Genomic DNA, 288358 nt, shown 5'->3' with positions numbered 1-288358 from the left:
GATTGGGGGGATGCATATTTCGGGCTGGTTATCCAGGGAATCACACAACAGAAAACAGAAGTTAGGTCTTGAGGGAAATATCAATTTCTATACAGGTGTAATGGTGATTTTAGGTGAATATGATGGCATGCAGTAATCAGGATGGTTGATATGAAAGAGGGAAGGAAGTACTGTACAATGACATTTTTCTTCAAAATTGTCCTAGCCTCTTTTAAAATGGACCTTTTGTTAAAATTTACAATTGTAATTTAATCAAGTCTAGCTATAATGCTGCACAAACATAGTGACTTTACAAGCCCGTTGCTTTAAAATGCCACTCTGGATTTGTAGTTCCAATTGCCTCTCCAGTAAAAAGAAATTTATTTTTTTTGCAATATTTTTAATATTTTCCACAAATTAAACTTTATTTTTAAAATTTTGTTGTAGTTTTGAATAGGGTGGGGAATAATTCTGTCTGACACCATTGGGAAGATTTCCCTTAGCTTTTTATTCTTGTAGGATCAGGAAAAGATGTTCTGATATTTTCTCACGCTACTATCCTGTCTCCAGCAGAAGATTTTCCATTATATTCTGTCCCTTAGAGCAGTGGTTCTCAAGTACACCCAACAATCCATGTTTTCCTTTACTTTGCACAGCTGCTTTAAATCAATAACATGGTATTGATAAGAGCCATTTTATCTAAGGGAAGTTTCCAAAATATATCCTGTTGGGGGTACTCAAGGACTGAGGTTGAGAACCACTGCCTTAGAGAGCCTGACCCTGGGGCTTTTCCTTTTCAATGGACGAAGTTAAATTACACGCAGGCTCTTTAACATCTGTGGACTCACCTAGACAAGGGTTCTCTTAAGCAAAGTGTTTGTATGCACTGGGGTTGATTAACTACAACTGCCTACTCTTTATCAAAGGAGAAAAACCTCTGAAACGCGTTACCACCACCCCCCTCCCAGCACCTTCCAATTCTCATAGACACGACAAGGCAGACTGTTCCCATGCAGAGTGCCAACTATTGGCGGGCATTTGACAGCTGTCAGGATCTGATCTCTCCAGAGCTGGCAAAAGAGATGGGAGGACTGGCTTAAATCCACTGACAGCTTTAGAGTCTATCCATCCATCACCCTGCCGACAGCTCAATGGAGTTCTTATCTTCTACCTGTGCTGACTGCCAAGAACTTGATATGCAAGTGTACCATTTGTTTTTATGAAATAAATTACTACATCATTCTAACGAGAATCCTACAGTGCCATCTCTTTGTTTTTTCGATAAATCAATAGGTTCATTAAACCAAAAGATGTGTACCCATTTGCAGTTATTCATAACAGTTTTGTAGTTCTGAAAATACTGGGTCGGGTAATGCCAAACTGGAGGAAGGCAGCAGCTTCAAGTATTTTACATGAGAATGAACCATCCCTTAATGTAGAGAACAGCTCACTGATGCAATAATGTCACTGCTTATATCTGGAGTAAGGAATATCTGGCCTCCAAAATTTGGCAGTGGAGGGATGCAAGAAAATGGAACTGCCCCAAATCTATTTATTTTTCCCCCCCATGTATTTGTGCAGCATTATGACTGTAAAATCTGAGCCTGTGGCCCTCATCATGGAGAGAAGGTATCAAAAGGTCAGCTTAATTTGTCATCTCTGAAACGCTTTCTCCTATGAGAGATCACTTGTCTCTTCACCAGGCACAGCAGACCTAGAAAAACATCAGAATGGTGTCTTACTGTCCATCAATCTGTTCCTGGCGCAACGCAATGCTTCCTTGTTCCTCCAGCAGGTTTTCACGAGAAGCAGACTGTGCGGGATCCAGCTTCTTCACATACGCAGCAGGTACAAAGCCCTGACGGTCATTCACTTCCACTTTCCACCAGTCCTAAAGGCACCATGCAGTAAATTAACAATCATGCACTTGCACAATACATGTTAACAGTTTGCAGAATGATGTCGAACATTGGTGCAATAAGTGAGGAACAAGCGGTTATACGGGGAATCAGCATCATTGTTACTGAGGATACACATATTTGAAAAACGTCAGATAGTCTGCTTTTATATATCTGTTGATACAGCTGAGACACACCAGCACTGTCCATATTTTATTGTGCAGTAAAAGTGTGGTGTGCATGTGAGTGAACAATTTATTATTTCCAGACGTTTAGATCTCCGTATATATGGGCAAGGCTTCGATGCCATTCTCTAGAATGGGTATTTTTCATTGGTTACCTTATTAGTGCTATTAAGTAGGGTTAGGATGTCTCCTTTCTTCATGGTCACTTCCCTTGGGCTCTTCTCCTGATAATCATATAAGGCCAGAACTAGTTCCTTTCCGGTCTCATCATCTGTTGGTGCAACTTGTTGCTAAAAAGAAGGAGGTGGTCGATTAGGTGCAATAATACCTGCTAGTCTGTCAAAATATACATTCCCAGCAGTTTGACACACAGCTGGATGGGTGCACCTGGAATCACAAATATGTACAGGTTTCATAGTTTGCATACTCCATTGCACACAAGTTAGGAATACCAAAATCATACCAGATACAGACTTGTTATTGTGTGTTGCCTAAATGCTGGTAGATTGGTGTATGGTGGTGTGAATTATGCATCTCCACTAGGTATGAATTTAATCTGGTGTCTTTACTTACCCGGCAAGCTTGGGCCTGTTCCTTTAGAGATTGGATGCTACTTCCATATGCCCGAAGATCAGACATAAGAGCTTCATGTTTCTTCAGAAGAGCCTGAAAGCAGAAAAACAATCTAAATAACAGAGCTGACTAACGGGCACATGTTTGGTATCAGAGCTTGGGGGATGGTCCTACCTCTGCTGAGTCCTCATCTTTGCCATAGTCTGTGCTTCCAACAATTGGCTCCTTTTCTCTCATCCAGGACTCAGCTTCGTTGGCATCAGCAAAGTACTGCTGAGCTTGGAGAGAATCTTCTAGATCCTGTCTTCGTTGTGATGCCTTGTTCCTCAGAGATGTCCACTTATCATTCAGCTCCCTCAGCTTCACTTTCACATCATCAGAAGCAAAATGTCCTAAGGATGACAGACCCAATTAGTGTTTCGTAAAGTAGAAGACGTTTAATGGCAGGGTACATTGTAGGCGATACACAGCATGGTTCGTTGGAAGGACAGCTTTAGTCTAGAGTCCGCTATCAGAATCAAGCACTGGAGGACATGTCGATTAGAGCAAGAGACTGAATATGTATGCTTCAATGGCAGGGATATGCAATTTGCGGACCTCCAGCTGTTGCAGAACTACAAGACCCATGAGGCACAACAAGACTCTGACAGCCGCAAGCATATCACCCAGAGGCATGATGGGACTTGTAGTTTTGCAACAGCTGGAGGTCCGCTAATTGCACATCCCTGTTCTATGGGCTCAAAGACCATCTAGGACACATATAGCAGCTTAGGCTGGAATAAAGCAGATTCTCACTGGATTTAAAGGAATCTAGAACAGGAGTGTGAACCACAGTCCCGTTTCTAGTCATGACAGAAACCCCACGTTTTTGTTATCTAATATTATGAAAATTAGCTTCTGTTTTAACATGTAGTTAACTCCATTCCATTATCTTGGCTTTATTGGCAATAGTACCCTGTACACAGGAATCTTCTAAACTCTTATCCCCATTTGTGTAATTACGTTACTGATTTTTCCAAAGGTTTGCAGAGATTAAAATGGAAGATACTTCCAGCAGTGTCACCAATGTCTACAGATGATATACCTGCTGCATGCCCACAGGGATAATTGGATAGCTATGCTAATAACACAGGGATTGATTTTGTGGTTACATGCAAGCCTTCTAATTGTTATTGTACAGATAATATCTACAGAACACAAGTAGGATGTTAAAATATTTCATATTTTTAAATCAGAGCTGGATAGATTCAGTCGCCTTTCAAGAAAATGGAAGTTTCTGTTTTAAAGTATAGATGGCACTCTGTATTCCTACAGAAGTACATAAATGGCCGAAGTAAGAGTGATATTTGGACATTATGAGGCCCGAAGCACACTTTAATGATTACGCCTTTAATGATGATGATAAATAGAGCCCTGGACTAAGTCTGGGAAAATGCTGGACTCCACAGAGAGAAAACAAAAGCTTTATACAAACAACTTACTGGAACTATTATCTGAGAACAAAAATGCTCTGCTGTGTACCTTCAGTGATCATGTTGTTTCCCTTTTGTGTGACAGCTTTGATGCGTGGCTCATGTCCAGCTATTTCAGCTTGCAGAGCCTGATGCTTCTTCAGTAGGTTCTGAACACCAATCAGATCCTTGCCTGGAAACCAGATCATTACAAATGTTAGACTTTTTTTCCCAAAAGCCAATCTAGGTCTGCAAAAGGTGGCATTTAGAGTGACAAGAATGATTACCCCTGTTTGTGGAGGCAGCAATAGGTTCCTTCTCTCTGATCCAGGTCTCCTCATCTTCAACATCCCTGAATAGCTGCTGCAGACGCAGAGAGTCAGACAGTTTCTGTTTGCGAGCAACCATGGGTTCTTTTAAAGCCTCGTAGCGTCCAACCAAAGCCTCCTGCTTATTCTTGATGTTATCTGCATCGAAATGTCCAGCCTCCTGAAACTGACGTGCCTGGATGGTGATCCCATCTATACGGTCCTATATAAATATTACCAAGACATAAGAAACATATTCCTTAGCAAAAGAACCTGATGGTGAGAATAAGGTCACGTTAGCTTCACAGAGGGGAGTAAAAAAAAATGCCAACAAAAAGGCTAAATGTCCAACTGAAATAAAAAAACGGAAAAAATAAATAAATCGTAATAAATATAAAGTCTTTTTGAAGACAAAAATCCCAAGCTGTATGACCTAGGTCATTAAGAAAAAAAAAGGGGGGGGGGGGTGTCTTTGTGCAGGGGATATAGACTAATGTTGAGTGTCCATCCTCTTAGAGACTGGATGGAATAATATCCCAATGGCCTGCTGTGTCCCCCATGAACATTCATAGAAACAAAATTTGAGTACCTGGTGAGCTGCCACATCAGCTTCCAGCAGAGCATGCTTTTTCTGAAGGTTCTGCACATTGGTCAAGTCTTTGCCATAGTCATCTGAAGCCAAATGTCCTTCCACCTCATATAACCACAGTTCGATGTCCTCCACATTCCTGTTAAATTGTTGTTGCTGGTTGGCTTCACGTAACTTGATGCCTGGGTAATAAAGCCACAAACATCAGCAATCTAAAGAAGTGCTCTTCTCCCGGGTTGAGATATTCAAATCAACCTAAAACACCTCACCTTTCAGTTCCGTGGCTTCCAGCAGCCTCTTCCACAAGGTGAGGACTTCATTCATACGAGTTGCCACTTCATCGGATGCATAATGGTCGACGTCAATCAATTTCTGTCCAGAATTCTCCAGAGCATCAATGCGGCTCTGGTTGGCAGAGAGTTCAGCCTCAAAAGCCTGGTGTTTCTGCACCTTACCCTGGAGATTGGAGGGATCCTGCAGGAGATAACAAGAGAACGCCACTCTCATTTTAGATTGTAGGATTCTACATATACACATCCCAGATATAGACTAGATAGTGCACTAGCGGAGTTGTTGGCAGCCAATTGTTCTGCAACAATGGCAGCTTTATATATTTCCATCCACAGATGGGGTGAGCACCAAGCATCCGCGCAACCCTAAAATGCCAGCTGATCCAGGAGGAAGGCAGAAAATCCTAATGAATATTGTCGGAACTGCTCTAACAGGAAAAAACAAAAATTCTTTAGATTCTCAAAGGCAATTGTAAATATATGCCAACATTCCAAAAAAAAAAAAAAAAAAAAAAAAAAGATTTCTTATAAATATTAGCAACCAACAGAACCAGTTCCAATGGAATACTATTGCAATTTTTTTTGCAGCTCTAACTCAACCACAAGGGAGATAACTAGGTCTTAGCATTGCTCATTATTTAATTCCTTTATGCTTGCATAAACTTCCATTAGTCTGTTTTACCATAGAGATGCATGCAAGCTGTGGGCATATATGCATTATTGCACTGGGAGCAAGATGCATCTGCAAAGACACAAGACGTGATTTTTTTTTTTTTTTTTGGTCTAGCAAGGCTTAAACGTCTCCCTGTAGCTTCCTATCACATCAAATTCTGTTTGTATAAAGAGTTTCTTGCTCGCAACTTTTGATAGTAATAAAACTGGGGGATCAACAAAAACGTACTTTCAAATTGCAACCATATTTTCTAAGATACCTTATAATTGTAGGGTGGCAGAGCAATCCCACATTTGTTGCAAAACACAAATATAAATCCAAATTTGAATGGCTAGACTAGAAAATGTATGTCAAAGTGGATGTAAGCCCTAAGTCCCGTGTCTTTCTGCTGCTCAGTTTTTCTGTTATGAGTATAACTTCTGACAAGTTCTCCTAGACGGGAGATAAAAGCAGCTGGACATTTGTGTCGTGGTGGGTGCTATAAAAAGATTAGCAGAGAGATGGTCTATTAACGGCACAGCTCTGCAAGTATCTTCGTTCATCTGCCTATGTGTAGGGGTGGGAGGGATGGGTGCTTTTCCTCCAATCAGCTGTCACACAGTGTATGCCAAAACTCCCCTCCCCCTGCCAGAACAGGAAGAACAAATTCTAACACTATGTGCACTTTCTAAAGAATATAGCAAGCTGAAGACAGCAGATATACATGTAAAACTTATGTAGGGGGATTTGTTTCATCCCTGTGTGTCATCTGAGGCTGTTCACTTCACTGGGTATATGTGAGTTTACATCCACTTTAAAAGGAGGAGAGCTATACAGCATACACATTTCATTTTAGAACATCAGTTCTAAATGACTATTGTAGAAACAATAGTCATTTTTGACAATCCAATAACGGTTTGCTTGAAAAACTCCCTTTCACATTGTGAAAGCGGTCCGTCTGCTCATCCTCTTTCAACAACTTCCTGGACTCCCTGCATGCTTTGCAGCTTCCTCTCAGCTCATTCTTTTGGTTTACTTTCAGATTTTAAAGGACTACATATCCCATGGTACCTTGCTGCATTTAAGCTAGAATTCCTGTACTGACTCCCCCTCCTGAAACATCTTCTCTCAGCACCTCTGTAGTTCAGATAACAGGCTCTGAGATGTGTGATACAGCAGTGCATATTCACAGAGCACAGTGTGTCACAGAACTGAAAGAGACAAATGTGTGGGGATCGACACAATACATTTTCTTGTAAAATTCACCCAATATGTAAATTCTCAGTCATTTCCTAGAAAAAAAAAACAAACCAAAAAAAAAAAAAAGTGATCCTGCAATTTCCCCTTTCAATCTGACCATCCCTGAGCTTGCTACTTGGAGATACAGGTCACAGTGTTGTCACACACCATGCCTATACTCCCAAAATCAGCTTTGATTCCACCAGTCGTCCCCCCCCCCCCCCCCCCCCTGCTTAGTTGATTGACAGAAGCTCCAAGCCAGAGCCTTGCTGATAAAACTACAACTAATCATAGTAAGCTTTAGGCAGCAGAGTTGGAGAAAACAAGTGGTTGGGAATCTGTAATATCACTCGGATGCCTCCCACAATGGTGAACACACATGGAATAAAAGAGGATGGAAGGAAAGAAAGAAAGGGCGAGTTCAGATTGTGGTGATCAATGGGGAATACTCGGAATGATCAGAGGTGGGTAGTGGGGTCCCCCGGGGTTCTGTGCTGGGACCAATCCTGTTTATTTTGTTCATAAAGGACCTGGAGGATCGGGTAAACAGTTCAATCTCTGTATTTGCAGATGATACTAAGCTAAGAAGGGCAATAACTTCTCCGCAGGATGTGGAAACCTTGCAAAAAGATCTGAACAAATTAATGGGGTGGGCAACTACATGGCAAATGAGGTTCAAAGTAGAAAAATGGAAAATAATGCATTTGGGTGGCAAAAATATGAATGCAATCTATACACTGGGGGGGGGCCTCTGGGAGAATCTAGGATGGAAAAGGACCTGGTTTAACCTTAAACTACGTAGAGGGTTCTTTTTTTTTTTTATCTTCTATTTCTTTATTCAACATTTTTTAAACTCAACAATGTTAAAAATACATACAAATAATAATCAGTCATGTCTCCTAGATCACATTTCCCACACCTATTCAGACCACCCTTAGGAGAAGAAAAAGGGGTCAATCTAGTCAAAAGACAATAAAACATACTAACCAAGGGGAGGTCTGACGGCCTAGAGGGAAGACTGTCTGATATGTTATTACAACTCAATGTTTTTGCCAGGTGTCTAGGTTTTTACATATCATTTTCTCTTGCGTCCCACCAGGGTTTCCAGATCGAATCATATTTCCATAATGCACTTTGCCTTATGTACACCGCTTTTTCTTTAAGAATAACGGTATTCATAGTGTTGAACCATTTCTCACTGGACGGGGGGATCGCCGATTGCCATCTCCGGCAATCAGATTCCTTGCTTGGAATAAACATCTTGTGGCCGCTATCTGCCTGTTTCCTAGTCCCCCCCCCCCCCCCCCCCCCCACCAGACCCAGCAAGCAACGTTTTGCATCCAACTCAGTGGAGGTACCAAATACCCGGTCAATATGTTCTATCACCCCCGTCCAGTAACGGAACAGTTTCGGACATCTCCAAAACATATGGAGCATGTCTGCCTCTAGATCCCCACATCTAGGGCAGTTTGAGTCAGAGCGGCGACCAAACCGAAAACGTTTTAGAGGGGTATAGTAAGATATATGAAGCAGAAACAGATGTGACATCCTCTGAGAGGGAGACAAAGAAACCAATGGAGCCAATTCCAGAATTCTGCTTCACTGGGTTACAGTAATATTCCCCACTTCTTTTTCCCACTTTTCCCTATGCGAAGGGGGCTCCATCTCACTCAATTTCTTCTTATTAATATATAGATATAGTTTTGAAATTAAGCCTTTCCCTGTCTCTGTGTTGATTAAATTTTGGAGTACTGGAATTGCGCTCCACTCTATAGTCCTTTCTCTAAATTGTTCCTTCAAAGCATCCACTCTATAGTCCTTTCTCTAAATTGTTCCTTCAAAGCATGCCTGATTTGTAGATAACTAAAAAAGATTTATTTGAAAGGGCATACTGATCTCTCAAATCCTGAAAGGACTTCAGAGAACCATCTGTATATAGTTGAGAAAGAAATTTTATTCCACAACTCTTCCATTCCTTCACTGTCCCAATCTTCTGCAGTTCTCCCATTTTGCCATTTTCCCACAATGGTGTATATTCAGTAAGGCCATCATATTTCAAGATTCTTTTCACTGTATCCCATACTTTCATCATAAGATTTAGGGTAGGTATTCTTGAGAAGAAAGATCCAGCCTCCAGGGCCTCAATTATCGAGTCATGTGGAGTGTTTTGTAAAAGCCTCTTTCTTCTTAGTTCTTGATCTACTAAGTTACAATCTCCAATATGCTGGAGTTGTGACGCTAAGAAGTAGCTAAGTGGGTGTGGGAGGGCTACTCCTCCCTCCTGTTGCTGGAGTTGAAGGGTACGTAACCGAATTCTTGTGGTACTGCCCTTCCAGATCAGTTCCCTAAACAACCTGTCAATCTTTTGAAACCATTTTTTATACGGCCATATTGGAGAGTTATGTAACACATAAAGAATTTGCGGCATTCAGGTCATTTTAACTAAATTGCATCGCCCCGCCACCAAAATTGGCAGACTTTTCCAGACTTTTATTTTTTACCGTAAGAGCGGCAAGGTTGTGGAATTCCCTTCCACAGGCGGTGGTCTCAGCGGGGGGGGGGGCATCAATAGTTTCAAGAAACTATTAGATAAGCGCCTGAAAGACCGCAACATACAGGGATATACAATGTAATACTGACATACAATCACACACATAGGTTGGACTTAAGTCTTTTTTCAACCTCGCCAACTATGTATCACGAACTAATGAACACTTTTTTCCCCCTTTAAAATAAATGTTGCTATAGCCACATAAAATGTTTCTGCAGTAGTATAGTGTAGACTTAGCTAAGGGTCTTCATTCGTTAACAAAAAAATTTTCTATCAATCTTCCATCTACAACCTGAAAATTATACTGGTCAGGAAGGGCAACTGTTGAAGTGCACAGTAAATGTCACTGTACTCACCTTATAAGCCTCATCAGTTGCAGTCTTCATCTTCTCATTAATCCAGCTTTTCAGCTCATCAGAGTCCCTGAAGAACTGCTGGAGATGGAAGGAGTCAGCCAGCTGGGTGCGACGGTAAAGAGCTCGCTCATGGAGTGTGTTACGACGACTTAGGAGCTAAAGGGTAAAAGGAAACAAAAAAAAACCACCGTAGCATTAAAAAGGAATCTCTCACTATTCAGTCCTGTCACTATAGATCTGTAAACTGACACTATAAGAGCTATACCTTCCTAAAAGGAATCAGATAGAACCAGACTTACCGCATCTCTGCGTGTAGCAACATCATCCATTGCATAGTGTTTATTCTGAATGAGCTTGGTGGCAAATTCATCGAGGGCCTATAAAAACAGAAAAACAGATCACATTGAAATGTAGGCATTTCCAAATGCAGAGCCAAACATAAGAATGTAAGCTCTAACAAGCTTCTAATGAATTATCTACCATTTACAGGATAAAGACCTATCTGTGATGTTATTTCAGTGTGATTTTATAGATTTCGATGTTCATTGCCTGGCTGTCATTGTGAGACTCTTGTACTTTCAGAGTCACTGACTAGGAAACGGGTATCAAGAGTTCTGGCTAAGACAGAATCACTTTCTGCATGCCTGTGCCATGCCCTATGAAAGTATTGAAATAGCTAAACAAACAGCAATTTCAGAAGGAGGTCATCATTGGCAGTCTCGATTTCTCTAATGACAGATTTGCTTTAATGGCGAATGTAAGCCAGAATAAAAATTGACAGAAAAAAAACTTGTATTCCTTTTTTTTTTAATATTGTTTTTGGAAGGATGGATGTTGAACTGCAATGTGGACGAGGACTAGCTTGTTGCAAGAACTTAATCATGTCATACCGTGATTTTCTCTTCTTGGGCGCTGAGGGATTTTTCAAAATCTTCATGTTTCTTCAGAAGTGCTTCCACACTATCCAGAGAATCGCCCAGGTCTTCATTGAGTAAGAAAGCCTGATTAAAAAAAAAAAACGTCATTTTAGAACAACTGACTTGCAGATAATGATTCAGTAAAGAGAAGTGAAAGTGAGCTTACCTCCTGCTTGCTCATCCAGTTGTCCACTTGTTCGGTATCTCTGTAGAAAAGCTGCAGGTCCATACATTGCTCATACTGCTGTCTGCGCAGCTCCCACAGCTCCAGGAGGGAGGTCCTCTCTTCTGCCAAGATGGTGAGCTACAAGGCATATAATTATTATATTCTGTTAAGTAACACGGTTGATGACTTGTGTTAAAGAGATCTAGAGATCCCAAAAAGGCCTCTTTACTTTAAGCATGTTTTGGAACCTTACATGAAGTTAGGGTAAGGTTATATTCTATTTCATGTGGCACCATTGAGCAATGTAGGGTTTGTTTTTTTTGAGAACCTTGTATCCCTGGAAGCAAGTCTACTTCCAACTGCTGAGCCAAGTCTCACTTTACTGATACCACACCCCCCCAATCTAAAAGTGACCCTTCTAGTGCTTGGTGAGGCGATTCTCCCGCCCCCCCCCCCCCCCCCCCCCCCCCCCCATTTCCTTTCTCCCCTTCTCTTTTACCCCATAACCCCCAGAGCCTGCCAGCTGCCAATGCCATACCCTCACCATATACCTCCTCACCTTCATTGAATCTACAATTCATTCCCCATTTTAACAACCACAAATGAATAACCACGTATTATGGATGGTCTTTTACCCTTTTTAGAGAAGACAAGACCTAGATTTTCCTCTAAATTCCTCTAACAGCACAACACACAATCAAGCTTAGGTAATATCTAGCAAGGTTCTGTGTAATATGTGATGCAACTATACTGTATATAACTATGTAGCAAGTGATGCACCTACTATGTTATGTGACAATAGTATGTTTCAAAGTAATTGTCACTATTATTTTGTTCATTATATCCTTACTTGGTATAAAAAAAAAATTAAATAGGAATTATTATTATACACGACTTATATAGTGCCAACACTTTGCACAGCACTTTACAACATGAGGACAGACAGTGCAGTTAAAATTCAATTTGATACAGGAGGAATCTGAGTGCCCTGATCGTAACACGCTTCCAATGAAAAAAATGCATCCTTGTGTCCAAAAGAACCAATCAAATTGCAGCAGCTGTAATTTTTTCCAGGTAGAACATTAACAGGTTGCCCCGCTCTGTCTTTTTTTGACCCTATCTAACCCTACTGTTCCTCTTCTGACCCTGCTATGTCCACTATGTACAGTGCAGATAGGAATACCACACACACACACACATTCACTGGTTTATATGAGCCATGAACCGTCTCTGATCAAGAAAGCAAGAAGAATTGCTCTTGGCTGCATACCTTCTCCCTGACTTCATCGGAGGCATAGTGTCCAGCATTGAGCAAGTCCTGTCCTGCAGTGTCCGTGGATTTGAAACTGTCTTCATGGGCATCGATTTCCCCCTGTGGGTAGAAGGGAAAAAAAGAAAAAAATTATATATATCAAAACAAAGCTGTATTTATATTGTATTACTTCTGGATCAACTCATAAGGGCAATACAAAAGTTTATATACATTATTACGTAGAGTCAGTAAAGTTGAGAAACTTACTTATAAAAAGAACTCTTAGAAATGGCCACTGCAATGCCAACTCAGGCCTTTTTTTTTAATGTTACCTAAAGCAACCTTTCTCCAGTCCTCAAGGCGTCCCAACAGGTCATGTTTTCAGGGTTTCCTTCAGATGAAACGGCTGTGTTAATTACTAAGGCAGTGAAACTGATCAAATCACCTGTGCAAAATAATGGTAAGCCTGAAAACATGACCTGTTGGGGCACCTTGAGGACTGGAGTTGAGAAACCCTGGCCTAGATTAAGGGAGGGTTATAATCCTGCCAGTTATTTTGTCTCTCATTGAGGAGATTTCTCATCACTTCCTGTCCCATAGCCAAAAACAGGAAGTGAGAGGAAATTCCTCCAGAGTGAGGAAAATCCCTGCTAATTCTATTCCTGTTTTGGTGACCACTCAAAATTTGGAATTGAAGCGTTACCTTCAGTAATATTTTAAAGATGAATGAAATGGGTAAAATATGGCATCACCTCCTCTTCTCCACCTGTTGAGAACTCATCAGATGCATTTTGCCCTTTTTGGTGCTTAATCATAGAGGCCTCTACAAGTAAACCCCGAAATGGGCGAAACAAGTTTGAGGAGTTCTCTACAGGTGAACAGGAGCTAAAGCCTTCTTATACCTATCTGATTCACATTTATGCAACAGGGAATTTGTGTCTGTGTGCAGACGGCCACCATTTTGTTGAAGTCTACTGGAGCCCCAGAAGCCAAGTTGGTTTGTCCTGCACCATTCTATTCACATGCTGATCCGACTAGCACATTTGAGTGGTAACATTTTCATTATTTTGGACTAAATTTTTGGGATGAAGTTTTATCTGCTTTCATTTTGCCTTCCCTGATTCCTCCTTTCCCCTTCATCAAGGTCGATGACATTTTTAAAGGTTTTAATAACATACCTTATTTTAAAGCACAGTGACAGCATCATTGGTTCTCTGTGAAACGCAGGCAGATCATGGCTACTGGGAGGGGCCGGCAGGGTGCTGTATGTAGTGTCTTGAAAACATCACAGCACTCTGCCTCAGTAGTGGGTACAAAGTCTCAAGGGCCCTCAGCACTGCTCCAATCAGTGGGCTGGCTCATGGGAAGGGTTTTGCAAATATCAAAATGCTTTCAAGGGTAGGAGTCAGTCTGGAAGAGTGGGTGTTCCTAGACAGGCTGTGTTTGCATGCAGACTGCCCTAGGTAATGCACACATGTGATGCTGAGTCTCCATGATAGAATGGATATTTAAAGAATGAAATGGCAGTCCACTGACTTTTAGGCTGGGAAGGAACAGGCTAGATGATGCTAAATGTCCCTCAACTAGGATATGAGGCTGTTTTCAGGTCACTTGCTGCAGCTTCGAATGTACACAGTGAGAAGCTCACAGTGTGCAGTGAAATGAGAGTAAGTAGTTTTTAGGAGAGGAGCCTGTACAGTTGTGCAGGATTAAAGAGGTAAGGCTAGAGGTCAGCTTTAAATATTATTTCTGACTATACGTAACTGCTGTAACTGCATGGTGGTGACACCATGTTGCCCCAGCTTTAAAAAGGCAAATTCAGCTGACCTTCATCCCAAGCAGCTGAAAATCGCAAACTTGACAGTTTATGAGCACATTGCAGAAGCAGGTACTCTACCTTATGTTCCTGGTGTCTATCGAGAAGAGCCTCAGCTCCAGCCACGTCATTGGCCAGCTCATCAGCGTTGATGAGAGCCTTCATTTCAGTAACCCAGCTGGTCAGGTCTCTAAAGTCTGCAAGGAATCTCTGTAGCCTGGAAAAGAAGCACAAAACCTAAGCTATCAAGTCACATATATTATTCCTAAAAACAATACAAAATTAAAAATAATGAATACACAAATGGAACCCAGAACAATTTTCTTAAAGGAGCAGGGCTAGAATTTTATTTAGCCTCAATTATCTGTTTAACTGTTCTGTTTAAAAATATATAAAGGTTTATTGATTTCTCTAAAGAATGCGGGTAAAGCCTAACTCTAGTCGAAGCCTTTTTGTTTTGTAAGGAAGGGTATACATTTCTGTCAGGCAGAAAATTCAGAAGGTTCCCCCCCAGCTAATTTCTTTGTAATACTTTTTGAGCCAGGTATATTCAAATGGCAATGAGGTCATTAACAAGAAAGAAGGAAAAGGTGCATTTTATTTTATCACTGACTTGTAGGCATCGTAGAGGCGGGTGTGGCGCTCTGCTGCCAAGCTGCGAATCTGCTCCCAGTTGGTGATCAGCTCCGTCCCTTTCACCTGGATCTGTGGCGCATTCTGAGGGTGCGACTCCTGCAGGCGCTCTGACTCCGCACGCAGGGCTTTTACCTATACAAAAGGAGGTCAACTGATCAGTTACTAAATTCCCACTCCACATCCTAACACAAGAAGCCCTGTGTACACCATGTGGAACAAACCTTACCTTCTCCTCAAGAGCTGCCAGGTCTCGCTCTAGACCTTCATGCTTACGCAGGAGAGCTTGCACGCTGGCCAAGTCTCTTCCAAAGTCATCTGATGCCATCAGCTGCTCCTTCTCCCTGATCCAGCCAATGGTCTCATCCACATCTCTATAGCCAAGAATTAAGAGGACACGGTTAAAACACACTGCAAAAACATTGGAGGACTGTTACAACCTCACCGGCAACATGCGTTACTCTGCAAGCTCATGGGTCATTAGAGGAGTTGCAGGACCACACATCTGCTGGATTCAGTGAACCTGCTATGTACACAATACTGGTTACTTGGGTCTACATTCCACGAAAGGTGGCATTTTAAATATCCATACATGTTCAAGATTTATTGTACATTTGACTGTCTGTTGGTGGTAGTGGGATGTTCCCTAGGGATTACTCAGCACTGTCCTATCCTTCACACTGTAATGTGAGAAGAACCGCTCACAGCGCCAGTGTTACTGTAACTAATGTGTTAACCTACTACACAGCTGTGCATGGCATAATAGTATATATAATATCCCACTCTACAGTGTGTGCATACAAACTAAAATTGTAGAATAGGAAGGTCCTTTGAAGCAACAGCATCTATAAACACCTTTCACTATCAAGGTGCCTCAAATACTAAGCCAAAACTATGATCCCACCAAGGGTCCAACAAACTTGGAAACATATCCCATGGATGTTGTCTCCTCGCATACAGATTTTTTTTTTTTTTTTTTATCAACAAGTCTATTCTTCACACCATTTTGCAGCGATCCCACAGGATGCCTTCATCCTTCGTGCAATAAAGTCTCAGGTGAATGTCAGCTGTAGACATGGTCTTCTTATAAGAACTGTGCAAAAGATTAAAGTGGTGCTTAGGGGGAAAAATGCAAGCCAAGGAGCAGACAATATCAGATATGGAGTACTAAACATACAAACACTGAAGCACAAACTGCAAAAATATGTGAAAAGTTAATCTGGTTCTACAGGTAAGTTTTTACTGGAGGATCAACGCAAGAAAAAGACAGTCACTCCAAGTGCTCAGAGGTCCTCCACAGAGAGTTAAGGCTTAACAGACAACACATCCATAAACGTCCCGAATGCTTGGCGAATGCAGCCCTCAGATAGGGCAATCCAATGTAAAACTACAAAAAGAACAAACGGGGAATGCACAAACGCCTAGTGCATTATCAAAAATTTAATAGGAAAGATATGGGAATATAAATGGAAAATGGATACTCACAAAAGTACAGTATAAAAGAACATGTAAACCAGAAAATGCCATGTGATCAGGATACAAGTACTTCCCTATCCCCCCGCTATACTGGCAAGCTGAGGCATTTCGGGGGTGTAGCCCCTTCCTCAAAGCTGTGCCAGTTGTTGGAACACTTGTATCATCCTACACCACATGGCATATTCTGGTTTACGTGCTCTTTTATACTGTACTTTTGTGAGTATCCATTTTTATCATTTCCATATTTTTCCTATTAAATTTTTGGTATTGCACTAGGCGTTTGGGTCTTCCCCGTTAGTTCTTTTTATACTGGAGGATCTGACTTTATAAAAGATAGCTGGAAACAGCAATCCAAGCTTATATTAGAAGTAGAGATGGGTTTGGGTGCATTTGGATGCCCTTCAGAACCATGTGGTTAAGCCCTCCAGTCATTGGTTGTGGGGGCTTTTCATGTCCCATAGCTGCATGTATACACACACACCACTTTGCATACATGCAGCTCTAGGCTGGGAATGCCCCCGCAGCTGAGGATTGGTGCGTTACTGCTGGCAGTTTCCTGGCGAGCTCAGCTTCAGGGTCTCGGAAAAGCACTCAAAACACACCTGAGCTGGTCTATAATTAGAGGATATACTCTTCCACTATACCTGTTAAAACGCTGGACCTCTGCAGCTCCAAACAGTTTGCCTTGTCTCTGCTGAGCCAGGCCCTTCAATCGCTGCCATCTAGTATTGACTTCATCTTGTTTGTTCTTTATTATTTCAAGTTCAGGATGTTCCTCCTGTGAGCAGAAAGTACATTAATGAAGGAGAACCGGTCAGTCAGCCGAATGAAGACAGCCAAAGAAATCAAGACTTGGGAGCTAGATTGCCTACAATTCCTTACTTGGGCCAGTTTTCCAGCTAATTGATTGACTTCATTCACTCTCTCCTCGTGGGCAGCCAAGTCAGTCTGGAACTCTTCAAACTTCTTCTGCAGGACCTCCACATGCTCCAGATCTTGTCCCAGCTCCTCTGATGTCACAATGGCTTCCTATAAGAAATATTTTTACATAGAATTAAAAGACTATGCCATCCAGTCCCCACGTTTGAAGACCTGCTGCCTGACTATGTTTGAGAGTGGTTATCTTGTATATGTTTCATTGTGGAATCAAGGTACATAGGAGACTGAATTTTATTATCAATATACAAAATAAGGGATTTTCAGTCTCAAATTCTCAGAAAACAATTTTCCTTTATGAATGGGAAGATAAGGCTAGGATCACATCCAATGTACAAAAGACAGTATGAACTATACTAGCGAGGACAATCTTTGGGCACCAGAGGGTGTGCAGTAACAGGTGGTGGTATGGAGTCAGCAGACCTGCAGGTGTTTGTATGCTTAGCATGCCATATCACCACATGGCAGGTACTGCTGGATCAGGAAAAATGGGTACAACTACAAGGTTCTCCCACTGTGCAGCTAAGCAACACAGCGATTGGAAGAGAAGAAGTATAACCACAAGGCTCTTCTCACTCTATGCAAATACAATAACACCTGCTTTGGACACATGTTGCTGCATGCAGCTAATGTTATAAATGCATTTTTGTTTATGCATTATGAACAGTGATGGAGAAACATTCAGCAGAGAGATTTTCCTGCTGTAGATGACCTAAAACACACAAAAACTCATGAGAAAATGCATCTCGAAACCAATCTTTTGGAAATAAAGCCATTCATACATCAGTATTACAACAGCCATTCAACTGGAGTTGTTGCTTCAATACATTGATGGAAAAATTCAAAATTCCATTGATTGTGGCTCACTAATGTATAAGAATGACTCCAAAACCTGGTTAAAGAGGCCATATAAAGACATAAGGTTAGTTTTACCTTAACTGACCTAATGATATAGAAATGTCATTGCAAACTGACCATATGTCCAAGCCCATCAAATCCTTTCAGGAAACATGTGACATCTTCCTTAAATGGTGATATCACTTTCCAAACAGTTACCACTGGTCGTTCCTTAATCACTAGTCTTGTATATACCACAGCCAAAATTTGGAATAGTTTGTCTCATCCCAGACCTGCTTAATGCAAGCATCTGGTTTAATTATCGCGCCAAGCTGCAATAGAAGTGGGCAGGACTCCCTGGTGCAAAGGCATCACTTTCCAAACAGTTACCATTGGTTGTTTATTACTCACTAGTCCTGTATATACCACAGCCAAAACTTGTAATAGTCAGTCTCGTCCCAGAGCTGCTTGATGCACGCGTCTGGTTTAATTATCGTGCCAAGTCACAACAGAAGTGGACAAGACTCCTTGGTGAAAAGGCATCAATAGCAAAGTATTTTTGTTAAATTTTCCAATATTATTACATTTGTTATCTTTATCTGTTATTATGTAAAGTGATTGTAAAGTCAAAAGGTTCATCCAGATCCAGAGATGTTGCAGGGGTGTCTCAGTTGTCCCGGACTCCCCTCCTCATTGGCTGAGACAGCAGCGCAGCGCCATTGACTAACTGCTGTCGAACAAAGTCAGTCAGCCAGCCAATGAGGAGAGAAAGGGGGTGGGGCCGGGTCTCCATGTCTAAATGGACACAGGGAGCAGCGGTTCGGCTCAAGTGCCCCCATAGCAAGCTGCTTGCTGTGGAGGCACTCAACGGGAGGGAGGGGACAGGAGCATCGAAGAGGAGGAGGCGGCTCTGGGCTGCACAGAGCAGGCAAGTATAACATGTTTGTTATCTTTAACAAAAAAAAAAAAAAGAAAGAAGGAGAGACTCTACAATCACTTTGAGTAAATGTTGTATACAGTTTGATTTTACCTACAAGTGTTCGTGTGATCTCCTTGCACATCTCGAAAAAACCCAAAAACTTAAAACTATCAGGTTACAGTGATAAAACATACATAATGGATAACAGATCTCATTGTGTACGTAGAGTAAAACCCATAGTAAGGTGAACAGCCTACCTTGTCATTGATCCAATCCAGAACATCCTCACATTCCCGCAGGTACTGGACCAGTTTTTGAGCCTGCTGCAGTTTGATTCCTTTCTCCTGCATCCTCAACAGCAAGAGCTCCCATAGACGATGCAACTCCACTAAACGTACCTGAGACCAGAGGGCGAAAAGTCAATTTCATGGCAGACAATACACATCATACACTAACATACTGCTAAATGTTCCTGAAAATTCCTGGAGTGAGTACCCAAAGTACCCAATAGCTATATTTAACAAGATGGAATGAGAAAGGAGTTTTTTTTTTTCTTTTTTTTCTTTTTAGCCCTCAATGGTTTACCATTTTGGTAGCAATAAAAGAAATTGTTATCGATGGGCAATGCTGAAAAATACACAGATATTTGCCCTTTTACAAAACAAGCACAGTGCAAAACTTTGTTTCTATTACCTTGAAAATAAAAAATATTCACGCAAATACACACACATAGGATAAAAGTAAGAAAAAAATGGCAATACCTGGATATAGCAATTCTGTCATACTTAAAATGAGTCAGTCAGGATACAAATATTGGTGCTATTAATGCAAAAAAATGCATGCCCTGGGATGGGTAAGCTATCCTTACACCTAACTGGCTGCGTGTTGTATTTGTATAAGTGCCTCACTAGTAGTGAAGGACAGAATGACAGCTCTGGAGCTTACACCTTATACATACATGCAAATAAAAGAAGGTTGAAAAGCTGAAGCTGGGTTGGTTGTGAAATAGGATTGGTAAAATCGACCTACCCCCTGTCTCTTTCTGTTATGGCAAAACGTAACTTGGTATACCCCAATGGTACGGGTCTCTCTGTGCCCCCTCCTAGCCAGAAACCGAACCCCGATTTTCTCCAGGTCTGGCATGCTATCCTTTCTTATACGACTCCTTTGATTCTAGACTCATGGACCAGTGGTGGCCTGTGTGTTGAAGGAAATGTTTGGTACTGGTATTGGGGCAGTATGGGCCCTCATGCTGCATTCTGCGCGATTCTTTTTTGTTACTGTACTAAGTTTTTGTATTTTTGTAAACTTTCAGTAAAAATATATTGAACCGGGACTGGTGAAATTGGCTACCTGAACATGTGTAGTGGGCAAAAAAAATCACATGTTGGTTTAGGAGAAGAAGTCCTTTATCTAGCACATAAAAACAATATATAAAAATGACTTAAAGCTCAACACTGGCCACATAAAAAAAAGCCTCTCCCCTATTTAAGAATATCTTTCTAATTTTTACAAAGGGAAAGGCTAGTGCAGAACAATTATCTTCCCTCCTCAATGGACCCACAAGAGCCAGCAGTCAGACCCTCTGTTCTCCAACATGGAATATGGGCAGGCACCCCTACCAGCAGCCACATCCCATCCAGATGATGTGGCTGCTAGTCCTGCATTGATTACAGTGCAGTCTTGATGACATTACAACAAGACAGGTAATAGAAAGTCATGAAGACTTGCTTTGGTAGACCAGTCATCCTAACCAGAACCAGCATGGGAGAAGATTGTGGGACAGTGGAATAGGGCGAGTATTACTATGTGCCAGGCCACCATTGCAAAAACAAGCAATAGTTTCTTCCTACACTGGAGGGGCAGGCACTTTTGTTTAAAACAGCTAGAGCTGTTCTTCAAGCAATGTTCTGGAATGCATACATTTCAGATAGAAGGGAGAAGAAACACGCATAGCTAGAAAGAACATGCACCAGATGGAAAAATGTCATCACTGCACACCCCAACACCTCGACATACGTGGATGTGAGCCCCAACTTGAACACAGGTCACTATAGGCCTCTGTGCGGTCCGGTATGGCGTGAAGGACTGAACCACAGACATGTGTATTAACATAAATCATAACTACTGCTCGAGGAAGCTAACCAAGTGTAGGTAGTGCTGCTCTGTAGAAACAACTTCAATTTTCTTCCTCCAGTTATCACAGCACAATAAACAAAGGGTTAGATTTAACTTTTGCTGCTTTTAATATAAAAATCAATATTTTACAAATTAGATATAGATATATATATATATATATAGATATAGATCTATATATATATATATATATATATATATATATATATATATATATATATATATATATATATATATATATATATATATATATATATACACACATACACACATACATATACATACACACATATATATACATACACAAAAGTTTTCACAACACAAAGTGGCACATAATTGTGAAGTGGAAAGAAAATGATAAATGGCTTTCAACATTTTATACAAATAAATGTGAAAAGTGTGGCGTGTATTTGTATTCAGCCCCCCTGAGTCAATACTTTGTAGAACTACCTTTTGCTGCAATTACAGCTGCAAGTCTTTTTGGGGATGTCTCTACCAGCTTTCCACATCTAGAATGTGAAATTTTTGCATTCTTCTTTGGAAAATAGCTCAAACTCTGTCAGATTGGATGGAGAGCGTCTGTGAACAGCAATTTTTAAGTCTTGCCACAGATTCTCAATTGGATTTAGGTCTGGACTTTGACTGGGCCATTCTAACACATGAATATGCTTTGATCCAAACCATAGCTCGGACTGTACGTTTAGGCTCATTGTCCTGCTGGATCCCCTGATGAAGTTACGCGACCGTGACAATACGGGACTGATTGACAGGCACACCTGAAGTGACACGGGATGCTCGCTGCTCGTGGATTTTTGCTGCTTTGTGCACTGGTGCGCAGTCATGTTGGAACAGGAAGGGACCATTCCCAAACTGTTTACACAAAGTTGGGAACATGGAATTGTCCAAAATATCTAGGTATCCTGACACCTTAAGAGTTCCCTTCACTGGAACTAAGGGGCCAAGCCCAACTCCTGAAAAACAACCCCACACCATAATCCCCACCACCAAATGATTTGGACCAGTGCACAAAGCAAGGTCCTTAAAGACACAGATGAGCGAGTTTGGGGTGGAGGAACTTGACTGGCCCACACAGAGTCCTGACCTCAACCCGATAGAACACCTTTGGAATGAATTAGAGCAGAGAATGTGAGCCAGGCCTTCTTGTCCAACATAAGTGCCTGACCTCACAAATGCTCTTCTGGAAGAATGGTCAAACATTCCCATAGACACACTCCTAAACCTTGTGGACAGCCTTCCCAGAAGAGTTGAAGCTGTTATAGCTGCAAAGGGTGGTGCCAACTCAATATTGAACCCTACGGACTAAGACTGGGGTGCCAATAAAGTTCATGTGCATGTAAAGGCAGACGTCCTAATACTTTTGATATATAGTGTACTTGTCCTACCCTACCACTATGAGTAACCTAAGCCAGCAAGTGCATGATGACATCCCACCATGGTATACATTATTGTGTATGTCAAGTGTTTGGCTGTTACCAAGTTCAGTTTTAATAGCTTTTTTTTCCCCCTTTACAATTATTTTGTAACAGAGTGTAATAACAGAGTGTAGTAGCCCTTTAACAATGCAGATATCTATGCAAATATAATTGCTGAAATGACTGGATACAATGTACTGTACTGAAAACCATTTAACATTATATTATTAGCTTTCCAAAGGAACCTTCAGCACTTTACCAGCATTACCTTCTGCATGTGTTACAGATAACTCTTCCCACTGCATACAGCAGGACTACCAAGAAGAACAGTTATCTCCTGGGAGAAGAGTGATGTGGAGGGAAGTGCTGTGACCTCATACTCATATTTAACAATGACCAGGGAATTCGATATGTGGAGGGATCTACACTCCAGTCTCCTCAAAAGGTCACCATCCTGATCATCTAATAACAAGGAATGCGGATTGATGGAAAGATTTGTTAACCGTTCAATGGTGGGAGGACCTGCAGGACTCAGGGTTTAATATATGTCACATGCACCTTATGCTTCTGTATTTTATATAGCATTAAATATGGGGATATAAAATGGACTGAATTTATCAAAGCCAACTAATGCTCTCATTTTATTTGGTTGGTGAAAGCAATTGTTTCACATTGGTTTCCTTTAATAACTAGAACGTGTCTATACATAGCAACTAATCAGAGGGCCAGGATCTGGGATGGGATTTCCAGGACTTGCCTAAGGTGGCAACAACACTCGGAGCAGGGCCAGGACAAGGGGTGGGGGGTGGGGGCAGCTGCCCTGGGGATTTTGGGGGGTTGTGCAAGAATGGGCGATTTGTATTAGGATATTGGAAAGAGGGGAGAGAGGGAACTGTGCCAGTAAGGATCATTGTAGGGATTTGTGCTAGGAGGGGAAATTTGGGGGGGAATTAGTGCTAGGAGAGGGGCTTTGTGCTGGGAGAGGATTTGAGCGGGGAAGGGGGATCTGTACTGGTAGAGGGGGAAGTATTTTTGGGGGAACTTTGGCTTGCAAATGGAATTTATGCTTAGGGGATACGTGTGAAAGATTGGGGCTCAAATTTTTTTTTGGGAGGAGGGAGAGGATTTTTGTTGACACAATACGCATACATTTTTTTGGCAGGGGGGCTTGGTTTGGCATATTTGCCCTGGGCGATAGATGACCTTGTCCCAGAACTGATTGAGAGCATGCATTATAACACACTGAATTTCCAGCATACTGGAAAATATCTACGTGCCAGGGCTTTTCCTTCCCATCTCTGATATATTTTCAACACTGAAGCTTATAATGGTATGTGTTTAAAAAGAATCTGTTACAAGTGAAGTTCTAGAGCTTCCATTGCAGGCCTCCCTTTGAAAATGCTAAATGCTTGGCTGTATCTGACTATGGTATGTGGTCAGTCACAGACTCCGAACAAACATGCTGTAGCCGAGTGTCAGAGCTACCCTTCTCTATCCTTGTTCCAGATCGGTGACTGAGACTGTAGTCAAAGCATCATAATGGAACTCGCATTCTCAAAGAAAGAGTTCAGTAATGGCAGCCTCCCTTAATCTCTCATGACAGTGTCCCTTTAGGTGTATGTTAATCACAGAGAAAAAAATGAAGCGATCAGAAAAACGATACTAATTTAGATACCCTGAACTCAAATCCATAACATTGAAGGCAAACCACAGCCGACATTACATTGGAGTAGATATCTCCTCATCACTTCTTGTCCTGGTGACATGTGGTCACAGGTCAAGAAGTAAATAGGAAACTCTCTAGCAGAGACACAAAAAAAGCACTTTTAGTGACTGAGAAGAGCTAGAACCTCTGTCAGGTTTCTGCTGTCCCCGTTGGAAAATTCCAATCACATTCCATCCTGGACAAAGTGGTCACCACAAGATGGAATTCTCCCCTAACAAAAATTAAGATAGCAATAGCCCTTCCCCCTGCCAAAGAAACATTGAAACCATACGGATCTGAAGGGATTTTAATTGCCACGGTGCAGAGGACAGGAAAGGAAACTAATCTGGCATTTCAGGATGAAGATGAATGGATTGGGCGATGAAGGTAAAGTAATGCACTACTCTCCACCCAGAGAACGAGTCTTCTGCAGTTAATTTGATGGGAGGTGCAAAACAAGTGGAGGACAGATCTAAAACATTATATATGTAGTGTAATTATGAGGTTCATTTAAAGCGTTCATAAAGAATTTATAACTGGGAATTGTCCATTGCTTTATTCTCCATGTGTCCCTCTACTGCCTGGCAGTGCATGCTGGGCGTGCCACCAGGAGCTGTATATAGGTTTGCAAGAGGCTGGCAAACAACCACATATTTCCGATACTTACTCGGATGGTCTCGGAGGAAAAATGAGATTCTGAGATCATTATATTTCCAGTCTCGTCCAGTTTAACAATGGCTCCAGAGTTGGCCTGGACTTCCGCCTCGAATGCCTGGTGCTTCTGGAGTTTCCCCTGTAAGAATACACATTTTTCATCAGGTCACCAGTAAGCATATATTACTATTACCCAATTTTTTATTAAAAGAGAAGTATGGGAATTTTTTTTTGGTAATCATACTTACCTAGGTAGATGGAGCTTTGGTCTGATGCTGCATCTGTCCCTCCGCCGGGTCTAAGAATGAGAACCGAGCAATCAAACACCGATGATCGTTCGGTTCTCAGAGTCTTCTGACTGTTAGTCACCGGCTCTCTGCTCTGCCCCCCCCCCGTGCTCACTGGAGCGCTGGGCTGTGGAGGGAGCAGGAGTGGCCGGCTCGGGCTCTCAGTGGCTCGCTGAGAGGCTGAGCCAGGTGCCGGTCTGGGCCCGTGGGCGGACCCTGACCACATGGTTGCGATCTTTTCCGAGCCTGAACCAGCTCTGTGACATCAGCCGACAGCAGTCTTCCGTTTGCTAAAAACGGCCACAGGAGTGCAGAGCGAACTGCACTCCTGTGATTCACAGGAGAAGTACAGCCAAACAAGCTTTGGCTGTACTCCTCCTTTAACTGTAAGAACCGTTTAGTCTTCTGTGGTGAGGCTCTTTAGCGATGAGGTTCCTTAGTCTCAGCTTGTAGATGGGAGCACACTTAATGCATGAAATAAGTATTTCTGCACATATGCTGCATACAGGTCATGTAGCCATATCACAATACTGCCGCTTGGATTGGCTGAACGGCTGCAACTTAACCAAACCCCAGTGAAGTTCCCCTACCTGAAGGTTGGTTGGATCCTTATAGTTCTCATCAGAAGCGATCTGAAGCTTTTCCTGGATCCATTTCTCAAGCTCGTCAGCATCGCGCTGAAAGAACTGGAATCGATAGGAGTCCTCTAGTTTCTGGCGCCTGATGGTGGAGAGCTCCTTGAACCGCCTGTAACGGTCCAAAACCTGCTGTCTTCTATCCTGGATGTCATCTGCGGTCTCCAACACTTTGACTCCACCTGAATCCATTTTCTGAATTAGAAGACAACAGAAAAAAAAAAAAATCAGTATAAAAGCAAGAGAACGAATCAATAGTCAAAAACAATTAATTTAAAGGTGTACTTTACAGAAAAGACAAGTGGCAACCCAACAAGAAAGCTCTTGATGTGAAGATTTTAACTTTTAGTTTTGGGGATTGGTCGGCTCTTGCCATTTTGTACTGCCTGCTGGTTTCCACCGTATTTCCTCTCTACTTTAACCAATCAGTGACAGGCAAAACAACAGCGTCTGCAGATGGCATACTCTCCCCAAGCAGTTCTACTGACTGAACCACACTGCTACACCTCCTCTCTGCACCACCGGAGTGGCCAAAAATGAAGCAGAGCTTCTCAGTATGACAGCACACATGACCTCCTCTCGGGCCTAGGCTGCCAATCACCAGGCCTGAACGCTGTTGGTTTGGAAGACTCCAGATCATTCACTTGTCTAAACTCTAATGCAGGGGCCTCCAAACTCTTCAAACAAAGGGCCACTTTATTGTCATTCAGACTTTAGGAGGGCCGGATTGTGGCCAGCAGGGGCAGAAAATGTCACGGGCCCAGCATCAATGAGAATAAATATGGCCTTGGGGTTGGTGGTCAATAGGAGGAAGAGTATTCCCCCTATTAGTAGGAGGAATAGTATCCCATCATTGGTATCAGTGGAAGATATAGTGCCCCATTATTGGTGTCAGTGGGAGGAATAGTGCCTCATATCAGTGGGAGGAATTGTGACCCAAGGGCCGGATAAAGGCTAGCAAAGGGCCACCTCTGGCCGCAGTTTGGAGACCCCCTGCTCTAATGCAACCAATATGGGAGCTTACCCGTGATAGGAGGATGGCACACACTATATAAAACCCTGGGGATGGGCTATCTGCCGACACGTTCATTTTGCCCTGACTGGGTGCGCACAATCATTCCTCCCCAACAACACTTATTTATATACGCATTTCAAAAAAGAAAGAAAACACCACAATCTATCCATCCCTTGGCGCAAGCCCCTGGTACGTGCACCGTACAAACCCTCTATTCAAGCCCTTATGGGCATCTACAGTGGCCAATAATAAAGAAGGAATACCATGAAAAACAAATCCCTTATACAAACCTATACTGCAAAAATAAGAAAATACATGCTGTACATATCAAATACAGCAACCAAATTCCTTAGTAAACCTGACAAAGTGAGACCAGTCATTTGGCCAGTTATGAGAGGTAAACCTCAAAATTTAAGGCTGTGTTCACCTCCAAGCATTTCCTGCTTTGAATGGGCTGCCGTACCTGCGGGAAATGCACCTTTTCAAAACCGCAGCCACATGGAAACTGCATGGGCTTTGCCCCATGCGTTTGCATACACCTGAAAACGTGCTGTGCTTTCAGATACGTGGGGGTGCCATTAACAATTAACCCCGTACGTCTGCCAAAGAGCAGTGCTATTTTCTGCAGGAACGTGTGCAATCCACAGGCATTCCATCACCCGCATAAGTGTGGCCCTTGCCCAATACTAGTCTAAGCCCTGGTTCACACTGGTGCAAATCAGTGCGATTTGCACCTCCAATTTCACTGTGGCTTTCGACTTAAACAGAAGTCTATGCAAGTCGCAATGAAAATCATCAAAAAGTAGTGCAGGAACCTTTTTCAAAGTCGCGGACATTTGAACGGTTCCATTGCCGACAATGGGGGGAAACTTGTCATGCAATTTGGAACTGTCAAATCGCATGACAAATCATACCGGTGAGAACAGCGGCTAAAAGCAACCAATGATAGTTCAGTAGCTTGACAGCAATATTAAAAGATTATGTTAGCTACACAGGACATAAAGAATAGTAACAAGCCAAGTAAAGAGGGACAGTCCCTCCAAATGAGGAGAGCTGGGAGCTGAGTGTTATTTTTGCCAATTTTAGTGCCCATTACCAGGACTGACTCTGGGTACAGCTGGGTGCACCAGCAACATTGTTCATAGAGTTGAGCACAGTTCTACAGGAGTTGGTTTATAGACTGAAATAGTGTTTAGCAAAATGAGCCTCCTGTTAAAAATCATGTCACATGAATGAGTCTGTGTTAACCAACATTAAAATAAAGAACCCCTTTCTTGTCCTGGATAATAAAAATAAAAGCCGCTTCCAAGCTTCCTTACAGGACCTACGGCTAGTTAGCCCCTCGGATCGCTTTTACAAGAGAGCCAAACATTGCCAGCAGGGCTAAATGTAAAAAAAACAAAAAACAAAAAAAACACAACCCCAAAAACGTCTTTCCTGTAAGGTCCCTTTCACACTTCAGCGACTTAAAAGTCGAACGATTTTGACGCGGTTTCAGGGAATGCCTGTATAAACTTGGTCTATGGGCCTCAACTCACATGAAAGTCGGACGAAAAGTAGTACAGGGACTACTTTGAAGTCGCACAGATATGAATGGTATTCACTGGAAATCATGGAGAACGACTTGTCATGCAACTTGTGAAAGGGGCCCAAGACTGCATGTTCTGGGCAACGGGTGATGGGAATTGAACACCCCAGGCTCAAGACTACCAAGCAAGGAGAGTCTACACATGTAGAAGGTTCACTATGAATGCATATGAACCCCACATAGAAACTATGCGTTTATGAATGCACATCCATAGGATTAGTTACACTATGCAGGTTTTCTTTCACATCTATGTAAATACATTTGAGACTACAGTTCCCATCTTGCATCGGTTCACACTGTGATGCAATTCACAAGCAATTCAATGCGGCGCACTCCGCTCTCCTCCCTCATTTTGAATGGGCTCAAATCGCACTAAAGTAGTGCATGCACTACTCTTGAAAACGAACTGCAACCAGAATGCTTGATAATTTTGCAACATGCAATCCGGTGCAGGCAAACACACTGCGTTTCAGACCTGTGTTTGGGGTGTCGTTAACATTGCACCCAGGGTGGGTTCGAGTTAAATCACTAGTAAAAAGGCTGGATTTACATCAACTCGATTAAAATCATAATGTTTAACCACTTAAGCACCAGACCATTTGGCTGCCCAAAGACCAGAGCACTTTTTGCGATTCAGCACTGCGTCGCTTTAACTGATAATTGTGCGGTCGAGTGACGTGGCTCCCAAACAAAATGACGTCCCCCCCCCCCCCCCACCCATAGAGCTTTCTTTTGGTGGTACTTTTTGCTATAATAAATATCCCCCAAAAAATATATAAAAAAATATTTTTTTCCCCTCAGTTTAGGCCGATACGTATTTTTCTACATATTTTTGGTAAAAAAAAAAAAAAAAAAAAAAAAAAAAAAAAGCGCAATAAGCGTTTATTGATTGGTTTGCACAAAAGTTATAGCGTCTACAAAATAGGGGATTGTTGTATGGCATTTTTATTATTTTTTTTTTTTTTACTAGTAATGGCGGCGATCATCGATTTTTTTCATGACTGCGACATTATGGCGGACAGATCGGACACTTTTGGGACCATTCACATTTATACAGCGATCAGTGCAATTAAAAATGCATTGATTACTGTGTAAATGTGACTGGCAGTGAAGGGGTTAACCACTAGGTGGCGCTGTAGGGGTTAAGTGTGTCCTAGGGAGTGATTCTAACTGTAGGGGGGGATGGGCTATGTGTGACATGACACTGATCACCGCTCCCGATTACAGGGACCTGTGATCAGCGTCACTAGGCAGAACGGGGAGATGCTTGTTTAAATCAGCATTTCCCCGTTCTTCCTCTCCGTGAGACAATCGCGGGTATCCCCGCTGACATTGGGTCCGCAGGACCCGCGATCACACTCGGAGGTCGCGGCAGGCGCGCGCGCACGCACGCAAACCACTTCTTAAAGGGCAGCGTACAGGTACGTTAATCTGCCTGTACGTGCCCTTCTGCCGACATATCGGCGTGAGCCGGTTGGCATGCGGGTTAAAGAGCAACTATTATTGTTGTCCTACGGAAGCTCCTCCTCTGACCTGCTGTTGACTCACCCAAGTCCCATTCCTTTTAATGGGACGGCTGGTGATGTGGCAGTGACACAACAACAAGGTGAGGGACGTGGTGGCAGCAGGGGAGTGGATGTCCGCTAACAGGCGCTGCCATGATGGATCAAAATTGACAGGTGCCCTTTAAGGTGGTTGTAAACCCAGTTACACCACTTGTACCTACAGGTAAGCCTATAATAAGGCTTATATAATAAGGCTTACCTGTAGGTACTGGAAACATCTCCTAAACCTGCACGGTTTAGGAGATATTAACCATATACGCTAGCACTAATGTCATTGACGCATGTGTGAGAGTGATGTCACGCGACTCTGGCCAGTCACAGAGCCGGAGTCCGTGGCCCTGGAAGGTAGAGGAGCGAAGATGTATGCTTCCACCAGCGGGGACAGCGTGGGCTTCGTTTGCAGGTAAGATATGTGACACATACTAGCCCATTACGCTTTTACTTTGCAGGGGGAAAAAAAAAAAAAAAAAAAAAAAGGGGGGAAGTAAAACCCATCAGGATTTACTTCCTCTTTTAGGCTGGGTTCACACCTATGCGAATTGGATGCAGCTTACACCGAATCCAATTCGCATGACATTTTAAAATACATTGAATGAGGCTGGTTCACATATGTGCATGGCATTCGCACTCTGCATTGCCCAAAAAAATGTGTGCGTTTTCTGGGCATTGCGGTGCGAATTGCAAGCACATTATCTTCTATGGGAACGCATCTGATTCAGAGATGCATTCCTTGTGAACAGGATAAAATCCTGACCTGATCCTGATCAAAAACTGACGTGAAACGCTGAACAACTACTTTGTCAATTAGCTGTGAAAACGGAGCTTCAATTCGCACCGCACATTGTGAACCCAGCCTAAATTTAAGGACTTATTCTTGCTGGTAGTTAGAATCTTTAATAATAATTTGCAAACAAATTGAAGGTTTCCTATTTAGAATAATAAGTTGTCAGGTTAGTAAAACAGCGATATCAGAACCAATTCAATCATACAGTTTGTAGTGTACATAGATTTGCAAAACAATGGGATAAAGGAATATTCCTGAACTTTGTTTTATCTCATGGTTACTGTTAAATTGTGTGGATGTCATTGCAGTGCATGTTATCTCAGCTTGGATTCATTGAATGAATTTACCAAAAATGTAAATATTGCAGAATATACAGCCTCATGCTACATAACTAAGCTCAATTTCATGCTAATGAAACTAAAATTATTAATGCATCTTAAATACAAAACTGTCTTTAGATAAAATGCTTTTGGAGAAAAAAAATCTATCAAAATGAATTTGAAAAAAAAAAAAAAAAAAGAAGAAGGAGGCGGATTTAATTGATTTCTATCCACCGGCTGCAGATCACAAGAGCGGTGCATTTTGAAATTGGTGTGGAAAACGTGCACAGATTGATGGATTGCAGGTTTCCCACACAGTGTTCTAGTGTAAACCTAAGCTTATGTGCTGTATTTCAATGTAGCTGCAGCTCACAATTCCAGTTTTCCTGTGATCGACTCTGCACAACCTGAGTGGGCACACATGTGACACCCATCTCGCCCTGCTCACAGATCCCTGGCCGATCGGAGTGTGAAAGAGGCCTAACCAAGCAAGCTGCTTTGACCAGAAGAATGGATAAAACAGCTGGTTTGCAATGCATGCCATGAAAAATAACGTTAAGACAAGACAACAAATGATTAAAAAAAAAAAAAAAAAAAAGATGTTTTTTCTGCAAAGTGAACCTGTCACCTACACAAAGCAGCGAGAGAAATTTCTGTATCTGACTAATAATGCTGGCCATACACTAGCAGAAAAATCATTCGAAAAATCGGTCATTTTAACCGTTTGTTCCTTTTTTGTCTAGTTAACGGGCACAAATAGAAAATCGTTTTTTAACTCTACAGAGCTGAAGAAGCGAAGGCACAGGTTGGAAAATTCAACTGAACAAACGATAAATTGAAAAGGTTAATGTGTTTCTGGTCCGTTAAAAACAGAATGGTTTACACTTTGCATTTGTGACACAACAAACGAAAAACTGATTCATTTATGTCCATTGAATGATTTATCAATCAAAATTCGGTCATTATATGATGGCACTATCGTTTGCTCTCTCGGCCGAGTGTTTGTTACTCAAACGATTTTTTTGGCTAGTGTATGGCCAGCATAACATTTCACACAATTGCCGAATCTTCATTCAGCGGGAATGTGACAACAGAAGCCTTTCTTTTCCATTTCATACAAAGGGTCATGGGATGCATGCAGCAGAACAGACCGGGATCGATCGGCTGCAGACACTCCGACATGAAAATCTTTAAACTCATGACTATTCTCTGCATCCATTTAAAAACCAGATAAAAGTCATTCAGTTTGCCATTTAAAATCTCCAATTTAGCTCCACCATTTTCCCTTCTTCATGAGCCCCCACCCTGGGAATTCCTCCCCGCATGCACCAGATGCAACCAACCTATTTTTGCTTGTCGTCCGGCAAAGTCTTGAAGACAACTGCAGGATCAGAGCTGGAGTGGAAATTACAATAAGGAAGACAGATGGTTCCACTCACATTCCATGGCTGACCACACCTAGACTCCGCTTCTCCTCCCCCTTCTGTCAGCACCATGCATAGAGAACGCCTTCCTGATTTCATTTCCAGGCTGGATAGATTGTCAGCCAGCCAGCAACATTCCACCACACTTATCACAGAGCTGAGAACTGCGGCACTGCGCTGGCCAAGTTATGATGTAATGGATGGTCAGGTGATCACCCCGATATTCAGGGAGCCCTTTCTGCTTCTGGATATTCCTCTGGAAAGCTCACTTTTATAATAATATTATGCGGGAGCACTAAAGCCTGGTACAAACGATAATCTTATCGGACGAATGATTGTTCGATTTTTTTTTTGCATGCTAGTCACCATATAAAGAGGTTTCTAAAGTGATGAAAATTCTCCTACCACAGAATAAAAATTTGGCAGCGATGTGACACATTGTATTTTCAGATGAAAACTATTCTGATTAAAGTGGAGCTCCGTCATATATTTTTTTAAGTCAGCATCTACAAATACTGCAGCTGCAATGGACCTGAAACGGTGAACCAGGACGCACCGGACCCCTGCTGTGAGCTGCACGCAGCGATAGTGTGAACCCAGCCTTAATGAAAATCGTATAATCTGGTAGCACACAAGATCATTTTTCGTGCTTGTACCATCAGATAATTTTCCATGAATTGTCATGATTGGCTCTCGAAAACTGTGTACAAAACAATCCGATTATTGGATGATCGCTTAGAAAGTGGTATTTTTTTGTCCGATTTTCTGATGTTCACTAGGCTTGATAGAAGTAGTTGGCTCACTTCTCTACTGCTAACACGTTCATTAAGCCACAGGGATCAACATCAAGTGTTCAGGGAAGTAATGCAAATTGGTTCCAGATCTAGAATGACTGGCATCCACCATGAGAGTCAACGTGGCTGGAAAGTAGATGGCACTTATAGTAAGTACCCACTGGCATAGCTTCCAACTTTGTAAGAGGGAAACCCAAGAGCATGTCTTTGGGGTGTGGGAGGAAACCAGAGCATTTGGAGGAGATCCACACTAGCACAGGGAGAACATGCAGGTAGTTGGGACTGGAATAGGGTTGCCACCTCTTCCCTTTAAACCTGAACACATGAATTACACAGGTTCTGAGGCTAATTTAATGCAGATAAAAGGCACCGAGTGAGTTTAATTACCACCTTAATCAGCCACAGAACCTGTGTAATTATGTGTTCATTTTTAAAGGGATGAGGTGGCAACCCTTGACTGGACCCCAGATGGGTTGGGATTCAAACCAAGGACACTAGTACTGCAGGGCAGGAGAATTTAGCCAGCCATAGATGGATCAAATCTCAGCCAGCTCAGCAGGGACCAGCCAAGATTCAATCCATCTATGGGCAAGCTGAAGTTGATCCACCTATCAACTTTAGCACAACCAGCCTGTCGGTGGCCATAGCATCATTGTGTTCTGCCAGCGGGGAAGGCTCCCCACCATCACAACGCATTAGCGCAGCAGGGGGATTCCCCCATCAACACATTAATTTAGCCATTTCCTTTTCTTCAACCCATGGCGGAAGGAGAGACAATTGCATAATCTATGGGCTGTATTAACCACTAAGCCAACTGTGCCGACACTTGGGCGAACAACAAACAGCTAAAACCAATGATGTCCACCCTCCAACTATACCGCAGTACTTTACACTCGTATTTGAAGTTCCTAGTATCAATACCAGCTATGATTATGCGCCATTAACGGTGCGAAACGCGTCAATTATCATCTGGACCTGTGTCTCTGATTGATGTATGGATCAAGCTTCACTAAATAAAGGCATTATTTTGGAGTGCAGCCATCCTCCTATTTCTTGCCACTAGTATCAATACCACTTTGGGATATAGGAACCAAATGATGGGAGAATGGGACTGGTTCTCTGATTAGAAATGAAATGGGAGCCCCTGCATTGATGAGGCTGCAATTAAAGTGGAGAAATGGACTTGATGGATCAGATAACATGTAACATTGTCAGTAATTGTACCTCCATTTCATGTTCTACCTGCATAAAACCAAAGATCTCACTAGTTGGGGCTATCTTATGTATTTTCCATTTTTTACAAATAAGATTTTCTTTTCTAAGCTATTTATTTTCAGAGTAAAACTGCGGGGATAATTTATTAAAGGCAAATAGACTTGTAGTTGCTTGAGAGCTTTGTAAATTAGGTAAAGCTTAATTTTGCAAAGAATACCCAATCACATGCAAGGAAAAAAAAAAAAGCATTTTTGCATGCACATGATTGGATGATGGACGTCAACATCTGCTCATTTACTAAGCTCTGGAGCAACTACACTTTGCAAAATGCACAAACTATTTGCTTTTGGTAAATCAACCCCTGTGTTTGAAGGGGTCATTAAAGATTCAGATTTACATGGAAAAAAACGAGTGATGGCATAAAAAAGACCAAAAGGGTCCATTTTTTTGTCCAAGAATAGATCTAGGTTTGTCCCAAGCATGTTGGAATCCACTTACTGCTGACTGGCTCATTACCTCTGCTGGAAGTCTATTCCAAGCATCAACCACCCCTTTGGTAAAATATCTTCTAAGATCAACTTTGAACTTTCCTCCTGATAGTTTGAGGTCATGTCCCTGTGTTCTAAGATTTGACAGTATCGAAAATGCTGCCCTCCTGAACCTTCTTCACCCCTTTAGACTGCATTCACACATGAGCGACTTGGAAACGTGGGCAGAAAATCATGCTAGCACAGGAGTTGTGCTTGTGGCGCCATTATTTCTTAATGGCACCCCAAATGCAGATAGCAGTCACGCATTTTGTTGTGCATTTTCCTCACGCAGACCTGCCCGTCACCATTAATTGGTACTTGAGCTTCTTTGGCACGCTTGTTGTGTGGCAGGCAACCCATTCAAATCAATAGGCTGCTGTGCCTAGTACATGATATGCTCAGATGTGAATGTAGCCTTAAAGACTGAAGCCAGGTGTCAGCTGACATCATAGAGCCGGTCTAGGGTGGGAACAGATTGTGACCATATGGTCAGGATCCACCCATATGCCTGGACTGGAACCCAGCTCAGCCTCTCAACGAGCCGCTGACAGCCTGAGCCAGCTGCTCCCACAGCTCTAAGAACTAAGAGTGATCAGTGGCGTTTGATCGCTCAGTTCTCAGCCTTAGAGGGGCACAAATGCAGCACTGGTCCGATGCTCCACCCACCTAGGCAAGTATGATTCTATAAAAGAAAAAAAAAAAATTCCTATACTTCTTTTTTTAATGTATATAAAAGTTTCAGTCATATCTCCCATTTCCCTTCTTTCCTCCAGACTGTACATATTAAGATCCCCAAGTTTCTCCTGATCGGTTTTATCCCCAAGATCTTTCACCATTTTTTTTGTCCATCTTTGGACCAGTAGCGGCTGCTCCATTACGGGCGCAACCCCCTAATCCATATGCAGAACCCTGAATGCATGGATTTCAATGGGTTTTTTCTTTTTTGAAGCATGATTGGAGCCTGAGGCTCCAATTGGCTATAAAAAAGGGTGAGCCCACCCAGTTGTGTGACATTAGTGAATATTCACTAATGTCTTCCTGCTTCTCCTCTCAGCCAAATCAGGAAGCAGGTCCTGAGACCCGATTAGCCAGGGAGTCTTAGGACTCCCAGCCAATCGAGTCGCAGGACCCACTTCCTGTTCGGCAGGGAAGAGAATGGCCTGGCTCTTCCCTCAGCAAGTTGCAGCTTCCAGGAGTCCTACCCTGGATCCAGCACCACCTCAGAAGGTAAGGACATGGATGGCCGCCTTCCCTTCTGACCCCTCCGGGCGGAGGGTATTGGGTGCTAGTGCGAGTAAGGGGGCCCAAGGGCAGCTTTCAGAAGCCCACACCTCCTCTGATAATGGCCCACCATCCGATCATCACCTTCCTGTCTAACTCCCGCATGGGTGGCGGTTGTACGAGTGCAGGGGGGGGCAGGTTTGTTTACCGCGCCCGACCCCCCCCCCCAAAATATTGAGCACCAGCCGCCACTGCTTTGAACTATCTTTTTAGCGCAGCTCCTAGAGGTGTCTGCCTTTTTTTCTGCCTCTAAACACCCCTGCATCTTAACCTATGTATCCATGTCACCGAGGTGTTTAGGGGAATTTAGAGGCAGAAATAACCCCCACTGCCAGCGCGTCTAAGAGCAATAGAGTTTTGTTAGAAAAACCAATAGACGCGTGTAAAGGTGCGTTTAGCGCTTGAGTATTAAATCATTACAATGGCCATAAGAAATTACTATTTTGGCCAACATAATGAGTCGACTCCCAAGCGATTGACGCGCCTACATGTGTTACACGTGTTTACAAGCTTCAAGTGTTTTTTCTGCTAACACAACACTGCCAGAAAGAAAGACGCCTAGGAGAGATGGCCAAACGTCCAGTGTGGATGAGGCCTAAGTGGACCACTTGTATCCGTATGTCTAAAAAGTAATTAATTAAAAATAATAAATAAATGCATAATAATTGCCTTTAGCTGTGACGGAGTTTCTCCATTCCTCCTTTCTGTACTGAATATTTTACGAATTGGTACGAATGAATATTTAAGCGCTGTGAGAGTCCAAGATCCATCCTTGTATAATGTAAAATTCTAGCTGTAATCTTTTATTAATGAACCACCAGCCTTCCCATGAATACCAGGGGGAGAGAAAAGCACAATGGTATTCCTAACCTAGAACACTCTACCTGGTCTCTCAGCACTTACTAGTTATATAAACGGTTATATAACTGGACACAACCTGGGAGTATAGGGCAAAGGTATAGAACTGCTGCTTATCAACCTTGCTGGGCAACCTGATGGCACAGATAAAATGAGTGAACGGGAAGACCCCTTTGTATTCTTAATTTAATTATTATTAATTTTTAATGAATGCCTTCTTTAAAATTTTTATTGTTCATTTTTTGCAGGTGTGTATAATTACTTATTGAACTTTTAATAAATGTGTGTGATAAGGTTATTAAAAATAAAATAAAAATAATAATAAAAATAATATGAGAGAATGGTCAAAGATAATAAGAAAACATTTCAACTGTGCTAAAATCTTAGGGGAATAAAAAATGGTGGCACAGGCCTAAAGCTTACACCACGCTCCTGAGAAAAGGAAGCAGATAAAGTACTGCTCTTAATTAAAGTAGGTGCAAACCTGTTTGCCAACTGGGGGGGGAATCTGCTCCACTTTCTATGCCTTGCCTGGCACAGGGTTGCCAGGGATAACAGCCAGGCACATAGGCAGGGAGAGAAGCTTTTCCTGCCAATATGCAGGCTCTGTTCATGTAGTGCAGTGGTCTCCAAAATGTGGTCCGTAGGCCGTATGTGGCCCTTTGCTTGTTTTATCTAGCCCTTGGGGCACTATTTCATTCACTGACACCAGTGGGGCACAATTCTTCACAATGGACATCAATGATGGGGCCCATTTATACCAATGATGGGCACAATTCCTCTCAATGACACCAAATGATAGGGCATAATTCTTACCAATGACACCAACTATGGGGCCCAATGATACCAATGACACCAACTATGGGACACAATTTCTACCAATGATACCGAAGATGTGGCATTGTTTACTCCAACTGATGCTGGACATGCCACTCAAGCCAGTTTCCTGAGCCATTATAATGGCATAGAAGCTTTGTTAATTCCCTCCCAAAATGCCCTTCTATACTTAATGAGTTTTAGGTTTCCCCACTATCATGTGCAGCCTCTCTAAGGCAACCCTGTTAGGGCAGTTAATTATAATTGCAGAGCTACCTGATGCAAGCAACTTTGCACTTGCCTGTCTGGTGGCCCATTTGCTGTAACTTTACTACTGGAGCCAATATGATTAGTTCTTGATTGGACTACTTTGGCTGGTCAAATAGCAGCCCCCCTGCTGGCCATAATGGTTCCATCTGTGGATCACTAGTCACTGCAGCATACAATAATGATGTAGGGGTCCTCCAAAGGGACCAGAATGGGGGGATATGCTATTCAACACACCCTGGAGTGTGGAGTAGGATCGCTGCCTGAAGCCCTGCTACAGAACAAGGTGTCTGTAAATCAGTCAATGGATAGGAAAGTATCATTTTCTTTCATCACAGGGTTCTTTTTATTTATTAACTTCCAACAGGGTCCCTTTAAAATAAACATCTACTCCGTTATCTTGAAGATTGGTAGCAGGATACCCCAAGATGCCCGCTTTACTTTACCATCTGTCCCCCGCTGGCTCTAAAACTGAGATTCGATTGATCAAACACCGCTGATTGCTCACAGAGCTCTGAAAACTGAGCGGAGAGCTGGTGACTGTCAGTCACTACATTCTGCTCTGTCCCCCCTCGCTCACTGGAGTGCTGGGCTGTGGAGGGGGCAGGAGCGCCCGGCTCAGCCTCTCAGCGGCTCGCTGAGAGGCTGAGCCGGGTTCCGGTCCAGGCAGGCTGGGCAGATGCTGACTTAATTGTCGCAATCTTGCCAGAGCCTGGACTGGCTCTGTGATATCAGCCCGCGGTCTGCTGAAAACAGGTCACAGGAGCTTTGGCTGTACTTCTCCTTTAAGGCCTAAAGCTTTGAACTTTAGGAGTTTGGGTTAACAGCAAATATAGGGGTTTACTGAAACAGTCAGTAGGAAGTAGTAATGCTACAGCTCGTGATAAATGTATTAATGTAAAGTGGGGCTGGATGAATGGGGGTACAGAAGGATAAAAGGTCAGTATAGTCACTGAGAGGCTTAGTAGATTGGGACACAAAGGTTAGGTTCAACCTAGGCTCTAAGCCGCACTGAAGATAGTTTCTGCTCCTCTAGACCAGGTATTGAGTACCCGAATGCACATATAAAGAACAAGCAGAAGAGGGTGCCACCATCTAAACGTAAACCATTTTATTAAAATCAAATGATAAAAAAAAAAAAAAAAAGGTAAAAACTGCACTCACTGCATAAATGAAAAAGGCTTGACAAATGCATAGCCATGCCAACATAGTGAAGTAATCACTGAGTTGAGCTGATTCCAGCCGAGCCGCTGCAGCGATCCTGGAAGCCGCATCATAGGGCGCTTGCATTCCAGCCTTGACAGCGACCATCCTCCCTTCTCAAGCAACTATCAGGTGCTGTTCGGCCTTTACCAGTTGCCTCCCTGCAGACAAGGGCCGATCCAAAGAGGGTTTCCACTTGGATCTGGTGATATGCTGACCTTTTTCATTTATGCAGGGAGTGCAATTTTCCCTTGGTATCATTTCTTTTAATAAAATAGTTTACACTTAGATGGTTAGGTGGTGGTGCCCTCTTCTGCTTGTTCTTACTGGCATACACAGCCTGACATCTGGAATTATTACACAGTGAAAATAGAAATTATGCTGGTAGGTTCTGCCCCTATATCTGATTAAATGGCACATATCATATTTACCTTGGGTGGACCTTAGAACGGACAGGATAGCCATATGACAAATGAATGGTAGGGTCAGGTGTCACCAGGATCCTAAAGTGGTCAGACTTTTGGCAAACATAAAAAAAAAAAAAATGTGCACGGCCAGTTTTTTGGATAAGGTATGTCTTCTAATTTACACGTCTGCAGCAAGGGTTAACAGACAGATCTTTAACATTATCTGCAGCAGTTCTCGGAGTGAATTACGCACACACTAAATGGGGCCCCATTCTACTGGAATGTAGCTTCCGGAACATTGTCTCTCTGAGCCAAAAATGCAGGAGACGGATGGATGTGGGCCTTCACAGCATAAACACAAAGTCCTGCCTAACCAAGTTTATTTAACCTCCTCACAAAGCTTCATAGTTCACGGAAATGTCTAGGGTAGGTCTTCTGTTTAGGTAGTTTTATTGCATTTTTAAAGTACAGCGTCCACAATACTATTAAATGCTAAAACACTATATTCTCCAGAGAAGAGTTCACAATAATCAGCGTACATCAACGAAGGAGAAAAAGTACCTGTTTGCAAAATTTTATAACAAAATATAATTAAAAAAAAAAAAAATTCTGTCTTTTTAAATTTTTTTAACAAAAACTAAAAACCGCAGAGGTGATCAAATACCATCAAAAGAAAGCTCTATTTGTGGGAAAAAAATGATAAAAATTTAATTTGGGTACAGTGTTGTATGACCGCGCAATTGTCATTCAAAGTGCGACAGCGCTAAAAGCTGAAAATTGGTCTGGACAGGAGGGGGGGTTTAAGTGCCCAGTAAGCAAGTGGTTAAATGATACCATCAAGTTCATATAACCAAAATATAATAAAATGTTCTTCCTCAAAAATACGTCAAATTTCCTAAATTAATTTTTTTTTTTTTTTATGACACACATTTTTGAGGAAATACATGTCATTATATTATTGTAACTCAGGAAAAAGTTAACCAAGGAAAACTCAAGGGCACCGCATCTCATCAATTGGAAATAGAACACACGATAGATGCTCACATAGGGAGCTGGGATTTTTAAGGTGCCAATAACCCAAATATTATAAACAGCTGTTTTAGAGCCCAATCACACCGAGCCGCGCGGGGGGGCGTCAGCGGTAAAGCAGCCCCATTTTTAGCGCCGCTTTACCATTGTTTTAGCGGTGCTATTCGGCCACTAGCGGGGTGGTTTTAACCCCCCCCCCGCTAGTGGCGGAAAAGGGGTTAAATCCGCCTGCAAAACGCCGCCGGAGCGACGTTTTGCCGGTGGTATCGCAGCGCTGCCCCATTGATTTCAATGGGGAGCAGCAGTGGAGGATAGGTGAGTTCACCGCTCCAAAGAAGCTGCTGCCAGGACTTTTTGTGACGCCCTGCCAGCGCACCACTCCAGTGTGCAAGCCCTCAGGCTTGCACATTGGAGTGAAAGGTGCCGATTTTTTCAGGAGATATACAGGCACTATTTTTAGCGATGTAGCGCCTGAAAAATGCTGGCAGTGTGAAAGGGGTCTCATTGTGTTGATTTAAAAGTAAACATAAAACAGGATATACACATAAATGAAAAAAACATTTAAAAATTACTGGATCGCATCATTTTTGGAGGTTGACAGACACGATTAATAGTCGATAGTAATTGTGGGGTGATAATCCCGACATGTTTCACCAATGAATTTGGCTTCCTCTGGGGATATTTATTATCACACCTAAAAAGGTAGAGTATAATAATCTTTGTATGAGATGAACATATGCATTATTAGTGTATAGTGGTCTCTCATCAATCTTTATTTTCAATGCTTATGTAGTGTTGTAATGTAAGACTCTATAGTGAGTATCTGCATATATTCTTTTGAATGTTTATATGTTTCACTTCTGTACAGTTGGGACCTATTTTGAAATGAACATACTACTGTATACAAGGATAATTATACTCTATTTAGGTGTGATAAATATCCCCTGAGGAAGCCGAAATCATTGGTGAAACATGTCAGGATTATCACCCCACAATTACTATCAACTTCCAAAAATAATATGATTACATTTTAAATGTTCTTTTTTATTATGCGTATATCCTGTTGTGTTTATATTTTTAAATCAACACAAAAAAAAAAAAAAAGTATGAATTTTAACAGCTGTTTATAATATTGGGTTATTGGCACCTTAAAAATCCCAGCTCCCAATGTGGGCATCTATTGTGTGTCCTATTATATTATTGTAGTGTATTTGTACTTGATGGTGTGACTTATATTACATTGCACATATTTTTTTGCACACTTTGGATATTATTATGTTTTTGTATTTTCTACAGTATGATTAGGAGACAGATAAAAATAGATGAAGTATTCTATAATTCTATGGTATATAAATTGAATTTGGATGGTGACTATTTTTTTGGTCATAGCTGCTCTCATAAGTTTTTTTGTTTTCTTTGCACTAGCAATAGTGCAAGTTTTCGATTTTCATTTGTTTTTTTTTTTACAGTATGTACATTACAACAGCAGAAAGAAAAAAAAAAAACACATTCCTAAATTCACATTTACATTACAACAAATACAACAACAAAACCCAGCAAATACTGGTTTCAAATGTGACACACATACTTTAGACCTAAACCCTAATTAAATTATATTCAGCTTTCTAAAGCACTGTGAATTATGAACAATTGGCATTGATTTTTTTCCCCCATAAATTACAGTTTTCACCTTCTTATGCTTTTGGCATCTCAGTGCTGGGGATCTCCACCAGCCCCTTCTAGCTGCTTCCCATCTACATACACTCACTCCAGCTAAGACTTCACATAATTGCTCTGGAGGCCCATACCTATGAAATCTGGGTCAGCCTAGCTATTTGTAATTTCAACTCTGGGTGCTAGAGACAGGAGCCCACCTAGGAGACAGTTGTCACCCTATAACAGGAAGTGACCAAACAAGGCACTTTTTAAAATCATATTAGCATGTTAGGGCTTGTTTACCACTGCGTCATGGTGTGAAGAGCCATCTGTGATGGATTGCTTTTCGGAGGAGGTGCAGCTGAAATGCATTCAGGAGGCGATACTGCCCCCTCCGGAACGTCTTTTGCTTCTTTTTTGACAGCTGAATTCACTCACAGTTGTGGTGTGGCCCTATTCACTTGAACAGGTTGTATTTGGCGTCGGTACTGCTTGTCAAAATGTGACTGCCATCATTTTTGCCTCCCCTGCAAACCATTGTGGCTGTGGCACGTGTATACCCCTGTACAGATTACTTTGCAGCTTAAAGGCAGGGAGGCCTTTAAAAATGCAGATCAACCGTATATTTTTACCGCCATCCAACCCCAAGTGTAAAGTAAGATTTCAGTGAGTGGGGTTAGATCTACTTTACCACCAGTGAGCTCATACCAGTCAAACTTGCAGTTCAACACATTTCAAGCAAACAAAATGCTGCCATTATGTCTGTACTTTGGTTTATAACATAAAAACGGGGAACCTAAAGAATCTGGGACATTGAATGCTACTGCTCACCCTTGTTTGCTGTACCACCAATGCTCCTCTATTTTCTTCACTCACGTTTACCCTTGGCGATGTAGAAATACAATACAGAATAAAGACATTTTCAACGTAGAAATAGAGATGTATTAAGATTATGCAGCAATGCAGTGCAGGAATGGAGTCCACTGCAGAAGGAAGGTTCAGGAACTGGAATGTCTGTCTATGAAGCTCTGGGATGGCTGCTGACCATCCTGATCTCCATGCTGGAATTAACTAGATAAAAGGTTATCTGCGATAGTCAGCAGACTAGACCATTGTTCTAGAAGTGCTGCGAGGCGGCACTAATAGACTGATCTTTCCTGCGGCAGATCAGCTGACGTCACCGTGTCAGTCCGTTGCCAAAAAACAAGGATCAACAGCCGCTCTGCATATCCCCATCTCCTGAACTACTGCAGACAGCTGCAGACTGAATCTTAACATCCTCACTGCAGGTCTGCAGACACAATTGAAACCCTTCTACATACAACAGCTACTGTACTGCTATATAGGCAAGCGCCCAGTATCTTCGGTCCTAGGGTACCCCCCTTTTGATACCGGACCTGCCATGGTCAAAAGAACCCTTATTTCCAGTCCCCCTTAAAGAGACCCTGTCACATGATTAAACTGAGCAAAGCAAATACCTGTAAAGTAGAGACCTCCCATGTTGCTGAGAACATCGCCTAGAGTTCACCGGGAAACCAACACTTCCGGGACGTCGATCGTGGTGGTCTACTGGTGAATGCCTGCTGACCTGCATGACATTACTGTGTTCAGCAGTGACATGGAGGTCAACAGGCAGGGCTTCTGTTAGAGATGACAGGGCCCTGTACAGCCTACCCCAGTGGTTCTCAACCATGTCCTCAAGTACCCCCAACAGGCCTTGTTTGCAGGGTTTCCTTTATCTTGCACAGGTGCATTAAATCAGTCGATGGCTTGGTATTTTGGACAGCCATTTTATCTAAGAGAAATTCCCAAAACATGGGTTTTGTTAGGGGTACTTGAGGACAGGATTGAGAACCACTGGCCTACCCGAAAGGTAAAAAACCCCCATGGTCGAGCTGCACTTACCAATCACCAACCACTATCCCATTCAGAAACAGAGGCAGTGGCTAGGGTGTACACATGCAAGGACCATAATGCTATGCTTTGCAGCCATATCAGAAATGATAGAGACCAAAGCATGTGTGAACGAGTCCTTACATTTAAAAAAAGTGTTTATAATTTGAATTTTTTTACTTACATTATTTAACTGCTCTGTTGGGGGAGTTTGGTGGAATATCAGGGGTCTAAAACAGACCACTGATGCCTCACATTTAACACCCCGTGTGCCACAGCAGCTGCCAGTGGGAGAGGAGGGAAACGGGTGAAAAGGGGAAAGCAGGGGGATGGAGGCACAGATGCTAGAACTGATCCCCCTGCAGTGCAGCCAGAGGGAGGGAAAGGAGAAGCCAGCAGAGCTAGTCCTCAGCAGGTAACCAGGTCCCCTTTTTGAGCCAATAGGGCCCATGCCTGGTACAAGAGGGCCTACTGTACTGCCTTTTTAGCTGCCCTTTCAACAAGAGCTAAAAAGGGAGCTGTGGGGGACCGCGGAGATCAACACTCCGAGAAGCATTGGTTTCAAGGCAAACATCCATGAGAACATTTCTCAAAGAAAAAAAAAATGGAGCAGCGTTCGGTGGCATGGGTGATAAAGTAAATATTAGCAGAGGCTCCTCCATGTTAAAGAAGTAGAGAAAGGCTATAGAACGCTGAATGTTTTCTTAAATCAGACAATTATGTGTCCTACCCTACCACTATGACTAACCTATTCCAGGAAGTGTAGGGTGGCATCCCAGCAATAGGAATGAATGATGCAAACAGAATGCATTTACAGTGGATTCACAACCTGTCCAAGCTGTTCTTTCATGCAAAGGATTTAGCGCCAAGCAGGGCCACACAGTGAAAAACTCCAGAAAAGGGCAAGTTCTATAGGTTTCATTGAGGCCAAGCACAATCCTAAACCCACACCTCAACTGTACCAAATTAGTCAGGAAACATCCATGAATTGATTGGTGTATGACCACGTAAAATGTATATAGTTCAAATAGTGCTTGTTGACTTCTATAGACTGGTTCAGAGTACAGCTACATCCACCTGGCAGCCGCCCTACCTAAAATGTGCAGCTTGTTAGCCACATATAAGTTTTGAGAATGTCACAAATATTAATTTTCACAAAGTCTGCTGCTTCAGTGCTTTTAAATCTTTATTGCCTCGTTTCCACTGAGCGGATCGGTTCGGTACGCTATTTTGGGCGTTTCCATTATGAAAGTGGCCCATACAACCGAACCGTACTGCTCCATTCAGGGTCCTGCTTCAGATGTGGGGCCATAGAAAATGGAACGGTTCGGTTAGGGCAGAGCTACGATACATTCCACTGATTGGCTGACAGAAAACCCTCTGCTGTGCTATGCTGAGGCATTTTTTCTAAACCCTGTATGGCCCCTTGTGGTCCCACTTGCAGTGGAAACGCTCACCAGAATAGACAGGGCCATTCAAACTGTACCGACCCGAACCGATCCGCTCAGTGGAAACGAGGCATTTGTCAGATGTTACTATGGTATACTGAAGTATAATTACAAGCATTTCATAAGTGTCAAAGGCTTTCATTGACAATTACATTAAGTTTTTTTGCAAAGAGTCAATATTTGCAGTGTTGACCCTTCTTTTTTCAAGACCTCTGAAGTTCGCCCTGGCATACTGTCAATCAGCTTCTGGGCCACATCCTGACTGATGGCAGCCCATTGTTGCATAATCAATGCTTGGAGTTTTTCAGAATTTGTGGGGTTTTTGTTCACCCGTCTCTTGAGGATTGACCACAAGTTCTCAATGGGGTTAAGGTCTGGGGAGTTTCCTGGCCATGGACCCAACATTTCGATGTTTTGTTCCCCAAGCTAATCAATTATCACTTTTGCCTTATGACAAGGTGCTCCATCATGCTGGAAAAGGCATTGTTCATCACCAAACTGTTCTTGGATGGTTGAGAGAAGTTGCTCTCGGAGGATGTTTTGTACCATTCTTTATTTATAGCTGTGTTCGTAGACAAAATTGTGAGTGAGGCCACTCCCTTGGCTGAGAAGCAACCCCACACATGAATGGTCTCAGGATGCTTTACATGCATGACACAGGACTGATGGTGGTGCTCCCCTTTTCTTCTCCGGAAAAAACCTTTTCCGGATGCCCCAAACAATTGGAAAGGGGATTTAAATCGGAGAAAATGACCCCAGTCCTCAGCAGTCCAATCCCTGTACCTTCTGCAGAATATCAGTCTGTCCCTGATGTTTTTCCTGGAGAGAAGTGGCTTCTTTGCTGCCCTTCTAGACACCAGGCCATCCTCCAGAAGTCTTCTCCTCACGGTGCGTGCGAATGCACTCACACCTGTCTGCTGCCATTCCTGAGCAAGCTCTGCACTGGTGCTGCCCCGATCCCATAGCTGAATCAACTGTAGGAAACGGTCCTAGCGCTTGCTGGACTTTCTTGGGCGCCTAAAGCCTTCTTCACAAATGCAGTGGAAAGGTTTTTTTTTTTTTTTAATGGGATTAAAGTGGTTGTATACCCGCTGACACTTTTTTTTTTTTTTTATATACCCCTGTAAGGAAAAGGGCATAATAAGCTAGTATGCACCGCATACTAGCTCATTATGAAATACTTACCTTAGAACGAGGCGTTGGTATCTTACCTGGTCCACGCCGAGGTAGCTGACATGTTGCCTCGGCGTGTCTTCCGGGTATCGTCACTCCCGCGCATGTCGTCACTCCCGCGCATGCGCGCTATAGATTTCTTTCCGGCAAGGTCCGGCTTCTGCCGGGCTTTCAGCTGAGAATCCCCTGTGCGCATGCGCCGCTGCAGTCAGCGGTTCATTGCAAGGGGAATATCTCCTAAACCATACAGGTTTCGATTTTTTTTTTTACCTACAGGTAAGACTTATTATAATCTTACCTGTAGGTAAAATTTTCATGGCATAGTGGGATTTTGCAATTCATCTGGTCACTCTTCATAACATTCTGGAGTATATGTAAAATTGTCACCATAAAAGCTGAGGCAGCAGACTTTGTGAAACTTAATATTGTTGTCATTCTCAAAACTTTTGGCCAAGGCTGTACTTTGAGCAGTGCTATATTTGCATAGGTATTTATGTCTTAGCAGTGTCTATCAGCACTCTCCAGCTTTAGATAAGGCTGCATTCCTACATTATGGAAGGCCTAGTACTAGAGAAGTGGAACAAGTCACTGACCCCTCCCTTCTGCAGGCAGCTGATAACACAGACCTACAGCTAGGAGCTCTCACGTGGCCTTCTATAAGTATTTACTAAAGCCATTTAGGACCAGAATTGCTGCATTATTGATGACCCTTATTCCAACAGCTGCAGAAACACGCCTAGGAAGTGCCCTAAAAAAAGGGCTTGGGTGTATAGGCATTTTATTACTGCACCATGTAACACCTAGGTTGCAAAGATTTGGAAATAATAAGAATGGACAACTTGAAGAGCTTTAAAATTAAAAATTCAGTGTATGAAGCATTGCTGCCTGTTGGACATGTGGGGGTATGACCAATAGTGGTATGGCCATAGACATTGGTGTGTCCTCATGACATTTCCCCTGATGCTTCGCTATGTTTTAGGTTGGGTTCACACATGAGCACGCAGCGGCTCACAGCAGGAGTCCGGTGCGGCTCCGTTCACAGCTTCAGGTATGAATTCAGCCCAAATTTTTGGCTGAATTCGGACCTTAAAAATGGACCAAATGATGCACAGGGCTCCTGTGCAAATCTCTCCATAGAAAGCCGGTCACAATCTCCGGCTGTGCGAATTGGATGCAGGGCAGCCCACATCCAATTAGCAATAGTGTGAACCCAGCCTTAAACTAAGGCTCTGATGTAGAGTATGCATAAGCTCCATCATCGGGATCTGGTGGAGTAATAAAATTCCCATTTTAACTATCAGTGGGATAAAATAAAATTTCATATTGTTGGTGTCAGTGGGGGTAAGAGCCCTTTCACACTGAGGCAATTTGCAAGCGCTATTGCGCTAAAAATAGCGTCTGCAAACCGACCAAAAGTACGGCTGCTTTGTCTCCAGTGTGAAAGCCCTGAGGGCTTTCACACTGGAGCGGTGCGCTAGCAAGACGGTAAAAAAAGTCCTGCTAGCCCACCCCACTAGCGACCGAATACCGACGGTAAAGCGCCGCTAACAATAGCGGCGCTTTACCGCCGATGCCACCCCAGTGTGAAAGGGGCCTAAAGGAAGCCCCGCTGTTTGTATCGGTGGGAGTAACAAGCCCTTCACTGGTGTCCGTCCACCTGACCGTGTGCAAGACTGGAACATACAGAATCTAGTCCAACATCCAAAAGTCCAGGATCCCGAGACTGTCCTGCAGGAATCAGGATACTTGGCAACTATGTACCACTTGTATACATCCAAGCTTGGTGCTACTGAGGGAAGGACAAAAAATAAATCCTCTAAAGCTGGGTTCACTCTATGTGTGGCCACAGGGCACTGTTTCAGGTCCAAATTAGGTCAGAATTTTTGCCTGAATTTGGCCGTGAAAATGGAGCCAAAGACGCACAGAACCCTTCTGCTGTGCACTCCGCGGCTGCCCCGGAGATGTGTGAACCATTGAGAGCCGGTCACACTCTCCTGTCATGCGAATTGGATGCGGAGAAATCCACATCCAATTCGCATGGTGCCTTAAAGCGGAGTTCCACACAAAAATGGAACTTCCGCTTTTCAGAACCCTCCCCCCCTCCGGTGTCACATTTGGCACCTTTCAGGGGGGAGGGGGGTGCAGATACCTGTCTAAGACAGGTATTTGCACCCACTTCCGGCATAGACTCCCATGGGAGTCTACGCCTCTTCCCGTCCCGACCGCGCTGTCTGCTGGGAACACACAGCTCCCAGGAGAGAGCGGGGACCACTAGGGACGCGCAGCGCGACTCGCGCATGCGCAGTAGGGAACCGGGAAGTGAAGCCGCAACGCTTCACTTCCTGATCCCCTCATCTAGGATGGCGGCGGCAGCTGCCGAGAACTGAGAGGGTTCTCGGCGTCCCCTGCCGACATCGCTGGACCCCGGGACAGGTAAGTGGCCATGTATTAAAAGTCAGCAGCTGCAGTATTTGTAGCTGCTGGCTTTTAATATATTTTTTTTTTGGCGGTGTGGGTGAACCCCAGCTTTAAATGTGTTATTTGCAGGTTTACCAGGTAAAAATAAAGCAAAAAAAAAAAAAAAGCTTGAAAAAATAAAAATTATAATAAACCACCACATCCAAGTGTACTAATAAGCTGCAATATATTACATTTTGGTTTTGGGTTAAGATGCCCTTTAAATGCACCAAATAAATTAGCAACCTTTTTACATGGCTTATTTCCATCTTCCAGTTGAATAAACCTCATTATACTCCTTCCTAGGAATAGAAGATACAATGTGCCTTGTAGTAGCAGTCCGTCTAGCCTGATACTTGGCTACATTACAGTGCCAGCAGTTCATTCATAGTTCAGCCATATTAATGGGCAATTCATGTGCACAGACTGGATAGATTTGCCAAGCCTACAGCTGCTGTCATCTGACATGTTTTACGGCGTATTAAACATTTGCACCATGCGAGCAATTCCTCTCTGCTATGCAGGGACACAGGGAGAAGTATCCTAAAGGCCTGATAAAAGACATTCCGCTAAGAATATTTATAGACATGCAATGCAATCGCTTAGCACTTTCTACTGGACGGCCTAGACGGAGCTCTTGAAATGTTTCACAAAAGGTGTAAGAAGCACATTAGACTTCCTGGGATCCAGATGATTATTCCAGCATGCCGCACCTTATTACAGATTAACTAACTAGTGTTTCAGATCTGAGAAACAAATTGCAGCTTAGTGGTGGAGTATGGATCTGCCAGGGTTTTATATATTCCCCATGGGCTACAACAGTGGTCATCAACTCCTGTCCTCAGGGCCCACTAACAGGCCAGGTTTTATGTATTACCTTGGGGAGATGCAGACTAGAATACTGCAATCACTGAGCAGCAAATGATATCACCTGTAATGTATTTCAGTTATCTTGCAAACCTGGCCTGTTAGTGGGTCCTGAGGACAGGGTTGATGACCACTGGGCTACAAGATCATCACACTCTGGAAGAGAAACGGTCACGTTGCTCATTCAGGGCAAAATAATAGGGTGCGTGGATGTTCTTATAGTAGTGACCTACAAGACTGTCCTAACTTTCAGCCTGTGCTGGTTTGTAGAAAATTGTCTCTAAAGAAGAATTCCAGGTATGGACATTTTATAGTTCCATTGGTCCAGCTTAGACCAACGTAAATGCACTATATTGCCAAAAGTATTAGGACTCCTGCCTTTACACGCACATGAACTTTAATGGCATCCCAGAACTAGCCCGTAGGGTTCAATATTGAGTTGGCCCACCCTTGGCAGCTACAGTGCCTTGCAAAAGTATTCACCCCCCTTGACATTTTTCGTGTTTTGTTGCCTCACAACCTGGAATTAACATGGATTGTTTGCAGATTTGCATCATTTAATTTACAGAACATGCCCACAACTTTGAAGATTTTTTTTTTTTTTTTATTGTGAAGCAAACAAATAGGACAAAATAACAGAAAAAGTCAATGTGCATAACTATTCACCCCCTAAAGTCAATACTTTGTAGAGCCACCTTTTGCGGCCATCATAGCTCGCTTTGGATAAGTCTCTATGAGCTTGCCACATCTTACCACTGGGATTTTTGCCCATTCCTCCTTGCAAAACTGCTCCAACTCCTTCAAGTTGGATGGTTGCGCTTGTGAACAGCAATCTTTAAGTCTGACCACAGATTTTCTATTGGATTGAGGTCTGGGCTTTGAATAGGCCATTCTAACACATTTACATGTTTCCCCTTAAACCAGTCAAGTGTTGCTTTAGCAGTGTGTTTGGGGTCATTGTCCTGCTGGAAGGTGAACCTCCGTCCTAGCCTCAAATCACACACAGAGTGGTACAGGTTTTGCTCAAGAATATCCCTGTATTTAGCACCATCCATCGTTCCCTCGACTCTGACCAGTTTCCCAGTCCCGACTGCTGAAAAACACCCCCACAGCATGATGCTGCCACCACCATGTTTCACTGTGGGGATGGTGTTCTTTGGGTGATGTGATGTGTTGGGTTTGCGCCAGACATAGCGTTTTCTTTGATGGCCAAAAAGTTCAATTTTAGTCTCATCAGACCAGAGCACCTTCCTCCATACATTTTGGGAGTCTCCCACATGCCTTTTCGCAAACTAAATACGTGCCATTTTGTTTTTTGCTGAAAGTAATGGCTTTCTTCTGGCCACTCTGCCATAAAGCCCAACTCTATGGAGCGTACGGCTTATTGTCATCCTATGTACAGATACTCCAGTCTCTACTGTGGAACTCTGCAGCTCCTCCAGGGTTACCTTAGGTCTCTGTGCTGCCTCTCTTATTAATTCCCTCCTTGCCCGGTCCGTGAGTTTTGGTGTGCGGCCGTCTCTTGGCAGGTTTGCTGTTGTGCCATGTTCTTTCCATTTAGTTATGATAGATTTGATGGTACTCCTAGTGATCATCAAAGATTTGGATATTTTTTATAACCTAACCCTGACTTGTACTTCTCAACAACATTGTCCCTTACTTGTTTGGAGAGTTCCTTGGTCTTCATGGCAGTGTTTGGTTAGTGGTGCCTCTTGCTTAGGTGTTGCAACCTCTGGGGCCTTTCAAAAAGGTGTGTATATGAAATGACAGATCATATGACACTTAAATTGCACACAGATTGACATCATTTTACTAAATGATGTGACTTATGAAGGTAATTTGTTGCACCAGAGCTTTTTTGGGCATCATAACAAAGGGTGTGAATACATGCACACATGCCAATTATTTTTTTATTTCTGAAAAATAGTTTTATGTATATATTGGTCTAATTTTATTTCACCAACTTAGACTATTGTGTTCTCATCCATCACATATTCAGATTAAAAAAACATCGAACTAAAGGCTGTAATGTAACAAAATAGGTAAAAAGCCAAGGGGGGGTGAATACTTTTGTAAGGAACTGTATAAGAGCTTCAACTTTTCTGGGAAGGCTGTCCACAAGGTTTAGAAGTGTGTCTATGGGAATGTTTGACCATTCTTCCAGAAGCGCATTTGTGATGTCAGGAACTGATGTGGACCAGAAGTCCTGACTCGCAGTCTCTGCTCTAATTCAGCCCAAAAGGTGTTACATCGGGTTGAGGTCAGCACTCTGTGCAGGCCAGTCAAGTTCCTCCACCCCAAACTCACTCATCCATGTCTTTATGGACCTTGCTTTATGCACTGTTGCGCAGTCATGTTGGAACAGGAAGGGGCCATCCCCAAACTGTTCCCACAAAGTTGGGAGCATGAAAATTGTCCAAACTGTCTTGGTATGCTGACACCTTAAGAGTTCCCTTCACTAGAACTAAGGGGCCAAGCCCAACCCCTGAAGAACAACCCCACACCATAATCCCCCCCCTCTACCAAATTATTTGAACCAGTGCACAAAGGAAGGTCCATAAAGACATGGATGAGCGAGTTTGGGGTGGAGGAACTTAACTGGCCTGCACAGAGTCCTGACCTCAACCCGATAGAACACCTGTGGGATGATTTAAAGCAGAGACTGTGAGCCAGGCCTTCTCAGCCAACATCAGTGCCTGACCTCACAAATGTGCTTCTGGAAGAATGGTCAAACATTCCCATAGACACACTCTTAAACCTTGTGGACAGCCTTCCCAGAAGAGTTGAAGCTGTTATAGCTGCAAAGGGTGGGCCAACACAATATTAAACTCTATGGGCTAAGACTGGGATGCCATCAAAGTTCATGTGCGTGTAAAGGCAGGTGTCCCAATACTTTTGGCAATATAGTGTATATACAGTGGAGAAAATATTTGATCCCCTGCAGATTTTGTAAGTTTGACCACAAAGAAATGAAGGGTCTAGAATTGTTAGCATAGGTGTATTTTAAATGAGACACAGAATATCAATCAAAAATACAGAAAAAAAAAAAAAAAAAACACGATACAAAAGGTTATAAATTGAGTTGCAGTTCAGTGAGTAAAACAAGCATTTGATTCCCTACCAACCAGCAATAATCCTGGCTCCCATAGACTGGCTACAGTATTTGCTCATGTGGTACACAGATTAGTCCTGTCGATTTAAGAAGGTGGCCCTACTGACAACTCGTTATGTGTATAAAAGACACCTAGCCACAGAATCTCTCTCTTCCAGTCAAACCTCACCATCTTGGGCAAGACTGTCATAGGACATCAGGGACAAGATTGTAGACCTGCACAAGGCTGGAATGGGATACAAGACCATCAGCAAGAAAGTTGGTGAGAAGGTATATATTTTAGCAGAAAGTAAAAAGTTTTTTCTTCAAAAAATTGTCACTCTTTTTTTGTTAATAGCGCAAAAAATAAAAACCGCAGAGGTGGTCAAATTCCACCAAAAAAAAAAAAAAAAAAAAATGGACATCAATTTTGTTTGGGTGTAAAGTCGCATGACCGCACAATTGTCAGTTAAAGCGACGCAGTGTCATATCAGAAAAAATGGTCTGGTCATTAAGGGGGTAAATCCTTCCGGGGCTGAAGTGGTTTAATAAAAGTCCAAAAGGCCGCAACGTGTCAGAGGGGCGTGGTTTCTATATTAGCTTCTGAGTCTCTTGAAGGAAGAGCCCTATCTGGAGAGGAAAGATGTGGAATCCACCTCTTATTTACTGGTGAGGTCCACCATACAGTAGGGGGTGAGGACACATCCTTGAGTACACCTGGGGGAAGTGTGTGGAAGGCATCACAGGACTGTTGTGTCACTATTATTTATGGTGTCATTCTGACAAGCATCGCATGCGATTTTTGCAGTGCGATTTGAGCCAATTCTGTTTGCATGGGATCAAATTGCACTACAAAGGTATCGGTACTCCAACTTGCCCATAAAAAAAAAAAAAAAAAATTGACACAACCATTATTGGTATATTGTGAATTGCACAGATTGTTTGAGCATGTTTATGTATTGAGTGCAGCACTTCACTTTAGTTGGCATTTTATGTGTTGTGACTGCAACATTTTGTAGTGGGAGCTGATCTGGTGGGATCATTAGAGTAGTATAGGGGTGGCGCGGGAATATTTCATTTTTAATTCAGCTTCCAAGTAAAGAGATCACTTAGTGGGAAAACATTATGGTTAGTAAAAACCACATGAATGATGTAATCCACAGTGACTCACCGTGGTTTGGCCACCACATTATTCACTTGGTTTTGTAAGGGGGAAACAGAGGTCAGAACTATGGAGCTCCCATTGCTGACTTGTGTATGGAAGATGCATGCTCTGCTGTTATCACTTATAGAATCCATCACCTATAATAAGCCAGTAGTCAGGACTTCGAATATGTGTATCTGTGTCCTTCCCAGAGTTTGCATCTTCAAAAACTGGCTAGCAAAAGGAGTGGGGATGCTTGGTTTTAGCATGGACCTGAATATTGGTTCCTCCACTTATCCAAACCCAACATATCCTCCCAATGGATTATGCAACCCTCGAAACTAAATGTTAATCTCACTTGAACTTCAAAGTGATACTAAAGTATTGTTTTATTTGTTAAAAGAAAACATGTTATACTGAGAGCCGATTCACACGGGGGCGACTTGTCAGGCGACCTAGCCGCCTGACAAGTCGCCTCCCGTTCTGTACAATGGAACCGTTCTAATCGGAGCGACACAAGTCGCTCCGACTTAGAAGAAAGGTTCCTGTACTACTTTGGGGGCGACTTGCATAGACTTCTATACAGAAGTCGTCTTGCAAGTCGCCGCGGCAGTCGTGTGCAGGTCGCCTCGGTGAGGCGACCTGCAAGTCGTGCCGCTTCTAATGTGAACCGGCGCTTACCTGCCCTGTGCAGCGATTTTACAGAGTAGCCCCGATCCCCCTCCTTCTTGGGCCCCTCGTCCCTCCCTCCCATTGAGAGCCCCCACAGCAAGCAGCTTACTATGGGGGCACCTGAGCCAAGTCACAGCTCCCTGTGTTCATTGAGACACAGAGCCGCGGCCCGACCCCGTCTCCTTTCTCTCCTCATTGGCTGACTGACTTTGATTGACAGCAACGGCATTTCGCTGCTGTCTTATCCAACAAGAAGGGGAGTCCCGGGCAGCCGAGACACTGCTGCAACATCACTGGATCTAGATGGTGTTCCGGTAAGTATTAGGGGGGCTGAGGAGGGCTGCTGCACACAGTTGGAGCTTGGGGGGGGGGGAGGGGGGGTATTGTGACTAGCAATATAATCACTTGGCTCTATGGGAATACATTGCTGCAAATCACAAGCCTAGCATTTGGTTCGCAGTTGCAGCACTGGCCCATTCACTGCTGCCAACTGTGACGGGGGGTACAATTATTGCTGTTCTGCAAAGCGTTGTGGGCGGGTGGGGGCGAAACAGTCAAACTGCAGCTCAAGCACCTAGGTTTTACCTCCCCCAACTGCAAGTGTAAACCAGTCCCAAGGGTTTTATTCTTTCATCTGAAGTGAATGTACATTATATGTAAAGTACTGCGTACAAAAAAAATACAGGTAAAGGCGCAAAAACTTGGAGCCATAAAATACCCAATAACAATAAAAATCTGTAATAAATGCACAGTCTATTAAAGGCCATGTGCAGAGTGATATGGAGGGGTTAAAAGTCCATAGCATTCAGGGTTGCCATCATATAGGAACAGAAAGCAGGTTCCTAGGAGCTGCAGAGAAAACAAGGAGAGAGGCGCCTCTGGGTGCAGACGTTTTATGTCAACTGTAATAGACATACACGTGTCAACTCACATTTAAGAAATGCGAGTTGACACCTGTAGGTCTATTAAAGTTTACATAAAAAGTACTGCGTACAACTCACATTTTTCAATGCACTGGCTCTGGTACACTTGGACTGCATGCATAGCACATTCAGGGTGTGCAGCCCCCTTATGGATCACTTGCATGTTGTAATGGCAACCTAACAGGGTACAGTCTGCCGGTGGGTGCACACTGTCACCAGGCCCCGCCCCAAGATACTCCTTGAAAAAGTCACGTGACGTGTGACGAAACGCATCCATTGCTACATCCAAGTGATTCTTAAGGGGGCTGCACATCCCTGAATGTGCTATGCATGCAGTCTGACTGCACCAGAGCCAGTGCACTGAAAAATGTGAGTGGTTACTTTTTATGAAAGTGTTTTTAAACAATGCATCACTGTCAGTTGTCCGATTCCTTTATGAGCTCCAGCATTAGGACTGCCATAGGACACAGTGGATATATCAATTAAGGATCCACCTACCTACCAGAGGTTTTTAAGCCCCATAAAGGGGAAGGCGCATGTTGACCTGCAGAAGGTCAAAAATGGAGGTGGGCGCATAATTTGGAAGGTGGCGGGCAACAAAGAAGTCCTGGTCTGTAATGCTTACTCCTGGTCTGTGAATAACAAATTAGTGCAAACACTAGATTCGAACAGCCCAGAAGGTGCAGAGATAGTTGTGATGTAAAGACCATGGCTGCACCCATTCTACACAGCCGGCTCAGTCTGGCACTGACAAAATGCCGATTTACTATCAGCAGAGATTCTGGTCTGCAAGTCATTCTCTGTGATGTCAGCAATGTCTACTCCCCACCCACCGTACAGATCTGGGCAAACTCCCAGATGATATGTAGATATAAAATATTAAAGAAATTTCATTTTAAGGTCCATTCACACTATTGCATTATGAGCCATTATTCTGAACGGCACTCAATGAACCTAGACAATGCAGCACAACACTTCTAGAACCATCTGTACATTATTACATACTTAAGGAAAAATAACACATCAGTTTAAAAATGAATGGGCTCCTAATATAAGTCCTATACATGACAACCCTGAAATCTAGAGAAGGTTCCAGAACACGGATCGATCCTATTATCGGCACATGACTATTTTGGAAACAATATTTTCCCAGGGTTCTGGTAATTGAGCGTCTATCTAGTCAGGTAAAACCAGTTTTGCAGCCACAGCTCAGGAATCAGATGAGAAAGAATGATAAACTCCAGGATTAGTCTACAATTTTCAACAGGTTCTCAGTTATTACATACAGCATCTCACAAAAGTAAGTACACCCCTCACATTTTTGTAAATATTTTATTATATCTTTTCATGTGACAACACTGAAGAAATGACACTTTGCTACAATGTAAAGTAGTGAGTGTACAGCTTGTATAACAGTGTAAATTTGCTGTCCCCTCAAAATAATTCAACACACAGCCATTAATGTCTAAACCGTTGGCAACAAAAGTGAGTACACCCCTAAGTGAAAATGTCCAAATTGGGCCCAAATAGCCATTTCCCTCCCCAGTGTCATGTGACTCGTTAGTGTTACAAGGTCTCAGGTGTGAATGGGGAGCAGGTGTGTTAAATTTGGTGTTATCGCTCTCACTCTCTCATACTGGTCACTGGAAGTTCAACATGGCACCTCATGGCAAAGAACTCTGAGGATCTGAAAAAACAATTGTTGCTCTACATAAAGATGGCCTAGGCTACAAGAAGATTGCCAAGACCCTGAGACTGAGCTGCAGCACGGTGGCCAAAACCATACAGCGGTTTAACAGGACAGGTTCCACTCAGAACAGGCCTCGTCATGGTCCAGCAAAGAAGTTGAGTGCATGTGCTCAGTGTCATATCCAGAGGTTGTCTTTGGGAAATAGACATCTGAGTGCTGCCAGAGTGGGCCGTGGGAGGTCAGCCTGTCAGTGCTCAGACCATACGCCGCACACTGCATCAAATTGGTCTGCATGGCTGTCGTCCCAGATAGAAGCCTCTTCTAAAGATGATGCACAAGAAAGCCCGCAAACAGTTTGCTGAAGACAAGCAGACTAAGGACATGGATTACTGGAACCATGTTCTGTGGTCTGATGAGACCAAGATAAACTTATTTGGTTCAGATGGTGTCAAACGTGTGTGGAGGCAACCAGGTGAGGAGTACAAAGACAAGTGTGTCTTGCCTACAGTCAAGCATGGTGGTGGGAGTGTCATGGTCTGGGGCTGCATGAGTGCTGCCGGCACTGGGGAGCTACAGTTCATTGAGGGAACCATGAATGCCAACGTGTACTGAGACATACTGAAGCAGAGTATGATCCCCTCCCTTCGGAGACTGGGCCGCAGGGCAGTATTTAAACATGATAATGACCCCAAACACACCTCCAAGACGACCACTGCCTTGCTAAAGGACCTGAGGATAAAGGTGATGGACTGGCCAAGCATGTCTCCAGACCTAAACTCTATTGAGCATCCTCAAGGAAGGTGGAGGAGCACAAGGTCTCCAACATCCACCAGCTCTGTGATGTCGTCATGGAGGAGTGGAAGAGGACTCCAGTGACAACCTGTGAAGCTCTGGTGAACACCATCCCCAAGAGGGTTAAGGCAGTGCTGGAAAATAATGGTGGCCACACCAAATATTGACACTTTCGGCCCAATTTGGACATTTTCACTTAGGGGTGCACTCACTTTTGTTGCCAACGGTTTAGACAATAATGGCTGTGTGTTGAGTTATTTTGAGGGGACAGCATATTTACACTGTTATACAAGCTGTACACTCACTACTTTACATTGTAGAAAAGTGTAATTTCTTCAGTGTTGTCACATGAAAAGATATAATAAAATATTTACAAAAATGTGAGGGGTGTACTAACTTTTGTGAGATACTGTGTATATATATATATATATATATTACGTAAGTCCTCCATCCTTCTCCATGCAATGTCAGAAGCTGCTTCTTAACCACTTCACTGGTTACAAAGCATCTTCACTGGAAGATTTACCCCCCCCCCCCTTCACGACCAGGCCATTTTTTGCGATACGGCACTAAGTTGCTTTGACAATTGCGCGGTCGTGTGACGCTGTACCCAAATAAAATTGATATCCTTTTTCCCAACAAATAGAGCTTTCTTTTAGCGGTATTTGATCACCTCTGCATGTTTTTTTTTTTTTTATATATAGCGCAAGAACTAAAAAAAACAGACAGACAAATTAGAAAAAAAAGCACACATTATTTTTTACTTTCTGCTATAAAACACATCCAATAAAAAAAAAAAAAAAAAAAAAAAAAAAAAAAAAAAAAAAAAAAAATCTACATTTCTTCATCAATTTAGGCCAATATGTATTCTGCTACATATTTTTAGTAAAAAAACAAAACAAAACCCAATAAGCGTATATTGATTGGTTTGCGCAAAAGTTATTGCATCTACAAACTATGGGATAGATTTTTTGACTTTTATTTTTTTTTTTATAGTAATGGAGGCGATTAGCGATTTTTTAGCAGGACTGCGACATTGCAGTGGTCATATCTGACACTAAGTGACACCATTACAGTGATCGGAGCTAAAAAAATGAACTGTCACTGTATAAATGACACTGGCAGAGAAGGGGTTAACATCAAGGGCAGTCAAAGGGTTAAGTGAACTCCTAGGGAGTGTTTTCTAACTGTGGGGGGAAAGCTGACACTGGAGGAAAACAGAGATCCATGTTTCTTAGCAGAAACACAAGATCTCCATTTGCTGCTCTGGCAGAACAGTGGTCTTCCCTGTTTACATAGGAAGACCGCAGTTCTGCCTCTCCTCGGAACGATCTGCTGGTCCAGGCGGCCATTGGAACCCACTGATTGGCTCCCGCCGCGTTCAATCACAGTAGTAACAGGTCTTCGGCGGCAGACCCGGAAGAAGCGAACATACAGGTATGTTTCACGCAAACGGACCACCCTGCCGCAGTATATGTGCAGTCTGGAAGCAGTTAATTATAGCTCTAGACTGAACATAGGATTTCTGATTACTGTACAATACATATGAGCTGTGTTAAGGTGATTGTAAATGTTTTTTTTTTTTTTTTTTTTTTTTTTAGAACAGTGTTAGTTTAAAAATAAAATATACATATTTCATTCTATAAATTTTTCCTGTTTAAGACACAAGTTATGATTTTACAAATAAAATAAAATGGTTTGTTTTTTTCTTTTCAATATTGCACTTTTTAAAAGGGAAATGTGTAACTATATGTTAAATGTGCAAAATCTTAAAATAAAAAAAGTTTAAAATATTAACAAAATAGGAAAAAAAAAAAAAATCAGCAGGGAAAAAAATAATTGAATGGAGAAGAAGACTAATTAGAGCCAATTAGAGTAAACTAAGGATTAATAAGGGGTTAAAGTGGACCTTCAGTGATTTTTTTTCATCTTTCCATCTATTAAATCTTTTGCTCTTCTTGTTTTAACTTTGGATAGTAAAACATTTTTTTCTGCCGGCAAATACCTTATACAGCCCACTTCCTGTTTCTTGTCTGGTCATTAGCCTAGGCCAGGGGTAGGCAACCTGGGGCCCTCCAGCTGCTGTGGAACTACATTTCCCATGAGGCATTGCAAGGCTGGCAGTTACAATTACTCCCAGAGGCATGATGGGACTTGTAGTTCTGCAACAGCTGGAGGGCCCAGGTTGCCTACTCCTGACCTAGGCTTTTGACATCATGTACAGCTCTCTCTAATTCTCGTGAGAGTTTACCAGGAAGGGAGGGTGGAGATGAGTCATAAGAGGGCCAATGAGAGATGCAGGTGTGTGTCTGTGTAAATTCAGGAAGTGAACAGGCAGCAGCTTCAGCTGCCCACAGTTAAAATGGCTGCAGCCAGACTCAGTGGAGGGAGATTTCTGCAGCATATTTGGCAAGTACAGAATCACAGTATATATAAAATAATATGCAAAGTGGTTGGAGGAAAGCTTCAGAATGGCAAAGATGTTTTTATTTTTTTATTACACATTATGTGAGCAGACTGCAGTTCCTCTTTAAACAGAGGAACATTTTATTAAAAAAAAAAAACAAAAACAAAAAAAAAACCCAACACACACACACCACACAAAATTATTATTATTATTATTTTTTTAATTGTCAGGTTGCTTTACCTGCCATTTGCAGGATCTAACTGAATCCCTTTGATCTGCAGAGGAATGAACAGAACGATACAAATGTAACATTATATCACCTTGTATAATCCGGGTCTGAGCAGTGTTTTTTTAGTAATGTAATTTGGGACTTTGATTAAACACAGGATGACAATTACTTTTCTCTGCATTAAAAAAAAAAAAAATAAATAAAAAATAAATATATCTCGGTCCAGGGTCCCCCCAACCCCCCCCCCCCCCCCCTTTACCTGAGCCCAATCTCCATCCAGCTCCCTCTGTTCTCTCCCTCACTAGGCAGATTGAAAGCAGCGGGAGCCATTGGTGGGTCAGCTTGGCACCATGTTACTCCCCATATACTGGATGTAACATGGTTTAAAAAGTGGAGTTGGCCTTAGGCCTCATACACACGGACATGTTAACAGCGGCTTTTTTGAGCTTTTTTTGCTGCTTAACCGCTTCAGCCCCGGAAGATTTTACCCCCTTCCTGACCGGAGCACTTTTTGAGATTCGGCACTGCGTCACTTTAACTGACAATTGCGCGGTCGTTTGATGTTGCACCCAAACAAAATTGACGTCCTTTTTTCCAAACAAATAGAGCTTTCTTTTGGTGGTATTTGATCACCTCTGCGGTTTTTATTTTTTTGCGCTATAAATAAAAAAAGAGTGACAATTTTGAAAAAAAAAAAAAAAAAAAAAAAAAAACGCATTATTTTTTACTTTTTGCTGCAAATATCCCCAAAAATATATAAAAAAAAACATTTTTTTCCCCCTCAGTTTAGGCCGATGTGTATTCTACTTCATATTTTTGGTAAAAAAAAAAACAAAAAAAAAAAAAACATACATTGATTGGTTTGGGCAAAAGTTATAGCGTTTACAAAATAGGGGATAGATTTATAGCATTGTTATTTTTTTTTTTTACTAGTAATGGCGGCGATCTGCGATTTTTATCGTGACTGCGACATTATGGCGGACACGTCGGACAATTTTGACACATTTTTGGGACCAATGGCATTAATACAGCAATCAGTGCGATTAAAAATGCATTGATTACTGTAAAAATGTCACTCGCAGTGAAGGGGTTAACACTAGGTGGTGGTGAAGGGGTTAAGTGTGTCCTAGTGTGTGTTCTAGTGTGTGTTCTAACTGAAGGGGGGGAGGGGACTGTGCAGGGAAGATAACAGATCGCTGTTCATACTCTGTATAAACAGACGATCTGTCTTTTCTCCCCTCAGAGAACCAGAAACTGTGCGTTTACACGCACAGTTCTGGGTGCTCCATGTCTCAGCGCCGATCGCGGGAGCTCAGCGGTGATTGAGACCACCGAGCACTCGCATCGGCTCGGGGGGCACAGGGCGAGGCGATGTTACATAACGTCGTTTCACCCAGCCGTGCCATTCTGCCGCAGTACAACTGCGGCTGCTGGCCGGTAAGTGGTTAAGAACGCCACTCCACATTATTCAATGGGCTTATACACACTATGGCGTTTTTGAGCTGTAACAGGCATGGTCGTTTTTTAAGCTCCAAAAAAAAAAAAAAAAACAAAAAAAACAAAAAAAAAAACCAAGGACCAGCATGTTCTGAGGCTCCAGCGCTAGAGCCGTTTTGATGCCGATGCTGGAAAAAACCTCAAAATGCACATTAGCACTATACCGACTTTTTTTTTAGCGTCAGCGTTTTTAAGCTGTAAAAATGTTTATGTGGGTAGTTGGGGAGTGGAAAATAGCAGAGGGATGTTTTTTTTTAAAAAAAACGTGCCTTAGCGCTTACAAACGACGTTAAAACGTGCACTGACGCCAAATCAGAATGCTAATAAAATTGCGTTTTTTCCCGTTTTTTACAGCCTGCTTTTTAAAACGTCTGTGTGTAAGAGGCCTTATAGGCTCGGTTCACCCATGCGATCCGATTCTGCTGCGGACCAAAAAAAAAAAAAAAGTCCTGTGCGAGTTTGGTCTGAATGTGATGCAAATTCAGCCATACTATCACATCGCACAGAGATCGCATGTGATTTGCAGTGCGGTGCAAATCACATCCGATGTCGGACATCGCTGCACTGTGAACCGGCACTTAAAGCCCCACTGAAGCCTCACTTTAAATCAGCTAAATATATTTCAGATGTTTTCATTATAGAGCAGCCAGTCACAAGAAGCCTGTCAAAGCTGCAGGACTGGACCCTTATTCTACAGCTGCGATTTCTTTGCCGAGTTTTGACACACCCCCTGCCAAGTACAAAATGTAATATATTTCTAGTGTAAGTGCTGGTTCATCCATGCGGTTTCAAAGTTGCGCGACTGACAGCTGACCTCCCGCGCCACTTCATTGCGGCTTGCTTGCAGCTTCATTAGCAAAAGCCGATGTAAGTCGTGATGAAGTTGCCAAAAATTCCATTGCTGTTAATCAGGTGCGGCTTGTCATGCGACTTTAAACTCTTAAGTCACGGCACTGTGAATCGGTACTTAGGCTCGATTCACACCTATGCTTGTTGCTTTTGAGCGTTTTTGGAGGGTTTTTTTTCATGCTCGCCACGTTTTTTGAGCAGCGTTTTTGCTGCGTTTTTGCCGCGATTTGAGTTTTTTTTTTTACAGTTTTTTTTTTTACAGTCTTAAAAAAAATAATAATAAAAAAAAAAAAAACGGCAAAAACGCATCAAAAACGGTGCAAAAACGGCGCACTTGTGTTTTTGATGCTTGTCCATTGAATTCCATTACATGCAAAACGCTGCATTTTGCATGAAAAAAAGTCCCTGACCCTTTCCAAAAATGCAGAGATACAAAAAGGCATTGATGTGAACATGTTCCATAGGAACCCAGGTTAAAAAATTCCCATGCATTTCTGCAAAATGCATCAACAAACGCGCTAGTGTGAATGGAGCCTTAGGCTCCTTGTGACTGTGTATTGAAATGAAAATCAAACAATGTTATCTTCCTTCCAAAACATCTTCTGTAAACTACAAAAGTTTCCTGGATTTTTATTTATTTTTTATTTTTGTTTTGAAATTTAGCAGTTAGCATCTCTAGCATAGATCAGTCAAAGCAAATACAGCGAGTCGAACAGGCTAACAATTAAGCCTCGTGCCCACTGGACGTTTTTACAGAAGCTGTTTTTGGCTGTAGATGTTTTTTTCTACAGTCATTAAACTCTCCATCATGTTATCCTATGTGTCCATGCACACATAGGCTGTTATCAGCAGTTTTGGGCAGTGGGGTTTTTGAGCAGTAACCCCCTCCCCCCCCCCAAAACTAGTGGATTCTGAGAGATGTTTTTCAGCTGTAAAAACGCTCTAACGCTGATAAACGTTTAAAAACGTCACCCACTAGCGTTTAACGTTTTTGATTCATTGAAAAAAAAAAAGAAAAAAAAATGCTAACGTGGAAAAACACTAAAAAACGCTATTGCAAAAACGTTGAAAAACTCACTGCAAAGCTACTGACATTTTTATAACATTATTTTAACGTCCAGTGTGCATGAGGCCTTAAAAGCCAGCAAGGAAGCATTTCAGAATGAACCCTCCTATCATTAAAGAGAGTTGAAATAAACTTCCATTTGAGTGACATGGTGGATTTACATTTGTGTATACTCTGCCTTTACCCAACTGCTGTAAAACAACAGTTGAAAAGAAAAAAAAAAAAAAAAAAAAAAAAAAAAAAGGAAGGCGGTCACACAGAGAAGCAAAAGACAAACATGGGAAAAAGTCTGATTTTTTTTTCCCCTGCAAATCCAGCCTGAGAACTTCACAGCTGGTCAGATTTTATTACAAAAGATAATCAAATAAAAAAAAAAAAAAACTCCACCAACACAAAAGCGATAAAACTTCTAGGTATCCTACACCTCATCTATTAAACAATTCATATAACTTTATATAAGAGCTAGTCATCACTGTGATACATTTCAATGAATTCTACTCTCCAGGCAGGTCCTCGGCCTTAATAACGGGTGCGGTATTTGGCAGCAATGTGTTGTGGACTGATTGCTGCAGAGAAGATCCAAATCCCGCCCTGAGTACTGCAGAAAAGTCCCGTAGCAAGGTCTCCTCCTAAGTGCTGCGTCAGAACCAGCACAGCACATTTCACTGCACCAAAACCCGACTCCGATCTTCATTATTAAATGATTTAGAGGATGCCATTTCCTATAATGCAAGTGGTGCTCAATGCAATGTAACCATTATGTTCTGGATGGAAGACAGAACTGACAAATACATCAAGCTGGTCTCACAGAACATCTGCTTTGCTAGATCTCAAACATAAATGTATTGCCAGAGGACTGTAACTGCTGCTGTATTAGTAAACCTGTTAAGCCTGAACAAATCCAACGTAGTGTTTGATGAAATAATCAGTAGAGGGTAAGCTTTGGTAAGATCATCAAAGTCATATGTTGACTTTCTTGTATGGTTCAAGTGTGGGAGCCTCCCTATTGGTTCTTTAAAGCAGAACTCCAGGAATAAGACAAAGTCTACCCTTGGAGTTGGCCTCCATTCCCCTGCCCAGGGGTTAAATGCTCGTTTAGTCTAGGGCAGTGATGGCGAACCTTGGCACCCCAGATGTTTTGGAACTACATTTCCCATGATGCTCCACTACACTGCAGAGTGCATGAGCATCATGGGAAATGTAGTTCCAAAACATCTGGGGTGCCAAGGTTCACCATCACTGGTCTAGGGGGTCTGCAGTGGTCAAGCTCAACTTTTAAAGACAAATCCATTCCAGCTTCTGTATCTCTAGATCTGGGATCCTCAAACTACGGCCCTCCAGCTGTTGCGGAACTACACATCCCATGAGGCATTGTAAAACTGACATTCACAGACATGGCTAGGCATGATGGGAATTGTAGTTCTTGAACAACTGGAGGGCCGTAGTTTGAAGACCCTTGCTCTAGATCTACTTGTCTGCAGATTCACTGGAGATAAGCTTTAGGTAAAGCGGATCTCTGGACGCAAAAACTTTTATTTACATACATTCAATAGCCACAAGGGATATTATTTGTGCACCAAATGCTTTTGCAAACCCAGCTGTTACCTTGTAGAAGTAGCAGTGATCTCATCACTGTGCGTGTGCAGAAAGCAGAGCTGTGGGAGGGGCCCAGCGGGCTCCACCCACTAAAAGTTGCCTGCAGAAAACTACAGGAGGGGGCGGAGACAAGACCAGTCAACCTGCACAAGGAGAGAGAGCAGCAGTGACTGGTCTTTAATACGGGAGCTCCTACACAGCGGGAAAGTCTCATGCTGGATTACTGCACAGATCTGGGAGAAATACACAAAGCACCAACATTCAAGGAAGACCTTTGTATTCAGACAACATTTACTTATCCCGAAGTTCAGCTTTAAGCATTTAATGATCATGCACTCAGTTTTAATTGCTCATGCTCTGACAGGTTCACATTACATAATTCCTTTCAAAAAGGTGGATATACCTGCTAGTTGCCATCAGTCAGACCCTCGCACAGGTGATTTCCCAGCAGTTTGAATTTCCACCCCTCCCACAAGACAATGGCATCCGTCTTTTGCCTTTGGGTTCCCTATTCTAAATTATGAATAATCCATTAAGGAAGGACATTATACATGTGGTTTTATTTTTTTAAATTAGGGACACCCAAGATATACACAAAGCCAGCAATAGGCTCCATCTGCCATCAATTATGTCTTCATACAAGGCCTTAAAGGGGATTCACTGTGTACTGCATTTAATACTTAACCCAGTGGTGGCTGGTGCTTAAAATTTTTTGAGGGGCGCAAACTAAAAAATACTGACCCCCCCCCATCAAGTGCAGCCTCACTGTGCCCATCAATTCCAGCCACTTGTGCCTGTCATATGCAGCCACTGGTGCCCACTGCCCCCCACCCGCGGGGCTCGTGGCTCTGGCAGCGCCCTAAGACCACCCTATTTTTAAGCCTATGAGAGCCTCTAGCTCTAATCAGGTGCTTCAAAAAGTACCACCACCGCCATAGGAATCCATGCGTCCTGAAGGGGGCCGGGCGCATGGATGGGGGGGGGCGGCGCCCGTAGTGCACGGGCCGCCACTGATGGGGCTGCAGTCCCAAAGTCATAAAAAACCCTTAGCATCCCACCTACACATAAAACACTATTTTTTTATTTTTTTTTGCAGGCCATCTCTGTACACAATTGAAGTATTGACATTTGTATAGCTAGAACATTTCCTAAACCATGCAAATAAAGAGTATAGCACATGCCAAGACCATACAATACAGTTTGCCACCCTTCAAGAGAGAAAACTACAATATAAAATATTGAAAGATCAGCCGAAAAGCAATGGAGTTAAAAAAGAAATAAATAATAGCACACACTATATAGTAAATAAAATGAAAAGCAAGGAGTGATCATCACTGCAACACACCAGATAATACCTGAATTCGGATTTTACGAAGGGTGAACATGGTGGAACACAGACAAATGACACCCTTAAAAAACAGAATAAATAATTATTGCGAATACATCTAGATAACAATATCAGACGTCACTCACCACCTCCTATACTGTACTCTAAAGGGACCTCCTCACTGGGGTTCAGGCATAGTGCCAACATCCAAATTAATTAGCATTCTCCATCAATGAAGTGCTTTTGTTCCCCCCCAGGAAATACAATGAACGTGAAAGTGTGACCTTCACCAAATCAATTTTTACAAAGTCATTTTACATTCAGCCCTCAACCATAGATCCAGTCCACACAGGTCTTAGCCAGTCACGTCTAGTTTGCACTGCAATAGGTATAGCAAGCATGTACCGACCCTTGAAATATATATTATACATAAACACATATACACACACATTATTAATAAAAAAAAAAAAAAAAAAATTTAATATTTTGTACATATCGGCAATGCATAGCCATTCCTCCATATTGTCTTTTGGTGGACCGCCAGAAGCTCCCAATTCCCTGTTTACTCAAAACATGGGGCAATATTTTCCTAATTGTGGGGTTTTTAAAAGGGATAAAACATGGAGAATTGGGAATGTATTGCAGAGATGTACTGCATTACAGTACATGGGCGTGTCATGAGTGCTGCTGGCACTGGGGAGCTACAGTTCATTGAGGGAACCATGAATGCCAACATGTACTGTGACATACTGAAGGAGAATATGATCCCCTCCCTTCGGAGACTGGGCCGCAGGGCAGTATTCCAACATAATGACCCCAAACACACCTCCAAGACAATCACAGCCTTGCTAAAGAAGCTGAGGATAAAGGTGAAGGACTGGCCAAGCATGTCTCCAGACCTAAACCCTATTGAGCATCTGTGGGGCATCCTCAAAACGGAAGGTGGAGGAGCACAAGGTCTCTAACATCCACCAGATCTGTGATGTCATCATGGAGGAGTGGAAGAGGACTCCAGTGGTAACCTGTGAAGATCTGGTGAACTCCATGTCCAAGAGGGTTAAGGCAGTGCTGGAAAATAATGGTGGCCACACAAAATATTGACACTTTGGACCCAATTTGGACATTTTCACTTAGGGGTGTACTCACTTTTGTTGTCAGTGGTTTAGACATTAATGGCTGTATGTTGAGTTATTTTGAGGGGACAGCAAATTTACACTGTTATACAAGCTGTACACTCACTACTTTACTTTGTAGTGAAGTGTCATTTCTTCAGTGTTGTCACATGAAAAGATATAATAAAATATTTACAAAAATGTGAGGGGTGTACTCACTTTTGTGAGATACTGTATAACACATGGTCTAAGAATCAACTCCCATGTCCTGCGCTGTACTCCAAAATATGGAATTTACATGTACATCAATTCCTATTTTTTTCCTAACAAAATTCTACTGGTGAGATACTGTATGTTTTTTTTTTTATCTTGCCCACACATACACTTTAAAGCCCCCTTTAAAGCTCTAAACTGGGAGGAGGGGATTTCTGAATATGCATCCTAAAGGGGGAACAATAAACTTTTAATTGTTTTAAGATATAAGCGAGTAGAAGTTGTAAGCGTGATGTAAATAACCTGAATATTTGCTCATTCGATGTGCATGCTCTGCTTGCAGCATTGTGATATTGCACTGTACTGTAGTTGCGGCTACGTCCCCAGACTTGCAAACAGAAAAAAAAAAAAAGCCTCATGCAACCCTTCCCTTAAGTTATTGTAAAAAAATATAATATATATTCAAAAGTATTGGGACACCTGCCTTTACATGGCAGGCCCACCCTTTTCAGCTATAACAGCTTCAACTCTTCTGGGAAGGCTGTCCACAAGGTTTAGGAGTGTGTCTATGGGAATGTTTGATCATTCTTCCAGAAGGCCCCTTTCACATTGGGGCGGTTTGCAGGCACTATTGCGCTAAAAATAGCATTTGCAAACCGACCTGAAACTGCCGCTGCTGTGTCTCCCGTGTGAAAGCCCCGAGGGCTTTCACACTGGAGCGGTGCGCTGCTAGGAGGGAAAAAAAAACTCCTGCAAACAGCATCTTTAGGGGCTCCTTCACCGCTCCAAACTGCTCCTGCCCATTGAAATCAATGGGGCAGCGCGGCTATACCGCCGGCATAGCGCCGCTGTGGAGGAGCTTTGCGGGCGGTTTTAACCCTTTTCGGCCACTAGCCGGAGGTTAGAACTGCCCCGCTAGCGGCCAAATACCGCCGCTAAAAATAGCGGCGTTTTGACGCCGACGCCCCCACCGTGGCCGCCCCAGTGTGAAAGGGGCCCAAGTGCATTTGTGAGGTCAGGCACTGATGTGGACAAGAAGGTCTGGCTCGCAGTCTCCACTCTAATTCATCCCAAAAAGGTGTTCTATCAGGTTGAGGTCAGGAAGGGGCCATACCCAAACTGTTCCCACAAAGTTGGGAGCATGAAATTGTCCAAAATGTCTTGGTATGCTGATGCCCTAAAGAAGAAGTACAGCCAAAGTTCGTTTAGCTGTACTTCTCCTGTGGATGACAGGAGTGCAGTCCAATCTGCACTCCTGTGACCCGTTTTCACCAGAGAGGAGGCTGAAGTTCACTCTCTGCTGGACGTCACAGACTCATCAGCAGAAAAAAAAAAAACGAAGGAGCCAAGCCCAACCCTTGAAAAACAACCCCACACCATAACCCCCCCTCCACCAAATGATTTGGACCAGTGCACAAAGCAAGGTCCATGAAGACATGGATGAGCGAGTTTGGGGTGGAGAAACTTGACTGGCCTGCACAGAATCCTGACCTCAACCTGACAGAACACCTTTGGGATGAATTAGAGCGGAGACTGCAATCCAGGCCTTCTCATCCAACATCAGTGCCTGACCTCACAAATGCTCTTCTGGAAGAATGATCAAACATTCCCATAGACACACTCCTAAACCTTGTGGACAGCCTTCCCAGAAGAGTTGAAGCTGTTATAGCTGCAAAGGGTGGGCCAACTCAATATTGAACCCTACGGACTAAGACTGGGATGCCATTAAAGTTCATATGCCTGTAAAGGCAGGTGTCCCAATACTTAAAAATATAGTGTATGTGCTCATTGAAAATCAACTTTAGTTTGCCTTTAATGGGAATGCTGGCAGTATGTCCATCTACACAATATAGAATTTTGAATTTCAATAAGGTGGCAACAAATGGATAGATGTTTCACCAAGAGTGCCAAACAATGGGAGGATTGTCCACTGATGGCTCCTGTAAAGCTTTGTTTTTGTAGAAAACGGATCAGATGGCTAGAAACTCTGCAAAATGTACCAAGCTCACTTGTGGTAAATGGATATAATAGATCCCACACCTCTACAGGTCTGGCTGGTATGGTTGGTGGTGCCCTCGTTTGTCTTCTAGCCTGCCAGGCTTTTACCAGGCAGAGCTGTCATGCCATCTACAGAGTACATAAAGCCTCTCTTGTTTTCACGTTCTTGGTAACCATCATCAATGAATGCGTTGTACAAGTTATGAACTGTACATATTAGATAACAGTAGGAGTCTCATGCTGTGTGGTAGTACAAGCCCAGCTGCCTTTACCATAGATAACAGGGTATGGCTGGAATCTATATAATGCTCTCCATTGTCACTACAGTTTAACCCCTTCATTCAGGGATGGCTATTAACCTCATCTAAGCAATACTTTCAGGTTAGAAGTAAAACTACCCAAAAGGTGGCTGGAGATGGGATGATGATCTCTACACCTCCGATGGGAGAGGTTAAACTGATTGCTACATTGCCAAACCTACTGATGCAGAGAAAAAGGGTCAGTCCAATCGAGAAGAGGAGAAAGACAGCTGCAAAGGACAGCTTCTGTTGTCAAAAAAGTGGATAGAAATGTCCATTTCACATATCAGAACTGTGCGGGTTTATTCCATTCAGAGAACTATAAGGGAGGTGGCCAGTTTTTACTGGGACCAATGTGAGCCTAGCCTGACACAGATAGCAGTGAATAGGCAGTAGACGCCATGGTGGGGTAGACTCCATGGTGGGGTAGACTCCATGGTGGGGTAGACTCCATGGTGGGGTAGACTCCATGGTGGGGTAGACTCCATGGTGGGGTAGACTCCATGGTGGGGTAGACTCCATGGTGGGGTAGACTCCATGGTGGGGGACAGGATTGGTATGCCTGCTAATAAAATGTATCAGTTGCTCGTTTTCACTCCCATCATCAATTCAGAGAAATATGGAACAATCCTCAAAATCAAACAAAATTAGGAACTCTACTTGTGATGATTGAGCCATTCACAGTTATTAAACAAGGCATATTAGGACACAGGTATGGAAGTGTGCTTCAAGAAAACCTGCACTGAGAATAGTAGGCTGCCATGGCTAAAATCTCCTTTTGAAAGTCATTAGGTCATTTAGCCATCCCAAAAGGTTATAAATATTCTGTTTCCCCCAAACCAGAGCAAGCATCCTGATCAGAAGTTTGACTTTCAACTGGCTTTAACGGCTACAGGTTTGTTCAGCTCAATGAAAATATAGAGTTCACAGAGAGCCAAATGACTAGCATTATCAGAAAGCTAGCAATGGCAAGCCCTCCCTTCTCTCTTAATGCAGGTCTCCGTTCTGCATCCTGCCCTGCCCCTTACCTAGCATTAGAAATATAAAAAGGGTGAAAACTCATTCATTGCTATGGACTGTGTGGCATCTTTTTCAGGCTCATTGAGTCTTATTCCAGCTATGTATTAAAAGACAAAAAAAAAACCCCACACACAAAACAAGTAGAGATCAAGCCTCGAACAATATATTGTAGTAGAACTAAGGCTCTCTCAGGTGGCCCTAGGTGAAGGTCATCCAATCTGAGTGCTTACAGTGAGACTGGGAAATGACTGTCTGCTGATAGGCACTATGTGAACTCCATAGACATTTCCAGCCTTAAAGATCCTAAGCCAGAGCTAAAACAACCACAATGGATATTCCTGGATGAAATAAGGCCCGTGCCAAGACCTGCTCAGTGTCCAAAATGAGTTTTGCGTCAGAATCACTCCACAGACCTACAGAACTTCTAACCACCATCTAGACCTAATCTAGCCTGTTAAATAAACTTGACAGTATGACAAAAAGGTTTGAGAACTAGGGACGTGTACAAGCGCGTATTCCTAGTTCTCCAGTACAAAGTTACAGAACGTTTTCATGGAGTGGGTCTCAACGTTAAGAAAGGTTGAACGTTGGTTAGCTTATAAACATATGGTAAAATTGCATTGCAACCGTTGCAAACAGGGTGGGGCACCGACTCACCAAGTAGTATGTGACCGTAGAGGCAAAGGGCAATACTGAAAATTCTTTAGATTATTATCCAACTGCACTTCCAGGTTGGGTGTGATCAAGGTCAGAATCCACTTTCCAACATAAAACTATGCATCCAACAAAATGTGAATACATGGTGTACATTCTCAACAAAATGTCAATAGAACATTTTATGATAAATCCTGAGAGTAAGTCTCAGATTTAAACAATCACGACAATTATTCATTAAGGCAAACTATAATGTACAAAGGGCAGCAAGCCAATCTGACCAATCATCTTAATTGTTCTGAATAAGAAAACGTCAAATATAGCTGGAAGTAGATAGCTTAACAAAGTGAAGCAACCATGGGACTTCAGATGATGGGTCTTCCATGCATGCACCACCCAGATGATGGGACCCCCAACAGCCAACATTTTATCAACAGTTCTACTAACATTGGGCAAACATCTGGTCTAAGGAGAAAAAAAGTGATTAGGAGCCAGCTTATCCCTGGGGAAACTATGGCACCCACAAACACCCAACGCGTCCCCCAAAAACCCTCAGCCTAGGAGGTCTGCTGGTATTACGGAAGGAGTAAGGACACTATTGTCCAATCTAACCATAAGCAGCTAGACTGGCAAAGCATCATTTTTATCTGTATTCACCTTATCCTTGTTCTTTGCCCTGACCTACTAAACAACCAAAGCTCCTAAACTGGCCACAGACACGCTGATACCACCATCAATGGATGCTCCTAAGCTGACCACAGACACCGATACCTCCATCCATGCTAAACAGTGTGGATGGAGGCATCTCACCTGCTGGCTATTCTGACAGCCAGTGCCTGCTTGACAATTTCCCAACCAGCTCCTTTGATCTTCAGATTGAAGTTTGTTGAGCACCAGGATTGCTCATGGATTAATTTGCAGTTGATTACCCAGGAAACAGCTGACAGTCGATCCACGTATGGACAGTTTTTGGAATGAAGACTTAGCTGTAGTCCCGTTTGATTCCATTGACAGCCACAGCAGATATTGCAGCAACCTTGTAAACCTTAGACTATAAAAAGACCAACTAACAAAACAAACTCTGGGCAGCACCAACACATATAGATCTCAGTGGAAAAGAAAAACGAAGATCTGAAAAATACAGCAACCTATTTGATCCCTTATGAAGGTCATGGTCACAAAAGATAAAATATAATTGGTTGCAATAAGTACCTCCATGAGCCTCTGATTGGCCGAATACGGCAGATAATAGGGAATTTACTAAAGCTGGGGTATGCACTAGTAAAATTTTGTTAGTTTTCGACAGTGATGAGAAAAATCGAAAGAGCAGGATTGAAAAGGGGTAAAGTGTACAAATTTTCTAACGATGTATTTGGCTTTCATTCAGTAAAGTCCATTCATTCAAAAATCAATTTTTAAAGCAAATACAATTATCGTTCTAATTCTGCAAATTTTCTTAAGAATTTTTGATCGACATTCTACTAGTGTATACCCAGCTTGAGCAGACACACCAATCAGCTTCTAGCTTTCATTTTACAAAGCTCAACTGAGCCAGGTGAAGCTAGAGGCTGATTGGTCAGCATCAATTTCTGTCTGCTCCAGTTTTTATGAATGTTCCCTTCCACCCTGGGCTAGATGTTCTTATTGCAGAACACTGTAGCTTCTGGGGGTGCCAAGAATATTTCCCACCCCCTCTCCATAAAAAAAACATATGCATTTAGCTAGGTGGTTTAATATTGATCATATTCCGCTCAGCAGTGTACAGGATGGGTGGTGGGTGCAGAGAACACGTCCTTGTCACAGAAGCCAGCCCAGCTCATATTTTCCTGAATGACATTCCTGCAGCTAACGCCCTACAAACACCCACAGCCCAGCACAACATGACATTCCAGATTCATCAGAACAATGCAACCGCCCCCCCCCCCCCCCCCCCAAACCTAAACCAGCAGGCAAAGCGTTAACCCTCCGCTGTCAGGAGCCTTGGTAACCAGATTAAAAATGCATGCTCTGCTGGTGAAGAGATATTGGATAAAAATAGGATTGTTTACGCAGAAAGCCAGAGATGGTGTATGGACAATGCAGATCCACCATCACATGCATTGTCTTCTAATCATTTCCACCCAATGGGCTATTGTTACACTAAAGAGAAAATAAATAAGACGCCCTGTATGGGTCAGGATCAACATTTATACCTAGAAACGCAAACAGGCCAATGCAATACAATGCAACACAAGGTATGAGCGACCAGACGGAACGATTTGCAGGGTTACTTTGTAGCGGATCCCTGGAACGGATCAGCTCGGGGATACTTTGTGGTGGATCCCTGGAATGGATCAGCGCGGGGATACATTGCAGCGGATCCCTGGGGCAGATTATCTCGGGGATACTTTGTAGCGGATCCCTGGAACGGATCGGCTCGGGGATACTTTGTAGCAGATCCCTGGGGCGGATCAGCTTGGGGATACTTTGTAGCGGATCCCTGGAATGGATCAGTGCGGGGATACTTTGTAGCGGATCCCTGGGGCGGATCAGCGCGGGGATATATTGTAGCTTATCCCTGGAACAGATCAGTGTGGGGATACTTTGTAGCGGATCCCTGGGGCTGATCAGAGCGGGGATACTTTGTAGCGGATCCCTGGGGCTGATCAGAGCGGGGATACTTTGTAGCGGATTCCTGGAATGAATCAGAGCGGGGATACTTTGTAGCGGATCCCTGGGGCGGATCAGAGCGGGGATACTTTGTAGCGGATCCCTGGGACGGATCAGCGCGGGGATACTTTGTAGCGGATCCCTGGGGCGGATCAGCGCGGGGATACTTTGTAGCGGATCCCTGGGACGGATCAGCGCGGGGATACTTTGTAGCGGATCCCTGGGGCGGATCAGCGCGGGGATACTTTGTAGCGGATCCCTGGGGCGGATCAGCGCGGGGATACTTTGTAGCGGATCCCTGGGGCGGATCAGCGCGGGGATACTTTGTAGCGGATCCCTGGGGCGGATCAGAGCGGGGATACTTTGTAGCGGATCCCTGGGACGGATCAGCGCGGGGATACTTTGTAGCGGATCCCTGGGGCGGATCAGCGCGGGGATACTTTGTAGCGGATCCCTGGGGCGGATCAGCGCGGGGATACTTTGTAGCGGATCCCTGGGGCAGATCAGCGCGGGGATACTTTGTAGCGGATCAGCGCAGGGATACTTTGTAGCGGATCCCTGGGGCGGATCAGCGCGGGGATACTTTGTAGTGGATCCCTGGAACGGATCAGCGCGGGGATACTTTGTAGTGGATCCCTGGAACGGATCAGCGCGGGGATACTTTGTAGCGGATCCCTGGGGCGGATCAGCGCGGGGATACTTTGTAGCGGATCCCTGGGGCGGATCAGCGCGGGGATACTTTGTAGCGGATCCCTGGGGCGGATCAGCACGGGGATACTTTGTAGCGGATCCCTGGGGCGGATCAGCGCGGGGATACTTTGTAGCGGATCCCTGGAACGGATCAGCGCAGGGATACTTTGTAGTGGATCCCTGGAACGGATCAGTGCGGGGATACTTTGTAGTGGATCCCTGGGGCGGATCAGCGCAGGGATACTTTGTAGCGATATTTTCTGGTATAATTAGCCAAGTGCAATCCTATTACACAATTACAAAGGAAGGTCTTGCAATATAAGCAGCCAGTAGAAGGCTGGCACAGGTCACCTCCCATTCATTATGACAGGCCAGTACAATGCACAGAGGAGGGGGTCCTGTCATTGCAGGGAATGCATGCAGCACAGAGAGGGAAGGGGGAGAGGGGGGTGGCGGTGCAGGCAGTAGGGTGCGGCCTCACCGGTTCTGGGGCTTGCTCGGCACTCTCCAGCTTCTTTGCTCTGGATCTCCGGATCTTCGTCTGAGAGCGTCGCGCGCTGCTCGCCCTTCTTGTACCCGGGGCCGGCTGAGCTGACGTCACCCTCCGCAGCTTCTCCGGAAAAACACGAAGAGGCAGAGGGCGCTGGACACGCCCCCCACCCAATTGCGGCTCCAGAACGAAGCGGAGCCGAGGCTTTCCGGAAATTGCCGAGGACAGGAAGGATGAAAGTGCTGTATTTTGAGGCGAATGGCTGTGTGTAGGGGTTGTATAGAGCAGGCCTCAGAGATAGAGAACTCCAAGATGACGACCCTTCCCTAACAAACTGGACCCCCCCCCCACGTTTGTATCATCTAAATACATTCCAGGTTCAGCAAAATAAAGGCGTCATTGGCCCCCCATACACTGCAATCTGGTTATACAATCTCCTAGGTTTACATCTGTGCAGATCAGCGAACGCTTTTATTAACTCACGCATTTCTGACCCCACAGGCAAAACGCATTGCTCCTTAGCAATATAATGGAATGCATCTGCTAGGTTCACGTCTGTGAGGGAGCGCATGTAAATCACACCCGTTCCTGCACCCGCAGCCAAACCGCATTACCCTTTTACAGATGCACAAGACTACCATTCATTCTTAACACACCCACGCCTTTGAAAATGCAGCTCGGGAAATCGCATGGTACTTTTTATTATCGCATTAAGGGTGGGGGAACCTTTTTCCTGCATGAAAAACACACACTTAGGGTACATTGACATTTAATAGCGAGTTCAGAGGCGGTTTGGAAGACATCTGTGCGGGTTCATATACAGAGGTCCATTGAAATCACCACCGAAGTTGCCAAAAGTAGTACAGGAACTACTTTTGGAAAGCTGTATGGTGCCACACTGATTCAGACGGGGCTGATGCCAGTGTCTTGCCGAGAAAGTTCCCCCGGCGGATAAGGATCCCCCTGTACTGCGCAGGCGCAGCGCTTGCGCAGTACGAAGGAGCTGGAGTACTGTGCAGTACAAAGGGCACAGCTGTACACGGCGCCTGCGCCCTGAGTCTAGGTTCAAGCCCCACCATCCAAGTGGACATAGAGGTAGAATAAAAAAGTGCCGAGCGAAGCGAGGCCGTGCCCGCAAGGGGCCCTGTACAGCTGATTTACAGCTATTCAGCTTCGGCCATTTCCGGCGGCTTGTGCTGCGCCTGCGCAGTACGGGGGGGGTCCTTATCCGCCGAGGGGAACTTTCTCGGCAGAACACCAGCAATAGGCTGCGTTTTGACATGTCAAATATCCTCGATGTGAATGGGTGTGAACTTAGATTAACCACCTGAGCTCCAGAAGGTTTCACTCTCTTTATGACCAGGCCGTTTTCTGCTATTCAGTACTGTGCTACTTTAACGGGTACAGCAAGTCCCCTACATACCAACCTTCAAAGATGAAAACATGTCAGCAGTTTTTTTTTTTTCTTCTTCTTCGTACAACCCAGTGAGCTGAATGAAAAGCAAAACAAACAGATCGCCGTACCAACACAAGCAATGTTGGTGCAGCGATCTCCCCAGCTGTGCTATCGTGTTCTGACAGGGGGACTTCGCCCGCCAGAACACCGATCCATGCTCGCAGTCTTTGGCTCCTTTCACATGGGCTGTCCAATCAGGTCCACCTGTCAGTTTTTTCAAGCAGACCTGATTGGACCCTCCAGTCTCCTCTATGGAGCAGTGGATGGCAGCAGACACCCACCACCATCCGATCCGACCCGCAAAAAAAAACAAACCGATAGATGGTGGCCCTATATTCCATTCATCCATCCAGCGGATCAGATGTAAACGAATTTCCCCATAGAGCAGAGCGGGACTGTGTCCAAGTCCACTCTGCACAGCGGAACGCACATGACCCGTCATCCGCCTGCTCAGCGGGGATCAGCAGGGCGATCCCCACTGAACAAGAGGAATCTGCTACACAGAGGTGCCCGTGTGAAAGGGGCCCGAATCTGTAAGCACTGATCTTTGTTGGACTGAAGGAGCTACCGGAATGGAACTTGTTCGAAAGTAGGGAACTTACTGTAATTGCTCAGTCATGCAACACTGTACCTACAAGAAATGTATTTTTCAAAGAAACAGAACTTTCTGTTGGTGGTATTTGATCAGCACTGGGTCTTTCATTTTTTTAGAGATATATATATAAAATTTATTTTTATTTATATATTTATTTTTATATTAATAGATCTATTAAAAAAAACAAAACATTTTGAAAAAATATATATATTTTATTCGTTATAAAATTCTATCCAATAAAATCAAATGCCTTTATTAATTTTGAGAAAAACATATTCTGCTACATCTGGTACAAAATAAACCAATAAGTGTAGATTAGTTACTTTGCGTGAAAGTTATATAGTCTCTGCACTATGAGAGAAAATTTATATACACACACATACACACACATATACACACACATATACACACACATATACACACACACATATATATATACACACACACACACACACACATACATATATATATACACACACATACATATATACATACACACATACATACATACATACATACATATACACATACACACACATACACATACGTGTAAAAAAAAAAAAAAAGTATTAAACACGTTACCATTTTTCTAGGTAAATAGATTTCTAAAGGTGCTACTGACATGAAATTTTCACCACATAATCGGTAACAATCCATACATACAAATAAACCAAAACAAACAAGTTCAGAAAACAAGTTACAGTAACTCACAAAAAAGTGAGTACACCCCTCACATTTTTGTAAATATTTTATTATATCTTTTCATGTGACAACACTGAAGAAATGACACTTTGCTACAATGTAAAGTAGTGAGTGTACAGCTTGTATAACAGTGTAAATTTGCTGTCCCCCCAAAATAACTCAACACACAGCCATTAATGTCTAAGTCCTCTTCCACTCTTCCATGACAACATCACAGAGCTGGTGGATGTTGGAGACCTTGTGCTCCTCCACCTTCCGTTTGAGGATACCCCACAGATGCTCAATAGGGTTTAGGTCTGGAGACATGCTTGGTCAGTCAATCACCTTTACCCTTTATTTTGAGGGGACAGCAAATTTACACGGTTATACAACATTGTAGCAAAGTGTAATTTCTTCAGTGTTGTCACGTGAAAATATATAATAAAATATTTACAAAAATGTGAGGGGTGTACTCACTTTTGTGAGATACTGGGGGGTTATTTACGAAAGGCAAATCCACTTTGCACTGAAAGTGCAGTCGCTCTAAATCTGAAGGGTAGATCTGAAATGAAGGGAAGCTAATTTCATCATCCAATCATGTGCAAGCTAAAATGCTGTTTATTTTTCTTGCATGTCCCCCTCGGATCTACAGCGACTTCACTTCCAAGTGCACTTGCAGTGCAAAGTGGAGTTGTCTTTAGTAAATAACCCCCATGGTGTGTGTAATAAAATGGAATGACACGGGTTAAAGTAAAGTATTGAACGTATGAAGAAATGGAAGTGCAAAAAAAGACAAGGAAAGCCAATACATCAGCTGAAATCCATCAGTAATTAGAAAGAAATCTTGCCCCTTGTCATTGCAAATTAATATCAGGCTTAACTGATGGTTTTAAAAAAAAAAAAAAAAAAAAAGTCTCATTACTAAGGTGTCACAAGAAACATCTCTCGATGAGCAAAAGCAAAGAGCTCTCAAGACCTTCACAACCTTATTGTTGAAAACATACTGATGGCATTGGTTAAAGAAGGATTTCTAAACTTCTGAATGTTCCAGTGAGCACGGTTGGGGCCATAATCCAGAAGTGGAAAGAACATAATTTCACCAGAAACCGGCCACAACCATGTGCCCCTTGCAAGATTTCTGACAGAGGAGTGAAAAGGATTATCAAAAGAGTTGTCCAAGAGCCAAGGACCACTTGGTCTTTCTTCTGGAATTAGCAGGTACAATTGTTTCAAAGAAAATAAGTAATGCACTCAACCGCCATGGTCTGTATGTACGCTCATCACACAAGACTCCATTGCTGAAGAAAAAGCATTTTTAAGCTTGTTTACATTTGCTGCACAACATTTAGACAAGCCTATGAAATACTGGTAGAATATAGTCTGGTCAGAAGCGACCAAAATTTTACTTTTTGGCTGCCATAAGACACCCCATGTTTGGCGGTCAAATGGCACTGCACATCACCCCAAAAACAACCCATACCAATAGTGAGATATGGAGGTGGAACTTCATGGTGTGGGGCTGTTTTTCAGCATTTGGTACAGGCAAACTTCGTATCTTTGAAGAAAGGATGAATGGAAAAATGTACCAAGACATTCTTGCTAAAAAATCTGCTGCCATCTACCAGGATGATGAAGACAAAATCAGGGTGGACATTTCAGTAAGACAATGATCCCAAACACAAAGCCAAGGAAACTCTTAATTGGTTTCAAAGAAAGAAAATAAAGCTGCGAGAATGGCCCAGCCAACCACCTGACTTGATAATAGAACATATGGGGTTATTTACGAAAGGCAAATCCACTTTGCACTACAAGTGCAAAGTGCACTTGAAATTGCACTGAAAGTGCAGTCGCTGTAAATCTGAGGGGTAGATCTGAAATGAGGGGAATCTCTGCCAATTTTTATTATCCAATCATGTGCAAGCTAAAATGCTGTTTTTTATTTTCCTTGCATGTCCCCCTCGGATCTACAGCGACTGCACTTTCAGTGCAATTTCAAGTGCACTTTGCACTTGTAGTTTGCACTTGTTGTGCAAAGTGGATTTACCCCCATAAACAATAAAAAAATCTATGGAAAGAACTAAGACCCCTTTCAGACGCTAAAGGGCTACAAATAGTGCCTGTAAAACGCCTCCCCTGTAGCCCCAGTGTGAAAGCCCGAGTGCTTTCACACTGTAGCAGTGCGTTTGCAGGATGTTAGAAAAAGTCCTGCAAGCTGCATCTTTGTAGCGGTGAATACACCGTTCCTCCACCGTCCTTGCCAATTGAAATGAATGGACAGTGGCGATTTTCGGGTGCATTTAACCCTTTCTTCGGCCACTAGCGAGGGATTAAAATCAGGCGAAAAGCGATGCTTTACTGCTAACGTGGAACGGTGCCAGTGTGAAAGGAGTCTAAAGATCAGAGTTCATAGAAGAGGCCCACTGAACCTTCAAGATTGGAAGAGAGGAGGCATCTTGAGGCTGACATTACCAACAAAGGATTTTGCAGGTAAGTATTAAATAAATTTCAGTTAGCGTGTTCAATACCCCCCCGTGTCATTCCATTTTCTAACACATAACAATAAATTATGAACTTAATTTGTTTTGGTGTCTTTGTATGTATAGATTGCTTGAGTTGTTTACGACATGTGGTGAAAATCTCATGTCAATAGCACCTTTAGAAATAGATTTACCTAGAAAAATGGTGACGTGTGCGTGTGTGTAAAATACTGATCAATCCTGGTGTGCTGAAGGCCTCTCTCAATTCTTATGGCCCTTAAACCTTAAAAAAATGGCAGGACAGTACAAATATCCCCCAAACGATCAGGACAGTACAAATATCCCCCAAATGGTCAGGACAGTACAAATATCCCCAAAATGATCAGGACAGTACAAATATCCCCCAAAATGATCAGGACAGTACAAATATCCCCCAAATGGGTGTCTGGCGGAGCCTGAGCTCATCGTGTGATGTCATGGTGCACGGGAGCTGGGAGGAGCAGATGGAGCCTTGTGTGAGCAAGGCAAGCTGGGAGCGGGACTGTCAGTGCTGTTTGAACTGGAGTGGACTGAAGAGACCACCTGGCGGGGAGAAAGACTGGCACAGTGACTCTCAGGAGAGGATGTGTTAGTGAGTTGGCATAGTCATTATGCTGCTGCATACTGCTGCCAGTGTCACTGAGTTAATTTCATGTGTGTGTGCCCAGTCTAATTTCTTGCCCTCTTGAGTCCTGTCCCTGACCTACTTACTTTATCAAAAATAAAAGAAATATATGTTTTTTTGCCTTAATATTTACCTTAAAATCCAATTGTATATTGTACTTGTTTGTAGCCCAAATACTGAAATTTGCACTTAAAACTGTAATTTTGTAACTTTTGGAAATGCCACTAAAAACATATCTGTGTCAGTAAATTTTAATCTGGTGGGTTGGCAACACTTGCACAACTGAGTCACTGACCATGCCGTGTCCCATGTGCAGCCCCCTCTCTCCTCTCTTCCAGGTCTCACAAGAGACACAGGCAGCACCGGGAGCCATAGGCCCCAGCTGCTGTCAGCTGTGTAGCATGTCTATAGATGAACACAGCCTGTCTTGGGGGAACGCTCACACGGTGCCCCCGCTGCACTTGGTTTGCGGGGTGGCACTTGGAAAAAGACGGATCGGACCGTGCTGGAGGGGGACCACCCAAGAGGGGGTAAGGAAGGGTTTTGTGCAATTTCGTTAAGTATAACCTTTTATTTTAATTAAAAAAAAATGAGCCTTTAGAATCACTTTAACAGCAAAACATCATGCAATAGTGTACCCCATGTTACCACTTGAGTACCAGTCTAATACCTTTTCATTACCAGGCCATACAACACTGTACCCAAATTACATTTATGCCTTTTCTTCTGAGACCTAGAACTTTCTTTTGATGGTATTAACCACTGTTTTAGGACGGACAAAAAAAGAAATAAGTAAATAATAATAAAAAAAAAAAAAAAAAAAAAGTTTACCTTACTTCCTCTTAAAATAAAAATGCCAGTATGGACACTCCCAAAATTTGCTTTTAGAAAATAGACACCCCAAGGGGATCTCATTTTTTTGTCGCAATTTTTAGGAAATTAAAAAACAAGCTGGTATTGAAGGGACTGAAACAAGGAGCTTGGTAGTGGTGCACTAGATACAGCGCAATACAAGTCGTACACAGAGGGACAAGGTGGAGGGTGTTCCTCCATTGGAAAAAGAAGGGGTGGACGGTCAGATACTTTTTTTTAATTATTACTATGTTACAGTTTTTTCCCATGAAAGTGGAGTTATCCTTTAAATCACTCACAGGTCTAAAATGAAGCACCTAAAAAGGTGTAAAAATTTGAATCAGATCCGGAAATGCCATTTGTCTCTTCTCATACCCTCATCAGCTGCAAAAAAGATGAGTTGAGGGCAGACGCTCTCAACTGCTAGGAAGTGTCCAAAAGTGGCCTGTAATTTAAAGCTCCCAAGAAGCTTGAGAAGACCGACAAATCACTGACTGTTTAAATGGGCAGTGTCAAGATTCAAATGTCATAAAATCTATAGTGGATATTGTGCCTGGGAACCATTTTTTGTAATAATTCCTTACCCTATTGTCTGTGGTTACCTTTTTGGCACGTTGTAGCCAAGTGAATCATCAGACATACCAAATTACTTCTACTGAGCCATCATGGAAATCTAAGAGAAAAAAAAAAAACTTCATCCAAGTTTATACACTATAGATCAGGGTTAGGCAACCTTGGCCCTCCAGCTGTGACGAAACTACAAGTCCCATGAGACCCTGACAATCACAGGCATGACTCTGAGGCAGAGGCATGATGGGATTTGTACTTTCACCACAGCTGGAGGTTGCCTACCCCTGCTATAGACCATTACAATGCACCAAAAAAGACGCAACAAGCTGTTTTTTTTGTTTTTAATCACGTTTTAAACATTTTTTTGCTACCACTTACATGTCGCCTTAAAAAGTTTTCTTTACCTTTTTAAGCCCTGTAATGTTAACAATCTGAAGTCTTTCATCTGTGGCAGGGATTGGCTGACACCCAGGTACGATAGGGCCAGAATACAGCTCCAACTACCCCCTGGGCTGCCTGCATGGGCTGGTATTGGGAGTGGCAGGAAATGATACAAGTTTTTTTCAATGGCTAGCAGGAAGAGATTGATCAAGGTAAGCAACACTGTGCATAAAGCTTAAAGGGTAAGTTCACCTTTACAGAAAAATCTGTAAACAGGTGAACTTACACTTTAAGGGCAGACCCAGCAACCACCTATCCCTGGTTCCTACACATTACAGGCAGTGCTCACACAGTGACATCAGCCCTGCCAGAGCCTTTTTGTATGAATTGCATTGGGAGCACCCATCTCAACCATTGAATCACTATACATGGAAGGCTTTTATTTTGTGTTACAAATGTAGATTTTATATAATGGTGATGAATGAAGTTTAAGAGGACTTTTTCAAATGTATGCATTTTCCTTGGAATTTTAGTCCTTGCGATACATGAAATACTTACTTGAGCCCCAGCTCAAAACAGTGATGTGCACGAGAGCCTCAGCTCTCCGGGGACTCTCCCTCCTCATTGGCTAAGACAGCAATGGGAGCTATTGGCTCCTGCTGCTGTCAATCACATTCAGTGATCCGAAGAGGAGAGGGGGGTGATGCCGAGCCACAGCTGTGTGTGTGAATGGACAGAGCTGCGGCCCCATAGCAAACTGCTTGCTGTGGGGCCACTCGGCAGGAGGGCTGAGGGAGGAGCCAGGAGAGCTGAAGTGGGACCCGAGAAGAGGGGGTTTGGGCTGCAACGTGCAAAACCACTGCAAAGAGCAGGTAAGTATAACATTTTTTTTTAACAATCAGCCTTTAATATTACTTTAAATTCCTGTCCATGGTTTCATGTTTAGTTAGTTATAGAACAGTTTGTAGTGCAATGGTGCATTCTGCAGTGTGCTCCCAAACTGTTGCATGTAGCAGTAACAATACTGAGCAATAAAAGCTGGCGTTTGATGTATCGGGTGCCCCGCATCTCCCACGGCCATGCCAAGATGACCTGTCAAGCTCATGCGGAGGATTCCCCCCCCCCCCCTTTCCTCAATGACAATTACTGCAGTAATGATACGAGCGGCGCTTGCTCAGCAATGGCTGCCCGATCTACTCCCTCATTGGCAGGAAGAGAGGAGCTAATCAACACAGGGCTCCAGCAGTGCAAGACATCTTGGGACATGAAGTCCCCATCTCACACAGCCCCATAGCCTCCTAAGGGGGCCAAACTACACGGCCCAGCATGCTCTCTGGGTGAATAGATTTTCTCTCAAGAGGCTGCCTTTGAAACCAGGAAGATCGCCATGAGACAATTCTTGGGGTCGAAGGGCAGAGAACAGGACCAAACAAACTCAAGCGGCTCCTACGGGGGGGGGGGGGGGGGGGTATCGCTACATTGACAACATATTTGCATTATACACACACACACACACACACACACACACTAAAAAGACTGAATGTAGTGGGTTGATTAAGAATTTTTTTTTTCACATTTATTTTAAAATATATAAATTTTTAACAAATTCATTAAAAACCCAAGAATAAAAAACATATTGCAGATTACCATCTTTTTTACCCGATAATCCTGCCAGCAACACACTCTGTCCTAGGGTGACAACGTTCATTCGCTCTACTGCATCTATAAGGAGTAGTGTCATCATCCTAGGACAAGTAGTTTGTTAGGGCTTTTAATGATAAATTTAATAGACCAAAAGGGAGTAAATAAGAGAAGTTCATTGGGGGGGTTTACAAAACACTTTCATTTTACAATTTGGAGTTTGAATACACAATGGCTTCCGTTCTTTCATGATCAAAAACGTTGATATCCCTTTGGCAGAGGTATTGTCTTTCGTTGTAAGATATTCTGTTAAATAAATGGAACAAACATGTAAGCAAGTAAATTAGCCATTTAGAAGTTATCCACAAAACTAGGCAATATAACTTACTTCCAAGAAGGACCTTAGTCGGACCACTGCCCCCATTTCCCCCTCCGCAGTTACCATCTGGATTCTGTAGGAAAAGAGAAAAAGTATCCTAATTCAGTCTACTGATCAACAGGATTAATGTATTCTCTGCAAAATCCTTTTCTTGGAGTCCACTCATTGGCACAGAAATCTTATGCAAGTGGATTATGCTGCTACCTACAAAGCAGATTGAACACTGGCACCAAAATCCTGGGTGTATCCCCTCCCATGACCAGAATACTTCAGTTTACCAAGAGCAATGGCCATCAACTTAGAGGGAAGGGACCTGTGACCCTGAATGGACTCAGCGAAGAGCATTTTACAGGGATTTGGATTTTTATATTCACTGGAGTCCTTTAGGGAAGTCATATACGGTCAGGTAGTACTGCTTCCAACAGGAGGGCAGGACAATAAAAAAAAAAAAGGAATCTGTAAGCAAGCCTAGGACAACTCCTTCTCTACCCAGCATGATAATAAAACACAGATAGAGGAGGGACCTGTGCCCATCAATTGACTAAAATTTGAAAATTTTACAGCAAGTACTAAATTCTAGGTTGTGTCTCATCCACTAAAGGACACAGAGTTAAATACTGTTGGCATGTCAAAAGCAGTCCAACTGAGAAGTGGGCAACCAGCAACAAGCTATTAGGCCCATATAAAACAGAACTTGAAACTGCCTGCAGCCCAAGAGCCGCCTGATGAACCAGCACCCAAAAAACAGAAACCAGATGAAGCTGGACCCCTCTGTACGATAGGTAACCTTCCAACGTGACACGTTACCTTGATGTACAAGACCTAGAAAACAGATACCAGAGCGTAATGAAACATGGAAGGGAACAATGAGGCATTGACCGAGAGAAGCTGGACAACTTGAACCCACCATGGGTTGGAACAATAGCAAATTCCCACTTGGGAGGGGGAAAAGAAAAAAAAAAAAAAAATGGCAACAACCAACATGATTAATAAGGAAAAGGAAACCCAATTCCTGGAAGAAACGAATACCAGGAACTTTGGAAAAAGTGTTTGTAGTACAAGACCAGCTGGCCTAGAAAAAAAAAAAAAAAAAAAAAAAAAAAAAAAAGGTCCCAAGTCTCTACTCACCTAACCCCATAAAGGACAATAAACAAGAACACCATAAAAAGGGGAGTGGAAATGACTCCTAAGTCTTGCAGAGAACCCAAGATTTTAACTCACAGTCCACATGACCGAAGAAGAAGGTACATTGAGAAAAAAAAAAAAAAAACCTCAATAGGGGTAGGCAGGAGAGGAAGTTTAAAACCTAACCTTAAACTGATGTGATGGGTTAAAAAGTCATGCAAAAGGCACCTCTGAGCAGGCCTGTCAAAATATTCTCTCTCAATCAGCACTGCAAGCAATAGGCTGCAGCGCTAATCGGTGTATTCTGATTGTGGTGGTGTCTCCCCGCCATCTGAATACAATAAAACAGAGGGGGGCAATTCCTGCATCCAAAATTAAATAAGTGGATGGGGGAAAGGGAAATCAGGTAGTTTCTTTTTCGTACAGGATAGCTGTAGCAGAAAGCTAGTTTGTTCTTCACCTGCAGACACGTGTCGCTTCTTTAAAGTCCTTCACCGGCAACGCAGGGGCTGGGACACACCTAAAAGCATGAAACTACTGCATCCTGTATTAAATGGTTCAGAATCTACCAGCTGGGAAGAACTGGTTTCCAGTGGATTACCCTTTAGGGGATTAGCGTGGGTAAGACCCCCCAGTAACGTTCATACCAGGAAGCAGGCTACCTCTCATTATGTAGAAGGGAATCCGATACTGAACGTAAAAACACAGCAGTGCATGATGGTGTCCTATATGGTGTCTGAGCCAGGAGACCTGCACAGTGCAGAATCCTCAAGCCTTGCTGGCCATTTAAGAATCAAGCTCTGTGGGCCTAGCTGTACTCACTCCAAAAGTATATGGAGGATACGGCTGGAATTCAAGACGACCTTTCCTTGGGCATCTTATGTTGAGACAGGTGAATATTCTGGACTCCTGCAGTTGCCTTCATCAATGGTAGGACCATACACCCAAGTATCCCTTGAAGGCCAAGTGAATCAGGCACTGCTTGGATACAGCATCTGCATCACAGCTTCTTAACCAGAGTACTCTGCACATCTATATGGAATCAGATCCACATAGGACACACATTTTAATGCTTCTAACAAGGCACAGGAATTTAAAAGTTGATCTCCAAACATCTCTGCTCCACAAGCTCTACTAGAAAGGAGGTCGGGATAGACAGTGGGGAAAGCGTTTTTAAAAAGGAATCGAACCCATTCTGTCAGTTTTGCAGGTTCTACCCGCTGTCTTTTGATGGCTGTGACTTTAAATCTCAGCTTTTTCTGACAGATTAAGGAGGGATTTTAAATACTGGTCAGTAGTTTTCTTGGGCAAGGCAAGCATGCCCTCTTCTGATGTAATGCAAGGTAGAGCGTACTCCATCAGTAAGAGTTGAAATGGTCTTTTGCATGGTCATGACAGGAGACTGTGGTGCCCCAAGAACAGCCTCTTCAGATGTGGAGAGTTTGGTTCAGAGGTTGTCACTGCAATCCATGGCCCGGTCTGTTCCAAGGCCTTGAGATTGCCTCTGTAGGGAATCCAAGAAAGCGCTTAGAGCTTCTGTAATTAGTATCTACAGAGCTTTGGGTATCCTTGGCCACAAAGATATGTGTAACTTCAGTGGAGGCATTCAATGACAGGGTAAGGAACTCTGCCTCACCCAGCAAAGTTAAAGTGGTTGTAAAGGCAGAAGTTTTTTTTCATCTTCATGCAGTCTACGCATGAAGAGAAAAAGCCTTCTGTGTGCAGCAGCCCCCCTAACACTTACCCGAGGTCCCTCGCTGTCCAGCGATTTTCACAAGTGTCTCAGCCGTCCGAGATTCTCCCTCCTAATTGGCTGAGACACAGAAGCGGCGCCATTGGCTGCTGCTGTCAAAGTTAGCTAGCCAATCAGGGGGCAGAGAGGGGACGGGTCACCATGTCTGAATGGACATAGGGAGCTGTGACTCAGCTCAGATGCCCCCCACAGCAAGCTGCATGCTGTGGAGGCACTGAAAAGGAGGGGAGGGGCCAGGAGCACCAAAGAGGGATCTGAGAAGAGGAGGATCCGAGGTGCTGTGAGCAAATCCACTGCAACAGGGCAGGTAATTAATTATAACATGTTTTTTTTTTTTTTTTTTTTTCCTATAAAAATAACAAAGAGACTTTAACCATAGGGTCACTGGATTCCAGATGTCAGTGCACTCTGGGGAAGGAGGGGGGAGGGGGAAGATTGTGAGCTGAGGGTCACCCGTGGAAGAGAGACTGTCCCACCACATGGCGGTGATGCAGCTAGACTCGAGGCTGAGCCTCAGATACCAACAAACCCTGGCAGCTGATGGTCGACTGGACCAGTGTCACTGAAGGCAGGCAGTAGGAACAAACCAAAAGGTTGGACTACCACGACAAATTTGCAAAGCAAAAGCAGCAGGACAACAATGTTTCCCATGTGCTAATTTGCGAGAAAGAGAATGCGACTAATAGAGGCAACAGGGTGATTCTCCAGCTTCACAGTAGTGTACAGTGCATCAAAGAGGAGACCGGTTCCCTTTGCTTACTAGTAATGGCTGCAGACTGAGAATCCTCCTTGTCCAGGAATGGCAGGGACACAGAGGGGTCAGCAACTGACCAACTAGCAGCAGCCAGGGGTGCAGGCAAGTCTGATACAGTCTGATGACTGTAAATGACACAAGACAGTGCTTGTGTCATTTACAGTCATATTCTGTAACCAAATGCAGAACCCAACAACGAAAGGGCACTTCCAGGCTTGCCTGGTCTGTCGCAGTGAGAACACAGGTATGCTGGCTGGGGTAAAAAAAAAAAATAGCTACTGAGGAAGGTCTGAAGAAGACAGCTTTGTATTCTGGGTTCAGATCCCACCAGAGATACTATCTGAACGGTGTACAATGTGTTCTCTTCATAACCCAAAAAATAGATTGATAGTGTAACTGGTACCTAAAGTGTAATGAGTGCTATAGGTAGATTAGACTAACCTTCTCAAGGGTATGGACCAGTGTATACAGTTCTCCCTACTCTGTACAGCAATACATAGTAGCATAGTATTTCAGTGCTATGAAAAATATGAGGAGATAGATAATTAAGACGGAATGGGATAGAAATGCAAATAAAGTCTGGTTGTGGTTAGCAGGGATGAGCTCAGGGGTGTTTGAATCCTAAATCGTACCTGCCTGAGCTGTCCCCTCAGAAAGCTGTCCCTGTGCCTCATTCATATGTGACTGAGGCATTCCCTGACCTGAAGCTGCATGTAGACGTGCTCCTTGTATAGGTGTGGCTGCAGGGTGGGGAATGCCTCGACCACTTATGACTGGCAGGGCGAAGTGACAGCTTTCTGGCAGGAGGTGGGTTTGGACTAAGATCCAAAAACACCCAAGTTCATCCCTAGTGGTCCCCTAGAGGCCAATGCTAGACAATAGATGGGGTATTGCAAGCTGGAGGATGCTGCCCAACAAGTACACCAAATTTACTCGTACATGTTTTTTTTTCTGGGATGTGGCTGTCATGCATTACAAAATGTACACTGCAAGTAAACTAAAATACACGTTTCCAAAAACCACTGACAGTCTTTCGTGGTACGAGTGAAAAAACATTTTGATGCCTCAGATGTCACCTCTGGTCACACTTCTGTGTCATGCTTACAAATCCATCAATGTCTAATGATACTTACTATTCAGTATATGACATTAAAGCAGCACGGAGAGGGGGGTGGTGGCAGGAGAACTTGTGTCAGGGACTTGCAGGCCATAACAGAGCAGTTGTGCAGAGGCATGTCCGCGGGTTCGGGTGAACGCCTATGCGCACGCGCAGATTAGCACTGGTACCAATGGCAATAAATAAGGAGGGCAGATGCACTAAGGCCTTTGCTGTCTGATCTGCAGTCTTCCCCCTGTATCCTGTTTCCAGTACCAGCCCTTGATCTGAATGTACCCGGCTTTTCTGACTCCTCAGATTCTCTCCATTCCTGACCTCAGCTTGCTTGAACTTTCTTCAGCCTTACTCTCTGGATTTCCTGTTGCCAAACCACTGCATGAACTTGACCATTCTTGACATCTCTGATGTACCCGATTCCTTTCTATCTGACCTGGCTTATCTGATTCTGCACCAGTCTCCTCCCTTTGCTACAGCCTCCACGTACCTGCATCCGCAGGACCCGGCACCAGCAATCTACCTGCGTCCGCAGCATCCCTGCATCCACAAATGCCTTCATCCGCAGCCACCAACCGCAGCTCCACTACCACTGCCGGCAGCTACTAGTGTCCCCCTGCTACGGAGAACACCACAGGTACTTCTACCCCACCACGCTCTCACGGCCGCTGTTGCAAACTCAGTGGTCCCTGAACTGGGGCTGTACGAGAGGCCTTCCTCTGCTCGTCAGGCTCTGCAAGAAAGGTATGTGACAACTTGTAAAAATGTGCAAATATGCACTGCAAACCTGGGCCGGTCCACTTGTGACAGATCCACAAGCACTGGAAGCTTCTCATACTGCCAGCATCTCCTTCGGATGATGCAACTCCCAAGTATGTGCAATAGAGTTCTGCCATACCGGAACTAGGCTCTACTCTATGGCATTTACAAAATGCAGAAAATGTACATTGCAGCAGGTAACGTTAGACAAAACAAAAGTTGTTAGTAAAAAGTTTGTTTTTTTTACCCTACAAAAGTCTCTATGAAAAACCCGTGTTTAGTAGCAATTTTTTTTTTCAGGCTACAGTTCAATTTTAAATTCAGCCTAAAGCCAAATTTACTGTAGGAGAGAAGTAGAGTTCCTTAAAATCAGTTCTCCACCTACCTAGGGAAAAGTTCTTCTTTAAGCAAAATAATTAATTTCCAAAACTGGTCTTGGTATTGTTTCATTAAGGCATTCCCGCACACCTGCAGATAGAGGGCAGAATAAGTACAAAAAAAAAATAAAAACATAAACTTTGCCCTCAACATCCAATCCTGGATCCCAGTTTTCGGTTTATAATCATCCCTAGAAAAAATTACAGCTGTAAATCATTTTATTGCCAAGTACCCATATTTAAAGTACCCTTAAAAGAACTTATGGATCTGTGTCCAGTGAAGTGGAGAAAGAGGATAGCATCAAGTCTCAATATTACATTTTAATTGCTTAAAGCCCATCCCTGGGGAACAAAAAGGCTCCCTTGCAGTGGGGCTGTTCCTGCACTGCAAGGGCCAAATTACTGTCTAGGGGGCGTCAAAAACCGGTTTTACTTACTCGATCCTCTGCTCCTCCTTCCTGGCAGTCAGCACTCTTCTCTACTCCCTTATACTCTGGCAGTGGACTGTCCCTCGGCATCCTCATGTCCAGTGCAGGACTCTGAGCTCTGCATTCGTCTTGACATCAGAGGACCTGCGACCTCCGGAGCATAAGGGAGAAGAAGCTGCAGGGACAGTGTTTACAACCCTAAGGAGTCTGCAGGAATGGAGGATGGGCAAGTAAAAGCAATTTTTGCAGACCCCTAGAGGTAAAAATGAGCATTTAACCCTTGCATCCCCACTGCAATTGAGCATTTTGACCCCCCCCGCTCCAAGTGTCCAGCATTGAAAAATAAGCAAATAAGCATTCCAATGTACAAAAGGTGGACAGTATCAACCACAGGTACCAATGACATGTATTTTTTTTCTTTGGTACGATTAACACATACAAAATCTTGTAATAAAGTTTTAGGTACTTATAACTGAACACCAGGCAGCTGTAAAAAAAAAAAAAAAAATGTGACAAGTCCCAGAAGACTGCAGGGAGTGAGAGAGAGAGGAGAACTTACACTCAGATGCTCTAGAAGTGGGAATGGGTACCTGTCAAAACTGCGCCCCCCCAAAAAAAATTAACTGCCAAACTTGGCAGGGGAGGAGTACTTATAGCGGAACTTCTGCGTTTTTGGGTGGAGCTCCGCTTTAAGCAATACTCGAGGATCTAGCTCTAAATAAGCACACCAAAAAACTAACTTCTAATATTCATCCATGTGAAGAAAAAAATTCCCTGTACATGGAAGGAGGTCCAGGTCTCCTTTAGTAGAATAGATACAATAAATAAATTATAATTTACCAGACATTCAGAGAAATTTGAAGAAGAAAAAAAAAAAAAAAAAAAGAAGAAGGGGGAAGGACTATGGACAGCCTAACAATAGCAGTCCCAGGCCCTGGTGGTTCACAATACACATGCTTGACTAAGCACTAATGTTATGTATGGTATTTTTATTGTATAATATGTTATTATTAAAAAGGTACTTATATAGCGCCATCAATTTACACAGCGCTTTACATATACATTGTACATTCACATTGTAAGCTCCTTAAGGGTAGGGACCAATCTAAGGTCCCCAACTCGCATTCATATACTAGGGCCAATTTAGACAGAAGCCAATTAACCTACCAGCATGTCTTTGGAGTGTGGGTATCTGAGGATACCTGCAAAACCTGTACTGCTGTTGGGACGGGTTTTGATTATTACTCCAAAAACAAATTTTACAGGGGAACAAGGGGTGAAATGTCTCCTTTAAACTCATTTAAACAAATAAGATGCAGATAGGTGACTGAAACTGTCACAGCAAAAGCTGAGCTATAGGTTTTTGGATGAACCTGTAGTCAGCCTAAAAAAGGAAATGAATTAGACAGCTACTCCTACTTTAGACCCCTTTCACAATGGGGCAGTTTTCAGGCGTTTTAGTACTATGGTGTCCGTTTATGAAGCAGTGAAATCTATTCACTGCTTCATTCTCCGGCATTCACAGTGAAGATCTTTCTCCTCTGCGTGCCAGTTTATGAAGCTTTGTAGATCGCTTCACCTTTTGAGGAGTGAAGAGATCTACAAACGCTTCCAACAGTGGAGAATGGCCCCTGATACTGGAATCTCATGAGACTTTATGAGATTACAGCACCAGAAATACCAAGATGTCAGTTTATTAAGCAGTGATAAATTATCACCGCTCAATACACAGACAGATGGCGTGGATTAATGTTACTAAAATAATGAGTCCCCCTACATTATATACATATGTATACACACACACACACACACACATTATATGTATGTATATATGTATACACATAAATATGACAGGGGGACATGGTTACAGTGTTGGGGGGTCTGAACGAGGCATAAGGAAGTTAAAAATCTTCCTCCTTCCCCCTCAGATCCCCTGAGATTCTCTCTTCACTCCCCGATTCACCACCTCTGAGCTGGTGAACCTGGGAGTGTGAATTCTGACACAGATCGCCAGTGAAGCGGTGAGATCACAGCTTCATAAACTGGCCGTTACTGTGTCATTCAATGAGGATTCACCATGTGTAGAGATAATCGGCGGGAGAACAAGTTCAAACATGTTCTCCCCCGATTATCACTGTTTCATAAACGATTTATGGACTGTGATCAGCGGCGATCCTCGGGATCACCGCTGATCACTGCTTCATAAACGGACACCAATATGTTGACCGTTTATGACTGCAAGTTATAACTTTTTTTTTTTTGTAACCACTAGTCGGGAAATGCACAAATACAAAAAAAATAGTTACCTCTAAGAAGTCATATAGAAGAGTAGCTGTGATATCCACTACTGGTTCAAGGTTTAACATTTGTGCCAGCCAACGCCAACCATAATTCAACCCATGAGGATGATGCTGCAAACCAACAGAGAAGAAAGTTAATTACTCATAAATCAGTCATGGTGGTTCATCTGCACAAGGGATCTTGCGCATATCCTATAGTCTTCCATATACAAAGTGAATCAATAGTGACAAATGAATGCAATAATATAGAATAAAATATTATAATACATCAGAAGTTTATCCAATAAATAATGACAAAAATAACTGAATATGCAATGAAGTCCATAAATAAATGGTCCAATTGCTCAAGATAGTGAAGATGGGGGACAAATAATAATAACTTGGTATGTTCTCAAATGAGTGAAACCCCTGACACCACACCACTGTGCTCACAGAACTCTCACCTCATGGGCATATGTCATATGCCTTGGATCATGATCCAATAGAAAACGATAAACACCCCTTCCAGGATCATCAATGTGCCTTTTTATATAAGAGGATTCCGCCCCACATACACGATGTTCCGTTCCACAAGTAAGGTAAATAAGCCTCTAATAGTGTATTACCATTAAAAAGGAGTTTATTAAAACTTAAGTGCCTGCTTACATGAATGAAGCAAAAATTGCACCAAAGAAAGACAAACATTCGGCGTTCACGCCACCTCACTTCCGGTCCGTGGTGTACTCCGGCCACGCCCTATGTCACGTGACTTCCTCAGGGGGAGGTGGCAGTTACGCTGAATGTTTGTCTTTCTTTGGCGCAATATTTGCTTCATTCATGTATGCAGGCACTTAAGTTTAGTAAACTCCTTTTTAAATGGTAATACACTATTGCAGACTTATTTACCTTACATGTGGAACGAAACATCATATATGTAGGGCGGAATCCTCTTGTACAAAAAGGCAAATGAATGATCCTGGAAGGGGAGTTTATCGTTTTCTATTGGATCATGATCCAAGGCATATGACTTATGCCCATGAGATGAGAGTTCTGTGAGCACAGTGGTGTGGTGTCAGCGATTTCACTCATATTATTTATCCCCCATCTTCACTATCTTGAGTAATTGGACCATTTATTTATGGACTTCACTGCACATATTCAATTATTTTTTTCACTATTTATTGGATGAACTTCGGATGTATTATAATATATTATTTTATTCTATATTATTGCATTTGTCACTACTGACGATTCACTTTGTATATGGAAGACTATAGGATAGGCGCAAGATCACTGTAAATTGTAATTTTGTTTATTTGTGTAGTTGTGAACACTATTAGGTTTTGCTGCAATTCCACGTTAAATTTAATTTATTTCACTCACAGGTAGTAGCGCAGAGGACCAATTTTACACATCATCTACACAAGTACTCGAGTTGGTATCTCAGCAAAAAATAAATAAAAAAAACACACACAAAACAAAAAAACAAACATTAGATGCAAACAGAAAGATTATGTATCTTATTACCAGAACCAAGTCACTTTTGATACAGACAGTACTCCCATCCCCTCATTAGCATGCAGAAAAAAAAAAAAAAAAAATCTATACTTCTAAGGTACCCGCCCTTACTGCTCTACCAGCATTTGCAGGCTCCAGCTCAGCACTTCCCTAATTATAGCCGGTTGCTCCACCAGCTTGTGCATTTAAATGTATGCACTCCCTTAGGAGATGATGCAAGTCCTTGGCAGCTGCTGCCAAGAACGGACATTAGTCCTTATAGTAGTAGCACTGATGGATGTGTGAGCTTCAATTTACTGCTCCCATAGCCCGAGCAGCTCAGTGTGCTAAAGCTGGAGGCTTTGGGGAAAGGAGGGAGGGGGGGCACCTGTATGTATAAAACATGAACTTTTTTCACCGTCAAATCATCAGGCTGGAGAAGGCAGGTGACACACTAGAATTCTTTATCTGCAACTGCGAAAGGGTTTCACCCTCCTAGATACTGCAGTTAGTCAAGGCTGTAAAAAAAAACAAAACAAAAAACAAACAAAAAAAAAAAAAAAACCCTGCACTGTACCAGTTTTACACTGGAGACCCAGCCATAACCCCTACACCAATCAACAATGCTCCCTGAACAGTGTTGTGCAGTGGAGCAAAGGGGGAGTGTCCAACCATGTGCTATGTGAGAGCAGCTCGTGGATTTCCAGCATGCTGCCAGTACAGAGAAGTTTAGAAAAGTAAAAGCACAAAAAAAAAGAAGAAGAAGGGGGAGCAGCATAGGCCTATTATGAAAGGTTAAAGCCCAACTCCAGGAAAATTGAAAAAAATCCACTTCAGGTCTAGGGAAAGGATGAAGAGGCCCTAAGAAAAAAAAAAAATACCTTGCATCCCTGCTCTGGGTGGCTCTCCTCCACCCAAAGCTCATCACACATAATACAGGGACATTTACCCTGCATTATATACTGAAGAGCCTGCAGTGATATCGGAGCTGGTCACACCTTACAGAGCAGTAGTGGGGGTGGGGTGGAGGGTGGTGGTGTGGACGCAGCGCTGGAGGGAGCCTGCCGAAGAGAGAAGTAAAGCCGGCCATAGAGAGATTCAAACCATGTGTGGGCAAGCCGATTGTACCCAAGTTGATCGATCGGTCAACTTGGGTACAACCAACATGTCAGATTGTAATTTGATTACTGCCAGCGGCTATAGCCGCTAGGAACATTCACTGAGTTCTCCTGACCAGGACGGCTCCCCCCGACAGGAGAACACAATAGCTCAGTGGGAGGGATTCCCCCATCAACACTGGATGTGTTAATGGTGGAAAAATGGGGTGGTTTTCTTTTTCAACCCATGGTTGCAGGAAAAATAAAAAAAATTGCAGCATCTATTGCCAGCTTAAAGCAAGTATTACTCCTCTATCCTCTGCCCCTAGACTAAATAAGCATTTAATCCTTACAGTTCAGGGAAGCACGACTGCAAGGGTAAATTTTCTTAAATTTCCTGGAGTTGGGCTTTTCACACATTTACAAGTACATCAAGAGAAAAAAAAAAAAAAAAAATGTATGATAGAGATTATATATATATATATATAGATAGAGTATATATATATATATATATATATATATATATATATATATATATATATATATATATATATATATATATATATATATAGATAGAGAATATATATATATATAGATATATATATATATATATATATATATATATATATATAGAGAATATATATATATATATATATATATACACACACACATATACATATATACACACACATACTATGAACACACCAGGTTACTTCATAAAAACACATACCGATTGTACTGTCCCAAAAGCATTGTGTATTTGTATGATGGCAGCATACAAACGAATCATTCCTGACATTCGTTTCAAGAAACGGTCCTGTGGCTCAACCACAGAGCCATCTATATTATAACCCAATTCCCTATGGAGACAAAAAAAGTGACAGGATATCAAATCTAAATCTACCTGCATCACTGGGACAGAAATTCCTACATCATTTGAGGCACCCAATTTAAAAAAAAAAAAAAAAAAAAAAATCCCTTTTAAAAGTCAAGAACATTCTAAAAACAAACATGAGGCGGCCTCTCATTAAATGAAGGGGTAAAAGCCGTGAACTTAAGAAAGTTTTACTGCAACATTCCTAAGAGTCACAAGGAGTCTGAATGTTTAAACTCAATAGTTTGCCCATACAGTATATTAATAGATCGGCATTCCCCTAATTCTGTAGCTACTGCATTGAAATATGTGACCTAAATTTTAACAAGGTTATGAAACAAGTAATGACCTTGACTGTAAGGGGCATGCCTCAAAAGGCTATATAAAAATAGGATTTTTTAAAAACAGCTTACCTGTAAAATCCTTTTCTTTTGAAGGACATCACGGGACACAGAGCCACAGTAATTACTGATGGGTTATATAGGGTATCACTGGTGATTGGACACTGGCACACCCTATCAGAAAGTTCAACCCCCTATATAATCCCTCCCCTTGCAGGGATACCTCAGTTTTGTAGCCAAGCAATATAGTGTATTAGAAGAGGGGCGGGACCTCTGTGTTCCGTGATGTCCTTCGAAAGAAAAGGATTTTACAGGTAAGCTGTTTTAAAAAAATCCCATTTTCTTTCTCGAACATCACGGGACACAGAGCCACAGTAATTACTGATGGGATGTCCCAGAGCAATGCTACCTGGGGGGGGGGACCACGACCAAGTAGGGTGCAATCAGACCTGAGGACCCTGTACCGCTGCCTGCAGCACACTACGCCCAAAGGCGATATCCTCATGCCTTCTCACATCCACCTGATAGAATCTGGTGAATGTATGAACTAAAGACCAGGTTGCGGCCTTGCAGATCTGAGCCATCGAGGCCTGGTGATGCACTGCCCAAGAAGCACCAATAGCCCTGTGGAATGTGCCTTGATCTGAAACGGAGGAATCTTCTGTTTCAAACCGTAAGCCTGAACAATCAATTGTCAAATCCATTTAGAAATGGTAGCTTTTGACGCTGCCTGTCCTCTATTGGGACCCTCTGGCAGCACAAACAAAATATCCGTTTTGCGAATCTGAGCAGTTGCCTCGAGATAGGCCTTGACTGCTCTTACTACATCCAATGAATGTAGTGATCTCTCTTCCGGAGAACAGGGATCTGGAAAAAAGGAAGGTAGAACAATGTCTTGGTTTAAATGAAAATCAGAAACCACCTTCGGTAAAAAACTAGGATGAGGGCGTAGTACCACTCTATCCTTGTGTATAATCAAATAAGGCTCCTTACAGGAAAGAGCTGCTAATTCTGAAACTCTTCTAGCAGAAGAGATGGCCACCAGAAAAATTAACTTCCTTGTCAACAAGACCAAAGGAATCTGACTTATTGGTTCAAAAGGCTGTTTCTGTAACACAGCCAGGACCAAGTTCCAGTCCCAGGGGTTTAGGGGCGCCTTAACCGGAGGATTAAGACGCATCACCCCCTGCATAAAGTTTCGGACCAAAGAATGCGAAGCAAGTGGCCGTTGAAATAATACTGACAAGGCCGAGACCTGGCCCTTGATGGTACTCAAGGCCAGCTTCATCTCTAATCCTAATTGTAGAAAATCAAGAATTCTACCTATGACATATTTCCTGGGATGCCAACCTCTGGATTCACACCAGGATACATAAGCTTTCCAGACTCTATGATAAATCAACCTGGAAGCTGGCTTCCTTGCATTAATCAAGGTAGATATGACAGAACCTGAAAGCCCACGACTCTTCAGAATGTGGGTCTTAATAGCCAAACCGTCAAATTTAGCGTTTGTAAGGCAGGATGGAACACTAGACCTTGAGATAACAGGTCTGGGCGTACCGGTAGGGTCCACGGGGATTCCACTGTCATCCTTACTACTTCTGCATACCAAGTCCTTCTGGGCCAAGTGGGGGCCGCCAGAAGTACCGACTTCCTTTTCTGCCTGATCCTGCGAAGGAGTCGTGGCAGTAGCATAATAGGCGGGAATGCGTAAATCAGTGAGAACTGATGCCACGGAATCACCAACGCATCCATCCCGCATGCAAGAGGATCCCTCGTCCTTGCCACAAATCTGTCTAACTTTTTGTTGAATCGGGATGCAAAGAGATCTACATCTGGGACCCCCCATTTTTGGCAAAAGACGTCGGGGTGTAGAGACCATTCCCCTGGGAGTAACTGCTGGCGACTTAGATAGTCCGCCTGCCAGTTCTCTATCCCTGGAATAAAAACTGCCGATATGCATGGCACATGCATCTCTGCCCAGACTAAGATCTGGTTCACCTCCTTTTGAGCAGCTCGGCTCCGGGTGCCTCCCTGATGACTGACATAAGCCACTGCTGTGGCATTGTCGGACTGGATCCTGACCGGGCAGCCCTGTAACCTGAGAGTCCAGGCTTTTAAGGCTAGATCTCCAGAATGTTGATGGGTAAGGTCCTCTGTCTTGGACCATATCCCCTGAACCGCAGACTGTTCCAGAACTGCTCCCCAAACTGACAGACTGGCATCTGTTACCACCGTCCAGGTAACCGGTAGAAAGGATTTCCCCTTCTGCAGGTTTTCGGGAATGAGCCACCAATTGAAGCTCTGACGCACCGCATGAGACAGGTGCATCGGAAAGTCTAATGCCTGAACCTTCTTGTTCCAGGTCGACAGAATACTGTGTTGCAGCATTCTTGAATGAAACTGAGCATAGGGAACTGCTTCGAATGAAGACACCATCTTCCCTAGCAGCCTCATACAAAGGCGGACAGAAGGACCCTTCTTGGTCCTGACTGCCAGAATCAGCTCCCTTAAAGCCGTGATCTTTGCCTGAGGTAGAAATACTTTCTCCTGGCATGTATCTATAATCAGACCTAAATACTCCAGTCTTCTTACTGGTTTTAGGAAAGATTTTTGTAGGTTGAAGATCCAACCTAGGTGTTCCAGATACTTGACCGTGGATCTCAAGTTCCCGTTCAAGGAGGCTACCGACCGGTCTATCAATAGCAGGTCGTCTAGGTATGCTATGACAGCTATACCCTGAGCCCTTAGTCTGGCCAGAGGAGGGGCCAAGACCTTTGTGAACACCCGAGGTGCAGTGGCTATCCCAAAAGGCAGAGCCACAAACTGGAAATGGCGCCCTCCTACCTCGAAGAGCAGAAACTTCTGATGAGCAGGAAAAATGGGCACATGCAGATATGCATCTCTGATGTCTATCGATGCCAGAAATTCTCCTCCCTGCAGGGTAGAGACTACTGTTCGGATTGATTCCATGCGGAAGCACTGAATCCTTAGGAATCGGTTCAGATCCCTTAAATCCAGAATGGGTCTGACATACCCATTTGGTTTTTGGACCGTAAAAAGGTTGGAATAGAAGCCCAATCCCTGGTCCTTTGCGGGAACCATCATAATGACCTCCTGCGACAAAAGTCGCTCTAACGCTAGAAGGAGCGACTGCTTCTTCTCTGGGTCTCTGGGGACACTTGATCTGAGGAACCGAGGAGAGGCAAATTCCTGAAACTCCAGCTTGTACCCTAAGGTTACCGTGGAGATTACCCATCTGTCCTGGAAGTCCTCCTGCCAGAGCTCTGAGAACTGTCGCAGTCTTCCCCCCACTCGATCGAGCGGGGGTGCCCCTTCATGAAGAGGTCTTAGTGTTTTGCCTAGTGGGCTTCTTCCCCCAGGATTTCTTTTGTTCCTGGGGTTGACTCTTGCTTCTGAACCCAGACGGAGGAGGCCGTCGAGACTGCCTGGAGGCTGAAGCCCCTGGCGCTGGGGAAAGAGTCCGTTTGAAGGAGGGACGCTTACTCTTGACAGGTAAGAGTACTTTTCCCACCAGAGATTTTCTTGATATAGTCATCCAAGTCATCTCCAAACAACCTTGCACCACGAAACGGAAACCCAGCCAGCAGCTTCTTAGATGGTGCTTTGGCTGACCAATTTTTCAACCATAGGATTATACGTATATGCACCAACCCCAGTGAAAGACGAGAGGTTTGCACGATAGAATCTCTGATGGCGTCAACCACATAACATAAGGCCGCTGGAAGGTTAGCAAACCCCTGGGCCTGTTGTTCAGGTAATACTTTGATGACCTGTTTAACATGGTCTCTTAAGTATTGACAGACTCCAATCGCTGCTACTGCAGGTTGAGCCACTGAACCTGCTAAGGAGAAAACATCCTTCAATAGGGATTCCATCTTTTTATCTACAGGATCCCTGAGCATCTGAGCATTGTCTACAGGACAAGTCAGATTATTATTTACGGAGGAAATGGCGGCATCAATGGCCGGTATTCTCCACATTTTAACAAACTTTTCTTCCATCGGATAAAGTGTTGAAAACTTTCTCGGCGGAAAAAAACGTTTGTCTGGGTGATCCCACTCAGTATAAATGAGTTTTTCAAGCAAATTATGAACAGGAAAAGCCTGTGCTGCTTGTAAGGTTTCAGTGACCCCAAAGCAGAAGAGGGTTCTTTAACTGATTCAGGTACGGGCAACTTAAATGTGGAGCGGACCAATCCAGTAAGGATCTGCACTAAGACTTTCTCCTCTTGGGAAGTCGCAGAGGGTCCCTCTCCACCTGATTCCTCCGAAGAGGAATCATCCGTCCCATCCCGATCCTCTGAAAGGGATTCCTCTCCTTTATCCCAGAGTTCCTCTTCCTGAGGGTCTTGGGGAACAGAGGAAGGCCTAGTGCGTTTTCTTCCACGGAGTGAAGCTGTAATCACAGCCAATAATCTTTCCTCTAAACCATTAGTGGTTGAGGAAAAAACCTCTTGTGTAATGTATACAGGGGCTGAAGTACCGGGGGCAGGTAGCCCGACCCCAACGGCTCTCCCTGGCTAGCCGTCCCTGGCCCCTCAGGGGGGGAGGATGCTGCAGACAGGGGGTCCTCAGAACCTGAACGACATCCCCTAGTGTCTCTGGTTCTTGGGGTGTTTGAACCTCTTCTACCCATAGTGCAAAGCAACAAGGTGGAGATATCACAAAATGAACACTGACTGCTGAGCGATGTAGTCCGGCTAAAAGCCCTGCTACCTAATGCTCAGTCTGGTGTTACCTCAGTAAATGCCTGTGTCCCACCTTACATGCGACCGTCAGCTCTGTGTCCCTCCAAAGGCTGTGTGCACCTGTACAGAGTGCTTTTAAATAGCCTGGAGCTGGCCTGAGTGGGAGTCTAAGCACCTGTGCTGACGTCTCCCCCCCCCCCTCGAATTTCGAAAAAAACGAGCGCTTCCCCTGCTGGCCGACCCTCCGGAAATAGCATGGAGGAAGGCTGGGGGAGGGGGAGAAGGGAGAGAGGCTGGTAGTGAAAGCCTGAAAACGGCAATGGCGGCAGTGCCCGAGCGGTATAACCGCTTTCTACACCCCTGTGGCCTCCCCCTAGCCTGGGGGGAACATCAAACATGAGAAATCCCCCCATCCATCCTACCTTGAGGCCCGGAGACCCTGTGAAGCATGAACACTTGAGCCGACATCAGCATGACAAGGTTTGTGCTCTTGGCAGCCCCCAGTGGTCACAACAGGCATAGCATGCATTTACCTTAAAGGAGAAAACCTACTAGAATTAGAAAATTCTGTGGAATCTCCTCTTACCTTATCCAGCCGCAGGGTTCAGTTTACACAGACCCAATCTTCACCTCTCACAGTGGGCTCCATTTGAAAAAACCGTCAGAGACTGAGGCCCCCTACGAATAGGGGGATCCTGCAGTTCTGGACCTGTAAAGCACCCGGCTAGAAATTAGGCTAGAAAACCATTTTCTAATATGCAGGGTCCAGCTCTCTAAAAGAGAAGCGTTACAGGTAAAACCTCGTTTCTTAGGACACGAGGCCCGGGCACCATCCAATTCGGCCACGAAAGGACACTTTGAATGGATCTGGTCTGCCTGGCTTGCCCCAGTATAGGATATAGGATATTCCCCTTTGGAGCTCAGCACAGGACATCTTTACACGTCCATCACCTAAGACACTGGCGTAAAAACGGAGGTATCCCTGCAAGGGGAGGGATTATATAGGGGGTTGAACTTTCTGATAGGGTGTGCCAGTGTCCAATCACCAGTGATACCCTATATAACCCATCAGTAATTACTGTGGCTCTGTGTCCCGTGATGTTCGAGAAAGAAAGTGGTCTTCTTCGGCCATGGCCAGGCTGCTGCCAGTAATTTCTGCAGAGATTCCTGCATACATTATGCCTACAAGTAAGAGGACCTGTCTGCATCCTGAGAAAGATCATGAAATGCCAAATGCAAAGCCAAGTTGCTGCTAACAAAGCAAACAGAATATTGGCATGCATTAAAAAGGGGATCAACTCCAGAGATAAAACAATAATTCTCCCACTCTACAAGACTCTGGTCCGGCCACACCTAGAGTATGCGGTCCAGTTCTGGGCACCAGTCCTCAGGAGGGATGTACTGGAAATGGAGCAAGTACAAAGAAGGGCAACTAAGCTAATAAAGGGTCTGGAGGATATTAGTTACGAGGAAAGGTTGTGAGCACTGAACTTATTCTCTCTGGAGAAGAGATGCTTGGGAGGTGATATGATTTCAATTATCAAATACCGTACTGGTAACCCCACAATAGGAATAAAACTTTTTTGCGGAAGAGAGTTTAACAAGACACATGGCCATTCATTAAAATTAGAAGAAAAGAGATTTAACCTTAAACTATGTAGAGGGTTCTTTACTGTAAGAGCGGCAAGGATGTGGAATTCCCTTCTGTAATGATATCATGTACTGAACTCGCAAAAGCTTTAGCTAGTGGCCATGTTGTTTGAGAACCTTAGGGCAGCCAAGACAGCTTGGCTAACAGTTTAACATTACAGTAAAAAAATCAGAACACACTCCCTCCTCCCTTATGTTCAGGAATTCATAGGCTTATCCTTCAAAGGAGCTGTTATCTCAACAGAGAAAGCAGAACCAGGCTAGGTCTGTAAAAACAGCTAAATGTTGGCCTGGCAGGATGCCCAGGCCTATCGTAAAACTGTCACCCTCTCAATTCAGAGAACCAGCAGATATCGGTCGTAAATACCTTAGTGCAATAAAGCTTAAATGGTGGAATAAGTATGAAGAAATTTCAGCATGTTTCATAACTTTCAAAGTAATAGCACAGCCATAATATTGACATATTTAGTTTCCTCAGATAATTTTTAACATTTCAAGTCCAGACACCCCTATGTCAGGTCATATGGGAAACCACTGGTACCCCTTATACCTCCTAGGTAAACTAGACATTGGAGACATGGCATGTTAATACCTGTTTTGAAGGAAATCTCACACTGAACAATAATATGGATAGTTGCAGTCTGTAAACACTATAGATGCAGAGATATGAATATGTATCACAAAGTGTACCTGGGATATGGTCATGAGTGTAGACACCTCCCAGCAACCAACCCCTAAACAAGATGACCAGACAATTGGTCACTGGTCGCTGTCAACACCCATTTGATCTGACAGAAAAGAGGAGCTGCCAAGACAATGGTCAGTTCTCCTTTTACCATCCAAGCAGGAACATCTGCCAAGTTTGAGAACAGATTACCCAGCTCATCGATCGAACTCTGATCAACCCTCGGACATTAAATTGCAAGTATTCTTCCTCCCCAATTCTACCTTATTTCTTGGTAGCTGTATATTGTTGTTATCTCTTTGAAACATCTTTTTTATGTAAATGTTTTATTTGCACCAACTTTGACCTTTCATAATAAACCCTTATGTTGAAAAGTGTTAACCTGGTCTCTAAAGCTCCTAATGCAATCGATAAAACGAACCTGCCCCTTGAAGAGCGCTACTGTTGTAGAGTAAGGCCTCTGAGCAGACCTGTCTGTGGTGGCAGTGTGTGTTGCGGACGCTTATTCTAAACTCCCAATTGGTATTGCTAAAATTACGAGTCTCCCCCGGCTCGGTCTTTTAAAAATGGGGGTGGTGGCAGTTAAAGGGTTAATTACGTAATTAGCCCAGTGACAATCGCTCTCAGGCTGCTGGCACCTAGATTGTGGTCCCGCAAGCTGGAAAATCTTTTCGCTGGGTGCAGCTGAGAGTGGCATTGTTACGCAAGTGACAGCGTGGTGTGAGGTTGGCCAGTCCAGACAATTTTGTGTCCCCTTCAGGTGCACGGCTGAAATTGAAGCCAGGTTCCCTTCTGCCCAAGATAAAATCTCCTGGGCAATAGATTGAAGTATCCGGCTTTGCGTGCCTCCCTGTTTGTTGAGGTACGTGACTGTTGCGATATTGTCGGAAAGAATTTGGAGATTGTGACCCCTGATTTCCGTGTGAAATGCCTGCAGGGCTCTCAGAACTGCAAGCAGCTCTCTCTGACTGGATGAAGCACTTGCTTCCCTCGAGGACCACTCTTCTTGTGCCACTGCATTGCTGAGATGAGCTCCCTATCCCCAGGAACTCGCATCCGTAGCGATTCTCTGGGATATAGGAATGGACCATGGGAGACCTCGTTAGTTGCAGGATTGTCCTCCACCACAAGCTTCTCTTTACCCTGGCAGGTAACCAGACCCTTGACTCCAGGGACCCTGCGTCTCTGTCCCAGTTCCTTAATAGAAACAGTTGCAATGGACATTGGCGTAATCTCTCCCATGGTACTGCAGGAAAGCATGAGGTCATCAGACCCACTGCTCTCGAAACCTGTCTCAGGGAGACCGACTGGTTGGCCTGTAATGCTGACATAGTTTTGATCATTTTTGTAATTTTCTCCTGCGGAAGATAAACTTTTTGGTCTACCGAGCAAAAGTCGTATCCCAGATATGTCACTTTCTGGGCCGGAATTAAGGACAACTTATCTACGTTTATCAACCAGCCTAGGGACTGTAGGAAGTCCTGCACCGTCCGGAGATTCGCGAACAACCTTTGGTACGATTCTGCCACTACAAGGAGGTCGTCCAGGTAAGGCATAATAGTTATCGCCTTTAACCTTAGCGGAGCCAGCGCCTCCTCCAACACCTTTGTAAAAATGCGTGGGGCTGAGGACAGACCGAAGGGGAGTGCTTGAAACTGAAAGTGCTGAGTCTCTGTTCCCATCCTGACTGCTAGTCTCAGGAATCTCTGGAACGATGGATGGATAGGGGTGTAAAGGTAAGCATCCCTCAAATCCAAATCGTGAATACCGTCTCCATATGGAAATGCTTATATCTGATTGAATGGTTTAAAGACTGGAGGTTCAGGATAAGCCGATACTTCCCTGATGGCTTTTTGATGACAAATATATGGGAATAAAATCCCTTGCCCTGGTCTGGCCGGGGAACAGGGATCAGGACTTTTTGATCTAATAAGTCTCCAATTTGGAGACCCAGAGCCTTTGCTTTCTCTCGATCTCGGGGAGGAAAGGTGACCAAAAACCGCTCCGGTGGTTGCCAAGAAAACTCCAACCTGTACCCATTGGTCACTAGGTCCAGGATGAAGGGACTTGAGGTGACTGCCGCCCATTGTGGGAGAAAGGACCTCAATCTTCTTCCCACTGGGGGACCCGAGTGACTGTGGTTTGGCGGGTCGTTGAGGAGGATTAAACAAGACTCCAGCTTTTCCTCTGCCTTTGTGCCCCGTCCAATGCTTTTTGGGCCTGTTGTCTTTTTCTCTAGGACCTTGCTGTCTACCCTGGCCACGAAAAAACTTTCTGGCTGTTGGGTTTTTTCTTTTTCTCTGGAAACGCCTTTTTCGTATCAGCTGTGCGTTCCAGTGCCTCCTGCAGTCCTGAGCCAAAAAGATGATCACCCGTAAGGGGAAGACCACAAAGGCGCAAATTGGAGGCTGAATTACCTGACCAGGTTTTAAGCCATAGGCTTCTTCTGGCTGAATTTACTAAGGCCGAAATCCTGGCTGTCATTCTTACCGACTCTGCAGAAGAAACAGCCAAAAATCCTACTGCATTAAAAAGGAGTGGGAAGGACTTCAAAATCTGCTCTCTAGAAGTACCAGCCGACAAATGTGTTTGAAACAGAGTCAACCATACCTCCAGATTTCTGGCTACACATGTGGAGGCCAGAGCGGGTTTGAGATTCCCAATAGCCGAATCCTAGGCTCTGTGGAGAAGGATTATCCCCTCTTTTGTCCATCGGATCCCTAAGCGTGCCTATATCATCAAACGCTAGGTCCGAACTTTTTTGAAACCTTTGAAAGAGGTGCGTCCAATTTAGGATTTTTGTTCCACGGCTGCACTGAGTCCTCATCAAAAGGAAACCTTTTTAGGTTACCAGAAAATAAAGGTTTTCTCTCTGGGTTTTCCCACTCCAGTTTGATAGTATCAATCAGGGAACTATGTACTGGAAAAACTCTAGACTTTTTCTTATGCAAACCCTTATACATAAGTTCATGTTTAGATAATTGAACCTCTTCCTCTTTTAATTCAAGAGTAGTATAGATAGCCTTTAATAAGTCATTCACATCCTCTAAAAGATAACATAAACCTTGAGCCCCTTGTGGATTCTTTATCCCTGGGCTCCCTATCTGACCCTGATTCTTCCGGAGAAGAACGGGTAGATCTGACTTCCGCTTCAGAGTTTTCACTCTCCGCCTGCTGTGGAGTGCTACTGACTGAAGCTCCAATTGAAGACGGACCCTCAGCTGGTGCCTGAAGCTTGTCAATTAGTGTTTTGAATGAGCTGAAGGTAGATGTAAGCTCATCTCTGACAGAAGGCTACCGGGTCATCTTTTAGTAGGCCTTCTATACAGGTGCGACAAACTGCTTTGCTCCATGAGGAGCTCAATTTGTTTGCGCAAACTGCACATTTCCTTTTTTGTGGCTGCGCTTGGGCCTTGTCCTGAGTCTTGATCTGCAAGACAAAATAAATGACCCTCAATGTAATTATAAGCCACCCAATCACTCCGTAACACCACGTGCAGGAGGGAGGAAATGTGTCCCCTTACACCCACTACTACAGAGGAGAGAGGGGGAGGGAACACTCACAGGGATAGCAAGCTGGTGACAAAACCCCCCAGGCTTACCTGTGAAATGCTGGTGTTGGGAACCGCATCTGCTGCCTGTGCAGGTACTGCTGAAGGATCCATCCTGCTCCTCTTGGCCATCCACAGCCTGGCTGCTTTACACCAAAAGAACACCAGCAGCCAGCGTTCCCTGTTCGCGCCGTTTATGGAGACTGGAACCGCGTTTCCAGTGCCTGATAATGATGTCACATGCCCTGGAAATAAGCCCTCTGCAGGCACTTCCTGTGGGCCAGCTTAAAGCGTAGTAGCTCCGCCCCCTTGAGCGCCGCAGCTTCCTCTTCTCCCTGCACAGATCAGCCACGCTGTCGGCAGGGAAAGGACACCGCCGCTCAGCTGAGCTTTTAGTGCATTGCACCGCGCTTGGGGCCCAACATCACACCTGTCCTGGCCTTCTCCAGGCACTGAGGACAGGGAACAGCAGCACAGCCAACTTCCCCAGTGGAGATGCTGCTTCTGGCAGAGGAAAAGATTAGTAATATGCCCCCAAAATAGCCATACAGAGGCCCAGCTCATGAGACCCAAGGGAGCAGGTTCCAGGAACATGTTACCCCCCCCCCGTCCGGAGGAAACACAAATAACTGACATGGGGCCTGGAGGACTGCCCTTTTATCTGGTGGGGGTAACGCATTTCCTGTCCTGGTAGGACCCCAAGGTCTCATGGGCTGTCCTGGAAGACGCTTGGAGAAATTCTATTGGGCCCAGTCTTAATCAGGGCTTTGATGCTGTATGACCTCAGTACGGGGGGAGTGCCCAAAAGGCCTTAGTTTAACTGCATTCTGGTAAGGCTTTAGCAAAATTCTTTATGGATTCTGCTAACAATAATATGACACTTTCTTACATTTCCTGGGCCTCTTTTATGACCACCCGTGGGTAAGATAGATATGTGCCATAGGAGATCACCGGAACTAGTCAGCTTAATTCATTGAACAGGTCACTTGCAATACAGGATTGAAAAAAAAGGAAGATCTGGCACCTCTTACACTTACTACAGTGAAGAAAAAGGCATGGTAAGTGAGTAAATCGGGAAAAGATCAGCTGCAGGGAGCCTACAGACCATACTGGTGACCAGCCTTTAGCACAGTGCTTGAGGTATTTTGGGTAAAGCCACTATAGTATTTAAATGAAGGAAATACAGTGCCTTGAAAAAGTATTCACACCCCTTGAAATTTTCCACATTTTGTCAAGTTACAATCAAAAACAAAATGTATTTTATGTGATAGACCAACACACAGGTGTCCGTTTATGAAGTAGTGAAAAAATGTCACTGCTTCATTGTCCGGCATTCTCAGAGGAGATCGTTCTCCTCTGGGTGCCAGTTTATGAAGATTTGTAGATCGCTTCTCCTTTGGAGGAGGAGTGAAGCGATCTATAAACGCTTCAAACAGCAGAGAGCGGCCCTTGATACTGGAATCTCGTGAGATTATACAAGATTACAGTACCAGAAATTCACTGAAACACTGAGATGTCAGTTTATTAAGCAGTGATAAATTATCACTGCTCAATACACGGACAGACAGCATAATTAATGCTAATAAAATAAATTCCCCCTACATAAATTAGGGGGGCTCTTTATTATAATATATATATTTTTTTAAATTTATCATTTGAAAATATTTATATTAACCACTTGACGACCGCCTCACGCCGATGTACGTCGGCAAGGTGGCACGGACAGGCAAAATCACGTACATGTACGTGATTTGCCTTCCGCGGGTGGGGGGGTCCGATCGGTCCCCGCCCCGGTGCCCGAGGCGGTCGCCATTTCTTCCCGGGCGATGAGAGGTGAGGGGGGGCCATCCATTGTTGGCCACCCCCTCCCGATTGCTCCCGGCGAATGAGAATGCTTCCTTTCCCTCTGTAATGTAAACAGAGGGAAAGGAAGTGATGTCATCCCTCCTCGAGCCGGTCTTTTTGATCCGGCGCCGAGGAGAGAAGACATCAAGTAAGTCTGCACAACACTACACTAACAGTAGAACACGCCAGGCACACTTGTCACCCCCCATCACCCCCCGATCACCCCCCTGTACCCCCTGACACCAATAGCATTTTTTTTTTTTTTTTTTTTTTGCATTGGTGTCAGTTTGTCAGTTACAAGTGTTAGGGCAGTTAGGTTAGCCCCCTTTAGGTCTAGGGTATCCCCCCTTAGGTCCAGGGTACCCCCCTAATAAAAGTTAACTCCTTGATTACCCCCCCCATCACCAGTGTCGCTAAGCGATCATTTTTCTGATCGCTGTATTAGTGACACAGGTGACGCTAGTTAGGGAGGTAAGTATATAGGTTCGCTGTCAGTGTTTTATAGCGACAGGGACCCCCATATACTACCTGCTAAAGGTTTTAACCCCCTGATTGCCCCCTAGTTAACCCTTTCACCAGCGATCACCGTATAAGTGTTACGGGTGACGCTGGTTAGCTAGTTTGTTTTTTGTAGTTTATTACAGTTTATTACAGTTTATTATAGTTTTAGGGCACCCGCCGTTTATTACCCTATAAAGGTTTAACCCCCTAATTGCCCGGCGGTGATATAAATTACATTTTTAGGGTCAGCTTAGGTCTGCGTCGCCCCAGGCAGCGGCAGGTTAGCGCCAGTACCGCTAAAACCCATGCACGCAGCATACACCTCCCTTAGTGCTATAGTATCTGAGCGGATCGATATCTGATCCGATCAGATCTATACTCCCCAGCAGTTTAGGGTTCCCTGAAACGCAGCGTTAGCGGGATCAGCCCAGATACCTGCTAGCACCTGCGTTTTGCTCCTCGGCCCAGCCCTGCCCAGCCCACCCAAGTGCAGTATCGATCGATAACTGACACTTACAAAACACTAAGCACACATAACTGCAGCGTTCGCAGAGTCAGGCCTGATCCCTGCGATCGCTAACAGTTTTTTGGTAGCGTTTTGATACAGTCGCTGACAGTCAGGAGCTTTTTTGCCTGTGAGTCTCACTAGTGTACCCCTAAATTTAGAGCCCAAAATGGCAAATCGAAGGTACACTAGTGAAGAGGCCTACACGTTTCTGAGTATGACAGATAGTGAAGAGGAAGTCACTCATCTGTCAAGTTCAGGCTCAGAATACGAACCTGTAGAGGACAGCGGCTCCATGACAGATAGCTCTGACGACAGAGTTGTGGTCCCTGCTAGAGTCAGGCGTACCAGACCCCAATCTTCTTCTGTCCTTAAAGTGCAAGAACCGCAGGGCTCTCGTATGGAGCAGAGAAGTACTAGCGCCGCTATTCCTTCTGGTGAACTGGCAAGCACCAGCGGCCTAGTACACCCTGGTCGTACATCCAGCACTGCAGTATCACGTGGTGACGTGGCGAGTCCCATAAGTGCAGTTCAAGCTGGCGAGGTGGCAAGCACTAGCAGTGTCCCGCTGCCACCAAGAAGACAAAGACAGGCCCGTCGTGCCCATAGTGCCCTTCCTGCTGCATTGGCCAATCCGAATTGGGAACCCACCACTTCTGCAGCACCCGTACTTCCCCCTTTCACTGGCCAACCCGGAATTCAGGTGGAAACAGTTGACTTTACCCCACTGGATTTTTATTCGCTGTTTTTCACCGAAGATCTCTATAGATCTATTGTGGACCAAAGCAATTTATACGCTGGTCAATACATCGCCGCTAATCCCCAGTCCTCCCTTGCCAGAGATTGGAGACCAATTACGGTCTCCGAATTTAAGACCTTTCTGGGCCTTTCCCTCCTCATGGGGTTGAATAAAAAGAGTAAGTTGCGGTCATATTGGTCCACTGACCCAATTTACCATTCACCCTTGTTCTCTGCTTCCATGGCCAGGGCACGATACGAGCAGATTTTGCGGTTCATGCACTTCAACGACAATGAACTCTGTCGTCCTCGTGGAGACCCTGCATACGATCGGCTCTACAAAATTCGGCCCCTTGTAAACCACTTCAACCAACGTTTTGCAGACTTGTTTACCCCCAATCAAGTTGTCTGCATTGATGAGTCCCTGATTAAATTTTCTGGCCGCTTGTCATTCAAACAGTACCTTCCCAGCAAGCGTGCCAGATACGGGGTCAAGATGTATAAGCTCTGTGACAGGGCCACAGGCTATACATATAGTTTTATGGTTTACGAGGGCAAAGATAGTCACGTAGAGCCGACAAACTGCCCTGACTACATAGGAAGCGCTGGCAAGATAGTGTGGGACTTGGTGTCACCCTTATTCGGAAAGGGGTACCACTTGTACGTGGACAATTATTATACGAGCGTGCCACTTTTTAGTCACTTGTTTGATCAGCAGATTGGAGCATGTGGCACCGCGCGACCTAATCGCCGGGCTTTCCCCAGCGGCTTGTAGATTCCCGTCTTAGGCTGGGGGAGAGAGCCTGCTTGAAGTATAATAATTTGTTCGCTATGAAGTGGAAGGATAAGAAGAATGTTTTCGTTCTCACCTCCCTTCATGCAGACACGACGACCCAAATTCCTACGGCGACTGGTGTTGTGGAGAAACCCCTCTGTGTCCACGAACACAACCTTAATATGGGAGGGGTGGACCTCAACGACCAGTTGTTGGCGCCGTACCTAGTTGCCCGTAAGGCCAGACGCTGGTACAAAAAAGTGTCTGTTTATTTATTTCAATTGGCTTTGCTGAACGCTCATGTGCTATACAGAGCTTCAGGACAGACTGGATCCTTCCTTAAATTCCAGGAAGAGATCGTCAGAGCCCTTCTGTTTCCAGACGGTGCTCTACCTCACCTTCCCCAACCAAATGCAGTAAGCCGGCTGCATGAGCGGCATTTTCTTTATGCCATCTCGAGTACCCCTACCCAACGAGCCCCCCAAAAAAGATGTCGTGTCTGCAGCAAGCGCGGATTTAGGCGTGACACCCGGTCTTATTGTCCCTCCTGTCCTGGCAATCCTGGTCTTTGCATGGGTGAATGCTTTGAACGCTACCATACATTAGTTGAGTATTAGCGTAGGGTTCAGCACTGCACAGACTAGGCACACTAACACAGGGTCTCCCAAGATGCCATTGCATTTTGAGAGACCCAAACCTGGAACGAGTTACAAAAGTTAAAAGTTACTAAAAAAAAGTGTAAAAAAAAAAAAAAAATAAAAAAAATAAAAACACAAAAAAAAAAAAAATATAAAATAAAAAAACCAAAAATAGTTGTTGTTTTATTGTTCTCTCTCTCTCTATTCTCTCTCTATTGTTCTGCTCTTTTTTACTCTATTCTATTCTGCAATGTTTTATTGTTATTATGTTTTACCATGTTTGCTTTTCAGATTTTTTATACTTTACCGTTTACTGTGTTTTGTTGGTAACCATTTTATTGTTTTCAGGTACGCCATTCAGTTGCAGCGCGGATTTATTTATCTTGACAGCAACAGCGTTTGCTCCCGCGATATATAAAGCCGTGACTCCAGCGCTGTCGGAGGTGATTTCACCACCATAGTTACATACTTCAGCATATATGCTGAAGCGTGGGGGCAGCAGTGGGTGGAGGAGCAATTTGCTCCTGCCTTTTGCGGGAGGATGCCCCCATGCTTCGGCATATATATATTTTAGGCACAGGTTGCGTTAAATGTTTTATTTTTTACTATGTTTTTTTTTTTGTATTTGCTTTGCAGGTATGGTAAGTCTTAGTGTTATACTGTAATGTTACTTTGTTTTATTGTTAACCATCATTTGCTTAGCAGGTACACCATTCAGTTGCAGCGCGGATTTATTTATCTTGACAGCAACAGCGTTTGCTCCCACGATATATAAAGCCGTGATTCCAGCGCTGTTGGAGGTGATTTCACCACCAGAGTTACATACTTCAGCATATATGCCGAAGCGTGGGGGCAGCAGTGGGTGGAGGAGCAATTTGCTCCTGCTTTTTGCGGGGGGATGCCCCCATGCTTCGGCATATATAAATGGTGCATGTATGCCCATCATTAGAAGTGGGTGGATAAAGGGAGGTATTCTAATGGTGGGCATACCCACCGATCAATATCTTTTTTTCGTTCAGCCCACAGGCTGCATGAAAAAAAAAAGTTTACAATATATGCCTAACAAGGACCAGCAACGTACTGGTATGTTGATGGACTTTGAGTGGTTATAGCAGAATGATGCCTGCAGGTTTAGGTATCATCTTGGTATCATTCTTTTCAGCCAGCGGTCGGCTTTCATGTAAAAGCAATCCTAGCGGCTAATTCCATTGCAAGCAGTGAGAGGGAATGCCCCCCCCCCCACCGTCTTCCATGTTTTTCTCTGGCTTTCCTGTCCCAACAGGGAACCTGAAAATGCAGCCGGTGATTCAGCCAGCTGAACATAGAGCTGATCAGAGACCAGAATGGCTCCAAACATCTCTATGGCCTAAGAAACCGGAAGCTACGAGCATTTCATGACTTAGATTTCGCCGAATGTAAACAGCGCCATTGGGAAATTGGGAAAGCATTTTATCACACCGATCTTGGTGTGGTCAGATGCTTTGAGGGCAGAGGAGAGATCTAGGGTCTAATAGAGCCCAATTTTAAAAAAAAAAAAAAAAAGAAGAGTACCTGTCACTACCTATTTACATTCCCTGAGATAACAATAAAATTAATAAAAAAAAAAAATAAAAATGAAAGGAACAGTTTAAAAATAGGATAAAAAAAAAAAAAAAAAAGCACCCCTGTCCCCCCCTGCTCTCGCGCAAAGGCGAACGCAAGCGTCGGTCTGGCGTCAAATGTAAACAGCAATTGCACCATGCATGTGAGGTATCACCGCGAAGGACAGAACGAGGGCAGTAATTTTAGCAGTAGACCTCCTCTGTAAATCTAAAGTGGTAACCTGTAAAGGCTTTTAAAAATGTATTTATTTTGTCGCCGCTGCGCGTTTGTGCGCAATTTTAAAGCATGTCATGTTTGGTATCCATGTACTCGGCCTAAGATCATCTTTTTTATTTCATCAAACATTTGGGCAATATAGTGTGTTTTAGTGCATTAAAATTTTAAAAAGTGTGTTTTTTCCCCAAAAAATGCGTTTGAAAAATCGCTGCGCAAATACTGTGTGAAAAAAAAAATATGAAACACCCACCATTTCAATCTGTAGGGCATTTGCTTTAAAAAAATATATAATGTTTGGGGGTTCAAAGTAATTTTCTTGCAAAAAAAATAATTTTTTTATGTAATCAAAAAGTGTCAGAAAGGGCTTTGTCTTCAAGTGGTTAGAAGAGTGGGTGATGTGTGACATAAGCTTCTAAATGTTGTGCATAAAATGCCAGGACAGTTCAACCCCCCCCCCAAATGACCCCATTTTGGAAAGTAGACACCCCAAGCTATTTGCTGAGAGGCATGTCGAGTCCATGGAATATTTTATATTGTGACACAAGTTGCGGGAAAGAGACAAATCTTTTTTTTTTTTTTTTGCACAAAGTTGTCACTAAATGATATATTGCTCACACAGGCCATGGGAATATGTGAAATTACACCCCAAAATACATTCTGTTGCTTCTCCTAAGTATGGGGATACCACATATGTGGGACTTTTTGGGAGCCTAGCCGCACACGGGACCCCGAAAACCAAGCACCGCCTTCAGGCTTTCTAAGGGCGTAAATTTTTGATTTCACTCTTCACTGCCTAGCATAGTTTCGGAGGCCATGGAATGCCCAGATGGCACAACCCCCCCCCCCCCCCCCCCAAATGACCCCATTTAGGAAAATAGACACCCCAAGCTATTTGCTGAGAGGTATAGTGAGTATTTTGCAGACCTCACTTTTTGTCACAAACTTTCGAAAATTGAAAAAAGAAAAAAAAAAAAAAACACATTTTTCTTGTCTTTCTTAATTTTCAAAAACAAATGAGAGCTGCAAAATACTCACCATGCCTCTCAGCAAATAGCTTGGGGTGTCTACTTTCCAAAATGGGGTCATTTGGGGGGGGGTTTGTGCCATCTTGGCATTTTATGGCCTTCAAAACTGTGATAGGTAGTGAGGAGTGGAATCAAAAATTTATGCCCTTAGAAATCCTGAAGGCGGTGATTGGTTTTCGGGGCCCCGTACGCGGCTAGGCTCCCAAAAAGTCCCACACATGTGGTATCCCCATACTCAGGAGAAGCAGCTAAATGTATTTTGGGGTGCAATTCCACATATGCCCATGGCCTGTGTGAGAAATATATCATTTAGTGACAACTTTGTGCAAAAAAAAAAAAAAAAATTGTCACTTTCCCGCAACTTGTGTCAAAATATAAAATATTCCATGGACTCAACATGCCTCTCAGCAAATAGCTTGGGGTGTCTACTTTCCAAAATGGGGTCATTTGGGGGGGGTTTTGTGCCATCTTGGCATTTTATGGCCTTCAAAACTGTGATAGGTAGTGAGGAGTGAAATCAAAAATTTATGCCCTTAGAAATCCTGAAGGCGGTGATTGGTTTTCGGGGCCCCGTACGCGGCTAAGCTCCCAAAAAGTGTGGTGGTATCCCCATACTCAGGAGAAGCAGCTGAATGTATTTTGGGGTGCAATTCCACATAGGCCCATGGCCTGTGTGAGCAATATATCATTTAGTGACAACTTTTTGTAAATATTTTTTTTTTTTTTTTGTCATTATTCAATCACTTGGGACAAAAAAAATAAATATTCAATGGGTTCAACATGCCTCTCAGCAATTTCCTTGGGGTGTCTACTTTCCAAAATGGGGTCATTTGGGGGGGTTTTGTACTGCCCTGCCATTTTAGCACCTCAAGAAATGACATAGTCAGCAAACTAAAAGCTGTGTAAATTCCAGAAAATGTACCCTAGTTTGTAGACGCTATAACTTTTGCGCAAACCAATAAATATACGCTTATTGACATTTTTTTTACCAAAGACATGTGGCCGAATAAATTTTGGCCTAAATGTATGACTAAAATTGAGTTTATTGGATTTTTTTTTATAACAAAAAGTAGAAAATATCATTTTTTTTCAAAATTTTCGGTCTTTTTCCGTTTATAGCGCAAAAAATAAAAACCGCAGAGGTGATCAAATGCCATCAAAAGAAAGCTCTATTTGTGGGAAGAAAAGGACGCAAATTTTGTTTGGGTACAGCATTGCATGACCGCGCAATTAAAAGTTAAAGCCACGCAGTGCCAAATTGGAAAAAGACCTCTGGTCCTTAGGCAGCATAATGGTCCGGGGCTCAAGTGGTTAATATATCTATCCATCCATAAAATGTAGCACCCTCTACCAGTAGGTTATATTACTAGGTTTTGTTCAGCACAGGCAAATTTAGGCAGGCTTATGCGGCATGCTAGGTCTGTCTGTTTTGATCTGTGGGCTGGGAGCGGTCAGAGTAGCAATGGGTGTGACCACCTGCACATCAGTTCTGAGGTGCCTCCCCTGTTTGAGGAGAATGTTCTAGAAAGGGAGCTGGGCCTGGAACTGGAGTGGCAGGCAGCTTGTGTGTGAGCCCTGACCAATCCCCATCGGTATTGGCAGGGGGCGGGCCTCATATATAAGCTGGGGTTACATGTCTCTGGGGAAGAGATGTCGACTGGGTGAAGTGAGGAATGGAGTGCTAGACAGCCGTAGGAAGACACCCCCGTCTGGGGGGGGAGGAGGAATGTACCGATCACAGGAGAAGGCCTAGGGAGAGCTGTGAGGGAACATTGCCTCTACACGGTCATTGGCAATGTCTCTGTCACCACACGGTCGGTGGCAGGGAATTCCTGGAGCGGAGGGGCAGAGAAGCTGTCGGTACGCATGGTCCGGACAAGTTCCTCATCAAGGACTCAGGGCTGGAAGGTCGGTGAGTGTTACCACAGTGGATGGCTGGAGGCGCCAGGGAATCTGTGAGGGAACTCTGCTTCTACACGGTCACTAGCAGAGTCTTTATCACGCACACGGTGGATGGTGAGAAGTCCTGGATCAGAGAGGAGACTGTGGGGATGTGTGTCAAATCAGTGTGGCCAGAGGGCACATGGTTTGCAAGTTGGGCTGGCTGGTAGCAGTAGTCCATTTCCTAGAAGACAGGCTTTTAACCTACTAGGCCTCCGGGGAGAGATTCTGCAGGCCTAGTAGCAGCGAGCCACCAGAGCCAGTAGAGGGGCTTATTCAGAGTGAGTTCATACTACTTAATAGAAGAGGATGTGTCATACTTCAATTAGCAACTACAAGTTTGTGCAGGAGGAATCAAGTATGTACAGGAAGAAGCAAGTTTGGGCAGGAGGCGAAGAGATCTAACGGTCAAAAGTGATGTTTCTGGCCCTCACACGGTGATGGATGAAAAACTTAGAAACAACAGTCTGCATGGAGATGCAGGGGAAGATTTATATTTAGTCTATTACGCACATTCAATCTTCAGGCTCTAACTTTATTCAAAGTGTATTGGAATCTTTAAATATGATGTCAATGATGAAGTCTATGGGCATAGCCCTATCCAAGTTGTAACCCCCAATAAAACAACAAAAACAAAGCTTGCAAAAGACTGTTCATTGTCTCTGGAAAGGATGCATGAAATCTGGCAGTGGGGTGATTTGGCTAACACCATGGCTACATACATACACATATACCATAGTTTGTAGGCTGTCACACAAACAATATAATTACACTTATTGGGATTTTTTTTCCCCTTATCAAGACATAAAGCAGAATAAATTTTGGCCAAAATCTATGAAGAAATTTGATTTTATATACGAAAAAAACCCAGTGGTGATCAAATACCACCAATAGAAAGCTCTATTTGTGTGAAAAGAATAATGTAAATTTTTTAAAATTGTGTACAGTGTTGCATAACAACGCAAATGCCAGTTAAAAGTAGTACAGTGCCGAATAGCAAATAATGGTCTGGTCATGAAGGAGGTAAAACCTTCTGAAGGTCAAGTGGTTAATTTAACTGTTAGAAGCCAATTGGCTACCACGCACAGCTGCACCAGATTTGGCACTCCAGTTTTAGTAAATCATACCCATATGTTTATCTAAGCATCCTTTAGGAGCTGTGGTCTCCAAACTGTAGCTCAGGGGCCAGATGCAGCCCTTTGCTTTGATCTGGCCCTTGGGGCACAGTTCCGCCCACTGACCCCAACAATGGGGCACAATTCCACCCACTGACCCAAACAATGGGGCATGGTTTACTCCAACTGATGCTGGAACATTTTCTACTGATGGGCAGTTCGGCACCCCGAAAAAGTCTGAAGTAAACCTTTGTTTAGAATGTTTGGAGACGTTAGAGTGTAAGCATTCTTAAGCTGGTTCTCTTATTCCTAGCAGGTAACAGCCATCTTGTGCACAGATCTCTTGTGTATTAGAATTTTGCATTAATGCTTACCTTTGGTAGTCTATAATAGGAACACCTTTTTTATATGCTGGGTAAAAAGGCACAGAATACGGGCACTTCTTATACAGGTGAGCGAGGAAGAGATCACCCACTTGGGGGTGCCTCTCCCATATACCGGAAACCACCATTGCTAAAGGAAAAGCAGATTCGTGATGGGAAGCTACCTCTTGTTCTGCTTGGGTCTGTGGACAATAAACAAAAAGCACATCTATAAAAAGGTCTGGAAACCCAAAACTACAATAGGAGTTTCTGAAAAATACTCAGGAATACAATAAAAGAGGTTGTGGGATAAGAGTTCTAATGTCTAACAGAAGACTTACCACAAACCTCTCAGCCAGCTTGTAATTCACAAAGTCCGAAGCCAGAGCATGTATAGAGAGAGAGACAGACTTTTCAAGGGTCCTAACTTCCCCTCCTGTCAGAAGGGTGTTCAGTTTTTTAAAAACCTCCTGCACATTAGCTGTGGAAGGAAAAGACAAGACAGACAATTATGGTCACGTAAAGAGCAACATTTAAAGTGAAAAAAGGACGAAAAAGAAAAGAAAAAAAAAAATCCAGTTTAAAACAAAATGAAAAGGCAAAAACATGGTGTATAGATTAAAAAAAAAAAAAAAAAAAAAAAAAAAACACATTTTTTTCCCGTTTTTATAAGTGATCACATCTCCTCTATTCTCAGCTGCATAAGGAGCTAGGGGAGGAAAAACAGCAGTACACTGATCTTCCCAGTGAATGGCTGTGCAGGGTGCATCAGCACAGCTCTGATCATTGGAGGAGAGCAGTCCAAGTTCTCACCACGCTGTGCACTCAAGCCTAGTGTGGGACTAGCAGGAATGCCAGGGATTTCACACAAAGGAAGCAATACAAAACAGGAGACTTTTTCATACAAATATAATGATACAGCAGGCACATATCAGAACTATGAACCGCTGGGTTTAAAGAGGAACTGCAGTCTGCTCATATTAATTTGTAATAAAAACATTTGCCATTCTGAAGCTTTCCTCCAACCACTTTGCATATTTATTTCATATATACTGTGATTCTGTACTTATTTATTTTATTTGATTTATTTCAGGTACTTATATAGCACCGTCAATTTACGCAGCGCTTTACATATACATTCTACATTCACATCAGTCCCTACCCTCAAGAAGCTTACAATCTAAGGTCCCTAACTCACATTCATACATACTAGGGACAATTTAGACAGGATCCAATTAACCTACCAGCATGTCTTTGTAGTGTGGGAGGAAACCGGAGTACCCGGAGGAAACCCACGCAGGCACAGGGAGAACATGCAAACTCCAAGCAGGTAGTGTTGTGGTTGGGATTCGAACCAGCAACCCTTCTTGCTGCTAGGCGAAAGTGCTACCCACTACACCACTGTGCCGCCCGATAACTTGCCAAATATGCTGCAGAAATCTCCCTCCACCAAGTCTGGCTGCAACCATTTTAACTGTGGGCAGCTGAAGCTGCTGCCTGTTCACTTGCTGGATTTACACAGAGGCACACCTCCTGCTCTGCAGCTCTCACTGGCCCTCTTATGACTCATCCCCCCTCTCTTCCTGGCAAACTCCTGAGAGTGAGAAGAGGAACTGCAGTCTGCTCATATTAATTTGTAATAAAAACATTTGCCATTCTGTGCATGATGTCATAAGCCTAGGCGCTGAAGCGCTGTGAATACTTTCTGGATGCACTGAATGTCACATCCCCATGTCCTATGGGTCCGCCATGCACAGTTGACCATTCTATATGTTTCTGTTCTACGTACTAGCGAGCAGAGTTCTTCTAGTTATAAAAACTGTACCTTCCTTTTTCCTGTGTGCGCAGAACGAAAACATATACTGCATGGGCCTGTGGGCTCTATTGTTTATGGGTTATATATAGGGCTGAAACAACTAATCGATTATTAAATTAATTGATTACTATTTTCATAAATCGATTAATTGGCCAGTAACATAACAGGGTTAAAAAAACTAAAATGAGCCCTTTATAAAATACAAAAAGAGCAAATAATCGCTACTGTAACTATGCTTTTTTCAGCAGCTGCATATTTGGAAAGGATCAAGGACTTTTTTTTTTACGCAGAACAGTGCTTTTTTGGTTCAATATACTTCAATGGAGAAGCTGCAGAAAAACATGTAATGCATGTTTGCAGCAATTTGTGGTTTTTAATCTTCCCAACAACAAATTGTCCAAAAAAAAAATGCAAAATCATGTGCGCAAAAAATCAAAAACGCACAGCAAAAAGCACTGCAGAAACAGATCAAAAACAAATTGCATAGATGTGTACTGAGCCTCATGCTGGCCACACGGATCAATTTTCAGATCAGAATATTCATACGAAAAATCTTTGTACATTCGCTGAATGAAAGAATTTTTCATTTCATGAAATTTTCACCTGTTTTTAAAATGAATGTAACTTCTGAATAAAAAACCACATATACTGTCTGAAAATTCCTTTGACCAAGAAGTTTTCTATTATTTCCAAATTTTCCCGTCACTGTGATTGAAAATGAATGTCGATTTGACCCCACTAACAATTAGAAAATTGAACGAACGTTCTTAAAATGACATTTTTTTTTTAAGGAAGATATTGTTTGTTTTATGAAAATAAAAAAAAAAAATTGATCTCCGAGTCTGATGATATTTAACAGATTCACCTTTTAATATACTGTTAGAGGATATTTACTGTATATACTATCTCTCCTCTAATAGTATATACAGTATATCTCTTCTGTCTGTTATTCTCAGAGTGGATTAGAGATTTTGCTCCCTAACCATATAGTTATTTACATTTACTACTGCATAGAGATATTTAAGAATAAATTGCCTTTTTTAACTTTACTTATTAACTAAATTATACAACACACTTTTTTTTAAAGGTTATTAACCGATTAATCAAAATAATCGGCCAACTAATCGATTATGAAAATAATAGTTAGTTGCAGCCCTAGTTATATACCATCATCTCAATAAAAACAAAGTTAAAGAAGGAAAAAAAAAATAGCACTGCATGGCATGTGTGATCCATCTTTAGCTGCTTATAAAACATACACAGCCCCTGAAAATGGATCACAAAGCCCGAGTTATATTTTACGGTTCTAAAAGAACCATCAGCGGTGTCCAGACCAATGCAGTGTATCACAGGCAATGTTGCCTGCCTATGTTTACAAGCAGCCACAGATCGATCACACAGCCCGAAGAGTAAATGACACTGCTGGTCTCCGAATTGCGGTCATTCACAATTCCATCCCCATGGTCATACAATTGGGTGGACCATCCAGACAGGTTGGCAACGGCTGTATAGATCTGAAACAGGACCAAGTGTACATACGTCCTTGGTTCCCTGGGGTAGTAAAGGTTTAAACATTTTCCTTATATTTTTTTTCCTGCGAATAACAGGTTGCTTTTGTAAGCAAATCTGGTGCACCCATGAAAGTTATGCATTTTTAGATGTGACTGTACCCCAAATACTTATTTTTGTTAGCAGTAACATTTTCACTTTAATACATTTTTGTTGTTAAGTCTGGTGCACAGGAGGAAGCGGGCGACTTTCAGTACATGTGTACCACTGCCTGTTCAAAAAAAGCTGGTCCAAACACTGGTTTCTATCAAACAGTCTTCCTGGAAAACCAGCATTCAATCAGCGCTTGCAGATCAGTGTATTCTGGTGAGGGAGTGAACCCTCAGGTAGAATACAATAGCACGGCGAAGGGATCCCCACATCACACATTGTTGTATTGAAAAGAGGATAAAAAACAAAAAAACAAACACATACACACACACACACACACACATACAATGTATATACCCAGCTTTAGTTTGCTTCCCTCCCCACACACTTAAAAAAAGGAAATACACAACACAATAAAACATTTGGACATATTCACTTTAACTCACTTAGATCTGAAGAAATCTGACCGACTGGAAGTAAGACAGCCTTTTGCAGCTCAAACCTGGTCTTCTTGTCCTGCCAAAAGGATATTAGATGTACAGAAGGTGGTATCATGTATATGCTTCTTCAAAAAAAAAAAAAAAAAAAAAAATTAAGCTGCGGTAAAATACGTGTGTATAAACACTGGTGAAAAGGGAAGGATTGCTTTAACCACTTTAGCCCCGGAAGATTTGGCTGCGCAATGAACAGGCCATTTTTTGCAATACGGCACTGCGTCACTTTAACTCACAGTTGCGCGGTCGTGCGACGTTGTTCCCAAACAAAATTGATGCTCTTTTTTCCCCACAAATAGAGCTTTCTTTTGGTGGTATTTGATCACCTCTGCGGTTTTTATTTTTTGTACTATAAAAACAAAAGAGCGTCAATTTTGGGGAAAAAAACCCCCAAAAAACACAATATCTTACTTTTTGCTATAACAAATATCCCAACTGAAAAAAAAAAAACTAAACATTTTTTCCTCAGTTTAGGCCAATAGATATTGGCCTAAACTGAGGAAAAAAAAATGTTATTTTTTTATTTTTTTCAATTGGGATATTTATTATAGCAAAAAGTAAAAAGATTTTTTTTTTTTAAATAAAATATCAATCGCAATAAGCGTATATTGATTGGTTTGCGCACGTTATAGCGTCTACAGAATAGGGGACAGATTTATGGCATTTTTATTATTATTATCATTATTATTTTTTACTAGTAATGGCGGTGATCAGCTATTTTTAAATCGGGACTGCGATATTGCAGCGGACAGATCGGACACTTGACATATTTTTGGCACCAGTGACAACTATACAGCGATCAGTGCTATAAAAATGCACCGATTACTGTAAAAATGTCACTGGCAGGGAACGGGTTAACACTAAGGGGCGATCAAGGAGTTAACTGTGTTCGCTAGGTGTGTTCTAACTGTGGGGGGGAAAGGAATGGACTAGGGAGAGATCAGTGTTCATACTTGGTATGAGCACACGATCTGTCGCCTCTCCCCTGAGAGAACCGGGATCTGTGTGTTTACACACAGATCCTGGTTCTCGCTCTGTTACGAGTGATCACGGGTGCCCGGCAGTCATCGCGCCCACCAGGCACTCGCATCGGCGGCGAACCGCGGGCTTGCCCCCTAGTGGTCAAAATGCTAAGCGACGTAAGGTAACAATGTTTCGCCCAGGGGAGCCAACCTGCCGCAGTACAATTGCAGCGGCTGGTCGGGAAGAGGTTAAAATGCAAGCCAGTATACTGCTAAAAGCACCTAAAAATAAAGATCACTAAAATGTGTGTGTGTGTGTGTGTGTGTGTGTGTGTGTGTGTGTGTGTGTGTGTGTGTGTGTGTGTGTGTGTGTGTATATATACATATATAGACACAAACACACACACACACACACACACACACACACACACACAGTATCTCACAAAAGTGAGTACACTCCTCACATTTTTGTAAATATTTTATACCTTTTCATGTGACAACACTGAAGAAATGACACTTTGCTACAATGTAAAGTAGTGAGTGTACAGCTTGTATAACAGTGTAAATTTGCTGTCCCCTCAAAATAACTCAACACAGCCATCAATGTCTAAACCGCTGGCAACAAAAGTGAGTACAAGTAAAAGTAAGTAACAAGTAAAAGTTTTGCGAGATACGATAGATATAGAACTAGGTGGACTTGTGTCTTTTTTCAACCTGACTGTAACTACGGTATGTATTTTTTCTAAAGTTTTATGATAATATTCTCTTTTCATCTGCTGGTGATCCCTCTAGTGATGCACTTTAGAATTCTACAGCGATCAAGCTAGCATGGCAAACGCCATATTTCTTGTGCAAACTGTAAATCTTAAGACAGCATTTAAATGATTAGACACAATTTATCTTTCTCCTCTAGCCATCTTAAATCAGTTTATTGTTAAAATAATAAAAACAAAAAATGGAGTACCTTAGCATCTTTGCTGGTTAACAAGGCGCTGATGGCATTGAAACACTGATCACATCTGTTGAGCAGCTCCTTGTACTGCTCCATTATATTCTTATCAGATGTACTTTGAAGTCCTAAGAAGAGAAAGTCGCACTTAAAATGATATTAAAAAAGTTTTTTTTTTTTTTTTTTTTCCAAATAAAAAAAAAAAAAAAAAAAAAACACATATACTTACCTGCTCTGTGCAGTGGTTTTGCAGAGCAGCCTTGATCATCCTTTTCTCAGGTCCCCTGCCGGCGCTCCTGGCTCCTCCCCCTTGACCAGTGGCCCCATCATTAGCAAGCCACTTGCTATAGGCAGCACTGGTGCATGCTTGCTCCTGAGCCACATGCTACGAGTCCATAAGACACACACAGCTGCGGCTCAGCCTTGCCCCTCAGCTCTCTTCTCTGGCTGCCAATGGCTCAAGGGTCTCAGCCAATAAGAAGAAGAAGAGGGACTCCCAGAACAGCCAAGGCTCCCGTACACATTCCTGGATCGAGAGGGGGCTCAGGTGAGGTTTAGGGGGGCTGAGGGGGGAGCTGCTGAAAGGTTTTTTTATCTTCATGCAGAGAACGTATGAAGGTAAAAGAATCTTCAGCCTTTACAACCAACCATTTTAAAGGCTAGGTTTAATTCACTTTTTTTTTTTTTTTAAATCAGCACAAGGGACAGTACTTTATTAGGGATGAACTTTATGTTCGAGTCGAACATGAATTTGACTCGAACATTGGCTGTTCGCCGAATAGCGAACAATTTGGGGAACACCCTTTAAAAGTCTATGGGAGAAACCAAAAGTGCTCATTTTAAAAGGTTAATATGCATGGTATTGTCATAAAAAGTTTTTGGGGACCTGGGTCCTGCCCCAGGGGACATGTATCAATGCAAAAAAAAGTTTTAAAAATGGCCGTTTTTGGGAGCAGTGATTTTAATAATGCTTAAAAGTAAAACAATAAAAGTGAAACATTCCTTTAAATTTCGTACCTGGGGGGAGTCTATAGTATGCCTGTAAAGTGGCGCATTTTTCCCGTGTTTATGGCGGGGCCACACGATGACGTCGCTGGGTGACCCCGCCCCCCCTCTGATGCACGGGGACATCCCTATGGCTTTCCCGTAGTGTCAGAGTGGGCGGAGTCACCCTAAACGTAGCCAGGTGGCCCCGCCTCTGACGCTACTGGAAAGGCAGACTGGTGGCGGCGTGCGGCTTTTTTTTAATTTCGGTCCGACGGTGCGAGAGAAGAAGATGATGAATGGACTTCGTGGGACACTTTTATTTATTTTTTAATAAAGGACTTGTCCAAAGCCATGTCTGTTTATTTTTTACCATTTTCACACATTTTTTGTGAAATGGTAGGGGTACATTTGTACCGTTACCATTTCACACAGGGGGGAGGGCCGGGATCTGGGGGTCCCCTTGTTAAAGGGGGATTCCAGATTCCGATAAGCCCCCCCGCCCGCAGACCCCCACAACCACCGGTCAAGGGTTGTGGGGATGAGGCCCTTGTCCCCATCAACATGGGGACAAGGTGCTTTGGGGGGGCCGTTACCCCAAAGCACCCTCCCCATGTTGAGGGCATGTGGCCTGGTACGGTTCAGGGGGGGGGGGGGGGGGCGCTCTCTTGTCCCCCTCCCCCTTTATCCTGCGGCCTGCCAGGTTGCGTGCTCGGATAAGGGTTTGGTATGGATTTTTGGGGGGACCCCACGCCATTTTTATTTATTTTTTTACATTTTGGTTCGGAGTTCCCCTTAATATTCATACCAGACCCAAAGGGTCTGGTAATGGACTGTGGGGGAATCCCAAGCAGTTTTTTTTTCAATTACTTTTATGTGTATTGCCAGGACCGACAATTCATTATAGCCGCGAGTACTTTTAAATGACTTTTTCCTTAAGAAATGTCATTTTGCTCTGAGAAGACTAGGATTACCTTACATCAGACTTGAAATCTCTAGGATGCCGAGACTACTGCATTATGGCTCCTTCCACTCCATGAAGAAAACTCTCTCTCCCTCACAGAAAATTGTAACCCTTTATTTCTTTTTTGCAGTGTTAACATGTCTAAATCTCATGTAATACTAGGTTGGAATGTGAGAGGCCTGGGCAATAGAGTGAAAAGGATGGCTGTAACACATAAGGCAAAGCATCTAGGCTACAAGATTTGCCTGCAAGAAACACATTTATCTATTGATCAACCCTCCCGGTTCTCTGCCCGTATATTCAACCATCAATTTCACTCTACCTATTCCTCGTATACCTGAGGAGTGAGCATATTGGTTCCGCATGGGGGTTTCCTTCTCTTGCAGACTATCGGTTATTGATAAAAATAGTCGTTCTATTTTTCTAAGATGCAATCTAGAAGGGCTTGACTGTATATTAGCTAATATACATCCCACTTCCCTTCTCTGCAGAAGTTCTCTAAATCCTTGCAGGCTTTTTAGCCCTTTATCCAAATGTCCCACCTCTAATTGTGGGTGACTTTAATAACTACTTAGATTATGGAGCTTGACAAATTTATGGCTGCCCACCTTCGACAGTTTCCTGTAAAGGGTCAGACACCATTTGTTAAACTCCTTATGGAGATGGGACTGCATGTTATCTGGCACATCAGAAACCCCCAATCTAGAGTATATTCTTGCCACTCAGCCTCACATAGGGGCCTCCCCAGAATTGACCTCGGTCTTTGTAATGAGGAAATGCTCCCATTAATCTCTACCTCTCGATACGAGCCAAGGATGGTATCCGATCACTCCCCTTTTTGGGCTCAGATAATAGTCGCTGGTCCTCCTTCCTATTGGAAAATAAACCCATTCTGGCTATTATTCCCAGACCCAGAAATGCAATCTCTAACTGACTTTATTAGCATCAACCAAAAAACAGCAGACAAGGATGTACTGGGACACCCTTAAGGCCTTTGTTAGAGGCCAGCTTATTAAGGACGATCTCATCCATAAAGATAGAAACCAATTCCTGGGAGATTTTCGTTCTACGAGAGGTTAGGAAAGCAGAGACTGTATATATTGAAAACCCTACAGCTCATACAGAAAAGATGTGGTTGGAAGCAAAAATAAACACTTCTTTCTATAACAAAAATTCTATGAGGAAGGGGAGAATCCTGGCCATAATCGCTAAATCTAATAGAGGCTCCTCTTATTTCTGCAGTCAGGAGAGGGGAGGGGGTGGTAACAGGGACCCGTTTATTACAGGTTCTAGAGCTGCACGATTCTGGCCAAAATGAATCACGATTATTTTTGCTTAGTATAACAAGATCACGATGCTCGCGACGTAAAATCTTTCACATTATACAAAAATAAAAAAAAAAAAAAAAAAAAAAAAAGGCTAACTTTACTGTTTTCTTTTTTAAAAAAATTGCATTTGAAAGCCCGCTGCGCAAATACAGTGTGACCACCATTTTATTCTCTAGGGTGTCAAAAAAAAAAAAAAAAAAAAAAAAAAAAAAAAAAAGGAAAAAAAAAAAATATATATATTTATTATGTTTGGGGGTTCCAAGTAATTTTCTAGCAAAAAAAAAAAATGATTTTAACTTGAAACCAACAAATGTCAGAAAAAGGTTTAGCGTTTAAGTGGTTAAACTTTTTTCACTTTCACTAAAGTCTATTCCATTGACAAATTGTTACAATGTTTATTACTCAAGTAAAACTGCTAAAGAATGTTGTGAGTTGTGGCAGACTGCCCAGTTTTTCTCTACCTCGATGTGGGATTTTTAAGGCAATGTAATAACAGAAGATTTATATATTAAAAAGGGGTATTTTATTATTCCAAAAAAGTGTTTAAACATACAAAAATACAAAATATTTGACATATTTAACAATTAAAAAATCTTCAGATAACATGAAAAAAGGGCAAAAAGCAGGGAGCTGTGGCTCCTATACTGTGATACATCCTGCTACTAGATACAATCCCCCCCCCACCAAGGGTCTGAGCCAGAGGTGGTAGAACTGAGTTCCATCAAGTTCCCCCTGAAAAAAAGCCCTGGTTCTAACTGAAGTGGGGAGGGGACTGTGTAGGGGAAGAGATAGATTGCTGTTCATACTCTGTATGAACAAACGATCTGTCACTTCTCCCCTCAGAGAACCGGAAACTGTTTACACACATAGATCCCGGTTCTCCGTGTGCACCGAGCGATCGCGACCGCCGGGCACTCGCATTGGCTCTGAGGGCGAGCAGGGGGTGCACGCGTTCCCCTAGTGGCCACAGGCCGAAACGACGTTACATAATGTCGTTTTGCTCAGCCGTGCCATTCTGCTGCAGTACAACTGTGGCGGCTGGTAGGCAAGTGGTTAATCTCCAGATTCGAGTAATAAAGCAGTGCTGTCCTTGACGCTGCCAAAGCTTTTGACAGTGCAGAGTGGCCGTACCTATGGGAGGTTTTGGACTGATGCACTGCTTTATTAAACGGGTTCAACTTATATTTAGCGACCACTGCAAAGCTGCACATAAATAGGGACCTGTCTGACTCTTTTTGTCTCTACAGAGGTACACAACAGGGATTCCCACTGTCATTCCTTTTATTTGCGTTCGCTTTGGAGCCATTGGCGGAAGCGGTCAGAGCCTCATTAGGTATGAAGGTATTCCTGAGAGGTCCTAATGAGGACAAAAGCTCATTATATGCAGATTATACCCTTTTGTATCTGGGGGACACTGCCTCCTCTCTTCAGAACGTAATGTCTCATTGAGAAATTTGGGACCTTCTCCGGTTTCTCCATAAACTGGAGTAAATCCTCACTCTTACCTCTGGATGAGCTGCTATCTCCATTACCAGAATGGGCCAGATCCCTCCATATAGTCTCCTCCTTTAAATATTTGGGGGTCCAGATGACCCCAGACCCGACTATGTGTATAACTCTTAACTTACTCCCGGTTATCCATAAACTACGGGATAAATGCACGGCCTGGTGTAAGGTTTCCCTTTCGGTCATCAGAGTTAACCATATCAAAATGGTCTGGGCACCTCAATTACTATACATTTCACAATTCCCTGCAGTGGATTCCTCGTAGATCTTGATACCCTCTTTAGAAAGCTCATATGGAAAGGAAAAACGGCTAGAATTAAACTATCCTCTTTAAATACAGTAAAGATCAAGGCAACCTAGCGGTGCCCAACGCCAGATTCTACTTTTTGGCCTCCCAGCTCCAGTATCTAGGGGGATGGAAATGTTTGGATCACTCTGACCCAATATACAATTTGTTATTATCGAAGACACTAAATTACTCTTTTCTTTTACGCTACTTTTCAGTTAGAAGCGGGCCTGCCCCATTATTCTACTTTACTTTTTATTAAAAAAAGCTCTGGACTTCCATTAAAAAAAAAAAAAAAAGTTTGGGAAGATACCATTATGGCGCAGCTCCTGCTATGATGAACTGCACACGATGGAGGGCTTTCAGACCTGGGAGACCTTGGGAATCTGCTACTTCTCTATAAAACAAGTCCATCCTTAAGTCCTTCTCTGATTTTCCGAGGGAGTTTGAGTTGCCAAGGTGGCAGTTCCTCAGGTACCTTCAGCTTCAACATGCCCTGCAGACCCAAGCATTGCATTCTAGGTTGGAGCTTACTGGACACCCACTAATAAGTAACATTTTGTCTGACCAGTCTAAAAAAGGGATTTTGCAAATATACTCTACACTTTCTGCAACCGTACAGGAAGCAAATAAATTGCCATGCAGATGTAGATGGGAACAAGATGTGGGCGAGTTCGAAGGAGAGGTCTGGGAGAGTTGTCTACAGTCTATACCTTCTAAATCAGTCTCTCCTTTGTACAGACTCTCACTGTTTTTTACATAGGGCATATCGTACTCCTTTGCAGCCATTGTGCTATTTGCTGGGTGTTCAGTGTGCCCCCATACCTTTAAGAAGGGGTGGGTTCCCCGTCAGTCCACCTGCCCTCACCTATCCATTAGAATGCATGTGCCACCACTGTGGGGAACCATTCAAGTTAGTGTTAGGTACCACGGATACCAGGGTGCCGTGACGTGGCTCTGTGGCTTACGCATACATTTGCAAATGCATGCAGACTAAACCCCTGTTTTTAACGCATACTGTTAGCCAGGTTTAAATTGGTTGTCTGCGAGCTGGTCGGCAAGTTAAGCTCGTTTTTTTCCCTTGGATTTATCCTTGGCCCCGTTTACATACCATACTCCAGTACAAGTCTATTGCTGGAGAAGGAGAGACTCACCCCTATACCCTAAATGTAGTAGAGAGGGAAGAGACCTCATACACCTGCTGTGGCATTGTCCAAAACTTTTTAGATATTGGAAAGCTGTAACCGATACAATTTTGGCAGTATATCAGATTACTATTCTTCTAGGTCAGGTGGTTTGCTTCCTAGGGGCAGTGGACGAGGGGCTCTTTACCCCTCCGATCAACATAGCAGTGCTTAGACTCCTATACATTGCTCGCAAGCAAATTGCTCGCTTTTGGATCCAACACTGGATTGAGCAGGTAAATACTATTCTTATTGGAAAAAAGTTAACATATCAGCATAGAAATGCCACTAAGAAATTTTTCAAAATTTGGCACCCATTGCTGGACACTCCAGGGCTAGCCCCCTCCCCAGCCGTTTCTGTTCAGACTGCTACAGGTGTAACATCCCGGAGTCTCTAAACTCCATACATCTAGATACCTAAAACATTAAGATTTATAAAATATTTCCATTTTAACCTCTAGATTGATTTACTTAGGGTGCAATGTCCTCATCTCACTGGATGGTCATCCAAGACAATATTAGAGACCTATTGGTCATTGACACTTTGTTCTGTTAAGTTTGTTTTCACCCAAGGGGCATGAATGTTGAACTCAATTTAAATAGCTTCATAAGAGACTATTGATCAAGTTCAATGGCTTTTATTATGTCATTTTATAGTTAAAGTTGGAAGACTTCCCCTTACTATGTAGCAGGAAGACACCCCTACAAAATGTATGACTTTTTACCTAATATGATTTTATAGTATTACCAACTATGATCCGTTTAGCTGTGTTAATACTGTAGAGTTACAACTGAATAAATCTTACAGACGGGTTTCAACATGTCCCTCAGCACACACTTTAAAGCCCCAGTGGGTCTAGGTCTAGTGGGTAAACATAAGGTGTGCAAATTCTACCAAACTTGGGATATAAACTTTTAAATTATATTTTCCCTTAACATTAATAAATTTATTAACTATGAAGATTGTTTTCACACATATAAAATGTATAATAGTTTTTATATTTGCAATTTTACAATTAGATAGAATATCCTAAACAAAAAGTATATCTTTCTCTGTATATATAATTTGAGCGGAATCAATTGGATGATTTAATAGACCATCATCATTGATCCTCTACCAGGGAAACCTGGGTGAAATGAGTGACATTATAGATGTCATGTATATTTATTTATTATCATGACATATGGGCCTTCCTGGATTATTTGTAGAATCCAGTAAATGAGAACAAATTTTAATCTTGTATGATAAGCATGAATTACATTTATGAATTTTACTATGTTTTAGTATTATTATATTAAGTATGAGTTTTGCATATGTATGGTGAATGCACTGGGCGTTTAGGATTGCCGGCGGTGACCGACCCTTTGATTATGTGATTGTTGGGATATCAGATGCTGCTGGCCCCATACATTATGCAATGAACCTGGAGATGTCGGCGGTGCAGACCGCTGCACACCCACCATTTGTTGACTCAGATATATCTTCAGAGGCACTCGCCACAGACTATCTCTGAGCATTAGAAGGGGTTAAGACCTAACAGACAACAGTCTATAAAGTTGCAAGTCTGTGCCATGATATTGATAAAGACGGAATGACTACACGGCTTGCTGCACTAGTCTACGGATTCAATCTCCTCCCGGGAATCACCGCAGATGAATGAATCTTCACAAGCGGTGAGAGAGTGTATCATTTCACAGTGCTATGTTTTGATGAAATGCTTTCTTTTAACCATGTTTTTGTAAGTGCATAGGGTTAAGGGGGGAGCTGTTATATAATAAAAATCTAACAGAGTTACGCTATAAGTATTGTTTTCCTTTATGTTTGAGCCCATGGAATTGCTTACGGTCACATGAGTGAGAATATTGTGAATTGGAGGCACCAATCCATTGTCCCGGTGAACTATTTGAGATACTGTGGAGGATAATCCTTTGACGTTGCTGTTTGGGGCATAATATATCCGAAGCGTGTTTTTACATAACTCTGGTAAGCGGATTTCCTAGGGAAGTGGAACCACATGGTGTGGTGAAGTTGCATTCTCCATACAGACAATTCGTCCATGAACTACTGCTCAAGCACTGGATTTGTCTCACTGGGTGTTTTGTATTATATTCTTACCTAATGGTGTACAATTGATCATTTCCAAGCGCTGCTTTGCCTTAAGGACTTTTTCTAAATTAACTTTATGGCTTATAGATTATGAAGTCTTTTCTTCATACCTGTACTGATTGTTTTGCTTCTTTCCCTATCTCAAATCCCTTAATGACACAAAATCTTTTCTGATAAAAAATTAATAAAAAATATATAATAAATTTAGTACAGCTCTAGAATACATTCACATTTCCCCATGTTTTATCCCATAAAAAAATGCTACAATCAGAAAAATAACTGATGATGTGCCAGAAATATAGTGTGCTTCTTCCTTCCTCTGACATCACACAGCTCTGAATTCCCAAGCACTGAGGTATCAGCCCTGCCTAATTCATTTCTGAGGGATTACAAAGAATATAGACATATCCTTGTCTCTGCCCCCTCCACCACTCGCTCCCAAGATTTCTAGCAAAAATCAACAGGTATTTTTTGCACCTATTGAACGGATTGGTATATTATGGTATGGTATAATGGTATATTATACCATATGGTATAATATGGTATATTTCACAGAATAAAAACAGAACAAATAATAGAAGTCCATTGTTAGGCATCTGCATGCAAGTACGTGTAATTAACCAAGCCTAGTCAATACACAAAGTGCTGTCCCCGCGAACCACATAAACCAATCTTCCATTCACACCCTTGCCAATTCATTTCTTTCTCTGGGAAGAAAAAGATCTGACATTTCTGGGTATGGGTAAGCATATGACTCTCACCCCTTCCTCAGGCATGACTGACCCAGCACTGTCACATTGGGGGGGGGATAAAGTCTTCCCTGTGCAAGCTCTACTCGATTCTGGGTGGTGAAACAGAACAGCGAGGGATCAAAAAGGTAATGTGTCATTGGGTCTGCATTTATTATTTATACTGTACATATATGAAAAGCAAAGTTTACAGTGTTCTCCCTTTTTTTCCCCTGACTGCCATAAAGGCAAGGTGTACAGAAATAATAGGCATCCCCCTTAAAGTGATACTGCAAAGGTAAAAAAAATGAAAAAATAAAATAAATAAAAATTAAAAAAAAAGTGTCCCAATTACGTGTTCTGTGCAATGGTTTTGCACAGAGCAGCCTAGATCCTTCTCTTCTTAGGTCCCCGACCAGCACTCCTGACTCCTCCCCCCTGCTGAGTGCCCCTATAGCAAGCCACTTACTATAGGGGCAGTAGTGCATGCTCACTCCCAAGCCTTGCTCTGTTGTCCTTAAGATACACAGAGCTTGGCCCCCCCTGCACACCACTGGATCGTGGGACAGGTGAGTGGCTGGTTATTGAAAGTCAGCAGCTACAGTTTTTGTAGCTGCTGACCTAATTTTCGCTTAATTGACTTGAGCTCCGCTTTAATGGCACTGTAATCTATTTTTCATTAAGTTGTTTATTTTTACCGTGTTCTTCTGCCTCCTAGTTTGGTGTGAGCTCCTAAACCCTTTTCCCCTCACACCCCCGTTTGTTTGAAATGAGCAGTGCATGTTAGTTGTAGTGATGTGCAACGCTCTATGCACACCACGTGAGGGTGGCTACATTCCTACATATAGTGGGACAACAGAAGCAAAAAAAAAAAAGGAAGAGAAACATTTAGAGATTTGGAAGAAGCGGAGAGCAAAAGAATGTGTTCTTCGAGTTTAGTACATTGAAGAAAAACGTACGTATTACTTAACTTTATCACTTTAAGACCAACACAGGTACTTTCCAAACCATAGAGGGAGCGTGATTTACGAAAGGCAAATCCACTTTGCACTACAAGTGCAGTCGCTTGTAGTGGGACATGTAGTGGGGGACATGCAAGGAAAATAAAAAACAGCATTTTTGCTTGTACATGATTGGATGATAAAATCAGCAGAGCTTCCCCTCAGATCTACAGCGATTGCACTTTCAGTGCACTTGTAGTGCAAAGTGGATTTCCCTTTAGGAAATCAACCCCAGAATGTCACTTTAGCAATATCAACGTGGGGTCTTTTTAGGCCAGGTCAGTCTCACTTTAAAGCCCAAAAAAAAAAAAAAACACACTGCACAGATGAACTGCTCATTTTTGCCTAGGGGATTGGAAAATTATGATATACTTAACTTAACCTTGAATGCTCCCAGCAGACTGGTCCTTGTGGCCCCTATCCCCCATGGTTACGTCCATTGACCTGCTCTGGATGCAAGGACTTCAGGAACAATCCACTGCTGGATTGTGGGGGAGTGCTGTTTGCAGGCAGAGTAAAGGATCAGGTGAGTATAAGCTTTCTCCAATCCCCTAGACAAAAACAAGCAGTTGACCTGTGCAGGCCTGCACATAACCGCAGCAGATTGCAGTTGCCTCTGTTTCACATTAATGCTGGGCTGTTCCGACTGGACAAAGCTCCAGCACTTAAAGAGGTAGTAAAGCCTCTGAAAAAAAAAAAAAAAAAAAATTTATACACCCTGCAAGACAAAGGCATATTGAGCTAGTATGCATAGCATACTAGCTCATTATGAATTGCTTACCTGAGATCGAAGCCCCCCGCATCGGCCCTCGTTCGCCTCCTCCGACGCCGCCATCTATCCCGGAGTGACTTCCGGGTATCCCGGCTCCGGTGCTGTGACTGGCCGGAGCCGCGATGACGTCACTCCCGCGCATGCGCGCTGGTGCCGCCACTAACGGCATGATCACCGTTAGAAACGGCACGCTCAGTGCGCCTGCGCTGTAGACATCGGTGCCGCTATTTCTGCAAATATCTCCTAAACCTTTTAGGTTTGGGAGATATTTCTTGCACCTACAGGTAAGCCTTAATATAGGCTTACCTGTAGGTTGTAATGGGTTCTAAAGGTTCGATTGTTATTTTCTTTAAAATAAACACATAATTTTTATCTGCTCTTTGTAATAGATTTGCACAGAGCAGCCCCAATCCTCTTCTTAAGTCCCCCACCAATGCTTCTGCCCACCCCGCCAAGTGCCCCCAGAGCAAGCCGCATGCTCTTGGGGCACTTGTGCATGCTCGCTCCTGAAGGCCAATGTCTATGGGACACAGAACAGGGCTCAGAGCTTAGCAGCAAGCTCTGACACTGTGCAGAATTGTTGAAGCTGTGTATTTACAATCTTTCCATGTAAAGTTTTGTAAAAAAAAAAAAAATAGATTAAAAAAAACGCAAGTTACATAAAGCCAACATTAGCACATGTGTAAACTTGTAATCCTCTAAAAGGAGGGCAGAAGCAACAGCTACTACACTTCTAGTACAAGAATGTATAAGAGGAAGACTTTTGTTCTGATCATATATCAGTCACTTCTGGAGTCTACAGAACAAATCTGGGAGAACCATCTGCCTGTATTTAAAACATTTAGGCTGTTCGACCCAATACTGTTCTACATCTACTCCACCTTATGACAGCAACAATTTTATCAGTTACAGAGATAAGGGGCATAATCTGTCACCTTCTTTCTTGTCCTGTGTCTTCTTCTGAGTTGGACCAGAGGCTTGGGCCTTTGCTTGTTGCTGCTGCTGTTCAGCGTCTTTCTGCTTTTGTTTGGCGGCTTCTTCCTCAGCTTTGTATCTCCCCTGTGCTGCCGCCACCTCCTTTTCCATGTCCCTGAACAAGAGCTTCAGCTCTTGCACAGAACGCTCACCAAAAATGACATCATCCTGAGAAGGGAATTGGCCCTGTGGTGCAAAAAAATAAAAAGATAAAAAGTGATGCAATAAAAACATAAGAGAAGTATGTGACTCACTATATGGACAAAAGTATGTGTACAGGCCTCTAAATGATAGTTTAGGCATTTCCAGTGAAGTGTGCTGTTAAAGTGGATGTAAACCGGATTCATGAAAATTGAGCTGGGCACATATCTGCAGAGGTTTTCTTATCTCTCCTCAAAGCACTATGTCCCGTAGCAGTCTCCTGCTCCGTTCTTCTGTTAGATTAGCACAAAGATGAACTATTCACAGGCAAGTTCTGCATGGGGGAGGAGGGGGGGCCCTCACGTCGTCCGGCCATCTGATTGGCCACGCTACAATGACGTTAATCTGGCGCATGCATGCGGGAGCCGCTATTCATGGCACAGTGCCCCAGTGGCTGTTCCTTTTGAGCGCATGCGCCAGTGACATCACTGGCCCGTTCACAGGTAAAGATCTCCTAAACAGTGCACATTTAGGAGATGGTTACAGTACTTATAGGTAAGCCTTAAAGGATCACCTATAGGTAAATGTCAACCATGGGAGTTTACTCCCACTTTAACCCCAATACAATCTGTGCTCCACCACAGACAAAACAGTGCTCTGCCACCATGAGAAATACACACTCACCTTGTAAGTGGACCCATAACATGTACAGGTCAACCATGCATAAGTATAGAGGTCCTCAGTAAGGTCTCGCATCCCCAGGGTTGATCTTCCACATGCATCCACCTTATTGCTAGGATCAACCCCGGGGATGTGAGACCTTACTGAGGACCTCTATACTTCTTATGCATGGTTGACCTGTATATGTTATGGGTCCACTTACAAGGTGAGCATGTATTTCTCATGGTGGCAGAGCACTGTTTTATCTGTGGTGGAGCACAGAGTATTGCGGTGGACGAAATCAGACACCTGCCAGTTTTTTGGGGACCAGTGACATTGTTACAGTGATCACTGCTAAAAATATGCACTGTCACTGTACTAATGACACGGACATTGAAGAGGGTTAACATCAGGGGTGATCCTGACCCTTTGGTTAAATGTGTGCCTAGGGAGTGCTTACTAACTGTGGGGGAGGTGCTTTTACTAATTGAAGACATGGATTGGCGTTCCTGCTTCACAGGAACACAGGATTCATGTGTTCTGTACTCACAGAATGACAGTCTGCCTTGTTTACATCGGTGCTCTGACAGAATGACAGTCTGCCCAACGATTCCCGGGTCCCGGCGGAGCGAGCTGCCGGCAGCGCATGCTTGTGTCCAAAACCCGGAAATGCAGAATCACGTATATGTACACACACACACACACACACACACACACGATCCTGCATAGAGCAGCTACCCTGTAGCAGTAAATCTGCTATGGGGCAGTTGTAAAGGGGTTAAACGGAAGACGTATTATTATACCTTGGATTTTTGGGACCTTTCTTTATTCAGTGGTGTAAACTGATATACATGGACGTTCTATTTGCATATGTATATATTTTTTATTGATTTAATATGAATTTTTTTTTTCTCATTATATTAGGGCTGGTGGTTAGGCAGATATTATATCTTTGTACTTATCACATGAATGAAATTTATGCAGTTAGTGTGATCCCTAAATAGGGAGTCTATGTGAATATATTTTTATATATTTACTTTTGGTATCTTGATGCATTTTAGAGTTTAATGATTGTATTCGAAGCAGTGCAATCACACAATATCCATTTCTCTTTATTGGTGTGGAAAAACATACAGTATGGTGGCTGCAGCAGTTTTTGTTATTTGGTTGTTGGCACTTTTTGGCAGCATTTACATACCATATGGCATACTAAAGCTGTGGAAACCTAAAATGGTTCCAACTTCCCCAGTTCTGAAAATCCTTAAATGACCACTATAAAATTTGAAAACCCACTTAGCTAGAAATCTGTAAATAGGTGAAACGCTTCAACCACCCTTACAAATATGTAAAACAACACTATGCCACAGAGCAATGTGCATTACCTCACTACTGGAGCGAACAACATTGGACAAATCTCCACATATCTGGTTCCCACGCTTGCTAAAAATGGACAAGTCTACACGCAATGTCTCTTGGAGCTTCTGGTCTATTTCAATCTTTTGGATGAGCTGTAGAGCTTCCTGCTGAAGCGCACACAACCGGCGCATCCTTTCCCGACCTTCTTCTTGACGGGTGCGCTCTAACTCTTGCTGGCGCTGTTGTTCAGCTTCACGTAACTTCAAAGATAGAAGCTGTATATGTACAATGGAAAGGTGTTAACATAGCACAGTTAATGGAATATCAGATTTCAGCTTCTGGAAATAAAAAATAAAAAAAACAAAAAAAAAAAAAAAAAAAAAACACCCTTTTTTGTGTCAAGGGTTTCCAAATGCTAAATGTTCATCACAAATAACTTGTTTTATACACTCAAAGTGAATGTAAAACCTAAATCTATTTTCCAGTAGGTTTAACATCACACCACACCGAAGTCCGTATGCTTAAGAAAATAGTTTTTGTTGCAAGCCTGGGGATCCTGCCAGCAACAGCACTTCCCGTTGCAGGCAAACAATGCTAAGCCTCATGACTGGTAGCAAGATAACAACACCTCTAACAATTGCAAGACAGTGCCTCAGTGTTGTCATCGTGAAACAAGAAGTACGCTTATTGGCAGAATCTCCAAGTAGAAAACTTTGCAACATATTCAGGTTTGTACAGCCCATGAAAAATGTATATAGTCACTTGATGCCTCATGCACACTGGATGTTAAAATAACGTTATAAAAACGCCAGTAGCTTTGCAGTGAGTTTTTCAACGTTTTTGCAATAGCGGTTTTCAGCTTTTTCCTGCATTAGCGGTTTTTATTTATTTATTTTTTTTTTTATGAATCAAAAAACGTCAAAAAATGCTGGTAAGCCACGTTTGATATTAGAGCGTTTTTACAGTTGAAAAACTCCTCCCAGAACCCACTAGTTTTGGGATTTTTTTTAAAGCCAAAAAACTGCTGATAACAGCCTATGTGTGCATGGACACATAGGATAACATGATGGAGAGTTTATTGACTGTAGAAAAAAACATCTAAAGCCAAAAACAGGTGCTGTAAAAATGTCCAGTGTGCATGAGGTCTAAAATTGATATTAAAAGTACAAAAAAAATAAATAAATAAAAACCAAACATACTTACGTGTTCTGTGCAGTGGTTTTGCACAGAGTAGTCCCACTCCTCCTCAGGTCCCCCATTGGCGCTCCTGGCCTCTCCCTCCTGTCGAGTACCACCAAGCAAGGAGCTTGCTATGGGGGCACCCAAGTGCTTCTGAGTTGATGCTTTGTGTGTCCATCCAGACGTGGAGCTGTATCTCGACCCCCCCCCTTTCTCATTGGCTGTAACTGTCAGCAGCAGGAGCCAATAAGGGGAGAGCAAAGACACTCGTGGAACACAATGGAGCGCAGGTGATTTGGGGGGGGGGGGGGGGGGGGGGCTGCCGCACAAAATGCATGAAGGTAAAAAAAACTTCAGCCTTTAGAACCACTTTAAACCGTAGTTTAAAGGAGATGTATGGTCACAGCATACGCTTTCATTTCGGAAAATCAGCATTGTAATAGCAATACAAACAATAGTTATGTTTAACAATCCAATATAAGCTTACATGAAAAATCTCCTTTCATGTTTTGAGTGCTGCCTATCTCTTTCCATAACTTCCTGGTTTCCCTGCATGCTTTGCACGTTCTCCTCTACTTTTACTTTCAGTTTCTAAGGACTACATATGCCACGATACCTTGCCTACAGTGTTTCCTATACAAAAAAATACACTGAACATATCAAAGGCTAGGTTTAAATATTCATCTAAACCCATCGCTCCTCTAAAAAGGGATCGGTGTTTGGAATACTTTTCAGAAGAGGTTAACAGATTCACATTGCCTCCTCACTGCCTGTTTTAACCCCATTTTTGCCAAGAAAAAAAAAAAAAAAATTAAATGATCAGTTACACTTACCCGTAACGTTGTTTCTGGGAAGTCTTCCAGAGGGCGGCACCCTGAGCCAAGGTCTACCTAGGCCGCCTGATAGACTAAGTAGGCCTGCCGTCCTGGAAGACGACATGAGAAAATGACCAGTTACACTTACCCATAACGGTGTTTCTGGGAAGTCTTCCAGGACGGAAGGCCTACTTAGTCCATCAGGAGGCCTAGGTAGACCTTGGCTCAGGGTGCAGTCCTGGAAGACGACTTGAGAAAAATTTTTAAATATTTCAGGGTGTATAGCCGTCAGCATTGTCAATCAGCTTCTGGAACTGCTTTCTGGATTGGCAGCACAGATTCTGCTGCTGAAACCCTCACAGTGAGATGCAGTATATGCGAGTGGCACAAAGGTGTAGTTTAATGACATGTCAAAGCAGCAATCCAGAGTGGGCAATATATTGGCCCAATAATCCAATGTATACCCACACACTGGATTGCTGCTTTAAGATTTCTGTAATTGGAGACTTCAATAAACAGAAAAGCAGACAGGTATAAATGCTTCGCTGCAGCAGGTACACTTTACACTGCCAAGTCAATCACTCTCCTTTACATCCAAGCCCTGAACAAGGAGATTCTGGTACACCCCAAAATGCATTGGCTATCAACCTCCAATGGTAATATTTTTTACAACATACAGCCTAATTGATTTGTCCTGTTCGGCCCTTTTTTCCTTCTACACTAATGCCGCGTACACACGACCGTTTTTTCCGTCAGAATAAACTCTGACGGTTTTTTCGACGAAGTTCCGCTAAAACGGACCTGCCTACACACGATCACACCATAGTCTGATCGTTTAGAACACAATGACATACAACGGGACTAGAAAAAAGGAAGTTCAATAGCCAGTAGCTGCCCTTGCGTAGTTTCTGAACAGCATACAGACGAGCGGTTTTCCCGATAGAAACTGGTTCTATCGGAAAGATTTGAAACATGTTCTATTTCTAGGTCCGTCAGAATTTTCGAAAGAGAAAGTCCGATCAAGCCCACACATAATCAGAATGTCCAATGGAATGATTCCGTCAGACCTTTGCTGCCGGAAAATCTGGTTGCATGTGCGTGGCATTAAAGGTTCTTAGTGGATGGAGGACAAGTCTGGTTAAGGACCAGCTCTACTGCAATACCATCACTGCTAAATCTACAATCCTTCACAACATCAGAAGGTGGGACATTTCACATATCTAGCACCAGCCCCTTCTGTATTGCAGCACACAAGCATGTGACAATCTTAAATATCATCTGACCTTGGCCCTGTGGCGATGTTCCTCCTTTAATTTCTCTTGTCGTTCCAAGGCCTCCTTGGAGCTAACAAAACAAAAAAAAAAAAAAAACACAAGACCAATATCATGAAGCAAACAAGTCATTACAAAGCATTACATGAACGGGATGATTGTTCTGTGTTTTCTCACTCTTTCTCCAGCTGTTCCTCCAGTTTTTGTTTTTCTTGCCGCTGCTTCAATTCTAACATCTCTTCAAAACGTTTGAACTGCTCTGCTGCCTTTTCTGCCAGTGACCTGTTGTACCGATTAACATAATCCAGACGGGCATTCAGTTCTTCCTGAAAAAAAGTAGAATAAAATAAAATCTCTAGTCACTTTTCTTTTTGGGGAAAGGGTTTCAACCACTGTCAAATTTTTCTTCTATTATTTGCTGTCTGTGTCCAGTTAGGAATATTTTTTGCTTCCTATCCCAGAAAAGTAACAAGAAGTCTCCTCAAGGTGAAGGGAAATCCCCTCTTTGTCAGCAAAACAAAAGTCCACATTGGAAGATTCACCCTCAACCCCTGTTCTGGTAACAACAAATTCTGGATTTCATTCACTTTCTGTCCTGGTAAGAATGGTCATTACAAAAACAGAAAATATATGTATTTTCCCAGCTAGGCTACAGACAGTACTAAACACCTAAAAATTCTTAGGTAGCTACTACTGGCCAAAGAATCTTCTGCATTCCGACACACTTCAGGTATCAGAATCTAGAGCTGCACGACCGTTAAAAAAAACAAAAAAAAACAAACAGGTAGCCTGACAAGTTTTTCCATAACATTGTCTGATCTGGTAGATAACTATAAACATTGTAACTTTTCCTTCTTGGATCAAAAGAATAAACTTCAGTTTTAAATGAGGGAAGTTTAACCAAACCTTTAAAGTGGCGTTCCACCCACTTTTACAACTCTTCAGCATCCCTCACTAAACTGTGCACTTTAAACAAATTGGATATTTTTTAATTTTTTTCTCAGCACCTATTGTATATCTGCTGTATTCATTTTTCACTTCATCCTCCCTGGCCGTGGCCCATCGCATCATTTCCTGTTTGCAATGCCTTCTGGGAAGGGGAGGCAACTTCCTCTGACACTGCTGTTGCTATGGAAACCTGACCTGAAACCTATTACATTGCTTGTGCTGCACTGAGCATGTGAGAGATCTGCAAGGATGAGATCCAGGAAGAAATACAGTCTGGCTTCAGATGCCCACACTTAAGATGGCCACGGCCTGCTGTAAGTTTATAAAATAACAAACTACTGCTATAAACTAACAAAACAGACCTTAGTTTACAGACTAACTTTACTAGAATACATTAAGCTTGTGTATTATAGGGGTATTTTTTATTTAAAAAGTATAATTTTGGCCGGAACTCCACTTTAACTAAACCTTTTTCTGACACTTGTTTCTTACAAAGTTAAAATCAGTATTTTTTTGCTAGAAAATTACTTAGAACCCCCAAACATGCATATGCACTTTTTTTTTTTTTTTAATTCATTGTAAAAAAAGTAACAAACAAACAAACAAACTAAATAGTAAAGTCTCATGATCTTTATTCTAAGCAAAAAAATTGTGATTCTCATTTTAGCTAAAATCATGCAGCTCTATCAAACTTCCAGGTCCCTCTCTGTGCCACCAACCCTTTAGTACTACAAGACACACCAATGTGGTAGCACCCAGCTGATGGAACCATTGCACTTGGAAGAGTACAGGCCATCTAACGCAGCCGTGCGATTGATACAGAAGGTACTAGGCAATCTATAGAGTGAAGATCGGCAGTTCAAGCAGCAGACCAGTAACTATTAGTGTTATTATACTGGGCTTTGTTTACATTTTTTTGGAAGTAATGGAAGTTTTTTTTTTAATTTAACAAAATTATCTTGGTGTGCTCTGTGTCTTTGATCTGAAGATCAAGTCAGATCTCTAATCTTGAGTCCCCACAATTCCCTTGTCCCATAGCTTCTCTGCAACCTACAGAGCATGCCTAGGTTTGAAAGCTCAAGAAGGGTGCACCCCAAATTCTGAAGGGAACCAAAAGGTAATAAGTTTGACTGAACTTGTTGCTTTGAGAAAAGCTAAAAAATGTTAATATTTGGATTGCAGAGCAGACATCTGCAGTTATACGAGCAATCAAATTATGCAAATACTGGCATCAGCTTAGAGAGCTGTACTTTGACGTGCCCCACCCACATCTCTATATAGGTCAACAAGGCCAGCCATCAAAGAGGCCCAAAGCGACATGCTGGGAGACAGTATGCAAGCTGAACTCTGTACTTGCATGCCCCACTTCTAAAAATGCTAGTTACCTGGCCGTCTGAGTCTTCAATACATTGTAAACCTGGTAAACAGTATGTTCAGAAGGAAGCCAGCTATGGCAGCCCACATACTGGTCTTAGCACAGGTCTCTACAGTACAGTTTTGTAAATTACCATAAAACTGTTTGAATGCATCTCCTGTGCTATTCATTAGAGGTTATATCTAATTTAGTACATTAGCATACTTAAAAATATTAGGGAAACACATTGGACTTGTCTTCCATGTCAATGTTAAAAAAAAAAAAAAAAAAAAAATTTTTTTTTTTTTTTTTTTAGAAGCATAAGGCCCCTGCAGACGGAGCAGCATCTGTCCAAATGGATCCGCCTGCTCAGCAGGGGGATCTCTCTGATGATCCCCGCCCGCTATGCAGAGTGGAAAAAGCCTGCTATTCTCTATGGGGCGGTCAGATGGAAACAGACCCATAGAGAACAATGTGTGGTCCGATTGGGCCTGCCTGAAAAGGGCTTTTTGGTATAAACAGCAGCCTTGTCGTGTGTGCATACACACAACATCCTAGCAACCAAGTTCTCTCTTCCAGTGTGTGTGTGTGTGTGCGTGTGCTACACCATAGGTGTGCCACGTACTACAATGAGCGTGAAAAAGGACCAGTGAATCAAGCTCCATCTACCTAGATACAGTAATTGCTTTGATCTATCAGACATGCTAAAAGTAGAACTAAAGACAAAACTTTTTTCATTCTGGCTATAAACCCTGTCTATTTTTTCCATGCGTGTCCAATTGGGAAGATTTCCATTAAAGTGGATGGAGTTCTGCTATAAAAAAAAAAAAAATAAATAAAAAAAAAAATAAATTAAAAGTCAGAAGATACAAATACTGCAGCTGCTGACTTTTAATAAATCGGACACTTACCTGTCCCAGGGTCCAGTGATGTGGGGGAACGAAGCCTTGCTCATCTCACCCTCCTCTGCGGCGCTGGCATTGTAAGTGTGGACGCCCGGCTGTGGCTTCACAGCCGGGCACCCACTGCGCATGTGCGAGCTGTGACTGGCCGGGCAATCATCTGGGACCTGTGATGTGCCCCAGATGATTGCCAAGAGGGAGGGGGTAGAGGTGATCTCCCTTTCAGTGCCATGGTGCGCCGGGAGGAAGTGGGAGCTGGGACCCTCTGAAAAGAGGGTACCCCCCCAAAAAATGACATGTCAAATGTGGCATGTCAGGGGGGTCACCTACCTTAAAGTGAAAGTTCCATTTTTGGGTGGAACTCCACTTTAATTTCCTGTCCTATAACCAAAACAGGAAGTGAGAGGAAATCCCTCCAAAGTCATCAGAACTAGTGTCCCCATTAAAAGATCTTCCATTTGTTCCTGTTCTGGGGATGGTCTTTCACTTTTACATTCAGTGATCAAAAGTAAACAGGACAAATAGATGGTGAATCTCCCAAACAGTGGTACAGGCAGCAATAAAAACTGACAGGTGTTCCAATCCCTCTGCAATCTACCAAAACAAAAAGTTTTTATCTTAATAAATACTTTTGATTCCATGAACACACGCGAGACAGATACCTTAAAAAAGGGTCCACGTCTTTACAGGATTCCAAGATGATCTGCTCTTCCTAGAAAATTGTTCAATGATAAGTTATACACATGTCCAACTTGCATGAAATAGAATAAAAGCATCAACTTGGCTCACCTGCTTTTTGTCCGTCTCTGCTGGGGAGATTAATGGGGGGACTGGAGATGCTGGTGCTGACATTGAGGAGAGACCATTCAAATCTTGCATGTACTCCTGACATTCAGAGGCGTTGATTAAGGTTTTATTTGGGATGATCTTCTCTAGGACCCAGCCAGCATATGGCGACAGCATGCAAATGGACTGACTGAGCAAATCCTAGGAAAGACGAGGAAAAGGTTTGGTGAATGTGGCGGTTAGTTGAATATTGTACATTATATTTACCTGAAAAAGTGGCACTCCAGTCAGCCTTCAAAAGATAACTGTGGATGCCCCTCTCCCAGGATAGTACTGGTTAAATGATCCCTAAGACAGGGTGCACAGCAGAGGAATACTTGAATTATTACTTTTTCCTTGCCGGGTCCTCTTCGCTGGTTGTGTTACCCCTTCCTCGCTGGCATCACTAAGTACAATGCAGAACCAGTGATCCTACATTGTAGGCAAGGCTATAGGGGGCCTGCTCACATCTGGGTATGAAGCAGATCAGAAAATACCAGCTGCTGGGAGAGTGAGAAACAAGGCAAATATTGCCTTATTTTATAACCCCCCCTAAAGTATAGTGGCTTGTAAACGTTCTTATTTTTTTGTTTAAATAATTACACATGTTATACTTACCTGCTCTGTGCACTGGTTTTGCACAGAGCAGCTCTGAACTGCCACTTCTAGGGTCCCCCGCTGGCAATCTTGGCTCCTTCACTTCTTCGAATGCCCCCATAGCAAGCCGCCTGCTATGGGGGCATTAGTGCAGACTTGATCCCGAGCCAGGTTGTGTGCATCCATAGACACACACACACACAGCACTGCTCGGACCTTCCCCCTCCTCACAGGATTTGACTGACAGCAGGAGGAGGAGCCAATGGCTCCTGCCGAGTCTGCTGTGAGAAGTAAGAGTGGAGAAGAGCTGCTTCACATGGGCACTTCAGTGGATCGAAATCGTGCTAAGGCAAGTGTCGAAGGGAAGCCAGTGGCAAGGTTTTTTTTACCTTAATGCAGAGAATGTTTTGGGGTAAAAAAAACAAAAAAAACAAACAAATTTTACCTTTAGAAAAACGTAAGCATGTGGATCACTTTCACAGGCAGCCCCCCCCCCCCCCCCCCGACAGCTTTCCATTTCCACCAGGGAGGCCAGGGCTGAAGCCAGTTGTTCTGCCAGCTGACCATAGAGATGACCAAGAAACGTCCCCAATCATCTCTATGGTCTAAGAAGCCAGAAGCAACGAGTATTTTGTCACTTCCGGTTTTGCCAGGATGTAAACAAGCTTGGGAAAGCATCGGATCCAATTGATCTTGGTTGGATCTGATGATTAGAATGGCAGAGGAGAGATCTGGGGTCTAATAGACCCAAGATATCTCTAAAGAGTACCTGTAACTGCCCATGCCAGCTCAAGGAATGTTGTTCATCCCTTGTGATAGCAGCAAAGTTGACACCCCCAAAAAATTCAAAGCGTAAAATATATATATTTTTTTTAAATAAGATGTTTTAAAGTGCCCCCAGGAAACCCACATCCAATTTGCAATAGTGTAAACCCAACCTCAGGCTCTCTGAATCCATGCAAATCTTGTATATGCTCGTAGCTGCAAACTAGCTGGCTTTGCTTACTAAGCTACTGATCTACCCGCTGGTTCCTGCATTGCTTCAGCGTGCTAGATACGTGACCAAAGTCACCTATGCTTAAGCTCAATCTATTCTTGTTGGACTTAAAGTCATTCTAATCAGAACGTCACCTGTTTGGGACTTTCAATATATACAGTGGATATAAAAAGTCTACACACTCCTGTTAAAATGTCAAGTTTCTGTGATGTAAAAAATAAAAAAAAAAAGGGAAAAAAGAAATCATTTTAGAACTTTTTCCACCTTTAATATGACATATAAACTGTACAATTCCATTGAAAAAACAAACTGAAAATATTTTAAGGGGTAAAATTAAAAAAAAAAAAAACTAAGAACTAAGCAATCACATTCAAAAACTCATGTTAACCACTTGCCGACCGCCTCACGCATATATACGTGAGCAGAGCGGCACGGGCAGGCAAAATCACGTACCTGGTACGTGATTGCCTTCCCGCGGGCGGGGGGTCCGATCGGACCCCCCCCCGGTGCCATCCGGCGGTCGGCGTTTGGCTGGGAGAGTTGAGAGACGAGGGGGAGGCCATCCGATCGTGGCCCCCCCCTCGCGATCGCTCCCAGCCAATGAGAAACATCCCCTGCCTCTGTATAGTACACAGAGGCAGAGGATGTGATGTCATCTCTCCTCGGCTGGCCAGTTTCCGTTCCAGCACCGAGGAGAGAAGACATGTAAGTGCACCAACACTCACACACAACACAGTAGAACATGCCAGGCACACTAAACACCCCCGATCCCCCCCCGATCGCCCCCCCGATCCCCCCCCAATCACCCCCCCCCCCGTCACAAACTGACACCAAGCAGGTTTTTTTGTTTTGTTTTGTTTTTTTCCTGATTACTGCATAGTGTCAGTTTGTGACAGCAGTGGTAGGACAGTTAGTATTAGCCCCCTGTAGGTCTAGGATACCCCCCTAACCCCCCCTAATAAAGTTTTAACCCCTTGATCACCCCCTGTCACCAGTGTCGCTAAGCGATCATTTTTCTGATCGCTGTATTAGTGTCGCTGGTGACGCTAGTTAGGAACGTAAATATTTAGGTTCGCTGTCAGCGTTTTATAGCGACAGGGACCCCCATATACTACCGAATAAATGTTTTAACCCCTTGATTGCCCCCTAGTTAACCCTTTCACCACTGATCACCGTTTATTTTTTTTTAGTGTCAGGGCACCCGCCGTTTATTACCGAATAAAGGTTTAGCCCCCTGATCGCCCGGCGGTGATATGCGTCGCCCCAGGCAGCGTCAGATTAGCGCCAGTACCGCGAACACCCACGCACGCACCGTACACCTCCCTTAGTGGTATAGTATCTGAACGCATCAATATCTGATCCGATCAGATCTATACTAGCGTCCCCAGCAGTTTAGGGTTCCCAAAAACGCAGTGTTAGCGGGATCAGCCCAGATACCTGCTAGCACCTGCGTTTTGCCCCTCCGCCCAGCCCACCCAAGTGCAGTATCGATCGATCACTGTCACTTACAAAACACTAAACGCATAACTGCAGCGTTCGCAGAGTCAGGCCTGATCCCTGCGATCGCTAACAGTTTTTTTGGTAGCATTTTGGTGAACTGGCAAGCACCAGCCCCAAGCAGCGTCAGATTAGCGCCAGTACCACTAACACCCACGCACGCACCGTACACCTCCCTTAGTGGTATAGTATCTGATCGGATCAATATCTGATCCGATCAGATCTATACTAGCGTCCCCAGCAGTTTAGGGTTCCCAAAAACGCAGTGTTAGTGGGATCAGCCCAGATACCTGCTAGCACCTGCGTTTTGCCCCTCCGCCCGGCCCAGCCCAGCCCACCCAAGTGCAGTATCGATCGATCACTGTCACTTTTTTTTGTAGCGTTTTGGTGAACTGGCAAGCGCCAGCGGCCTAGTACACCCCGGTCGTAGTCATACCAGCACTGCAGTAACACTTGGTGACGTGGCGAGTCCCATAAGTGCAGTTCAAGCTGGTGAGGTGGCAAGCACAAGTAGTGTCCCGCTGCCACCAAAAAGACAAACACAGGCCCGTCGTGCCCATAATGCCCTTCCTGCTGCATTCGCCAATCCTAATTGGGAACCCACCACTTCTGCAGCGCCCGTATTTCCCCCATTCACATCCCCAACCAAATGCAGTCGGCTGCATGAGAGGCATTTATATGTCCTCCCGAGTACCCCTACCCAACGAACCCCCCCAAAAAAGATGTGTCTGCAGCAAGCGCGTATATAGACGTGACACCCGCTATTATTGTCCCTCCTGTCCTGATAATCCTGGTCTTTGCATTGGTGAATGTTTTGAACGCTACCATTCACTAGTTGAGTATTAGCGTAGGGTACAGCATTGCACAGACTAGGCACACTTTCACAGGGTCTCCCAAGATGCCATCGCATTTTGAGAGACCCGAACCTGGAACCGGTTACAGTTATAAAAGTTACAGTTACAAAAAAAAAGTGTAAAAAAAAAAAAAAAAAAAAACACAAACAAAAATAAAAAAAAATAGTTGTCGTTTTATTGTTCTCTCTCTCTCTATTCTCTCTCTGGTGTTCTGCTCTTTTTTACTGTATTCTATTCTGCAATGTTTTATTGTTATTATGTTTTATCATGTTTGCTTTTCAGGTATGCAATTTTTTATACTTTACCGTTTACTGTGCTTTATTGTTAACCATTTTTTTGTCTTCAGGTACGCCATTCACGACTTTGAATGGTTATACCAGAATGATGCCTGCAGGTTTAGGTATCATCTTGGTATCATTCTTTTCAGCCAGCGGTCGGCTTTCATGTAAAAGCAATCCTAGCAGCTAATTAGCCTCTAGACTGCTTTTACAAGCAGTGGGAGGGAATGCCCCCCCCCCCCCACCGTCTTCCGTGTTTTTCTCTGGCTCTCCTGTCTCAACAGGGAACCTGAGAATGCAGCCGGTGATTCAGCCAGCTGACCATAGAGCTGATCAGAGACCAGAGTGGCTCCAAACATCTCTATGGCCTAAGAAACCGGAAGCTACGAGCATTTTAGGACTTAGATTTCGCCGGATGTAAACAGCGCCATTGGGAAATTGGGAAAGCATTTTATCACACCGATCTTGGTGTGGTCAGATGCTTTGAGGGCAGAGGAGAAATCTAGGGTCTGATAGACCCCAATTTTTTCAAAAAAGAGTACCTGTCACTACCTATTGCTATCATAGGGGATATTTACATTCCCTGAGATAACAATAAAAATGATTTAAAAAAAAATTATGAAAGGAACAGTTTAAAAATAAGATAAAAAAGCAAAAAAATAATAAAGAAAAAAAAAAAAAAAAAAAAAGCACCCCTGTCCCCCCTGCTCTCGCGCTAAGGCAAATGCAAGCGTCGGTCTGGCGTCAAATGTAAACAGCAATTGCACCATGCATGTGAGGTATCACCGCGAAGGTCAGATCGAGGGCAGTAATTTTAGCAGTAGACCTCCTCTGTAAATCTAAAGTGGTAACCTGTAAAGGCTTTTAAAGGCTTTTAAAAATGTATTAATTTTGTTGCCACTGCACGTTTGTGCGCAATTGTAAAGCATGTCATGTTTGGTATCCATGTACTCGGCCTAAGATCATCTTTTTTATTTCATCAAACATTTGGGCAATATAGTGTGTTTTAGTGCATTAAAATTTAAAAAAGTGTGTTTTTTCCACAAAAAATGCGTTTGAAAAATCGCTGCGCAATTACTGTGTGAAAAAAAAAAATGAAACACCCACCATTTTAATCCGTAGGGCATTTGCTTTAAAATAATATATAATGTTTGGGGGTTCAAAGTAATTTTCTTGCAAAAAAAAATAATTTTTTCATGTAATCAAAAAGTGTCAGAAAGGGCTTTGTCTTCAAGTGGTTAGAAGAGTGGGTGATGTGTGACGTAAGCTTCTAAATGTTGTGCATAAAATGCCAGGACAGTTCAAACCCCCCCAAATGACCCCATTTTGGAAAGTAGACACCCCAAGCTATTTGCTGAGAGGCATGTTGAGTCCATGGAATATTTTATATTGTGACACAAGTTGCGGGAAAGAGACAATTTTTTTTTTTTTTTTTGCACAAAGTTGTCACTAAATGTTATATTGCTCAAACATGCCATGGGGATTTGTGAAATTACACCCCAAAATAAATTCTGTTGCTTCTCCTGAGTACGGGGATACCACATGTGTGGGACTTTTTGGGAGCCTAGCCGCGTACGGGACCCCGAAAACCAAGAACCGCCTTCAGGCTTTCTAAGGCCGTAAATTTTTGATTTCACTCTTCACTGCCTATCACAGTTTCGGAGGCCATGGAAAGCCCAGGTGGCACAAAACCCCCCCAAATGACCCAATTTTGGAAAGTAGACACCCCAAGCTATTTGCTGAGAGGTATAGTGAGTATTTTGCAGACCTCACTTTTTGTCACAAGGTTTTGAAAATTGAAAAAAGAAAAAAAAAAAAATTTTTTTCTGGTCTTTCTTCATTTTCAAAAACAAATGAGAGCTGCAAAATACTCACCATGTCTCTCAGCAAATAGCTTGGGGTGTCTACTTTCCAAAATGGGGTCATTTGGGGGGGGGTTTGTGCCATCTTGGCATTTTATGGCCTTAAAAACTGTGATAGGTAGTGAGGAGTGAAATCAAAAATGTATGCCCTTAGAAATCCTGAAGGTGGTGCTGGGTTTTCGGGGCCCCGTACGCGGCTAGGCTCCCAAAAAGTGCCACACATGTGGTATCCCCGTACTCAGGAGAAGCAGCTGAATGTATTTTGGGGTGCAATTCCACATAGCCCATGGCCTATGTGAGCAATATATCATTTAGTGACAACTTTTTGTAAATTTTTTTTTTTTTTTTTGTCATTATTCAATCACTTGGGACAAAAAAAATAAATATTCAATGGGCTCAACATGCCTCTCAGCAATTTCCTTGGGGTGTCTACTTTCCAAAATGGGGTCATTTGGGGGGGGTTTGTACTGCCCTGCCATTTTAGCACCTCAAGAAATGACATAGGCAGTCATAAACTAAAAGCTGTGTAAATTCCAGAAAATGTACCCTAGTTTGTAGATGCTATAACTTTTGCGCAAACCAATAAATATACGCTTATTGACATTTTTTTTACCAAAGACATGTGGCCGAATACATTTTGGCCTAAATGTATGACTAAAATTTAGTTTATTGGATTTTTTTTATAACAAAAAGTAGAAAATATCATTTTTTTTTCAAAATTTTCAGTCTTTTTCCGTTTATAGCGCAAAAAATAAAAACGGCAGAGGTGATCAAATACCATCAAAAGAAAGCTCTATTTGTGGGAAGAAAAGGACGCAAATTTCGTTTGGGTAGAGCATTGCATGACCGCGCAATTAGCAGTTAAAGCGACGCAGTGCCGAATTGTAAAAAGTGCTCTGGTCAGGAAGGGGGTAAATCCTTCCGGGGCTGAAGTGGTTAAATAGGAGTCAGTACACACTGCCATCATTTAAAGTGCATCTGATTAACCCCAAATAAAGTTCAGCTGTTCTAGTAGGTCTTACCTGACATTTTCTTAGTCGCATCCTACAGCAAAACTCATGGTCCGTAGAGAGCTTCCAAAGCATCAGAGGGATCTCATTGTTAAAAGGTATCAGTCAGAAGAAGGGTACAAAAGAATTTCCAAGGCATTAGATATACCATGGAACACAGTGAAGACAGTCATCATCAAGTGGGGAAAATATGTCACAACGGTGACATTACCAAGAACTGGCCGTCTCTCCAAAATTGATGAAAAGACGAGAAGAAAACTGGTCGGGGAGGCTGCCAAGAGGCCTACAGCAACATTAAAAGAGCTGAAGACATATCTGGCAAGTACTGAAGGTGTGGTACACGTGACAACAATCTCCTGTATTCTTCATATGTCTGGGCTATGGGGTAGAGTGGCAAGACGGAAGACTTTTCTTACGAAGAAAACCATCCAAGCCAGACTAAATTTTGCAAAAACACATCTGAAATGTCCCAAAATCATGTGGGAAAAGGTGTCATGGTCTGATGAAACCAAGGTTGAACATTTTGGCCATAATTGCAAAAGATATGTTTGGCACAAAAACACTGTACTAGGGATCAACCAATTATCGGGGCGGCCGATATTCACCTTTTTGGAAGTATCAGTAAAAAACAAAAAAAACCCAAAACAACTGACTGATATTGCTTCAAGGGCTATGACAACCGATGCAGCTCAGCAGCCACTCTGCTGTTATTGCAAGCAGCAGGAGGGGACATTCCCCTTCCCACCGCTTGCCCGGCCTCTCCTGTCTCACCGGGAGGCCCGAGCATTCACATCCCGGATTACTGGCATCTTAAAAGGCACCAGTTTTAAAAAAGAAAGTATTCAAAAACGCTGATCTTGACGTTTTGAATACTTTGAAGTGCAGAGGAGGGGTTTGGGGTCTTCTAGACCCCCGATCCCTCTATAAACGAGTACCTCTCACATGCCTATTACTGTCACAAGGAATTTGGTCAAAATATCGGTATCGTAACGGCACAGAAAAAGAACACCATACCCACAGTGAAGCATGGCGGTGGCAGCATCATGCTTTGGGGCTGTTTTTCTTCAGCTGGAACAGGGGCCTTAGTCAAGGTAGAGGGAATTATGAACAGTTCCAAATACCAGTCAATATTGGCACAAAACCTTCAAACTTCTGCTAGAAAGCTGAACATGAAGAGGAACTTAATCTTTCCACATGACAATGACCCAAATCATACATCCAAATCAACAAAGGAATGGAGCCACCAGAAGATTAAAGCTTTGGAATGGCCAGCCAGAGCCCAGACCTGAATCCGATTGAAAATCTGTGGGGCGATCTGAAGAGGGCTGTGCGCAGGAGATGCCCTGGCAATCTGACAGATTTGGAGTGTTTTTGCAAAGAAGAGTGGGCAAATATTGCAAAGTCAAGATGTGCCATGCTGATAGACTCATACCCAAAAAGACTGAGTGCTGTAATAAAATCAAAAGGTGCTTCAACAGAGTATTAGCGTAAGGGTGTGCACACTTATGCAACCATATTTTTTTTTTTTTATTTTTACTTCCCTCCATCGATAAGATTTTAGTTTGTTGTTCAACTGAATTGTACAGTTTATAGGTCACATTAAAAAGGTGCAGAAGTTCTGACATGATTTATCTTTGTCTCATTTTTTACATAACAGAAACCTGACATTTTATATCCACTGTACATGCAACGATGGTACTGTGATTGGTGTATGGTGCTGTACAATTACTCTAAAACACTAATTATATATATATATATATATATATATATATATATATATATATATATATATATATATATATCCCCATGACACTACCCGCCTGGAGTTTGCATGTTCTCCCTGTGCCTGCGTGGCTTTCCTCCGTGTACTCCGGTTTCCTCCCACACTCCAAAGACATGCTGTTAGGTTAACTAGCTTCTGTCCAAAATTGGCCCCAGTATAGGAATGTGAGTTGGGGACCTTAGATTGTGGGCTCCTTGAGGGTAGGAACCAATGTGAGTGTGCGATATATGTGTGGAGCGCTGCGTAAATTGATGGCGCTATATGGGTACCTTAATAAATAATAATATAATAGATAAGCATTTAATGAGACACAATGTACAGGGATAGGGAGAATTGTAGACATGCACCCACACTCACTCAGGTTGAACTGGATGGACTGGTGTCTTTATTCAACCTTACTAACTATGTAATAGGGAGCGTCAATTTTGAAAAAAAAAAAAAAACCCACACCTTTACTTTTTGCTATATAGTCAATAAAAAAAAAAAAAAAAAAAAAAGGAAGAAGAGCATAAACAAATGTTGTTATCAGTTTAGGCCAATATGTATTCTTCTACATATTTTTGGTAAAACAAAATCCCAATAAGTGTATATTGATTGGTTTGCCTTAAAGTTATAGTATCTACAAAATAGGGGATATATTTAGGGACTTTGACATTGGGGCGGACAAATCTGACACCAAGTGACACTTTCTGGCAACCAGTGACACCAATACAGTGATCACTGCTAAAAAAAATGCAGTGTCACTGTATAAAATTACACTGGCAGAAAAGGGGTTAACACTAGGGGGTGATCAAAGGGTTAACTGTGTTCCCTGAGAGGTGTTTCTAACTAGACATGTGCACTTTCGCTTCATTCGTTTTTTGCTTTTTTGGGAATTCAAAAAATTCGAAAGAAAAATCAATAAAATTCAAAATAATAACTATTAAAATTATAGGTATTGGAATTTCCTTTCAAATTTGGCTGTTAGTGAACGTAACGAGTACGAATTTATCCAAAGTTACGAGTTATCTTAAATAATGAATGCCGCATCTAAACAAATGGAACGGAACAAATTAATAATAAATAATAAAAAAGGTTTTATTATATTATTGTTATTTATTATTATTAGATCGTTACGTTCCATTTGTTTAGATGCGGCATTCGTTATTTCAGATAATTCGTAACTTTAGATAAATTCGTACTCGTTACATTCACTAACAGCCAAATTTGAAAGGAAATTCCAATACCTATAAATTAATATTTATTAGTTAATTATTTTAGATTTTCGGGTTTTCGAAAATTCAGATTGTCATTCTTATTCTTGGATTTTCAAATTTTCGAAATTTTTAAATTTATGAAATTTTCACAAAGTTACAATTTCCGAAAATATGAGATTCGGAAATTCGAAAATTTAAAGATTCAGAAATTTCGGAATTAACAAATTTGTCAAAATTCATTAAAAAAAATGAATTCGGAACTAAACGAACTGCACGTGTCTATTTCTAATTGTCAGGGGGACGAACTGACTGGGGGGGTAGACAGAGATCGCCGTTCCTGATCACTAGGAACAGCTGATCTCTCTCTCTCAGAACGGGGATCCGCCTTGTTTTCATTGACAGATCCACGCTCTGCCTCCGCTCCCAAGCCACAGGAAACGATGTACAGGTATGTTGTTTCGCGCAATAGAGCCGCCCTGCCGCAGTATATGTGCAGTGGGCGGTCTTAAATCAGTCAATTCCGCTTTCTGGTTCACACCACAAAAAAAAGCACTCCAAATCCGTTCGATGCCTTTTTGCATGCACGTTTAATGCATTCCGGTGCATTGTTAAGCGTTTCCGATGCATTCCAGATGCTTTTTTCCTGTTTTTTTTCCACTGTACTGGGGTCCGGTGTGTTTTTATGCATTTTACCATGTTCTAGTTCAGTCCTGTGCAGGAAAAATGCTGCGTGTTCTACTTTTATTTCTTGAACTGAAACGCACTGGTGTGAACTATGCCATTGGAAACCATTTAACCTACTGTCCATGTGTTTTTGATGCAGAAAAAAAAAAAATGCATTAGACAGCATGTGGTGTGAACGGTCAACAAATCGGCCTCTACAACCTCAGCAGTGCCTAAAAATAGAGAGCAACTGAGCATGTGCAGAGCAGAGGAGAACGTTTATTACTGGATTTTACACAGTATAGACACTTATTTCGATGTTGTACATAACCATACCTGCAAAAGGGACCAGCCTGAACTGATCTAGCTGGACTTCATTTTCTGACTAATGTTCCACTTAAAAAAAAAAACTGTTACATTTCTGGAATGTCGGGATTGCTAACTGTCACATTAGCCCGTTTCATCAGCCAAACTGTCAAACCATTAAATAGTTGGAGTCATAACTGATCACATGTGGAGTACTAATGGCAGTTGCAAATCAAACCGAAGCAGCTTCTTTGGCTGTAAAGGATAGGAGGGTTTAAAGTACAACTACATGCAAATTTTTTTTTTTTTTTAGTTTTGGATAGACTGGAGAGGGATTAGAACACCTGTCAGGTTTTTATTGCTGTCTGTGCCTCCTGTAAAGATTTTTATTTTCTTTTCACAATCTTACTAACCTTGGTGGATGCAGCACCTGTCCCCCATCAGCTCGAACACTAAGAGCCCAGCGTTCCATCACCGCCGATCACTTGGTTCTCAGGGCTCCATGAACAGAGAGCTGGTGACTGTTACTGACAGCTCTCTGCTCTGCCCGCCGCTCACTGGAGTACTGGGCTGTGGAGGAGGGACGGAACAGCCGGCTCAGCCTCTCAGCAGCTTGCTGAGAGGCTGAGCCGGGTGACGGTCCCGGAATGTGGGCAGATCCTGACAACATTGTCGCGATCTTGCCCGAGCCTTGACCGGCTTTGTGATGTCAGCCGTCAGCATGCTTCAGCCCGCTGTCTGCTAAAAATGGGTCATAGGAGTGCAGAACGAACTGCACTCCTGCGATCCATAGAAGTACAGCCAAACGAGCTTTGGCTGTACTTCTCCTTTAACCACTTCCAGCCCTAGGATGTTATTTGACGTCCTTGACTTTCAGTGGTAATATCTGAATGATGCCTGCAGCTACAGGCATCATTCAGATATCCTCTTTTCCTGCCGGCGATTCTGTGCACCTTAAGAATGATCATTGCAGCAGTTCAGCCGCTAGATTGTTCTTACAGGCGACAGGAGGGGACAACCCTCACCCTCCCGTCACCCTCCGGTGCTTCTCCAGGCTCTTCCATGCCATCGGGGACCCGGAGAAAGAATCAGAAAGATCATAGAGATTTCCGGTGACCAAATGGTCACGTCATCGCTATGACCGTCGGAGGCCCATGCACGACGTTATGATGTCACGTCTGGGCCGCGCTTGTAAACAAAGCCGCAATCACGGCTGGAAAGCCTGGGATCTTTTATTTATTTGAAAATAAAAAGATTTCGCTCATAAAATCTATCATAAAAGCTCAAAAAAATCACATAGAATAGAAAATAATATGTGGGTGTGCAACACAAAGATCCTAAAATCCAACTCAAAGAAATAAAAGTTAATCGATCAGAAAAAATGCACAAAAAATATATTAATAAATCCCAATAGTGCATAAAAGAAGGGAGCTACAGTAAATGTGCACGATTGCAAAAATAGTGCAATAAGTGTGCAAAAATGCAAACAGCAAGAATAGTTCAAGTGAATAAATATAGTAATATAAAGTTCATAGGAAGTGGATATTAACCGCTGGGATAATATGGATAAAGAGAGACAGATGTTGACGATAATGATGTTCTTCTTCATATAACTACTGTCAGCCCAAACAGGCTCTCTAAACTCTCACCTTAGACCAGTAAATGACTGGCATCAATGTGCATCTTTAGATGTTAGACATTGTAGCATACAGATGTGATGATGGCTGTATTCCCCTCTGCTTCTAACGAACACCTATAAAATAGAAGGGATTTTTCCACCTCGGCTGGGCCGGCCCGGTGGGAGGAGGGGGAGGAGAGAGGAGGTCTCTAATGGTGTAGTATTTCAAATATAGTGTTTATTAAATAATGTAACGAGTGGTCTCTTACATGGAAACAAGTTAAAAAGTGCATAAAAACAGAAGGAGCGGCGTCCGAGGCGCCTCCTTACGTGACTTCCGGTAAAGTCTGCTCTCTGCCATGCGTGGCAGAGAGCAGACTTTACCGGAAGTCACATAAAGAGGCGCCTCGGACGCCGCTCCTTCTGTTTTTATGCACTTTTTAACTTGTTTCCATGTAAGAGACCACTCGTTACATTATTTAATAAACACTATATTTGAAATACTACAAAATTAAAGCGTCCCTGTCCACAGTAGCTCACGCACAGAAGCGAACGCACACAAGTCCCTCCCACATATGTATACGCCGTTCAAAACACACATGTGAGGTATCGCCGTGTGCATGAGAGCAACAATTCTAGCATTAGACCTCCTCTGTAACTCTAAACTGGTAACCTGTAAAAAAATGTTAAAGCATCGCCTATGGAGATTTTTAAGTAACGAAGTTTGGCGCCATTCCATGACTGTGCTCAAATTTTAAAAACGTGACATGTTGGGTGTCTATTTACTTGGCATAACATAATCTTTCACATTATTCAAAAAATTGGGCTAACTCTACTGTTTTGTTATTTTTTTAATTCATGAAACGTTTTTTTCCCCCCAAAAACACGTGTTTGAAAAATTATTGCGGAAATACCGTGCAACATGAAAAGTTGCAACGACTGCCATTGTATTCCCTAGGGTGTCTGCTAAAAAAACAAAAAACAAAAAAACAAAACATATATAATGTTTGGGAGTTCTGAGTAATTTTCTAGCAAAAAAAAAAAAAAAAAAAAAAAAAGAAGATGATGATGATTTTTACTTGTAGGAGAAAAGTGCCAGAATAGGCCCAGTATGGCAGTGGTTAAAGAGATTCACCGTCTCTATTTATCCTGTTTACCATTATCATGGTATAAAGAAAACCTCAAACTTTGAGTTGTCCCCAAAAAGTAACAGAGGGGAAATCTTCCAATGGGGACACTAGTTCTGGTGACCCAGGGGGCACCAAGAAATTCCCTTAATTAGAGATTTCCTCTTACTTCCTGTTGGCTATGGGACAGGAAGTGAAAGGAAATCTCCCCAATGGGACATAGATGGTGGAGAAAAAAAAAAAAACTGACAGGGGTTATAAAAACAAGGTTTTGCCTGTAGTTCCACTTTAAAGTTACTACCACCCTAAAACTAAAATCCCTGCATCTACAGACACCAATGATCCAACACTAACCTATCTAGCCCTGTAAAGAAAATATGAGTATACATACCTTTTCTGAAGGAAGCCGATCCCATCCAGGCCCACGCTCTGCTGTCAGTGGCTTTGCTGTGTAGGTGGGTGCAGAGGAGGCAGCTGACAACAGAAGCCCCATAGTAACTCTATGGGCGACGTCCCTTCCCATTCATTTCTGAGCCGGTCGGCTGTGTCCTCCGCAGAGCATCTGCGTGCTGGAGACCGGACCGGATTCAAAAAAAGGTATGTATAATAATTTCTTCTTTACAGGGCTAGATAGGTTAGTGTTCGATCGTGGATGTCTGTAGATGTAGGGATTTTAGTGTTTTAGGGTGGACTTATCCTTTAAAACTCAGCAGATCTGTCTGTACAAATTCAGCACAGTGCCTAAAAATAGAGAGCAACTGAGCATGTGCAGAGCAGGGTGAGGTTATGTATTACTGGATTTTAAACAATATAGACAGTTATTTTTTAATGTTGTACATAGCTATACCTACAAAAGGGACCAGCCTGAACTGATCTAGCAGGACCTCATTTTCTGACTCAAGTTCCACTTTAATGTGGATGTAAAGGCAGAAGTATTTCCTTAGGTTTTGGGGTGTATGGTGGGAGAGGGTTATTGTAGGCTGTGCCCCAGCTGGGAAGACATCTGGAATTTTTAGGAGTTGTCACAATATGATGCAGAAGGTGGCCCCTTATTCAGGTTGGATCTTAAGGCCTCATGCACACAGGATGTTCAAATAACGTTATGAAAACGCCAGTATCTTTGCAGTGATTTTTTTAAAACTTTTTTCAGCTTTTTTCAACGTTTTTGCAATAGCGTTTTTTTTTTTTTTTCCTTCAAAATTTGTTATTTTTTTTTTTTTCAATGGATGGAAAACGTTAAAAAACGTTGAGTGATGTTTTTGAGCGTTTATCAGCGTTAGAGCGTTTTTACAGCTGAAAAACGTCTCTCAGAACCCACTGGTCCTGGGGTTTTCTTACAGCTTAACCACTTCAATACCAGGCACTTAGACACCTTCCCGCCCAGCCCAATTTTCACCTTTCAGCGCTGTTGCAATTTGAATGACAATTGCGCGGTCATGCTACGCTGTACCCAAACAAATTTTTTATCATTTTGTTCCCACAAATAGAGCTTTCTTTTGGTGGTATTTGATCACCTCTGCGGTTTTTATTTTTTGCGCAACAAATAAAAAAAGACCGAAAATTTCGAAAAAAAACAAGTTTTTCTTTACTTATGTTAAATTTTTTTGTAAATAAGTACGCTTTCTCCTTCAATAATGGGCACTGATGAGCACTGATACGGCGGCACTGATGGGCACCGATGAGGTGGCACCAATGAGGTGGCACTAACGGGCACTGATAGGTGGCACCGATGGGCACACATAGGCGGCACTGATGGGCACTCGTAGGTGGCATTGATTGGTATATATGGGTGGCACTGATGGGTACTTATGTGTGGCACTGATGTGTGGCACTGATGGGCACAGATGGGCACTGACAGGTGGCACCGATGGGCACTGACAGGTGGCACCGATGGGCACTGACAGGTGGCACTGATAAAGCATTGCTGGGCAGATCTGGGCATATCATTGACATAATAGTGCCAATCAGTGCCCATTTGTGGGCACTGATTGGCACAGATTGGGCATATGTGGATGGCCATGGGGTACATACCTGGCCATCCACGTTGCCCCTTCCCTGGTGGTCCTAGTGGCATCCCTGGTAGTCCAGTGGGGTGATCTGAGGGGGGGCTGCGCTGATAAACAATCAGCGCAGACCCCCCCTGCCAGGAGAGCCGCCGATCGGCTCTCCTCTACTTGCGTCTGTCAGACGCGAGTGAGGAAGAGCCGATCAACTGCTCTTCCTATTGACAGCGTGATCAGCCGTGATTGGACATGGCTGATCACGTGGTAAAGAGCCTCCGCCGGAGGCTTTTTACCAAGATCAGTGTAGCGGTGTGTCAGACTGACACACCGATCGCCGCGATGCGCGCCCCCGGGGGCGCGCTGCGGCATGTTATCCTGCTGGACGTCATATGACGTCCAGTCAGGATAACAGAACCACTTCCCGGACGTCAATCCGCTATAGGGCGGGCGGGAAGTGGTTAAAAACGCCTATGCCATTTGCAGCTCAAAAACGCCTAAGTGGGCATGAAGCCATAGACTAACATAGACAGGCCTTTTTAAGCTGCAAAAATCGCTCAAAAAAGCAGCTGTAAAAACGTCCGTGTGCATGAGGCCTCATTCACAAAGGTAATTATTTACTAAACAATCATCTGCAAAGTTTTTAAATAAAATTGTGAACTTTAAACAACAATTCTGTTTCCCTAACTGCCATGTATTTAAATGGGTAATTCTGAATAAATAACTTTTTCTATATGAAAACCATCTTGGCTCACCCAAATTCCACTTGTTTTCATATATTTTGGCATCCCTCTATTAGTTAAGGTTCAATTTGGCCCGAGCCAAGTGATACAAATCATAAAAATTGTCACCCTGACAGCCATGCATTTCAACGGGAAATTCCGAATAAGAAGCCAAACTATTCTAGAGCTGCACGATTAATCATTATCGCAATTTTTTCCCCTTTGCGATCTTGACAAAGTATTTCCGGATTCTTTCTATGCAGAGAATTCTCTCTGCTCTGCTAAAGCTGTCAAAAGACAAAACAAAAATGTCAGTCTGCCAAGAATCACATTCTTTAGCAGTGGAACTTAAAGTGGAGTTCCACCCACTTTTACAACTCTTCAGCATCCCTCACTAAACTGTGCACTGTAAACAAATTGGATATTTTTTTATTTCTCAGCACCTACTGTATATCTGCTGTATTCATTTTTCACTTCCTCCTCCCTGGCCGCGGCCCATCGCATCATTTCCTGTTTGCAATGCCTTCTGGGAAGGGGCGGCAACTTCCTCTGACACTGCCGTTGCTATGGAAACCTGACCTGAAACCTATTACACTGCTTGTGCTGCACTGAGCATGTGCGAGATCTGCAAGGATGAGATCCAGGAAGAAATACAGTCTGGCTTCAGATGGCCACGGCCTGCTCTAAGTTTATAAAATAACAAACTACTGCTATAAACAAAACAGACCTTAGTTTACAGACTAACTTTACTAGAATACATTAAGCTTGTGTATTATAGGGGTATTTTTATTTAATAAGTATAATTTCGGCCGGAACACCACTTTAAGTATAAACATTGTAACGATTTGTCCTTTAGATCAAAAGGAATAGACTTGGTGTATAAATGATGGAAGTTTAACCACTTAAACACTAAACTTTTTCTGACATTTGTAGAGACCCTAGAGAATAAAATGGTGGTTGTTGGTGCAATATTGTATGTCACACTGTATTTGCGCAGCAGTAGTTCAAATGCAGTTTTTTGGGGAAAAAAAAATACACTTTAATGAATTAAAAAAAAAAAACAGTAAAGTTAACCCAATTTTTTTGTATAATGTGAAAGATTTTACGCCGCGAGAAAAGAATTGATCTTTTTATTCTAAGCAAAAAAAAAAAAAAATTGTGATTCTCATTTTGGCCAGAATCATGCAGCTCTAAGTTATTCCTATATGAAAACCATCTTGGCTCACCCAAATTCCACTTGTTTTATACTCATTGGGCATCCTACTCTATAGAAGAGTTCAATTTGTCGCAAGCCAAATTGGCTGTCATGGTGCCCCGTTTGGTGCCATATTTTATATCACTTGGCTCAGGCCAAATTGAACTTTAATAGAGGGATGCCCAATTATATGAAAATAAGTCACATCTGGTGAGCCAGATGTAAATAAATTATTTATTCAGAATTACACCATTAAATACATGGCAGTTAGGGAGACAGAATTGTTGCTAAAGTTCAGAATTTTATTATAAACTTTGCAGATGATCGTTTAGTAAATAATCACCTTTGTGAATAAAGATCCAACCTGAATAAGAAGCTGGAAATAAGAAGCCAACTTCAGCAATTGTCACGATCACAAGGGGTGAGGGGAATCATCCAATGGAGACACATGTTGCTGTGTTTTGGAGTTCCCCTCGCTACCTTTTAATTTCTTCTCATTTCCTGTTGTGTCACCAAGGCAGGAAGTGAAGGGAATAATGAACCTTCTAGGGGATTTAACCCTTCCAGCTCCCAGAAACTAAAGACACCAAGTTATAGCCTTTACTATAGACAGGAGGGGTCATTGCTAGGCAGACCTATGACGCAGGGGGCAGAGAGCTGGTCATGGCACGCTGCCATCTAATGAAGTTCGGAAGATGACAGATGAGCTTAGTTCCCGCCTCTCCTCACCTCCTCCTCTGGAGTGCATTGCTGGTTGTAGCGGAGCCTCCCCTTCGGAGAGTTCTTCAGGGCTTCCAGAGTGTCCCAGTCCCGGTAGGAGGACATGGTAGCTGAACTCTCCCCACAGACCCTCTGCAGGACCTGCTGCAGTCACACTACAGGAGAAGGACCTGGATGACATCACGGCCATGTGACCTGACTTCCTTCTATCACATGACCGGTCCTAGCGCAATCACGTGTCTCGTATTCCTGCAGCGCGGCTTCTGACGGAACCACGGCGCGAGTCGGTGCGTTGCTAGGAGACCCCTCGGCAGCCAATACCATTCAGCGCCGTTCTTTTCCGGCCAATCAGAGTGCCGCCTTACGGGATATGCGATTCAAATCTACCAATGAAAATGCTATGTGGGCGTGTCCCGGAAGAAGCAAGCTCGATGCTGGGTCTAATGGGGTATACAGAGTGAGGAGGAGGAGGGAATTATATGGGGGTTCGGGGAAAAGATGGCGCCGCCTATGGTAAGAATAAAGCAGTAGCTGACAATGGATTGATACTGACAATTACTGCATGTTTTCTCTGTTATTTTAGGGTTGATTTGTTAAAAACTGGAGAGTGCAAAATCAGGTGCAACTAGGGTTTCCACCTCATCCCTTTAAACCTGAACACATATTAATTACACAGGTTCTGTGGTTGATTAAGGTGGTAATTAAACTCACTTAGTGCCTTACCTGCATTCAATTAGCCTCAGAATCTGTGTAATTCATATGTGTTCAGGTTTAAAGGGATGAGGAGGCAACTCTGCATAGAAACAAATTCAAGGTTTTTTGTTTTTTTTTTTTGTCAAAGCTTAATTTAAGTGGAGTCACAGCCAAAAGTGGAACTTCCGCTTATCTGTCTCCTCCCACATTTGGCACCTTTTAGGGGGGGAGGGGAGGAACAGGGACCTGTTTTTGACATGTGCCCTTCCCCGCTGCCAGAGATGGCGCTGTCCCTCGGAAGTTCACCCCCCTCCTCCTCCTCTTTCTCCTCCTTCCCCCGCGGGCCAATCAGAAAGTGTAGCATACTTCACGCATGCGCAGTAAAGAACCGGCTGTGAAGCCAAAATGCTTCACTGCTGGTTTCCCTTACCAGGAATGGCGGCTGCACCCAACAGCCGATCTGAAAATCACCTGGGGTGCCGACATCGCGGGATCCCTGGACAGGTAAGTGTCCTTATATCAAAAGTCAGCAGCTGCAGTATTTGTAGCTGCTGACTTTTCATTTTTTTCATGGGGGTGGGTGAAACTTCGCTTTAACTGCTTGCCAACCAGCCGCCGTCATTTTACTGCGGCAGGTTGGCACGATTCCGCGGGCCGTCCTAGCATTACGTCGGCTCGTGGAATCGGGATAGCAGGCGCGTCCGCTGCACAGCAGGGGTGCCGATGCTCATGGCCGACGGTCGCGATGACCACCGGCCACGAGCGATCTCGGGCATGAGAGGCAGAACACGGAGGTGTGTAAACACACAGGGAGAACATGCCCTGATTACAATATATAAATAAAGTGTAAAAATACTATGCCCACCAATACCAGCATACAGTGCCCACCGATGCCAGTGATCAGAGCCCACCAGTGGCATCAATCAGTGCCCACACTGCCCACAAGTGCCACAAATCAGTACCCATTAGCCATGCCAGTCAGCGCTGGCAATTAGTGCCGCCTATCAGTGCTGCCCATCATTGCTGTCCATCAATGCCTATCAGTGCCACCCATCAGTGCCCATCTATACCGCCTATCCATGCCGCCTCTCAGTGCCCGCCATTGCCGCCTATCAGTGCCCACCAGTGTCGCCTATTAGTGCCCATCAGTGCCACCTAACAGTACCCATTAGTGCCGCCTATCAGTGCTCATCAATGCCACATATCAGCGCCCTTATAATGCAGCAGATTAGTGCCTCCACATCAGTGCCACCTCATCAGTGCCCATAAGTGCCACCTCATCAATGCCCACCAGTTCAGCCCATCAGTGCCCATCAGTGCTGCCTCATCAGCGCACATCAGTGAAGGCGAAAAATTACTTACAAAATTTACTGACAGAAAAAAAGGAAAAAAAATATTCTTTTTTAAAATTTTTGGTCTTTTTTTTTTTTTGTAAAAAATAAAAACCCCAGCAGTGATTACATACCAGCAAAAGAAAGCTCTATTTGTGTGAAGAAAATGATAAAAACTTTGTTTGGGTACAGTGTTGTATGACCGCGCAATTGTCATTCAAAGTGTGACAGTGCCGAAAGCTGAAAAATGGCCTGGGCAGGAAGGGGGTGTTCGTGCCTGGTAGGCAAGTGGTTAAAAAAAAAGTGGGGGGGGGGGGAAGCACTGGACTGCATCAAAAACGCACCAAAAACACATCAAAAACGCGCATGCAGAAAAGCACCTGGAATACATCCAGACTGCGTTTCATTGGTGTGAACTGGCCCTGAAAGAAATGTAATCCAGTGAATGAAAGGGGCAGGTCAGGGACAGTTAGGCTGGGGAGGAGAGAGCTAGATGAGGCTGGATGCCCTCCAACCAGGAAATGAAATGGGCATAAGTATGGAGGATGAAGAGGATGCTGGGAAACTCTTTTCCCTGATCTTCCCTGTGACACATGAACCCAGAAGAGGTCAACTTAACAATGAATGTGGTTTTCATTGGAGTATTTACATTCATTCCAAAATTGAATTGCGGCCGGCTGCTCCCATAGGCTATCAAAATATAGATACTCTTTGATCAACTCTACGGCCTTGGAGGACCAGAGCAACCTCATGACATCACTTCCGGTCAAGGCTGGAAGTAAATCTTTTTTTTTTTTTTTTAACTACTTGCCGACCAGCATCGGACGTGTACGCCTGCCATATTGATTGAAAGAGCCAGCGTACAGTGACGGCGATTTGCGCAGAGTTGGCACGGCTGCGCGAATCACCGTCATTGTACGTTGACTCTTTAAATCGATATGGCAGGCGTGCGCCCGCAGCCTGTCCCGGAAGTTGATGCGCGTGGCCAGCGGGCACCTGCGATCGCTCCTGACAGAGCCAGAACCGGGATCTGTGTGTGTAAACACACAGATCCCCGTTCTCTCAGGGGAGTAGAGACAGATCGTGTGTTCCTACTAAGCAGGAACAGCGATATGTCTCCTCCCCCCAGTCAGTCCCATCCCCCCACAGTTAGAACACACAGTGAGGGAACACTTAACCCCTTGATCGCCCCCTAGTGGTAACCCCTTCCCTGCCAGTGACATTTATACAGTAATCAGTGGCTATTTTTAGCTCTGACCGCTGTATAAATGTCACTGGTCCCAAAGAAGTGTCCGATGTGTCCACCGCAATGTCGTGGCCACGATAAAAATCGCAAATCGCCGCCATTACTAGTGAAAGAAAAAAAAAATATAATAAAAAAGTCATAAATATATATCCCCTATTTTGTAGACGCTATAACTTTTACACAAACCAATCTATATACGCTTATTGCGATTTTTTTTTTTTTTTTTTACCAAAAATATGTAGAAGAATATATATCGGCCTAAACTGAGGAAAAAAAATGTATTTATTTTTTTGGGATACTTATAGCAAAAAGTACAAAATTTTGTGTTTTTTTTTTTCTTTCAAAATTGGCGCTCTTTTTTTTTTGTTTATAGCGCAAAAAATAAAAACCGCAGAGGTGATCAAATACCACCAAAAGAAAACAATATGTGGGAAAAAAAAGGATATAAATTTTGTTTGGGTAAAACCTCGCAGTGTCAGTTAAAGTGACACAGTGCCGTATCGCAAAAAATGGCCCGGTCATTTAGGGGGCAAAGGGAGATTGGATTGGTTTTTTTGCTTTTAAAAAGGTAAAGAAGAAATTTGGTGTCTCTTTGACCCCAGATCTCTCCATAAAGAGGACTTGTCGTCCTTATTTCTATACCAAGGGATGTTTATAGGAATAATAGTGATCAAAAGAAATAAAATAACACAAAGGGACAGTGTAAAAATAAAAAGTAAAATAAATAAGAAAAAAAAATGTAAAGCATCCCCATCCCTCAGAAGCGAATGCACACGCAAGTTGCGCACGCATATGTAAACGGTATTTGTACCACACATGTGAGGTATCGCTGCGAGCGTTAGAGCGAGAGCAATGATTCAAGTGCCAGACCTCCCCTGTAACTCAAAACAAGTAACCTGTAAAAGAGTTTAAAATGTCGCCTATGGGGATTTTCAAGTAACGTCGTTTGTCGCTATTCCACAAGTGTGCGCATTTTTAAAGTGTGACATGTTAGGTATCTATTTACTCAGTGTAACATCATCTTTCACATTTTACCAAATAATTGGGGTATATGTTTTGTTTTTAATACATTCAAATGTATTTTTTCCCCAAAAATTTCACTTGAAACTGCTGCGCAAATACAGTGTGACATAAAAATTGCAATGATCTCCATTTTATTCCCCAGGGTCTCTGCTAAAATAAAATATGTTGTATTTTTTATTTTTTTTTTTAATTAATGAAAATGTATTTTCTCCCAAAAAATTGCACTTGAAACTGCTGCACAAATACCGTGTGACATAAAAAATTGCAATGATCTCCATTTTATTCCCCAGGGTCTCTGCTAAAATAAAATATTTTTTTTTGTTTTTTGTTTTTTTAAATTCATTAAAATGTATTTTTTTCCCCAAAAATTGCAATTGAAACTGCTGCGCACTGCGTGACATAAAAAAAAAAATGGCAATGATCTCCATTTTATTCCCCAGGGCCTCTGCTAAAATAAAATATATGTTTGGGGGTTCTAATTCATTTTCTAGCAAAAAAAAAAAAAAATATTGATTTAAACAAAAAGTGCCAGAAAAAGCCTGGCCAGCAAGTGGTTAATGCTAATGGTCATTTGAATGCTTGCAAAAAAAATGTAAAAAAATGAAAGATATGTTGAAGAAAAGTCTAATGGATGTTTTGTGTGCGGTTGTTTTTTTTAAATTGGTGCTTACTGCAATGCTGCAAGTTTCTGTTGCTGATTTGTAAGCAGTATTACTAGTTTTGTAATCTACAGTCTCTGCTATAGAATACCTAAGTACTGCCATGGTGGAGTGCAATGCATGGGGTAATCAGAACAGTAGCTGGCTTGGCTTTAGGTGTAGACAGTTGTAGGAAGCATCAGTATCCATAGGAACAGCTTGCTGGGAGTCGGGAGTCACCTGGGGCTCCTTCCAAGCTTTGTTACTATAGAAGAGTGTAAACTACGAGCAGAGCAGGCACACTCACTCCTAAAAGTCTTCTCCTGGATTTATTATTAATCTGATATAATAAGGTAGGAATCTGACTATAGTATCCATGAGCTGACCTTATACTTCTATACATCTCTATACATTTCTGTATTATGTTGTTTTATACCATAGAATGATTTTCAGCGGTTTCCTTCCACCCGTGTCTGGATTAGTAGTTTGCTTCTTGTTGTTTTTTTTTCATTTGTATTGTGTATTGGGTAATCACTAAGTTCAGCTGATGGTTTCCTGATTCTACTGTATCAGCAATTCTCAAATCATCAGTAGTGATTGTGTGAATACTCACATGATAGATAATAAAGGTGACATGGATGATAGTGATTGCTCTGGTGCAGTGTTGCTCATATTCCTCCATAGATGTGCACAGTCTAAAGCCTAATGTGGGGGTACACACTATAAGAAAATCGGGTGAACGATCGTCTGATTTTCCTTGTTTCACAGCAAATCGGAACCGATGAACAGAAATTCTCGTACGACAAAGGCTTTTTTTTTTTTTTTTTTTTTTGTTTCTGCTCAAGCGCATTCTTTCTTTTACAAAAATCGTACGAAAATGGTACACATAAAAATTTCGGAGTTTCTCCCTTTGGGAATTTTCGTACAAGAAGTCAGAATCGGCCGTTGAAAGTTGTGTACACTATACGAACATTGTACGAAAGTTCTTTGGAGGAAAATTCTCACCCGATTTTCTTATGGTGTGTACGAGCCCTTAAAGTGGACCTTTCAGTCATTTTTTCATCTTTCCATCTATTAAATCTTCTGTCCTTGTTGTTGTTTTAACTTTGGATAGTAAAACATTTTTTTTCTGCCAGTAAATACCTTATACAGCCCACTTCCTGATTCTTGTCTGGTCATTAGCCTAGGCTTATGACATCATGCACAGCTCTCTCTCTCACTTTCGTGAAAGTTTGCCAGGAAGGGAGGGGGGATGAGTCATAAGAGGGTCAATGAGAGCTGCAGAGCTGGAGGTGTGTCTGTGTAAATCCATGAAGTGGACAGGCAGCAGCTTCAGCTGCCCGCAGTTACATGGTTAGTAAGGTTGAATAAAGACACCAGTCCATCCAGTTCAACCTGAGTGAGTGTCTACAATTGTTCCTATCCCTGTACATTGTGTCTCAGTTAAAATGACTGCAGTCAGACTCAGGGGAGGGAGATATCTGCAGCATATTTGGCAAGTACAGAATCACAGTATATATAAAATAATATGCAAAGTGGTTGGAGGGAAACTTCAGAACGGCAAAAATGTTTTTATTAAAAATTATGTGAGCAGACTGCAGTTCCTCTTTAAGCTGTAAGAAAATTGGATGAATGATCTAAAGCAGGGGTAGGCAACCTGGGGCCCTTCAGCTGTTGTGGAACTACATTTCCCATGAGGCATTGCAAGGCTGGCAGTTATAATGTGACTCCCAGAGGCATGATGGGACTTGTAGTTCTGCAACAGCTGGAGGGCCCCAGGTTGCCTACTCCTGATCTAAAGCCTAGCGCTGTTAGAAAATCAGACAAATGATCTAAAGCAGTGTTTCTCAAACTTTTTTTGTCTTGCGGCGCACCAAAAAGATCTAAATATTTTAGCAGCACACCTGAAAAGATTTAACAATTTTTGTGGTCGGCAGTAAATATAATATATACTGATCACTGATATAAAATATTGGAGATCACACAAGACTGCTGCTTTTGTATCCATTATATTTTCAGGCTGATATAATATTGGGGAATGGGGATCACACAAGGCTGCTGCTTCTATTTACTGCTGATATAATCACACACTGGTCCATCCATTCCGATCTCTTCTCCCAACTTACCTTCTTGGCTCCACACCGTGTGGGACAGCGGGCTCCTCTGTTCTGTTGTGGGTGAGACTGGAGGAGGGAATGACGTCACGTTGAGGCGCGCCGTACTCAGCACCTCATTGGCTGGAAGCGCCTTGCACGGCACCTGTCCTGGCAACCAGACTGCAGCCTAATCGTATTCACGATCCGGATTGGTGGGGTCTGGTGGCGGCGAACATCAACCATTCCAAATAAATAGCTAGAGGAGAGAGAGAGATTGTGTCCAGGTGAAATCATTTAAATGCTGTCTTAAGATTTACAGTTTGCACAAGAAATATGGCGTTTGCCATGCTAGCTTGATCACTGTAGAATTCTAAAGTGCATCACTAGAGGGATCACCAGCAGGAGAAAGGAGAATATTAATATAAAACTTTAGAAAAAATACATGCAGTAGTTACATAGTCAGGTTGAAAAAAGACACAAGTCGATCTAGTTCTATATCTATCGTATCTCGCAAAACTTTTACTTGTTACTTACTTTACTTGTGCTCACTTTTGTTGCCAGTGGTTTAGACATTAATGTTGTGTGTTGAGTTATTTTGAGGGGACAGCAAATTTACACTGTTAGGCCCCTTTCACACGGACGGACCGTCTATCCGTTTTTCTTCCATCAGTCGACGGACGACAATGCATTCCTATGGGCAAACGGATGACCATCCATTAACCTCCGCTTCCGTTTTTATCCGTTTTTTTTTAACGTACGAGGCTACGTCCAGATCCATCAAAACGGATATTAACTGACAATGTCCGTCAACGTCCGATCAGTTAAGATCCGTTTTGAAGAAATAATTCAAAGTTCATACTTTGACAAATGAAAAAACAAAGTGAAAAAAACTTTATATTTTAAAAGGGTTATTCAGAATAATAAAACTAAAACGGTTTTGAACATGTGCTTTTGTGTCTTTTTTTATGCTATCAAAACACAAAGAAATAACAAAATTAATTAATTAATACATTTAAATTTTTCACTGCTATATATATATATATATATATATATATATATATATATATATATATATATATATATATATATATATATATATGTGTATATATATATATTGGTACTGCCATGGATCTTCTCCTGATGGAAATAGAAAGTAGTCGGCAAATTGTTCATGCATGGCAATGTAGGATGGGAGGAGCGATGCTTTCTGGGTAATTTCCTTAAAGGCACAGAAACAGCTGTAAACTGATGAAAACGGATACAAAAACGTATGAAAAAACGGATGTAAACGTGTACATTAATGGATGAAAACGGATATTAACGGAACGGAAGACGGATGAAGCAATGGATAAGAACTGATGCGTTTTTAACGTGGCTAAACTGATGGTGACCGTGTGAAAGGGGCCTAATACAAGCTGTGCACTCACTACTTTATATTGTAGCAAAGTATTATTTCTTCAGTGTTGTCACATGAAAAGATAATAAAATATTTACAAAAATGTGAGGGGTGTACTTTTACTTTTGTGAGATACTCTCTCTGTGTTGTGTGTATATATGTGTGTGCGCATACACACACACTTTAGTGATCTTTATTTTAGGTGGTTTTAGCTGTATACTAGCTTGCACTTTAATCCCTTCCTTACCATCCGCCGCAGTTGTACTTCGGCAGGTTGGCTCCCCTGGGCGAAACCATGTTACCTTACGTCGCTTCGCCTTTTGACCACTAGGCGGTGTGCTCGGCACCGATGCAAGTTCCCGCACCCGCGATCGCTCGTGACAGAGTGAGAACCAGGATCTGTGTGTGTAAACACACAAATCCCGGTTCTCTCAGGGGAGAGGAGACAGATTGTGTGTTCATACCATGTATGAACACCGATCTCTCTCTCTCTCCTCCTAGACAGTCCCATCCCCCCTACAGTTAGAACATAGTTAACCACTTGATTGCCCCCTAGTGTTAACTATATACGGTAATCAGTGCATATTATAGCATTTTGCCATAAAAATGGTCACAAAAATGTGTCAAAAGTGTCCATATTGTCCGCCGCAATATCGCAGTCCCGATAAAAATTGCAGATCACCACCATTACTAGTAAAAAAAAAAAAATAATAACAAAAATGCCATAAATCTATCCCCTATTTTGTAGACGCTATAACTTTTGTGCAAGCCAATCAATATACGCTTATTGCGATATATTTTTTTTTTTTACCAAAAATATGTAGAAGAATACATATCGGCCTAAACTGAGGAAAAAATTTGTTTAAAAAAAAAAAAAAAATGTGGGATATTTATTATAGCAAAAAAAGTAAAAGATATTGTGTTCTTTTCAAAATCGTCGCTCTTCTTTTGTTTATAGCGCAAAAAATAAAAACCGCAGAGGTGATCAAATGCCACCAAAAGAAAGCTCTATTTGTGTGGAAAAAAGGACTTCAATTTTGTTTGGGTACAACGTTGTATGACCGCGCAATTGTCAGGTAAAATGACGCAGTGCCGTATCGCAAAAAATGGCCTGGTCATTGAGCAGCCAAATCTTCTGGGGCTGTTAGTGTTAGGCATGAATTCTACTTTAAAACTGACCTTTGGTAAGGTGGGTTGAGTGCCATTAGGAATGAATGGCACCGAAGAACACCAACATGAAAACGTGTTTTTGTTTGTGAACCCAGCTTTAAATTGGTTCTAATTTTACCATAATGCATTCCCTGTACAGGATTTATATAGCGCCAACGGTTTGCGCGACGCTTTACAACATGAGGGCAGACAGTACACTTACAATACAAATCAATACAGGAGGGATCAGAGGGCCCTGCTCATTAGAGCTTACAATCTAGAAGGGAGGGTCAAGTGGAAACAAAAGGTAATAACTGTGGGGGGTGAGCTGATGGAGAAAATGAAAATATAGTTGTTAGGTGTAGTTAGGGTAGTCTTCTCTGAAGAGGAGGGTTTTCAGGGATCGTCTAAAAGCCAATAGAGTAGGAGATAAGAGGACAGATTGGGGTAAGGAGTTCCATAGGATTGGAGAGGCTTTGGAAAAGTCCTGGAGGTGAGCATGGGAAGAGGAAATGAGACATAGCTTTATTTCTGCTGAAAGGTCCACTTCAGAGGTACAACCCTGCATTGTCCCTTGGGTCTGGGAGGTAGGCCTTCACTCCAGGTCATTCTGGTTAGCTTCCTTGCTTTGGTCATGGCAGCAGAGCAGAGAATGAAAGGTTAGTACCGTATTTGCTCCTGGAGAAGAGGGAGCCTGTCATTGAAAATATCACAGGTTCTCCTCAGTTACTCTGTGTTATATGTACAGCATTGTGGACAGACCACTTAGATATGACAGGAACAGATCTACTCCAGATCCTCTTGTTCACATATGTTGTTTTTGCACTTATAGAAGAGTATAAAAAGACTGTCTACGAGGTGTGTCTAAAAAGTTTGGTGAAGGGTGCGATATCTCAATAACAACATAGGCAAGGTGTGCATGTATGCACATGGCTATCCAGAGATACGTCAAGAAGTGCCACCTAGCGTGGTGTACACGTGACCATCAGGGTAAACCCAAACGTAGTCCATGTGAGAGGTAGGGTCACTACTACTAGTGCAATGGAGCAACAAGTGAACATCAAGTTCTGCTACAAATTGGGGAAACCGGCGATGGAGACGCGTGAAATGTTGTTGCAAGAGTACAGGACAGAAGCTGTTAGCAGAAAATGTTTTTACGACTGGTTCAAACGCTTTCGCAGCGGGAAGGAAACAACTGAGGATGAGCCACATTTGAGTCAGCCGTCAACAAGCAGAACCCCAGACAGGATCGAGTGAGTACGACAAATGCTGGCACAAGATTGGCAACTGGCTCTACGATTGATGGCGGAGGAATTGGGCATTAGCAAGGACACAATGGGCACCATCATCCACAAAGATTTGGGTAAGCGGAAGTTCTGTTCCCGGTTTGTGCCACACAAGATGACAAATGAACAGAAAGCAAAACAAATCCTGGAGATTTCATTACCATTTGTGACCAGGATTCAGTCTGCTCCCTATGCGATCCGTGTGCGACAATTCTTGGCTCAGCGCTGCGTACCTGTTCTCGATCATTTACCGTACTCCCCTGATCAGGCACCTACAGACTTCTTTCTGTTTCCCCGCCTGAAGAGCGTCATGAAAGGCGCACATTTTGCGGACATGGCGGCAATCTAAGAATGTGTGAAATGGTGAGGCTGCTGCATTGATGGCAATGGTGAGGCTGCTGCATTGATGGCAATGGTGAGGCTGCTGCATTGATGGCAATGGTGAGGCTGCATTGATGTGGACAGATGAGGCTGCATTGATGGCACTTGTGAGGCTGCAGATGGGCACTGACCCTTATTTTGCTTCAAAGTTCCTTATTTAAAATGTAAGGTTTTTTGCCTGAAACTTCCCTCTTAAAATGAATGTGCGTGTTATATGCTGATAAATACAGTAATTTGTTTGGATCTTCTGTTTTGTTTCTTTTTTGATACCTTTCACCAAACTTTTTAGACACACCTTATATACTTCATGCTTTTTTTTGCAGCCAGTTGTATTGGTTTTGGGTAAATTCAAGTGTGCACAGAACATAATAGGTTTACATTTTTTTGTTTGTTTGGTTTCCATCAGAAAACCATGAAGAACCGTTCTCCGTCCCCCCCGCTGCATGTCCATGTGGATGAGAGTACTCCCGTCCATGTTCATATCAAGAAGGGAACAAAGACTGCCTCCAGATTACAGGTCAGATTTTGCCATTTATAATTGACAGCTCAATGTACATTTACTGCGCTCATATTCTGAGTGGTTATGGCAGTGGTTTGTCTGTAAGACTGTCACTGTAAGAATACAGAAAGCTGATGAGAGGTGTAAAGTGCGGGCACCCAGAGGCACCTTCCATTCATCTTCTGTCTATCTAGTTCAGGGGTCTCCAAACTACGGCCCTCCAGTTGTTCAGGAACTGCAACTCCCATCATGCCTAGTCATGTCTGTGAATGTCAGAGTTTTACAATGGCTCATGGTATATGTAGTTCGGCAACAGCTGAAGGGCCGTAGTTTGGAGATCCATGATCTAGTTCAACCAATAGAAAACCTCCATATACAGAATCCTCTATCCTCTATCCAGAAGAAGGCAAATCCAATTTGCTCCAGCGATCCCTTGAAGGCAATCAGATATTCCCTGGATCAATTTCTAGTGTTATCATCTATAAATGTTAGTATCCATTTATATTTTGTTAGTTTAGGAAGCATCCAGTTCTTTTTTATGTAATCACTTGACCTTCGGAAGGTTTTATACCCTTTTGTGACCAGGCTATTTTTTGCTATTCAGCACCGTGCTACTTTAACTGGTAATTGTGCTGTCATGCAGTACTGTACGCAAATGAAATTTTATATCTTTTTTTTTCACACAAATAGAGCTTTCTTTTGGTGGTATTTGATCACCTCTGCGGTTTTTATTTTTTATTATATAAATTAAAAAAAAGACAAAAAATTAAAAAAAAAAACAATATTTTTTACTTTATGCTATAAAACATCCAATTAAAAAAATCAAATTTCTTCATAAATTGAGGACAAAATTTACATTGCTACATGTCTTTGGTAAAATTCCAATAAGCATATATTGATTAGTTTGCACAAAAGTTATAGCGTCTACAAACCATGGGATTTTTTAATGTTTTTTACTAGTGAAGGTGGCGATTTTTTTTTTTTTTTTTTTTTTAAGCAGGATTGTGGCAGGCAAATCTGACACTAGGTGACCAGCGACACCATTACAGTGATCAGTGCTAAAAAAAAAATGCACTGTGACTGTATAAATGACACTGACAGGAAGGGGTTAACATCAGATCAAAGGTTATGTGTACTCCTAGGGCAGTGATGGCGAACCTTGGAACCCCAGATGTTTTGGAACTACATTTCCCATGATGCTCAAATACACTGCAGTATAGCTGAGCATCATGGGAAATGTAGTTCCAAAACATCTGGGGTTCCAAGGTTCACCATCACTGTCCTAGGGAGTGCTTTCTAACTGTGGGGGGAATGCTGTGACTGGAGGAAAAGAGAGATCTGTTTTCTTTAAACAGATAAGAAATGGACTGGAAGAAAACAGAGATGTTTTTTATACTCGTAATGGCGGTGATCAGCGACTTATAGTGGGACTGTAATAGTGTGGTGGGCAATCTGACACTAACGCTGGCTGGGTGTACACTAACTGACACTAATACAGCAATCAGTGTTAATACTATACACTGTCACTGTACTAATGACACTGGCTGAGAAGGGGTTAACATTTAGGGGCGATCAAGGGGTTAACTGTATGCCTAACCATGTGAAATGTGTGTAATATGTGCTCTGTCAGTGTTCAGAGCTCTGTTTTGTTTACAACACAGAGCTCTCTTCCATGAATGATGGAGCCAATCAGCAGGTCCCCGCGATCAATCATTGGCCGGGACCTGCTGGTCACCTTGTGCTGTAACAAATCGCAGCACAGCCGACTTTACCCAGAAATGCTGATCAGGTACCAGACGTGTGATCCAGCGCACAGAGGCCGCTTTGCAGCAGTAAATGTTCATGGGGCGGTCTGCAAGCGGTTAAAACAATCTACTGAGCTGGCCACAACTAGTTCTTGAGGGAGTCCATTCCACATTTTCACAGCTCTTACTGTGTAGAAGCCTTTCCGTATATGTGGAGGTTAAATCCCTTTTCCTCCAGACATAAAGAGTTGTCCTCTGTAATGACCTTAAAGTGTTACTAAACCCAGGAGCCTGCATTCACCATATCTTGTCACAGAACATGGAAATGCAATTATTTTAGTAACTATAAACTGCTAAATACCTTTTCCCATCAGCAGTATATAGCAGTCTTGTGACTTCTATCAGTGTCTGGTTAATGCTTGTAGGAGGAGTTTTCATTCTCTTCTGATTGTCCTATGAGGCTGCATGACCCCTGACCCTCTGTCTCGACAGTGCTGATTGGCCCTGTGCCGATCACATGCACCCCAAAGAAAAAACTCTCTAGCAATACACACCGAACTGAGCATGTGCAGAGTGCCTCAAAGGCTCTGTATTATCAGGTGATGGATTGGGGACTGTGGAAGAAAGCAAGGATTAGAGAAGACAGAATCAAACAGCCTTTTCACACAATGCAGAGAATTAACTCCTTTGGTTCCACAGTGAGTATAACAAACATGCTTTACTGCATATACAGACCATTTTACCATGGGAGCGCCAGTCACCACTGAAGAAAGGTAAGTAGCCAACAGGTGACTCAGGCCCCCCGATTCAACTTGTAACAGAAAGATCACTTATGGGAACATTGTAAACCATGTGCAGTGAAAGGTTCCCCGGGTTCAGCTGAATACCCCTTTTGTAAACATTTTGTAAAGGTTAGACTACAATACAGTGGTACCTTGGATTACGAGCATAATTCGTTCAAAAAGAATGCTTGTAATCCAAAGCGCTCTTATATCAAAGCAAGTTTCCCCATAGGAAATAATAGAAACTCATATAATCAGTTCCAGTGGCACTGCTAGTGTATGCAGTACCGGGTGTAACCAGAGGTGCGGGCGCTGGAAACACTTGGAGCCGCTCGGATGCACCCTGAGAGGCTCGGAGACACTCGGAAATAGAGTGTTTCCAAACATTTCTGAGCGCCCCCGTACCTCTGGCCAAATGCGGTACTGCACGCCCCAGAGGCTTGAATACAGCTTGTTTTGCGAGACAACGCTCACAAACCGAGTCAGGATTTAAAAAAGAAATAATAGCTTGTATTGGGAAACGCTCGTTAACCGCGTTACTCGCGATCCGAGGTATTACTGTACTTACTTTCTAGAAATGTGTTTGAATCTGACCTAACAAATTCTTTGGTTTATGCCTCTGATTCAGAAAGGACCCAAAAGCAAAGGGAAAAGTGATCCCGGGAATCTTCGGCGGACAGTTAAGGTAAAGACTCGGGTCCCATGGATTCCTCCAGGGAAAACCTCTGTACGAGATGCTGGATTCAAATGGGAGGTAAGTGGTCTTTTCATTTAGGAATTGGAAATGTATGTTGTTATTTAATTTTGTGAAGAGAAGAAGGAGGTGTTCTGTAGTCCTGTCCTAAGCTGACAACACTACTCTCCTATAAATACTGTGCAGTGTAAGCAATGTCATTTTAGGAAGGAAGTGTGTTACTGGCAGGATCATCAAATGAAAACACTAAGAGCCCATTCACACAGGGGCAACTTTGGATCCGACTTCAAGTCGCCCCTAGTCGCCTCAAGTCGCGCTACACGAAAAAATCAATGTAAGTGAATGGATCTGTCTTAATGCACACTACTGCAGTCGCTCCGACTTCAGAAAAGGTTCCTGTACTACTTCAATCCGACTTGAAGGCAACTTGTACCCATTGATTTCAATGGAAGTTGCCTCCAAGTCTGATCACTGTTCATACTGAGGCAACTTTACAGGAAGCAGAAAGGAAACAGAAAGTAATTTCCTCCACTAAACAGCCAGCCCCCTCCTTCTCACACACAGCTGATAAGCTCTGATTGGCCACTTGTAAAGTTCCCTGTCCTGGAGGCGACTTCAAGTTGTGTTGTAAGTTGCCCCTAGTCGTGCTGTGATTCATACTCAAGTCGTGTCCAAGTTGCCTCCCAAAGTCGTGCTGGAAGTCGTGTTGCCCCTGTGTGAATGGGCTCTAAAGCAGCCACCACATGTAACGGCTGGTAAGCTGCAATGTATTATATTTTTGTCCTTGTGTTTATATTATATACTCTTAAATAGACAGAAACACGGGAATAAAATGGCTCATCCTTCTTAGCCCCACATCTAACCTGGAACCCCCCGGGGTGCTCACTTACCACTTCATGGCAGTGATGGCTGTTCACATCCTTCAGCCTGAATTATTCTTTGCCACTACTTGGGCTTGTGCAGTAAAACTCCCCAAAGATTTCAATGAGACTATGGTACTGGTGTCTACGTCCTGCTCCATTCCTGTTACTGCACAAGTTTGGACAGGGCTTGAGAAGAATTTGGGCCCAAGAATATAATCAATTTACATCCACTCACCGGCTACTTTATTAGGCACACCTTTTGAATTGTTTGGTAACAAAAATTGCTAATCAGCCAATCACTTGACCGCAACTCAATGCATTTAGGCATCTAGACGCGGTGAAGACAACTTGCTGAAGTTCAAACTGAGCATCAGAATGGGGAAGAAAGGGGATTTAATTGACTCTGAACGTGGCCTGGTTGTTGGTGCCAGACGGGCTGGTCTGAGTATTTAAAAAAATGCTGATCTACTGGGATTTTTACACACAACCATCTCTAGGGTTTACAGAGAATGGTCCGACAAAGAGAAAATTTCCAGTGAGCGGCAGTTGTGTGGAGGAAAATACCTTGTTGAACTCAGAGGAGAATGGGCAGACGATAGATTGGCAACAGTAACTCAAATAACCACTCATTACAATAAAGGATTGCAGAATACCATCTCTGAACGCACAACACATCGAACCTTGAAGCAGATGGGCTACAGCAGCAGAAGACCATACCGGGTGCCACTCCTGTCAACCAAAAACTGGAAACTGAGGCTACAATTTGCACAGGCTCACCAAAATTGGACAAAAGAAGATTGGCAAAACATTGCCTGGTCTGATGAGTCTCAATTTCAGCTGCAACATTCAGATGGAAGGGTCAGAATTTGGTGTAAACATGAAAGTATGGATCCATCCTGCCTTGTATCACCGGTTCAGGCTGGTGGTGTTGTAATGGTGTGGGGGATATTTTCTTGGCACACTTTGGACCCCTTAGTACCAATTGTGCATTGTTTAAACACCACGGTCTACCTGAGTATTGTTGCTGACCATGTCCATCCCTTTATGACTACAGTGTACACATCTTCTGATGGCTCCTTCCAGCAGGATAATGTACCATGTCACAAAGCTCAAATCATCTCAACACTGGTTTCTTGAACATGACAATGAGCTCACTGTACTCCAATGGCCTCCACAGTCACCAGATCTAAATTCAATAGACGACCTTTGGGATGTGGTGGAATTGGAGATTTGCATCATGGATGTGCAGCCGACAAATCTGCAGCAACTGCGAGATGCTATCATGTCAATATGGACCAAAATCTCTGAGGAATATTTCCAACACCTTGTTGAATCTATGCCACGAAGAATGAAGGCAGTTCTAAAGGGAAAAGGGGTTTCACCTGGTACTAGCCTGGTGTACCTAATAAAGTGGCCGGTGAGTGTAGTTACGTAGTTTATAAGATTGAAAAAAGACCCAGGTCCACCCAATTCAACCTATGTGTATGCATGTGTGTGATTTGTATTCTCAAATAATTCCCATAGTCCTGTTTATTCTGCTTCTTGAGGAAGATAGCTAAAAGTTTTTTTCTTCAAGTTGTCGACATTCTTAGCTAATACCACTTCCAGGAGGAGGGAGTTCTACAATTTAACTGCTCTAGCTATAAAGAACCATTTCCGCAGAGGAAACCGTTTAGGCTGCTTTCACACTGGAGCGGGCGTTGATGGTAAAACGCCGCTATTTTTAGCGGCGCTTTACCGTTGTTTTATCTGCGCTGTTGAGCCGCTAGCGCCCGCGTAGCGCCACCGCCGAAGCACTTCAGCAGCGGTGGCCATTTATTTCAATGGGCAGGAGCATGTATACACCGTGTAGCGCCACCGCCCGAAAGATGCTGCTCGCAGGACTTTTTTTAGACCCCTTTCACACTGGAGGTGTTTTTTCAGGCGCTTTAGCGCTAAAAATAGTGCCTGTAAAAAGCCTCAGCTGCAATCCCAGTGTGAAAACCAGAGTGCTTTCACACTGGGGCGCTGCGCTGGCAAGGTGTCACAAAAAGTCCTGCAAGCAGCTTCTTTGCAGCGCTGTAGGAGAAGTGAATACACCACTACTAAAGCGCCCCTGTCCATTGAAGTCAATGGGCAGCGCCGCCGTACCGCCAGCAAATCGCCGATGCAGCAGCATTTTGCGGGAGGTTTTAACCCCTTTTTTCAGCCGCTAGCGGGGGTTAAAACTGCCCTGCTATCGGCCAAATAGCGCCTCTAAAACCACGGTAAAGCGCCGCTAAAAATAGCGGCTCTTTACCACCGATGCCCGGGTGCTTTCAGTGTGAAAGGGCTCTTAATGGTCCTGCCAGTGCAGCGTCCCAGTGTGAAAGCACTCAGGCTTTCACACTGGGGGTGCAGGGGAGGCATTTTTCAGGCGCTTTACAGGCGCTATTTGTAGCCCAAAAGCGCCTGAAAAACGCCCCAGTGTGAAAGGGGTCTATGAGTTACGGAAGTCACCTTTATGTATTTGTACATTGTACTCAGAGCAGAAATCTCAACCCAGTTTAAAGGTTGTAAGGCCCCCTGATAGCTGACCTATCTTTTGCCTGAGTCCAATGGCTATTATTCTGTCAGGCCTGTTGAAGGTAAAACTGTCACTTAAAAGAGAAGTGAGTTTAATTTTTTTTTAGAATTATACTTAGCTAGGTGGATGCTGTATCTGTCCCCCAGCACCTCTACACTGAGAACCAGGCGATCAAACATCACCGATCACTTGGTTATCACAGTTCCCTGAGCAAAGAGTTGTAGCCTGTCAGTCACAGCTCTCTGCTCTGCTTCCTCCTCGCTCATTGGAGCGCTGAGCTGTGGAGGGGGCGGCCGGCTCAGTCTCTCAGCGGCTGGCTGAGCGGGGTGTCAGTTCAGGCACCTGGTGGATCCAGACTCCCATTGTCGGGATGACGCGGTGCCTGGACTGATATTTGTGACATCAGCAGAGAGCGGATCACAGGAAACCGGGTCACAGGAGTGCAAAACGAATTGCACTCCTGTGATCCATAGGAGAAGTGCAACCAAACAAGCTTTGGTTGGACTTCTCCTCTAACAAAGCCTTTGAAATTTTTCATCTATCTAATCCTTGTGGCACATTTGTTATATGATGCTTTTTAATACAGTGCCTTGAAAAAGTATTCATACGCATTCATTCATCAGTATTCATAAATGGTTTTCACAATTTTTTTACAAATAAATATGTGAAAAGTGTGGCGTGCATTTGTATTCAGCCCCCCCTGAGTCAATACTTTGTAGAACCACCTTTCACTGCAATTACAGCTGCAAGTCTTTTTGGGGATGTCTCTACCAGCTTTTCACATCTAGAGAGTGACATTTTTGCCCATTCTTCTTTTGTAAAATAGCTCAAGCTCTGTCAGATTGGATGGAGAGCGTCTGTGAGCAGCTATTTTCAAGTCTTGTCACAGATTCTCAATTGGATTTAGGTCTGGACTTTGACTGGGCCATTCTAACACATGAATGTGCTTTGATCTAAACCATTCCATTGTAGCTCTGGCTGTATGTTTAGGGTTGTTGTCCTGCTGGAAGGTGAACCTCTGCCCCAGGTTTTCTTCTAAGATTGCCCTGTATTTGGCTCCATCCATCTTCCCATCAACTCTGACCAGCTTCCCTGTCCCTGCTGAAAAAAAGCATCCCCACAACATGATGCTGCCACCACCATGTTTCACGGTGGGGATGATGTGTGTTCAGGGTGATGTGCAGTTAGTTTTCTACCACACATAGCGTTTTACTTTTAGGCTTTAAGGCCAAAAAGTTCAATTTTGGTCTCGTCTGACCAGAGCACCTTCTTCCACATGTTTGCTGTGTCCCCCACATGGCTTCTCGCAAACTGCAAATGTGACTTCTTATGGATTTCTTTCAACAATGACTTTCTTCTTGCCACTTCTCCATAAAGGCCAGATTTGTGGGGTGCACGACTAATAGTTGTCCTGTGGACAGATTCCCCCACCTGAGCTGTGGATCTCTGCAGCTCCTCCAGAGTTACCATGGGCCTCTTGGCTGCATCTCTGATAAATGATTTCCTTGCCCGGCCTGTCAGTTTAGGTGGACGGCCATGTCTTGGTAGGTTTGCAGTTGTGCCATACTCTTTCTGTTTCCAGATGATGGATTGAACAGAGCTCGGTGAGATGTTCAAAGCTTGGGATATTTTTTTATAACCTAACCCTAGATCTCCATAACTTTATCCCTGACCTGTCTGGTGTGTTCCTTGGCCTTCATGATGCTGTTTGTTCACTAAGGTTCTCTAACAAACATCTGAGGACTTCACAGAACAGCTGTATTTATACTGAGATTAAATTACACACAGATGGACTCTATTTACTAATTAGGTTACTTCTGAAGGCAATTGGTTCTACTAGATTTTAGTTAGGGGTATCAGAGTAAAGGGGGCTGAATACAAATGCACGCCACACTTTTCAGATATTTTTTTTTGTAAAAAATGTTGAAAACCATTTCATTTTCCCTCCACTTCACAATTATGTGCCACTTTGTGTTGGTCTATCACATAAAATCCCAATAAAATACATTTACGATTTTGGTTGTAACATGACAAAATGTGGAAAATTTCAAGGGATATGAATACTTTTTCAAGGTACTGTATCTGTGTCCATATTGGGGGGATTGCACTTATCTAGCCTTCTCTATGTCGCAGGGACAGAAAGTAAAGGGAAATCTCCCTAACAAGGACATAGAGCAATAAAAATCCAAAATACATTCCAAACAAAAGTGTACTAATACTTATTATTTGCCATAACAATTATTTTTTGTGTGGTGCAATGACATACACACAACTTTTTGAAGTTGTCTACGCTCTCAGCTAGCAGCTGGGGGAGGGAGTTCTACAATGTATACTCTAACAGTAAAGAACCCTTTCTGCAATGTAACCTCAGAACATCTTTCTTCTTCGGAAAGGACACATTTCTTCTAGTCTCAAATTGTGGCACATGTCTTCTTCAAGGAATATATAGAATGATTAATGTATTTCTTTAATGGATGACGTTTTTAACACATGACAGTATTGTGCTAGCTTTCCCAGCTGCAGCTTGGCCTTGCCTGTTATTGCTAAGTGTGTAATAATCTGTTAGGACCCCCAGATCCTTTCCATCACTGATTCTCTCAGAGGAGACCCTCTTAATGTGTCATTTGTTTTTGGCACCTAAGTGCATAACTTTACAACCTCATCTGCCATGTAGCTGCCCCAACCCCCTGTTTTACTAAGGTCTTCCTGTAATGTGCCAAAATACATTTTCCAGCATAAATTGGTATCATCAACAAGCACTGAAATTGAACAACATTGGCCCCAAGACAGAACCCTTGGGCACACCACTCACAACTTTAGACCATTCAGAGAATGGGTCATTTATCACTACTGTCTGGACCCATTCAGCTTCCTATCCATGTACTGTACATACAATTCCAACAACTCCAACAGATATTAAACCGTATCCGTATTCTCCAGAAATAATCCATACACATCCACACATTATTGGCACTGTAATCTTTTTTTATTAAGTTATTTCTTAGTGTATTTCTGCCTCCTTGTAACGTCCTCCTTGTTACGTGAGCTCCTGAACCTCTCCTTTTCCTCCCTCATTTCTGTATGTTTGGAATGATTAGTGCACATTAGTTGCAGTCACATGCACTGCTCTATGCACACTATAAATCCCATAAGCCATAGTCAATCTTAGAGGTGAGCAAGAAGAGAGGATGGCTACATTCCTACATAAAGACATACAGAGGGAGCGTAGCCACCTTCTAACAGGGAGTCAATTACAGCAGCAAAAAAAAAGAAGTTATTTGGAGGAGGCTGAGAGCAATAGCAAGTACTTTTTTGAGATAAGAATAGATGCTTGAATAGAATTTTAAATCATTTTAAACTAGAGTTTAGTGTCACTTTAAAGGTTTATGGGGTACAGTATGAAATGCTTTAGCAAAATCTCGATGAACTACATCTACTGGGATTCCATCATTCAATTTCTCATTTACTTCCTCATAGAACAATAACAGGTCAGTCTTTCATAGATGATGCTGGATGTGCTCCAGCCAGGAAATAAGGTGGGCTAGTCTGACCTCCGTAAACTATGTAACCGCTTAAGGACCGCCCCATATATACTTCCTCTTTTTTCCCCTGCAAAGTAAAAGCATAACGGGCTAGTATGCATCGCATACTAGCCCACTATGTTGCTCTTACCTGCAAACAAAGCCCGCGATGTCGCCGCTGGTGGCCGCATCCATCTTTATCCCTCTTCCTTCCGGGGACTCTGGCTCTGTGACTGGCATGCGCGCAGGAGCCGCCGGTCACGGCATGGGCCCTTTAGAAACGGCACGATTGTGCCCTTTCTTCAGTGCGCATACGCCAATGACATCGGTGCAAGCGTATATGGTAAATATCTCCTAAACTTTGTAGGTATAGGAGATATTTCCAGTACCTACAGGTAAGCCTCATTATGGGCTTACCTGTAGGTAAAAGTGGTGTAACTAGGATAACAACCACTTTAAGCACAAAATTGCATACCTGTACGTGATATTTCTTAATCGTACATCACAGGACACAGAGCCATAGTAATTACTATGTGGGATATAGGCCACCTTCAGGTGCTGGACACAGGCACACCCTAAACAGGAAGTCCATTCCCTATATAACCCCTCCAATACTGGGAGTAGCTCAGTTTTTTCGCTGGTGTCTGGAAGGCATATGTCTCCTGGGTTGAATCCAGGGGTTGGCACCCCAGGAGGTATGTCATAAGTAGAATCCTTGACATTCTGCAGATGGTGTTAGAAATGAAGCTGGACTTGAGTACTTTGAAAGGCCAGGTCTCGGCCTTATCGGTATTGTTTTAACGACCACTTGCTTCGCATTTTTTGGTTCATAGTTTTTTTCAGGGAGTAATGCAGCTTAATCCCCCGGTTAGGTCACCACTGAACCCTTGGGACTTGAATTTAGTTCTGTCGGCAAAAACAGCCCTTTTGAGCTGATACAACATAATCCCTTGGTCCTTTTGACAAGGAAACTAGTTTTTCTGGTAACCATATCCTCTGCAAGAAGAGTATCAGAGTTGGTGTCATGGTTAATGGAAAAAAAGTCCTGCCAGCAGCATCTTCGGAGCGGTGAAGGAGCGGAGTGTATACCGCTCCTTCACCGCTCCTGCCCATTGAAATCAATGGGACGGCGCGGCTATACCGCCGGCAAAGCACCTCTGCAGAGGCGCTTTGTGGTGGTTTTAACCCTTTCTCGGCCGCTAGCAGGGGGGTAAAACCTCCCCCGCTAGGGGCCGCATACCGGCGGTAAAGCGCCGCTTACAATAGTGGTGCTTAACCGCCGAGAACGCCCCCGCCCCAGTGTGAAAGGACCCTTAGACTCCGCGCCCTGGGGAATCTATGCTCTAGCTCCCACTGGGATCTGTGTTAGTGATCCAGTAGACCTGCTTACTGAACCTCCCTGAGTACTATCCACAGCAGTCAGTCCTAGGGTCCACTAGGGACCTACGGAGTGCATCTGTCACCTGGTCTCAGGTGACCTGACAGTTGGCTGCTCTTTCTTGTAAAGAGCCATATTATTATTCACAAGGATAAGGTAGTATTGCGTCCTCATCCTAACTTTCTACCGAAGGTAGTGTCAGGTTTTATCTAAACTAGGACGTTGTTCTACCTTCATTTTTTTCCAGAACCCTGTTCTATGGAAGAAAAATCACTACATTCTCTTGATGTTGTGAGAGCAGTCAAGGTCTACTTAAAGGCGACTGACGGATGTTTTATTTGTGAATCACAATTTTTTTGCTTAGAATAAAGATCACAATTCTCGCAACGTAACATCATCTTTCGCATTATACAAAAAGATTGGGCTAACTTTACCGTTTATTTTTTTGTGTATTTTTTCCCAAAAAATTGCGTTTGAAAGACTACTGTGCAAATACAGTGTGACATAAAATATTGTAACAACCGTCATTTTATTCTCTAGGGTCTCTACTAAAAAAATATACATAATTGTTCGGGCGTTCTAAGTAATTTTCTAGCAAAAAATACAGATTTTAACTTGTAAGCAAGTGTCAGAAAAAGGTTTAGTCTTTAAGTGGTTAAACTGACCTCATTTACAGACCGAAGTTCTTCTTCCCTTTGATCTCTTAGCCCGGGTTCACACATATGCGAACACAGACATGGCATGTGATTCGCCAGTATTCTCACCCATGCGATCCGATTTCTGTACAAATCCACAGTTCGCACTGCAATCTGTGAACCGATCTGGGGGTGTCATTAACATTGTATTGACACCCGCAGCGGTTCGCAGAGGGCAGTGTGAACTGCCTGCGGGAGAAATGCAATGCGGGAACAGGCGCTGGATTCGCGCTGGTTCACGCATCGCTACAGTGTGAACCTAGCCTAAAAGATTCTTTGTATCTCCTCTCTATCTCTCCGCACTGAGGAATGTTGATAAACATTTGTCTGCTTTTTTTTTTTTGACAGCTCGGCTCTGCATAGAATCGTGGAAATGGCTGATTAGGATCGGGAGGGGGGTTGAATCGAGATCGCAATTTTTTTTTTAACGATTAATCGTGCAGCTCTAGCGCTAGGGGTTATAAAAAAAAAGTATCAAACTTAAATATAACCAATTAAAATTAAATTATACCTTCAAAATATAAGTAAAAAAATGTTTCCTAGAATGTGCATCCAACAATGTCATCCTGAATGCAGCTCTTATTAATCAAATCAAATGTGCATATGAAGAGCTTAGTCCAAAGTGCTCCACACACTCCATTTGGATGAGGCTTCCCACCTCCGCTCAGTGCTCCATGTGCTCACACACCCCATCCCCTTGTGTTATTATGACTCGCCAGATCCTTAGACCCTTCATGTAATGAGTCTAATAGCACTTATTGGGAGTCTGAGAGTTGGATAATGACAAGACCTCAGTTCATCTATCTTTCTCCACGGATCCTCATGAGTGGAAATGAACCAGAAATGACAAGCTCATAGTGCAATCTATTTTATTATAAAATGAATCCCCAGAAAGCATAAAAGATTTCCACTCACATATAGTTGTGCCCTTCGCCAGCACCAGCAGATTTTAGCAGTGTACTGTTATCGCACTGTTACCATTCATCCGACCAACAAGATGGCAGCTTGGCGTGGGTTTCACCACCCAAGCCTCCTGAACCGGAAGTGACGTCAGATGTTCTGTGTCCACTCCTCAACGCGTTTCACCACCCACAGCGGCATCAGGAAGCAGGGCCGTGGCCTGTCCAGGGCAATTTATGTGCTCACACCCTCCGGGACCATTACCATATATCCAATCATGGCCCCTGGTACAAAATCAATGTCCTACACTGCTGGAGCCCATTAGCGTCCATTAGTTAACCCCATTCACATAATGCAAGTAAATGGTACATAGGTTACAGTCCTTTTTATAAACAATGTCAAAAACTATTAAGTTTAAACATCCACCAACAATATTAAAAACAATCATTTTAATCAATTAATGAATAAATATAAATATATCTAAAAAATGAAAAAAATATATAGATAAAATAAATGCACCGTATATATAAGTATATATAAGTATATATATCTGTAAGCTCCCCTCCATTTATATAATCTATTATACAGCTCCATCTAGTGATCCTTTTGATAACTTAACCTCTATTTAATCTACCTAGTAAAAATTATTTTTAAAATGAATAATTTGCAATAAAACAATTTGTATTTAGCTCTATGTTGAGGCCTTGGAGAGCTAGGGTCCTCGTACCAAAAATCCACCTTGTTTCGTTCCTAGATTTCCTGTGTTAAATTCGCCCCCCTCTAATGCCCCTCTATTCTGTCTATACCATAAAATTTTAATCCCCTGGGGTCTCTTTTGTGTGCCACCCTGAAATGGTTTGAAACACTCTGTTGCCTAAAACCTCTTTTTATAATATTTATGTGTTCTCCCATCCTCATGTTTGAGTTTACGGGTGGTCCTTTCTACATATTGATACCCGCATTCACATTTTAGCACATAAATTACATTTGTAGTGTTGCAGGTAATGAATTTCCTAATCTCATACTCCCGTCCCGTCTGATTGGATCAAAATTTTCTTATTCTTTTGTTTTTTATGGAAACTGACTTGCGTGCAGAGCATCATCTACACCCAAAAAACCTTTCTCATCCAGAAAGGTAACATTTCTCTTCGGTGGGTCAGGTATATTGTGTACCAACTTTAACCTGAGATTCAGGGCTCTCCGATAAATCGTGGTCTCCTTGGTAAGACCTTCCCCAGTGTGGGGTCCCTTTGGCAATATGGACCAATTGTTTTTTTCTAGCTCCTTCAACTGATGGTTAAAACCTGTAATAGAAGCCCATTCTTGATTTTCCCCTTCCCTTTGTCTACTCACTAATAATAGATCTCTAGCTATAAATCAAACATGTTCCTAAATCTCATTCAACTTATTTAACTGGTACCCTTTGTCTAACAATCTTTGGATGAGGATATTAGTCTGTTCCAAATAATCTATAACAAAATTCCCTATATTGTTTGAATCCTGGGAATGGTCATTTTGAAATGATGCCTATACCCTTATATACGGGGAGATGATTCCAAAAATATACCATACAGAAACGCCACAAAGGAAAATACACCTACCAATTCAAAAGAAAATTGTAAGTTTATTGGCCATTCATATATCAAAAATGTATATATGTGGCAAAGCTCAAACCCCACACCCCCAATTTGGGTGTATCCCCACCACAACCCAGGCCACCCCAGGGACCTCCCTCCTCCCCACCACACACCCAGACACCCACCCCATGCAGATATGAATGTCCAATAAACTTGCAATTTTCTTTTGAATTGGAAGCCTTTGTAGGTGCATTTTCCTTTGTGGTGTTTGTGTATGTTCCAAATAATCTGCCACTCTGTCACAGTTCCTCCTTATTCTAATAAATTGCCCCTTAGGGATCACATTTTTCTACTTGGGGTGATGGCAACTGACCAGTCTGACTTGCCTGAGCTTCTATCTAATGCACACCGTGAGAAGCGGTGGGGAGAAGCTTGGAGTGAAAACTTTAACAATGTTTTTTTATACTTTAACAATGTTTTTTATAATCCAAAACAATGCTTCTTAATTTTCTTTAATAGGGTTCCACTCATCGCTTGGATATAACACCTCCAGATATGGAGAAGATGATGTGTGCATTACGCATGAGTGACCTCTCCACAGATGAGGAGGAGGTTGTACGCAGCAAGATTAACTCCTATGAAAAGAAGATCGACAGCTTGATGTGTGAAGTTGGGACGCTGAAGAATGAGGTGAGGGGGCTGACTAGTTCTCTTATCTATTGTAGCAGTAACAAAAGTAAAGACAGGGGGAATAAACTTGTCTGTTAAACCAGGTGGAGCTAAAGAAGAGGGACCATTCCATAGAGCGTTTTGAAGCACAGCTGGAAGCCTCCAAGCGATTGCTGAATGCCAAGAATGAAGAACTCCACGAGGTATCGCAAGAACTGGCCGAGACAGAGAATGAAAACACTCGTCTGAAGAGAAGCATTGATCGCATCAAGGAGGAAACAGATCTAAGTTTGTAGGTGTCCACATTGCTGGGAGTTCTTCAGTAGTAGACAAAAGCACTTTTTTTCCCCACCCAAGCTGCTTTATATTCTCCTCTGCTTGTGTTAGTCCTTAGTTGTACTTTGTTCTGGAACAAGTGTTTTTGTGATTAGAGAGTCTCACAGCACTTTAGGAAAGAAGGCACAATGCTGGGTTGAGATTATTATACAGTGGGGAAAATAAATATTTGATCCCACGCAGATTATGTAAGTTTGCCCACTTACAAAGAAATTAAAGGTCTATAATTTTTATCATAGGTGTATTTTAAACGATAGAGACAGAATATCAACCAAAAATCCCCAAAAAACACATGATACAAATGTTAAAAATTGATTTGCAGTTCAGTGAGTAAAATAAGTATTTGAACCCCTACCAACCACAATATTTCTGGCTCCCACAGACTGGCTACAGTATGTGGTACACAGATTAGTCCTGTCAATTTTATAAGGTGCTCCTAATGACAACTCGTTATGTTTTATGAAAGACACCTGTCCACGGAATCTCTTTCTTCCATTCAAAACTCACCATCATGGGCAAAACCGAAGAGCTGTCAACAGACATCAGGGACAAGATTGTAGGGCTGGAATGGGCTACAAGACCATCATCCAGAAGCTTGGTGAGAGGGAGACAACTGTTGGAACGATTATTTGCAAATAAAAGAAATACAAAATTATCATCAATCGCCCTCAGCCTGGAGCTCCATGCAAGATTTTGCCTCATGGGGTAAAGAATGATCATGAGAAAAATGTTGGAACAGCCCAGAACTACACGGGAGGAGCTTGTGAATGATCTCAAGGCAGTTGGGACCACAGTCACCAAGCAAACCATTGGTAACATAATATGCCGCCATGGACTGAAATCCTGCAGCGGCCGCAAGGTCCCCCTCCTCAAGAAGGCACATATACAGGACCGACTGAAGTTTGCCAATGAACAGCTAAATGATTCAGAGAAGGATTGGGAGAAAGTGCTGTGTTTAGATGAGACCAAAATTGTGCTCTTTGACATTAACTTGACTTACTGTGTTTGGAGGAAGAAAAATGCTGATTATGACCCGAAGAACACCATCTCTACAGTCAAGAAAGGAGGTGGAAACGTTATGCTTTGGGGTTGTTTCTCTGCTAAAGGTACCGGCCGATTTAGCGCATTGAGGGGCCAATAGACGGGGCCATGTATTGTAAAATCTTGGATGAGAATCTTCTTCCCTCAGCCAGAACACTGAAGATGGGTTGTGGATGGGTCTTCCAGCATGACAATGACCCAAAACATACAAGGCAACAAAGGAGTGGCTCAAGAAGACGCACATTAAGATCATGGAGTGGCCTAGCCAGTCTCCCGACCTTAATCTTATAGAAAATGTATGGAGGGAGTTGAAACTTCGAGCTGCCAAGCGACAGCCAAAAAAACCTATATATGTCTATTATGATGTATGCCTACTATTATGTATGTATGTTCAAATTCACGCTCTGCTGGGTGTTTTATACTAATAAACACATCCGTACTACATTGTCTTATCCCTGGGTCCTCTCATGCATTTCTCATTTAAAGTCCCAAACCCTGTCTTTCGATTTAAATAATAGGGATGGAGATTATGCTTTCATAAATCTCATTTAAAGTCCCGCAACCCCTTTTCAATGTCAAAACATACAAGGCAACAAAGGAGTGGCTCAAGAAGATGCACATTAAGATCATGGAGTGGCCTAGCCAGTCTCCCGACCTTAACCTTATAGAAAATGTATGGAAGGAGCTGAAACTTCGAGCTGCCAAGCGACAGCCAAAAAAACCTTAAAGGGGTTGTAAACCCTCATGGTTTTTCACCTTAATGCATTCTATGCATTAAGGTGAAAAAACCTTCTGTCATGCTACAGCCCCCCAGTGCCCCCATTTTACTCACCTGAACCCTCTCTTTTTCTCCCCGGGTCCTGATCGGATAGATTGATAGCAGCGCAGCCATTGGCTCCCGATGATGTCAATCAAATCCAGTGAAGCGGGGGCGGGGTCCAGTCCTGCTTTCTGTGTCAAACGCAGAAGCAGGATTCGGGAACGTGCCCACCCGGTTGTCCCGAAGGAGAGTGCTTCTCTGACGGGGCACTGATATTTAGATCCGTCTATGGGCAAGTTGGTTGCACTGATGTCATTCTAATCAACTGACTTCAGTACAACCAGCCTGTTTTTTTGTTTTTGTTTTGTGCATACGAACACTATCAGCAGGTATAGCTTCCAGCAGTGATCATTGTATTTTGATGGAGGGGAAACCTCCCTCTGTCAGAATAGCGCAGCGGGAGGGATTTCTCACATCAACACTGACTGTGTTGATGGGGGAATTGAGCAATTTTTGTTCTTTCAACCCTTTTGACTTGCCTTTAGCCTAGTACACACGGGCGATCAGCGCTCTCAGCCAATGCCTGCGAGCGTTGACTGGAGTGTTCTGGCAGGGGGGGCGTCCACATCAGAACACAATAGAACAGCAAGGAAGATTGCTGTACTAACATTGTATTGTTATAACAGCGGCTCCGACCTGAGCTGTCAGGTTTTTGTTCATTCAACCCGTTGGGTTGAACAAAAAAAAAATAGTGGTGTGTACCAGGCTTAACTTTCCTCTACTAATCTAGTGGACAGCTTTTACAATTGACTAAAGATTGTATAATTTGATATACATTGCATTTTAGGAGGCATAAACAGCTGCTGCAGCAAGAACAGTCTCATCTGCTTGCCAAGCTGGTGGAAGCGGAAATGGATGGGGCAGAGGCAGTAAGACAAGTGAACTCCCTGCAGGACACTATCACTCAGATGAAGCAGGTCAGTGACTTGCATAATACTAGGCCTGAGTTTAGCTATTTTGTCTATTAGCTCCATCTGTGATCACTTCTGTCCTTTGCAGGAGAAGAGATTAAACACCACAGACATGAACCTCCTCACCCGGCAGAAGGAGATTTTATTGGAGAAGCTGAACACATTCGAGGAGACTAACAGGACCCTGAGGACTTTGCTCAGGGAGCAACACAGCAGAGAGGTGAGGTCTGACCTGATCAATGGAAACCTGTGGTGGAAAACATACGCTGGTTCCCATTGCTCCCAAATTCTTCACTGTAGTCAAATAGTACAGCTTGGTCACCAACCCCACCCTAGCCTGGCAGTTGGGCAATGAAGAAGTCATCAGAATAACTAACATTACTTATTGTGCGGACTATTACAGGAAGATAGTATGACAGATTCAGATACCAAAAATACAATATATAAAATAAACTTGCTGAATTCTAGGCAGATATAGAAACAACATTCATGGTAGCTATGTGTTTACTGGAAAATCAGTAAGTGCTTTTTCCATTGCACCTAATGGGGGAGATTTACTAAGACTGGAGCACTCAGAATCTGATGCAGCTGTGCATGGTAGCCAATCAGCTTCTAACTTCAGCTTGTTCAATAAAGCTTTGGCAATAAAACCTGCAAGGTGATTTTTTATCTGTGCACCAGATTTTGCACCCTCCAGTTTTTTAGTAAATCAACCCCAATGCGTCTGAATTTGTTTTTATATCAGGCTTCATAACCCTCTGCTTAGTAGTGCATAACCTGGGTCAGGCAATGTCAGAACTAGGAGACAATTAAGGTTGGCTGACTGAGTTCAGTCTTTATTTCAATGGAAATAATTTATTCAGTATTATTCCCTAGTCTTCTTTTATTTTACAGACAGAAACCCACCGGCTGTTGGAGCAGAAAGAGCTTTTACTGAAGAAGCTGTCTGATGCTGACACAGAGAGAGCTGTATGTGTGATGTGATGAAATGTGGTATTGATTTATAACCTTTTTTAAAAATATAAGTGTGGGCCCTATAAAGAGGGCCAACACTTAGCCATCTGCCTTTACCAAGACTCGTAGCTGCAGTTCCAGCTGTCTCCTTCTAGTAATGTCTGGTACTGTGGCTATTTCAGGTTGATTATTTGAGGAAACTTGTTCTGAGAATATATACAGAGTGCCCTTCCTAAACTCTCCTTTTGAAAACTCTGGTTGCTGGCTGTTTTGATAATCCAATGGCTTCAATGTTTTGAGTCACTGAACAAGTATGCAGATCAGGTGTTCTGACTTTTTTTTTTTTTTTATGCGTTCTTTATTTATGAGTTTTATCAGTACAAAGCAGAAGAAAGGAAACAAATGGAACATTCCTTTACATAGCAGCTTTGGGCTCACACAGGATGAATAGTATATGTTTCTAGAACAGTCTACGATATGGAAGTATACAGAGGAGCACAGAAAATGACCATGAGGCTGAATGGGGAGCAGACTTAAGCTCCAGGGGTACAGTAAGGCAAGCCATAGATGATTTGATCTATTTTTTTCCTGCAGCCACGGTCACAATCAATGTTAATTGAGAATCCCTTCCGCAGCACTATTGTGTTCTGCTGGTGGGGAGGGGAGGTCGACTGATGGATCAACCACCGTACACTCAGCCTTCCCATACATGGATCGAAATCTCGGCTAGTCCCTGCTGAACCAGCCAAGACTCGATTCATTCATGGCCAGCTCAAGAGACCAACAGGCATTAGTGGAGGTCCAGAAGCCCCTGTCTAGGGGAAATTACACTTTACTGACCAGTAAAACTAGTAATGTAGTGCCTATGAGGACTTACTAAACAATATGATGTAATGGCAATAAAAAATATTTCTTGGCCTTATTAATATAGATGTAATACTCTTAACCAAGGTACCCGCCAATTGCTTGAATCCGATCTTACATCACCTAGACTCAAAAGATCAAACATGTTTTGTCCCTCTTCGGCAGGCCACTGACAATATACGCCGTGTGCTTCTTCTTACCCACCTAGCTCACCATTGAACTATACCCTTTATATTACTGTCCTTGGACATCCAGAAGGTGTTTGATACTTTATCATGGGAATATCTGAAAGAAGTCCTCCGTTATAGGGGTGTGGGTGATCCTTTCTTATGTTGGGTCGAGAAACTGTATTCCCAGCCGACAGCTTCCATTAAATATATCGGGTACGAATCCTCAATTTCCTATTCTACGTGGTATGCGCCAAGGCTGCCCTTTGTCCCCACTCCTCTTTATAATAGCCCTCGAGCCACTTACGGAACATATCCACTTGAATCCCGATATTCGAGGTGTGGAATTGGCTGGAATGCATCATAAACTGGCGCTATTTGCCGATGACGTCTTAATGTATATCACGTCACCTCACACCAGTCTTCCTAATTTATTTTCTCTCTTGCACAGTTTTGCCTCCCTATTGACACTTCAAGTTAATCAGACTAAATTGCGTGCTTTAAATGTTTCATTACCGGACTCGGCTCAGCGTGCTTTAACAATGAACTTCCCATTTCATTGGTCACCCTCCATTCCTTACCTGGGGATCACTATACAAGGCTAATTATCCCTCCCTTATCAGATCACTTACCCATCTGCTGGAATCGTGGGATAAATCTATGATCTCTTGGATGGGCCGCATCAACGCAATAAAGATGACCTTCCTCCCAAAACCTCTGTACGCTTTTTGAGTTCTGCCGGTTTCAATCCTCCCACATATATTGTGTTCCTTGCAAGTGGGACACTTTAATTTATCTGGGGATCAACCAGGCCAAGTTTGAATCAGGTGGTGTTTTACAAACTGAAGTGTGCAGGGGGTTTGGGAGTTCTAAACCTGTTGTACTATTATAAAGAGGCGCAAATTGCACCCTTGATACAGCTATATGCTAGAGGGTCTGCTCTGGTGGACATATATTGACTTAATGGATGTGGACCCAGTCCCACTATCATTACTTCTGTGGCTGCCTGCCGAACTTTGCTCTAGGCCTCTAAACCCTATCTTGTCCCACTCACTCATGATATGGGATTCGGTTAAATATTTTGCCAGACTTCTTTCACCTCACTTACCTCTTCTGGAGGTTTTTAACTGTCCATGGTTTCCTCCAGGGTTGAATGACCCCCATAGCTTCCATTGGTGGCGCTCCAAGGGCCTGACAACGGTCCGCTCCTTTCTTACAACTAGGGGGGTATACACTTTTCAGCAGATTCAGGAAACTTTTGAAGCTCCTGATCGAGTGAGATACCGCTGTATCCAAATTCGACACTTTTTAGACACCCTGGTTAGAAATTATGATTGTTCTCCACTGCATTCGAAACCAGATGCCGTACCCATCTAGTTACTCAAGGCCTAGTCTCATTACTCTACTCCTCCCTTCTAGGAGCATCCAACACTCCAGCCCCTTTCTACTGTGCACGATGGGAGGCAGATTTAGGTGCCCTTCAATCCCCAGAGGATTGGTCTAAGATGTTGGAGGCTCTTTTTCATTCTTCCCGAAACGTCACAGCATTAGAGAATTTGTTCAAAGTCATGTCTAGATGGTACTACACTCCAGAGAGAATTGCAAAAATAGGATTTTTTAAAACAGCTTACCTGTAAAATCCTTTTCTTTCGAAGGACATCACGGGACACAGAGCCACAGTAATTACTGATGGGTTATATAGGTATCACTGGTGATTGGACACTGGCACACCCTATCAGGAAGTTCAACCCCCTATATAATCCCTCCCCCTTGCAGGGATACCTCAGTTTTGTAGCCAAGCAATATAGTGTATTAGAAGAGGGGTGGGACCTCTGTGTCCCGTGATGTCCTTCGAAAGAAAAGGATTTTACAGGTAAGCTGTTTTAAAAAATCCTATTTTCTTTCTCGAACATCACGGGACACCGAGCCACAGTAATTACTGATGGGATGTCCCAGAGCAATGCTACCTGAGGGGGGGGGAACCACGACCAAGTAGGGTGCAATCAGACCTGAGGACCCTGTACTGCTGCCTGCAGCACACTACGCCCAAAGGCGATATCCTCATGCCTTCTCACATCCACCTGATAGAATCTGGTGAATGTATGAACTGAAGACCAGGTTGCGGCCTTGCAGATTTGAGCCATAGAGGCCCGGTGATGCACTGCCCAAGAAGCACCAATAGCCCTTGTGGAATGTGCCCTGATCTGAAACGGAGGAATCTTCTGTTTCAAACCGTAAGCTTGAATGATCAACTGTCGAATCCATTTAGAAATGGTAGCTTTTGACGCTGCCTGTCCTCTATTGGGACCCTCTGGCAGCACAAACAAAACATCCGTCTTGCGGATCTGAGTAGTTGCCCCTAGATAGGCCTTAACTGCTCTTACTACATCCAACGAATGTAGAGATCTCTCTTCCGGAGAACAGGGATCTGGAAAAAAGGAAGGTAGAACAATGTCTTGGTTTAAATGAAAATCAGAAACCACCTTCGGTAAAAAACTAGGATGAGGGCGTAGTACCACTCTATCCTTGTGTATAATCAAATAAGGCTCCTTACAGGAAAGAGCTGCTAATTCTGATACTCTTCTAGCAGAAGAGATGGCCACCAGAAAAATTAATTTCCTTGTCAACAAGACCAAAGGAATCTGACTTATTGGTTCAAAAGGCCGTTTCTGTAACACAGCCAGGACCAAATTCAAGTCCCAGGGGTTTAGGGGCGCTTTAACCGGAGGATTAAGACGCATCACCCCCTGCATAAAGTTTCGGACCAAAGAATGCGAAGCAAGTGGCCGCTGAAATAATACTGATAAAGCAGAGACCTGGCCCTTGATGGTACTCAAGGCCAGCTTCATCTCTAATCCCATCTGTAGAAAATCAAGGATTCTACCTATGACATATTTCCTGGGATGCCAACCTCTGGATTCACACCAGGTTATATAAGCTTTCCAGACTCTATGATAAATCATCCTGGAAGCTGGCTTCCTTGCATTAATCAAGGTAGATATGACAGGACCTGAGAGCCCACGACTCTTCAGAACGTGGGTCTCAATAGCCAAACCGTCAAATTTATCGTTTGTAAGGCAGGATGGAACACTGGACCTTGAGATAACAGGTCTGGGCGTTCCGGTAGTGTCCACGGGGAACCTACCGTCATCCTTACTATTTCTGCATACCAAGTCCTTCTGGGCCAAGCGGGGGCCACCAGAAGTACCGACTTCCTTTCCTGCCTGATCCTGCGAAGGAGTCGTGGTAGTAGCAGAATAGGCGGGAATGCGTAAATCAGTGAGAACCGATGCCACGGAATCACCAACGCATCCGTCCCGCATGCAAGAGGATCTTTTGTCCTTGCCACAAATCTGTCTATCTTTTTGTTGAATCGGGATGCAAAGAGATCTACATCTGGAACCCCCCATCTTTGGCATATGGCCCAAAAGACGTCGGGATGCAGAGACCATTCCCCTGGAAGTAACTGCTGGCGACTTAGATAGTCCACCTGCCAATTCTCTATTCCCGGGATGAAAACTGCCGATATGCATGGCACATGCATCTCTGCCCAGACTAAGATCTGGTTCACCTCTTTTTGAGCAGCTCGGCTCCGGGTGCCTCCCTGATGATTGACATAAGCCACTGCTGTGGCATTGTCGGACTGGATCCTGACCGGACAACCCTGTAGCCTGATAGTCCAGGCTTTTAGAGCTAGATGTATCGCCCGGATCTCCAGAATGTTGATGGGTAAGGTCCTCTCTGTCTTGGACCATACTCCTTGGACCGCAGCCTGTTCCAGAACTTCTCCCCAACCTGACAGACTGGCATCTGTTGTTACCACCGTCCAGGTAACCGGTAGAAAGGATTTCCCCTTCTGCAGGTTTTCGGGTATGAGCCACCAATTGAGGCTCTGACGCACCACATGCGACAGGTGCATCGGAAAGTCTAATGCCTGAACCTTCTTGTTCCAGGTCAACAGAATACTGTGTTGCAGCATTCTTGAGTGAAACTGAGCATAGGGAACTGCTTCGAATGAAGACACCATCTTCCCTAGTAGCCTCATACAAAGGCGGACTGAGGGACCCTTCTTGGTCCTTACTGTCAGAATCAGCTCTCTCAAAGCAGTGATCTTTGCCTGGGTAGAAATATTTTCTCCTGGCTTGTATGTATAATCAGACCTAAATATTCCAGTCTTCTTACTGGTTTTAGGAAAGACTTTTCTAAGTTGAGGATCCAACCCAGGTGTTCTAGATACCTAACCGTGGTCCTCAAGTTTCCATTCAAAGAGGCTACCGACCGGTCTATCAAGAGCAGGTCGTCTAGGTATGCTATGACCGCTATACCCTGAGCCCTTAATCTGGCCAGAGGAGGAGCCAAGATCTTTGTGAACACTCGAGGTGCAGTGGCTATCCCAAAGGGCAGAGCCATAAACTGGAAATGGCGCCCTCCTACCTCGAAGCGCAGAAACTTCTGATGAGCAGGAAAAATGGGCACATGCAGATATGCATCTCTGATGTCTATTGATGCCAGAAATTCTCCTCCCTGCAGGGTGGGAACTACTGTTCGAATTGATTCCATGCGGAAGGATTGAATCCTTAGGAATCGGTTCAGATCCCTTAAGTCCAAAATGGGCCTGACATCCCCATTTGGCTTTTGGACCGTAAAAAGGTTGGAATAGAAGCCCAATCCCTGGTCCTTTGCGGGAACTATCATAATGACCTCCTGCGACAAAAGTCGCTCTAACGCTAGAAGGAGCGACTGCTTCTTCTCTGGGTCTCTGGGAACATTTGATCTGAGGAACCGAGGAGAAGGGAATTCCTGAAACTCCAGCTTGTACCCTAAGGTTACCGTGGAGACTACCCATCTGTCCTGGAAGTCCTCCTGCCAGAGCTCTGAGAATTGTCGCAGTCTTCCCCCCACTCGAGTGAGCGGGGGCGCCCCCTCATGCAGAGGTCTTAGTGTTTTGCCTAGTAGGCTTCTTTCCCCAGGACTTCTTTTGTCCCTGGGGTTGACTCTTGTCTCTGGACCCCGATGGAGGCGGCCGTCGAGACTGCCTGGAGGCTGAAGCCCCCGGCGCTGGGGAAAGAGTCCGTTTGAAAGAGGGACGCTTACTCTTCTTCTTGACAGGTAAGAGAGTGCTTTTCCCACAAGAGATTCTCTTGATATAGTTATCCAAGTCCTCTCCAAACAACCTTGCACCACGAAATGGAAACCCAGCCAGTAGCTTCTTACATGGTGCTTCGGCTGACCAATTTTTCAACCATAGGATTCTACGTATATGCACCAACCCCAGTGAAAGACGGGAGGTTTGCACGATAGAATCTCTAATGGCGTCAACCACAAAGCATAAGGCCGCTGGAAGGTTAGCAAACCCCTGGGCCTGCTGTTCAGGTAATACTTTGATGACCTGCTTAACATGGTCTCTTAAGTATTGACAGACTCCAATCGCTGCTATTGCAGGTTGGGCCACTGATCCTGCTAAGGAGAAAACATCCTTCAATAGGGATTCCATCCTTTTATCTACAGGATCCCTGAGCATCTGAGCATTGTCTACAGGACAAGTCAGGCTATTATTTATTGAGGAAATGGCGGCATCAATAGCCGGAATTCCCCACATTTTAATAAACTTTTCTTCCATCGGATAAAGTGTTGAAAACTTTCTCGGCGGAAAAAAAAACGTTTGTCTGGGTGATCCCACTCAGAATAAATAAGCTTTTCAAGTAAAGTATGAACAGGAAAAGCATGTGCTGCTTGGAAAGGTTTCAGTGACCCCAAAGCAGAAGAGGATTCTTTAGCAGTTTCAGGTATGGGCAACTTAAATGTGGAGCGGACCAATCCAGTGAGGATCTGCACTAAGACTTTCTCCTCTTGGGAAGTCGCAGAGGGTCCCTCTCCACCTGAATCCTCCGAAGAGGAATCATCCATCCCATCCCGATCCTCTGAAAGGGATTCATCTCCTTTATCCCAGAGCTCCTCTGTCTGAGGGTCTTGGGGAACAGAGGAAAGCCTAGTGCGTTTTCTTCCACTGAGTGAAGACGTAATCACGGCCATTAATCTTTCCTCTAGACCATTAATGGTTGAGGAAAAAACCTCTTGTGTAATATATACAGGGGCTGAAGTGCCAGAAGCAGGTGTAGCCCCTGACCCCGATGGCTCTCCCTGGCTAGCCGTCCCTGGCCCATCTTTAGGGGGGAAGGATGCTGCCGACAGGGGGCCCTCAGAACCTGAACGAGATCCCCTAGTGTCTCTGGTTCCTGGGGTGCTTGAACCTCTTCTACCCATAGTGCAAAGCAACAAGGTGTGAGGTATACAAATGAACACTGTCCGCTGAGCGATGTAGTCTGGCTAAAAGCCTTGCTACCCAATGCTCAGTCTGGTGTTACTTCAGTAAATGCTGCCTAGGAGAATGCCTGTGTCCCACCTTACATGCGACCGTCAGCTCTGTGTCTCTCAGAAGGCTGAGTGCACCTGTACAGAGTGCCTTTAATAGCCTGCAGCTGGCCTGAGTGGGAGTCTAAACACTCTGTGCTGACATCCCGCCCCCTCCTCTACCGCCCCCCCCCTTGAGTTTTGAAAAAAACGAGCGCTTCCTGCACTGCCGACTCTCCTGTCATGCTCTGGAGAAAAGGCTGGGGATGGGGGGGGGGAAGGAGGGAGACTGGTAACAAGATTTGCCTGAACGGCTATCTTCAGAGATGGTGGCCATTAGGCCACAGAGCCCGGGTGGTATAACCACTTTCTAGACCCCTGTGGCCCCTCTCTAGCCTGGGGGGGAACATTCAAACATGAGAAATCCCCCCATCCACCTTACCTGCTTGCAGCCTGCTTGATACGCTGGGACATACACAGCGATTACAACACCTGAGACAGACATTCAGCATGTGTAGGTTTGTGCTCTTGGAAGCCCCCGGTGGTCACAATAGGCATAGCATGCATTTACCTTAAAGGAGAAAAGCCACTAGAACTCAAAAATTCTGTGGAATCTCCTCTTACCTTATCCAGCCGCAGGGTGCTGTTTACACAGACCCAATCTTCACCTCTCACGGTGGGCTCCGTTTGAAAAAACCGTCAGAGACTGGGGCCCCCATCAGTAGGGGGATCCAACAGTTCTGGGACCGTAAAGCACCTCACCAGAAATTAGGAAGTTTAAAGCCATTTTCTGATCTGCGGGGTCCAGCTCTCTAAAAAGAGAAGCATTACGGGTAAAACCTCGTTTCTTCGGACACGAGGCCCGGGTACCATTCAATTCGGCCATGAAAAGACACTTTGAATGGATCCGGTTCGCCTGGCTTGCCCCAGTATAGGATCTTAGGATATTCCCTTTGGAGCTCAGCACAGGACATCTTTACACGTCCATCACCTAAGACACTGGCGTAAAAACTGAGGTATCCCTGCAAGGGGGAGGGATTATATAGGGGGTTGAACTTCCTGATAGGGTGTGCCAGTGTCCAATCACCAGTGATACCTATATAACCCATCAATAATTACTGTGGCTCTGTGTCCCGTGATGTTTGAGAAAGAAATACCTTCCTACATACCCAGCGAGGTGTTTCAGGGGGTTGATTAGACCAGGGCAATATGAAGCACATATGGTGCAGTGTTAATTTTGGCAGCAAATTTCGATTTAGTTTTAGTCTTAGGACTAAAATGTCATATTAGTTTTAGTCCCATTTTAGTCTTCTGCAATTGTTTTAGTTTTAGTCGTATTTAGTCGACTAAATCTCCAGTACATTTTAGTCGACTAAAATGTCCTATGTTTTAGTCGACTAAAATCTCCAGTACATTTTAGTCAACTAAAACTCATTTTAGTCATCTAAAATCTAATGGGTGTAATTAAATTGTAATGCATTGGTTAACATTTCTCTACAATTTCCAAACTCATTATATACTGCTGGAGTGAAAAATCTCATATATTATTTAAGGTATTGAGGTATGAACATGCACTACAGACCAGTGTTAATTTTGGAGTCAAATTTCAGTTCAGCTTTAGTCTTAGTCTTTTGACTAAAATGCCATTTTAGTTTTAGTCGTATTTTAGTCATCAATTGTTTTAATTTTAGTCGTATTTTAGTCGACTAAAATAGTATTCATTTAGTCGACTAAAATGTTTTAGTCGACAAAATTAACACTGATATTGTGAGCATGCCCCAAAGTTAAAAGGCTGTGGATTCGGGTGCACGCTTTGGTCAATACGCTATTTCATTCTAATATACGTAAGGACCCCTGGGATGCTTTACTTTCTAATCCTATCCTGGAGTTAGCAAAACGAGAACGTATCTTGGCAACACATCTTTTTATGGCTACTAAACAAACCATTGCGAAGGCGTGGAAAACACCACTCTTCTTTTAGGAGGTGAAGCGACGGGTGCATGGTATGCTGACAAAGTAGAAGCTTACGGCAATACTCACGGGTACTAAGGACAAGTTTCTTCAGCCTTAGTTAAATCAGTTTCCAGCGATGAGCCCACGTTCCCGCTTTTTGGACCTATAGGAAATTGTGTCTAACCTGCCGGCGGTTGCCTTGGGTTCCCTGGAGAGGGGCTTCTCTTCTCTTTTCTTTCTCTTTCTTCTTTTTATTTTTTGACTATCTACCGTCAGATGCCAGTTGACTGAGCCTGTTAGCTGCTCTCTGGCCGTACTTCTGAGGGGAGAATTTTTCTGTTTCCTATTTGATGATATAGTTTATCGGTCTCTGAGTGGGGGTAAAGCCCCTTTGCACTTTAGGAGACTTACGAGATCTTCACTAATATGTTTTATTACTAGTTCATTATACGTCCCTGAGAGGTTCTATTTTATCCTATGCCTCAACATAGGTCAATCTCCGGTACTGCATATTATTTTTACAGGGTGATTCCTGTAATGCTATTGGCTTAGCACATTCTTTAAGCAGCAATTATTGAGTGCTGTATGATTCCCTATTACCCTATTCACATATAATACTATCAAGGCACTCTCACCTAGTCATTTTTGTCTCTTTTCGTTGTTACTGCCTATACCATGTTAGAGGCACACTAGTTTATTGTATATATGTTGCCATTCTTATACCATTCTCAGCTACTGGCCTAGGCGATTGTTCACTTTTTTGTGAGCTTGTCTTACTTTAATAATAAAAACATTGTGAAAGAAAAGTATTATTCGGTGTGGTGGGGAAAATCAAACGTAGAGTTCTGACATTTCTCAGGTTTCACAACTGGCATTTAAACTATCATAACCAGAGACAGCTTGACAACCACTCAATTTTTAGAAGGAGGCCAGCAGTGACAGCCTCTGTATATATCCCTCAGTACAGCTTCTCCTTAATAGATATTTAAAATATCATGATTGGTGCCTTGAATGGTTACCAGCTCATGCACTTCTGCCACACTGCATAGCTACTATCCTATTCACTCATTACTATGATTAGCCTTAAAGCGGGGGTCCACCTATCTATCTTTTTTTTTTTTTTTTTTTTTTTTTTTTTTTTAGTTCATTCACAAACTTTTCTTCTCAGCATTACATACTCACATATTGTGTGTAATATGTCCGCCTGTGTCAGATTTCGTCGGAAAGAATAACTTATATTATTCACTGCAGGCGGTTTCCATCTTCATTGTGGGCATTTGAAGCCCACAAGCATTTATTTCCTGGATGTGGTGAATGCTGTGCTCCCAGCATTCACTGCTCGTTCCCGCACATGCTCAGTGGCATCCTGGGAAGCCTGAGACTAGCTCCCAGGAGTCTGGGAGAGGCTAGAAACACGCCTACTCCCACGGGAGGAGAACCAGGAAGTGCAAAGAAGAATAGAAAAATAAAAGGTAATTACGACGATTTAAATTTTTTTAAACGGCATGTCAGCATCTAGGCAAGGAAGAGAATACATACAGATATTGTTCAAAATTTGGGTGGAACTCCGCTTTAAGCTGGCCATAGACAGTTCAAATCTTGGTCGGTTTTGCAGGTTCTGGCCAAGATTCGAACCATGTATGGGCAGGCTGATTGTACCCAAGTTGATTGATTAATCAACTTGGGTACAACCAGCATATTGGATTTTTCTACATACAGTTACTGCCAGCAGCTTTACCTGCTAGCAGTAACCATTGTATTCTGCTGGCTGGGAAAACTCCCCACAACACCCCCTGGTAGAATACAATAGCACAGCGGGAGGCATTTCCCATCAACACTGACTGTGTTGATGGGGGAATCAAGCAATTTTCTTTTCTTCCTCCTGTAGTGGAAGGAAAGAAAATCATTTCATCTATGGCCAGCCCTACTGGTCAATTGAAACATGTGGAATGCATTAAAGATCAACTGAACAAAATGTTAGTCACCAGTATGGTCTGTGACCTCCCTGCAGCTTCTCTTTTCCCTTTTACTGACTTGTTCTGCACTGCGTCTCTGTATGAAGGCAGCCATCTTGGTAGAGGCAGGGCTCTGGGGAACTGTGAACAGCGCAGTAGTGACATCACCAAATCTCCTGGGACTGGCAGGAAGCATGCTCTTAGAGCTTGCAATGCAGATAAACAAATATGAGTGTTTGTAAAATATGCCATGCATTTTTGGGGGGATTCTTTTTCACTTTTAATGCAAGCTGATTAGGGTTAGGTGAAGGTTGTAAAGTAACATTTCCGGATGTTCCTTATATCATAGCAATACTTCACTTTTTGATGTGCAAAATGCATATACTGGAATTAACCAATCACATCTTTGCTTTTTACAAAGCTGAAAACGGTCATAACAATATTGTTTGATTGGTGTCCATTATGGACTACTTAAAGCCCAATGCTGCAATTTTTTTTAATTAAAAGTCCCCTAGGAGGTAATAAAAACATAGATGCAGCTCTGGCTGCAATACTCACCTTCAGTCTGAAACTGTCTCTCGCAGTACTTCGCTGTTGCCAAAAGATGTCTTTAGCACCTGAGTGTCATGGAGGATATGCTGTGAAGGTGTTCTGTACCCAGCTTCTGGGGGGCAACAGTGTAATGATGGAGTGGGATGGCACTGTCTTCATCACGACGATGACTCTCACTTCACATCTGAGGACAGATAAACACCATGGGAAGATACAGGACTTCCAGAAAAGGAGAGTATAAAAAGCATAAAATATCCACAATACAAAGCAGAAAAAAGGAAACAAATGGAACAATCCATTACATAGAAGCTTAGGCATCACATAGGGGGGGTGAGGGGGTGCTCTGCAGAGGAAGAATAGAGCTAGGTTTCAGCTCTGCACATTGTCTCACGTCTTATCTAATAAACCCATTGCTAGGTACCTTTAAAATTTTAAGCTGGATATGTTGTTAGCGATGGCCACACACGTATTCATTTAGCCGTGAGTCTTTAATCCTTGCAACATTTAAAAGAGAAGTATGGCCAAAGCTATTTTGCCAATACTTCTGTTGTGTGTCAAAGGAGTCAACTGATAGTGGGCTGTAGCTGACGGGGCAGAGCTGCACCTGTCAGGGAAGAGGAGCCATATTGTTTGTTCCTACTGAGTAGGAAAAACGATATGTCTCCGCTCCTAGTCAGTCTCATCCCCATACAGTTGGAATACACAAATAACCCCTTGATCGGCCCCTAGTGTTAACCCCTTCCCTACCAGTGACATTCTCACAGTAATCAGTGCATTTTTATAGCCAATGGTCCCAAAAAAGTGTCAAAAGTCTCCGATCTGTATGTCGCAGTACCGCTAAAAATCACAGATCACCGCCATTACTAGTAAAAAAAAAATAATAATAATAATAAAATTGCCATAAATCTTTCCCATAGCTTGTGGACACTTTAACTTTTGTGCAAACCAATCAAAATATGCTTATTACGATTTTTTAAATTTATTTTTTTACCAAAAATATGTAGAAGACTATATATTGGCCTAAACTGATGAAGGAATTTTTTTTTAAAGCGGAGGTCTGTATACTGCAGCTGCTGACTTTTAATAATCGGACACTTACCTGTCCTGGAGTCCAGCGATGTCGGCACCGTAGCTGATGTTTCCTTTAGCTGTCAGGTGCTGCCTCCTCCATTGTGAGTAAGGGAACCCGGCAGTGTAGCCTTTCGACTTCACGCCGGGTACCCTACTGCGCATGTGCGAGGCTCCGCTCCTCTCTCCTACTGGCCCGGCGGCCCCAGCCGTGATGTCAATACCCGCAGCTGAGGCTCCTGGAAGTGGGGAAAGCATACCTGTGAAACACAGGTATGCTGTCCCCCCTCCCCCCCCTGAAAGAGGCCAAATGTGGCACCGGAGGAGGGGGGGGGGGGGGAGTACAATGAGCGGAAGTTCCACTTTTGGGTGGAACTCTACTTTAAAAAAAATTGGGGGGATAATATTTTATTTTTTTCAAAATTGTCGCTCTTTTTTTGTTTAAAGCGCAAAAAATAAAAACCGCAGGTGTGATCAAATACCACCAAAAGAAAGCTCTATTTGTGGGCAAAAAAGGACGCAAATTTTGTTCGGGCACAATCCCTGAATGACCGCACAATTGTCACTTAAAGCGGCGCCGTGCCAAATTGTAATAAGTGCTCTGGTCAGGAAGGGGGTAAAATCTTGCGGGGCTGAAGTGGTTAAAGGAGATTTAAACGCAGAAGGTTTTTCATCTTCATGCATTCTATGCATGAAGATAAAAAGCCTTCTGTGTGCAGCAGCCCCCCTAACACTTACCCGAGGTCCCTCTCTGTCCAGCGATGTCCATGTGTGTCTTAGCTGTCTGAGATTCTCTCTCCTGATTGGCTGAGACACAGCAGCGGTGCCATCGGCTGCCAGTGCTGTCAAAGCCAGCTAGCCAATCTGGAAAGAGAGGGGGCGAGGCTCTGTGTCTGAATGGACACACAGAGCTGTGACTCAGCTCGGGTGCCCCCATAGCAAGCTAATTGCTGTGGGGGCACTCGACAGGAGGGAGGAGCCAGGAGAGTGGAAGAGGGACCTGGGAAGAGGAGGATTTGGGCTGCTCTGTGCAAATCCACTGTAACAGAGCAGGTAAGTATAAACATCTTTGTTATTTTTATAGGAAAAAAAAACGAGACTTTATAATCACTTTAAATCATTCTGGCCCTGGTTTCCTCTGCGACTTGATAGCCTTTAGCCAATTGAAAGCACAAAATTTAACTCGTGAGATTTTTTTAGAATCTTAAATAAATAAAAAAAAAAAAAACAGTAACAATTTTAACCCATTCAATTTTAATAGGTTTGATGAAATTTTTATTCAACCAATTTTCTGATTTATCAGATTAGTACATATGAGACCTGCTTAGGATAAACCATAAACTTGCTTCTACACCTTCTACCTATGTTCTAATTCTTTATATTTTTGGTTACTTAGCATCTCCAACTGAGGCTTCATGAGCGAGACAAGGAGATTGAAGATCTGCGGGTTCAGCTGAAGACAGAAAAGGTGTGAAAAGCATTTTTTTTTCTTTTTTTTTTTTGCCAGTGTTTTTATAGTTTTTATTCTGTGATCATGTCTGTTCTTTCATAGGATCTAGCTAGAACATCGACTGAATATTCTAAGTCTTTAGAATCAACAAGAGCTCACTTACAAGGGCAACTGAGGAACAGAGAGGCTGAGAATAACCGCCTCTCCGTTCAACTCAGGGTAAGTGTAAATGGTTTCAGGCTAAATATTTAATGTATGTCTAGACAAAACATTTTTCTTAGTTTTGGATAGCGTGGAGAAGGGTTAAAACCCCTGTCAGATTTTTGCTGCTATCTGGGGCCCTGCTATAGAGATTTCTCTTCACTTCCTGTACTGCTGACCGCTCATCAGACTGATGCCTCTTCTTTCTTTGTCCAGTGAATGGCGGGGTGAGGGACATGACCTGTAAATGGTACTCAACAGCAGCAGACAAAAATCCGGTCTCCTGCACTCAAGGCTGGTGCAAGGATTTTTCACACCCTAGGCGAAATCTCATTTCTTTCTCGAACATCACGGGACACAGAGCCACAGTAATTACTGATGGGTTATATAGGTATCACTGGTGATTGGACACTGGCACACCCTATCAGGAAGTTCAACCCCCTATATAATCCCTCCCCCTTGCAGGGATACCTCAGTTTTTACGCCAGTGTCTTAGGTGATGGACGTGTAAAGATGTCCTGTGCTGAGCTCCAAAGGGAATATCCTAAGATCCTATACTGGGGCAAGCCAGGCGAACCGGATCCATTCAAAGTGTCTTTTCATGGCCGAATTGAATGGTACCCGGGCCTCGTGTCCGAAGAAACGAGGTTTTACCCGTAATGCTTCTCTTTTTAGAGAGCTGGACCCCGCAGATCAGAAAATGGCTTTAAACTTCCTAATTTCTGGCGAGGTGCTTTACGGTCCCAGAACTGTTGGATCCCCCTACTGATGGGGGCCCCAGTCTCTGACGGTTTTTTCAAACGGAGCCCACCGTGAGAGGTGAAGATTGGGTCTGTGTAAACAGCACCCTGCGGCTGGATAAGGTAAGAGGAGATTCCACAGAATTTTTGAGTTCTAGTGGCTTTTCTCCTTTAAGGTAAATGCATGCTATGCCTATTGTGACCACCGGGGGCTGCCAAGAGCACAAACCTACACATGCTGACTGACTGTCTCAGGTGTTCAGTGCTGATTATGTGCCAGCATCTCAAAGCAGGCTGCAAGCAGGTAAGGTGGAAAGGGGGATTTCTCATGTTTGAATGTTCCCCCCAGGCTAGAGAGGGGCCACAGGGGTCTAGAAAGTGGTTATACCACCCGGGCTCTGCAGCCTAATGGCCACCATCTCTGAAGATAGCCGTTCAGGCAGATCTTGTTACCAGTCTCCCTCCTCCCCCCCTCCATCCCCAGCCTTTTCTCCAGAAGCATGACAGGAGAGTCGGCAGTGGGGGAAGCGCTCGTTTTTTTCAAAACTCGAGGGGAGGGGGGCGGTAGAGGAGGGGGCGGGATGTCAGCACAGAGTGTTTAGACTCCCACTCAGGCCAGCTGCAGGCTATTAAAAGGCACTCTGTACAGGTGCACTCAGCCTTCTGAGAGACACAGAGCTGACGGTCGCATGTAAGGTGGGACACAGGCATTCTCCTAGGCAGCATTTACTGAAGTAACACCAGACTGAGCATTGGGTAGCAAGGCTTTTAGCCAGACTACATCGCTCAGCGGGCAGTGTTCATTTGTATACCTCACACCTTGTTGCTTTGCACTATGGGTAGAAGAGGTTCAAGCACCCCAGGAACCAGAGACACTAGGGGATCTCGTTCAGGTTCTGAGGGCCCCCTGTCGGCAGCATCCTCCCCCCCTAAAGATGGGCCAGGGACGGCTAGCCAGGGAGAGCCATCGGGGTCAGGGGCTACACCTGCTTCTGGCACTTCAGCCCCTGTATATATTACACAAGAGGTTTTTTCCTCAACCATTAATGGTCTAGAGGAAAGATTAATGGCCGTGATTACGTCTTCACTCAGTGGAAGAAAACGCACTAGGCTTTCCTCTGTTCCCCAAGACCCTCAGACAGAGGAGTTCTGGGATAAAGGAGATGAATCCCTTTCAGAGGATCGGGATGGGATGGATGATTCCTCTTCGGAGGATTCAGGTGGAGAGGGACCTTCTGCGACTTCCCAAGAGGAGAAAGTCTTAGTGCAGATCCTCACTGGATTGGTCCGCTCCACATTTAGGTTGCCCATACCTGAAACTGCTAAAGAATCCTCTTCTGCTTTGGGGTCACTGAAACCTTTCCAAGCAGCACATGCTTTTCCTGTTCATACTTTACTTGAAAAGCTTATTTATTCTGAGTGGGATCACCCAGACAAACGTTTTTTTCCTCCAAGAAAGTTTTCAACACTTTATCCGATGGAAGAAAAGTTTATTAAAATGTGGGGAATACCGGCTATTGATGCCGCCATTTCCTCCGTAAATAATAGCCTGACTTGTCCTGTAGACAATGCTCAGATGCTCAGGGATCCTGTAGATAAAAGGATGGAATCCCTATTGAAGGATGTTTTCTCCTTAGCAGGATCAGTGGCCCAACCTGCAGTAGCAGCGATTGGAGTCTGTCAATACTTAAGAGACCATGTTAAGCAGGTCATCAAAGTATTACCTGAACAGCAGGCCCAGGGGTTTGCTAACCTTCCAGCGGCCTTATGCTTTGTGGTTGACGCCATTAGAGATTCTATCGTGCAAACCTCCCGTCTTTCACTGGGGTTGGTGCATATACGTAGAATCCTATGGTTGAAAAATTGGTCAGCCGTAGCACCATGTAAGAAGCTACTGGCTGGGTTTCCATTTCGTGGTGCAAGGTTGTTTGGAGAGGACTTGGATAACTATATCAAGAGAATCTCTTGTGGGAAAAGCACTCTCTTACCTGTCAAGAAGAAGAGTAAGCGTCCCTCTTTCAAACGGACTCTTTCCCCAGCGCCGGGGGCTTCAGCCTCCAGACAGTCTCGACGGCCGCCTCCATCGGGGTCCAGAGACAAGAGTCAACCCCAGGGACAAAAGAAGTCCTGGGGAAAGAAGCCTACTAGGCAAAACACTAAGACCTCTGCATGAGGGGGCGCCCTCGCTCACTCGAGTGGGGGGAAGACTGCGACAGTTCTCAGAGCTCTGGCACGAGGACTTCCAGGACAGATGGGTAGTCTCCACGGTAACCTTAGGGTACAAGCTGGAGTTTCAGGAATTCCCTTCTCCTCGGTTCCTCAGATCAAATGTTCCCAGAGACCCAGAGAAGAAGCAGTCGCTCCTTCTAGCGTTAGAGCGACTTTTGTCGCAGGAGGTCATTATGATAGTTCCCGCAAAGGACCAGGGATTGGGCTTCTATTCCAACCTTTTTACGGTCCAAAAGCCAAATGGGGATGTCAGGCCCATTTTGGACTTAAGGGATCTGAACCGATTCCTAAGGATTCAATCCTTCCGCATGGAATCAATTCGAACAGTAGTTCCCACCCTGCAGGGAGGAGAATTTCTGGCATCAATAGACATCAGAGATGCATATCTGCATGTGCCCATTTTTCCTGCTCATCAGAAGTTTCTGCGCTTCGAGGTAGGAGGGCGCCATTTCCAGTTTGTGGCTCTGCCTTTTGGGATAGCCACTGCACCTCGAGTGTTCACAAAGATCTTGGCTCCTCCTCTGGCCAGATTAAGGGCTCAGGGTATAGCTGTCATAGCATACCTAGACGACCTGCTCTTGATAGACCGGTCGGTAGCCTCTTTGAATGGAAACTTGAGGACCACGGTCAGGTATCTAGAACACCTGGGTTGGATCCTCAACTTAGAAAAGTCTTTCCTAAAACCAGTAAGAAGACTGGAGTATTTAGGTCTGATTATAGATACAAGCCAGGAGAAAATATTTCTACCCCAGGCAAAGATCACTGCTTTGAGAGAGCTGATTCTGACAGTAAGGACCAAGAAGGGTCCCTCAGTCCACCTTTGTATGAGGCTACTAGGGAAGATGGTGTCTTCATTCGAAGCAGTTCCCTATGCTCAGTTTCACTCAAGAATGCTGCAACACAGTATTCTGTCGACCTGGAACAAGAAGGTTCAGGCATTAGACTTCCCGATGCACCTGTCGCATGCGGTGCGTCAGAGCCTCAATTGGTGGCTCATACCTGAAAACCTGCAGAAGGGGAAATCCTTTCTACCGGTTACCTGGACGGTGGTAACAACAGATGCCAGTCTGTCAGGTTGGGGAGCAGTTCTGGAACAGGCTGCGGTCCAAGGGGTATGGTCCAAGACAGAGAGGACCTTACCCATCAACATTCTGGAGATCCGGGCAATACATCTAGCTCTAAAAGCCTGGACTATCAGGCTACAGGGTTGTCCGGTCAGGATCCAGTCCGACAATGCCACAGCAGTGGCTTATGTCAATCATCAGGGAGGCACCCGGAGCCGAGCTGCTCAAAAAGAGGTGAACCAGATCTTAGTCCGGGCAGAGATGCATGTGCCATGCATATCGGCAGTTTTCATCCCGGGAATAGAAGATTGGCAGGCGGACTATCTAAGTCGCCAGCAGTTACTTCCAGGGGAATGGTCTCTGCATCCCGACGTCTTTTGGGCCATATGCCAAAGATGGGGGGTTCCAGATGTAGATCTCTTTGCATCCCGATTCAACAAAAAGATAGACAGATTTGTGGCAAGGACAAAAGATCCTCTTGCATGCGGGACGGATGCGTTGGTGATTCCGTGGCATCGGTTCTCACTGATTTACGCATTCCCGCTACTACCACGACTCCTTTCTGCTACTACCACGACTCCTTCGCAGGATCAGGCAGGAAAGGAAGTCGGTACTTCTGGTGGCCCCCGCTTGGCCCAGAAGGACTTGGTATGAAGAAATAGTAAGGATGACGGTAGGTTCCCCGTGGACACTACCGGAACGCCCAGACCTGTTATCTCAAGGTCCAGTGTTCCATCCTGCCTTACAAACGCTAAATTTGACGGTTTGGCTATTGAGACCCACGTTCTGAAGAGTCGTGGGGTCTCAGGTCCTGTCATATCTACCTTGATTAATGCAAGGAAGCCAGCTTCCAGGATGATTTATCATAGAGTCTGGAAGGCTTATATAACCTGGTGTGAATCCAGAGGTTGGCATCCCAGGAAATATGTCATAGGTAGAATCCTTGATTTTCTACAGATGGGATTAGAGATGAAGCTGGCCTTGAGTACCATCAAGGGCCAGGTCTCTGCTTTATCAGTATTATTTCAGCGGCCACTTGCTTCGCATTCTTTGGTCCGAAACTTTATGCAGGGGGTGATGCGTCTTAATCCTCCGGTTAAAGCGCCCCTAAACCCCTGGGACTTGAATTTGGTCCTGGCTGTGTTACAGAAACGGCCTTTTGAACCAATAAGTCAGATTCCTTTGGTCTTGTTGACAAGGAAATTAATTTTTCTGGTGGCCATCTCTTCTGCTAGAAGAGTATCAGAATTAGCAGCTCTTTCCTGTAAGGAGCCTTATTTGATTATACACAAGGATAGAGTGGTACTACGCCCTCATCCTAGTTTTTTACCGAAGGTGGTTTCTGATTTTCATTTAAACCAAGACATTGTTCTACCTTCCTTTTTTCCAGATCCCTGTTCTCCGGAAGAGAGATCTCTACATTCGTTGGATGTAGTAAGAGCAGTTAAGGCCTATCTAGGGGCAACTACTCAGATCCGCAAGACGGATGTTTTGTTTGTGCTGCCAGAGGGTCCCAATAGAGGACAGGCAGCGTCAAAAGCTACCATTTCTAAATGGATTCGACAGTTGATCATTCAAGCTTACGGTTTGAAACAGAAGATTCCTCCGTTTCAGATCAGGGCACATTCCACAAGGGCTATTGGTGCTTCTTGGGCAGTGCATCACCGGGCCTCTATGGCTCAAATCTGCAAGGCCGCAACCTGGTCTTCAGTTCATACATTCACCAGATTCTATCAGGTGGATGTGAGAAGGCATGAGGATATCGCCTTTGGGCGTAGTGTGCTGCAGGCAGCGGTACAGGGTCCTCAGGTCTGATTGCACCCTACTTGGTCATGGTTCCCCCCCCTCAGGTAGCATTGCTCTGGGACATCCCATCAGTAATTACTGTGGCTCTGTGTCCCGTGATGTTCAAGAAAGAAAATAGGATTTTTTAAAACAGCTTACCTGTAAAATCCTTTTCTTTCGAAGGACATCACGGGACACAGAGGTCCCACCCCTCTTCTAATACACTATATTGCTTGGCTACAAAACTGAGGTATCCCTGCAAGGGGGAGGGATTATATAGGGGGTTGAACTTCCTGATAGGGTGTGCCAGTGTCCAATCACCAGTGATACCTATATAACCCATCAGTAATTACTGTGGCTCTGTGTCCCGTGATGTCCTTCGAAAGAAAAGGATTTTACAGGTAAGCTGTTTTAAAAAATCCTACTTTTGCCGCAACCCCCGGCTCCACCCGACCCCAGCCCCTTTGTTCTGCCCAGGTATACCCCTCCTTTTTAATGAAGCGCCCATGAAATGCAGCCCACCAGCGCCCATCAAATGCAGCCTCACCAGCTCCCATCAAATGCAGCCTCACCAGCTCCCATCAAATGCAGCCTCACCAGCTCCCATCAAATGCAGCCTCACCAGCGCCCATTAAATGCAGCCTTACCAGCGCCCATCAAATGCAGCCTCACCAGCACCCATCAATGTATGTTTCCTTGCTTCCATTCATTTGGGAGTTGGGACATAGACACAGTCCTCTGCCGCCACTGAGCCTCTGACACTATGTATGAACGGAGCAGCGGCTGCCTGCTGATGCTGAGACTTCTCTTCTCTCTGCTTGTTGCAGAGAGAAGAGAATAGGAACATCAGTGGCCGGGCGCCCCTGGGCAGCAGTGCGCCCTAGGTGGCTGCCTAGTTTGCCTAGTGGGAACACTGGCCCTGCCTGCACTGCAAGACAGGACTGTACTGTGTGTCAGAGATGTGTAAATCTCAGGACTGGATGATCAGAAATATAATTTTTTGACAGTTTGAACAACTCATTTTTATATTTATTTTATTTGTATATTTAGCTGTTTGCCTGGAGTTTAGCTTTAAAGTGGACCTTTAATTTAAATTCATACTTGACTTAAAGTGGATGTAAATCCTCATATATATACCCAGTGAAGTGAACAGCCTCAGATGATACATAGAGATGAAACAAATCTCCCTACATAAGTTTTATTTGTATATCTGCTGTCTTCAGCTTTATATACTGTTTAGAAAATGAACATTGTGTTAGAACTTTTTATTCCTGTTCCACTACTGGGTGTGGAGTCTTAGCATGCACTGTGTGACAGCTGATTGGAGGAAAGGCACCCCCCCACCCCACATAGGCAGATGAATGAAGAAACATGCAGAGCTGTGCTGTAAATAGACTAGCTCTCTGTTAATCTGTCTCTGTTTACCCTCCCTGACACAAATCTCCAGCTGCTTTTATCTCTTGTGTCAGAGAACTTGGCTGATAACTGAGGAACGGATCAGTAGAAAGACATGGAACTTGGGACTTTGGAGACAGATAAGTAAACACAGCAGATATATGTGCCTAGGTCCGATTTCCTGAATGGGGTTTACATCCATTTTAAATCAATATAACAGTGTCAGCATTGCTAAATCAAACCCTCTCCCACTTCCGGTCAGATGCACCACGGCGATCTGAGTCGTAAATTGGCCGCCCCCTTGCCCGCAGCCTTCTGGGACACATCGCAGGTCCCAGAAGACTGGGACCATTCACAAAGCACAGCGTGGCTCGCGCATTCGCAGTAGGAAACCGGCTGTGAAGCTGCAAGTGAGGGTGCGGCTGGCTCAATCTCCCACGGCTCGCTGAGAGGCTGAGCCAGGTGCCGCTCTTGGCCATATGCTCACAGTCTTTCCCCAGCCTGGGCTGGCTCTGTGAAGTCAGCCGACAGCGGGCTTTAACTACTTCTGGACTGCTCATATACTGCGACAAGGTGGCCCGGCTGTGCGAAACAACGTATATGTATGTTGTTCGCTGGACTTTAACCACTTCCCGCCAGCCATATAGCAATATGACGTGCGCAAAGTGTCTAAGTTATCCTGACTGAACGTCATATGATGTCCAGCAGGATAAGCCACGATCGTGCGTCCGCAGGGGCGAGCAGCGCAGGGGTCGGTGGTGTGGTGTGTCAGTCTGACACACCGCAGCTCTGATCTAGGTAAAGAGTCTCTGACTTAAGCTCTATACCACGTGATCAGCTGTGTCCAATCACAGATGATCACAGTGTAAACAGGAAGAGCCATTTCAGCTTTTCTTCCACTCACGCTGACTCGGCTCAGTGATGCCTGCCAGTGGCCCCTAATCAGTGCTGCCTGACAGTGCCATCTTTCAGTGCTGCCTATAAGTACCACCTATGAGTGCCCATCAGTGCTGCTTATCAGTGCCACCTATGAGTGCCCATTAGTGCCACCTATGAGTGCCCATCAGTGCCACCTCATCAGTGAAGGAGAAAAATTACTTATTTATAAAGTTTTGTAACAGAAACAAAGAAAAACTTTATTTTTTCCCCCAAAATTTTCAGTCTCTTTTTATTTGTAGTGCAAAAAATAAAAACCCCAGAGGTGATCCATTACCACCAAAAGAAAGCTCTATTTGTGGGAAAAAAATTATAACAACTTTGTTTGGGTACAGTGTCGCATGACCGTGCAATTGTCATTGAAAATGTGAGAGCGCTGAAAGCTAAAAATTGGTCTGGGCAGGAAGGTGTACAAGCACCCAGTATTGAAGTGGTTAAAATGATGTGGGTGCGATATGGGTCTGTGGGTTGGGCTTATCTTCAAGTGATGCAAAAAACAATTCCATAAACTATGCAAAAAACATGCATATTGACCTGCCCACATTTCCACCTCTGCGCGGTAGTGTCATTTTCCATAAGGTGGTTTTGGAGCAAAGATAATATTATGCTGAGGTACACTAGCAGGGGCTTATGTATAAGAAAAATTAAAAAATCCACAAAAATGCAAAACTTAGCAATATCGACCAATCAGGATTTGTCTTTTTAATCAATGGCAAATAATGTTTAATAAATATGTATTAATTTATCTGTCCGTTCAGAATATGGAACACAACGAATCTCGGCACAAAGAAGAAATGAAATTAATGACTGCTCAGTTAGATGATCTCAGGCAGCGAGTGGAGCCAGAGAAGGAAGCTCTGAAGAGATCCGTTCGTGTCCAGAAACATCGCGCAGAAAGGAGTGAGGAGAAAGTGCAATTGCTCAACACACAGCTCATGGAGAAGGTGATCCATAGATCCATATAATAGGGGTTAGAGAAACAATGGTTCACATCGCTCATAGCGATATCCACTCCCTTGGCCTCTGTGATTTTGCTTTATCCTGGTTCTCCTCCTACCTATCTCAGCGCACTTTCAGTGTCACTTACAACTCCATCTCCTCCGCTCCTCTTCCTCTCTCTGTTGGGGTACCCCAAGGCTCCGTCCTTGGGCCCCTCCTATTTTCGCTCTATACCTCTTCCCTGGGCCAGTTGATAACCTCCCATGGCTTCCAATACCACCTCTACGTTGATGACACCCAGGTCTTTCTCTCCACTCCTCAACTCACCCGCTCGATCTCCTCACGGATCTCAAAATTACTGAAAGACTTATCGGTATGGATGTCACACCACTTTCCCAAACTCAATCTTTCTAAAACTGAGCTTGTAATATTTCCTCCTTCCCGGTCCCCCCCCCCCATGACTTTACCATAAAGATCAACAGCACAACCATTGGTCCCTCCACATATGCTAGGGTGCTGGATGTAATCCTTGACTCTGACCTCTCCTTCAGCCCCCACATCCAATCACTGGCTAAATCCTGCCACCTTGACCTTCGCAACATCTCCAGAATTCGACCCTTCCTGACTAAAGACACCACAAAGCAACTTATTCACTCCTTAATTATTTCCCGCCTTGACTACTGCAACTCTCTCCTTAATGCCCTACCCTTACACAGGCTATCCCCCCTTCAATCTATTATGAATGCTGCTGCTAGACTAATACACCTCACTAATCGATCTGTGACTGCTGCCCCTCTCTGCCAATCCCTTCGCTGGCTTGCCCTACCCCACCGTGTAAAATTCAAAATGCTAACCACAACATACAAGGCCATCTACAACATCGCCCCAGCTACATCACCAACCTCATCTGCAGATATCGCCAAAATCGCCCCTCCACTCCTCCCAGGACCTCCTGCTCTCTAGCTTCCTTGTTACCTCCTCTCATGCTCGCCTTCAAGATTTCTCCAGAGCCTGTCCCATCCTCTGGAACACCCTACCCCAGTATATCCGATCAGCCCCTAACATGTCCACCTTTAGGAGATCCCTGAAAACTCACTTATTCAAGGAAGCCTATCCCACGCCCACCTAACAACCCCATCAAATCATTTCCCGCATCTGCTACCTTTTGTACCACCACCCCCTCCCTTCAGAATGTAAGCTCTACGAGCAGGACCCTCCTGTCCCTTCTTTATTGAACTGTACTGTAATTGTGCTGTCCCCCCTCTACATTGTAAAGCGCTGCGTAAACTGTTGGCGCTATATAGATTGTGTATAATATAATAATATCCGAAATAACGAATGCTGCATCTAAACGAATGGAACGTAACAAATAAATAATAATAAAAATTTTATTAGTTATTATTATCATTATTATTATCAATTCATTACGTTCCATTCGTTTAGATGCGGCATTAGTTATTTCAGATAATTTGTAACTTTGGATAAATTCGTATTCGTTACGTTCACTAACAGCCAAATTTGAAAGGAAGTTCCAATACCTATAATTTAATATTTAGTTATTATTAGTTATTATTTCGGATTTTCGTTCTTTCAGATATTCTACCAATTTATTCAAAATAAGAGAAATTCGATCATAACGAATGACCCAAAAAACGAAAAAAGTTTAATAAAATGCAGGGCTTACAAACTTCCAGCTATTCCATCATGCCTGCTGCCTCAGTGGGTGGTTATCAAAATGCATATTTACTTAAAAGCGAGTACAGATTTAAAGTGTTTTGACGTAGCAAGCTTGGGTTATAGAATGTCATTGGCTAGACTCTGTAGTAATATTACAATGTTAACATTCAATTTACTATTCCATCTTGTTATTTTTTGACTAGGTCACCTAGGGGTTGATCTTTTTAAACTGGAGAGTGCAAAATCTGGTGCAGCTCAGCTGCCGCTAGGTTTTATTGTCAAATCTTAATTGAACAAGCTGGAGTTTAGGGCTGCAACTAACGATTATTTTCATAATCGATTAGTTGGCCGATTATTGTGTCGATTAATCGGTTAATAACCTTAAAAAAGAGTGTGGTGTATAATTTAGTTAATATGTAAAGTTTTAAAAAAAGGCAATTTATTCTTAAATATCTCTATGCAGTGGTAAATATAAATAACCAACTATACTATACTATATTATACTATACTATACTATACCAACCAACTATATGGTTAGGGAGCAAAATATCGAATCCACTCTGAGAATAACAGACAGAAGAAATATACTGTATATACTATTAGAGGAGAGATATACTGTATATACTATTAGAGGAGATATATACTGTATATACTATTAGAGGAGATATATACTGTATATACTATTAGAGGAGAGATATACTGTATATACTATTAGAGGAGAGATATACTGTATATACTATTAGAGGAGAGATATACTGTATATACTCTTAGAGGAGAGATATACTGTATATACTCTTAGAGGAGATATACTGTATAAACTATTAGAGCAGAGATATACCGTATATACTTTTAGAGGGTGAATCTGGTAAATATCATCAGACTCAGAGATCAATTTTTTTTATTAAAAAACAAAACAAACAATGTCTTCTTTCAAAAAAAAAAATGTCATTTTAAGAACGTTTGTTCGATTTTCTAATCGTTAGTGGGGTCAAAACGACGTTTGTTTTCAACCACAGTGATGGGAAAATTTAGAAATAGAAAACTTCTTGATCAAAGGAATTTTCAGACAGTGTATGTGGTTTTCATTCAGAAATTACATTCATTTTAAAAACAGAATGTTAAAAACAAGTGAAAATTTCAAACAACATTCTTTCATTCAGCGAATGTACAAAGATTTTTCGTCTGAATATTCTTGTCTGAAAATTGATCCGTGTGGCCAGCATAAGGCTCGGTAGACACTTATACAGTTTGCTTTTACGTTTAGTAACATTAAACATTTTTAACCCCATTTAGTAAACGGGGTTAAAAAAACGAAAATTAGCCCTTTATAGTACAAAAAAAGCAGATAATCACTACTGTAAGGGGTTCATTTTTTTTTTTTTACTGTAGACCCGTGAAAGTAATATTTACAGTAGAGATTTGCTCTTTTTGTACTATAAAGGGCTCATTTTAGTTTTTTTTTTTAACCCCAATATGTTACTGGCCGATTAATTGATAATGAAAATAGTAATCGATTAATTTCATATTTAGTTGTTTCAGCCCTACTGAAGTTAGAAGCCAGTTGGCTACCATGCAGAGCTGCACCAAACTTTACACTTTCCAGTTTTAGTAAATCAACCTCATAATATATCTAATATATAGCTAGAAATGTTTTTTTTTTACGTTTTTAGAGTTTTTATTGATGTTTTTGTCCCCACTGGATAGTTCTGGTTAGTAATGGGAAATCCATTATATTTTAGTTGTTAACCAACCAAGAGGTGAAGAGAAATCTAATGGAAACAATTGTCAGAGCGGAATTCTTCCTAAGGCCCCTTTCACACGTGCGGACCGTATGTCCATATTTCATCCATCCGTTTTCAGATGAAATACGGACATACATGCATCCCTATGGGATAGCGGGTGTCAGCGGATGAACATCCGCTGACAAGCGATATCATCCGTCCCCGCTCTCCTCCGATTCTGCGGACGGAAGAAAATCCTATTTTTCTATCCGTCTGCAGAGCGGATCGGATGAACATGGACAGACGTACTGTGCTCATCCGATCCCCCATAGGGGAGAGCGGAGATCTGACAGGGCGGTCCCTGCACAGTGTGCGGGTCCCGCCCTGTCATCCGCCGGCTCAGCTGGGAAAAACGGAGAGATCCCCGCTGAGCAGCGGATGTTCACGGGGCGGATCATCATGGATCTGTCCCGTGTGAAAGGGGCCTTACTCTGAGATTTGCTTTTACATCCCATTGAATCTTTGGGTCAAAACAGAACACAGACAGCACAAGATAAACAAAGAGGGTTCTAGCTACGTAGATTCACTCTTCTTTGTCTTGTTGACCATTGTCAGAGACAGAAAATCATGAGAAATCTAATATTTAAAAAAAAAAAAAATGTACATTTTCAGTTGTGCAGAGGTTTTTGTTTTTGTTTTGCAATTTGCCATCTAACATGTAGGGTATGTGTAATTTAAAGGCAGACCTAACAGGAGTGTAGGAATATAATATTACCCAGAAGCCCTGGCTTCTTTTGTGCCTTAGGCGGGCCATAGATGATGCGATTTTCTTTCCTACAACCACGGATTACAGGAAAGAAAACCATTTAATTTCCCCATCAACACAGACAGCCGCTATAGCGCCTGTCAATAATTGCAGTTAATGGATCAATTTGGGTACAACCAGCCTGCCCATAGATGGTTTGAATCTTGGTCAGTCCCTGCTAAACCAGATGGGATTCGAATGCGCTGTGAAGAAAAGGCTCTCCATGCCGTTTCTTCAGTCGCAAGTGCCCACACTGGCTGCTCCCGCGCATGCGTGATGTCACGCGACTCCGGCCAGTCACAGAGCTGGAGTCCACGGCCCCGGAAGGAAGGGGGGGCGAAGATGGATGCTTCCACCAGCAGGGACAGCGCAGGCTTCGTTTTCAGGTAAGTGCCACATAATGGGCTAGTATGCGATGAATACTAGACCATTATGCTTTTACTTTGCAGGGGAACAAAGAGGACGTAAACCCCATCAGGGTTTACTTCCTCTTTAAGGATGCTTTGTGCAATCCTCATGTGAAGCTTGTATACTCTGCATGTTTAAAAAAAATGCAAAAAAAAAAACTTTATAGAAAAAAATTGGTACATTTTCCTTTTTAACTGTGTAAAGTTCATAAACATAAAATGTAAAACCAGTTCATTACTGTAACTGTCCAAGAGGGGATTCCCCTTGCTTTGGAGAGATTTCCTCTCATTTCCTGTTTTGTCTTCAGGAAGACCCTTTCTGCAGATAATTCCCAGGGTTTATCTAAAATAAATGATTTTTTTCTTATACTATTACAGAATACTGAACTTTCTGCTGCTTTGTCCAGCATGGAATCCTTGAAGAGCCGTTACAACATGCTAACGAAAGATAAGAGCCAGTTGGAGAGTGAGGTCACCATGCTGAATGAGTAAGTTGGATGATTAATCCAAAAAAAATACACAAAAATGTAAATTACCGGTCAGTATTTTACGTGTATGTGCAAATATGCATGTATGGACATAAATTTTCGTTTTAGAGATTAAAGTGTTACTAAACCCACAACAGTAAAATCAGTCTGTATATGCAGTAAAGCATGCTTGTTATACTCACGGTGGAACCTAAGGGGTTACTCCTCCGCATTGTATAAAAAGGCTGTTTGATCCTGTCTTCTCTGATCTGTCCCTTCATCCATCTCCTGATAAGACAGAGCCTTTGGAGTCGCTCTGCACATGCTCAGTTTGGTGTGTATTGCGAGAGAGTTTTTTTTTTTTCGTGGGAGAGTACATGTGATCAGCACAGGGCCAATCAGCACTGACCAGACAGAGGGTCAGGGCTCCTCCTACAAGCTTTAACTAGTGCTTGGCTGGATACTGATAGAAGTCACAAGACTGCTATGTGCTGCTGATGAGAAAAGGTATTTAGCAGTCTATATTTACTAAAATAATTGAATTTCCCTGTACTCTGTGAGACCAGATATAGTGAATGCAGGCTCCTGGGTTTAGTAACACTTTAAAGTTCCTTTCTGAGAGCTAGAATTAATCTCACTTGTGTATGTGCATACGAGCAAAATAAACGCAAGAAATTTTGGCCAGGAATACTGATGTTCAAACATCTGTACCAGTGTGCAGGTACCCTAAATATGCCTTTACAAGCATGACTTCAGTACCAGTAATACAGTAGTTGTTATAGCTAATAATACTGGTCCTGTGGCTGGGAAACGGCTAAAACTGAGTGATATGAGGGCAGCCCTTGGAAAATGACAATAGCTGGTGTTCTATAAACAAAAAATGTGTTCAGTAAAAGTCATGCACAGTGGCGGTCACTCCAATAGGGGCGCAGGGGCGCCTCCCCCTAATCTACATGCAGGACCGAACACATGATTTCCATGAGGTTTTTTTGTAAGCACATAATTAGAGCCTGAGGCTCTAATTGGCTTCAAAAAGGGTGGGCTCACCCAGCCCACCCAGTTGTGTGACAATAGCAAATTAATATTCGCTATTGTCTTTCTGCTTCTCCCAGCCAATCAGGAAGCAGGTCTTAAGACCCGATTGGCCGATAGGAGAAGCAATGGTATTGGCCGGGAGCAGAAGCAGGGGAAAGCCGCCAAAGCTCTCTGCGACCTGGATGGATGGGGTGTTGGGTGGTTTGTTTGCCCCCCCCCCCCCAAAAAATAGAGCACCAGCCACCACTGGTCTTGCATGAGTTATGGATAGCAATCACCCTCAAATTAAGATGAGAAATAATGTTCATTTTGGAATACAATTACATATGATACACATGCAGGGCCCCAAGTTAAAGTGGTTGTAAAGGCAGAATCAGGGGCGTAACTATAGGGGGCGCAAGAGTCGGGGCTGTGCGGCCCCCCCTTTATGCATGGCCGGCGGCATCATAGGCTAGGAGTACCAGTGCGTACACCGTGCCCACGGGTGGCTGCTGGCTAGAGGTGGGGGGGTGACTAGCAGAGCTCCATGCTCGAGTATTGCACTGGCTGCTCTTTAGTTCTGCATTCCCTGCATGACCTGTGTCCCTAGCCAGCTCCTCTGGGTCCCCCTCTCCAGCTCCATGCAGCGCCGCTCAGTCCGGTGTCAGTGACGCCCCCTGAGTCGGCTCACACTGCATTGCATGCTTCTCCCGGGCAAATAAACTAAGCACACAGATGCAGTGCAGCCCTGTGAGAGCCGGCTCCTCGGAGGAAACAACAGGCTTGTCTGCCAGCCCCCCTCCTCCCCTGTCATACACAGATGACAGGTCTTTCTGGGAGATACATTGATCATCTGTGCAGCACTCTGGAGGGAGCCCAGGCCACCATGGATGAGTGCCCAGCCTGCAGCTTTGTCATGGTGGGTGAGATGACCCCCTCCATCTCCCCTAAGGACAGGGACCCCATCTCCCCTAAGGACAGGGACCCCATCACCCCTGGGGACAGGGACCCCATCATCTCTGAGACAGGGACCCCATCATCTCTGAGACAGGGACCCCATCACCCCTGGGGACAGGGACCCCATCATCTTTGAGACAGGGACCCCATAACCCCTGAGACAGGGACCCCATCACCCCTGGGGACAGGGACCCCATCTCCCCTGGGGACAGGGACCATATCTCCCCTGAGACAGGGACCCCATCACCCCTAGGGACAGGGACCCCATCACCCCTAGGGACAGAGACCCCATCTCCCCTAAGGACAGGGACCATATCTCCCCTGGGGACAGGGACCCCATCACCCCTGAGACAGGGACCCCATCACCCCTGGGGACAGAAACCCCATCTCCCCTAAGGACAGGGACCCCATCTCTCCTGGGGACAGGGCTCACTTCTCCCCAGAGGACAGGGACCCCTTCTCATCTGGGGACAAGGACCCCTTCTCATCTGGGGACAGGGACCCTCTTCTCACCTGGGGACAGGGACCCCATCACCCCTAAGAACAGGGATCATATCTCCCCTGAGACAGGGACCCCATCACCCCTAGGGACAGAGACCCCATCTCCCCTAAGGACAGGGACCATATCTCCCCTGGGGACAGGGACCCCATCACCCCTGAGACAGGGACCCCATCACCCCTGGGGACAGAAACCCCATCTCCCCTAAGGACAGAGACCCCATCTCTCCTGGGGACAGGGCTCACTTCTCCCCAGAGGACAGGGACCCCTTCTCATCTGGGGACAAGGACCCCTTCTCATCTGGGGACAGGGACCCTCTTCTCACCTGGGGACAGGGACCCCATCACCCCTGGGGACAGGGACCCCATCACCCCTGGGGACAGAGACACCATCTCCCCTAAGGGCAGGGACCCCATCACCCCTGGGGAAAGGGACCTCAGGGGCTCACTTCTCCCCAGAGGACAGGGACCCCTTCTCATCTGGGGACAGGGACCCTCTTCTCACCTGGGGACAGGGACCCCATCACCCCTGGGGACAGAGACCCCATCACCTCTGAGACAGGGACCCCATCTCCCCTAAGGACAGGGACCCCATCACCCCTGAGACAGGGACCCCATCACCCCCAAGGACAGGGACCCCATCACCTCTGAGACAGGGACCCCATCACCCCCAAGGACAGGGACCCCATCACCCCCAAGGACAGGGACCCCATCACCTCTGAGACAGGGACCCCATCACCCCCAAGGACAGGGACCCCATCTCCCCTAAGGACAGGGACCCTATCACCCCTAAGGAAAGGGACCCCATCACCTCTGAGACAGGGACCCCATCACCCCTAAGGACAGGGACCCCATCACCCCTGGGGACAGGGACCCTATCACCCCTGGGGACAGGGACCCCATCACCTCTGAGACAGGGACCCCATCACCCCTAAGGACAGGGACCCCATCACCCCTGGGGACAGGGACCCCATCACCCCTGGGGACAGGGACCGCATCACCTCTGAGACAGGGACCCAATCTCCCCTAAGGACAGGGTCCCCATCACCCCTGGGGGCAGGGACCCCATCACCCCTGGGGACAGGGACCCCATCACCTCTGAGACAGGGACCCCATCACCCCTAAGGAAAGGGACCCCATCACCTCTGAGACAGGGACCCCATCCCCCTTAAGGACAGGGACCCCATCACCCCTGGGGACAGGAACCCCATCACCTCTGAGACAGGGACCCCATAGCCCCTGGGGACAGGGACCCCATCACCTCTGAGACAGGGACCCAATCTCCCCTAAGGACAGGGACCCCATCACCCCTGGGGACAGGGACAGATCACCTCTGAGACAGGGACCCCATCTCCCCTAAGGACAGGGACCCCATCACCTCTGAGACAGGGACCCCATCACTCCTGGGGACAGGGACCCCATCTCCCCTAAGGACAGGGACCCCATTTCCCCTGGGGAAAGGGACCCCATCACCCCTGGGGACAGGGCCCACTTCTCCCCAGGGGACAGGGACCCCTTCTCATCTGGGGACAGGGACCCCCTTCTCATCTGGGGACAGGGACCCCCTTCTCATCTGGGGACAGGGCCCTCTTTTCACCTGGGGACTGGGATCCCATCCTCCCTGGGGACAGCAACCCCATCTCCCCTGGCAATGGGGACTCCATCTTACCTAGGGATTCCATCTTCCCTGGGGACCAGGACCCCACCTCCCCTTAGAACAGAAACCCCATCTACAGACCATTATGGCTGGCAGGGCTGGTGTCAGCCATCCTAGGGTGCCAGGATGGAGGAGGGGGCAGAACTCACAGAAGAAATCTGAATCCCCAGCTATTAGGGGTGTGTACCAGCAGGGGTCACTGGACACCTGAGGGGGGGTAAAGCAGTACCAGCATGCGGTCACTGGAGATGGGTACAGCAGTACCAGCAAGGTCTGCACTCCAGCCCCTGTGTGCTCTTTCCCAAACCTTCTCGTCGGCTCTGCCAGGTTCCCCCATCCTCTCTCTTGCTGGCTGCTACTGGGGATCTGTCAGGACCGAGCGTGGGAAATGGGCCTGTAAATGTGTACCAATCACTGACTCTGTCCATTCATAACTGTGGCATATAGTAAACTGCGTTTACTATGCTTCAGTTTATGAATGGGCTGGAAGCTCTGTACAGAGCTATTCCTGTCCATTCATTCTATGTAGCTGAGGCTGCAGACAAGGAGATTGGGGACTGTGTCCACAGTCTTCTTCTTTGTCTCAAAGGTGGAACATCATAGGTTTGTTTAGACCTCTGAAATGTCACTAAAGCCCCCCAACGGGGCTCCTAAAAAATTGTAAAAAAATAATTAACTACTGATACAAGTGGCAGAACTACAGGGCTCACAAAGGTCGTACCTGGAGTTCCACCACCTGACTCGGAGGGAAGGGCCCCGGCTGGGATTCAGGGGGGCCCTTAATGGTTTCTTGCACCGGGGCCCCTAAAGGTTCTAGTTACTCCACTGGGCAGAATGTTTTTTTATCTTAATGCATTCTATGCATTAAGATAAAAAAACACCTTCTGTGTGTAGCAGCTCCCCTAATTCTTACCTGAGCCCATCTCAATCCGGCGATGTTGCAGGAGTGTCTCAGTGCCTGAAAGTCTCCCTCCTCATTAACTGTGACAGCAGCGCCATTGGCTCCTGCTGCTGTCAATCAAAGTCAGTGAGCCAAGCAGGAGAGAGAGGGGGCGGGGCCGAACCACAGCTGAGTGTCTGAATGGACACGCAGAGCAGCAGCTCAGCTCAGGTGTCCCCATAGCAAGCTGCTTGGTGTGGGGGCACTCAGCAGGGGGGAGGGGCCAGAAGCGTCGGTGGGGGACCCGAGAAAATGAGCATCTGGGCTGCTCTGTGCAAAACCACTGTACAGAGCAGGCAAGTATGACATGTTTGTTTTTTTTTTAAAGAAAAAAAAACTGAGACTTTAGTATCGCTAATTTTATTTATATGTAGGCATTTTCTATATGTTTGATACAGAGGTATTAAAGGCAATTATATTATTATAAAATTAGTAAGTGGTTAAAAAAGACTGCGTGTGTGTATACACTTTGTATGTAAATATATATACACACACACAGGTTGGACAAAATTATGGAAACAAGTATGGTAAAAGAATGAAATTGTTGCCTAATATGGTGTTGGACCTCCTTTGGCATCCAAGACGGCCCGAATTCTGCTGGGAATTCACAATATTAAGCCTTGGATGGTGGATAATGGAATCTAATGGAAAAATCCAGGATCACAATCCTGCGCAATGTCCTTTTTGTCTCTCAGTGAGTTGACCATGTCGTTCGCGTTTATGCTTATCAGACAACTTTTTCCCTGAAACTGTATATAGCGTCATAACCTTTGATACTGTAACTCACGACACTGCAAATAAATTAGCAACTTTAACAACAATCACAGAGGCACCAGCTAAGCGGGCACCAACAATTTGCCCTCTTTGAATCTCCTCCGTATTACTAGCAGCGCACACAGTGAATGACAAAAGTGAGGCTTCCCACCTGTTTTGGACGCAAAACATGTCATCATTCTCACCCCTGCAAATCATGTATGGTTTCCATATTTTTGCCCAACCTGTGTGTGTGTGTGTGTGTGTTATATATATATATATATATATATATATATATATACACACACACACACACACACACGTATGTGATATGAGCACAATAAGACCATACCACTGCTGTATAAATATTCCCCTATGTATGTCTTCATCAGTCGAGTGTCCAAGCTGCTGGAGGAGAGTCAGAACAGTGAAGACAAGACTCGGTCTGAGCGGGACTCTCTCCTGGATAGACTCCACCAACAGACCATGGAGAACACCACCGTTCGCCTGGAGCATGAGAAGCTTAAGGTTGCACCATACTTTAAGTTGCACTCATTTTTTCTGCATTATTACCACATCTGATGTTGTAAGCCACGGCAGTACAGTAAAACTTTGTCAGTGTTATTTATCAGCTGTGTTGCTCTGTTACACCTGTATAGGCTTTTAAAGGAAACCTGAAAGAATTAAGAGATCTCTCTCCACTTGTCTGGTTGTCTAAAGATTCACCACTTCCAAAAGTGTCAGATCCCTATCTATCTTTGCTGGCCCATCTGATCGCTCTCCTCCCAAAACACTGCTGTGTGTGAGCTCCTGCTCAGTCTTCCCCTCTCTTGTGACAACACTATAAGTACACACGTGATTGAACTGACAAACACTGAGAACAATGTTACTGCTTACTCATCCATGGCTGTCATTGCCTGTGTATAAACACTTAGAAGGTGTACTATTGCTTACAGCTCACTCTGCCCTATATTCTGGCACATACAGCAGGTCTCACAGTTGACTGAGCAATAGAGATCTGGTAGCAATACTACAGACCAGCATTATGCCTGCGTTTATACATTGCAGTGGTGGAAAAATCTGTAAGGTGACCTTACACTGGAGCCCCTTCCTCATCCCACCTGGTCCCGCTGACCTGAAGTCCCGTGATCCCCGGCTGTGAGACACCGGGTCACGCTTCACTTTTCCGGGGATTTTAAATCCCCCCGGCTTAACCCCCTATCCGTACCTCTCAATGTGTTCGCATAGGAGGCATTCTAATTGGTCAGGACCATCACATGGGGGGCGCTGACCAATCAGACTCTGTCTAGCCCGTCCTGTCAGCCCTGGAGGAGAGGAATCAAGGAGGATTTCAAATCCCCCAGACTGGTGAAGCGGCGTTCCAGTTCCTAACAGTGGGGGATCACAGGACTCCAGGTCAGCGGGACTGGGGGGGTCCAGTGTAAGTTCACCTTACAGATTTTTCTGTAAAGGTGAACTTACACTTTAAGCATAATTTAGCGTGTGTCCATCACTTATTGATACATTGTTCTTCTCTTTGTAGACCCATTTATCCACTGTGGAGGAGAAACTGACATTGGCTCATAATGAAATTCAGCAGCTCAAGAATTCTTTGCGTCAGTATGAAGGTCTCGTCGATACCTATAAAGATCAGGTTTGTGGTGTTACTCTTTTCTGTGCCTGTCCCCACCTTTTAATGTTGGCTTTATCCGTTTCAGATGTGCTATACAAAGAAACCTGACAATGCTAGGTGCCTAGTTATAGTGCTGAGTCTCTGTCTTTAATACATTGAGTCCATGATCAGGAACAAGGATGCAGATGAAGTGAGAGAAAAGTTAGTGTATCTGTTCTGCATCATAAATGCAAAGAACTTAATTAAGACAAAGAACATACCAGGAGGGCAAAAAAACATTTTCAGTAGAGTCAAGCGATAACAGGTTTGATTTTAGTAAAATCTTCATAAAAAAAAATGTATTTTCCCTCTTGGGGGAGTATTAATACAACATAGATCCAAACTAAAGAAAAAACGAACATGAACTGTTCTACCATTTCAGTGCATAATTGGCCCAATTTCTAACAAACATTTCCTTCTGCATAGGTCCTTAGATGAAAAGATATGTGAGAATATCTATAACATCTGACCTTTTTAGAATATTTTCACTTAAAGCGGAACTACATCTGCGCACCAAAACCAAAAACAGGGTTTAGGTTTGGCCTACCCTTTGCAGCTATAACAGCTTCAACTCTTCCGGGAAGGCTGTCCACAAGGTTTAGGAGTGTGTCTATGGGAATGTTTGACCATTCTTCCAGAAGCACATTTTGTGAGGTCAGGCACTGATGTTGGATCAGAAGGCCTGGCTTGCAGTCTTCACTTTAATTCATCCCAAAGGTGTTCTTTCAGGTTGAGGTCAGGACTCTGTGTAGGCCAGTCAAGTTCCTCCACTCCAAACTCACTCATCCATGTCTTTATGGACCTTGCTATGTGCACTTGTGTGCAGCCATGTTGGAACAGGAAGGGGGCATCCCCAAACTGTTCCCAGAGAGTTGGGAGCATGAAATTGTCCAAAATGTCTTGGTATGCTGACGCCTTAAGAGTTTCCAGCCCTGGAACTAAGGGGCCAAGCCAAACCCCTGAAAAACAACCCCACACCATAATCCCCACTCCACCAAATGATTTGGACCAGTGCACAAAGCAAGGTCCATAAAGACGTGGATGAGCGAGTTTGGGGTGGAGAAACTTGACTGGCCTGCACAGAGTCCTGACCTCAACCCGATAGAACACCTTTGGGATGAATTAGAGCGGAGACTGCGAGCTAGGCCTTCTCATCTACAACAACCATGTGGACAGCCTTTTCAGAAGAGTTGAAGCTTTTATAGCTGCAAAGGGTGGGCCAACTCAATATTGAATCCTATGGACGAAGACTGGGATGCCATTAAAGTTCATGTGTGTGTAAAAGCAAGTGTCCCAATACTTTTGACAATATAGTGTATGAAGAATGCATTTTGGCCAGCGATCTATGTTGAAAATAGAAGGAAATCTACTTGTCAGGGCCCTGAAGAACAGTACATAAAAAAATCCTGCTACACTTCACCCACACAGAAAATAATCGCTTTTTTTTTTTTAGTAGTGTATTCTGTGTATTTTTGATTGACAGGCTGACTTTGTCCATTTCTACCTGGCCTCTGACTTTTCCTTTTTCACAGATGAAAAAGACTCGACTAGAGGCTGATCAAATGAGTTTACAGCTGGAAAGATCTGATGCAGAGAATAAAAACCTAAAGGACGAGATGAACATTGAACTAGAACAGGTATGTCTGACTATTATCTGAAGATGAAACTGATTATGTGACCATATCAGAATATGTCACTGATGACACAGTGTGCTGGCTGCTTTAAAGTTTCTTCTTCATCCATTGAAGGGCCCAGGAAGTCTTAAAGTGGTTGTAAAGGTAGATTTTTATTTTTTTTTTTACCCTAATGCATTCTATGCATTAAGCTAAAAAAAACTTTCTGTGTGCAGCTCACCCCCCCAGCCCCCACTGCCCTTATACTTACCTGAGCCCATTCTCGATCCGGCGCTGTGCCCGAGAGCAATGGCTCTCTCTGCTTTCTTCCCTCCTCATAGGGCAGATTGCTAGCCAATGACTTCCACTGCTGTCAATCAAATCCTGATGAAGGTGCAGGGTACGGGACCAAGCTGCACTGTCTGTGTCAATGGACACAGACAGTGTGACTCGAGTTCGAGCCCACAGTTGTGCCACATTGAAAAGCGGCTTCCTGCGGTGGGCACTTCAAAAAGAGGAGCCAGGAGCGCCAGTAGGAAGTACTACGCCCAGACCCTGTTACACTGGATGTGTGTGTTGTGACCTTTGAACACTGGAATCTGCATAGAGCACTTTCCAGACTTCAATCTGGTAAAAGTCCAGGTCCAAAGTTGCTGGCATTGCCTTTGCACTTCCCCTGCCTATGAAGAGTAGGCTGGTTAAACTGAGAACCAGGTGCCATATTCCCCATTCCTGCCAGTTTTGCCACAGAAGTGGTTAACACTTCTGAATGAAATGCTGTCATTATCCTCTAAGGGTGGAGCATTGGTGTGCACACCTCGCTGTCTTTTCCTTCATACGGCCTGGAGGAAGTATTTCCCCGCTGCTGCTTAAAGTATTAAGCCCAAAAGCAAACATTTATTATATTGCTATTGCACAAAAAAAAAATGGAAAGTGCACCAAAAATAAGCCACGTCCATAAATCATTGAGGATACAAAATAAGGTAGTACTGAGTATTACCAGGGAGGCGGACTTTTTAGGCTAAGAAACAGTGGACAAGATATAGCAGTATAAAAAATATAAACGTATTGAAAAATACAATATCTAAAAAACAATGACAATTGTAACATATAGCATCTATGATTATTGTGCAGTGAGCCCTTGTATGTCTACGCGTTTCACCGTTAGGCTTCCTCAGGACACGGCCAAGGTTCACAGATGAGACAGAGAAGGAAATATGTCTCTCTATCTTAAATTGGAATGCAAAATCATGCAAGTCACTGTAGCATGAGAAAGTTCAGTCAGCAGTAAGAAAGTATATTAGATATAGCTAAATATCTCAGCAGGGGCATGTAAATAATATTCCTAATTAAGGGAGCAGCCATTAGAGGGAGGAGGGCCAACACCGGATGCACCACTTAGTTCCTGGATTTAGTATCAGCAATGCTGAAGGCTCAATACAATCCCATCTCTGCATATTCAGGATACAAATAATCCAGCGTGCCCCTGGGAGACAGCAATACACTGCACACAACTATCGCAGGGCTGAGCAAAGCACACAGCCTTGCTCGAGAGTGAGCCCGCAGGTGCACTCCCATAGGAAGCGGCCAACTATGGTGCACAGAGAAGAGGAGGAGCCCAGAGCGCCAGCGAGGGACCTGAAAAGAAGGGTTTTGAGGCCGTTCTGTGCCGCTCTGCCTACACAGCTGCTGCTATCATAAGGATGCTATTGGTGCCAAAAGCACCCTTCTTCCTTAGTAAAAGAAGCTTAACCACTTCAATACCAGACACTTTTGCCCCTTCCTGCCCAGGCCAATTTTCAGCTTTCAGCGCTGTCGCACTTTGAATGACAATTGCACGGTCATGCTACACTCTACCCAAACAAATTTTTTATCATTTTGTTACCACAAATAGAGCTTTCTTTTGGTGGTATTTGATCACTGCTGGGGGTTTTTATTTTATTTTATAACAAATAAAAAAAGACCAAAAATTTTGAAAAAAATTAAGTTTTTCTTTGTTTCTGTTTTAAAATTTTCTAAATAAGTAAGATTTCTCCTTCACTAATGAGGCTGCACTGACGGGCACTGATATGCAGCACTGGACACTCATAGGTGGCACTGACGGACACTGATGGGTATCAATGATAAGGAGGCACTGGCAGGCATTAGTGATGGGCACTGATTCGCACTGATTTTGGCAAGGATTGGCATCCCTGGTGGCCATGGGTGGCATACCTGGTGGTCATCAGTGGTGGCAATCCCTGGTGGTCCTGGAGGGGGCTGGGCTGATAATCGGCAAAGACCCCCCGACAGGAGAGCAGCCAATTGGCTGATCACGTGGTAAAGAGCCTCCGTCAAAGGCTCTTTACCAAAATCGGTGTCCCGGTGTGTCAGACTTACACGCCGCACCACTGATCACCGCACTGCACGCCCCCACGGTTGTTATCCTGAAAGACGTCATATGACATCCAGTCAGGATAACCAAACCACCGCCCGGCTGTCATTCTGGTATAGGCCGGGCGGGAAGTGGTTAAAGACTTCAAAGTCTTCGTCCTCTGTATCTGTAGCTTTCATTTCAGATGATTGGGTGTGGGAGGTAGTAAGTCAGAGCTGCAAACTGCTGTTTTGCTCCTTGCCCCCTCATCAGTAATTCTACGCCTTCCTGTATCACTGCACATATCTTCATCAAGCCCTCTCAATAATTCTGGACCAGATTGTCATTTCCTGAGGCAAAACAATTCCAGAGATTTTACTCCAATCTGTTTACTGTTCCCAAGGTCAAACGGGGGAATCACTGGATCTCAAAGCTTTGAATGTCTTCATTCCAAAGTCCAAAAATTCCACATGATATCTACAATGCCTGTCAATGCATACTTACATGTCCCCATCCTTCCAGAATATCAGTGATCCCTACACATTGCTACGAGGACCCTGCACTACCATATTGTGGCTCTGCTGTTTGGCCTCTCATTTGCACCTCTGGTATTGTAGATCACAGACTTTGCAATAGCATTCTGTGCCAAGCTCCCACAGGCAAGGCTAGCAGACTACTATCATGCATTAAAGAGAGATAAAACTATAATTCCACCACTATACAAAACACACCACATCATGAGCATGCAGTTCATTTGTGTTTAAGAACTTGTGTCACAGTTCGGGGATGTGGACCCACTAGCCTCCAGGTTCAATAAACAAACTGGACAGGTTTGTCTTCAGATACAAGGATCCTGTACCAGAATGAATACACCCCCATCTATGCTTTTCCTCTCCTGAATCTTCTTCAACATCTGCTACACAAGATCGATCTGGAGGGCATTCCAGTAATCCTCATTGCTCTAGGGCTAGCCCTGGAGGATGTGGTATGATGATCCGGTAAGACTCCTAGAAAACGGTCCATGGACTGTACCAGATCGCCAAGATTTTCTGTTCCAAGGACCTATCCTATCATTGGATATGGGAGGCATACATCACTTGGTGTGAGTCTCGCTCTCAGCACTATCAAGGGTTAGGCTTTTGGTCTTTCTATTCTGTTTTAGAAACAATTTTCACTTTTTAATTAAAGTGGTTCAAAAGCCTAAATTATTTTTTACCTTAATGCATTATTGCATTAAGGTAAAACATGTTCAGGCAGCAGTATCACCTCCCCATATTATCCTCACTTGATCCAACTTTGTGCCTATTTGTAGCGTTTCTATCTTCTTTCCCTTCTCTCACGGGCTTTGCTTCCACTGCTGTCAGTCAAATCTTGTGATGAGGGAATAGGGGGCAAGGCCAAATTGCACTGTGTTTGTGGGCGCAGGCAGCGTGGCTTTGGATCGAGCCTGCACAAATGCTTGATATGGGGGCAGTCGGAGGGGAGGAGGAGCCAGGAGTACCGGTGGGGGACCCGAGAAGAGGAGGCTCAGGGGTGCTCTGTGCAATTCTATTACAGAGCAGGTAAGTATAACATTTTTGTTATTTAGAAAAAATAGTTTACAATCATTTTAAGACCTTTGTACAGTGGATCTACCATGTAGTCCCCCACTCTTTTACCCTGCAACTCCATGGGATCTTGGGATCTGAATCTGGTTCCCCTTTGGTTGACCCATTAGAGAAATTTCTCTCACTTATACTTTGGCCCCGCTCACACTGGATTTTCAGCAATTCATTTCTGTGGGCAAACAGACATCCGCCTACGTGCAGGGTTTTTTTTTTTTTTTCCCAAGAAAAAGTTTAAGAATACACATAAGAATTTAATCTTATCAGAAATATAAGCAAGTTACAGTGTATGAATAACAATTATAAGAAGTAACAACTAGTAAGCAAGGTCAGAAATAAAATGTTAGGTATAATCAGTTTAGGATAAAATATAGAACATTTGACAATTACCGTAAAAACACGGTAAATTATATTGAAAGAGTGGCCACATGTAAATCAGATCTAACCGGTAATAATCTTAGAATAGTTATAGTACGTTAATAATTCTATCACGTATAGTAGGGTTGGAAAACATATGAGGCTAAGTTCCCCCTCATTATCAGATTTCGACTCGTGTATCAAAGTCAAAATCTTTAAGTTTTAACTGATTTATGTCTCTTGAGGATATGTTTTCTTCTTTCTTTTTTTTCTTTTTTTCCTTCCCTCTCTTCTTCTAATTCAAATGTTATTTTTTTTTCCCCTTCCTTTTCTGTCTCCTTCTCTAAGGAAAAAAAAAAAAAAAGTTTACATCCCACTGTATATGATCCGTAATGAATTGGGGACCTATGCGTATATACTTGTGTAGTAGGGTAAGGTATGTGCTCATCATTTCCTAGCCCAGTATTGGGCTATCTGAATAACACCTAGTGGAAGGAAAATTCTCAAGTTTAGGGATCCAGGTGTGGAAATCCTTCATAATATTGGAGTTTCCTCTATAAGGGTTTATGATCTCGTCGCTATCTTTATGTGTGTAAAAACTTGGGGCGTATAGGATGTGGTATAGGGACGCAAGTAGCTATCTAATTGAGAAGTTGGGTACACTCGGAGGTTGTTTGGAAGTGTTGCCAGCAAGCCCAAGTGTTTCTATATGTTTTAGAGGAGTCATGTGCTTGGTGTACGAGTTCTTTCATTGAAGCTATTTTGTTTACTCTGGTAATCCAGTTGGCAATCATAGGTGGATTGGGAGATTTCCAGAGGGCTGGTATGCAAAGTTTTGCGGCATTAAGGAGATGTTGGGCCAATGATATGTGGTAAGTTTTCATCGGTAAAGTGGAATGATGAAGCAGAGCTTGGGCTGGGGAGAAGTCAAGTGTATATTTGTAATTTGGGTGATATACCGAAATACATCAATCCAGAATTCCATGATCGGGGGACCTTCCCACCAGGTGTGAAGAAGCGAACCTTCTTCGTTATTGCATCTCCAGCATGTGGGCGGAATCTCCGGATTGATTTTGTGTAATTTGAGGGGCGTGTTATACCATCTGGAGAACAATTTAAAACCATTTTCTTGTGCAGTCACATTGATTGAGCCTTTGTGTATGTTAGTATATATCTTTCCCCATTCGGTGTCTGAGAGATTGCTGGAGAGATCTTTTTCCCATTTTGAGCTTGCGAGATTCGATTTAGGCTTTTGGTCATCAAAAAGTATGGAATAAATAATAGATATGAGATGATGTTGTGGTTCCGAGTTGGTGCAAATAGATTTGAATTGTGTTCGATCTCTCGAGAAGGCTGGTCGTGTCTGTGGGTTAGTTAGATAATGTTTGAGTTGCATATATGACCATAAAGAGATTTGGTGGTCTGTCCTTTGTGCATTCAGTGTTGATAATGGAAGGAAAGTCTTTTCATTAAAGAAGTCTTCTGCCTTTGTACTTACATGGAGTCCTAATTCTAATAGAAAGGGTCCAACAAAATCCGGTGGAAAATCAGGATTGTGTCTAATCAGTGTAAGTGGGCTTGGGACTGAAGAGATATGAAATTGACGGCATGTAGTGTTAAATGCGTGCAACGTGGCGCTTATTAGTGGATGTTGTTTGCATTGTTGAGGAATGTGTCTAGTATTTATCCAGGTTATACTTTTGAGTGGTAAACTTGAGAAGGCCTGTTCGATAGAAGTCCATGCTTTGGTGGCTGTATCCACATTCCAATCTACTATTCTGGTCAATTGACACGCCAAGTAGTATTTTCGGATGTCCTGCAATCCCAAACCACCTTTCAATTTAGGTAAAGACAATCTATCGTAGCTCAACCGAGCTCTTTTTCCACCCCAAATGAATTCCAAACAAGCTCTACGGAAGGATGAAAAAATGTTTGTGGTAATTTTACTGGACTCGTTTTGAGCAAATAAAGAATTTTTGGCAAAATGTTCATCTTAATAATAGAGGTTCTGCCAAACCAAGAGAATAAACCAGATGACCAAGCCTTAAGATCTTTCTGGATAGTTTGTAAAATCGGGACATAGTTTTTGCTATGTAGATCTGAAAGATTGGTCGGTATGTGAATTCCAAGGTATTTAATGGAATTCGAATTCCATTTGAAGGGAAAGTTTGCCTGGCATAGGGTTTTGGTCTCATGTAGTAGAGATACAGTCAGGTCCATAAATATTGTGACATCGACACAATTCTAATCTTTTAGGCTCTATACACCACCACAATGGATTTGAAATGAAACGAACAAGATGTGCTTTAACTGCAGACTTTCAGCTTTAATTTGAGGGTATTTACATCCAAATCAGGTGAACGGTGTAGGAATTACAACAGTTTGTATATGTGCCTCCCACTTTTTAAGGGACCAAAAGTAATGGGACAGATTAACAATCATCCATCAAACTTTAACTTTTTAATACTTGGTTGCAAACCCTTTGCAGTCAATTACAGCCTGAAGTCTGGAATGCATAGACATCACCAGACGCTGGGTTTCATCCCTGGTGATGCTCTACCAGGCTTCTACTGCAACTAACTTCAGTTCCTGCTTGTTCTTGGGGCATTTTCCCTTCAGTTTTGTCTTCAGCATGTAAAATGCATGCTCAATCGGATTCAGATCAGGTGATTGACTTGGCCATTGCATAACATTCCACTTCTTTACCTTAACAAACTCTTTGGTTGCTTTCGCAGTATGCTTCGGGTCATTGTCCATCTGCACTGTGAAGCGCCATCCAATGAGTTCTGAAGCATTTTGCTGAATATGAGCAGATAATATTGCCCAAAACACTTCAGAATTCATCCTGCTGCTTTTGTCAGCAGTCACATCATCAATAAATACAAGAGAACCAGTTCCATTGGCAGCCATACATGCCCATGCCATGACACTACCACCACCATGCTTCACTGATGAAGTGGTATGCTTTGGATCATGAGCAGTTCCTTTCCTTCTCCATACTCTTCTCTTCCCATCACTTTGGTACAAGTAGATCTTGGTCTCATCTGTCCATAGGATGTTGTTCCAGAACTGTGAAGTTTTTTTTAGATGTTGTTTGGAAAACTCTAATCTGGCCTTCCTGTTTTTGAGGCTCACCAATGGTTTACATCTTGTGGTGAACCCTCTGTATTCACTCTGGTGAAGTCTTCTCTTGATTGTTGACTTTGACACACATACACCTACCTCCTGGAGAGTGTTCTTGATCTGACCAACTGTTGTGAAGGGTGTTATCTTCATCAGGGAAAGAATTCTTCGGTCATCCACCACAGTTGTTTTCCGTGGTCTTTTGGTGTTGCTGAGCTCCCCGGTGCGTTCTTTCTTTTTAAGGATGTTCCAAACAGTTGATTTGGCCACACCTAATGTTTTTGCTATCTCTCTGATGGGTTTTTTTTTTTTTTTCAGCCTAATGATGGCTTGCTTCACTGATAGTGACAATTCTTTGGATCTCATATTGAGAGTTGACAGCAACAGATTCCAAATGCAAATGGCACACTTGAAATGAACTCTGGACCTTTTATCTGCTCCTTGTAAATGGGATAATGAGGGAATAACACACACCTGGCCATGGAACAGCTGAGAAGCCAACTGTCCAATTACTTTTGGTCCCTTTAAAAAGTGGGAGGCACATATACAAACTGTTGTAATTCCTACACCGTTTACCTAATTTGGATGTAAATACCCTCAAATTAAAGCTGAAAGTCTGCAGTTAAAGCACATCTTGTTTGTTTAATTTCAAATTCATTGTGGTGGTGTATAGAGCCAAAAAGATTACAATTATGTCAATGTCCCAATATTTATGGACCTGACTGTATATTAAGTGCTTCTGATTTAGCAAAGTTAATTTTAAGATTAGAGTTTCAAATAGAGAAAGATCTTTGAGGAGATTTGGAAGCAAAAGGTGAGGATCTTGTAGGAATAATAGTATGTCATCAGCAAATGCCGCTAGCTTGTAGGTGGAATGAGCTACGGATATACCTTTGATATCCTGATTATCTCTCAAACGTTGAAGACAAGGTTCTAATGTCAGGATAAAAATTAGCGGGGAAAGTGGGCAACCTTGACATGTCCCACAGAGAAGGCATCCGACAGGTGTCCGTTAACTCTAACCTTAGCCACCTGCGGGTTTTTTTAAGCTGAACAAGGCTCCGTCCAGGTCCATTGAAACAGACTGGAATGGATGTAAATTGACAATGGTCCATTTTTTCTTTGGTTGTTAGGAGCTGACACCCTCATTGTCACAGCACACCACACTGTCAGCAGCAGGGATGAGTCATTGGTTGTTAAGGAGCCAGCACCCGCCAGTGTCCTAACAACCATGGCTCACACCCTACTTTCAGCGAGGGATTCCCCGCTGACAGCAGAATGTAAAGGTAGAGGTAGAGGCAAAATTCTTTTTAAAAAAAGGGGGTCCCCCCTAATCCATACCAGATCTGCATTTGAAGGGGAGACCTCACGGTAAAAAAAATAAAATGGTGACCCCCTATCTGAGCAATCTCCAGTATGTAGATCCATCATCAATCATGTCATCCAGCGATGTAGGTCCATCACTATGAATGACAGGTGTGGACCTGCATAAAAAAAAAAAAAAATCCCGCCAAACCTTACCACTCTTGTTGCTTCCCAGCGCCACACGACATTGCCAGTTCTCCCCCTCTCTAAAGTAAACAAAAGGGTGGGGTCATCGAGTGACACGAGCTATTGATGTCTTTGTATGTTGTCAGTATTTAGAATTTTATGCATTGAGTGAGCAGAAACCAGGGGAGGGATTGATAGAGTGCTGCAGACACCGAGCTTTTGGATAGGTGAATGAGTCTGGTAGCAGCATTCTTGAAGGGGGATAGTCTATGTAGAAGTAGGCCAACAAAGAGAAGAAAACCTATCATGGTAAACATCCTGTCACATAGGGGACTACTGGTCCTTAATGTGATAGTAATAAAGTTAAGTGAAAAAAATTAAAAGGTGCACCCAAGCACCTAAAAACCCCCCAAAAATATTTTGAGCCCCTATGCACGTGCACATACAGTATCTCACAAAAGTGAGTACACCCCTCACATTTTTGGAAATATTTTATTATATCTTTTCAACACTGAACACTGAAGAAATGACACTTTGCTACAATGTAAAGTAGTGAGTGTACAACTTGTATAACAGTGTAAATTTGCTGTCCCCTCAAAAAAACTCAACACACAACCATTAATGTCTAAACCACTGGCAACAAAAGGGAGTAAACCTCTAAGTGAAAATGTCCAAATTGGGCCCAATTAGCCATTTTCCCTCCCCAGTGTCATGTGACTCCTTAACAAGGTCTCAGGTGTGAATAGGGTGCAGGTGTGTTAAATTTGGTGTTATCGTTTTCACTCTCTCATACTGGTCATTGGAAGTTCAACATGGCACCTCATGGCAAAGAACTCTCTGAGGATCTGAAAAAAAGAATTGTTGCTCTACATAAAGATGGCCTAGGCTATAAGAAGATTGGCAAGACCCTGAAACTGAGCTGCAGCATGGTGGCCAAGACCATACCGCGGTTTAACAGGACAGGTTCCACGCAGAACAGGCCTCGCCATGGTCGACCAAAGAAGTTGAGTGCACGTGCTCAGCGTCATATCCAGAGGTTGTCTTTGGGAAATAGAAGTATGAATGCTTCTGGCATTGCTGCAGAGGTTGAAGGGTGGGGGGTCAGCCTGTCAGTACTCAGACCATACGCCGCACACTGCACCAAATTGGTCAAATTAGAAGAAAAGAGGTTTAACCTTAAACTACGTAGAGGGTTCTTTACTGTAAGAACGGCAAGGATGTGGAATTCCCTTCCACAGGCGGTGGTCTCAGCGGGGAGCATCGATAGTATCAAAAAACTATTAGGTAAGCATCTGAACGACCGCAACATACAGGGATATACAATGTAATATTGACATATAATCACACACATAGGTTGGACTTGATGGACTTGTGTCTTTTTTCAACCTCACCTACTATGTAACTATGACTACTGGAACCATGTCCTGTGGTCTGATGAGACCAAGATAGACTTATTTGGTTCAGATGGTGTGGCGGCAACCAGGTGAGGAGTACAAAGACAAGTGTTTTGCCTAAAGTCAAGCATGGTGGTGGGAGTGTCATGGTCTGGGGCTGCATGAGTGCTGCCGGCACTGGGAAGCTACAGTTCATGGAAGGAACCATGAATGCCAACATGTACTGTGACATACTGAAGCAAAGCGTGATCCCCTCCCTTCTTCAGAGACTGGGCCGCAGGGCAGTATTCCAACATGATACCGACCCCAAACACACCTCCAAGATGACCACTGCCTTGCTAAAGAAGCTGAGGGTAAAGGTGATGGACTGGCCAAGCATGTCTCCAGACCTAAACCCTATTGAGCATCTGTGGGGCATCCTCAAATGGAAGGTGGAGGAGCGCAAGGTCTCTAACATCCACCAGCTTTGTGATGTCGTCATGGAGGAGTGTAAGAGGACTCCAGTGGCAACCTGTAGAGCTCTGGTGAACTCCATGCCCAAGTGGGTTATGGCAGTGCTGCAAAAAAAAAAAAAAATGGTGGCCACACAAAATATTGACACTTTGGGCCCAATTTGGACATTTTCACTTAGGGGTGTACTCACTTTTTTTGCCAGCGGTTTAGACATTAATGGCTGTGTGTTGCGTTATTTTGAGGGGACAGCAAATTTACACTGTTATACAAGCTGTACACTCACTACTTTACATTGTAGCAAAGTGTCATTTTTTCAGTGTTGTCACATGAAAAGATATAAAATATTTGCAAAAATGTGAGGGGTTTACTCACTTTTGTGAGATACTGTAAGTAGATAAACACACACGTTGGGGGCATCTATGTTATAAGCGTTGATTGCGCTATATAAGTTATACGTTGCTGTGCACGCCAGAGCAAGAGCAATAACTCCCGTGGCTCTTGCCACTCACAGCGCCGGAGCCACGAACCCAGAAGAAACGCAGAGGGAACATGTCAGCTCCCTCAGCAGTGACCAGGAGGCTGTGCGGGTGCTTCTAAGGTTAGTATTTCATAATGAGCTAGTATGCGGTGAATACTAGTTCATTATGCCTTTTGCCTTACAGGTTTGTTTTTGTTTTATTTTTTGGGCATATAACCGCTTAACTGATGGCCTGTAAAAGGCTTTTAACGTGTCACCTATGGAAAATTTTGGGTACCAAAGTTTGATGCTGGTTCACAGGCACACACAATTTCAACGTTCAACATTTAGCTACCACTTTATTATTCTCCAGAGTCTCTGCTTTCAGAAAATATGTAATCTTCCTGGTTTTAACCATTCTTCGGGCCTAAAATTATTATTTTATCATGTGCAAAAAGAAAGAGTCTGTCAGCAAAAAGATTAAAATGATTGGCTGGGGTTAATAAAATGTGAGTGAGTATCTAGTAACATCTAATTACAATTATTCTGCATCTTGGCATATTTAAACTTCAGCCTGGCAATTTTTGTGCCTTCAGATTCATAGGAAATTTCAAAGTCGTTTAGAAGAACTGGAGAAGCTCCCAGAGATGCTGAAGATGACAGAAATAAAGCTGCAGGAATGTCACGAGCAGCTGCAGGGCTATGAGCAGAAGAATGCAGAGCTTTCTTCAATCATCTCTGATTTGCGTGTTAGGGTAAGAAACTGATGTGCCAACAAAGATGCTGAAAACAAGAGTAAAGTAAATTTTGCTGTGACCACTCCACATGGCCTTCACCCAACCCATCTCTAGTGGCTTTCTCCTTTCTCACCCAGACTATGCACATATTCTGAACAAGCAGTAAAAGCATTTTAATGATAAACTCCTGAGAAGAACAAACCCCTTAACTCTTGCCGTCAGTTTCCCTCCGCACTGTAAGAGATCATGGTCGGGGGGAGGGGTGGTGGCGGGGGTGGCAAACTATCAAGGGGAAAAAAGAGTTTGCAAAGACATGGGCTGCCTTCTCTGTCCTATTCAAACATCTCACTATAACTATTGAAGATGTCCCTCCCTTGAAAGATTCAGATAGGAAATTCAAAATACTCCTAAAAGGTCTCTTTACTGTTGCAGGCCCAGCCCTGAAATCAGCTCTTGTTGCAATTTCATTATGTCAAACTGCAGCTAACTGGACAATGAACAACCAACATGACCCTGTATTTTAGGATCTTGCTGTTACAGAGCGCAACTTCCTTCTGCTGTGCTTTCTTTTGTGGATGTCCTAGAATATGTCACAAGACAAATTTCTAGAGTGGCTTTAATCACCATTCACATGCGCAGAATCGTATGGCTAAAAGCTTGGATAACCAAAGCTGCCTGCAAATGGCACCTCACACATATGCAATTTCAAGGAAGACATCTGCTTGGTGAGGCACTTGAACAATTCATCTAAGAGGTCACAGATGGGAAGGTTTTACTTCCACTGTGGATACTTCCTACAAAAATCATTGAAGATTCGCAACCTCCTCCTCAGGAGTCCCTAGCACCTCTAAACGCAGACCACTTGTCTGCTTTAACCCACTTCAAGTTCAGTTCAGCCCTTCCTTTTGGCACAAGGCTTGTTGCACATGGGTCACCAAGCTTTCCTCAAAACGTCTTCATAATGAAGGGTGCCCTCACTCCTAAGAGTTGGGGGGATGTCTGGTACAGTTTGCCGCTCTGGGTCACAGATGTCGCAGGCTTGTGGTTCCAAAAGGGTACAAAATATAGTTCTAAACTCTACCCCCTTACCACTTTCTTCTTTTAAATCAACCAAAAGATAGATTTGCAGCATCTCTTGACCCAAAAAGTTGTGCCAAACTGCCACAAGACAGGTTCAAAGACTTGTTTGCAGTACCAAAGCCCAAAGATTCTTCCTTTTCGGGACTTAAAATCCCTTTACAAATTCCTTTAAAATTCCAAAATTTTGCATGGGCAAAAAAAATATTGGATGAGAGCAGCTTCCACTATCTTCTGATTTTCACAATAATACATCTTTACAAACATATATTAGTGCAGCGTTCTTTTACTAAACACACCGCTATATCAAAGTGCAACAAAAACTCACCCAATGTAAAAATGTAACTCTTATGTAATACTACTACGATTGTTGAAAAACTGTGAACAAATATAACTAAGTGATAAAATGTGGCGTTTGCTTGAATAAATGTCACACAGTGAAAAATAATGTTGGAAAATAACCTTGCTAATACTTAAATAAATATATTATCAATTCATATATATATATATATATATATATATATATATATATATATATATATATATATATATATATATATATATATATATATATATATACACATACCTCAGTTCCTAATACTGTGTATTGCCCCCTTTATCATCAATGACAGTTTGAAGTCTTTTGTGGTATTTGTGGATGAGACTCTTTATCTTCCCATATGGTAAAGCTGCGCATTCTTCTTGGCAAAAAGCCTCCAGTTCCTGTAAATTCTCGGGCTGTCTTGCATGAACAGCACGTTTGAGATCTCCCCAGAGTGGCTTAATGACATTGAGGTCAGGAGACTGAGATGGCCACTCCAGAACCTTCACTTTATTCTGCTGTAGCCAATGACAGGTCGACTTGGCCTTTTGTTTTGGATCATTGTCATGTTGGAATGTCCAAGTACGTCCCATGCGCAGCTTCCTGGCTGATGAATGCAAATGTTCCTCCAGTATTTTTTGATAACATACTGCATTCATCTTGCCATCAATTTTGACCAAATTTCCTGTGCCTTTGTAGCTCACACATCCCCAAAACATCAGCAATCCACCTCCGTGGTTCACAGTAGGAATGGTGTACCTTTCATCATAGGCCTTGTTGACTCCTCTACAAATGTAGCATTTATGGTTGTGGCCAAAAAAGTTAAATTTTGGTCTCATCACTCCAATTGACTTTGTGCCAGAAGGTTTGAGGCTTGTCTCGGTGTTGTTTGGCGTATTGTAAGCTGGATACTTTGTGGCATTTGCGTAGTAATGGCTTTCTTCTGGCGACTCAACCATGCAGCCCATCTTTCCTTTAAGTGCCTCCTTATTGTGCATCTTGAAACAGCCACACCACATGTTTTAAGAGAGTCCTGTATTGCACCTGAAATTATTTGTGGGTTTTTCTTTGCATCCCGAACAAGTTTACAGGCAGTTGTGGCTGAAATTTTAGTTGGTCTACCTGACCGTGGTTTGGTTTCAACAAAAAGAAAGGATAAGGGTAAGATCCAACCTTTTTGAGAGTTTTTAAGGCCAAGTCCTGGTCAAAACCTGTTTGCAGGCAGGCCAGAATGTGAGGCATGGAGTAATGACTGAAGTATCTGTGTTTACACCAGGCAATAACAGATTTTTTTGGAAGCTCTTCTTTCTTGCTTTTTGCAAGGAAGGAATTACAGACTCAGAAGTCAGCGTCTCATAAAAAGTCTGCAGAATGCCAGTTTCTTGTTACTTGTAACAAGTAAGTAATAAGTAAGAAAGGCATATAAACACTCACATAAACAGCAAATCAATCCACTTCTTAGATGGACGGGTCTGCTGACATCATCACTTTGGGCGGGGCCATCGAGTCCACGCTGTTCTACTCAAGAAACTGGCATTCTGCAGACTTTTTATGAGGCGCTGACTTCTGAGTCTGTAATTCCTTCCTTGCAAAAAGCAGGAAAGAAGAGCTTCCAAAAAAATCTGTTATGCCTGTGTAAATACAGATACTTCAGTCGTTACTCCATGCCTCACATTCTGGCCTGCCTGCAAACAGGTTTTGACCAGGACTTGGCCTTAAAAACTCTCAAAAAGGTCAGATCTTGCCCTTATCCTTTCTTTTTCAAGGGCCTCATTGTCCCTCGTAAAAACAGGTTTATCTCATATTAATCCTCCTTTGCAGCACCCTGTGCTTCATGGGGTCTCAGCTTGGTTCCTCTTGCCCTGAAAAAACTACCCTTTGAACTTGTTAGAGACTGGATCTCTCCTGCAAAGTAAACTTTTTGGTTCTCATCACGTCTGTCAGACGTGTTTCAGAACTGGTGGCCCTTTCCTGTAAAGAGCCTTTCCTCACTTTACAATGACAGGGGATGTCTTGCACCAAAGGCCATTCTTTCTCCCTAAGGTGGTTTCAGTATTCTGCCTCAATGAGGACATTGTCCTACCATCAAAATGCTCTGTTCCTGTGCATCCAAAAGTATATCTCTCTAGTTTGCAAGGACATAGAGCCATTAGAGCAGGGTTTCTCAACCAGGGTTTCATGGAACCCTAGGGTTCCTCCAGAGGTTGCCAGGGGTTCCTTGAGCAATTTCTGCCTCTCAGATAAGTTCCCACTGACACTATTGATCTTTTTAGCTATCTGTAAGGGGGTAATTCTTCCCAATGACCACAAATGTAAGGCATTCTTCCCACTGACCACTAATGTATCATGAGTTGTAGATATAATCATTATTAGCAGGGTTCCCTGAGACCAGAAAGTTATTTCAGGGGTTCCCCCATGTTGAAAAGGTTGAGAAAGGCTGCATTAGAGCAAACCTCAAGGGTACTGAGGTCGGGTTGCTCTCTCTGTCCTGATTTTCTTCTGTCTTTCTTTCCCTAACCACTAAAGAAACTTGGGTGAACAATAGATGCCCTAAAAAAAACTTCTATGTTCCTAGGATGTAACTCGCACACACTAGTTCTCTTCCACCCCTGTGACTGCTCTGCTTCTATTTTCACTAAGGCCCCTTTCACACTGGGGCGGTAGGGGGCGTCGGCGGTAAAACATCACTATTTTTAGCGATGTTTTACCACGGTATTCGGCTGCTAGCGGTGCGGTTTTAACCCCCCCGCTGGCAGCTGAAAAAGGGTTAAAACCCCTCGTATAGCGTGGCTATAGCCACGGTATTACCGCGGTATAGCCGCGCTGTCCCATTGATTTCAATGGGCAGGAGCGGTTTAGGAGCGGTGAATACACCGCTCCTTCACCGCTCCAAAGATGCGGCTGACATGAGATTTTTTCTTCTCCTGCCAGCGCACCGCTTCAGTGTGAAAGCCCTCGGGCTTTCACACTGAACAAACAGTGGAGGCTTTTAGGGGCGGTTTGCAGGCGCTATTTTTAGCGCAATAACGCCTGCAAACCGCCCCAGTGTGAAAGGGGCCTAAGGCTTAACTGACATTTTGACAGGCAGGTTCCACTCTGAGTCTGTGGAGCTTCTTCTTGTAAACGATGCCTGAAAACTGCATGTGCAGATCAAAAGCATTGTTTTCCTAAAGCTGCACTGGGGTACAGTATTTTATATGATGAATGTAGATGAAAATACTTAGAGAAGTAACTAGAAATATGAATAAAAATATGCTTAAAAAGTGTACAATACGATGAAGATTCGGGCGCAAAAACTCCTGCACCAAAAATTGGCCAGTATTTAGAAACTTTTTTTTTTTTTTTACAATACAATAGTAAGTAAAACAAACAAAAATACATTTATATGTCTGTGCAGATGGAGCAGCAGGGAGACAAGATGGAGTCTACAAGGGACCGGTACCAGTCTGCAATGGAAGAGAACAAGCTTCTGTCCCTGAAACTGGAAGAGCTGGAGAGGTACAAAAAGATGCAAGACGTGATTTCTTTAAATCTGCGGCTATTGACATTTTAAAATAGACCTGGAGCATGTATAAAATGAGTAGCTTTCTATGCTGACTGCTCATGTATGGTGAAGGGATTAAAGCAATTTATTTTTTCCTGAGTAAATCCATTTATTATTGCTGAAGTAAGCCCTTGAAGTTCAAGTTATATTAACCGCTTCAGCCCCGGGAAGATTTGGCTGCTGAATGACTAGGCCATTTTTTGCGATTCGGCACTGCGTTGATTTAACTGACAATTGCACGGTCATGCGACGCCATATCCAAACAAAATTGATGTCCTTTTTCCCCCACAAATAGAGCTTTCTTTTGGTGGTATTTGATCATCTCTGCATTTTTTATTTTTTGCGCTATAAACAAAAAAAGAGTGACAATTTTGAAAAAAAACCCCACTATTTTGTACTTTTTGCTATAATAAATATCCCCATTTTTTTAAACAAAAAAAAGCTCATTTTTTTCTCAGTTTAAGCCAATATATATTTATCTACATATTTTTAGTAATAAAAATCGCAATAAGCGTATATTGATTGGTTTGCGCAAATGTTATAGCGTCTACAAATAGGGGATAGATTTATAGCATTTTTATTGTTGTTATTTTTTTCTTTTTTTTACTAATAATGGCCACGATCTGCGATTTTTTTTTTTATCGGGACTGCGACATTTTTGCGGACACATCGGACACATTTGACACATTTTTGGGACCACTGGCATTTATACAGCGATCAGGGCTATAAAAATGCACTGACTACTGTATAAATGTCACTGGCAGGGAAGGGGATAACACTAGGGGGCGATCAAGGGGTTAACTGTGTTCCCTCTCTGTGTTCTAACTGAAGGGGAGATGGGACTGTCTAGGGGAGATGACAGATCGCTGTTCATACTTTGTATGAACACACGATCAGTCGTCTCTTCTCCCCTCAGAGAACCGGTTCTCGGTGTGTCACGAGCGATCGTGGGAGCCCATCGGTCATCGCGCCCGCCGGGCACTCCCATCAGCTCCAGGGGCGACCAGCGGGCGCCCCTAGTGGTCACAGGGCGACGCGACATAACATAATGTCGTTTCGCCCAGCTGTGCCATTCTGACGCAGTAAAACTGCGGCGGCTGGTCGGCAAGTGGTTAAAGGCAGATTAAAAAAAAAAAATTTAAATAACAAACATGTTATACTTGCCTGCTCTGTGTAATGGTTTGCACAGAGCGGCCCCAATCCTGCTCTTCTCGGGTTCATGGCCCCTCCCTAATGATGAGTGCCTCCAGAGCAAGCAGCTTGCTACGGGAGCATCCAAGCAGGCTTGGTCCTGAGCCGCTGCTCTGTGTGTCCATTGACACATTGAGCACGGCTCAGCCCTGCCCCCGCTTCTTTTCTCATTGGCTCAATGGCTGTGATTGACAGTAGCAAAAGCCAATGGCAGTACTCAAGTATTGGGGTGGGGAGGGGGGGGGGGCTGCTGCACACAGAAGGTTTTTTTTACCTTCATGCATAGAATACATGCATAGCTCTTTCAATTTTAAAGGTACGTGTACATTCAGCTCCAGTAAAAATGCATATAAAGTACATTTAGGCCTCATGCACAACGCCAGTGGCGTTAGCTGTAGAATTAGTTTTTTAGCAAAACTATACTCCCACAAAAGCTTATGGCTCAAAAATGCTCAAACACTGAATAACTGTGTTTTTTTTTTTTTTTTAGAGTTTTTCAGAGTTAGAGCGTTTTTACAGCTGAAAAACTACTCTTCAAACCCACCAGTAATGGTTTTTTTTCCAGCCAGAAAACGCCCCTGACAAAAAATGCTGATAAAAGCCTATGTGTGCATGGACAGATAGGATAAAATGCTGGGGTGTTTACTGGCTGCAGAAAAAAAACGCAGTGAAGCCAAAAACATAAGCTGTAAAAGAACATCCAGTGTGCATGAGGCCTTATACTGCATGTGAATTGTTATATCTGCAAAATGAATTGCAATTCTGTTCAGCCAGTTTTGTGATCCACACAGCCCTGTCAGCTCCTGCACCACCCTGTAGGCTACACTACAACCTCATCCAGGGCCCACCTTAGCCTGTGACTGGACAAAAAAAGGAATCTTGGTACATTGATGCTGGCAGAATCTCTATGTGGGATGGAATAGAAATGCTCATCTGCTTACATGCAGCACTTCCTCGCTGGCTGGATAAGTGAGGGGTCGCTGTCTTACTGGTGATTTGCATTCTGCAGCATTTTCAGCAGCAAAGGAGTGATGCCTCGCTCATCTTGCCCACAAGGTAGTGACACATGCATGCGGGTGTTTTTCCAGCACAATTTAGAAGTTTCTGTTGCTGGAAAATGTTCACCAATTAGATCACTAGTGTGACATCAGCCTTAGATGGACACCCCTCCCGGAGCAAAATCTCTCCTGATTACAGGCTGTGCAGGAGATTACAGGAGGCTGATGTAGGACAGATTGAGATACTAGTAATTCTGTCAAAAATGTATTCACAACACATAGGTTTAGCATTATCTATGGGTATTTAATGCTGGTAAACACTTTCAAGAGTTCAGGTTTTTTTAGGTCCCTGTGTCCTTGTTGGGCAGGTTCCCCTGACTTTGTCCTGTTGACCACATGAAAACAGGGGGAAATCTTACCACTGGGAAAGCAGAGTGCAATAAAAAACCTGGCAGAGGATCAAACACTCCCTGACTCATTCCAAAAATGTGCCCAGAGCCTTGCTTTATCTGTTGGCTGACTTTCAGATTTGCTTTGCATTTATCAGACGGATGGAGGATGCTGGAACACAGAACAGAGAACTTCTGCAAGTTGTGGCCAAGCGGGAAGAGACAATCCATCAGAACCAGCTGAGACTAGAAGAAAAATCCCGGGATTGTGCTTCTCTTTCACGGCAGCTGGAGGCAGCCATCGAAGAATCCCGGAGACAGGTAAGTCACCTGTGTGCACGTCATCTGTATCTGTATAAGGCTTTAGCAGAGGTTAGATCTCTTGTATAAAACCATTACAGGTGGAACAGACCAAGGAACGAGCTTCATCCAAAGAGAGGGTGACACAAGCTAAAATACTTGAGCTGGAGACGCAGCTGAGCAGGACCAAAACTGAAATCAACCAGTTTCGACGCAGCAAAGAGGATGTAAGTTATGAGAATGGCTTAAAACTTCCTTATTAATATAGAACTCTGTTTAATATGGGTTTGCATCTAAACTGGCAAATTCCAATCCGATTTCAGGAGAAAAATAATATACCTTTCCTTCATTCACTGGGAGCATAGAAAAATACCCTATACTTCAGTGTATGAAGGTGCATGTTACTTACTTCCCTTTCTGTCATGTGACCACGCTAGTGTTTGGCAATTGACAACTCAGGCACCCAATGATGTCACAAGGGGGCGGGAGAAAGTCATCAGCCCAGTGTAAGTTCCAAGTTGTACCTACACTGGTCTTGTTCTCTTTGCTCACAGTGGCCAAACAGAGCAAAAGGAAAGCAAGGGGAAGGTGAGTATAGGTAGCTTGTGTGGCTGACTTTAACCACTTAAGGACCGAGCCTCTTTTTGAGATTTGTTGTTTACAAGTTAAAAACAGGTTTTTTTGCTAGAAAATTACTTAGAACCCCCAAACATTATACATTTTTTTCTAACACCCTAGAGAATAAAATGGCAGTCGTTGCAATACTTTCTGTCACACCGTATTTGCGCAGCGGTCTTACAAGCACACTTTTTTTTGGAAAAGATACACTTTTTTTGAATTAAAAAAATAAGACAACAGTAAAGTTAGCCCAATTCTTTTTTATAATGTGAAAGATAATGTTACACTGAGTAAATTGATACCCAACATGTCACGCGTCAATATTGCGCCCGCTCGTGGAATGGTGACAAACTTTTACCCTTAAAAATATCCATAGGCAACATTTAAAAAATTCTACAAGGTTGCATGTTTTGAATTACAGAGGAGGTCTAGGGCTAGAATTATTGCTCTCGCTCTACCGATCGCGGCGATACTTCACATGTGTGGTTTGAACACCGTTTTCATATGCGGGCGCTACTCACATATGCGTTCGCTTCTGTACGCGAGCTCTGCATTTTACCTTTTATTTTTACACTGTTCTTTTAAAAAAAAAAAAAAAAAAAAGTGTCACTTTTATTCCTATTATAATGAATGTCAACATCCCTTGTAATAGGAAAAAAAAAGCATGACAGGTCCTCTTAAATATGAGATCTGGGGTCAAAAAGACCTCAGATCTCATATTTACACTAAAATGCAATAAAAAGAAAAGAAAAAAAAAAAAAAAATGATGTCGTCATGGAGGAGTGGAAGAGGACACTAGTGGCAACCTGTGAAGCTCTGGTGAACTCCATGTTCAAGAGGGTTAAGGCAGTGCTGGAAAATAATGGTGGCCACACAAAATATTGACACTTTGGGCCCAATTTGGACATTTTCACTTAGGGGTGTACTCACTTTTGTTGTCAGCGGTTTAGACATTAATGGCTGTGTGTTGAGTTATTTTGAGGGGACAGAAAATTGACACTGTTATACAAGCTGTACACTCAATACTTTACATTGTAGACAAGTGTCATTTCTTCAGTGTTGTCACATGAAAACATATAATAAAATATTTACAAAAATGTGAGGGGTGTACTCACTTTTGTGAGATACTGTATCTCTGTGAATGAATGAACAACGCAGCTGTGTGGGCGGAGCCAAATTGAATATTTGACAGCAGATGCTGAAGCTGAGAAAAAAAAACCTCATGCTGTCACAGGGGGAGGGGGCATGCATTGGGGGTGGGGTTTGCTTAGCAACATGTTACATCCTAACTATGGGTGTAACATGTTACTGAAAGTGAAGTTAGCCTTGAAACCACTAAATACATTTCAGGTACATCAAAGCAAAATACATTAAGTCTTAAGGTCCGTACACACGATACGAAAATCGGATGGAAAAATTCGAGCGACAAGCTGCCAGACGATTTTCGAATCGTTAGTACAGTGCTTAAGACAGGCGATTTTGCTTTTTCGGCAGACAAAAGCTGGATGTGCGGACTATAACATTTTTGTTGGATGTGAACTCAACGTCCGATTTTCGTTTCATTAGTACGGTTTTCATACGAAAAAAATCGTAAGAGCAAGACTGCGCATGCTCAGAAATGAATGAATACATACAAAAACTATTCAACACATTACGTCACTTCTGATGTATTCTGTCGTACGAAAATTTTCGTATTGTTAGTAACCTCTTCACTTTCCACATCAGATTAGCATGCCACAAAAAACAGACGTTTGGTCGTCCGAAAATCTAAGCGTATGTACGAGGCTTTAGACCCCATACACACTATTAGATTTTCTGCAGGTTTTTGTATTCAGATTTACAAATACCATATAATATGAGGTCAAACCATAATGCCCCGTACACACGGTCGGACATTGATCGGACATTCCAACAACAAAATCCTAAGATTTTTTCCTACGGATGTTGGCTCAAACTTGTCTTGCATACACACGGTCACACAAAGTTGTCGGAAAATCCGATCATTCTGAACGCGGTGACATAAAACACGTACGTCTGGACTATAAACGGGGCAGTAGCCAATAGCTTTCATCTCTTAATTCATTCTGAGCATGCATGGCACTTTGTGCGTCGGATTTGTGTACACACGATCGGAAATTCCGACAACGGATTTTGTTGTCGGAAAGTTTTATAGCCTGCTCTCAAACTTTGTGTGTCGGAAAATCCGATGGAAAATGTGTGATGGGGCCCACACACGGTCAGAATTTCCGACAACAAGGTCCTATCACACATTTTCCGTCGGAAAATCCGGCCGTGTGTACAGGGCATAAGAGTTTCAATTTGTATGCAATCAGGCAGGCCCTTCCACTACATGGTTTTGGTAAATCTAAAGACAAAAATCTGCTTATAATCGAATAGTGTGTATGGGGTCTTAAAGTTGGTTTTCTCTAGAACATGAGCAGAAATTCCTGCCCCCCTGCCAGTATGCTGTGGTTTTAGAGCTCACACTCCCTGCTGATTGGGGGGCTCAAGCTTTGTCTGAGCAGGAGGGGTGATGGACCTTTGCAGAGAGAACACTGCTTCCACACAGAGAGCATGGCTCCTGCTCTGCTGTATACTGTCAAGGGACAGAATGTTCTTAGTTTGAAACCCTTTTGTTTCAATAGTTTGCTCTAAGATGTATTTTGTCAATTTAAACTGAAAGTTCAGTTGTGCTTTAAAAATAAATGATGTGGATCAGCCTTTGCTAGCCCTAACCCAGGCCTCTCATGCCTCTCTTTTTATCTTGCTCCTTACATGACACAGTGGATTCAGCACTGACAGGTGACTTGGCATGTAGTTTCAGTTTACAAAGTGGAGTATTTGGTTTTGACTTCCTGATGTCTTTGCTTTCTGTATAGAAAATGACTGTCTGCTTACAATGTTCATTTACACCAGACTAGATTTTAACCTTTATTTTTTGGGGGGGCTACCATTTTTTAGGCAGAGCGCCGTTTCCAGAGTCGCCTTCAAGATCTAAAGGACAGGCTGGAGCAGTCGGAAAGTACCAATCGCAGTATGCAAAACTATGTCCAGTTCCTTAAATCCTCCTACACCAATGTTTTCGGTGATGCTGCTATGTCCAGTTCTCCGATCCGTCCTCGCACTCCACTCTGAGTAAGAGTACTGAGCGCCTGTCATGGAGGAGAGGTGTCCTCTACCAGCACAAAGGTCATCATAGACTTGAGTCTTCCATTGGTCAAAGCAATCATGGGCCATACAGGCCCCAAATATCTTTACTGTGAGCAACTCCATGTGAGTGTCAAGGGCAAGGTCAAAGGGGTGCTTTTTATCCTACTTTTTACAAAAATAAACTATTGATTAAAAATTATTATAAAATTGACTCCACAAAATATGTGGACCAGTGTGTACCAAGAAGATGCTGCGGGCAGTATCCAAGCACAGACTTCTCCACATTAGCAGGTTTAGCTCTATTATTGGATACAAATCTCTATGGTCATGTTACACAGTAAATGAAGTTATAGGACTGTTTAATCCCACAAATTAGGCTAACCATTGATATGAGATGAATTGTCACATGATCTGGCCAATAAAGGCTGTCTGCTCAGTGCAGAAGTATACATGATGGGTCTGAGTGGTACATGTACCATGTTTAGGGTACAGAATCTTCGGGTGGCAGTCTGATCATCGGATCACCATCTCACATCTATGGCTAGCTATAGGCCCCATTGAAAAAGCTCATTGTAGTTTTGCAACAGCTAGAGGTCCGCTAATTGCATATCCTTGACCTACATGGTTTACCAGAATCAACATATCATGTTTATATTTAATGGTTTTAAAGCTGAACTACAGGCAGATATAAAAAATAGGATGCAGTTAAAGGATAAATTTACCTTTATAGAAAAAACAATAAATGCACATATTTTTGCCAAAAACAAAAAGCGCATTTATATTATTTTTTCATGCAGGAGCATGGAAAGCATTGCACCCACGATCAGTACAGGCTTCCTAACATAGGGGACATGTCAGAATACTACAAAAGTGCTCATCAGCGCCCCCCCGCAGGGCATTGAAACTACAAGTCCTTCTGCCGTGGTGGAAGATGGTGCTTGTTGTTTATTCATTGACAGAAATCTGCAAACGAATGACGTGGCTGTGTGGGCGGAGCCCTACACAACCATGCTGTTTTTAAAAAGCAGGTGCAAAGAGAAGAACTCCCGCCCTCTGTTAGATGGGGGGGGGGTCAGAGGAAGAGGGGGCAGGAGATGAAACATGTTCCATAGGTGAACTTAGCCTTTAAAGTATTCACTGAATAAAATAAGTAAATAGATTTAAATGTAAAGTACCTGCATTTGTCTTCCTGTCAGCCTCATGTAAGCCCTGGTACATTGTCACCCAAGATGCAGCACTAAAAGCCAGTCTCTGCTTCTCTGAGCATGTTGAGAGGAGCAGAGAACAGAGTGATGATTCCTCCAGTATACCTCTGTCTTCTCATTGTCCATTTGGTAGGCTGGAGGGATGTTCTTGACAAAGTTCTGCTGCAGCAGAGGTCACAAGGGTGCCTGGATCACAAAACCTTAAGTCCTTTGGCATTTAAAAAAAAAATATGTATTTCAACTGTGTATATAGCTGCTTGCCTGGCGTTCAGCATTAAAATATATTTAAAGCCAAAAGCTTTTTTTGTTTTTTTTTGTTTGCCTAGTGTAGGGAAGTGTTTGAACCCTTGTATGTTTACTTTTTCCCCATCTGTATCCCCTTGCTGTGATTTCTCTTCACTCTCTGTCATGGAGATCTAGAATACAGTGAGAGGAAATCTCTACAAATTCACTTCATAGACAGATGTATCCAGAAGATTTTTTTTTTTTTTTTTTTTTTTTAACATTTTGGATTTCCCGTCACTTTTTGTCTTAGTGATGATGGTCACCGTTACATATACAAAATTTACAGAGGTTCTAACACTTCCCCACTCTATCCATAACTAAAAAAAACTTCTGGCTATACATACACTTTGAGATTTAAATCTTCTATGTTGTGAATCGTTTTTATTGCTCAAATGGTTATTTATATGTATGCATAAATGAATGTCATTTTGAAATGTCTTTGTTCTAATTATTATTATTATTATTATCTGTTCAGCTCTGCAAAGGGCAAAAGCTAATCGGTGCTGCATGGAGTGCACTAAATCATGTCTGTACACCCAACACTGGAATGCTTTATAGGAAAAGTCAGTTGAGGGGGTGAAATGGGAGCACCAAAAATCAATAGTGCGGCTGTCAGATCTTAAACTGTTAGGACCAGTACCTGCAAATGTTCAGATTTACAAAAGCAGAACAGGGACTGGAGGTGAATTACAGCAGTCCTCTCACCATATTTTCCTCAAGCATGTTTAGATTAGATCTGCTACTAAAGGAGACCCTCACCCGCACACCTGTCAAATTGGGACCAGCCGATGTGCGCATGCAACCAATATGTGCCAAGAGACATTAATGGGACTGCCTGCACACAGAGGCACAAACATCTGTGCATACCCGGGCTGAAAAAGACAGCCCTTCACCTATAGATAGGTACACCCACGTGAAATGAGGCCTAAATGCTGGCAGCTAAAGTTGCACGTACAAACCAGCAGATTTAAATGGACTCCTGTTTACATCCAAGTCAGTTTATGTCCACAAAAAAACACAAAAAACAGTAAGGGTTTGCATCCTTTTCTATTTTTGTGTTCATAAATGGATGTAAACTGAACTGAAGACAGGTGTACAAACTGATTAAGAATGATATAACCTGAACCAGTATTCTTCCGTTTTTCTTAGTAAAAAATGTGACTTGGAACACTTGTGTGAGACCCTTATGCGGAGTACATAGGGCTAAGGCCCCTTTCACACTTGTGCGACCTGAAAGTCGCACGATTTTTCCATGATTTTTGCTGCAAATTTGATACAACTTGACGCAATGCCTGTGTAATCTTGAAGTCTATGGACCTCAAGTCGCATCCAAGTGCAGGGACTACTTTGAAGTTGCACAGATATAAACGGTACTCATTGGAAATCGTGGGGTACAACTTGTCACACAAGTGTTAAAGGGGCCTAAATGAAAAAAAACAAACCCATCACTGTACTGACACAAGCAATTTTAGTGTGGCAATCTCCCCCATTGCGCTATTGTGTTCTGACAGGGGGACTGCCCTGCCCCAGTCAGAAGACACTGTCTGCCAGCGCTGATTGGATGCTGGTTTTTCAGCATGACCGTTTGACAGGAGCCGGTCATAAGACCAACTTCTGTAGAAGAGACAGCTGTACTCAGAGGCTGAAAGTCAGCTGGTTCCTGCTGGACCGACTGTTTTTGGGCTTACCTAGCCTTAGTGTGTTCCCCCAGGTTTGGGATCTACCAGGCAAGGCTAAAAAATGGGAAGTTACTGTGCTAGCACATACTGAACAATAAATTAAACAGATTAAAATAAAGCTGCATCTCTACTATGAGATACACACAGAGAATACAAATAAAAAGCAAAGAGAGCTGTGCTAACCTTAATGAATCATATTAATAAATGTGCATAAACGTATATTGTGAGTTAATAGTCCATATAGATAATCAAATCCATCAACCAAAATTGTAGAGATAAGTGTCCCTTTAAAATGTTCATCGTGACAATTAAGTGACTGTTGTCACACCACGACAAAAAAAAAAAAAAAAGTGCACCTCCACCACATAGAAGACACGCTTACCAGATGGCAAGCTTAGAAAAGGCCTTTATCCTGAGGGGAAATATGATGTCCGCTCATGGATGGATCACACTCCGTGTGGGATGAAGCCAAGCAGACGTAGCAATGCAGTGACGTCAGCACCTTGAGAGGAGGGACATGCTGAGGTCACCGCGTTGCTACGATCCCAGGACAGGTGGTCTATGCTAGCCAGCCGGCTTTTTATCTTTGCTTTTATTTCTGCTTCTTGCTGGAAGTACATTACCATTTTTACTATTAAAGGTGTAGTTGGTTTTACATTGGTATAGCAAGTTCTTTCTTTTTGAGTATCCTGGCCTATTTGTCCATTGATTGCAGCGTTGACTCCTTGGTCCCTGTGAGAGTATAAGGTTGTCAGCTTGGCTTCATCCCGCACGGAGTGTGATCCGTCCATAAGCTGACATCAGATTTCCCCTCAGGATAATGGCCTTGGCTGGGCAATAGCCACAAGCTTGTCCTCTAGTAAGCGTGTCTTCTATGTGGTGGAGGTGCATTTTTTTTTTTTTTTTCTTGTGGTGTGACAACATTCACTTAATTGTCACAATAAACATTTAAAGGGACACTTATTTCTACAATTTTGGTCAATGGATTCGATGATCTATATGGACTATTAACTCGCAATATATGTTTATGCACATTTATAATTATAATTCATTAAGGTTAGCGCAGCTCTTTGCCTTCTCTAAGGCTAAAGGTTTGTCCACAAATAAAGACAGAAACCATTACAGATGATGGAAAGCTACAGGCTCCCTGGTGCTGGTATAAGCTATGAAGAAAACTTACCTCTATTTCATTTAGACATTTCCTATTTATGCACACAAGCAGCAGCCACCATTTTAAACTGGATTTTAAGTCCTGCAAAGTGTGTAAACTAAGACCCCTTTCACACTAAAGTGCCGGTTGTTTTTTTTTTTTGCGGTGCTTTAGCACCCCTTTTCAAGCGCTAGCGGGATGGTTTTTTTTTTTTTTTTTAAAGGTCACATGACCTTAAAAAAGGAAAAAAAAGACGTTTGTGGCGCTTTTAAGGCTCTTTGGAGATGCTGCCCATTCATTTCAAAGAGCCCCCAAAGGTGCTGCTTGCAGGACTTTTTCTAACGTCCCGCAAGCGCACTGCCCGGGTGTGAAAGCACTCATTGCAATTAATGGGAGGTGGTTTTCAGAGGCTATTTCTAGCGCTAAAACACCTGAAAACTGCCTCAGTGTGAAAGGGGTCTAATAATACCTCCCAAGAGTAGGCACCATGAGCAGCCATGTTTATGTTCATGGTAAATACACTGGATCCCAGGCTCAAGTTTTATATAGTGTCTAAGTATGTACTAAACCCCTCCTATCTGAAGCCAGAGCAGTATACAGCCTGGGATCCAGGTTCTCTCTAGGCATACAGGATTTAGGTTTAACCACAAACTGCCTGCACTTTACCAGTAGTTTTCATTTAAAAAATTCATTGGACCACACAGCATTATGGTTGCATACAAAGGTGCTAAAGCTTTCCAATATACTATTAGGTCCTCAATTTTGGGTGAGCCTTCAAATCTGGCTGCCTTTACCGCTGTCTGGGGTATGTGTACATTACAAAATGAAACATCCAGATGCACTCCATTAAAGCTTTGGATAAATAGTGTTTCTGTTGTGTGTTTTTGTACAGTCTTTTCACCGTTTTATAACAAATAAGTCAATCTATATATTAATCCATTTTTTGTATAAAAAAATAAATAAATAAAACAAATTATACTGGAATAAAAGTTTGTATATATCTTTTGGCTGGATAATGTGAATACCATCTTGTATGTTTCTGGGGTAAATATTAGAAGGAGCCATATTCATTATTTACTGAAAGCTACACACTGGCTAAAAATGGATCCTGAAATAAAGGCATTGGCTTTAAATTATTATCATTTTACTTTTACTACTTGCCCCTGAGGAGATAGAAATGCAGCTCACCTTTTGACCATGCTTACCCTTTATTCAGGTAGCAGTGTCTATCCAAATGATCTAAAATCTGTAGGCCTCGGTTCACACTGGAACCAGCTGCGGATTGCACAGAAATGCATTCTTTAGGGACGAATCAGGGACAAGTCTTTGCCTGAATTCAGCCCTGAAACGGAGCCAAAGATGCTCCGCAGCCGCCCCAGAGATATGTGAACCGGCTCTATAGAGAGACGGTCACATTCTCCTGCTATGTGAATTGGATGTGGGGAACCTGCATCCAATTCACATAGGTGTGAACCCAGCCTTATAAAATGCTTAGCTCACCCACTCCTCACTGAAGTAATTTTGCTGGACTGAGAGAGTAGAGACTAAAGCTGGCCACAGACAGTTTTGTTTTGGTTCAACCAGTGGGCTCTGAACAAAAAAAAAAAACACCTAAATTTTCCACTGGAAGCTGGGGACAATTTAACTTGGGCTACAGAACTTGACAAGCAGCATCACCTGTCAAATTCCCCCTCAGATCAATGGGGCCGCACCTCAACCACGACCCAAACTCTTGGCTTGTAATTTCAGCATGGTCCCACAATGTAAAATTCCCCTACAGCAATTAGAAAAAACAACAGGTCAGGTGCCATTATACTGCCCACTGAAAAGCAATTTACCACAGATCGCTTTCCAGATGGCAGTAAATGTTACCACCTGAAAGAGCCCTAACATCTCTTCATCCACACAAACATTGTGGATGGAGGAACTGACTTCTATTGTGTAGGGACAGCTACGCACCGACTGAACTTTGGCCGCTTCATGCTGAACCAGATGAATTTTGATCAGCATATGGCCGGCTTAAGAGTTCTTCTGATTTGCACTCTGTATTTGCAAATGCGAGCCTAGAACATCGCAAACTAAGTTAATTGTAAATATAACCTAGCAAATTCACATTACAGTGCCTCAATAAAGTATTAGAACCCGTTGAAATTTTCCACAACCAAGAAACAAAATGGATTGGAGAAGAGACGTTAGAGGCACCAGCAAAGTCCCTTCTCCAATCCACTTTGTTTCTTGTATTGGGATGTGGCACCTGTCCAACACTTGGACAGTTAGGCTTTTGATTAATATTTTGTACATGTTACAACCAAAAACGTAAATGTATTTTATGTTATAGACCAACACAAAGTGGCACATAATTGTGAAGTGGAAGGAAAATGATAAATGGTTTTCCAAATCGTTTACAAATAAATATGTGAAAAGTGTGGCGTGCATTTGTATTCAGCCCCCTTTACTCTGATACCCCTAACTAAAATCTAGTGGAACCAATTGACTTCAGATGTCACCTAATTAGTAAATAGAGTCCACCTGTGTGTCATTTAATCTCAGTATAAATACAGCTGTTCTGTGAAGCCCTCAGGAGGTTTGTTAGAGAACCTTAGTGAACAAACAGCATCATAAAGGCCATGGAACACACAAGACAGGTCAGGGATAAAGTTGTGGAGAAGTTTAAAGCAGGGTTAGATTATAAAACAATATCCCAAGCTTTGAACATCTCATGGAGCACTGTTCAATCCATCATCAGAAAATGGAAAGAGTATGGCACAACTGCAAACCTACCAAGACATGGCCGTCCACCTAAACTGACAGGCTGGGCAAGGAGAGCATTCATCAGAGAAGAGCCAAGAGGTCCATGGTAACTCTGGAGGAGCTGCAGAGATCCACAACTCAGGGGGAAGAATCTGTCCACAGGACAACTATTAGTCCTGTACTCCACAAATCTGGCCTTTATGGAAGAGTGGCAAGAAGAAAGCCATAAGAAGTCTCATTTGCAGTTTGTGAGAAGCCATGTGGGGGACACAGCAAACATGTGGAAGGTGCTTTGGTCAGATGAGACCAAAATTGAACTTTTTGACCTGAAAGCAAAATGTGTGGAGGAAAACTAACACTGCACATCACCCTGAACACACCATCTCCACCGTGAAACATGGTTCCATGTTTCAAGGCACTGTATATGTAAATCTGAAAGAAGAAAAAAAATAGATAAAAGTTTTGGTACTCACCATAAAATCCTTTTTTTTGGAGTCTAGGCGATGGCTGTTCTCTTATCCCAGAGCAATGTCCTATTCTGACACTGTTCTCATGTGACTCTCTGGGACAGACCATGTGGCCTGTCTGACAAAAGCAGATTTCTGTGCCACTATGTCTAAATTCTTTGGGAAAAGTCTTGGCACTTCTAGAACCTTTGATTTCCAGAGGCCAGAAATGTTACATATCCTCTTTTGTGTTTGTTCCTGTTCAGAAATCAGAAGCAGATCCTCCTTTACTTGGGGATATTATGGAGGAATGCATTGAGGACATGGGTGTTGTTTCTGAGGATTTTCCTTCCCTTGAAGTTCATGGAGTACAAGCTATGTCTTTACACCAAATGCTTTCCTTGTAGTTTCACAACAGCTGGAGGGCCGCCAGTTTGAGACCCCTTGTCTAAAGTCTATAGAAGGGAAACACCATGACAAATCTCATTCAGGTTCATCATAATTTACCAGCCAAGTAGAAAGTCACCTCGGTTTTTGCATTATAAACTCCAACATAATGTTCTCAAAAAGTAATTACATACAGAATATTGTAATCTGAAAAAAAGAATTAAAACAGGACACATCCTTCCCCCGGGAGGACAGGACACCACCACCGCTCGCCATCTTCTGCCGCTTCCTCTCAAGCACCTCCAGCTTCCAGGCCGGCATCTTACCCGGCTCCAGCCTGGACCAGCTCTTCGTACCGCCATGCTCGCTGCGGGGACAATCTCTGAACTTCGCCGCCCGCAGCTACCGAATGACTGACTGGAGTACCGAGCCCGCAGCCAGTCCTGTCACATCCAACCCCGCCTCGCCGAGCTACGTCACCGCCAACAATACGCCCCCAATTCCATGCGCACATACCTCCGCCCCTCACCTGCTTCAGTCACGCCCCCCCAGCTAGTCACCTCAAAGCCCATTCCACCTCGCTGGAATCAGGAGCGCGAGCCGCCCTTCAGCTAATTCTGTCACGCCCCTGCCGGTTCTATCGTACCGAGCGAGCCAACATAACTCCTGTGCTGTCACCTGGAGCCCCGCCCCCTAATAGTCACCCACAGGACCAATGCTGAGCTCATGTCATGTCAGATTATACACTTTTTTTTGCTAGAAAATTACTTAGGACCTCCAAATATTATATTATATATATATATATATATATATATATATATATATATATATATATATATATATATATATATTTTTTTTTTTTTTTTTTAAAGCACAGACCCTAGAGCAGTGATGGCGAACATTGGCACCTCAGATGTTTTGAAACTACATTTCCTATGATGCTCAACTATTCTGCAGTGTGCAAGAGCATCATGGGAAATGTAGTTCCAAAACATCTGGGGTGCCAAGGTTCGCCGTCACTGCCCTAGAGAATAAATGGGAGGGGGGGTTGCAATTTTTTATGTCACACGGTATTTGCGCAGCCAGTTTTCAAATGGAATTTTTAAATACACTTTTTAAAATTTTAATGCAAAAAACAAACAAACTACATAACCCAATTATTTTTGTAAAATACAGAAGATGATGTCGCGCCAAGTAAATAGATACCAAACATGTCACGCTTTAAAATTTGCGCACGTCCACGACAAATGCCTACTATCCATAGGCGACGCTTTAAAAGCCTTTACAGGTTACCACTTTATATCTACAGAAGAGTTCTGGTGCTAGAATTACTGCCCATGATCTGATGTTTGCGGCGATATCTCACATGTGTAGGATGATCGCTGTTTTCGTGCGTGCGGGACAGACGCACATGTGTTTGCCTTTGTGCGCTAGCACAGGAAAGATGGGGGCACTTCAAATTTTATTTTTTAATTATTCATTTATTTATTTATTTTGACACTGTTGCTTTTATTGTTTTTATTTTTAGCACTTTTATTGCTGTCACAAGGAATTTGTGCCTTCTTTGCACTTAAAAGCATTCAAAACGCCAAGATCTGCGTTTTTGAATACTTTTGATTTTCCAAAAATGGCGCCATTGACAGTTAGATAAACCGGAAGTGATGTCATGTCATTGCTTCTGGGTTACCATAGCGGAGAACCGATCAAAGCCGATTCTGGTTTTGTATTGGTCTCCAGCCAGCCTGCGGACGTGGTATCTGTATTCGATACGTGGTATCTCGGATCTCCCGGTGGGACAGGTGAGCCAGAGAGAACCGCGGAAGGCAGGGGGGGCGGCCCCTCCAACTACTTGTAATAGTGGCTAGTTAGCCACGCCGATTGCTATTACAAGAGAGCCGAGCGTCGGCTCTAAAAAATGTAGCGGTGTGATGGCATAGTCCCGGTGTAGCAGTAAATACAGTATCCCATGAAATTCTGTATCACTTGCCTCTACTGCGCATGTGCCGGTTTCAGACAAAAGAAACCGAGCGCAGAGCTACTGCCGACGAACACAGCTGAGTTATATTAACTCCTCACGCGCTGATGGATCGGCTGCATCATGAAGACACAGCGAGACACCTCGGCTACATCTGATTGACAGTGGGGGACACGACGGGAGGTCACAGGCTTGGGGGGGGCAGTCTGGATGTCACAGGGGGGGCACTCTGCATGTCACATGGGGGGCAGTCTGGATGTCACAGGGGGGGCACTCTGCATGTCACATGGGGGGGCAGTCTGGATGTCATAGGGGGGCCACAGACTGGATGTCACAGGGGGGGCCAGTCTGGATGTCACAGGGGGGGCCGCATGTCACAGGGGGGGCACACGATGGTTGCCACAGGCTGGCTGGATGTTGCAGGCTAGCACAGGCTGCACTGGCTGGATGTCACCAGGGGGCACACAATGGTTGGCACAAGCTGGCTGCATGTCACAGGGGCCACAGGCTACACTGGCTGGGGTGTCACGGGGGCCACAGGCTGCATGGCACAGGAGGCACACGATGGTTGCCACAGGCTGGCTGGATATCACAGGGGGCCACAGGCGGGCACAGGCTGCACTGGCTGGATGTCACAGGGGGGCCACAAACTGCATGGCACGGGGACACATGGCTGGATGTCACAGGGAGGCACAGGCAGCCTGCATTATTAGAGGGGGATCCCTATTTTCACGGCCTGCATTATTAGGGGGGGGTATACCTATTTTCACAGCCTGCATTATTAGAGGGGGGTATACCTATTTTCACAGCCTGCATTATTAAAGGGGGGATACCTATTTTCACGGCCTGCATTATTAGAGTGGGGTACCTATTTTCACGGCCTGCATTATTAGAGGGGGGATACCTATTTTCACGGCCTGCATTATTAGAGGGGGGGATACCTATTTTCATGATCTGCATTATTAGAGGGGGGATACCTATTTTCACGGCCTGCATTATTAGAGTGGGGTACCTATTTTCACGGCCTGCATTATTAGAGGGGGGATACCTATTTTCACGGCCTGCATTATTAGAGTGGGGTACCTATTTTCACGGCCTGCATTATTAGAGGGGGGGATACCTATTTTCACGGCCTGCATTATTAGAGTGGGGTACCTATTTTCACGGCCTGCATTATTAGAAGGGGGATACCTATTTTCACGGCCTGCATTATTAGAAGGGGGATACCTATTTTCACGGCCTGCATTATTAGAGGGGGGACACCTATTTTTATGGCCTGCATTATTAGAAGAGGGTATACACAATTTCACAGTCTGCATTATTATTATTGTGGGAGGACACAATTTTAACCCACCAACTGCCATAGAGGTCGAAAATCAAGCCGCTAGCAAGCAGTTATCATTGTCTTTATTTTGGGGGTGACGTGTATTAGTGGCGGTGGCTCAGTCTGGTGTTTCAGTTGGACGGGGGTCAGTTTGAGGTGTCAGTATTTTGTTATGTGGGTTGTCAGTCTGGGGGGTGGTGATCTATCCATGTGTGTAGCCAGCGGTGGGGAGGGTATTTCTAATTATTTTTTGGTTTGGAGTAAGTGGTTTTCCTCACTCCTCAGTGTACTTATAATATTTAAATTAAACACAGGCTGCATGGCACAGGCAACACAGTCTTGATGGCACAGGGGGCACATGATGGATGTCACAGGGGGGCACAGACAACACAGGCTGCATGGCAAAGGGGGCACACAATGGATGTCACGGGGGGGCACAGACAACACAGGCTCCATGGCACAGGGGGCACACGATGGATGTCACAGACACAGGCTCCATGGCACAGGGGGCACACGATGGATGTCACAGGGGGGCACAGACACAGGCTGCATGGCACAGGGGGCACACAATGGATGTCGCAGGGGGGGCACAGACAACACAGGCTGCATGTCACAGGGGGCACACAATGAATGTCACGGGGGGGGGGGGGGGGGAGACAACACAGGCTGCATGGCACATAGGGCCACAGGCTGCACACAATGTTTGGCACAGGCTGCATGGCACAGGGGGCACAGGCTGGATCGGAGGGGACAGAATTTCATGGCCTGTAATATTATAACAGGGGTACAGAATTTCATGGCCTGTAATATTATAAGAGGGATGCTGAATTTCATGGCCTTTAATATTATAAGAGGGGTACAGAATTTCATGGCCTGTAATATTATAAGAGGAATGCTGAATTTCACGGCCTGTAATATTATAAGAGGGATGCTGAAATTCACGGCCTGTAATATTATAAGAGGGGTACAGAGTTTCATAGCCTATAATATAAGAAGGGATGCTAAATTTCATGGCCTGTAATAATATAAGAGAGGTACAGAATTTCACGGCCTGTAATATTATAAGAGGGGTACAGAATTTCATGGCCTGTAATATTATAAGAGGAATGCTGAATTTCATGGCCTGTAATATTATAAGAGGGGATACAGAATTTCATGGCCTGTAATATTATAAGAGGAATGCTGAATTTCACGGCCTGTAATATTATAAGAGGGATGCTGAATTTCACGGCCTGTAATATTATAAGAGGGGATACAGAATTTCATGGCCTGCATTAGTACTATTGTGGAAGGACACAAATTTAACCCCCCCAACTGCCATAGAGGGGAAAAAAAGGAAACCAGTAGCATTGTCATTAGTTGGGGGTGATGTGTATTAGTCAGGGCAGAGGCTCACTCTGGTGTTTCAGTTGGACAGGGGTCAGTCTGAGGTGTCAGTTGTTTGTTATGGGGGGTGTCAGTCTGGGGGGTAGTGATCTATCCGTCTGTGTAGCCAGCGGTCGGGGTGATTCCTAATTTTTAGTGGTTTGAAGTAAGTAGGTTTCCTCACTCCTCAGCGTACTTATTATATTTTAATTAAAATATTTTTTACAAACTTTGTGGCCAGGTTTACACTATTGTGAATTGGATGAGGGTTTCCCCGCATCCAATGCACATAGCAGGAGATTGTGACTGGATCTCTATGGAGTCGGTTCACACATCTCTGCAGCGGCTCCTGTCCGTGTCCTGTGCGTCTTTTGATCAGTTTCAGGTCCACATTCAGCAAAAAATTTCGAGCTGAAATCGGACCTGAAATGGTGAATGGAGACGCACTGGACTGCTGCTGTGAGCTGCTGCATTCTCCATGTGAACCCAACCAGTGCTAAATGGAAATTTAAATCCCTGGCCCACCCATTTTTTAGTTAACCAAAGTTAAAGAGGTATGTTACAATGTATTTCTAAATTTGTCAGTTTCTGACTCTTCGATTTTTAAAATTTTTTTATTTTTCAGCTTCCCCCATCTGTTTTGGCTGTCGCCATGCAGATCTGCAATTTTCTCATCCACCCGTGATTGGCCGTGTACTTTTGGATTGGAAATGTATATACCAGTTCTTTATGCAGCTCACCTTTTACATTTTTCCAATCTTGTATCGTCTGTCAGCAGAAATGGCTTTCCAATCAAGATGACCTGGCCCACCCTTCCTTTCCTCATTCTAACTATTCTTTGTTAGGGATATTGATGCCCACTTTTTTTTGGTAAACATTGTGATTAAATACTTAAATGAACTATTGTTTAGCTTGAGTCTTGCTGTCTGAGCTTTGGTGTCAGGTGTTTATTCACTTTTATTCTTGTTTTCATGCCACATTTTTTGAATAAAATTCATTGTTTTTAAAAGTTTAAAAATGATACGCTTTTAACATCAATAAAATGGTCAGTGCTTATTTTTGCTCATACTCTTGTCTTGTTGCTTATTTCTGTTTTTGACCTCCGGAAGGTTTTACCCCCTTTATGACCATAGTATTGTTTGCTATCCAGCACTGTGTTAATTTCACATTGGGGCGCTGGGGGGAGTTGGCGGTAAAGCGCCACTATTTTTAGCAGCGCTTTACCGACGTTTTTGCGGCGCTATTCGGCCACTAGCAGGGCACTTTTAACCCCTGCTAGCGGCCAAAAAAGCGCTTTGCTGGCGGCACTGCCCATTGATTTTAATGGGTAGTGGCGCTGTTGGAGCGGTGTATATACCGCTCATACAGTGCCTCAAAGATGCGGCTAGCTGGACTTTTTTTACCGTCCTGCCAGCGCACCACTCATGTGTGAAAGAAGAGGCTCTTTCAAGGTGCAAGTGCCTCAGTGTGAAAGTAGCCTTAGGCTGGGTTCAGACTGCACACCGGAGTGGCTCACAGCAGGGATCCGGTAAGTGCCCGTTCACCGTTTCAGGTCCGAATTTCAGCCCGAATTTTGGGCTGAAACAGAACAAAAGACGCACATAGAGAGCCGGGCACAATCTCCTGACATGCAAATTGGATGCGGAGAATTGGCAATTACTTGGTCAGGCAATACTTTACCCAAATGTCCGGGGTCCCAAATTTGGCACAGAAATAGCGGAGGTCTACCTCTGGGGGCCTTTAGTATCCCTGTACCAAGTTTGGTGCCCCTAGCCCTTCTGGGTTTTTGGTCAGCTTGGTGCAGTATGGGAAGCTTTAGAGTGGGCACAACTTGGGCCCTGAACATGTCCAGGGGTCCAAATTTGGCCCAGCGTTAGGGGAGGTCCTCCTTTACCGCCACTAACATTTTGGGGTCTGAATTTTTCTGGTCAACTTTTTCAGGGGCCACTTGGGAGTGTGTGGCCCTCGGGCAGTATCACGGCACAGGGAGTGCTGAGTACTCCAGGAATCTCTGGACCCTTATCTATTTAACAGTACCTGCAGAGCGGGGCTCCTCAATGCCTGTGTCCCGCAGTGGTCGGGCAAATTCTACCCCCATACAGGTCCCCATGAAAGTGAAGCATTGGCCCCAAAAAATGGGTGTGACCCCTGGGGATCCTCTAGTATCCCTGTACCAATTTTGGTGTCTCTGGGCACCATGGTTCAGCTACCACAGGGCCCTAAATTCAGGCTAGCTTGGCCCGCTATGTTAATCTATGGCGCAGTAACGGTTCGAAAATTTAAGCGGCCACAGCTCGGACTCGAAAGAGTCCGGGCCCCCACAGCTCGAGCCTCTGGACATGTTTGGGGCCCAGGCTGTGGCCCCTCAAAGTTCCAGACTGCACCATAAATTAACATAGCGGGCCAAGCTAGCCTAAATTTAGGGTCCCCTTGGTAGCCAAACCACATTGCCCAGGGGCACCAAACTTGTTACAGGGAAACTGGAGGATCCCCAGGGGCCACACACATTTTTTGGGGCCAATGCTTCATTTTAAGGGGGACCTGCATTGGGGTAGAATTTGCCGACCACTGTGAGACACAAGAATTGTATTCATATATTCTGTCTATATGACATGCAGACTGCCCCCCCGTGAGCCTGTGACCCCTCGTCGTGTCCCCCACTGTCAATCAGATGTAGCCGAGGTGTCTCGCTGTGTCTTCATGTCGCTGTGTCTTCATGATGCAGCCGATCCATCAGCGTGTGAGGAGTTAATATAACTCAGCTGTGTTTGTCGGCAGTAGCTCTGTGCTCGGTTTCTTTTGTCTGAAACCGGCACATGCGCAGTAGAGGCAAGTGATACCGAATTTCCGGTCTCTCCTCACAGCTCGGCGCCTTCCTCTTCCCCTCACCTCCGTGGTGCGCTCTTCAGTTCTCCTCAAACCCCTTCCGCCATGCCTCTGCAGAGAATACAGCCCCGTACACCGCTCACACACGCACCGCGGAGCTCCTCCCCTTGGAAGTGACCTCGCGAGCAGCACCGCTCTATTTATTTGGGGTACAAGAAGTTTTTTTTAATCGCCCCGCCTCCACCGCGTGTCAGGGTTGAGGTGGAGGCCATGCCCACCTCGCTATCCTTTCAATCCCATAATAATCCTTGCTGTTCCAAACTAAGTGCGGCCATAAGATCCGCATACACTGTACGACCTGATTGTGGGAATGTGTGCCATCAGAAACATGGCAAATAAGTGAAAATTAACACCATCAGCTATACATATTCTATGGATAATATTTGTGAAATAAATAATATTGCCATATGTGACAATTGCTCCAATGATATGCAAGGTTTAACCACTTCAGCTGTGGAAGGTTTACCCCTCCCCCCAATGACTAGGCCATTTTTTTGTAATACGGCACTGTGTTACTTTACCAAACAATTGCATGATCATCACATGAACCAGATAGTGTCGGTAAGGCCCCTTTCATACTGGGGCGGTGGAGGCGCCGGCGGTAAGACGGCGCTATTTTTAGCGCCGCTTTACTGTTTGTACCCCCCTTCTAGCGGGCGAGAAAGCAAGAAGGGTTTAAAACCACCGCAAAGCGCTGCTGCAGCAGCACAATGTCGGCGGTATAGCTGCACTGCCCCATTCATTTCAATGGGCAGGAGGGGTGAAGGAGCGGTATACACACCCCTCCAAAGATGCTGCTGGCAGGACTTTTTTAGCGTCCTGCCAGCGCATCGCTCCAGTGTGAAAGCCCTCGGGGCTCTCACATTAGAGACACAGCAGCGGCTCTTTCAGGGCACTGTTTTTAGCGCTGTAGTGCCTGCAAAGAGCCCCAGTGTGAAAGGGTCTAAATGGCATTCCTCGGTCGGCGGCTCTCCATATCAGAGTGGGGGTCTGTGCTGATAATCAGCACATTGATTTTCAGCACAGCCCCCATCAGATGTGCCAATCAGTGTCCAACAGCTGCCAGCAGTGTCCCCTCAATAAAGTCTCTCAGTGCCCATCACAGTGCAGTAACACCTGTCCGTACCTCATCATCAGTGCTGCCTATCAGTGCCATCTATTAGAGTCTATCAGTGCCATCTGTCAATGCCACCTATCAGTGCCCAGTGCCTTCTCATCAATGCCATCTTATCAGTGCCAACTCAACAGTGCCCATCAGTGCCGCCTCAACAGCACCCATCAGTGAAGGAGAAAACAAAATTTTATGACAGAAACTAAGAAAAACTTTTTTTTTTCAACATTTTTTATTTTATTTTATTTTGTATATAGCGCAAAAAATAAAAACCTCAGAGGTGATCAAATACCACCAAAAGAAAGCTCTATTTGTGGGAAGAAAAATTTTATTAGGCTACAGTGTTGTATGACCGCTCAATGGTCATTTAAAGTGCGACAGCGCTGAAAGCTGAAAATTGTCCTGGGCAGGAAGGGGGAGAAGTGCCCGGTATTGAAGTGATTAAAGTGTAACTAAAAGGCAAAACTTTTTTTTTTTTTTTTTTTTTAGCTTTAGATAGAGTGGAGGTGGATTCCAGTGTCCACATTGGAAATCTTCCAATGTGGACACTAATTCTGGTGACCTGGGGGCCCCCAAGGAGTTCCCTTAATTTGCAGGGATTTCCTCGCACTTCCTGTTTGGGACAGGAAGTGAAGGAAATCTCCACAATGGGACACAGATGGCGAAAAAAAATCTGAGAGGAGTTATAACTCCCCCTTACTCTATCCAAATTTAGAAAAAAAAAAGTTTTGCCTAAAGTTCTACTTTAAAGCGGAGTTCCACCCAAAAGTGGAAGTTCCGCTTTAAGCACTCCTCTCCCCCTTACATGCCACATTTGTCATGTCATTTTTTTTTTTTTTGGGGGGGGTGGGTGACTACTTTAGAGAGGGACTTCCTGTCCCACTTCCTCCTTCCGCCCACGGGCCGTCTAGGCTACTCCTCCTCTGCCCTAGGCGGTCCCTCCCTCTCAGCAATCTACTGGGAACACATGACAGGTCCCAGAAGATTGCCTGTCTACTGGGAAAGCGCAGTGAGACTGGCGCATGCGCAGTAGGGAACCAGGAAGTGAAGCCGCAATGCTTCACTTCCTGATTCCCTCACGTAGGATGGCGGCGGCAGCTGCCGAGAGTCGAGCGAGTGATCGGCGTCGACTGCCGACATCACTGGACCCTGGGACAGGTAAGTGTCCATTTATTTAAAGTCAGCAGCTACAGTATTTGTAGCTGCTGGATTTTAATATATATTTTTTTAGGTGGACTCCCGCTTTAAAGGATAACTAAAGGTTCGTGTTTTTTTTTGCTTTTTTTTTTTAAACAAACATGTCATAACTCCTCTATGCAGTTTGTTTTGCACAGAGTGGCCCCGATCCTCCTCTTCTGGGGTCCCTCAGCAGCGCTCCTGGGTCCTCCTCTTCTGGGGTCCCTCAGCGGTACTCCTGGGTCCTCCTCTTTTCGAGTGCCCCGTTGGAAAGCCACTCTCCCTCGGGGCACCCATGTCCTGCTGCTGGCATCCATTGACACAGACAGCAGGACTTAGCCCCGCCCCCGTGTCATTGGATTTGATTGACAGCAGCGGGAGCCAATGGCTGTGCTGCTATCAATCTACCCAATCAGGACCCGAGACACTGGCTGGAGCTGCTGTGCTTGTCCCCGTCGCTGAAAAGACCGGGTTCAGGTAAGTAAAAGGGGGGCTCTGGGGGGGGGAGCTGCATCACAGAGGGTTTTTCACCTTAATGCATAGAATGCAATAAGGTGAGAAACCAAAAATTGTCACTTTTATTCCTATTACAAGAAATGTAAACATCCCTTGTAATAGAAAAAAGCATGACAGGTCCTCTTAAATATGAGATCTGGGGTCAAAAAGACCTCAGATCTCATATTTAGACTAAAATGCAATAAAAAAAAAAAAAAAATGTAATTTAAAAAAAATATTTAAATAAAATGGCCCTTTAAGAGCTGTGGGCGGAAGGGATGTTTTGACGTCCCTTCCACCCAGGAATTGTATGGAGACAAGTGGGGGCCATCTTCCCCTCACTAGTCTCTACACCTGACAGGAGACAGGACGCGATCACCTGCTTCGCTGAAGACGGCTCCGGTAAGAGGCAGAGGGCACTGGATGGTGACGGTGGGGGGCCCTCTCCTGCCACCAATAAAAGTGATCTTGCGGCGAATCCGCCTCAGAGACCACTTTTATCTTGTAGCGGACCGCCCGCTGAAGACGGGGATACCGGGGTTATGGCAGCTAGCTGCTGCCATAACAACGATATCCTCCTTCAAACAGCTGCCGTAAAACAGCGGCAGGCGGTCAGTAAGTGGTTAAACTTGTATTGATGTATATAGGACTTTGGGCTCAGTTCATGAAGCTGGTTACATAAAGACAAGGATATCCGCTTTCAGTCATATGACAGTTATTTTCAAATCCTAGTTAAAAAAAAGTAACTGTCATGTTTTTGAAAACAGCGGATTTTATTTATTTTTTTAAAATGTGTATTATAAATCCTTTAATTTAGAGTCCTACAGTACAGACAATATGAGTCAGGACACTACAGCCAGCCATAAAGAATTTGTACATAGACAAGTCATTGTGTTATAAGGACAAGGACACAGCTGTGGGTTAGAAATTATTCCCATATCTGTCTGATTTTTAAAAATATTTTATTTTATATTTTCAATATTTTTATTTTTGTATTTTACCACTAATATATAATATAAGCTCCCATTACATAACATGATATGTTGTTTACATGTTTGTTACTGAACATACACTAAATAAAGTTTTTGACGAAAAAAAAAAAAAAAAAAAAGAGCAGTTATTTTTCTCCTTCTATGACATCACTTGTCAGTTGGTCCACATAAGGCAGCTCTGCCCTCTGCTGGGTGTCAGTTGCTGTTGACTCTCGCAGAGGTAAGTTCATTTCTTCTCTCCTGGATTCTGGGGACAGATGACTCAGTATATTTACATCATCATCTGAGATTACAGAATTTAGCACATAGATTATCAAATGTAGGCAAATATAAGCATATAAAATATATAATTTTTATATAAACAAGCAGAATATTGAATATTATTTTAAAAAAATATGAGGATTCTTATGCTGGTGTTTTATTAAACTTGTATTGATGTATATAGGACTTTGGGCTCAGTTCATGAAGCTGGTTACATAAAGACAAGGATGTCAGCTTTCAGTCACATGACAGTTATTTTCAAACTCATTTTTTTTAACTGTCATGTTTTTGAAAACAGCTGATATTTTTTTTTAAGTGGAGTTCCACCCACTTTTTTAAGTCCTCAACATCGCAAGCTGCTCTGGGGGGCTTAAAACAAATTGCCATTTTTTTTTAAACACTGTTTTATTAAGCGTGTGACCACAACATGATCAGCCAAAATATTATGACCACCCCATGAAAAGAAAAAATAAAAATTTTTGAAAAAAAAAATTTTTGAAAAAAATAAATAAATAATTTTTGAAAAAAAATAATTTTTGAAAAAACAAATTACTTTTGAAAAAAAATAATAATTAAAAAAAAAATCATTTAAATTTTTTTTTTTAAACACTGTTTTATTAAGCATGTGACCACAACATGATCAGCCAAAATATTATGACCACCCCATGAAAAAAAAAATTAAATAAATAAATAATTATTGAAAAAAAAATTTTTTGAAAACAAAATCATTAAAAATTTTTTTTTTTTTTAAAAGTCAGAGTAGAAGTGTAAGGACAAGGACACAGCTGTGGGTTAGAAATTATTCCCATATCTGTCTGATTTTTAAAAATATTTTATTTTATATTTTCAATATTTTTATTTTTATATTTTACCACTAATATATAATATAAGCTCCCATTACATAACATGATATGTTGTTTACATGTTTGTCACTGAACATACACTAAATAAAGTTTTTGACGAAAAAAAAAAAAAAAAAGCAGTTATTTTGCTCCTTCTATGACATCACTTGTCAGTTGGTCCACATAAGACAGCTCTGCCCTCTGCTGGGTGTCAGTTGCTGTTGACTCTCGCAGAGGTAAGTTCATTTCTTCTCCTCTCCTGGATTCTGGGGACAGATGACTCAGTATATTTACATCATCATCTGAGATTACAGAATTTAGCACATAGATTATCAAATGTAGGCAAATATAAGCATATAAAATATATCATTTTTATATAAACAAGCAGAATATTGAATATTATTTAAAAAAAATATGAGGATTCTTATGCTGGTGTTTTTTTAAACTTGTATTGATGTATATAGGACTTTGGGCTCAGTTCATGAAGCTGGTTACATAAAGACAAGGATGTCAGCTTTCAGTCACATGACAGTTATTTTCAAATCTTATTTTTTTTAACTGTCATGTTTTTTAAAACAGCTGATATTTTTTTTTAAGTGGAGTTCCACCCACTTATTTAAGTCCTCAACATCGCAAGCTGCTCTGGGGGCTTAAAACAAATTGCCATTTTTTTTTAAACACTGTTTTATTAAGCGTGTGACCACAACATGATCAGCCAAAATATTATGACCACCCCATGAAAAGAAAAAATAAAAATTTTTGAAAAAAAAAATTTTTGAAAAAAATAAATAAATAATTTTTGAAAAAATAAATAATTTTTGAAAAAAAAATTTTTGAAAAAAAAAATTACTTTTGAAAAAATATAATAATTAAAAAAAATCATTTAATTTTTTTTTTTTTAAACACTCACTGTTTTATTAAGCATGTGACCACAACATGATCAGCCAAAATATTATGACCACCCCATGAAAAAAAAAAATTAAATAAATAAATAATTATTGAAAAAAAAATAATTTTTGAAAAAAAAACATTTTTTGAAAACAAAATCATTAAAAAAAATTTTTTTTGAAAAGTCAGAGGAGAAGTGTAAGGACAAGGACACAGCTGTGGGTTAGAAATTATTCCCATATCTGTCTGATTTTAAAAATATTTTATTTTATATTTTCAATATTTTTATTTTTATATTTTACCACTAATATATAATATAAGCTCCCATTACATAACATGATATGTTGTTTACATGTTTGTCACTGAACATACACTAAATAAAGTTTTTGATGAAAAAAAAAAAAAAAAAAAAAGCAGTTATTTTTCTCCTTCTATGACATCACTTGTCAGTTGGTCCACATAAGGCAGCTCTGCCCTCTGCTGGGTGTCAGTTGCTGTTGACTCTCGCAGAGGTAAGTTCATTTCTTCTCCTCTCCTGGATTCTGGGGACAGATGACTCAGTATATTTACATCATCATCTGAGATTACAGAATTTAGCACATAGATTATCAAATGTAGGCAAATATAAGCATATAAAATATATCATTTTTATATAAACAAGCAGAATATTGAATATTATTTTTAAAAAAATATGAGGATTCTTATGCTGGTGTTTTTTTAAACTTGTATTGATGTATATAGGACTTTGGGCTCAGTTCATGAAGCTGGTTACATAAAGACAAGGATGTCAGCTTTCAGTCACATGACAGTTATTTTCAAATCTTATTTTTTTTAAACTGTCATGTTTTTGAAAACAGCTGATTTTTTTTTTTTTTTTTTTTAAGTGGAGTTCCACCCACTTTTTTAAGTCCTCAACATCGCAAGCTACTCTGGGGGCTTAAAACAAATTGGCATTTTTTTTTAAACACTCACTGTTTTATTAAGTGTTCGTATATAGCAAAACCACTTACTGTTATCTCACATATATACAGTATATATATTATTCTTATTATAGCCAAATTTACCACCCTAACTCCTCCCACAGCTTTTACACTACATAGACCGTAATATACCGAAATGTGCGGATTGTTCCCGATTGGTGTGCTATTACTTTGTGGAACGTTTCGCCAAATGGTTCACGTAATATTGTCGTTTTTGCGGCAAAATTGGTCCCATAGGAATGAATGGTGGTCCCATAGGAATGAATGAATGGTTCAAAACTAGAGTGGGAGGTGACAAAAGCTGACAACCCCATGATCAGCCAAAACATTATGACCACAACATGATCAGCCAAAACATTATGACCACCCCATGAAAAAAAATTGAGGATTCTTATGCTGGTGTTTTTTTAAACTTGTATTGATCTATATAGGACTTTGGGCTCAGTTCATGAAGCTGGTTACATAAAGACAAGGATGTCCGCTTTCAGTCATATGACCGTTATTTTCAAACCTTAGTTTAAAAAAAAAATAACTCATATTTTTAAAAACAGCTGTTTTTTTTTTTTTTTTTTTTTTTTTATGTGAATTATAAAATCTTTAATGTAGAGTCCCTCAGTATAGACAATATGAGTCAGGACAGTACAGCCAACCATAAAGAATTTGTACATAGACAAGTCATTGTGTTATAAGGACAAGGACACAGCTGTGAGTTAGAAATTATTCCCATATCTGTCTGATTTTTTAAAATATTTTATTTTATATTTTCAATATTTTTATTTTTTTATTTACCACTAATACATAACAGCAGCTCCCTTTACATAACATTATATGTTTACATGTTTGTTACTGAACATACACTGCATAAGGTTTTTTTTGATTAAAAAAAAAAAAAACTGTTGTTTTTCTCCTGCTATGACATCACTTGACAGGTGGTCAGAGTCCATATAAGGCAGTGCTGCCCTCTGCTGGGTGTCATGTAAAAAATATTTTTGAATCTCAGCTTCAAAAAAATAACTACCATTTCAAAAAAAAAAACTGCTGATTACATTTTTTTAAATGATAAAGCCTTTATTTAGAGTCCTGCAGTACAAAGACAATATGAGCCAGTAAATTGCAGCCAGCCATATAGAGAATATAGTACATAGAGAAGTCATTGCACTACATAGGGCGATGGGTATTAACAAGGACGTGGCTGTGCGTTATAAATGATTTTGATATCCACCTATTTACCAACCATTCATCATTGCATAACATACAGTATGTTGAATAAAGTTTAAAAAAAAAAAGACATCATATGACCGTTGCCCAGGAGGGTTAGCAAAAAATGAATTCCACAGAGGGCAGCGGCTTATACAGTATGAGGCAGTGCTGCCCTCTGCTGGATTTCATTTTTTGCTAACCCTCCTGGTGGTAGATTTCTCTCCAGAATTCTGTTTGCTTTTCAATATGTTTTATAAAGAATTTGTGTCCCCCCCCCAATGTCTCCCTCCATATTTATCATTATTTTTTCTTTGTTCTTTCCTGCAGATTCTTAAGCTTTTGTGCTTTTGAAGGATTGGCGATAAACACGACGATTGGCTGTTTCTGGAAGATGAATAGTTACTCCACTTCAGTAACTGGAGGGACTTTCCATCAGCCCTCCCAGGGACCCTGCTATACCACCGCAGGTCCCTACTCTATTCCAGCAACAGGAGGGACTTACCCTCAGCCCTCACAGGGACCTTGCTATACCATGCCAGGTCTCTATACCACTATGGTAAACGGAGAGACTTTCTATCATTCCTCCGATGGACCCTGCTATACCAGCACAGGTCCTTATACCATTCCCATAACCGGAGGGACTTTCCATCAGCCCTCCCAGGGACCCTGCTATACCACCGCAGGTACCTATACCAGTGTTGTAAATGGAGAGACTTTCTATCAGTCCTCCCAGGGAGCCTGCCTATACCACCGCAGATCCCTATACCACTGTTGTAAACGGAGAGACTTTCTATCAGTCCTCCCAGGGACCCTGCTATACCACCGCAGATCCCTATACCAGTGTTGTAAACGGAGAGACTTTCTATCAGTCCTCCCAGGGACCCTGCTATACCATCGCAGGTCCCTACAACACTCCCATAACTGGAGAGACTTTTTATCAGTCCTCCCAGGGACCCTGCTATACCATCGCAGATCCCGACACCACCCTAGTAACCGGAGGGACTTTCCATCAGCCCTCTGAGGGACCCTGCTATACCATCGCGGGTTCTGACACTGCTCCAGTGACCGGAGGGACTTTCCACCAGCCCTCTGAGGGACCCTGCTATACCATCGCAGGTCCTGATACTGTTTCAGTGCCTAGAGGGACTTTCCATCAGCCCTCTGAGGGACCCTGCTATACCATCGCAGGTCCCGACACCACTCTAGTAAGCGGAGGGACTTCCCATCAACCCTCCGAGGGACCCTGCCGTAACACCGCAGGTGTGACTTTTAGTCAGCGTAACAAGAGGAGATCGAGGACCACTCCATATGGTAAGTGTTAGTGTCTCAGCAGAAAAAAAACTGTCAGGCATTGACTTTCTATCCAAAAGAAAATAAAAATCTTCAGATACACTCTAATTATTTTATTCTCTGGTCTGAAGCTTTGCATTTGTACCATTTCAGAGTGGCACATCTCTATTAGAGTACTAGAAAGCCCCGTTATTATCAGAGCCTGACCTATTCTCTGAGATCTGTAAGAAATTTCTGCACCCGCCATGTCTGGCTCTACATTTCTTATTTTTTTTTTTTTCTGCAGAGTATCAATCAAGAGCTAGATCACAAATACTCTTCCAGAGGAGAGGTCTAGTTGTACCACGACAGGTCCCGGCACAGGTGGGGGATGCTACCCCAGTAGCCCAAGGGAAGATCTTTGGGACACCAATACCATTTGAGGTAAGTACAAGCCAACTATAATTTCCATCCTAAATACAAGTTTCTTATATAAAAAGTATGTGGGTGGGGGGAACATATAGAGATCTCACCATCACACATATACAGGAGAACACGTAGAGATCTCACCATCACAAATACACAGGAGAACTTGTAGAGATCTCACCATCACACATACACAGGAGAACACGTAGAGATCTCACCATCACACATACACAGGAGAACACATAGAGATCTCACCATCTATCTCACATACACAGGAGAACACGTAGAGATCTCACAATCACAAATACACAGGAGAACATGTAGAGATCTCACCATCACACATACACAGGAGAACATGCAGAGATCTCACCATCACACATATACAGGAGAACACAGAGATCTCACCATCACACATACACAGGAGAACACGTAGAGATCTCACCATCACACATACACAGGAGAACACGTAGAGATCTCACAATCACACATACACAGGAGAACACGTAGAGATCTCACTATCACACATAGATAGGAGAACACATAGAGATCTCACCATCACACATATACAGGAGAACATGTACAGATCTCACCATCACACATACACAGGAGAAAATGTAGAGATCTCACCATCACGCATACACAGGAGAACACGTAGATATCTCACAATCACACATACACAGGAGAACACATAGAGATCTCACCATCACACATATACAGGAGAACACGTAGCGATCTCACAATCACACATACACAGGAGAACACGTACAGATCTCACCATCACGCATACACAGAAGAACATGCAGAGATCTCACCATCACACAGACACAGGAGAACACGTAGAGATCTCACCATCACGCATACACAGGAGAAAATATAGAGATCTCACCATCACGCATACACAGGAGAAAATATAGAGATCTCACCATCACGCATACACAGGAGAAAATATAGAGATCTCACCATCACGCATACACAGGAGAAAATATAGAGATCTCACCATCACACATACACAGGAGAACACGTAGAGATCTCACCATCACACAGACACAGGAGAACACGTAGAGATCTCACCATCACGCATACACAAGAGAAAATATAGAGATCTCACCATCACGCATACACAGGAGAAAATATAGAGATCTCACCATCACACATACACAGGAGAACATGCAGCGATCTCACCATCACACATAGATAGGAGAACACGAAGAGATCTCACCATCACACATACACAGGAGAACATGTAGAGATCTCATCATCACACATACATAGGAGAACACATAGAGATCTCATCATCACACATACACAGGAGAACACATAGAGAACTCCCTCTCTAATGTTATTTTTGCTTTGTTTCAGCCCTCCGAGGGACCCTGTCATACCACCGCAGGTGCAGACGCCGCTCCAGTGATCAGAGGGACTTCCCATCAGCTGGCCAAGGGCCGGGTACCAACACAGGTCCCCATATTGATGCACACTTCACATCGAGTGCCAATCAAATCAAATGGGACTTGCAGTCAGCGTATCAAGATGAGATCGAGGATCACTCTAAATTGTAAGTGTTAGTGTCTCAGCAGAAAAAAAAACTGTCAGGCATTGACTTTCTATCCAAAATAAAATAAAAATCTTCAGATACACTAATTATTTTATTCTGTGGTCTGTATTCTGCATTTGTACCACTTTAGAGTGGCACATCTCTATTAGAGTACTAGAAAGAGCCCCCGTTATTATCAGAGCCTGACCTATTCTCTGAGATCTATAAGAAATTTGTACACCCGCCATGTCTCGCTCTAATATTTCTCATTATTTTTTTTCTTTTCTGCAGATTATCGATCAAGAGCTAGATCACAAATACTCTTCCAGAGGAGAGGTCTAGCTGTACCACCACAGGTCCCCGGCACAGGTGGGGGATGCTACGCCAGTAGCCCAAGAGAAGATCTTTGGGAGACAATATCATTTGAGGTAAGTACAAGCCAACTATAATTTTCATCCTAAATACAAGTTTCTTATATAGAAAAGTATGTGGGTGGGGGGGGAACATGTAGAGATCTCACCATCACACATACACAGGAGAACACGTAGAGATCTCACTATCACACATACACAGGAGAAGCACATAGAGATCTCACTATCACACATACACAGGAGAACACATAGAGATCTCACCATCACACAAACACAAGAGAAAACGTAAAAAAGATCTCACCATCACACATACACAGGAGAAAACGTAGAGATCTCACCATCACACATATACAGGAGAACATGTAGAGATCTCACCATCACACATACACAGGAGAACACGTAGAGATCTCACCATCACACAAACACAGGAGAAAACGTAAAAAAGATCTCACCATCACACATACACAGGAGAACACGTAGAGATCTCACCATCACACATACACAGGAGAACACGTAGAGATCTCACCATCACACATACACAGGAGAACACGTAGAGATCTAACAATCACACATACACAGGAGAACGCGTAGAGATCTCACCATCACACATACACAGGAGAACACGTAGAGATCTCACCATCACACATACACAGGAGAACACGTAAAGAGAACACGTAGAGATCTCACCCATCACACATACACAGGAGAACACGTAGAGATCTCACAATCACACATACACAGGAGAACACGTAGAGATCTAACAATCACACATACACAGGAGAACGCGTAGAGATCTCACCATCACACATACATAGGAGAACATGTAGAGATCTCACCATCACACATATACAGGAGAACACGTAGAGATCTCACCATCACACCATACACAGGAGAACACGTAGAGATCTCACTATCACACATACAACAGGAGAACACGTAGAGATCTCACCATCACACATACACAGGAGAACAAGTAGAGATCTCACCATCACACATACACAGGAGAACACGTAGAGATCTCACTATCACACATACACAGGAGAACACGTAGAGATCTCACCATCACACATACACAGGAGAACAAGTAGAGATCTCACCATCACACATACACAGGAGAACACGTAGAGATCTCACCATCACACATACACAGGAGAACACGTAGAGATCTCACCATCACACATACACAGGAGAACATGTAGAGATCTCACCATCACACATATACAGGAGAACATGTAGAGATCTCACGCATCACACACATATATAGGAGAACACATAGAGATCTCACCATCACACATACAAAGGAGAACACGTAGATCAATGTATCTCCGCAATGCTCCAATACGCCGGAAAGTCTTTGGAAGGTAGTATAGTCCTCTGTCTCCTTATTCTATAAATTCATAGACTACAAGTATGGTCCATACCATAACACTGCAATTTATTGTAAAAACCTATATGGAAAAAAGTAAATATGCTTACCCTACCTTTGGCTTCCGCACTGCGGGGGATGATGTTGCGCTCCTTCCGGCAATATTCCAGAGAATGCTGAGAGATTCAAAATATCACAAGAGCTCCTCCAGCACAGCGCAGGAGTGTTTTCTCATCAAATTTGGTTACTCAGCACTCCCTAGGATCTCGCCAGGGGAACCGTACCTAGGCCCCACATGGAAGTCGGGAGTTTGCCCCCATACACACTGTTAGATTTTCTGCAGATTTTGTCTTCAGATTTACCAAAACCATATAAAATGAGGTCAAACCTTAAGAGTTTTCAATTTGTATGCAATCAGGCAGGCCCTTGCCACTACATGGTTTTGGTAAATCTGAAAACAAAATCTGCAGAAAATCTAATAGTGTGTATGGGGTCTAAGGTAAGTATAGATAAAGCCATTGTAAAATCTCCTTTTTAAAAACAAAAAAACAAACGTTATATTTACTTGCCCTGTGCCGTTGGTTTTGCAAAGAGTGGCCCAGATCCTCCTCTTCTCGGGTCCCTCTTCTGTGATCCTGGCCCCTCCCTCCTATTGAGTGCCCCCACAGCAAGCAGCTTGCTATGGGGCACCCGGGGCTGAGTCACAGCTCCCTGTGTCCATTCAGACACAGAGCCGTGAGATGGCCCACCCCCTCTCTCTCCTGATTGGCTGACTGAATTTGACTGAGAGCAATGGGAGCCAATCGCGCCATGCTGCTGTCTTAGCCAATGAGGAGGGGAGTCCCGAGCAGCTGAGTAGACATGTGCAGAATGAAAAAATTTGTTTTGCTTCGATTAGTTATTTACATTAATTTGTTTAGTTCAATGAGTTTTATTCGTTTTCGAATTTGGAATCGATTTTCAAATTTGCAAAACTATTCAAATTTAAAAACGTTTCGATTTCCAAAAATAATAGAATAGAAAA

At 43.3% G+C, this 288358-nt stretch overlaps 3 protein-coding genes across 5 annotated transcripts in view; 1 reads left to right on the top strand and 2 right to left on the bottom strand.

Annotated features, from left to right (window-relative positions):
* Window positions 1-77018, bottom strand: part of SPTAN1 (spectrin alpha, non-erythrocytic 1) — a gene marked incomplete in the record, with an annotated part of 118608 nt that extends 41590 nt beyond the window's left edge. Inside the window, 22 exon segments of the mRNA XM_073600076.1 lie at window positions 1722-1870; window positions 2218-2352; window positions 2636-2728; window positions 2810-3027; window positions 4157-4279; window positions 4374-4617; window positions 4984-5165; window positions 5253-5457; window positions 10072-10227; window positions 10371-10448; window positions 10962-11072; window positions 11155-11292; window positions 12425-12526; window positions 14304-14439; window positions 14836-14990; window positions 15085-15229; window positions 16976-17109; window positions 17214-17360; window positions 19281-19421; window positions 24965-25090; window positions 25829-26068; window positions 76863-77018. Coding sequence (XP_073456177.1) covers window positions 1722-1870; window positions 2218-2352; window positions 2636-2728; window positions 2810-3027; window positions 4157-4279; window positions 4374-4617; window positions 4984-5165; window positions 5253-5457; window positions 10072-10227; window positions 10371-10448; window positions 10962-11072; window positions 11155-11292; window positions 12425-12526; window positions 14304-14439; window positions 14836-14990; window positions 15085-15229; window positions 16976-17109; window positions 17214-17360; window positions 19281-19421; window positions 24965-25090; window positions 25829-26065 — 3155 coding nt within the window.
* Window positions 77019-86097: 9079 nt separating this feature from the next.
* On the bottom strand, window positions 86098-166618 carry GLE1 (GLE1 RNA export mediator). The gene is made up of 16 exons (XM_073600973.1): window positions 166423-166618; window positions 147953-148150; window positions 147793-147875; window positions 144137-144319; window positions 143972-144032; window positions 140721-140969; window positions 138498-138723; window positions 126718-126830; window positions 124744-124813; window positions 121164-121303; window positions 120835-121025; window positions 98478-98607; window positions 95181-95285; window positions 92455-92537; window positions 86577-86640; window positions 86098-86494 (listed from the first exon to the last, which is right to left on the bottom strand). The coding sequence occupies exons 1-16, from the start codon at window positions 166516-166518 to the stop codon at window positions 86441-86443; spliced, it is 2046 nt and encodes a 681-aa protein (XP_073457074.1). The 5' UTR covers window positions 166519-166618; the 3' UTR covers window positions 86098-86440.
* An 87-nt stretch (window positions 166619-166705) lies between these two features.
* Window positions 166706-262396, top strand: ODF2 (outer dense fiber of sperm tails 2). 3 transcript variants are annotated; one of them, XM_073600072.1, is made up of 20 exons: window positions 166711-166926; window positions 178059-178169; window positions 181307-181432; window positions 193371-193541; window positions 193625-193812; window positions 196505-196634; window positions 196717-196848; window positions 197523-197597; window positions 211889-211960; window positions 212045-212161; window positions 221051-221236; window positions 226220-226329; window positions 232520-232655; window positions 233671-233781; window positions 235332-235436; window positions 247241-247399; window positions 252178-252278; window positions 255061-255223; window positions 255304-255429; window positions 258782-262396. In XM_073600072.1, the coding sequence occupies exons 1-20, from the start codon at window positions 166912-166914 to the stop codon at window positions 258953-258955; spliced, it is 2508 nt and encodes an 835-aa protein (XP_073456173.1). In that variant the 5' UTR covers window positions 166711-166911; the 3' UTR covers window positions 258956-262396. The 3 variants fall into 3 exon arrangements, with proteins under 3 accessions (XP_073456176.1, XP_073456173.1, XP_073456175.1); XM_073600074.1 differs by lacking the exon at window positions 166711-166926 and adding an exon at window positions 171381-171697; XM_073600075.1 differs by lacking the exon at window positions 247241-247399 and having other exon boundaries at window positions 166706-166926.
* The last annotated feature ends 25962 nt before the right edge of the window (window positions 262397-288358 follow it).

This window comes from Aquarana catesbeiana, linkage group LG09 (assembly GCF_042186555.1).
Source record: "Aquarana catesbeiana isolate 2022-GZ linkage group LG09, ASM4218655v1, whole genome shotgun sequence".
NCBI classification, from domain to species: Eukaryota; Metazoa; Chordata; class Amphibia; order Anura; family Ranidae; genus Aquarana; species Aquarana catesbeiana.
Note: the sequence above shows the minus strand (reverse complement) of the source record. Positions and strands in the feature narration are given on the sequence as shown.

Coding starts and splice junctions, on each gene's coding strand:
- GLE1 (XM_073600973.1), bottom strand. CDS start 166,518: ATGTCCTCCTACCGGGACTGGGACACTCTGGAAGCCCTGAAGAACTCT. Junction 121,304..124,743: donor TCAGATTTCTTCAGATCTAA/GTGAGTTAAAGT, acceptor TTCCTTCCACAG/CTAATGTGCAGGAGGTTTTT. Junction 121,026..121,163: donor AGCTGGCTGAGAGGTTTGTG/GTAAGTCTTCTG, acceptor TATTGTCCACAG/ACCCAAGCAGAACAAGAGGT.
- ODF2 (XM_073600072.1), top strand. Junction 221,237..226,219: donor ACACACAGCTCATGGAGAAG/GTGATCCATAGA, acceptor ATACTATTACAG/AATACTGAACTTTCTGCTGC. Junction 233,782..235,331: donor TCGATACCTATAAAGATCAG/GTTTGTGGTGTT, acceptor CCTTTTTCACAG/ATGAAAAAGACTCGACTAGA.